At 38.8% G+C, this 288,358-nt stretch overlaps 19 protein-coding genes across 20 annotated transcripts; 6 read left to right on the top strand and 13 right to left on the bottom strand.

The window, feature by feature from the left end:
• Positions 1-98,049: 98,049 nt before the first annotated feature.
• LOC128742299 (protein l(2)37Cc) lies at positions 98,050-99,569 on the bottom strand. The gene is made up of 3 exons (XM_053838628.1): positions 99,458-99,569; positions 99,190-99,290; positions 98,050-99,127 (listed from the first exon to the last, which is right to left on the bottom strand). Exons 2-3 carry the CDS (start codon positions 99,275-99,277, stop codon positions 98,397-98,399), a joined length of 819 nt encoding a protein of 272 aa, XP_053694603.1. The 5' UTR covers positions 99,278-99,290; positions 99,458-99,569; the 3' UTR covers positions 98,050-98,396.
• A 1,879-nt stretch (positions 99,570-101,448) lies between these two features.
• LOC128743291 (vesicle transport through interaction with t-SNAREs homolog 1A) lies at positions 101,449-102,504 on the top strand. Its single transcript, XM_053839841.1, has 3 exons — positions 101,449-101,580; positions 101,649-102,067; positions 102,128-102,504. The coding sequence occupies exons 1-3, from the start codon at positions 101,490-101,492 to the stop codon at positions 102,281-102,283; spliced, it is 666 nt and encodes a 221-aa protein (XP_053695816.1). The 5' UTR covers positions 101,449-101,489; the 3' UTR covers positions 102,284-102,504.
• Positions 102,505-102,677: 173 nt separating this feature from the next.
• Positions 102,678-104,030, bottom strand: LOC128743045 (uncharacterized). Its single transcript, XM_053839555.1, has 3 exons — positions 103,949-104,030; positions 103,620-103,881; positions 102,678-103,565 (listed from the first exon to the last, which is right to left on the bottom strand). Exons 2-3 carry the CDS (start codon positions 103,797-103,799, stop codon positions 103,119-103,121), a joined length of 627 nt encoding a protein of 208 aa, XP_053695530.1. The 5' UTR covers positions 103,800-103,881; positions 103,949-104,030; the 3' UTR covers positions 102,678-103,118.
• A 3,307-nt stretch (positions 104,031-107,337) lies between these two features.
• Positions 107,338-108,450, bottom strand: LOC128740787 (uncharacterized). Its single transcript, XM_053836353.1, has one exon. It carries the CDS (start codon positions 108,448-108,450, stop codon positions 107,338-107,340), a length of 1,113 nt encoding a protein of 370 aa, XP_053692328.1.
• Positions 108,451-112,713: 4,263 nt separating this feature from the next.
• LOC128744345 (60S ribosomal protein L34) lies at positions 112,714-113,991 on the top strand. Its single transcript, XM_053841266.1, has 3 exons — positions 112,714-112,770; positions 113,068-113,142; positions 113,557-113,991. The coding sequence occupies exons 2-3, from the start codon at positions 113,078-113,080 to the stop codon at positions 113,885-113,887; spliced, it is 396 nt and encodes a 131-aa protein (XP_053697241.1). The 5' UTR covers positions 112,714-112,770; positions 113,068-113,077; the 3' UTR covers positions 113,888-113,991.
• Positions 113,992-114,110: 119 nt separating this feature from the next.
• Positions 114,111-116,226, bottom strand: LOC128744344 (biotin--protein ligase). Its single transcript, XM_053841265.1, has 2 exons — positions 116,054-116,226; positions 114,111-115,991 (listed from the first exon to the last, which is right to left on the bottom strand). The coding sequence occupies exons 1-2, from the start codon at positions 116,073-116,075 to the stop codon at positions 114,289-114,291; spliced, it is 1,725 nt and encodes a 574-aa protein (XP_053697240.1). The 5' UTR covers positions 116,076-116,226; the 3' UTR covers positions 114,111-114,288.
• Positions 116,227-117,628: 1,402 nt separating this feature from the next.
• On the bottom strand, positions 117,629-119,196 carry LOC128740786 (general transcription factor 3C polypeptide 5). Its single transcript, XM_053836352.1, has 2 exons — positions 118,959-119,196; positions 117,629-118,906 (listed from the first exon to the last, which is right to left on the bottom strand). The coding sequence occupies exons 1-2, from the start codon at positions 119,088-119,090 to the stop codon at positions 117,629-117,631; spliced, it is 1,410 nt and encodes a 469-aa protein (XP_053692327.1). The 5' UTR covers positions 119,091-119,196.
• Positions 119,197-135,870: 16,674 nt separating this feature from the next.
• On the top strand, positions 135,871-145,567 carry LOC128743671 (adenylate kinase isoenzyme 5). The gene is made up of 8 exons (XM_053840293.1): positions 135,871-135,892; positions 142,695-142,997; positions 143,411-143,553; positions 143,773-143,955; positions 144,016-144,488; positions 144,554-144,770; positions 144,830-144,994; positions 145,205-145,567. The coding sequence occupies exons 1-8, from the start codon at positions 135,871-135,873 to the stop codon at positions 145,565-145,567; spliced, it is 1,869 nt and encodes a 622-aa protein (XP_053696268.1).
• A 5,425-nt stretch (positions 145,568-150,992) lies between these two features.
• LOC128742686 (adenylate kinase isoenzyme 1) lies at positions 150,993-158,815 on the top strand. Of its 2 annotated transcripts, XM_053839123.1 has the most exons (6): positions 150,993-151,261; positions 156,037-156,114; positions 156,504-156,778; positions 156,842-156,926; positions 158,124-158,273; positions 158,335-158,815. In XM_053839123.1, the coding sequence occupies exons 1-6, from the start codon at positions 151,259-151,261 to the stop codon at positions 158,422-158,424; spliced, it is 681 nt and encodes a 226-aa protein (XP_053695098.1). In that variant the 5' UTR covers positions 150,993-151,258; the 3' UTR covers positions 158,425-158,815. The 2 variants fall into 2 exon arrangements, with proteins under 2 accessions (XP_053695098.1, XP_053695099.1); XM_053839124.1 differs by lacking the exon at positions 156,037-156,114.
• Positions 158,816-158,912: 97 nt separating this feature from the next.
• Positions 158,913-159,985, bottom strand: LOC128740785 (uncharacterized). Its single transcript, XM_053836351.1, has 3 exons — positions 159,538-159,985; positions 159,172-159,487; positions 158,913-159,111 (listed from the first exon to the last, which is right to left on the bottom strand). The coding sequence occupies exons 1-3, from the start codon at positions 159,983-159,985 to the stop codon at positions 158,913-158,915; spliced, it is 963 nt and encodes a 320-aa protein (XP_053692326.1).
• A 4,034-nt stretch (positions 159,986-164,019) lies between these two features.
• Positions 164,020-188,999, bottom strand: LOC128743292 (adenylate cyclase type 3-like). The gene is made up of 16 exons (XM_053839842.1): positions 188,970-188,999; positions 187,658-187,776; positions 185,409-185,520; positions 184,920-185,047; positions 184,474-184,632; positions 184,186-184,324; positions 175,915-176,019; positions 175,563-175,837; positions 175,209-175,296; positions 170,232-170,348; positions 168,661-168,856; positions 165,660-165,732; positions 165,421-165,493; positions 165,032-165,340; positions 164,625-164,972; positions 164,020-164,568 (listed from the first exon to the last, which is right to left on the bottom strand). Exons 1-16 carry the CDS (start codon positions 188,997-188,999, stop codon positions 164,020-164,022), a joined length of 2,820 nt encoding a protein of 939 aa, XP_053695817.1.
• An 8-nt stretch (positions 189,000-189,007) lies between these two features.
• Positions 189,008-196,914, bottom strand: LOC128740784 (adenylate cyclase type 3-like). Its single transcript, XM_053836350.1, has 4 exons — positions 196,695-196,914; positions 194,642-194,813; positions 189,259-189,418; positions 189,008-189,091 (listed from the first exon to the last, which is right to left on the bottom strand). Exons 1-4 carry the CDS (start codon positions 196,912-196,914, stop codon positions 189,008-189,010), a joined length of 636 nt encoding a protein of 211 aa, XP_053692325.1.
• Positions 196,915-197,857: 943 nt separating this feature from the next.
• LOC128740783 (retinaldehyde-binding protein 1-like) lies at positions 197,858-222,903 on the bottom strand. Its single transcript, XM_053836349.1, has 9 exons — positions 222,795-222,903; positions 222,312-222,514; positions 221,649-221,799; positions 221,395-221,542; positions 221,173-221,329; positions 220,717-221,112; positions 216,437-216,564; positions 197,957-198,020; positions 197,858-197,902 (listed from the first exon to the last, which is right to left on the bottom strand). The coding sequence occupies exons 1-9, from the start codon at positions 222,901-222,903 to the stop codon at positions 197,858-197,860; spliced, it is 1,401 nt and encodes a 466-aa protein (XP_053692324.1).
• A 5,114-nt stretch (positions 222,904-228,017) lies between these two features.
• Positions 228,018-228,855, top strand: LOC128740782 (uncharacterized). Its single transcript, XM_053836348.1, has 2 exons — positions 228,018-228,605; positions 228,667-228,855. Exons 1-2 carry the CDS (start codon positions 228,018-228,020, stop codon positions 228,853-228,855), a joined length of 777 nt encoding a protein of 258 aa, XP_053692323.1.
• Positions 228,856-228,932: 77 nt separating this feature from the next.
• LOC128740781 (alpha-tocopherol transfer protein-like) lies at positions 228,933-237,920 on the bottom strand. The gene is made up of 4 exons (XM_053836347.1): positions 237,917-237,920; positions 231,827-232,036; positions 230,292-230,407; positions 228,933-229,649 (listed from the first exon to the last, which is right to left on the bottom strand). Exons 1-4 carry the CDS (start codon positions 237,918-237,920, stop codon positions 228,933-228,935), a joined length of 1,047 nt encoding a protein of 348 aa, XP_053692322.1.
• An 8,344-nt stretch (positions 237,921-246,264) lies between these two features.
• On the bottom strand, positions 246,265-265,201 carry LOC128742995 (alpha-tocopherol transfer protein-like). Its single transcript, XM_053839496.1, has 5 exons — positions 264,917-265,201; positions 247,378-247,615; positions 247,212-247,306; positions 246,800-247,144; positions 246,265-246,739 (listed from the first exon to the last, which is right to left on the bottom strand). Exons 2-5 carry the CDS (start codon positions 247,517-247,519, stop codon positions 246,434-246,436), a joined length of 888 nt encoding a protein of 295 aa, XP_053695471.1. The 5' UTR covers positions 247,520-247,615; positions 264,917-265,201; the 3' UTR covers positions 246,265-246,433.
• Positions 265,202-275,276: 10,075 nt separating this feature from the next.
• On the bottom strand, positions 275,277-285,929 carry LOC128744473 (eukaryotic peptide chain release factor GTP-binding subunit ERF3A). Its single transcript, XM_053841519.1, has 9 exons — positions 285,190-285,929; positions 278,593-278,784; positions 278,381-278,527; positions 277,970-278,318; positions 277,623-277,896; positions 277,470-277,556; positions 277,230-277,406; positions 276,977-277,145; positions 275,277-276,910 (listed from the first exon to the last, which is right to left on the bottom strand). Exons 1-9 carry the CDS (start codon positions 285,503-285,505, stop codon positions 276,867-276,869), a joined length of 1,755 nt encoding a protein of 584 aa, XP_053697494.1. The 5' UTR covers positions 285,506-285,929; the 3' UTR covers positions 275,277-276,866.
• Positions 285,930-286,175: 246 nt separating this feature from the next.
• On the top strand, positions 286,176-287,199 carry LOC128742543 (18S rRNA aminocarboxypropyltransferase). The gene is made up of 3 exons (XM_053838942.1): positions 286,176-286,534; positions 286,590-286,774; positions 286,842-287,199. Exons 1-3 carry the CDS (start codon positions 286,221-286,223, stop codon positions 287,129-287,131), a joined length of 789 nt encoding a protein of 262 aa, XP_053694917.1. The 5' UTR covers positions 286,176-286,220; the 3' UTR covers positions 287,132-287,199.
• Positions 287,200-287,206: 7 nt separating this feature from the next.
• LOC128742544 (peptidyl-tRNA hydrolase ICT1, mitochondrial) lies at positions 287,207-288,133 on the bottom strand. Its single transcript, XM_053838943.1, has 3 exons — positions 287,856-288,133; positions 287,558-287,737; positions 287,207-287,501 (listed from the first exon to the last, which is right to left on the bottom strand). The coding sequence occupies exons 1-3, from the start codon at positions 288,018-288,020 to the stop codon at positions 287,244-287,246; spliced, it is 603 nt and encodes a 200-aa protein (XP_053694918.1). The 5' UTR covers positions 288,021-288,133; the 3' UTR covers positions 287,207-287,243.
• Positions 288,134-288,358: the final 225 nt, after the last annotated feature.

Raw genomic sequence — 288,358 nt, 5'->3', positions numbered from 1 at the left:
CACACATCAATCTGGCCAAACGCGTTGTCACGTATCCCCAACATAGATGGCTTCCCGAAAGGGCCTTTTCCACGTCGCTGCGCTGCTGGGGTAAAGTTTCCCAGAAAGGCAATCGATATCACTTCGGTATGCCCTTTCGAATGCGAATATAATGAGCAAAATCGGATCCGGTGTACGTTTTGAGTGGCAGTTTATGCGCGTAATTGTTACGTCCATCTGCAATCGGTTTCTTCACGCAGTTTTATATTCTTTTAGTTGCATTTCTGCTGCTTTCTTGTAAACGCTGGGAAGCTTTAGCATTGCAGGAACGGTTTGTTAGTGCTATTTTGGAGTCTATTTCAGTTTAATTCTGTAGAAGCCTTTGAACGAATAGCGTACATCGTATAGATGACTTTAAATGAATTAAATAAAGGACCCCTCTTTTGTAAAAAAAAATCTTGTATTGTTTTCACCTGCAAGGCAACTAATATTGCTGATTCCGTTTTGCCGAAAAGACCTGTTTCCATGCAGGTAATAACAAAGCACCATGCGTCTCCATTATATTTTCGCAACTTTAATACATTAAAAAATGGTATCCTCAAAACAAAACATTGTGTATTTCTGAATTGTAAATAATTAGTACAAAATCAGTTTTCTAGAAAAAATTAAAAGGAGCACAGGCTATGAAAAACGAAATATAATAGATTATTTTTGATTTACCTGAATTACAAGCAGCATTAGGTATCAGGCCAATATTTTTTGAAGAAAATTCATTGTAACTCATTTGATACCAAATCTTATCTCACACTAACGCAGCCAATACTTGAAGGCATCCTGGAAAATGACGATTGCTTGAATCAATCATTTTTCTCGTCAACGGCTAGACCAACTGCGCAGCATGTACCGCAGAGAGAATTCCAAAGAATCAACTGGAATTAGAAGTGATACTTAATTCCATTCAACTCATTGAAATCAATGGGAAGGAAGAAAGCGTGGACCTTTCGTACCAAACGCAGTATGCAGTCGTTGGGAGTATCTTTGCTAATAAAGGTTAAGTGATACTCCGAACCCTCGAGGATGAACTTATGGGTTTTAGACCAAAACCAAGGCTGCAATAGGCCAAGGTTATAGCGCCGGAGAACACCGCTCGCCTGCGCTGGTGCTGTTGTCAGATAATATACAAGCAAATTTATAGCATTGCTAAATTTATAACAATCTACACTGCGTGGCGCGAAGGCAGCACCAGGTGTTGTTAGTGTTTTCTCCAAGTTTTAGGAGTGTCATTGAAACGATGCACAATGGGCAAAAACGTGCTCGTAATCCCAAGAATTAGAAACCGCTGGTTTGGAATCTTGCAAGATACCTATTCTTCGGTCCATCGATTGGTGATGGTTTCATCCTGTGCAGACTTCGAGAAGTGGTCCATTTTGCCTTATTTTACCCCAAAATCATGTTTAAAGCTGTGCCAAAGCCATTAAAACCGGTTTGCTGGTTTAAAAGTTGTGAATTTTCAAATAAAGATCTAAAAGCAAAAATGTCGGTTCAGTAGTTAAAAAATTATACCTAAATAGGACACCATACAAACCGTTGCTTTTCAAGAGATGGCGCTTTTCTAGTGGTATTAAAATCAAAATTTCTCACTTATCTATGTTTACCTACTTGAAAAACAATCACTAATCATATTTTATTTGTGGTACAGATACTCTGTTATACTTAATTTCCATGACTTTTGCCTAATTTTGATAAAAACCAAACTTTTCCTATAGCATCTTACTACGATTCATCCGAGAGCCCGGAAAAGTGATTTGATACCGCACGAGAGCCAGGAGCTGAATATGTTTGCGACATTTCAATTCGAAAAAATTAAATTTCGCAACATGAATGCAATAAATAAAAACTATGTTTACCAACTATTTATAGGCTCAGGTGTCAAACGTTATATTGCAATTAGCGATAAACAGGAACTGAGATACATGAGTGAGTAATGTTGCTGTGTAGAGTAAATTCATTGTCGCGCAAATTTGAGCTGTTTCCGAAATGTACAATATGCGTTACGAAGTAACGGCATCTGTTGTATTAAACAGATAAACATTGATAGTTTCAAGCATTCTGTTATTTATTATCAAAGACTAGAGGCGGTGTCCTATTAAAAAAAGTCTGAAGACATTTTTGTATAAATGGCCTGAGAGCGTGATTTAAAATCCAAATCAGTTATAACAAATACACACTTCATTGAAGAGAATTTTCCGAAAATCTTTATAAGAGGCTTATGTCTGTACCGAAAACCAGGTCTCTGACAGGACGTCATCGGTAACTAAAAACAGGCCCCTGACAGGACGTCATGCTTTCGTAGCAATGAGTTGTATTCTCAGTCACCTCACCGGTCGACTGCTGGACTGCTCGGTTGCTAAACTGGTTGACTAAACCGCACGACTGGACTGATCGATTAGACTGCTTGATTTGATTGCTTAACTGGACTGCTTAACTGAACTGCTCGACTGAACTGTTCGATTCGACTGCTCGACTCAACTGCTTGATTGAACAAATCGACTTGACTGCTTAACTAAACAGCTCGATTTAACTACTCAAGGGGATTATTCGACTTAACTACTCGATTCGACTGCTTGACACATTTGCGTGACTAACTACTCGACCCGACTGCTCGACTTAACTGCACGATTGAACTGCTCGACTGGACTGTTCTATTCGACTGCTCGACTGGACTGCTTTACTGGTCAGCATGATTCATCTGCTCGACTAGACTGCTCGATTCAACTATTCGATTCGACGCTCGACTCAACTGCTTGATTCTACTGCTTGACTGGACTACTCGACTCAACTGCTTGACTCGACTGCTAGAATGAACTGCTTGACTCGACTACTTGATTTAACTGCTTGACTCAACTGCTTGACTTCTGTTTGATTTGACAGCCCGCCCTTGCTACTCGACTCAACTGCTCGACTGGACTACTCGACTCGACTGCTCGAATGAATTGCTCGACTCAACTGTTCGACTGAACCGCTTGATCCGACTGCTTGACTAAACTATTCGATTTGACTGCTCGTCTCAAGTGCTCGACTATACTACTCGATTCAACTGCTCAACTAGACTATTCGATTTAACTGCTCGACTGGACTACTCGCCTTGACTGCTCGGCTCGACCACTCGATTCAACTGCTCGACTCGACTCAACGGCTCGACCGGAATGCTTGACTGAACAGCTTGATTTAGCTGCTCGATTTGACTGCTCGACTTGACTGTTCGACTCGACCCAACTGCTTGACTCGATTGCTTTATTCGACTGCTCGACTCGCCTGCTCAACTCGATTGCTTGTCGCGATATCATACGGTTAAATCAGACCGGTCGCAAAATTTTGAAAATTGAGTTAATGATAGCAAAGGATCAAGAATTTTCTAAGCAACATTTTACTCTAATCAGACTACAACACTCATTGCAAACAGCCAAAAGTTTTTATTCAGAAATATAATCCAATACGACCATAAAAACTATTTGTTTCAGTTTCCGGCTATAACTCTTTTATGTACAACATCTTAGAGCTATATTATGCGATATAAGAACTCAAAGAACTAATACAAAGATTAAACATCTTCGCAAACATTGGCCAATGGAATGTATCCGCAGTTTTCTGAATTGTGTACAGCTATTTATATTTTCCGGATCGAAGGATTTGGGCTCAACTAGTTGATATAACTAAATGACATAACCAAACCAAACCTAATTAAACCATTAATGTATTTGCAAGCCTAAATGTGCAATTGTTTAGTTAATAAGCCAATTTTTGAAAATTTCCATCTTGGATCAAGTTTGTGAAAAATCGCATTTGTTACAGATTTACTGGTTCGCTTACGGGCACTAGGCCACAGCCAGCTCTCAATTCTGTCGTTTGGTATCCGCGCCAGTAATCCGTCTACGTTTTTCCTATCGGTAGTCTGTCATCTGAATTTTCAGCTTTTGTGTATGTTTTGAAACCTTACTTTTCGGTTTCGGTTTGCAGATCATGTTTCCTTCCCGTTGCGGGCCTGATAACTGCCACGAGATTCGCGTGCTTTCGTTCCTTCTCTCGAAATTCTTAGCGTGTTCCGAGATTGGATTCACAACCTTGACGGGATTTACGTGGTTCCCTGATCTTTTCTTCCGAGCGAGTAGTACAAAAAAAAAGAGAAAAATCAGACAAAAATATTGTATAAATTTATTAGCCTCCTGCTCGGAGGTAACCACGCTTCGACTCCATTGACCGCGTATTTATCAATTTATCCGAATTGCCCCAGAAACCGAGCCCTTGCGGTTGTCGCCGAGTGAGGTGTAGTCGCATTCGTTTCCTTTAGCTCTAATCAACTGAATGGAATCAGGAAATTGTTGAAAAAATCCCTCCTTATTTTCAGTTTCGTTTATGTACGAGCCAATACAGATTCATTGCATTACCGCGTTCGAGGGCTCTGAATGGGTTTGGTGAAATATGTTTTCTGTACGTTGCACAATATAAGGCTAAGCGAAACGGTACCATAACGAACTTCATGATATGATCATCGAAAGAAATAATTCCAATAAACTTGGAAGATTTTTTTTTTTCGTACATGAGTTAGTGCTAACTTTAACATAGGCTCCACCGCAAGCGGTGGTAATCATTCCGTATGCATCGCTTCTCTTTTGAACCTGGGTGAATCATTAGTCACAGATGGGTGTCGTAATAAATGTTTTTGTATGCGGCATGTCTTAAATGTGGTTTTACGCTTTCTACAAAGAGCCCTTTTGTTCGCCTGATTGATTTGGTTTCGAGCGTGCAAAACAATTCTTCGAACTCGCCTTACCAGAGATTTTAGTTTATGGATTAAGTTTCAAGAAATTGAACATTCAAACAAAAAGTGAATGTTTTTTTCAACAATTTGTATACGTTCTTTAGGAAGCAATGAGATGGATATTAAACGTTTATCTCATAAGTATTATTCTAACCATGCTCACGTTCTTGCTCAGCACTCCAACGTCCCGTAACATACCCACAACGTTGACAACAGTTATATTTATGATTCTTGAAACACAAAAAGTCACAACCTTCAATTGAATATTGTATTATTCGAAGCAAAACCCGGACTACACCTCGATACCTTCGCGACTAACCGCTGGGTTCAAAGATAGTCGCTGGAAGATATGCCCTGCAGAATACCGCAAATTGACGTAAACTTCGCGGCTCCATCCCGCAGGAAGAGAAACGACGACCGAGCAGGAGGCGGCATTTATGGCGACGCTTGGCGACCGCATGACCGGGACGTGCCCGGTGCCATTACCCGCTGGTGCTTTCGAATGGCCTCTGCGAACAAAGTACCAAGCAAAACAAAGGAAATTCTCGACTCACGTCAGAAATAATTTCACTCGAGCTTTGGTTCCAGTAGGGTAACTGCCAGCATTGCGCGTTATTCCGCATTTGCGAACAAAATGCTCGTTCTCGGAAACCGATCGCGTGCAAGTGCTGGGGCCAATATGGGGTCTGTAACGCGAATGCACAGCAATGGATCGTGAGGAAAAAACGCAGAAGAATAAATTGCAAAATAATCAGATCGAGAACTGCGGAGCCAAAACAGAGAGCACGGAACTGGACGGATCGCTAAAAGCGTGAAGACACCCGTACCAGGGCGAAATCAACCGGCAGCAGCAGCAGCCAATATACAAAGCAACTGTGAAGGGTTCCCTCGTTACTCTCATCATTATTTCTGTTATATATTCGGCCAGCCGACACTTTCCAAGGTATCATGCCCCCAGGGAGGGTACCTGATCATCGTCGATATTCGATGGTGCTGCAGACGTTGGACAGAGTTTTAGTGCAATTAGTAGTTAGCAACTGGAGAATTCCTGAGCGTAAAAATTCGGTGAAGTGTTAGCCTGGCCAAACGGATGTTATGAAACGGATGGTAAAATTTGCATTTTCGATTTTAGTACATTTGAATCACTAGAATTTAATTCGCTCGCATAATTCTTCAAGATTCTACAATAGTTTGCATCAACCAGTATAAACATTGAGAATATTAGACATTTTTTCATGGCGGCCAACAAAATCTTAGTGAGTGTAAAGTTTGTAAATTATAGCCAGTCAAAGGTTTTTAAAGAAAATAGCCACATATATGGGAGTTATTTTCTCAGGACAGAACACGTACATTCGGGCCGAAACAGGATTGGATAATATCAAAATGACGAGCTTGGATATAAACATTTTTGCCAGTGCGAAAAAATGTACGCTTAATGCAGTTATCTTAATTTTCCTGCTGCTTCAAATTTTGAAATTTTCCGAAAATTTATTTCAAATTTGTCTAGATTTTCTACAGCGATTTTTGACAAGTTATTTGAAGTTCTTTTTGCGATTATTTTCTCCGTGATTCCTCAACTTCTCAAACAAAGACGATAGACAGTCATAGAAGAGCTGGCTATAGCTGGCTCAAGAATAAGAAAGCAAATAGGGCAAACTATGTTAATAAAATCGAACAAACACAGAACATGTTCGTACGGGACGGAACAGGATTAGATAGCATCAAAATGACAAGCTTGTCCCTTGATCATTAGATACAGTTCGGTAAAACGTATGCGTAATGCTCAGTTAGTTGAAATTTTCTTGAATATTTGCATGAATGTATGAGTTTTGAAGATTATTTTAAGTTTTTCTTGAATTATTTTCTCTGCGAATTCTCAATATCCCAAACACAGACAAATGTATACAAGGACTATCTACTGTGAATTAACCTTCGGGTTTTGTGTGTTTCATCCTAAGAATAAGGAAGTGGACCGAGCAGAATACGTTCAGATGGGACGAAACAGCATTGGACAGCATCAAAATGATACGCCTGTTCCTGACTGAATATTACCAGTGCAAATGAACGTACGTTTAATGAGATATTTTAATTTCAGGTAAATCCTAAAAAATGGCGCTTTTCATTCCTGCCATTATTTAATTTTAAAGAGTTTAATTTTTCCCTAAAAATTTCTTGGTAGAGCTCAATTTCAAAATCACTTTCATCGCTAGAAGCTTAATAATTGGTGATATGAATAAATTTAGTGGACATTTTTGGTGTTTTCCACCACCTTTGAAAATGTTGTGGAAAGCTATTTCCAGACCTCAAATTTCCTAAAATGGTTGGCGACTATACAGAAATTGTTAACTTCACACCATCAAGTTTGTGTATGATTAGTTCTATAATTTGAGGTTGTTTTATGGCAGTTATGTGCCATTTAGATGGAGACAATTCGATTAGTTATAAATAATAGTAAGATTCAGAGAGTGTCACTGATACCTTTTTTTTTTTTTTTTTCTCTTTATTATCGAGATTTTCAGCCGTGGGCTGGTTCATCTCGTCCACTGATACCTACTGTAAGCGATCACTAAAGCTTCCCAATCGAAAGATCATGTTGCTTCTGAATGGGTTTTAACCGATTTGGTATATTTACAATTCCCATGCGTCTAGAGCAAGTACGAATAGTCGTTTTAGGAGATTGGTTTATTAAACAAGCAAATCCAACGTTTATCAATGTGGTTACGAATAATATTCAGATTCATAAAAAATACCCACCACCCGACCTTCAAGCAGTTGCATTGAAATAATCATTGACAAAGCATTCGCAATCGAGCGCTCCTTTGAAGTTTTCTTTTTAAGTAAACTGCTCTTCACACTAAAACGCATGACTAGCTCCTCCTCTGTATCAAACTCGATCGCTTTCATCTGTACCGCTGCCATACCTTAAAGATAAACAAATATCGTAGGTAGGTAGGCGTCCACCATTTAAGCGTAACATCTTATTTTGAGTGGAGCCGTGCGTGATGAGACTGAAGATACCCAAAAAATATTTCTAATTAGTATTCAACTCGAGTCAGTATAGGGTATTGTGGAGCAGAATGAGTAACTACCCGGGTATTGATCCAAAATTTTAAGACAATAAGTAAATTGTTGTTACGAAATTTATGCGAAATTATTTCAAATTAAGAAAAATTCATATAATCCCACATTAACTGAATCCTTTCACATTCGAAACAGAATGAAAGTAAGGAATAAGATTCAGACGAGCGAGTACGACGGCTGACTTCATTATTGTCTCAACTTCAGTCCAGATTAGATAATCCAAAACCGTCGTCGAAAATATTTGGAGCCAACAAGATAGCAAGCGACTCTGACGGAAGACTGCATTCACTGGATTCTCGCTCGAATAGGGGCGTCGAGCGACTTCATTCAATGTCGCAACCGTGACATGGGGGAACCAGTTGAAAATCATTAATTTTAATTTTTATAGTCTTCAATTAGCCGGCCATTTAGAAATGATTTATCGAGAAATTATACTGTAGTTGCTGTTGTTGGTGGTTTTACTAGCCATCTGATTGGATTTCCGTGGTTAGTGATAAACAGCTGGTTGCTGCCAGAGTGGCACCGTCAACGACTTTTTAATAAGTTGCAAACGACTTAATGGGTACCGAAAAGAAAACGTGCCAATATTTTGATTAACCATCCACAGCTAATTTTATCGCCCGTTCCGAACATCGAAAGTACCGACCGAAAACAGTTTTGATAGGAACAATTCAGGTGCAAATTTATTTGATAGTGAAGGAATTTTTACTCGGTTTTGTTTGAAATATCCTCTCACTATGTTAATGCTTTCCTCGCGATTCATTTCATGATCATCGTATCATATTTTTTTGCTAATGGCAGTAAACTAATCCAGCGTGGATCGGGTGGAGATATACAACAGGAAGACCTTTTCAACTTTTAGTGATTAATGTGATTATGCGAATTACTAACGATAAAAGATAAGCGACTCATGCTGCAAGTCAGAATAGATGAACAAACACGGGGCGTCGATTGAATTATTTATTGGTGGATTTATAAAGAAAATCAAAAATGTAGTATTTATTATAATAAAATGGTAGTATTAGATGTTGCCTGTAATTCTTGACTTAATACGGTTGAATAATATGAAAAAAAACTAAATTGAGAACACAACGCAATTGCCATTTTACGTTCATGAAGACCGAAAACGCCCGAGACACTCCTTTAAATTTACGACATGTTCATAAACGTGTGTTCCTTTATTTACCACCTTGTATGGTGATTCTCGTAATAAACATCCACTGATAAGCGACGTCTTGCTCGAATTGAACAGCACAAATTGTGATCACACCTATTAAATACAACTTGAGTTGTAAAAATACCATTTTGCCACGGGAAGGTATCAATTTCCTTCGATATACATCACACCATCGTCGCGTTGCGTACCGAGACCTTGGCAGGTTCGAAGCTTGAACGACGACACAAAAAAAAGGAAATCCAATCAACTGGTACGGGATTCCACTTCAAAGGCACTTTTGCCGCTCTCATTTAGCGTTCACGCCGTCCGTCGTCGTCTGAGGGAGTTTTGGCTGCGGTCCGGATGCAACGAAGCCACCGTCGGGCAGCGTCACCCATAAATCGTCCTGTGCGATTCATAAATTCTCCACCGTTGCGGTGAGGTTCTTTTGTTCACTTGCTTGCACCAAGGAGGGTGTTCAAATTAAACAATTAGTTATTCATAAAAATCACTTATAAGCATCTTTCGCATTTGTGTTCCAAACTTTGATAAATGTATAGGAAAATATTTCCTCTCAACATAAAATATCTGACCATCCCTAATGATAAACCCTTAGAGGTGCGCGTGCTGTCTGATGGCTCCAAGGGACATAGCGGGCAATATTATTAAAGCGAAAGACTTCGCGATGTAAATAGCAGATGACACCCAAAATGGCATAAAACTGATGAAAGGATCACGATGCGAGACCCAAATAACCCACGAAAAAAGCCAGCCAGCATCACCAGCATTTATTATTCACTGCCGCATGCAATAATAGCGGCATTTGCCAGTAGGCGTCGCAAAAGAAATTAATGAATGAAGATTTATACTATACAGTAATTCAGAACTAAGCCACAATGCCGGCGCTGCAAGGTAGACAGCAGTTTTAATCACTTCGAAATGGTACGTGGTGTAAGTCTTAATTACATTAGCGTAATTAAATTGACTGAAAATGATAGTAATAGTTGCCCGAGGTGTCAATTTTTTTCTGAACGTATTATTTTAATATTCTGGTTCGCAGACAGACTACTTATATGTACTCGAAGGGATCCCTTTAACCTTTCGATGCCAATGCAACCATTCATTTTCCTTCGTCAAATCATTGGGTTCGAGACCGTAATACCAAATAGGTTTTTAAGTCGGTGTAATTAGAGCTACTTCGAGCTAGAGGTTTATTACGGATTACTCAATGGAATTTTATAACCTAAAGGTTACTGTAATTACCATAATTCCAGGCTTGCGACATACGGTCGTTACCAGTTAATGATAGTCTTAATAGCAAAACATGAAAAAAAAGAAACGTTTAAAAGGTTTTAGCATGCAGAAATTGATTTTACCAAAGCCATGTTAACACATATCGCCAAAATCTTTAGTAAATATAAAATTTTTAAACACTCATTACATTAATATTTGACAATTAAATGCGTCTTAAAGCCAAAAGAGGTCAACAAAAAATATCAAACTCAACTCAAAATCGCTGAAAAGTGGCCTACAAAATCAGCAAAAAAACAAAAAAGAAAATGGTCTTAAACTTGAACTTGAAATTACTAAACGCTATTGAATGCTAGAAAAGGCTAGAACAGAATATGAACCAAAATTTAGCTTAAGTTAAAGCTGAAAGTGTGATTCTCTCTTCAACAATTACAGTGTTGAAGTACGCATCCCTCGCGATTTCATATCAAGACTTGAGTTTTGTACACATTCTCTCCAGACAATCGATTCAAAGGAAGAGATCATCATGAAGTTTATTGAAATGGTTTACTTCCAGTATATCAATTTAGTCTAGGTTCAGATGAAATGAAAATTCATAACCTATTGGGAAAAGAGAACTCTGATCAAAAATTTAGAGAAGCAGATTTTTGTTCGTTTTTACGATACAATTAAAAAAAGTTTAGATAATGCGATGGAGACTTATAGTGCTTTGTTTTTACCTAGAAGAAAATCCAAAGTAAAAAGCATATTGGTCTTATTGATTTTCATATTACTTTTATCAGAGCATTACAGACTTTGCCAACTTTTATAATGGTTTTCTTCAAATTTCGTCTAATAAATTATGTCTTCTGAAGTATGATTGAAACATCGATAAAACTGCATTATCAATAACTGTAATTCACCTTATAAGCGGCTTTAAGGGGTTATAAACAGTTAGAAGGCTTAAAAAGTAGATTTTTCTAGAAATTTTCTAGAGAAAATCCTTTAACTGATCAAAGGGAAACTTTGTATACAGTAGCTTTTGGCTGTATTTTAACATATTTTGTTTTTGAAAAAAGTTATTTAAATAGCTGCTATTGTTAATTTCTCAGAACTCTTCTGAAATAAGGAGTCTCGCGGTGAGCACGATATCTTTCGACTGAATTATCGAAAATCGACAAACCAAACAGGAATAGGTGATAAAATATATCTATACCTATAAAAATGAATTTCTGTCTGTATGTGCCTATGTTCCTTTTAGAATCGAAAACTACTTAATCGATCGGCGTGAAAATTTGCATGTAGGGGTTTTTGGGGCCAGGGAAGGTTCTCTCGATGGCAAAAGACCCCTCCTCCCACTAAGAGGGGGGGGGCTCCCATACAAATCTATGCCTATAAAAATGGATTTCTGTCTGCTCTATGTTCCTTATAGAGTCGAAAACTACTGTTTCTTCCCTGGGCCCCCTGTTTCCCTGGGCTAAGGAAGGTTCTCTCGATGGCAATAGACCCCTCCTCCCACTAAGAGGGGGGGGGCTCCCATACAAATCTCTACCTATAGAAATAGATTTCTGTCTGTTTGCCCGAATGTTCCTTATAGAATCGAAAACTACTAAACCGATCGGCGGGAAAATTTGCATATAGGGGTTTTTGGGGCCAGGGAAGGTTTTTATGATGGTTAGAGACCCCTCTCCCCACTAAGAGGGGGGGGGGGGGCTCTTATACAAATGAAACACAAATTTCTGCATAACTCGAGAACTAATCAAGCAAATGGAACAAAATTTCACATGTGGGTGTTTTTGGAGACAAGAATTTTTTCTGTAGTGAATTGAGACCCCTCCTCACTTTAGGAGGGGGAGCTCCTATACAAATGAAATACAAATTTTGTCATAACTCGAAGACTAATTAATCAAATGGAACCATATTTGGCATGTGGGTGTTTTTGGAGGCATGATTTTTTTCTTTGATGAATTGAGACCCCTTACCTTTTTAAGAGGGGGGCTCCCATACAAATGAAATACAAATTTCCTCATAACTCGAGAACTAATCAAGCAAATGGAACAAAATATGACATGCGGGTGTTTTTGGAGACAAGTATGTTTTCTATGGTAATTGAAACCTCTCCCCGCTTCAGAAGGGGGGGGGGGGGTTCCAATACAAATGAAATACAAATTTCCTCATAACTCGAGAACTAATTAATCAAATGGAACCATATTTGGCATGTGGGTGTTTTTGGAGGCCATGAAATTTTTCTATAATTAATTAGGACCCCTCTCCCTTTTTAGGAGGGGGTTCTCATACAAATGAAATACAAATTTTCTCATAACTCGAGAAATAATCAAGTAAATGAAACCAAATTTGGCATGTGGGGGATTTTGGAGGCAGGATTTTTTTTATGATGGTTTGAGACCCCTCACCCCTGTGGCAGGGGGATAAGGACTTTCATACAAATAAAACAAAACATTTTGCGTAACTCAAAAACTAATCGAACTCGAGAAATTTTAGACCCTTTCATAAAACATTAATCAATAACAAGACCACCAAAAACTATCAATAGTAACATTAGATAATTTAGCGCGAGACGGCCACAATTTTTATTGTCAATGTTCATTAATATCCATTTTAGAAAAGCAATAAAGCAATAAATTAGAATTTGGTCGCATAAAGTAGGACATTTCTCAGCATAAAAATAACGCACAAAAAAGGGAAGGATGTCTTTTGGTCCTACGTGTTTTCATGAAAATTGAAAATTATTCGTCAGCTGTTCGGATGAATTTTCGAGCTTTTCATGTGATACCAAACCACCCATCATTTTCTGCACAGTACTGCTGGTAACCGTATTTGCTATCTTATTCCACCACTTTTCCATTTGTGCTGGTTTTTTGATGGTTCTGCCACACTTTTTCAGTTTGTCTTTGATAATTTCCCAATATCTCTCGATGGGACCAGAATTCGCATAATTTAGTGGATTGATAGTATTTTCAAGAAAATCGATGTTGTTCTCCTTATACCACATGACGACATCCCGGTTGTAATGGCAGCTTGCCAAGTTCTGTTCTGAAGACACTCCTCCTTGTAAACTTTTCTTTTCGTTATTGTTCTAGTGATGAAAATCCTTTTCTTCTCTCCACAATTACAGATCCCTTGCAAAATCGTCAACTTATGGGCAAATTTATCTACATAAACAAATTTGAACCAACCCGCAACACCTTTACGGTTGGTAAGGTAAAGTTTGTTACCGGGTATTTGTCCGAAATCCATTTTTACTTATGTTTCAACGCCCATCAAAATGCATCCTTTGCACTTGATCAACAGTTGTTCGTACAACTTCCTTGCACGGGTTTTAGCAACCAGGTTTTGTTTCAAAGTCCTTTTGGGGTATTTGCTAGCACGATACAGCCGCAAACCTTCTCACATACAAATTCGCCGAACTGTACTGTGGCTAGCCGTGAGCCCAGGCTTATTGTGGACTGCTTGAATCACCTTTGCTCGAAGATCCCGGTCATATGTTCCACCTCTACGCCTGATTGGTTTCGCCCGATTCAACGTAAGAGCCTCCCGGTAATGTTTGAGTACGGTATTTACAGTCGATTTTGGAAATTTTAGGAATTTTGTGATCTTTCCTGCTGACCACGTCGGGTTCTCAACGTGAGTGTGCAGAATTTTTCCCGCCTTTCGCGTTCCATCGTCCATAACTTTTGAATGTGTCCTTCAATCTTGATGAAATTTTCATTACTGAATAAACAAACCATCCGGATCAAAACGCTGTCAATAGTTTCTCAATTTGATAACTTCGGGCGCTGCAGTGAATGAAAATGAGCAACCAAACTATATCTGTGGATCTTTTTTCTCTAAAGCTCTTAGACTATTTAAAATAAACCGAATCAGGAAATACAAATAAAGTCTGTGAAAAATGTATGACGCCTTGCAAATGATCCTTAAGAGGAGTACCACAAACCATCAACACCTGTGGTGATTTTAATATAGTTTTAAGCGATTCTTGAAAGTCACCATAAAATTTTAATGAGAAAGCATGTCCTAAGGTAAAACTGAGCCAAAATGACGATTGTTGGGACCATAACAACATAAGAATCGGCTCTCAAATCGCCAAATAATCATGGGGAGTGTCTTACCTCGAATCTCAAGGAGGCTATTGTCATACACAAGCTTTTTGTAGGAGCAATTCCTTTCAATGCGTAACTTTGACGTACCTGCCAATGAAGAAATATAAACATAATATTAAAAATTATCCTTTAATAAAAAAATTATTGTAAAAAATGTATAGAGACTATTATGCAGAATTTATTTAATTTTTCAAGTTATCATATTGCAATTTACGTAACCACTTTGTGCTATAATAATTCTAAGAAAGTCTCTAGACGGTGTTGGCATTTAAACCTCTCAGAATGATTCCATGGTTTACCTGTACCAGAACACGTACGGATTGCGGAAAAAAGCGAATAGTATGAAGCAGGAAACGAATTAAAACGATACATTTTAGATTAGATCAGAGAAACGCGTTACCGGGCTCCAGTTTCTTTCGCTCCTGCCCGTCAAAGCGTCTCCACATCCAACGGAACCGTCGTCTCCGTTGGCAGCCAGCGCCGAGTCTTTGCAACGCAACTATACATTTTAAGCATGTACATCATAAACCGAAGGAGGAAATTTGTATAATCACGACCAACGCGTCTCCTCTCTACCTCTTTTCGTTACCTTTTTAAAATCCACCATTACACTCGTGCGCACGAACGAATAAAAAACGCGAAACGAGAAAAAGGGCATAAACGACCACTCATTACCTAACACCTCTGCGAGACTCATTACGGATGCCGCGCCACGACTCCGGACGAGAAACGAGAACCAGAATCTCTGGTTCAGTTCAGCCCGTTGACGGCCACCCAAAGGTAAGGTTCTCCTCGTTGCGAACAGGACATGTACATAGGCACCGGTCGTCCGTCGGCAAATGGATTGCCACTACTGCGGCCGGCGCACTGATTGACATGATCTGCCCTCGTTGAAGATCCAAATCGGTGGAGTACAAATTAATCCTGCCCTGCCCTGCTAATGGCCGCGCATGTTTGGCGTCGGTTACACGCAGTGGCAGCACGGGGTCCAACGGCGGCGCATCGTCCGATTAGACTACGGAAATGTTGTAAAACTGTCATGGAACCGTTTGACATGTTTGGAGCGTCCTCCGAGTATTTGCAAGATGCGGAAAGTTGCGTGAAATGTGACAGTTCCGGGTCGAAAGCATTTCCTGGCCGGTGCGAAATTATTCGCACTCTCGAGTGCAACAGGAAGAATCCCTTTTTCTTTTATAATTAACACTGACAGTTTCGTATTTTTAATGAAGCGATAAAAATAAATTAAAAGGCTATATAAAATAAGCATAATTTTATTAAGTGATCGACTAGTTAAGGTCACTTGAATAAGGCTATGATCGATATATTAGCTCATAAGCATTCCCTTCAAATCAGTACGTACATCGACACAGAGTCAAAGTATATCTAAATGCAATAAAAATAACCTAATACTGACCGGCCCTAACTGGACGAATAGTTAGAAAATTTATTCGGTCGTTCGTTTGTCGCGCAACCTTCTAGCAAACACTAATGGCAACCACTAGTTTAGTGCTTATATTGGGCGTAATCCATGGGTGCTCCTTTGCTGGTCATTGACTAAAGGCTGGCAGTCATAACTTACGAATAGTGTCCGAAGCTGGTAATAACAATAATACTATAAGCTTCTTTGGACATACATGCTTAACTTTTGAATGGTAATTTTCTAAAAATTTAGCATTAAGTGAAGGGTGGCATGGTTTGCCACACATGAAAGAATGGAGCGCAATAAACAGCGATTAAGGAATGTTTGTTTTTATGACCACCGTCCAGTTTGATCCGGGCGGTGCGAGATTAGATATATTCATAAGCATCAATTTGTTTAAGACATTTTGTTACTTTACGATGGAACGAATTTTAATCGATCGGGTTGGTAGTTGTATCGTTAGCTTCATTGGGATAGATAGATAAGAGGATTACAATAGTAATGGGCAGGGGTTTGTAACGATTAACCCCAAAAGGAAGTGTGCCGTAGGGTAGGAACGTATCAGCCGGTGTGCCATAATAATCCGCCCTAAGATGATTTTATTTGTGCACATAATTTATACCAAGTCATGTAAAATGTGTGAAGCGAGCGAAGTCGTTTAAATGTTTTTGTGGTTGCCCTTTGAGTTTGAACACATTCTTGAGTTAATAATGTTATTTATTACAAACCCAAATTGATTTCTGGGCGAACTCTATTTATTTATCAACAATAAATTTTAGTGTAGTTTACGAGGAAATCATATTTTCAAGCGAAAATACGGCGGGTGCTTTTTTTGATTGAAGGTGGTCCCAAAAGTTGTCATATTTGCAAACCTATCTTTTTTTCAAATTTTATAACTTTTGAACCACAAATAAAAGTCATTTCAATAGACCTTTAAGGAAAAACAGTTCGAGGTGCGCAGTACAAAAATACCAAAAGTGAAACTTTTCACTGTCTTTTAATCATGAATAGGTCTGCGTTTCGGTACAATATTTTTTCCTGAAAAGCTTATTGATATATTTTTCATTTGGTATCAAAATAATTGAAAACGGGTAAGAAGTTCAAAAGTTATGAATGTTTAAACAAAAAAATGACGAATTTTGGGATCATTTTAACTTAGACACCCTAGACGCCAAATAAAACTACGGAAAATAGAATTTTCCGGAAAAGAACTCACTAGACACAATTTAAACAAAACCGGAATTTCCTGCTCGTTCAGCGATTGATTATAAAACTTTCATTTTTAATTTTGGTCTTAGACGGGATTGTCAACAGCATTGACAGCAGAATGGTAGTGATCATATCTCATAAACCGTGGCCAAGCATTAAGTCTGATAAAAGATATTCTGATCCTTCTTTGGTGTGCCCCAAGGAAGTAACCTAGGACCGCGGGTATTTTGGCTGCTTTGTCGATAAATTATCTATTATTTTACTACTTATCGACCCTACTTTAATTCAGATGACGCAAAAATGATCATTGGTATTGGTGTTTTGCTGTTTGATCTGGATTTAAAGTGACAAAATTTTTTTAACGAAAATGGAAAGAATTTTTTCAGCAAACCAGAAAACATACAAACATTTTCGTAGTGCAGGAAAAGTCTAAAAAAGTCAGAGAAACCAGATTGTATCTTAAGAAGAGTAATATTTTTTTTGTTCGTCGTTTTATTTCACGATGCTTGGTTTAAGAGTTACGAACTTTGCAAAACGTAAATGGTGCGCAAAATCAATTCTTTTAAAACGGTGCACGACAGGTGTTGGTTTTTTGCCATAACTTTGTTTCTTTCTTTGACCCTATCGTGTAGAGTTATGAATTTTTTTAGCAACAGTCTACGATTATATTAAAACAAAGCTTATTACTATCAAATCAAAAATCATTAGTTATTATTTTCAAACGAAGGATTAGGCAAGTTTTTATTTTATTTTACCATCATTCAGGCTGTCAGATGCGCTTTAAAAAAAGCTTTAAACGCGCTACAAAATGTCCTGTATTACGAAGCTAAGGAAGGAAAAGAATAACCGAGATTCGGCAGAGGTGTCGGATTTCTATAATCGCAAGCTTATTACCGCACAGCATGGATTAGTATAGGGTTACTCGATCAACACTTCCGATTTATTTAGCTCAATGCGTGATGAGGTACGTTTAAATTCATAAAAAAAGTGTTTTTGGTGCAATAAATTGAAATGGCATATGAAACCATTTGCACCAGAAGAAAAATTTGACACGTTTTTAAGGTGAAAACCTAACTAATTTTATCACACCGCCGTATACGGCGTGTATTGGTTAAGCCAAGGATTTGCATGCACGTCCAAATGCATTCTGTTATACCCTCTAAGATCAGTTCCTTGTCGCACGTACTGAGCGACGAGCGCATATTATTCGCACATGAATGATTTCCTCCGTCTTCTATTTCAAACAATAAACAACATTTTGTCCGCTTCAGTGGCGACGAGCGGCGCAAGGCGTTTGATCTGTTGAACTTGCAGCCACTCCGCTAGGACGATGTTGCAGTTTCTGCTTACCTTTTAAAGCAGAAATTGAATATTTTCACTTCACAAACCGCTGCGTGTTGATTTTGTGGTTAGCTTCTTTCAGTTTAATTTATCATACGCCAACCGTTGAAGGGAACACACATATTTCAAAATCTTTTAAGAGCGGAGATCATTTATGACCGCAAAATACTTCATGCAGAAGAGAAAAAATGACAGGCTGTATAGAATTCTCGAATAACAAGATTAGAGCTACTGCTATGGTAATAAGATTATCGACGTTACATAGTCAGTTCAATTATTAGCATACTAATTGTCCTTAGGATTAGCTATTGTGGTAAGGTCTTACAGCAACCTATAACCGAACAACGGATCAGCATCCAACCATTGAACCACCTTACAAAAAATATCTTGCGTAGGATGACCCGCGCTGTATTGTTTGTACTTTAACTACGTCCAATGTAAACAACAAGAAACTTGCCGTTAGTCAAATTTTCGCTCGTTCGAATCGTCGTCCACGGCCACCACGGCAGGGTTGGAGAGTGTTTAAATTTCTACTTGTCGGTTTTTTCGGTTTTCATGCTTCGACGCGTAGGTTGCTTTCCACGAGAGGTGATAGAAAACCATGCGTGAATAAATTAGAATAAATAATTACTCGACTTGTTGTCCACGGGTCTTGCGGGCTGGTCCGACCGCTAGCCGCCTCCCGACGCGCCGTAGCCGGCACAATGTCACCGCGTCCAAGGAAGTGGACAAACGTGTTGCGCTTCTGCTGCGTTGTTTGTTTAATTATGTGCGGTAGATTTATCGTCTACCTGGGTGGTTTCGAAAGCGAATAGGATGCGACAATGACAGCTCAATTAACCGAAAGATTAAACTCTATTTCCTCTTAGCTATGTCTATGCACATTCTGTAGAATGCCTGGCTCCGTGTCTTTTTACATTATTTGATGCGCATTAAGAGTAAACCATATACACGCAAGTTGTCTGTGTAATTCTAATATGAATTCTGCGCAATGAAATAAAAATTAAGTAAATGAGAATGAGAAAAAACCAAACAATTTCTAAGACAAAAAATTAACAAATGCGCAACTCACACAAAAGTAAGTTTACTCCGGGGACATCAGTTTGAACATGAGTAAGGTTAATTTACTTTTGGGACGTCAGTCTGTAATGACGTTGGTGGATTATTTTATTTTGTTTCTTTTCTCTGGATGTACTACATACTAAAAATATTGATTTGAGTCTTTTGAAGCGGCAAAAAAATGAATATTTCGCAATGACAAAACCTGGGCGAGTAAAAATCGAGATTTCGCTTCTACCGTGACCGCACATAATTGCGATCAGCTCCTAATTCCGACCACTCAACCTAAATAGTCAATTTTTAGAACATTGAGCCAAAATCTGTAGTAAATTAGCATGCACAGTTATTGTGCTATGTGTTTATGTTTCAGTTGTTGAAAAATAACTGCCTTGGCGAACCATGCACCTCAAAATAAATAAAATTCAACAGGCAGCAGCAAAAAACAAAATGTATTTGAAAAGTGCTAAGCACACGATCAAATTCGCTAAAATCATAGCAGTGTGGAAACATATTACCTTCTTCGGTATTCTATGATAACAAATAGGTACAAGCATATATAACCGTTCTAATCAAATTTGGCTGAAAATACGCTGAATTTGCGGAATTTATTCCATTAAAGTGATTGATCGGAATTATGAACATAACTTTTTTTCTGCTATTAATTCCGATCACTATATCAAAGTTATAAACTCGCAAAATGCATGCTAACGAAGTTGCTATTTGGATTTTAGAATTATTCGCAACATGATAACATGGTAGGGTTATTGAAATCTTTTGGTGCAGAACTACGTCTCACGGCAGGGTGTAAATCCAAAATTTGGAGTCAAGCCAACGATGCAGCAATTGTATAACTTTCTTGAAAAGATTGTTTGCCACTCGCTAAATAGTGAAAATTAACGAAAACTTTCAAGATAAATTTTTTCCGTACATTTTCCGTATGATTGATAGTCTTGCTTCCCAGGCACGGACGACCATTACACATGTCAAGCTTGTAACTGCTGCCTAAAGCCTAGGTGCTACATACCGATTTGGAATTTTGACATTCTGTTTTTATAGGACAGACTTCGCAGCCAGCTGTAAAAGTACGGGACAATAGTAGGACTAGTGCTATAAATCCTTTGACTGTTACAGTCTCTATCAGTCGAGATTCGAACATGTGACGTCTAGCTTATTAGACCAGTTCCGTAGCTTGAGGTCAACTTAGAGGCTCAGACGTTTTGCTTTTCTAACGCTGCAAACAAACGACAGCGACAATGCAGCTGTGGACTATCTTATTAATGCCTGTTCTCTTATTATAAGAATAACATATTATTTTGAGGACATAAGTTTTCTCCTAGAACTTTGTTAATAGCTGGATGCGTGAGGCAAATTTCTATACTGGAATACTCCGATTTTGGCACAGGTAAAAATATTCGTTTTTGATATCACAAAATAGCTGACCTACCCATAATACGATACAAATTATATTAAGCAAGATAATATTATTATTATGCTGTTTGTTTTTTCGCACTTTACGCTATTTTACGCTACACATATATCAATATATCGATCAATATATCAATATATATCGAAGCTTCTTCGCGAAAACCAGCCTAACGTAGTTCTACGACAACAACGCAGTCATGTCTGGAACACAACCTTTCTGATATGATTTTTACATTTATTTATGATCAAAACTTTATGAAAACGTCAAATGTGGCCCAATTTTATTGTAATTGTAACAGTTGAACGAAGATAAAAGAAGGCAAAAGTTTCAAAATCCGCTTGTCAAGCTCACGAGTACACAAATTTTATGAATATTAATCTAATGATAATAATGAACATTGACGCAAGCAAAAGATGACTGGTCTGGAATTGTCGTCAGGCTATATAAACGCAAAACATTTCAGATCCATTTGGTACAAGTTGCCAACACTTTTATACTTTAACAGCTCAACGTGACGTGGTCGGAATTAGATACACCTGTGATTGGAATTAGATGCACTTGTGATCGGAATTAGAATCACCCCTTAAAATTGATGATCGGAATTAGGTGCACTGGTACATCATACTTTGATACACTTTTTGTAACTTTCGGTAAATAATTTGAGCATTTTAATATTTTTCCATGAAACATAATTGAAAATACTTGCTCAAGACACATACCATGTAAATAAATGTCAAAGCTTTATTTTTCAGTGAGGACTCAAAGATGAATCATGCCTTAGGTGATCGGAATTAGGTGCTTTCACGGCTGTATTTGTCTATACTCTACTAAAAAACTTTTTAAAAATTCGAATCTTCAAAATAAAATATTAGTAACAATAATAAAATCCGCTGCTTGATTTGGCTTTACCAAAACTAAAAAAAACTATGAATTAAGCGTAGGTTTGCCCATAATTCAAGCTCATCTTTTCGATGCTGTCCAATCCTGTTCTGTGCTGTCTGCTTCCTTATTTCCGAGTTGCAACCATCAAGATGCGGAAATTTAATTACAGTAACCAATCTATGTACGCATGAGTTGACTGTTTTTGAAGTTGAAAATCCAGGGAGCTGTTCTGTTCTGTTTGTCTTTTTATTTCCAAGCTCTAACCGGGACCGCCAAGGGCCGTGTCAATAAAAACAATACAGTGTTACAGACCAAACTCGGATTTTGTTTGTATCTTGCTCTTGTAATGAGATATAAAATTAATTTTTATAACGGTTGTTATTTACAATCAACGAAGGGGATGGTAGAAGCAAATAATGAAACAAAGATGTTGATAGGATTCAAACAGGATGGGACCAGACGTGAAGGCGAAAGAGCGAAAAATGTGGTAAGGAAGGGTCATTGAAGCAATGCTTAAGAAGTTGTGTATCGCTATTTTTTATCCGAGCTGGGGGATCCGCGGGTCGAATCAAGCTATATTCGGAGCCAATTATAACCGGATTCGAATCCACTTCTCCCAGGCACTGTGGATCGCAGGCAGTGAACCATAGCGACAGTCCAGTCCGCTGTCTTTCAAAGGTTCATCAATGCCTACGATTCCTGGTATTCCAACCATAGTTTTGTGTCGTTACACAGTATTGCGTAACCCGTTATGTTCAGTTTTCAATAAGTCATTCCAGCAAGACCTATTTCTTTACATTTGGAAGCAGTCGTTTATATTCCCGGTATTTAAATCTAGCGATCGTTATAGTGTGAGGAATCTGCGACATCTGAATGATTCGAAGTAGGGTAAATGATTTTGAAATGGACCTAGTCGAATTCTGATCTTGAATGGACCTATTTTTAAATAAGAATTTTAGGATATAATTATCAAGTCTTTGTACTGTATTTAGCTTTTATGTTTATCTTTAATCATTTCTGAACGTAAATATACTAGAATTAAATTAAAATTATAGCCAAAACTACTTTATTGCCGCGTATTTAAAAGTAGCTGTTTTTCAGCGTTTTGGCAGTCACCATAGAGTATTTTCAAACTGTTACTACCCGGAACTCTTCTGGTTTGAAATAAAACAATACTCTTAAAATCATGCTAAAATATGTGTAATTTCAATTTAGGTATTTAAAAGTTCAGTAAAACCAGTAAAATCTTCAAATTCTTGAAAAATGTTAACCCCCTTTTTTGATCTTGAATGGACCTAGTATTGATTTTAGAATGGACCTAGTTTTGCGCTCCGAGACATCACTGCCGGTAGCTATCATTGCCTACCACCAACGAACACGCCGTTGTATATTCCATAAAACTGCTTGTTGTCACTATAGTATCTCCGTTTATAATTAATCTATAAGCACGGGATATTGAAAGTAGGCTTGATTTATAGCCTAAATAAAAACTTAATTATATTGATAAAACTAACTATCACTCATCCTTTTTCGTAGTTGCTTCATAGTGTTTGTATATTGTAGCCTCTAGTTTTGAAACTAAAAAGTCTTCCTAATTAGTTAGCTAACATATGTCATTTTATGCCTAAAATAATATAAACTTAATTTGTACAAAATCGGTATTGTACAAAAATTTTAACCATCATTGATTAAAAGATAATATGGATCAAAAGATAAGAGGGATACTAACTGCCTTCTGTTAAGGGGGCATAGTACCCTTTCAATTTTTTAAAACCTAAATTTTTTGATTGATTATTTCGAAAGATTAACATTTTGACCATATGTGTTTGAAGTCGTTTGCATGAATTCCAAATATTGACAAAGTTACAGCTATTTGTACCGCGCATGTCTGGAGCGATTAAACAACGAGTAAAAACTTCTACGTCGTTTTTCTCGAAACCAGGTTTTGAAAGTCGGAACCATAAATATCTCAAGAACGGCTCAAGCAATTCTTATGATTCTTTTTTTGTTTGAAAGCCAACAAAATTATCTAGTGTTTGACCCATCCTTTTCTTGATATTGTAATTTTTGTATTTTTTAGAAATGTTTAAAGTCAATTTTTTCGCTTAAAAACCATACTTTTATGTATTAATTGTCGCCATTTTGTTATGTGTTCGGATTCTAAAAAAGGATGGATCAAACACGAGATAATTAAATGTTCTTTCATGTCGTTTTGGAATTTTTCAATTCGGATAAGCCCCCAGCGCCAATCCATGGTACCGCAATTCATGTTTTTTTTGAACGACTATCTTCAAGGAGCCGTAGGGGCAAGGGCCAAATCTGTTCTTGCTTTTAATATATACGTTATTATTTTCCATGCAAAAAGGTACGAAAAGAAGACAAAAACGAGAGAATTTTTTTGGACGATTTTCGGAAACTACGAATTCGAATTTCCATTTCTGTTTCGTGCTAGAAGTGTTAAGTACACTCATTTTTCGAGTTTTTCAGGCTGTAGAGCATACTGACAATTGATTTTATACTCATAGCCTACAAATTTTTTTAGCCCCCCGATTTTTTAAGCCAATTTCCAAAGGGGGGGTGACAAAAACTTAAAAAATATTTGGCAAAGACCTTATATTCCGCCGATAAGTAAGCAGGTTGACTTCACATCACCTTTTGATCGATTGACAGATCGATTAAAAATCAGTTTAGTAAAATATTCAAAATCATGCAACCCGACTAACGTTGTACTACGTAATCCGTGGTCGCATCTTATACACAACCCCTCTGATTTTTTTCTTGGGGGATGTAAAGTTTTCTTTAAGCACCTCTCCCCTCTGACTTGTGACAAAATTAATACCTCCTTGTCCACCGAAATTGAGTGACCCTGAGATCTAAAATATTCAACTGTACCAGATAGAAAATAGGAAGGTTCACCTATTTTCTATCTGGTACAGTTCTTCATCGACTATCATTTAAAATTAAAACCTTGTATCTAACCTTACCTTTAAACCTAGTAGAATTACCAAGTCTAATTTTTTCAAGCACCATTTACAGTATGATTTCGAATTTGACAACAAATGCGTGTCGCCTATGTTGCCAAAATCGAAACCGTGGCAAAATCTAGACCATTTTTTAACTGAAAAAATTGCATATAAATGTGTCAAAAATTGAATAATTACCACTAATTAACGAATTTTTCACGATTGCAACGGTTTTATATTCAAAATGTTCGACAGGGGCTGTCGCAAACCTTTAGATACTTTGCAGTAAGACGTAGTCCTACGTCAGTAAAAGTCTGACCTTTCGAAATATGTAGTCACTAAATAAAAACTCGAACCCCACTGTACTTAATAAACTACGTTTAATACAAGTTATATTACAAATTTTTAATGAATGGTTTTAATTTTTGAAACTAATAGGCGACATAATTTTTTTATGACGTAGAAATCGTTTCAACCATATCTGAACAACAGGTAATAATAAATTTCCAATATACAAATGTCACACACAGATACATACATAACGCATATCAAGTCACTGAAACATTGTTCAATTGTTGGGCTGACATAAAAACAAGACCCTCGGCGACTGTGACTGATTTCAAATTTTTCAACCGACTTTCATACCTTTCTAACAGAGTATAAGAAAGGTAAAAGCTGTTCAACCTTGTGTCCTATTAATAAATAGCAGTAGTATAGTTGTACTATTAAAAAAAAGTTCTTTGTTATTATTTTGTTCATTTACATGGAAGAAACTATGACAATCCAAATTTAAGTCCATTTCAAAATCAAAAATAGGTCCAATTCAAGATCATGTTGGGTCCATTCAAGATCAAAAATAGGCTTTGGCTAAAAACGATATATTTAATAAAAGTTTCATCAATTATACATTTTTAAAGTACTGATAATGTAGAAAAAAGGTGGTACTTTCCAACAAATAGTAACATCACCACATATTATTTATAAATGACGAGTAAACTGAGCAGGAGTGCGAGTGGTGGTGTTAAAAAGCGCTAAATAGGTCCATTCAAGATCAATTACCCTAATAGTGAGATGTGTGATACTATCTGCAGTAAGAACTTCATTTCAACGGCTCAGCACGGTTTTATACCTAAACGCGCTGTCTGTACTGGTCTGTTAGAATTTGCATCAATGAGTATTTCGCAAATGGAAGACAAATAACAACAAATAAATAACCGATTTAAAAGCGACGTTTGATCGAATTGACCGTACAATGCTCTTACAAAAACTATCTCGGTTTGGTGTTTCTCAACAAATGGTCGATTGGCTGAACTCAGTAGTAGAGTACTGTGTAAACCTCGGATCCAGTTCACTAATAAGTCTAGAGTTCCTCAAGGTAGCAACATGGGACCTTTGCTTCTCTTGTTGTTCTTTAACGAAGTCGTTTTACACCTGGGTATTGGCTGCAAATCGATGTACGCTGACGACCTGAAATTGTTTGCTCCAATATAGAATAAAGACGACTGCCGCCGCTTGTAAGAGTTGTTCGATTTGTTTGGTGAATGGTGCAAACTGGCCTGGCTCATTGTGATCGTTGCCGAATGCGAGGTAATAATTTTTTACCTCATCAAAAACCCGATTTGCCTTATATCTATAATATTGATTGTATTGAGTAACGCAAAGTGGACCGCGTTAGTGACCTTCTTGGCGTCTTGCCGGACACAAAACTGACGTTTAACTTATATCGCATTAGCTAATCTAAAGCATCTCAGCAGCTCGGATTCATCTTTAAGGTTCCACGCATTTTTGAGGATTCCCACTGTCTAAAATCACTGTATTGCGCTCTAGGTCGCCCAATTGTAGTTCGGCTTGGTTCCCTAAGCAGCGGATTGAACGCGTGCAATCCAACTTGATTTGTGACATCTTCCATTGCACCATCCGGATAACTTGCCTCCTTACGCAGATAGATGCCGTTTACTTGAGCTTGGTACATTATTTGAAGTCAACATTATCAATGGTGAAGTTTTCTCTAACGCTATCTATGCTTAATTTCCGGACACATCCGCCCAACGAGATTAATGCAAACACAACTTCAACGAACTGCATTCGGATACAACGAGACAATTAAAGAATGCATAAGGACTTTTGGAGGAACTGTTCAATTTCAGTGAACTAACGCACTTGTTTGCGCACAAGCAATTGGAGCTTTATTTAACTAAAGTTTTATCCATGTAAACAGCATCTTTCGTGTCGTGTGCGATAGTCAACTCGAAACATACACATTTTTACATTCAAACCAAACGGTCCTTTTAGGAGCCACTATATTTACAACAAGAGTTAAGATGGGCAAACGGCTCTTTTGTGTGAGTGGCTCTAAACCGTTCATTTGCTGTTGCGTACCGATGCAAATGAGCCGCTCATGGTTGACGATTCGTGTGTTCGCCAGGTTGACAGGTCGGTAAATTACGATTCACGAACGAAACTTCGTGTTACCTTCGCGTACATTTGAAGAAGCGTAGTTGTTTTTCAAGAGCCGGTCGTTTAAACGCTCTTTCGTGTGAACCTGTTCATTTGAACGACCCGCGAGTCATTCACCATCTATATCGTAGAAGTTTTCTCTCGGTGCAACAATTTTCCCATTTTTTCTGTCCTAGCTATGTTCTATAATTTTTTGATGAGTTTTGGTCCAAAAGCAAATTTCCCTAAGTCTCGAGCCTTTCCACCCTAATGGGCGCCGTTTTAAATTTTTTTTAAAATAGTGATTTTTTAGCTGACAAAGGGTGAACATGTGCATTCCATAACCTCTGTTCATTAACTCCTTCCTATTCCTACCTCCACGAGGTGCCGGCTGGGGTACGCAACTTCGGTTGTATGATAACAGGAAAGGGGGCACAGTGGCTCCCGCCCACATTAAGATGGCAGCCCCATCAGCGGGATAAGGACCTTAGGTTAACAGCCTACTGTACCAGAACACACAAAAAGTTACCGAAAATGAAATGAAGAAAAATAAATTATTTTAGGTAAGTTCAAAGTATTCCGGTTCGCTATGTAAAACTGTGAAGTGATAGTGTCTTTCGTTTGTTATAAAAACTTATAAACCATTCAAGCTCTCAACAAAAAAGAGTTACAATTTTTCAACATTTTATTATAAAATTTACATTTTAAATAACTCGTAGACTAAACTCGAGTAGGTTATAATCGTCATCAAACGACACTTATATATCTTTCATCGACGAATAATTTTTCACCCTACATGGAGTTCACACTGTGACAAATGGCGACATACGGTTGGCCAAATCAAGCGCGACTAACCGACGATGCCCTGCTGTGGAGCATTGGCAGAAGAAAAATTATCCTCATTAATCTGTAATTATCGTAAATTCACTATGCGCTGCGATTTCGCACGTTTTCTGGAGAATTTATGATAAACCTAATAGGAAACGAAACGGCCCGTTCCATGCTGGAGGAGAGCTTCCCTGGGGTCGAGCGTTACTAATTGAGCATACATGCCGAACGTTTTAAAGCCACAGAGTCACAAAGTCAGAGAGAGTGTTGAAATTATGCAAATCAATAACATCTAACCAAATGAAATTCCGTCGTCAGTCGTCCCACTATACGATAACCTCTGCTGCATCCGGACGCATAAACTGAAAATGTTAGTATCTCATAAAAACCTTTACGACTGCCTTCATTTCGTGTTACTGAGTAATAGGTTTTTTTTTCATTTTTAACTGCTGTTGTATTCAGATTGAAACAAATAAACAAACGAATAACAAGCGAAACATTAGAAGTAGATAAGGTAAAATAACAGGTTTACTACTGCTGTAGATAGTGCGATCCAAAAAGTTACATCTTTTATTTTATAGTTTCGGGCAAACGTGACAGGAAAAGAAATCGCAACAGTGCCATAAAAATCAACGCAAGCTTGTATTCCAAAGCTTTATGTTTTTTTCCTGCGGAATCTGCTTGTAAAATATCAGCAGTGTAACGCAAATTATCTAGCACGTGTGTTTTTCGTGATCAATTTCAAATTTACATAAAAACCTACTGAATGCTGCCTTTTCTGGGATAGTTAAGGAAAACAAATGATTTAATTAGCACGAAAACTGACGGACTATGCAATGCTTTTCGGTACTAGCAGACGTTAATTGTGCAATTGAATTGCATCCAAATATGGACATTCGAAAACTATAAATCATGATTCTCGATTCGGACATACGATACGTTACGCACAGGTTTCGACAAGTTGAAAACTTTCCAGTCTTCTAGTGAAACTTGTTCAATGACGATGAAGCATAAATCAGTCAACACGAGCGGTTGAAACAATCTATTCCCAGTTTCCTTGCCCCCAGTGGCCACTGAACTGCGCAAGCCGTGAGGCAAACGCACGAGATGCGTACCGGCAATTTATCACCACCGGCCAGTAGTGATGGTAAACGGGTAAAATTTATTCCTACCATTTACAACCTTAGATGGATTTGAATTCACTGATAATGGTGGTGTAAAAAAGATCTAGCCAAATTGGGTAGCAAAGTTGAATAGATAGTTTTATTTTTATGATCAAATGCTGCTAAACGGGAATCGTTAAATCAGCCGGCGATCAGTAAATGTGCAAAGTTGAAATATTACATTCTTTGAAGAGGTGTAATTTTGGTTTATTGATTACGTACAGCTATGAAAAATAAAGTATTAATGAGCTGAAGATAAACCAAAGATAGATGATGAAGAGTGGTAAAAAATAATAGACAAACTGGCAAAAAAGATACCGCATAATCAGTAGAAAAAACACGAACTTGCATTCATGTTTTAGAACTCCAAGCGTCGTCCCACTCAACAAAACCCATCATACTTCAAGACGTTGGCGTTTTTATTTAAATATAATCAAAAATAAATTTAGGATTCTTTAAAATTACACTTTTGAGTAACTTCCTTTTAATAGCGTATTTCAGATATTTTTAAAGTAAATTAATATGACTTAAGTAGAACAGATTTAAGACATCAAAGACATGGTAGAAAAACTGCTGCGTAACATAATATTACATGTGAAGTGCAGAGCAATGTTCTTACATCATCTAAACCATTTTTGCAGCAGCAAACGTCAGCTGGGCGGGACAGCGGAGCAAATGGAGATTATTCGACATCCTGTATCAAAGAGTAGACACTCCACCACTGATCGATGCATTGACACTTTGTAGCCTGGTGCGAGATCCGGCCGCTAGTTATGTCAGACATACCTACATATTCCAGTTATGACCAGCGACATGAGCAAATTGCTATATTATAGGTGTAATTATCGCTTTTCTACACGATGTACATACGCATTATTCTCGTCGCTCCCCATCTCCCCGGTACACGCCTTATGACATTCCTCCACTACTGTCAAAAGCAATATTAAGCATGTATAAATAAGAACACATGCCTTCACCCGCCAGTGTCCGCTAACCCTTGCAAAACATCAATATTTTCGCACTATCGCGCAATTAAAGTTGCTGCACAACTCTGCTCTACAACCCTCTTACTTTTACCGAGTTGCTCCGAGATTAAATGAAAACCAAGCGTTAGGGTGGTTAAAATTTCCTTAAAAATTAATGTTTGATTAAAATAAAAATTGTTGGCAATGTCCTTTCACTAATTAAATTTGTAAATGATAATTTTAGCTATTAGATAAACTACCAAAGGTAGAAAAAAGAACATATTAGCAACCCTTGGGTCTACCGTACAAAATCTCAGTCCCTCTAACGGGCATGGTCAGATGGTGATGCTTTCATATGCAACACTTTGACACGTAGTGAGCCAACGCGTGTGCAGCCGCAATCAACCGTGAGATGTGTCACGACTCCTCAGGCGTGCGGTTTTTTGGTATGCTCTCTTTTTAATTTTGATCGACGTTTTCCGGTATACGAACCCCTAGCTGGAACGTATTTAAACGAATGTGTGATCGTTTTCTGACGTGTCATCTCAGCCAACCAGCCAGCCAGCCAGCAAGCCATCCAGACGCACGAGTTTTACTTGACCATAGCACTTTCCAGCATCCTTATAAGTAGAAGAATATTTGTTGTGAATTATGAAAACCGTTCCGTCAACATGATCGACTTTGGTCGTTGCTTCAAATCCTGACATGTGGTTTTATAATCATATCAAGTTTTCCCCTCTGTTATCTGTTCGCCGTGTGTAACTCGAATCTGCACTGCAAATCAAACCGTCACAATATGTTGACAGCAAAAGTGACATTCACTGTTTTTATGTAAATTGCGGGATTTGAGCGGGTTCAAATTACATTATTTTTTTGCTTTCACACTTTTTCCGAGTGTATGTAAATGTAACTATGAAGAACAACAAGTTACAGGAAAACACCGGAAAATAGCCACTCAAAAAAGTTAAGTTTATAGTTTGACGTGTACACCCTTTAAAATTTAAGAACGGCACGAACCTCCTTCTATGCCCAGTCTTGAGTTCTGGAGTCTTCGCTTTTTACCAAAAGCTTTCACCTACACAATAGTGTGGGCTGGTTGCTTAAAGGGATACACAGATTTGATCACTTTAAAAAATGAGTAATTATTGGATATTATGGCCATTATGGGGTATGGGATATTCATGTGTTCCACTGTTGAATCAACGCTTTGCTCTAAAATCGACAATACGTTACGTTGTAATGCAAAGAATTAAGAACAGATGAGTAGGCTGGTATGGATATGAAATGGGGAGAGTTACCTGGAAAGAGCGTGAAATATAGCTCTGGCTCTTTCAAGTTCCTAGCTAGCGCCTCCTCGAAGTCCTAAGTCAATTATGACGATCGATGGTCATACCTGGAAATGCTCCATGTATATTTGAACATACTGGATTTAGGACGTGCGAACCTAAGCGCCTGTTCCCCAGGTGAGGGGCGGCTCAAACAGCGTCTGTCTCGGAGCGAGCGGCTGAATATGAAACTCTGTATCCCGCAAGCCTCAGACGCCTAAGATGGCAAACCCATCAGCGAAATGTAGGTATCGCGAGCCCGGTATGGTAGTATACCTACTTTCCACGTCTGAATATTCGGAAACACACCTGGAGGCATCGAAATGGAGACTCTGGCTCTCAGATCGATCATGTCTTGATTGACGGTCGACACTTTTCAGATATCATCAATATACAGTCTTTTCGAGGACCAAATATCGACAATGACCACTATTTGGTCGTGCGTGTGTAAGATTCGTGCAAGGTTGTCGAACACGGCGAAGACTCACACGCACGGTTGACGGCAGATGGCGTGGCAGCGAAGTACGCCAAAAAGTTTGATCAACGAATCGTAGAACAGCAGGAAAAAAAGGAAGATATAAGTGGGCTGTGAAGGAACCTCCATGGTGCCATTAAAACAATCTCGAGAGACGTGGCTAAGCTTGAAAATGGGTAAAAAATAAGAATTGCACTTTTAATAACTCGTAACAGTGGATCCCTCGTTCGATAAGGGGTCCGAAAGCTTCGAAAAAAGTTGAATTTTTAGCAAACCCTAAGGTCTATAAGATGGGATATTCCCTAAATTTGCAATGAAACAACAAACAAATGGCATGGTTCTGTAAAGATGAGATACAGTGTACTCAAATTGAATAAAAAAAATTGGCGGCCATCTTGGATTTGGTCGCCATATCGAATTTTATCAAAAAATTGCCGTTTTCGTCATGACCCCCCCAATGGATTTTAATTTTAAGACCACTATTTGAAAGCTGAAAAAAATGAGTATGAAATGGGGAAGGCAAATGAGGAGCAAATGAGCCATCCCAAGCCCCTACCTAGCGCCTCCACGTGGCCATACCTGGTAATGCTCTATTGAGTAGCCAAGCTAGAAGGTGCGATGCTGGGTGATTCCCGGCTGCCTGATCTCAAAACCGCGGTTTTGAGCAGACGGCGGAGCCACACGACCTAGATAATAGGTAAGCCTAATAAGTTACCTTAATTTTTTTTTTTCGTTTTAGCTAATGAAGCATCTCCTGCTATATAATAAAAACTTTGGCCAATACGAGTTTTAATACTGCACATGGATACCAGAATGAAAAATAAAATTACTTATTAGAAGCACTTATGGAACCTCAAAGGACGCTACTATATTCCATACGAAGGACTCCTGGTGAGATTGTCCTAGTTTTACCCATATATGCCACATTTCATCTTAATATCATATTAACAGTATTATTATTGATATCATAAATGTAGAAGGCTGGATGATGGAGTGGATTGCCAACCTGAATCCTTAAGGTCTGAAGCAAATATGGCACTTCTCAATTCAAAACAAACAAATCATCACGTGGGTTAAAGTTGGTACAGCGAAATTGATTATTACATGGAAGGATCCTAATGCTGGAAGGCGACTCTTATAACCCCGGAATGCGCACAAGTGCCTCTGCTTGTGGGATCGCCCAATCTCTTTTGGCCCTTCTATAACAGCATTAGTGTGAAATTCATTTGATAAGCAAATTTGGATCTACTGTAATTCTACCCACATACATTGGCAAGTCCTTGAAATGATGGTGGCTTTCCCCTACTACTACTACTACCATTTGAAAGCTGAGAAAAAATGCTACAAAAAACATTCATAACGTTAGAGGATTCGCCAGCACCCGGAGTTTCCACAAAACGGTGAGGCGCAGGAATTTTGCCATGCCTGTGTTGTGCAAGGATTGTGCTGACAACCTGCTTTTTGACAAAACGGCGGTAGCAGCTACGTGAAAGGAGCACTTCCAGACGTTGTTGTATGGAGAGGTAAACACGGAGATCAGCAGAAACAGGTTAAGAATTGTGAGCGATGGCCAATTTTTGGAGTCACCAGCACAGGAAGAGGTTAAGAAGGCAACCAGTGAGCTGAAAAACAGTAAGGCTGCTGCGAAAGACGGTATCCCGGCTGAACTTCTAAAAGCGGGGAGTGAGCGGCTGCACGAAGCAATCCACCGGATCATTGTCACGATCTGGGAGGAAGAACAATTGCCGGAGAAGTAGTTGGATGGCCTCATTTGCCTTATTTTCAAAAAAGGACATCGACTCGAGTGTATTCTGCCTATAAGGAAAAACTACAAGGTATACACCCCTAAGGGTTGTACGAAAGGGTGACGTAGGACTATACTATTCGCTATACCAAAAACAACGCATCATACCAAGAGTATGAATGAAAATAACCCGGCGAGGTCTGAAATAACTAAAAATGAGTTCGTAGTCAATTGACAGCCTTTATATATATTTATTTTTGAAACGATGATTCTACAATTGATGAAGGGACGGTAAGGGAAAGTAATGAAGAAGGATTTTTTCCGGGAATGAAGGGGAAGGGTGGAAAGGAAGGGGGGGGGGTAATAGGTAGCTATGGTTAACAAGTTGTCGCTGTGACTCCTATCTTTTGTCCAATGCTGGAAGGTGCATGGGTCGAACCAAGCTGTAATCAGAGATTATAACCGGATTTGAACCCACCACATGTGGTGGGGGTAGCACTGCATCTCCACGATGGTCACAGGATAAGAATACTGTTAATAGGGAAGGGTATTGACCAGGAATTTTTGCAACAAACGAGGCACGAAAGCAAGCGGCGCTTCACTAAATGAAGTCTAGATAATCGCGAGTCAAATTTCAGCATTTAAAAGCCTCCTTGCAATTAACGAAATCTAAGTTTAAAAAATTAGAACGAATTAATACTTGAGAAACTGGTCACGGTGAAACAACCGCAAATTTAGAGTAGATGAATTTAGCAGGTTCAAACATAGGAAAAAATACTAATATGTGAAATACGAACAGTATGGAAATATATAAAATTGCAACAATGTAGAAGAAGTTTATTGCCAAGAATGTATACATTCATATTCAAAATGGTTCAGTTGAGAATCCAGCTATTGAACCGGTACTAGTAATCCATATTTATCATGTTACACCACGCAGCTCTTGTAGGTATCTAGTTTCCATTCAGCGTTTCATTCCCTAGAGACTGGCTGTGAACGACAATAAGTCATGTTATGTGAAGACCATCCCACACGCGAACTGCACTCTGCAACGGGAAGGCATCCACCATATGCGCGCGATATATAATTAATCCGTAGGCTTCGATCAGAAAACCGTTTCATAAACCACTCATTTTATTTGAAAACGCAAACGCACAAATTGCAAGCCGCTGCTCGTGGGACGACGGTGCGGGGTCTCGTAACAGTGAATAGCAGCACCACAGCAGCGCGGGCTGCAAGCTACAAGTAAAGAGCACGTATCGCTCTAATGAGATGCCCACGCCAAGATTTGTTTCGAACCTTCTTAGCGGCGACGTTGGCGAGGCACTCGAAATCTTCGCGGTACCACCACCGAGAGCGTGATCTGATACCTACCGACCGACCGACCAACCGACCGACCGAGCGTACAGATGATTAGAAGCGACGGCTTGGTTTTGCAACAATTAGCGCGTAGGCTAAAACCGCTTGTCAAATTGTCTACGCTTAAAGCGCGGCAGGAGCTTTAAAGTGTTGGTTGAAAACTCTTCCAAATAGTCACATGCATCTTCGGAGATTAATGAGTGTGAGCTCGGCTCCTATCAGGGTCTTCTTAATAGGGTCTTCGCGGAGGGCATTTGCCATGGTAGATCAGGTATGCTTTTCTCATGAAATATCTGTAAATCTTTTCTGCTTTCATATTTGATTCAGGTACAGGCTACACGTGATTTCACATGATAAATTACTGTAATGTAGACATTAAGACAGTGAAACTGATCACTGTTTATAAGTTCCCTGCAACTTCAGTCAAATTCTTCTGGGACCATCGCTTTTTATGTATGCCATGTTTGATAAAAGAAGATTTCCCATAGGTGCTCCTTTAGCTTGCTTGTAAAAGCTACTCCGAAAAGAAAAATATAATCGAAATACGCGTACTTGTGAACATCGGTATATCTAGTGCAATAGAATTATATGGAATTTTCATCTAACTTTCTTGTTGAGTTTTTTGGTACTATTATTTGGAACAAAACAGCAATGGCCAGTTTAGTTTTGTTCCACAATTGTTTCGTTATCTGAAGTTGACCTCCATTTCCTTGTGCCAACGAAAAAAATTGTCTGACTATTTAGAAACCGTAGGGCATTTAACTGTTTCAAATTTTCATCAATATCAAATCAGATTTTAAATGGCATTCCTGTCTGAATGCCGGGAGAGTTGTGTTTTCTTCAAACTTAGCATTTCATCTTAGAGACAACACAATCGGTATTCATTGAATTGACCCGCGGAGCAGCCGGCGGCTCATAAATACCGGAATTAGACAAAATGCTTAGCTAGAGCTAAGCATCTGTTGGTGGTAACGACGAAGTGGACCGACCGGTACATTGTTGGGGAAATATTTTGATCACAACTTTGTCTAGCCCGCAAATCCCGCCGGAGACCGAGTGCTGATTACCATAAGCCTCTGCAGTGTGGCAGATGATAACTGTGACAACCGGTGGCGTCGGCCGCGGCTACGCTAGAAATCAATTTGCCCATTCGAGGTTGAGGTGGCAAAGATTTGACAGCTCTGATGCTAACGTATTGCATGACGTGGGAATTGGCTGATTAGCGGTTCAATGTTTATTGATTAGATTAAGCGCAGAAAAGGATGAACTACTGAACGTATCAAATGAATATACGATAAATTATAAAATCGATGACTTTGTAATTATGTGATCACCACTCTGGGGTTTGCATAACAATATGCTCGAAAATTTGCAAGCCAAATGGTGTTTTTGAAGCTCAACGCCAATATGTGCTTTTTCCACAAGTTCAATGTCGCAGGAACCGACACGATTCTTTTATACGTAAACTAACTCTCTACAACATCAACATACGAACAAATGTTTCATTCTAAATCAAACAAAAGCAGCTTTCCTTATGTTCAGGACACAAGTGTGTTTGCTTCCAGTTATCATGGCACCATTATTAACCTCTAGTTTTCGCATACTTTCATTACACCTCCTACTACCAACTCGTGATATTTGAGCATGCCTATAATCGATTTTTTGTTAGATCCCGTTCTGCTCAATTGTTCTGAATATTCCGTTCATCTGGTAGTACCCATCTCCATCCCGCGAAGAAATCGACCTAACAACTTCCAGATAACCATGTCATGTTGCTTCATCCTGTGCTATGAACTACACTCGTTCAAACCTATCATTATGGCTAATTTAATTCAGCTTCTGGTAAACGCCATAAAACTGAAACGTATGATTATTGCCCTCTTTTGTGCATGATTTGCTAGGAAACTGCCCGTCAGCCTAATCCGTGCCGTTGCTGTGCTGCAGTGGAACTGTGGATGTTCTCTATACGAACGAAAAATATGCAAATGTTTTCCTGCAGCTGGGACGTTTTGGCTGCACACGTAACCATCCCAAATCGCCTCTGCAGTTTTGCGTTGGCAGAAACAAGGCAATGATGGGCGAGAATTCTTCGAAAAACAGCTCCTAACTGCCGGCTCGCGTCGGCATGCATCGTCGCGGAACTTTGCAGGGCTATTGTTAAACAACAGTGTTTTACAATGGTTCTGCCCGTTAGCTCACCTCTGAAATTGCAGAGTTCGAGCTAACGAGTAATATAATGGATGCAAGAGGCAGACGACACGAGGATCCCACGCATTACAAAAGCACTTGCAACTGAAAGACGCAGGAGTGAGTGGAATACTGTGGGCCAACGCTTTTGTCACCTTTAACGTGAAGCTCCTTCGAACTTGAACCGCTTGAGCTAATTCTCGAAACGCTTGATTGCAACGTAAAATTACCTTCAATAGGAAATCGATCGTTATGCCCGTTCGCAGCTATGAAACAAGGTGTTAATGCATAGTTAATGATCGTGTTGCAGTATCGATTATTTAGTGCCAATGTAATTTGCGACTGCTTTTGACAGTCGTGGCGGTTGCATAATTTAATCTGCCTGCCCTTTCGCGCTATAAATTGCAAGCCAATTTTGCTGTGGAAAACTACCGGAGGGAAATATGTGCTTCTAAATATCATGAATTATTTGCAGCGAAAAAAACGTACGACCTTTTATTTATTGGTGTTAAGTATACCCTGTTGAATAAGCAGTACATTAAACTGCACTGTTGCTTTTCTGCGTGATTGCAAGCAACAAACCTGGCGAGAAGAGTTCGTTATTATCACTTTCGAGGGAGTGTCTTGATAAGTTTCAACATAAACATATCGCATATTAAACATTTTCTTTAATAACTATCATTAAAATAAGAACAAATAATTATTATCCCTTAAGAAATTTGCTGCTTAGAATTTTTTTCGTAAAATTTATGCGATGACTAAATTTAAAAAGATGCTTCCGCGAACAAAAGGAACGAATGCAAGTAGCAATATGGTTATTGATTGGAACCAAATATTGTAAGATGCACTCGAAGCACTCCGGAAAAGTAGTATACCGAAACTCTCATCACAACGAAAAACGAAAATAGAAACACGAAACGGATTAATCGGTATAGGACAACGTAAAGAACAAGGGAACGATTGGAAACTCGATACCTGGAATGTCCGAGTTCCACATGAAGCGGCGGCACGAGCTGGTTTGCTTGCGCAGCCTAATCATCGTCTACACACCGACAAATGATAAATTCGACGATGCTTAGGACGACTTCTACAACAGGTTGGAAGGGACTTGTGGAAAGTGCCCAAACAAGCAATCATTATCAGGAGCTGGAACGATAAACAAATGCCCAAGGAGTGGCCTTATTTGCCCTATTCTTAAAAAAGGACAATGACTCAAGTGTATAAACTAACGAGGCATCACATTTCTCAATTTTGCTTATACAAGATGCTCTCCCGTATGTTCTGTAGACCGAGACCGTTAGCTGATTCCTTAACAGACGAGTACCTACCAACTAATTTCGTAAAGGTCGATGCACGACGGATCAGATATTTAACTTGCGTCAGTTACCAGATAAGTACAAATTGAAGACACATCATTTGTTTGTGAACTTAAGGGCGTACGATTCAGTTAAACGAAATGAGCTGAGGCTGCTAATGCTAGAACATGATATTCCGACGAACCTACTTTAGCTAATTTATGCGACACTGAATAGGTCAAAAACCTGCGACAGAATAGCAGATGAGACCTCGGCTGTTTTCGTGACGTTAGATGGACTAAACCAAGAGGATGCACTCTCTAACCTGCTATTTACCATCACCTTGGAATGTTACCAACAATGTTGTGAATCGAGCGAGAAGTTAACCATGCCTACTCACACGCGAAAGAGTATGAGAAACATAGCATTCAATGCTTTCGTCGCACACGCAGGCGTAAAAGAAACAGCCGCCGGTGCTGTGTGCAAACATTCTGCTACCCACACGCTCGCTCACGCGCATCCTCACATCGCGCCGACTGCATAGCTTATTCCTGAGTCAAAAAACTCGTGGGGAATCAGCTGCTCCTTAAGGTGTTGGCGCACTCAGATACAAATTTTGCATTACTTTTTCTTTTTCTTCTTCTTCTTCATCTTCGCCCTCGATTCTACTCCCGGGCAGGAGTACGAACGAGCCGTCGCGAGTAATCGGTATCAGCAGATCGGGCTGCAACGACGTAACGAGTAACTGTTAGCTAAACACACACTAGCAAAAGTTCGTTGCAGTGCATGAAGAAATAAAAGCGGGAGTTTTAAAGAGATGCTTATGCCGGCGTGTTCGTTAGAATGAGTACGCGCGTGTCAGAAAATTAGTCCACACATCAATGTTGCGGGCTTCGCAACACTGATTACCAATACGTAGAGCAAACCTAAAAAGGAATGGGACTATCAGCACGAATTCTCACATGCCTCTAGGTTTTACGAACGACGTCGATATCATCATCCATCATTTAGGCCTTTTCAATTGGAAGCAGCGAGATTGGTACTAACCATTAACATCGCCAAAACGAAGTAAACGAGAATTAAAATAGCGCCAGTGCCGAGAAGGAGCTCGACAGGGTACAATCAGGGATGCCACATATAATTCTGTGTTTTTTCTTGGAAAAATCTGACAATCTGTACGGCGAGGAAAGATATCTGTGCAAAAATCTGTCCAATGCAAAACAATGAGAGTGAAAGAGATAGAGGCCGTTTATCTGACTATTTCCGTCTCTTTCACTCTCATGTAAAAGCTCAAAAATCTGTTTAATCTGTGTAATTTGGCGAAAATCTGTATTCTATGCATACAGATTCTGTACAGGCGATTTCTTTCGAATATCTGTTAAACACAGAATAATCTGTGCATGTGGCAACCCTGGGTACAATATGAAGTAGCGGAGGAATTCATATACTGTAATAGGCTCGTGACATATGACAACCCTGTCGTGAAGTAAAACGATGAATTTCAGCCACGAATCAGGCTGTCTACGGATTACGCAGCTAGCTACAAGTTTGCACAAAACTGGCGCTCTACAGTATACTAATCCTCTCGGTGGCCCTATACGGACATGAATCATGGACGCTAAAGGAAGCTGATCGACGAGTGCTCGGGGGTTTCGAGTGTAAAATTTTGCAATCGATACAGGCAGACTAAATGGAAAATGGACGCAACCACCAACTGTACCAAGTAGGTATACAAATCTGCTGATACAGAGAAGATAGTACAATGCGGCCGGCTGCAGTGCGGTGGACACGTGGCCAGAATTCCTCGACGTAATTATTTTCAACAGAGAACGAGTTGACTTCGCGGCAAACCCTGCACCCGCGCTTTTGAAAACAAATCACGTTCAGCTGTTGTACGAGGGTATTGGAGAACGGCAGCCCGAAAGGACCGAAAGTACTGGATGAGCATAATTCGGTCGGCGTAGGATAGATAACGGACCATCGCCAGTACAGTGTAGTAAAATAAGTAAGCACTCGAGGCGGCAGATTGGACAAAACGTTGAGGACAACAAGAGTTCAGCAATAAATTTGGTGAATCGATTTTTCTTTTTAGAACAAGTTGTCGTTGTGACTCCTATCTTTTTTGTCCAATGCTGGAAGCTGCATGGGTCGAACCAAGCTGTAATCAGAGATTATAACCAGATTTGAACCCACAACATTTGCCAGGGCGTGTCGCTCACTGGTACCCGTGTACCTTTGAACCACAGAGGCGCGTCCAGCGTCCAGGTACACGGGTACCAGTGAGCGACACGCCCTGGCAGGTGTTGTGGGTTCAATCCGGTTATAATCTCTGATTACAGCTTGGTTCGACCCATGCACCTTCCAGCATTGGACAAAAGATAGGAGTCACAACGACAACTTGTTAAGCATAGCTACCTATTTCCCCCCCTTCCTTTCCACCCTTCCCCTTCATTCCCGGAAAAAAATCCTTCTTCATTGCTTTCCCTTACCGTCCCTTCATCAATTGTAGAATCATCGTTTCAAAAAAAAAATTAATATATTCCTGACCGCATTTCAAGGCCATGACTAAAGTCACGAGTTTGGTCAAAATAGTCTTATCTTTCTACCAAAAAAAAATAAATTTGTTACGCGTGCTACAATGGAACTAATTTTTATTTTTTTCTGTTAGGGAAGAATAAATGCTTTAATGCGAAAAATGCAGATTCAGGCAAACTGAAAATTCTTGATATTAGGCCAAAAATATAGACTTAGTGCAGGTGAGAGTCGAACTCACAGCTCTCAATCTCTAGTAGAGTGTGTTGTTTAACTAATTAATTACAGCACTATAAGCTGTCGAATTTTTACTATCCGACAAATCCTCCAGAAATGTCGGGAGTACAACGTGTCCATGCTTCATATTTTCGTGGGTTTCAGGACAGCATACGATACAGTCGAGCGCAACCCCGGAGAGACTGATATGCTACGTGTACGTTTCGGGCCACTGTCAAGTTCTTTCAAATCGCGCAGAGGGTTGCGACCAGGGGTTGGACTGTCCTGTATGTTGTTCAACATCGCTATTGAAGGTGTGATCCGGTGAACGGGCATCGAAACGAGAAGAACGATATTCAGCAAGAGCAGCCAACTCCTAGCGTTCGCAGACGACTTCGACATCATTAGTTGAAACCTTGGGACGACGGAGGTAATCTAAGCCTGATTAAAAACGGAGGTATTTGAACTATAGGTGTTGTCTATTATTTTTGGCGGAGTACAAACGGTAAGCGGAGAGTAACGGAGGCATATGAATCATGAGCTGCAGGCACTGCTTAAAGAGATTCCCATCGTACACCTAGCGAAAGTTAGAAGATTACGGTGGGCCGGCTACGTCGCAAGGATCCCGGACAACTGTGCAGTGAAATTCGTTTTCTTCAGGAACCCTACGCCCTACCGGCACCAGGAACAACGTGCTAGATGGCTACACCAGGTTGAAGCCAACTTGCGTATGTCGAGACGCGCAACGAATTAGCGACGAATACCCCAGGACCGAATACAATGGAGAGGAATTCTTGATATGGCAAGAACCACCCCGGTTCAAAGTTCAAAGTTCAAAAGAGACAGACTACTTGGTGAATCGATCTCGCCATTTAAAATCTTTGCCACACACACTGCTTTCTGCTATGTAATGTTTATGTTGAATCGATACCGTATGATAGGTTTTGAAGCGTAATATTATATTAAGGCAGGAAGGCCAGGTACATATAGTACACTATCAAATATAAGCCAAGCAGCGAAGCAATATCCTTAAAAAACAACATAAATAGGAGAGGTCCCATGTTGCTGCCTTAAGAAACCCCCCTTGAGAAGTTGATAAGTCTGCCTAGCATAGCAGCTGCGGCGCCAAGCAAAAAAAAATAACGATAATCCCCACAATAGATGAAGGAAATGGAAAGAAGTAAGTAAAAGGTGTGTATAGTATCCCTAGATTAAGGCAAGACGTGCACGTGAAGGAAAGAAAGTAGATAATTGGATAATATCATTTGTAGCACGCTTATTCGGTTCGCGGTTCGCGCGTTAAAAGGTTTTCAATGCGTGCCGATTAACATCGAGGATCTTATACCTTCGTTTTAATGCTTTCTTCAACCATTTCTTTTGTCAATTGTGAAGATTACCGTTATGAAATATCATTCAAACAGCTGATTTCATTATTAAGTCAACACAAAAAAAAACAAGGTTAAGTCTAAGAAATACGGATCTTAAATTATTTGAAAAATATGTTGCTTTTGCATATTATTTTTTTTACTGATATAGTAATTGTAGACATGAGATTTCACATAAAATAAACTGAAGTTGTAGAATTACAGCCCTCTTAAAACATTAACTTTCTAGCCAAGTTAATTCATTCAATCGTCATAACCAATTTATACTGTGCGAAAAAATATACTGTCAGCTCAACGGAAGCATGAAGCATAATTTACCGATCAAATATTATCCAAAACTCTGCACTACAAGTAAACGCCACTGCAGTGAAGGCTACCACTAGTCGAATTGTCAACTCCCCATTTTCACAGCCATTATTCGATCAAGTACTTGCACTGGAAAAAGAAATCAACAAAAAATATCGGTTGCCAAAAAATAAACAGCCCATTTCTCGCACCAATTAATAAATGTCAAATAAATTAAACCAAGCACAACCAGCCACTGTGCATGTCACAGAATATTTTACTTAAGTTTAGCGTTGTTTTCGCAAAAAGGGGAAAAAACCCCGGTCCGCGCGCTGTTGTTACGATCCTCTATCCCATAAAACCCAGCAAATTACCGCAGGTGAAAAGTTAATTGAACAAACTTTTTTTTCGTCGAATGACTTCGAAGTTCGCCGAATGATCGCGATAAATAAGAGGGGCGCGAAAATCGATTCCCAAACCTGAAGGAATGTCGCCTGATTTTTTGTCGACCGTCACCGGGGGCAGTAGCAGCAGTAGTTTGTGGAGCAGGGAGTGGAGATAACATTTACCGACAAAAGAATGCGAAAAACCAAAAAAAAACGCGTCCGCCATGCCACAGCTCCCTGCAATGATTCATGACAGGGAAATGCTTTTAACAGAGTTACACGATAGCCAATGTTGATGTCCGCACACTCTGCGTTGGACATATCTACACTTTCGAATGGGTTATACCCCAAGCCAATTTTCCATGAAGAGCACGCACCTGACAGTGATTATCAGAGTATTGGATCGGACGGCGGAAATAATTCTGATTAATTGAGTTATACAGATAAATCGACATGGGAAAGTTACTACTGTAACCGTACTACTGTAACGTACTGTAAGTACGATTTTGATGGACTACATGGATACAGTATGTCATAAACAAGCGAAGCAAGGAAATCAAGTCGTATTATTTTAAGTCGAAAAAGTGTAATGTACGAATTGAGATGTACAGATTTCAAAAAAAATCATTGAATTAAAAAAAGTTATTTAATAGTGATGAATAGTTCGTTATCTCATTCATTAAGTTCTTAAAATGGTACAAATGAACTCACCCAATCCAAAATAAATTAGAATTTAACAAAAATAAAACGGATTGCTGGCACTAAATTAAAATGCAAAAGATATTTTAACGATTGAAAACCAAACCAACACTCAACTGTGAATACCTAAGAAGTATCACAGAAGCAAAACAAACATGACTTTAATTAGATGCTTAATTCACAGCCTCTGCAGAGCTTTTCGCTTGGATGCAAAAACTAACACCGTGGTGCAAGAAATCTGCTTTCCGTGTCGGATTCTAACAGGCAAACGAAATAAAAAAAATTGAAAAATGTTACGTATGTATCGCATTTCTACCGTATTGAAATTGCGTTTCAACATGCAATACAGTCGATTGGAAAAACACGGAATACAAAATTTAGCCCCAAGGCGACAAAATGTCGTACATAAATAAATTATTTTAAATAAATAAAAATCAATTCAATTCAATTCAATTGGTGATGACACATACATATGTTCTTATCTCGGCACATTCAACCGCTCGCTGTGCCCTACGCTAAAAACAATGGTACAATGGAGATTCCCCGGCCCCCGGCGGGCGGCGGTTTGCTCCTTTGGACTACATTGCTCGCACTCATAGGTTTTGGGTTCGAAAAAGCTCGGTGGAAAAGACATGTCGAACCAATCTTGTTTATTTCCTGGTAGAGGAACATGGAACAAAATCGCTACAAGTTAGGAAGTAAAACTCTACAACTCCAGTTTATTGTAGTTCAATTCGATCCTATGTTGTAGTAAGTTACGAATTCTATTTGTTAATAATCCCAATTAAGTTGTTAACATGTAACATTTCAGAAGCATATTTTACTCTATTCAACTCTCACGTGGCAGGAGAGGACTCGTTTACATCCCATTTATATACGTCTGTTAGCGGGTGCTACCTTCCTTACTGTTTAAAGGTAGGCTCGTATGCATAGCAATCTCAAGTACATGCGAGATATGCTGGCTGAGATGCAACTGGAATGAACAGTAAGACGCGTCTGGCGACGATATTTGCTTGCATTGTCGGCTGAATTGAATTTGGATTAATGGAGGAATCAAAAAACGTATAAAAATTCTGGTCTGGTACACAAAAAAGCCTCACTTCGGCTAAACTGATGACTTGAAAACTTTTCACAATATAGAAAAATTTCACTTGTTAGGATGACCTACTGAAACGTCTCGGATTTATCCTTTAAACTTATTTTCGACCAAAGGCAGACGGTTAGGTCATTCTTCCTTCCATCGTAATGCAGAAATTTCTAACATCGACTGTAAACTTTTGCTTCTTTACGTTGTTCTGACTTACTCACTTCGTACCAGCCCGAAGTCTTTTATCCAGCCGGAACGTGTTACATCAATTAGCAGCGCGCAACACTCAGGATTCATGCTTTAATAACGCAATGCAATCTTTTTCACCTTTGCTTTCCGGGAAGTTCTTGCAATTCATACTTTTTCTTCGTTACCGTGTGCATCTTGGATTTCGAATCTTCAAATAATTGTGCACGAAATGATTTCCAACTATAAATTTTGCTTCTGGACGCCTGTCCGATGGATCGACAATCGTCTCTGAAATGGCCAATAGCGACAATATTCGCATTATTCATCCCAGTACTTCGGGCTGTCAATCTTGAAGTTGCGAAAAGCTGCAATTAGTTGAACGCTCTCGAAAGGTTTAATATCTCCAATAAGCACACGCACACACACACACAAACCTGCACACCACACCGGTTGTGGTTATTTATTGGGCTTTTGCATCCATAATTTCGCAGCATTTATGCTCACCAAATTATTAGCTTTTGACTCTGCAATTAGTGTCACGCATATTTTCGAGAACCCGTAAAACTAGGCAATTTTATGGATTTATGACGTTAAGTGTTCGGTCGTGGAAGTTCGAAAGACGTTCCAGCAGCGAAGCGTGAAGCTTCAAACTTTGATGAAGATATTAGCTTCGAAAACCGAACGAAAATGATGTTGTTCCAGCGAATCGAACATTGTGTAGGAAGAAAATATCGAAAGCGGTAAATAAAAATATACATAAAATACACGACATATTCGTTGGCGATTTTAGTCAACTTTCAAATGGCAGTGGCATTAGATACAATGTTCGTTCAGTTCAAAGATCCACTCGAACTCGGAGTATCGATATGCTAATAAAACAGCATCGTGCTAAATGTTTACAATTATCAATCAATCCGTGCGAGTCTTACAGAATTTACGCTAAATGTTAGCAATATTGTTGTCTGAAGATTATTCCCGAAAGCAATGGTCATCCGCAATGTGTTTCTGATTCTGTTTAATCCATACATAAAAGAATCAATGCAATGTGCAAACACAACTATTGTGGATCATTGTTCTGCTGGAAGAATCAACCTTTCGTCAAGGGGTCAATTCCGGCGTAGTGGTTAGCATTCACACCTCTCACGCCGAGGACCCGGGTTCAAATCCCAACCCCGCAGAAGTCGCGAATGACCCAAAACTGGTTAAAGTGACTATAATCCAAACAAAAAAAAAACCTTTCGTCAAGTTTCTTTTGGTTTTTGACGTAGAACATTCTTACTGACGTCACACAGGAAGGTAAGGATAATTGTTTGATCATTTTGGTCATTCAGGTCTGAAGTAAAGAAGTAAAATTACATCAATCGATTAAATTTTTTTTTTGAATTGAATTTCAATTGTTAAATAATGGAAATCAGTGATAAGTAAAGTCTCTATATATTTTCTGCATGATTTCCTAATTATAATTCAAGTTACTCACGTCACATGCATATTTTTCCAACACAGCTGACGATTAGGGATAAGGAAGCGGACAAGACAGAATTCGATACAACAGGATAGAACATCGAAATAACAACGAATATTATTTGCTTGATTTTTAGGATCAATGCCAATACCCAATACAGATCAATATACCCTTAATGAAAAGTTGTTTGACTTTTCGCAAAGATTTCCCGAATTTTTCAAAAAATCTACTTGAAATTCTTTATAAGTATTCTCCATGTCACTAAAAAACTATTGGTTAGTGAAAAAATAATAGATTTTTAAAATTTACACTACCATAGTAAAACGACTGAGAAAATCGGTAGTCTTTTTTTTTTGACGTAGGACTACGTCTTTGTTTACTATACTGGGACTGGGTAGCACTTTGTGAAAACGAAAATAGAACTGTAACGTTTGAATGAAAGATTTCAAATGATAATAACTACTACACTACTGAACGTAACTGAACAATTTCTATGTCGTTGGATAGATAAAATGACCAGCAATTTTATTGAGAGGGTAAAAGAGCAATTTTATGAAGGGCGTAAGAAGGGGGGCTCCTATACAAATGAAAAACAAATTTCCTCAAAATTCGAGAACTAACCAAGCAATTGGAACCAAATTTGGCATGTGGGGGTTTTAGAAGGCAGGAATGTTTCCTATATTGCATGGAGGCCCCTTCCCCTTCTAAGAGGGAGGGCTCCCATACAAATGAAATACAAATTTCCTCATAACTCGAGAACTAATCAAGCAAATGGAACCAAATTCGGCAGGTGGGGGTTTCAGAAGGGAAGAATTTTTTCTATGGTAAATTAAGAGAGCCCTCACCCCTGTGATTGGATATTTTCTGCTATGTAACAAGCGGTAAGCTGTGAAAGTAAACTAGTAAAACCGTCTCGGAGCAAGAGAGAGTGAATCGACGCCGCTAACTTACGTGCCTGTTGCCATTCATTTCAAAAGAGAAGGTCGTTCGCGTAGCACGCCATATTTGCAATGAACGTGCTTTGGCTTAAATGTTATTTGTAACCAATGGCCCTTTTAAAGGCCACAAGCGAGTTAAAGTAGGATTATTGAAACTCTGTGTAGTCTGTGGGCTGGTCATTCATTACTGTTTCAACCTTTATGATGCACACAAGTGATTTTTAAAGCAATCTCTATGCCTCAATAGTGGCAATGGTCCCCGTCAACGTATTTTCAAAGCCACCATTTCATTCAATGAAGAATTGAGTCGGAATATTTCGCTCCTCTCTTTTAAACATTCACTTAAACAATGGCACACACAGATTCCTATAAACATACTTGTCAGAAATGCAGATTACATTAGTCTTTGATCTATTGATCTGATATAGTCCTACGTCACCCTTTCGTATAACTCTTCGCTGTATACCACGTTTTTTTTTTTTTTTTGAGAAAATAGGAGATCTTGAATTTTTAAGATATTGTTTTCTTTAATAGGTTCATAAACAACGCTCACACGCTAAGTTGTATGAAATTCTAAAACCCACCGTCTATTTTTAATACGAAAATTTTAAAAAACGCCCTTTACTTGTACAACATCTAACCAATGTAGGTTCCAAATGGGGCAAATATGTGTCGAAAGCAGACTACTGTGGTATTTTTAAATGCTCATTTTCCTCCACTACTATGCTTTTGATCATGCATTCTCGTAGCGCTGCCATATAGGACTATTTAGTACTTTTCTCCAAACATCTATAGCGAAAAAATAATTGAAAAATTCCTATGGAAATTACAGCGCAGTTTTACGAAGATTGGCTGAAATTGACACCTTCTCTCGGGTCCAGAAGCTACTTAGCAGGAGAGGTAAACACTTTATGACGCTCGCACATTATACACACGACATTTAACACCCTACCGGTGCCAATTGGGCGACAATGCGACTACCTCATGCATAACGACGAAATACCGCGCCAGCGAATTCCGATTGCCATTATTGCCAAGCGTCGAGAACCGACCGCAACCAGTTCAAACACAATCGCAGCATTTATCTAAAATGCATTTTGTCCGGGATCGTTGGTTGGTTATTCGTTCACAACACCCATTTTTATTGTTTGCAAGCTGTAAATTGAATTAGACATCTCAGAAGTCAAAAAAAAAAAATAAATAAAACGGCACAAAAAGGAAGGAATCCAAGACTGGCAGCGACCGACTGACGTTGCGCGCTGATCAACGTCGGTCGATAAGGTATAAGGTTGCGATTTTGCGCGACACGTATCGTTCGTCACAAGCCGTCACCTTCGCCATCTTGGCTCGATTGAAAAAAGTTTCTCCGAAATTGGCAAGCCGTCGTTTATGTGCATTTTGCTCTTGCATGCAGCTGGGCGCGTCAACGAGGTGTCATGTCGGGAACGGAACAAACGTTCAGCTTCGTATAATAGCGGCGAGAATTCCAGTGGGATTTAAGTAAGAATTTTCAGCCGTTTCGAATACATCCCACAGCATAGCAGCTCATGTTCGTGACATTTGTTTCGGAGGAGTTTCATTACTTCGAAGGTAATGTTTTTGTAAACTGTGCTATTTCATAAAACAAATACTGTCGGTGAGAAAGTTTGTAGCTGCAATTTTATCCCACGGTTTCATTGATTCCAATTAATTTCAAATATTATAGTCTTCACACGACTTGATAAACAAGTATTATAGTACCTAGCTAGTTTAGCTAATAATTTTCAACGAGCATACCAGACTGGTTCGCCTTGATTGCAATTGAGATATGATCCCGCTTCTCACACCTGATAAACCATTCAAATGTATCCAATTAATTCAATTCTCAACATTAACAGTTGAGTATCATTTGCATATTTATGAAAATGGCCAAGCAATAACATTAACCATAAAATAAGCTTGAGACATTTTCACGCCTGTCACATCCAGGAACTAGTTCCTTAGTTCTTCTCATCAGTTTATCCACCTGAAGACAACAATTATGCCAATTCCCAGAGCAATAAAACGTCCATTTCAGTTGCGTGACTATGCGTCGATGCCCGCACAGTTCAAGGAATGTGATAATTAATGCGCGCGTTTTTCAGTAGACGCAGACGTACGCAAAATGCGCCATGGCAATTTCATCAGATACAGAGTCAAATATCCGATTGACGGTCACAATCTTCTTTTCGAATATATGACAGACTGTAAGAAAGAAGCAAATGATCCTTGGATTGAGATTGGAAATGAAATATGATGTTTAGGCTAGGATTTTCGTGTATTATATTGAGTGCGCACAGCTGCTGATCTGCCAGACTATGTGCCGTCGAACGCAATATCTGAGGAATATGGCTAGCTAATAGGGTAAGACTTTTCATTTTAGTGTTTCTTTCTAAATAGCTTTTTACGTGTTTGATAGGGTGAAGCCGAGTGTTGTCATGCTGTAGAATCATATTTTCGTTGCTCTGCTCGTATTATGAGTGTATTTTGCACAGTACTCGAGGCAATCGAAACAATTGTATTCCATACCGTTTCCAAGTGATGGTTCAGTTTGGTTTTAAACAATTTATAATGAATAATACCAACTTGGTTCACGCACGGCGAAGGTTTCCCAACATTTCGCCGCTGGATACTTGATCACAGAGGACACTAGAAATTGCTTGGTTTCAAATCATAAAAAAAACCAAATCTTTTGAATCAATACCAACGCTTTTGAATTATTCCCAACGCAATCACCTGGAAATAGGTGGCAGGAAACCCGTAATGCTGAAGTAAGCTCCTCCTCGAGCAATACCTCCAAATCAGATATTTTACCTTGCTTCACGCAGACGGTTGTCAACATCGAAATCGCCGTCTTTGAAACGACGAAACCAAGCACATTATTTTACTTAGAAGCATCTCTGAGGCCTTTTTCAGATACTCGATGCCGTCGTTTTGCATGTACCCGTTTACCATTCCGGGAAAAGAACGATTTTTAGGCATAAAATCAAGCCAATCGCACAACAAACCACGCCAACACAAAATCACTAATGTGTCAGAGTATTTTGTTTATCACATATCTATGCTTGGTTCATAAAATCGATCAACATTTACCGTTGGAGCATTAGATGACAAGTTAGGTATAATTTATGATATGGTAGCATCAAAGGCCAGTTACTTCTTCAATAATCAAGAAGGCCGTTTGACCACAGTCAAAACTTACTTACTAGAGATCTCCACTGCTGACGGTTACCCGCCTTGGCTTTTACCTGTCGCCAGGACAGGTTCTCGTCTACAGCCCGGATGTCGTTAGCTAAGCTCCGTCGCCATGAGCCTCTGTCTCTTCTACGCTGTCCTTGTGGATTCCAGTCGAGTGCTTCTCTGCAAACCTCGTTCGCTCCTTTCCTCAAGGTATGTCCGATCAACCTACGTTCACGAATTTCTGTGGCTATCGCCCGTTGATGACACCGACGATGGAGTTCCTCATTGGATATCCAGTTATCAGGCCACCAGGCACGAATGATGTATAGCAGGCACCGGTTAATGAATACCTGCAGTTTTTGCGTTGTCTCCGCTGAGATGCACCACGTTTCGCAGGCATACAGCAGTACGGATTTAACGTTTGAGTTAAAGATTCGTGTTTTCGTACGTAGAGTGATCTGGTTTGAGCGCCAAATGTTTCGCAGACCTGCAAAGGCACCCCTGGCCTTCCTGATCCGTGTGGCTGTATCAGTCTTGGTACCCCCATCGGGCGTTGTTTGGCTACCAAGATATTGAAAGACGTCTACCTGCTCAACTTGGTGTCCCGCTACTGTGAAGTTGGTGGAATTGTCAGTGTTCACTACCACACTCTCGGAGAGGTCATCTAACTTGCTCTGCATATCGTTTCGGCGTTGACAAGACAATGTCGTTGGCTAGGTCGCGGTCATTTAGGTGCTCCATCGTTAGAGGATTCCAAGGCAATCCTCGATTTGGTCTACTGTCAATTGCTCCAACTAATATCTCATCTATAACGATGAGAAACAGAAGCGGTGATAAAATGCAGCCCTGTCTCACGCCAGCAGTAACCCTTATGGGGCGGACAAGACGCCTAAGCTTCCGGGAGTCCGCTTTGATGTAAGTCTCATAATCCATGATGAGACAATGAGGCTTCGTCAGTATCTGGACATACAGTTCCCGGGCCCGTGACTTTGTCACCGTATTTTGCTGTTCGTCACGATTTGGAGCCTTCCGCACTTTGTACGTATGCAGTCCCTCCCGGTCATTGGCTCTCTGAACGAAAGACTCGAACATATTCAATGCATTGGTCACATCCCCGACCGAAGCATTGGGAAACGCTGTCGACACGCTTGTGATCCTGATCACTAAAAGAACCAATGTTGCGAATCGAGCGAGAAGTCAACGTCGCCTGCTCACACGCGAATGAGTATAAGAAGCATAGCATTCAACGCTTACACCACTCACGCAGGCGTAAAAAACAAGCGCCGTTGCTTTGTGCAGACATCCTGCTACCCACACACTCGTGCACGCACATCTTTACATCGTTTTCCTGCATAGCTTTTATTAGCGAGTCAAATAACTCCTGAGCAACCAGTTGCCCGTGAGGCTTGTGGCGCACTGGGATACAAATTTTGCATTACTTTTTTTTTCTTCATCTTCACCCTCGGTTCTACTCACAGACGGGCGTGCGAGCCCTCGCGAGCAATCGGTATCAGCATTTCGGGCTGCAACGACGAACGACGAGTGACAACTGTAGCTGTTAGCTAAACACACACTCGCAAAAACTCGTTGCAGTACATGAATAAATAGGAGTCGAAATTCGAAAGGAATGCATGTGCTGGCGTATTCGTTAGACTGAATACGTGTGTGTGAGAAAAATAGACAAGTGTGGGTTTCGCCTCCCAGTAGGCTCCGAGGTATGACGTTGGCCTAATAAGCCAGTCGTCGTATGTTCGAATGTCGACTGGGAGAGGCTGTAAGAGTCAATAGGATCGTAGCAACTGGCCCTGCAATTGTCCTGCACTCGAACAGCTGGCTGCGAAGTCTGTCGTATAAAAACAGAAGGTCAAGATTCGATAACGGAATGTAGCACCTAGGCTTTGCTTTGGGTTTCGCAACACTGAAAAGAACATCCATTTTGACCGCATTTCTTCTTCCGTTCGATGCCGTTCGAGTTTCATAGTAACGTTTAATCACACGTCTCGCCGTTCCAAGTTGTTTCCCGATGTCCAAATGAGAGAGATGAGAATTTTCCACGTGTTACCCAAAACCAATTTGCGACGTTGCTTTTCGGGTGACGCCAGTTTTTTCCAATTTTCGAAAAAGTGACAGCGATAAAAGTACAGTGTAAACAATATACTCTAAACTACTTCTACCTAAATTTTCAAGACAGAGTACACAAAGGGTAATGTTTTTCAGCGTTTTTTCCATGATGCAATTTGATGTGCGACATCCTTTATAACTAATGCAAATAAATCAAAGTGAAATGACTTCTATCAAAGTGAAACAACTTTTCGAAGATGATGATTGTCTGCTGGTTCTTGCTCTTGATTTCAATAGTCCAATGACGGTGTTACCTGTAAAATAAGAAAGAAAAAAAAGTTAAATAGAATTTAGATGTGTTGGATTGTTAAAATATCCAATAATGGTGTTTAAAATCATATGGTTTATTTTATATGGAAATTTAGTAGATAAAACTATCCTATATACTAATGAAGGAATTTAATGAATAATATTATAATATTATAATATTATAACTCAAGCGACACGTTCTACGAGCAATATATTAGTAGTGGAATATGTAAAGTTATTCTACTGTGGTAGTTCTAAACGGAAAACTTTATAAAATGAATAAACGCAATGCTAAGAAAGATTTGTATTTAGTTCGGCGTGATACAGCCATTCCAGCTTCAGAATCAGACTTTCTAATCGGTTTCAGACCTTTAATGATATAGAACCAGCGAGTTTCGCTGAGTTAATCTCTTTGGGACAGCACACAAATTCATAGTGGCTAATTCAGCAACCTCTTTTTGCGGTAGCACAATGCCGAATGCAAAATATATCACAGCTTCTAAACATGTCGTCCACACTTCATGACAGCACAAACCGAATAGACGGTATGATTCTTATAGCTTTCAACTGTAGTTGTCGAGTGTCGAGTCGACTCCTAAATTGTCGAAATTTACTTTACTTTTTGTGTAAATCTCACTACTTTGTTAGTGAAAAATGAATATCTTCCCAAGATTGCAAACAATGAATTTCCATAACATCACTTGAAAACTTTTAAGAAGTATTATTTGTCGCACAATCCAACATTGTAAGTCACAGAGTGAATTTGAAATCAACAGCTTTGGACATAGGCTAAATAAAATGCCGTCAATTTAAAGATATCCGGTTAGCAAAGCTCCCTCGGTTAAAAGCTTCATATTAACCAACAATAACAAACGATCAGTACAATACAGACAAAAAGCTTTTGTCGTGAACCGCAATCCGTGATAGTTATACCACATCCCAACTGTATAAAACGATTATTCAGCTGAACCGATAAATTACCTCCGCTTATATACTAAACCTTTTAAATAAAGAAGGAAACAATGAACCAATAAATCGACCAACTCTCCAGCAAACGGAGCGGCATGCTGGATTAAGCCAGTGGCGATGACGACGACAACGACAACGACGACGAAGGCGGAAAGAGTGACAACGCGAAATGCTAGCATTTATTGCATAAATAGATGCAATTACGTTCCTACCGGCAAGGCGCAAGTGCTCACGCACGCATCGAGCGAGATCGTAAACAATCGGTTGATTTATCGGAGGTAATTAATTTAACATGTGTTTTCATAAATACTACCGATTGCGTTACCGGTATACTTTTACAAGCGAACATAGTGCTTGTTCATGTCGTGAAACTCAATATCGACGCTGCTGTCAAAACAAATAGCGCTCTCTTCTGTACTGACTGTGAGTATAGTCATCTATACAAGGAAAACCATTTTCCATATGTGTGCTCTTCGGCACCCACTGGCCCGAAACTGTTTTTCTTCCGGCGTCTGCTGCTTTTGGAGAGAACTAGAGGAAAGCCGGTCAGCATTAGAATCGTTACCAAATTTCGGCTGTTGAACGTAAAGCAAACGAGGAGGGAAATTGTTGATCCCCACATGGCCCAAATTTCCAGTTTTTTTTTTTTAAAGCAGCTTGCGGAAGTGATCCGCAGTAGCAAAATATTATCGAATTATTCTTCAGACTAAACTACTGCCTATGAGAAATTTATCATATTTCCTATACACGAATAGAAGAAACAAAATAAACAGTCTAAGTTGGGGGGAAGAGGTAGTCACGTTGCATAAGTCACGACGGCTATGTGCATTTATGATCCTCCAATCTCGACTTTGTGGCGCTCGAACTGGATTGCTGGTCGTAGATGCTCGTTAAACTTTTGATCTAACCAACAGCTCGCCTACTGCCCTGGCAGTCAAATTTTATGCGAGCGCACGATCGGACAGATCTAAATTCGCCGCACCAATAGGGAAAAAAAGACCGACGGCGCCAGCAACAGCGCGATCATAAAACCAAAGATTACAGACTGTTAAAAATCTAATCTCTAATTGAACGCAGCATCCCGCACTGCAATACGCATCGCACGCGCGCGTGTGCATGATAGGATGACGAATGGCTGAAGTTTTCGCAATGTCACCGAATATGACAAAATGGCACCGACGCAGAAATTATCATTATTTGTCATGCTCCTTTGATTCATCACGATTATGGCGTCGACGACGACGACCGAAGCCGCGGTTGGCACACAACTGCGACACTGCAAACAGTTGAACAGTTGAAGATGGCGCCCTTTTGAAATTTGCAGAATGCGGAAAATCGACCAGCAAAGCAAAGAAGGTACGGTTCAGTACAATATTATGCAGACTCGTGTCCAAAGTCGCCACTTTTACATGCGACGATGGGTAATTACTCATTATGATGGATGAACTACAGAAGATAGTCGCCGCAAAGGTGCTGGCGGAGGTGACATTTTCGGAAAAGATTGATTGGCAGCGACCTGCTTAAAATACACAAAAAATGCACTGTGCAAGCAATTGGTAACAGTCATCATTTGAAGTCATCATTTTTCTAAAACGAGATAATGGTGAACAAATTTCGAGTGCAAATATGAGGTCAGATGTCGTACACCTAACTCTTTGATTGATGACGGTCGGCAAAGGATTTAAATACTACAATAGTTAAAATAACAAAACAGAATTAAATTTAAGTAACAGTTATTTAAATAATACCGTAAATATTATGGTATAAAACAAACAACAACTAAAAAAATATATAATAAAAATATAGAAAAGGAGTATATCATTTATACTTAGTTCATCGGATCAATTTTCGCAAGTCAAAACACCCAACGTAGTTCTGAACTACCGTTGCCGCCGACTCTTGGTGACAACCCAACGTCAGGTGGTTAGCGCTTTAATCTGACATATCTTTAACCGCTGCTGCCGCCACTTTCCAGTTATGACAGACTGTCAAAACTTTTCCATTCATATTCACTCTGTCGGCGAATGTAAGTTAAGCGCAGTGTTGTCCTGTGGTCAGTCCGTGTCCCGTTGCGGTTTGTGATAGTCCAACTTAGTCAAAGCTTTTTATGATCAATTAAGTTGTTTTTTTTTTCTTTCCTTACAGTGCCCACTCACGTTTTATGGCTTAATAATGAGATTCAAAAGTATCAACCAATAGTTGCTGAATAATTTATGATGTATGTAATTGAAGTAGGTAGCAATAAAAAAGAGAAACAGGACCCTGATGGGTAAGCAGCGATTCTGTACGATGCATAAATGTCAAATAAGACATTTTAACGTGGTAACGGATTTTATGCTGTGTTCGATCAGAGTTCCACTGCAGGAAACTGTTTGCTGGATCCATGATAGATTGGCTAAAGAACGGGTCGTTAAGGCCACACGAATGGTAAAATTCAATACAATTGTAATCGTTGACAAGTTCGCGAACAGGCACAAAAGGCAAATTTACATTTTATGCGCAATTTGTTGAGGTGCAGTTATTATTCTGCTATGTTGAGGTAGGCAATTTTGGTTTTGTGCAAGGTAAATCGGAATGCTAGTGTCCTACGCGTTTGGCGAAAAAGTCATGTCCATAAGCCAATAAATTTGCCACCACAGAAGACAATCAAGCAAACCTCATTTTTAATAGCATTATATTAGTTTAACTTTGCCGTTTGAAATAAAAGTTTTCGTACATATAAACTATCAGTCGGACCAATGTTTGATAGATTGCTCAGAAATGAAGCGTATTTTACGGCGCCAAATCAGGTGAATATGGAGGGTGGGTTAAAACTTTTCAGTCACTATTCTCATAGCATTCTTCAATCCGTATAGCAGTACGTGGCCGAGTATTGTCATCAGGGCTGTCCAACGTGCAAGTTTTTTTGGTCCAGGTTGAAGCTTATAGCAAGTTGAATCCGACTCGGGTGTGTTGAAACGGTCAATGAATTGGCGACGGATAACCCAGAAGTACAGAGCAGTGCCCAGAGAATTCTTGATACAGCACGAACCGCCCTGGCTGTCCTGCACTTAGTGCATCGATTTTGCTTATTTAATTAGAGCAATATTTAGTTCAGCAATCTTATAGACAATAATTAGCTGTATAAATGCCATACATATAACATATTCGAATTTTGCTTGGCTGAGGTGATACAGTTAAATAAACAAAATCGGTGCCCTAAGTGCAGGACAGTCAGGGCGGTTCGTGTTGTATCCAGAATTCTCTGGGCACTGCTCTGTGTTTCTGGACTAGCCGTCGCCAATTGATTGACCGTTTCAACACACCCGAGTCGGATTCAACTTGCTATAAGTTTTAACCTGGACCAAAAAAACTTGCACGTTGAGCCTCTCTATTGCTAGCGCCGGAGGGATTTTTGAAGATAACAGATTTCACTGCACAGCCGACCGACATCATTGTGACGTGGCCGGTCCACCACAGCCTCTCGACTTTCGCAAGGTGCACGATGGGAGGCTCTCCAAGTAGTGTCGGTAGCTCGCGGTTCATACGCCTCTGCCACTCTCTGCTTTATGTTTGTACTCCACCAAAAATGGTTCGCAACCCCTTTCATTCAAATACGGCAAGTGTATGTATGACTTCCAGAACCATAAGCAAAGTTATAGTCTCAAGTCCGTAGAGGACTGTCGGTCTGATTAGCGTTTTATACATCGCCAGTTTTGTGCGACGGCGTACACGGAAAGAAATTTGATTCCGATGCCATGAATGAAATCATGAAATCATGAAATGCGAATCAGACAGCAAAAAATCATGAATAATAGTTCATGATTTTGCGTTGTATTGTACTGCAAGAAGCTCGTGATATCATGACTATTATTCATGGTGTATTTTCATAAATCAGAAGCTAAAAACCTGGAATCATGAGTCATTTTGCTCGTTTTGGAGATCAAATTTCTATCCGCGTATGCTTCTTAATGGAAGCGTTTTGCGAAGGGAAAAATAGACCCGACTTCCAGCTTAGAAAACATCGTTGAAGCTCCTTACTCGTATTATTGTCGGCGATGACCAGAGATCCCAATTATAGGAACTCATCAACCACTTCCAGCTTATCACCGCAATAGTCACTGTCCGTGGGAGACATACGTTGTTTTCTCTGAAGCCTCTTCCTGCCATACATTTGGTTTTCGACGCATTGATTTGTAACCCAATCCTCCTATCCTCTGTTTTCAATCTGGCGTGGATTGCCTCCGCCGTCCAAAGGTTTCTAGTAATGATGTCAAAGTCGTCTACGAAGGCTAGGAGTTGGCTACTTTTGCCGAAGATCTTCGCTCTCGTTTCGAAGCCCACTCACGGGATCACACCTTCAAAACCGATGTTAAATAGCGTACAGCACAGTCCATCTCCTAGCCGCAATCTTCTACGCGATTCGAAAGGACTCGAGAGTAGTATTCGACATCGGAACGAAAATTGAAGTCCGGGTTCCGGTACGGTTAAAAGGCGGCACGAACTTTGTTATTCCGACTATAAAGACTAACAATCCAGTCCGATTTGGCTCTGTTCAGGTTCCGGAACCGGAACAGAGCCAAATCGAACCGGAAAAAAGTCGGAATAAGAAAATTCGTGCCGATTTTTACCGGATCGGAACCCGGACCTCAATTTTCGTTCCGATGTCGAACACTACTCGAGAGTGCTCCTGCAACTAGCACATAGCACATCAGGGTAGCTTTGATCAATCGCGTCCGTTTTTCCAGAAAACCGTTCTCGGTGTTTACTCACTTTTATACCACTTCGTTATTGCGGTGTTGTCCAATCCAGTGGTATCGTTTTCTGTGCAATACATTACTTCATCCTTTCCTTATCACGATTGCGAAAGAAGACGCAGACGCGACGCACTTTGTACTCTCTTGTAGTATCATTCCACGTACGAATATCGATCCACTTTAGCAATTTCGTACAGGCAGGTTTCATCTATGTTTAGAAAATCATGAAATCGTGGATAAAATGTATGGACAATTTGCATCTTCTCATTTATAATCAATTTTTACTATTTAGCACATCAAATTTCACTGTGAAAAAAGCATACAAAGAACATTGAGAAAGTATTGCCAGTTTTTGAAAACGTGCAAGCTGCAGATATACGTGATATATACACATTTAAAAGCTGTCTTCGATCACATCAATCATTGCATACTGCTTGATTAAATTGCACAACTGGGGTTTTCGCAATAGTTTGTCACATGATTGCGATCGTATTTGTGCGACAGGGTTTTACAAGTGAAATTTGGCTCGAAGGTACCGTCCTCGTTCATGAATCAAACTGGTGTGTCACAAGGCAGTAACTTGGGACCACTTTTGTTCTTTTCATACTTCAACGACACTACCCGAGCAGGAGCGAATAGCAAAATAATATAAAATCAAACTGTGTTATAATGGTATATTTTGTTATTGAATAGATATGGAGATACATTGATAACACATTTTGTTATTGAGTAGATATTTAAAACAGTGGTTGTAAGATGAGTTTAATAACTGATTTTGTTATCATATCTTATTTTGGCCTTAAAATGACATTCGATATATTTCATACAATTTTTTTAAATTGATTAAAGAGATTTTAGATTATATAATGATTTTTTAATATCTCATATACTACTGCATTTGTTATTCAATGCCTTAATAATACTAAAATATGTTATTCTAAACTCTGAATACAGTCATGTTATTGCTTTGTTATTCAAATAACACAAGTAGTTATTCTTTTGGCCTTAAAGGAGTAAAATTTTGATATTATTTTTTGTTATTTTACCTACTATGTCAGCCAAAACAAGACCAAATTTTGATATGAGTTATTCGATTTCCAATAACACATTTTGATATTATTTTGCTCTTCGCTCCTGCTCGGGTACCTCTGCCCTTGAAAGTGGGTGCAGACTGGTGTATGCTGATTGCTTTGACATCTACTTGACGATTCGTTGCATCGAAGTGCAAAGTGAATAACTTGACTATCAGCATCTCTAAATATGACGTATTATGACGTTCCTCTGAATTAAATCACCTATAGTTTGAGCATGTGGATGACATCGGTGATTCTCAATCCGAAACTGATCGTCATCGTGCAACGATAATCGACTCGATAAAGTTATGATTTATTGCAAAAATTGGACGAGGTTTTAAAGACCCGCGTTGCCTTAAAGCAGTGCACTGTGGAGATTTTCTAGGACAAAGACCTTTATCTCAATATCTCAAAATGCCACTAAGCTAGATTCAATTTTTTGATGTCATGGCATGCATCTATTTCTAGCAGTGTTGGCCAAAAGAAGGGCATTTTACCCTGGTTTTGTCGATATGAAGAGATACGAACGTTTATGTCTCCGGATTCCGCTTATCAATCCGCGGATTGATCTTTTTTCGTTACTTTCATGGGGAATCCAATGACAGGGTATTTGTTTACGACACATGGTTGTTTCTTGATGTTCAATGAACGGCATTTCACCCTAGTAAAAACGAATATCTTTGGAATCTTCACCAAAACAAACGGCCCTGTCGCGCTCGGTCCCGCTCGCCAGTATATACTTCGTTTTAGACGTAGGGCATGTTGCTACATAGTCGCAATTACCTATTCCCGTCCTATCCAACACAAATTATTAAAAATATCAGCTTTTTTATGACACACAATGCAAAACTAGTTATTCCCTAATATTTTAGTTAGATGTCTATCGTACGCGATCAATCAAAGTGAGCTGAGATCGTTTGAAATGCTTTTTATCATTAAAGAAGTCTTACCAGCCAAATGTCCTACGTTTTTCGTGTGACGAAGAAGACAATATCGACTAATCGTTTTAATTTCCGTCATTCATAAATGAAAATAACTCCCGCAAGGCATTGTCGTTATTCTACAGCCAGGAAAACTTGCCTGACCTGCAGAAATTTTGTAAAATAACGTTTGTCATGCCGTCCTACACAAATACATGCGCGTAAGCTTCGTAAACATTGTTGTGATTTTTAGTTCGAACGATGAAAAATTTTGATGGACGGATTTTAAAACGGTACGACGAATTTTAGAAATAAAGTCAGTTGCGTAATTGCAATAGTATGCTTTAATAATCGCTTTTCAGTGATTTCAAAGTTCACGGATCGGAAGGTAAGTGTGTTTTAGTCAAATCAGCACAAGCGCAATGTTGAATAGCAGGCAGGATGCAGGAAAGACCATCTCCTTGTCGAAGTCCCCTGCAAGATTCGAATGGGTCCGACAATCCACTCGAGATACTCACACAGCACGGAATCCCATCCATCGTAGCCATGATAGTTTAGTAAGTTTAGTAAGCTTACCCGGAAAACCGTTTTCGTCCAAAATTTTTCATAGCTCGTGTCGGCTTACGCTATCATATGCTGCTTTGCAATCGATAAACAGGTGATACGTGGGGACTCGGAATTCGCGGCACTTCTGCAAAATCTACCGCAGGGTGAAGATTTGGTCCGTTGTAGACCTTCCCTCCATGAAGTCGACCTGGTAACTTTCCACAAATCTATTGGCTATTGACGATAGTCGATGGAAGATAACTTTGGACAGAACTTTGTTGGCGGCATTCAGGATAGTGATCCCTCAGTAGTTCTCACAATCCAGCTTATCGCCTTTCTTGTTCATCGGGCAGATAACTCCGTCTTTCCACTCCTCCGGTAGTCGTTCCGTATCGCAAATCTTGACAATCAGTTGATGCAGACAGTCAGCCAACTTGTCAGGGCCCATTTTAATAAGTTCCGCTCCAATACCACCCTTTCCCGCTGCTTTGTTGTGCTTCAGCCGCTGGAAGCCTTCTTTAACTTTCCTTATCCAAGGGGGTGGCAACATCTTCGTTGTTTACTACACCAATATGGTCACTTCCAATCATGGTCTTCCGCCTGCACGTTAGTCAGGTGTTCAAATTTTGATTTATGTTTCTCGAATTGTTAAAATATTCTTATAGTTTCATTCAAAGCTGGTTCTGTTACTTTGTATGAGATATCATTTTGTGTTTTCTCCTGTTTCTGGAAAAAACAGTTCGAAAACAAACATCATCTATTCCAAACTTGCAGGATTGCAGGATTAAAAATTTTATATGAAGACCATTCTCTATTTTTTCCTCATTTTTGGTTTGTAGATGATAGATATTTGAAAACAGATTACTCCTCAATTTTATTTCATTACTCATTTCTCAGCAGACTTGTCGAAAAACTAGCGATCATTAGGAAAAAAGCCATACAACTTCGGGTTATAAAAACCTATATCAAGTTCGTTATTAATCTCATTCCCGTTTAGCGATATCTTCAGTATGGCATACAACTTGACTACAAAAGCGCATGGTGCTTATTTACACAGAAGCCATTCTCCACAAGTGCTATTTATTCATATCCATATTTTGTTTACAACTCCTTCTATTTTTCCTTTGAAAAGCAAAAATACCCTGCTCAAGTACCCACCAATTGAAAAGAAATTATTCCCTTTTATAATGTGCATCGCACAAAGAAAAGCCACTTAGTTTTGCATACAGCGCGCGGACCGTACCGGGCAGAGTCGACGCTAGGTCCATTGCAATGATTTGCAGCATCGTTGACTGGAAGCACCTCAAATTGGTAGTTCGAATATTTACAGCACTTTGGAAGGTTATTTTTAAGTTCAGTCGGAGTGAAATTACTGTGAATGATGAGCGAACTGTGTGTGTGTGTGTGTGTGAGTGTGCAACGTTTGATGTTGGCTAAATATGCTAGTAAATATAATCTGGCTTTGGCTCTGGTCGTAGACGTACTTCACTTATTTCATCGCAGCGTACACTGATGATCCACCAGAAGTCTTAACCGTCCCGCCGGATAAGTTATGGATCATCATAAAGAAAAGGTACGCGAGCTATATGGGAAACTATGCTGGGTAACAGCTCCAATGCTGAGTCTAGCATGAAATTGAAACATGTGCTACCGCAATAGATGTATAATTCAAATACACCACAAGCAAAAAAAGGTTGGGATAATGTGCCAAACATTGGTCGCCAAAACATCCAGAATTAGTTTGGCAAATGTTTGCTTAATGATTAACGATACTTGGTTGAATCATGGCGAATGAAAAATGTACCGATGGTGTAAAAACCTAACCTCATTTGTCAGAGTCAGGGCTTCGACCGATCCTTTTTTTCTACCGCAGTCACACCAACGCGCATTCAAGTTCACACCGTCCGTTTAGAGGTGGAATACGAACGCTATGCATAACACAACTGGCAGTTTGCTCAGTCAAACGCCGAATGCATGCAACAGTATGAATGCGTTCTAATGCTTTTTGACATTTTCGTTTCGATCAAGTTGCCTTTACCGTTTGGAGCAGCGAATGACTGCAAAACAGTCAAATGACTGGCAATCACCACGCTAACGAAAAGCAACCGCACAATCGTATGATTCAATACTACAAAAAAACAACCACTACATGTGCATGGAAGAAGTCGGTTGGACTCCGTCCAATACAAACGAATATTTTGCTTGCGTCGGACCGACGACCGGGTGACAAACTATTACTGTGAGCAGCCGATTTGGAGACAAAAAGAGAAACGAAAAAATACGTCACCGTATGCTTCCAGTCAGTTTGCAGTTTTTATTCTCAAAGCGCAAAGCAAAACGGGAGATTGACTGTTTGCTTTTGCTGAGATGCCGCATGAATTGTAAGACGGCAGCAGCGCAAGCGGCATATTGACTGGATAAGAAAAACAGTCAAATGATCGTTCAAAAAGCGGAGTTTGAATGCGGAAAGTTCGCATTCACGGCAGTCACATTCAACTTGCGATCCCTTTTCAAGCCCTGGTCAGAGTCACAAAACATTACAAAATTCTCCAACGCAGGAACGAATCCACAAACAAAATCTTTTCCGCACAAAAAGCGTGCTGAAAACGGAAAAGCGAAAATCACAGCTTCCGCACAAGGGTTTACCATTGCATCGCCTACACTACGAACCGAACCGAGTGTGTACCCCACGCCATGTGTGTGGGCTCTCGGCAAAGCGGTGCCGATGGTAATAGAAAAACGTATGAGCGCGCAAATTTTCTAAATTTATTCATAAGTGATTGCTTTTTGATTCCATAATTGAACGCACATCATAGCCAGCCACTCCCGCATCTTCGCGGGAGTTGCTACTGGTGTTGAAAACGGCGGGTGCGTGTGCTGATGTTACCTCCTGACATAGGTGCAGTGAACTTTTGAGTAGTGCACTGGAGATGAATTGCTAATGTTAGAACTAGACATTCAAGATGAAAATCTTACGTCGGCTAGTGGGTGAACAAATATTTAACGAATTGTGGCTATCAAAATTCAATGCAAACTCAAAGTAAAGATTGAGTTTTAAAGCATCAAACTGCAAATCCTAATGTAGACTTACGATAAAACTGCACCACATCTACTGTTTCAAGCACATCATTGAACATCCGGTGCCAATGTTGTAAAACGATCTTAGATTACAGTGATTTTCAGACATAGCGCAACCATATCGGATGTTAAAAGCCAATCAATCTTAATAACTGTTCTCTTCCCATGTTGCACTGGCAATGTACGTCAACGCACTCGAAAAAATTATCGATCATCTACTATTTAACCTTCGCAGTCGAACTTCAAAACGAAACCTTTTCTGCGCCAGTTCGCGTGATGGCAGGAAATCCATCAGATCTCAGGAAAATATAATTTAGCTCAGCTCAATATCCATTACATACCATAAGCAGTGGTAGCTCGAAGTCAATTACTACACCACTACACAAGAGCGGCTCACTACTATGCTGCCCTGAAAAGGAAAAAATGTAAAACGCACTGGGAAGGTAATTGATAAAAAAAATCCCAGTCCGCGCATTTAGCGCGGTAATGAGTGTAAGCCTGAATTTAACCGAAACTGGCTGACTGACTGACGCCCAGATATTCATGCAGCAAGCGTTTAGCTGTGAAACTTTGCACTGCACTTCGCATAAAAAGGTGGGATTTTTTGCTACAGATTCCTTCGAACTTCGAAGCAACCAACAGGGTTGTCAAAAGATTCAAATAAAAGCAGCTCTTCGACGGCAGTCAGCTGCGAACGTCCTGATGATGGTGTGAAACCATCGCCGCTCCGCTGGCCGCACTGCGATGGACCGCACCGAGTGACGACGATGACGACGAGAACAGCGACCGCGATGAGGAGACCGGGGATAAACAAAAACCCGTACTACGGATGATAATGATGGTGATGTTGGAGAAACGATAAAGAGGAGGTAATGGCAATCTGTTTACAAATTGTCTAATTGCGACCATTTGGGCGATTGCAAATGCGGCCATTTGCGGGTAAATTGATTTCCAATGGGGCTAAATTGGGCTGCCGGGATGAACGGACGGGCAGGCACAAAGCGATTGAGAGAAATAAGATGTTTCGGGAAAGTCTGGCCAAAGGTCAACAATTTATCGATGATCAGGTTTAGTGCGCTTGGTGGTGACTGTGCGTGAGCGGCGCATAATACCCGGGACGCAAGATGATACACTTGGGAATGGCAAATTGCCTAAAATTGGTGCCTTATTACGGTGTAGAGAATCATGAAAAGGTCAGCCGTAAGGCAGTTGACGTTAAATGACGCTACTATGGATACTATGGATTTTTTTGCTTTTGCACCTAGGTGGCGTGCTCCAAGAGTTATAGCATCATTCCAGAATTTTACAAACGAAATTAAACATTGAAAAGTTAACAAATGAGATAGTCTAGAACATTGATCTTTTTGATTTTATCTAAATTCATTGTAAAACTAAGTTACATAAATTAAGCTATTTAAAGATCAGTATAATCAATCCTCTAATGGGTAAGCCCGCTGGTCGTGGAGCTCCAAAGCCACACACGGAATTTGTTTCGAAATTTTCAATTGATATTATGAAAAATGTGTTCAGAACAGATTTCTCGACATTTTAATATAAATATCACAACATTCTGACAATGCGTTCAAGATTTATCATCTTTCAAAAACAAAAATTCCGGAACATTCCGAAAAAACATTGCGTGAATGTTTCCTTTTCACTTTTGAAGCAAAAGGACATCTAGAACAAAATGATTGACCTCAAAATTTTTCTATGAATAATTTACATGCTAGGGTAATTTGCCTATCATTGAACGTTTCCAATGATTGGACAGTATCCAATAAAACGCTAATTCCAGATTACATATACGCTTAAATCCTAACAAAGTGCACGAATTACTCACTTTGATGTTATGGATTATTTCTTGTAGCAATATCATTCCATAAGACAAGTTTAAAAACAAAAATTTAAGGTAAACATTGTTATGTACAATATTGATTTTTTATTTAAATGCATGCTTTGGATATTTTTATATCAATACAACAATTCCACGACAAAATAGTCGCAATCGCAATTTATCGCAATTTAAGGTTATTCAAATTTTGTTTAAACTATGTGTACTTGTACCTTATCTGAGAAATTTTATAATCGTGTATTTTATTTGGTGATAAAAGTGCCTTCTCTTGTATTAGGGTAAGCACAAAAATCATCAATTTCACCTTTCAAACGTAAACAAAAAATCATGACTTTTGAATCACCTCATAGTGGTCCAAACAGCGAAATACGCGATCGTGTGATATTGCGTCGAAACGTGAAGTTTTTTGCATGTAGTGTCTTTAAGAGCGTTTCTTGGTATAACAAGTCCCTTCTTGCTTTTACAAGTTTTTTGTTGTACTTTCAAGTAGGAGTTGTTTGATCTGCCACCATTTGCCACCTTGCGAAATTTTTAAGCTCAAAGAAGTACTATTTTCACCAAAAAAGCTCAACATCTCCGAAGCTTCAGAAAATATAGTGTAATAATGTTCTACAAAAACGTTGATTTTAGCAAGATAAACAACTTTCTAGAACACTGGGAACACGTAAAAGTTGACCAGAATAAGTCAGGGCTTAAAAACTGTTTCAAAGGGTTTATCCACGAATATCGCTTTATAGATAATTGCCATGAAGAGATACAAGTATGGTGCCTTTGACAAAGTTGTTTGTATTGATATTTACTACAACTTTGCCGAAAGTACTAGACCTGTATATCAAATAGACAAGAAAATAAATTTCGTATCTTATTTTTATGGGAATTAATCGCCCACAGATTTCTCTCACAAGAAGGTGCTTCTTATACCAAAATGTTCCTGAAGACACTATATACGAAAAACTTCACGTTTCGGCACAATATCACTCGATCCCGTATTTCGCTTTTTGGACCACTGTGCACCGTACCGATTTGAATTATACTAACAGCAAACGATAAATACTCTATGAATATTTTAGAATAATATTGGGTTAAAGCGATTTTTTTAGATAGCATTGAAAATATTCTGTTTTTTGTTGGTGTGGCGAGCAAGTTTTTCATTATTTTTGATAGCTGATTTCTTTTACACAACTTTAAATTTAGAATTTTACTATATTTATTTTTACAAACATAAAGTTTAGATGATGAAAAGAGGATGGATGGTGTATTTTTTCAACTGCAAAAAACGGTTATTCCCAGTTTTTCATATTATTATCTTGCTAACAAATTTGTTTCGAGGATCCACGAGAGAGTCCTGGTTTATCTTGAGAGAACAGAGCTTGGAAAAAGGCCGCAAAAAGCAGAAGAATAGGGAAAAGTGTGCCTAGATGGAATAGGAAAGAGAAAAAAAATTGCAGAAAAATAATACATAGTACTGAAGGAGACGATTATCGAAGTTTAGAAGGGAAAATCAACATCCCTAAAGAAATATATTGTAAATACTAACATGTCAACTAATTGCTGATTATTTTTAATGAATATAACTTAAAATGTACTCAAACTTAATAGTGAACTAACAATTTAACTTTAATGTCGGTGCAATATATTGCATGTCCAACCATTGGGCAATAAGCGTCCAACTACAGGACAATGCGATTTCAGAAGTGTTCAACGATTGAGCATTCAGCGTTGTCAAAAAATCGCATCTTTTTCCACGAAAAGCTTATTTATTCGATGAAAATGCCCATGCAATGTGAAAATATTTTGCATCTGATTCAGATTAATATGTTTCTATCTATTTGTTATTATTTGTATAGAAATATTCATTAAAAAACAAAATTCTGTGACTTAGCTGTGCGACCATTGGCAAATTACCCTATATTTGAACCAAATTTTGTCAGATTGTTCGTTTCAGGTCAACAAGAAAAAATCCTCCATTTTTAAAGAAACAACACGATTTGACAAGCAACCGTAATAAGATCAATTTTGATTGGTGCACCATATTGTATTGCTACGCCACACTTATGGTAAGTTTATAAGAGACAGCCTATTAGTTTTCTCGTAGTAATATAAGCATCCATCATAAATTTGCTTTATTTCCAGTTTTATAGCTAGCTATAAATGTTTTAACTCGTATCCTCTTCGTATTGCGTAATAACATTATAAATAAGGTAATAATTAAAACCACAATAAAACCTTTTTTAAACTCAAGTAGCGAAGCTTCTGATCGGTATGTAGAATAGAGGCGAATAACTACACGGTGTTAGGTAGCTTAGTGCAGATCTTTCAGGGGGTGATAGAGGACCATATTTGACGAAAAAAATCCTTCTATGCATGTCAAATCTCAATTGTTACAGAGTTATTGAACATTTTTAACTTTCGATTCTTTTTGTCTTAAATTAGCTCTGTGACAAAAACTATGCTAGCTAGCTTAATTCGGTGACTTTCATTCGAAAGCTGAGAAAATGTTGTACGGAAAATTGATCTTAAACCTCCTACTTCATGAATTTAAGTAACTTTTTAGAAGTCAAAAGCTTTGACATGAGTGTTTCTCAAGACATTTTTATCGAATTTCTCCTAAAAATGTGTGATAATACTGATTGCTGTTATTCACCAAGTTAAAGCTCTGGTACCGTTTTCCAATTTGTTCTTTGACGTAAAACGCCTATCTCTTTTAGTTTCGTTGCAATTTCGTTTTAAACGTATCGTATTAAGTGTTGAATTAGTGTCTGAAAACTGCAAGAATATTCATACATCACGCATAGCACACTAGATTACACAGTCTGACACGTATGAAAAACAACAATGTTTTTCATAAATTGAGGGTTCGCCTACACTTTTGCTTGTATAATTTTGCAAAACTCAAGCCGCTTAGGTTTATTCGGTGGCAGCAGCTCTTGAACCTGTGGTGTGAAAAGGATGCATTTTCGCCCGGTTCGGCACGTTCTGCACCTCAATGGTGACAAGGGATTGTGCCGTAATTTGCCTTGTGCTTGTCTTGAAATCATTTTCGACAATCCGCAAAATTTGATGGTCAATCGCTGACGCCACTTGCTGATGAGGCTGAAGGTTCCCTCGAAGCCTCGTTGAGAACAACGTTGCTTTTTGAAAGCGACACACGGTGCGTTGTCATAGACGTCCCTGAATTAAAATCATTGTGCAACAAAACGAACACTTCTGAATTTGTGTTCACTTACTTGCATTAGGTAGCCGACGATCAGAAAATCTGTAACCTGGGCTACACAATTAGCGAAGCCATAACAAAGGTGAATGTCCGTGAGTCTTCCGGAGAATACATTTTAATACTTTCAGAAACGTGCCAGAGAGACCCGAGAAGTCAGTTTCGAACCACAACCACAAATTATAATGAAACTAAGAGAGATAGAAGTTTTACGTCAAAGAAGGAATTGTAGAACGGTACTAAAGCTTTTAACTAATAAATAGCTTTTTCAGTTTTATCACACATTTTTAGAAATTCGATAAAAACGTAGTGAGAAACAATTATTTTCTATGCTTTTTGCTTCTAAAAAGTTATAATCTCATGAAGTAGGAGGTTTAAAAGCAATTTTTGGTACAACATTTTCTCAGCTTTCGAATGAAAGTAACAGAATTGAGCTAGCCGGCATAGTTTTTGCACCAGAGCTAATTTAAGGTAAAACGAACCGAAAACTAAAAATGTTTAATAACTCTGTACCAATCGAGATGGGATGGGACCTTATGGGTTCCTAAGTTGCACCGTTCTTGAATAATCGTAAAAAACAAACCGTGTCAAAAAAGTCTTGAGTGTATATTATAATTGCTGAAGCAGTAATTCGATCTGATATATAGTTGTTCTAGATACATGAACTGAAATGTAAAATAGCATAGTTATGGTGAGCAAATATTTAAATTATTGACCGAATCGGGGAAGGCCGTTTCGAATCGATTCGTGAATTCAACTTCACGGGCCCTGAATATGGTCCCGCGTCCCGACGAGTCGCCTACGTTTCCATTGATCAATGACGAAGTATAATTTTTCCCTGTAGACGTTTAAACTAGGTTAATCTGCTCATTATCGGCTCTGGTGTCTCAAGCAAAATTATCGTCACCACAGCCGGTGGTAACGTTTGTGAAAACGGCCCAATCGGGCAATTTCCATAATTATTTGCCGCCTGATTCAGAGAAGCGGAACCAATTTTACGACCGGTAAAGGTAACTTTCGCGATTAGTTTCTGACGTTTAGTCGAACGTACGAATATTAATATCGACCGTTTTACGAAATTAATAGGTAGTCGTAAAAGATAATGTTGATTGTTTCATCATAGATACGCGTGGTCAGCATTGGAATCTCTCCCCGCGATAACACCCGGCCGGTTGGCATGATGCGATGATCCAGCAACTGAAATCCTGTTATGCAGGATCGGATTATATCTCACAGGCAACTCGCACGTCATGACCAGTTCCACGGTGATTTACAAAGTGTTCGAACTACGTAATCTTGTAGTACTCACCAGTCACCATCACACTTAAGTTTTTTTTCTCTCTTCACATTAACGAATAGTGATCAATCGATAAATTATTACCAATCAATTTTAAACGCCTTCACGTTTGGCACTCATGAAATAAGTTACATGCCTTCGGGACGCGAGTGTAAACCTTTTTATCTCAATGCAGCAATGTGATGAAAATCGTTAAAATCGTCACTTTAATAAAATCACTGCAGTTGCACCAATCGTCTAACCCGTTTGCGGTTAGCAGCCGGTTATATGCGGCTCAGAACTGAAATTGGTTTTCGATATTAGGTACGCGCAAAACATTGGCCATCTCACACGTTTCCAGCTTCGATCGAGCGAAAAACATGACCCATCAGTTGGATTTATGATCCTGTCCGTCGGTAAAACATACTTGATTAACCACGGTTACATGGCCATCGGCTGTCCTATCACTTCGAGCCTGACTGGAAAAACCATTTCGAATGACCGCCTGGACACGAGCTAACGGCTTTTGTTAGATTTCGTATGGGTAATGTGGTGCAATTTATCGGCAACATTTTGCAGTTAGTCATAAAAGTAGCAATCAACAATTCGATAGTGCTAATTTCGTATCGTACAAATTGCTTGTAAAGAATAATATTTTCTTTTGAAGATGCAAATAGCTATTTAATTTGGTTAGTGATAGAAACACTCTGAGTAAGTGGATTTTTTATGATGCAGATGTATTGACTACCATCTTAAGGCGTCTTGGAATGCATTTCAGCTCTGTTTCCGCTAAACTATAGTGCGAAAACGGAAACATAAAATTTTAGTGCTTTTCGATAAAATTATCAGGTGTTGTTAATTTTTTTACTCGTGCTTTTTGCTTGTACACTAATCAAATGTCATGAATATGTGAATCATCGAGTGAGCAATTGCGCCATAACAAATTGTAATATATTTTTATGACTCAATCATAGCGATCACTTACCACTTTAATAAAAAAAATATTATCGGCCGACTCTTTTAATAGTCATCGATCAATCAATGACACATTAAACATTTTTAATATCTCAACCATTCTATTGCATTGCAGGTAACTTTATGAAAACAGCATCTTCGTCTTTTTGTGCACTAAATCTAATAAATTAGAAAAATCTAGATACCCATTGATCGTGCAATGAAGTGCAGCATTCGTTTGTTAGAATAGACAAAACGAACTGGTTTCGCCTTTAGAAAAAACTCGGAAAAAGCGGAAATAATGACCGCCTGGCCGATTGCTTTCGCTATTTGGCTCGTGAACGTTATTACAAATGAACATCCGATGAGTATAGTGTTGAAGATGTGCCTCGATGTATAGCAGCAGTAGGAGCAGCAGCAGAAAATCGCCCGACCATCAGCCTCCAAGGAGGCGCGCCAGTAAGACGCGAACAAGCTGCACATTTATATCGTATCCATCATATCGAACAGTGGCGGGAGAGAAAAACGAAATAAGCTTTTTGCATATTTTTCATTAAATTTTTAACTCCCGCTACTGAATTTGATAAAAGTATTTTTGAAGTGCTGATGCAGCCGCCTTTACAAACGAAGTGCTTTCAACGATAAAAACGCATGTTAAAACTTGTGAAACATTTATTGAGTGCTACTGTAAACACGAACGTTTATCGTTGATTGTGCTTCGAGAGAGTGGGCATAGCGAGAAAATTGAAAAATAATAAACGGTTTAAAACTGTTTTTGGGAAGCATGATCTCCAATTTTGCTTAATCGTCCATGCCTGTTTCCAGATGCTTTAAAGTGTGCTGTTGCCTGGCTATGAGGTACAACGCTACGACTGTGCCTTCTGGCTTTAGTTATAATTTTCTGTATCTGTGTGTGGGGGTCACTGTTGCTGGCCTGATTTGTCTTTGTTCGGAGTACGACTCGCTAGTTTCTGTGCACAGGGACCTCCATCGGTTTAGCTCGTGTGCTAAAAGGGGATGCCAATTTTGGCAAACTAGGTCAGATGCGTCCATATTGGCACAAATGTGAGAAGGCAAGTGCCGACGTCAAGCCTAAAAAGATCCGCTGCACAAGCAACACTATAGCCACTTGAGGAAGGAAACGAAAACCAAAACGAGACCCCGAGAAATTAATTGGTAACAAGGTTCGATAGCCAAATTAAGGCTGAATTCGAGCGTGAAAAGGTAGCAGAGATAAACATGGCTTGATTACAGTGTTCGTCAGCAGGAATCAAGACTCCAACCGAAGCTGACCTTTATTCAGCTGTACAAAAAAAGATTGAATTGTATGGACCATATGGTATATGAGTTACCTTGTTTCGTAACGTATTATTAAGGAAGGAGCATCAGGAATGACATTTACTCAAATAGGGCTGAAATGATAATTGACCGCTTGCGAAAATCTATCTCTTTATTATTCGGAATCAATAGTCAACTCAACGGAATCAACTGATTTTGCTTAGAAAATCATTAACGGTGTTTCAAGTGAATGATACGGCGAATTGTATTGCACGTATCAAAAACGTATCGTATTTAAAAAGTAATTTTTTAATAATTCTCTAGGGGACCTCTAACGGTAGTGTTTTACATAAGGCTTTTTCACTACTGGACCCTAGTATACTGAGAACATAATTTCGTATTTTTTAGAACAAATTCTTGTAAAACTATATTCGTAGCTCTTAAAAAAATATCATACAATTTAAAAACATTCGCAGCCTTATTTTCTACCGCAAATGTAGTTACGACGAATGATTCGTATTTGGCACGAGAACACATTCGTAGCACATTTTGCACCAGAGCGTATTTGATGCAGGGTTTTATCTGGCATCGTTAGCGACGATATCGGGCTACGAAGATTATATAAAAGAGAAAATGTACTTGTGGAATTATGACCTGTCTAATATGAAGTCGTCGTGGTTCTGTGGTTCGTTCCGGTGTCGTCGACTGTTCTTATGGTGATATTACAAACGAACCCGACTTCGATTCCCGATCATGCCAGCTTTTTTTTCTAAGATAAAATAGGTTTTGCCTATTGGTTATTATTTGCCTATTATATTTGGTGTCGGACCTGTAGTATTTTGACCATAAGCTTTTATAACATACAACTAATGCACGAAGCATTTTTTAAATACACTGAAGTCGCTTTTTACGCGGTTTTTTTTCACACGGTTTTTTACGCGACTAATTTTACGCGAATTTCGGAATTAACGCGTTTTTTTACGCGAATTTCGGAATTTACGCAGTTTTTTTTACACGAATTTCGGAATTTACGCGGTTTTTTTACGCGAATTTCGGAATTTACGCGGTTTTTACGCGGTTTTGATTTTCGCGGGACGTATCCTTCGCGTAAAAAGCGACTTGAGTGTACAACGGATCGTAAGGGTACACCTTTGTTTACATGTGAGCATTTCCAACATTTTTTTACTTGGAATGAAATTTTGCTGATATGTTGGATACCACGCAAGGGTTCATTTTACATGAAACTTAATTTTTTTCGCCAAGCGTAAATTTTCAAACAGGTGCATTTAGAAATGTGGTTATTATTTTTTTTAAATCATATTTTAAAAACTGCTTATTTGTTCAAAATGACGCCAAAGGAAAAGTAAATTAAATATAGCTTCAAAAAAAACTTATACACTGAAAGAAAAAACTTCATGGTTTCATGAAAATCTATAACTATAACAATAAATTTCTGTCTGTCTGTCCGTATGTTCCTTAGAGACTCGGAAACTACTGAACCGATCGGCGGCGGAGAAGATTCTCATGATAGTTAGAGACCCCTCCCATACAAATGAAACACAAATTTCCTCATAACTCGAGAACTAATCAAGCAAATGGAACCAAATTTGGCGTGTGGGGGTTTTTGGAGGCAAGAATTTTTTGCATGGTGTACTGAGACCTTTCCCCTTCTAAGAGGGGCAGGGGGGCTCCCATATAAACTCATAACTCGAGAACTAATCAAGTAAATGGAACGGAATCTGGCATGTGGGGGTTTTAGAAGGCAGGATTTTTTCTATAGTGTACTGAAACCCCTCCATTTTTTAATAGGGGGGGCTCCTATACAAATGAAACACAAATTTCCTCATTACTAGCGAACTAATCAAGCAAATAGAACTAAATTTGGCAAGTAGGGGTTTTTGGAGACAAGATTTTTTGTATGATGTACTGAGACCCCTCCCCCTTCTAAGAAAGGGGGGGAGTTCCCATACAAATGAAAGATAAATTTCCTCACAACTCGAGAACTAATCAAGCAAATGAAACCAAATTTCGCATGTGGGGGTTTTAGAAGGCAGGAATTTTTTCTATAGTGTACTGAAACCCCTCCATTCATTAACAGGGGGGGGCACCTATACAAATGAAACAAATTTCCTCATTACTCGCGAACTAATCAAGCAAATAGAACTAAATTTGGCATGTGGGGGTTTTTGGAGGCAAGAATTTTTTTCTATGGTGCACAGAGCAATGATGTTAAAAACTCAAAATCTCAAAACTCTTAAAATATCAAAATTAACTGTGAATCATATCAACTTGATCCTATGCAAAAAAAAACTCACGCGTGAGTTTTTCTGTTTTCATAGCAAGAAGCACAAAACTTCTTCACATATTTCTTCTCGCTTGATCACATTCTGCTTTACTTCAACTGCTACCCGGAGCTATACACATATACGTACAAATTTGTTGTTGAACAGCATAGGCATTCTCTCGTGCGATACGTAACTGTGTGTGAGCGTGAGAGAATGAATCTCTAAAAAAATCGTAAAGTTAAACTAAAACACACATTTAAACTACATGTTGATCTAATTCTTATTAGGCTTTTTACTTTCTAGTTAAGAAATTGTCGATTCCCGCGAAGGAAAAATGTAAATTCCGCCGATACGTTTGCCATCTTAATTCATGAATGTGTGCTAGCTTTTTTCGCTGCTGACGTTTTCTCTGGCGGTTAGTTCTCTTTCGCTCTCTGGTTCGTTGTATGAAATGACAGCTGTGGAAGAATTGAGCAAAATGCTCACAGCTGATTTTGGTGCAGATCGCATAGTAACAAAGACATCGCGTATAATAGCGAGAGAAATTCATATGTGAGTTCGGCGCTTCTGATCAAGGTTGAAATTTCATGGTGCTTGAAATCTCATTGAGTTTTTTGCTGCTATGAATTTTTCAACACTGGTACAGAGACCCCTCCGTCCTTTAACAGGGGGGTAGGGGGCTCCCAAACAAATGAAATACAGTAGGAAATGCGTGTCGCCTATGTTGCCAAAATCGAAACCGTGCCAAAATCAAGACCCACCATCGGAAGCAATACGAATTTTAATAATACCGTATAATTTGTAGCAATACGAAGTTTGTCGGGTCAGCTAGTTCATGATAAAAATCATAAAATATGAATTATCTCAAAACAAGTCATCTCAGATTTAATATTTTTTGAAACGGTGGTTCTACAATTGATGAAGGGACGATAGGGGAAAGTAATGAAAAGTTTTTTGAAATGCAGGGGAGAGAGACGTGAAGTATCCGAGAACCATGTAATCGACCTATACGGATTTAAATCAAATTTTGTCAATTTGTTTGTTTTAGGTCAAAAAGCAAAAATCCCAAATTTGGTACCGGTTTGTTCTCCTCACAGTTCATGGCAACGCCTCCTTTTTCAAGAAAAGAGGTTTATGTTAAACTCTCTTATTTTCTTATTAGCTACTCAGTCAGTGCAATAGAAGCAAATCAGTACGTTGCCGTGGTTCGCCCAGAAAGTCGCCATTAGGTGTGTTTTTTTATTTACTTGTATATGTACTTGCGATCATGACGGCAACTAATGCGGAAAGGGAATCGAAAGAACGTGGGTGCGAGCCCACCTGTCATGACCACGATATATTTTCGGTTTATATCGAAATTTTCCAATTCATCCAATTATTAATTCTTCATATCAGACAGTTTCTCCCTTTCCAAAATCTTTGGTGCAATTTTGTTTTCAATGCATTGTCCATCAACAGTTAAGTTTGAAATATGCAACCTATTTAATTAATAACTTTCTCGATGTGTTTGTTAAAGATACGTTTACTATCCATTCCAACACTTAAATCACAGTGGCAGGTCTTCCTAGGAGTTATGTATGTACCTAAATTCTACTCATGTTCAAGTTTATTCAATTTGCGAGCAAATGAAATTACGGTAGGGTACGTAGGGAGAGGGTATATCCAGCCTTCTAAATTCATCCTACATTCCTTTTCTTTCGTTAATAAAAACTTTACCACTATATAACGATGCTGAAAAGAATGTAGCACTCATACGATATAATATGTTATAACTATTTTCGCAAAAATGTAAGTATTTTGTGGGTTTTCATTAAATGAACATCAAAAACCACTATTTCTCCACTAGCACTCAATTAGGGCGAAGAAATAGCAGCAATCGCTTGTGTGTAACCGCTCTCGATAATAAATCAAACATGACAATAAACAGCAGAGGTCCCAAAGGACTCCCTTGAGGTGCTCCTGAACACATTGCGAACCATCTAGGATTTATATTGTGCAGTCTAACGTACTACAAGCATTTAGTTAGGTACATAGTTATCCACTTTAAACAGACGCCATCAAATTCATACTTCCGGAGAAGAGTAGTCATTGCATCCGTGTTAACTACATCGAATGCTTTGGACATACCTGTATAGACGCGGGGTATATCATGTGCTCATAAAGAATTTCCCCACGATAGACACTTTTCAGAACCTTCCTCGCAGGCATCAGTCGCATGATGTTCCCTCCACTTACCGAATCATGCCTTATTGCAACAATAGAAGGCTGTATGTCAATGATTCAAGGGACGTCAGAAAAGCTATCTGAAAATCATCGTTGCACAGGCCAGTAGAGTTTCCTTTCTAAACCGGCTGTACTGGAACCAGTCGACATGAATTAGCATCGAATTAAACTGAGCTTCACGGCAGTCAACAACGGACATTACACTGTCCGTCGAGGTGTTACTATACACAAATATCATTTTAACGTCACTCACTGTTCTCAGCAATTGACAGGTGCTACGGCTGCTGTTCTAAGCTGAAATATTCGCACAGACAGAAAACCTGTTTCTTAGGTACAAGCAAGCTTTCAGTTTGGAGCGAGCTAACTACGTACAAGGAAGAAACTGGAAGTTCAAACTTCATGCAGCGAACAATGGGTCCTAATTAGTCACAAAACATTTCGCGGCTGGTTGAATTTACAGCCGAGAGCCTGGGCGGATGCTTGAATGTAAATGCTGCAGAAAGATATCGCAAGAAAAATCGGTGCCATTTATTACCACGAATCATTCGCAAAGAAAACGCCTCAAACAGTGAATGTGTGTTCGTGGCAAACCGAATATACCATTTGCCAGACAGTTTCATCCACTTGAAACGCAGGTAGCTTTTTAGAATGGAATTATCCATCATTATCCTTCCTTGCGTCTGATGGCTGCAGCAGCACCAAGCAGCAGCAGCAACAGCAGTGCGTGCGTATTTTCGCGCAGCTTTCCGAATCGTTTTGCCATATGGAGCACACGCTTCTTCGAACGGCCCGCGTTCTTACCCGCGATAATAGCTACGGCAGATTGGATACAGCGCAGCAGATCGGGCCAGAACACGCAAATAGGGTTCCGAACCGATACTGTGGAAGATCAAGAATGCTACGTTGCAGACATAAATGAGGGCAAACAAAACGAAAGTACTGACAAAACTGACAGAATTTTGTTGTGGACAATTAAGATTTTAGGAAAATTTAGAGAATTGGTGGTATACCTTAACCAGATACGTATTGTTGTTCCAGAAATGTAAGTTGATAATTTTAAAAACCATCCTTTTACAATACAAATGTGTTTCCCTAATAGCACCGAGTTCAATGATCCATCCGGATGGCTCAGAGCTCGGGCCAGAGAGCTGTAAAAAATTAAAGCTGTTTTCAAGAGAGCAAAATCATATCTGACATCTCAAATTTATCTCGCCGGGAGCCGGGAGGTAACCTTGCTCTTGTTTTTCTTCCACCGGCGGGGTCCCGGAGCACCACGAGGAGGCAAGGCAAGAACACGTCTGGCTGGCTTTTGTTGCGAGTTTCCGAACACGTACAAGATGATGACGGCCGATGATGACCGGCTCGTGATGGAGATGATTTTGGGTTTCTTTTCAAACCCGTTCGATAAAAACGGACAGCGCTTGCAGGCCGCGAGGAAAAAAAACCAACACACAACAGGTAATCATCCCGATCGCGACTTGGTGGAACCATCAACGTTATTAGGTAAAAAGGTGGCAAGAAATTAATTTTGAACATTTAATCGTTTTTTCTCCCGTCGGTTCTGACAGTCAGCGATGCCGAAGCTTCATACACTGATATTGGCTCCCTGACGGGCTAATGGCTGATTCTGGCCAGTTTGCAACGTGTCGACGCGAAAAGATCTCGACGATATTGGTGCGCATTTAAATTATGCGTATAATTGCTAAAGAAAATTTACGACATTACTGGCTCACCTTTGCCAGTTAAACAAATTTCATACCCAAAGACCAACCGTTATGCCTTCGTGTCTAGATTCTATCTAATGCCATGCACGTTTAGATAAACGTAGTGTTGAATTTAAGCAACTCTAATTAAAAATAACACTAGGTATATCACAAACTCACTCTAAGGAATCACATTTTCGATATATTTTGCACTGTACAGACCTGAAATTGAAAAAGAAAAAAAAATCATTAGTTACCAAAAATAGAAATGCATTCATCAATTCTACACTAAACATCCTACAGACATTGTAGTGAAGAAAACGTATGTAACTATACGGCTAAATAAGATGCATCCTACTGTAAATAGTCATGACAACCTTTCGACCCTGACCGTTCACTTTTGCCGGCGTGTACTGGTCAGGATTGTTGCGCAATCTAAGTAGGTATCAGCTCAACTCAATAGCACTGATATTTATTATGGAAATACTAATCAGCACGTCCATTGATTTCGGATCAGTCGGACTCCTGCCTTGGTACCTCTTTTGTTTGTCTTATTCAAAAGCTTAATTGAGTAGGTGAATAAAACAAAACGGCCTACGGAACGTTGCGTCTTAATTGAAACATTGAAACAGCTTGTTTACATGTGCTACTAGTGATGCTGCGAAATAAGAGATTTCAAAGCCAAAATTTAAAAAAGCTCAGACTGATAAACGTTAAAAAATTGGCAAGCAAATTCAATATTTTGAACCAAAATATGTATCATACCATAGCAGCTTACTTTCACCGTCCGTGAGCAACTCGCGAATCAGCTGAAGTTGCACAAATCTAAGGTAGTCTAATATCTAGTTTTGTTGCGTTCTTCCAATTTTACCATTCCACACACTTACTCATTTTCTTTGTATTACTGCTCTTGTTGATGGATGGAAGGATTGGTTTATCCCATCTACAAAAAGGATGTTTTGCTCGACTGCTGCAACTATCGCGGCATAACGCTGGTAATCGCCGCTTACAAGCTACTCTCCCAAATCCGGTGACGCCGACTGTTACCAGGAATAACCAAGCGGGTTTCATGGGTCTCGCGCAACTACGGACCAGATTTTTACCATCCGACAGATTTTGCAGAATGGATCATTAAAAAAGCTAAAAAATCTCACCGATGGCTCCAGCATAGACATGTTCTGTCAAACATACTAGACGAACGTCTGCGAACGACTGTCAAACTGCATTTCAATCTGATAACCGCCCGGTTAGGTTCGAGGTACGATACTGGTCTAACAAGCCAGTCGTCGTATGTTCGAATCACGGCTAGGCGGTGCTCGCTAGATAGAAAGAATCAGTGATCCTACTGACACTGGTCCCGTAATTTTCCTGTACTCTAACAGCCGGCTGCGAAGTCTGTCGATAAAGAAGGGTAATGTCTGATGACGGTATAAACCCAAGGCTTTGCTTTTTTCAATCTGATTGGTCCGCCCAAAAAGGACGATTCAGATTAACCGTTAGCAATCGTCAACAACAACGGAACGACAAGAAATTATGACGTGTAATCTGTATCAGCCTTAAAGTGCACTCTAAATATGGCACGTGGCGCTTTATTGTCCATCTAGCGGTAAGCATGAGCAAAAGCTACCTACAATGATCCATTGTCGGTAGTACGCGCCCACGCATCACATTTCAATTGTTTTCAAAGCAGCATACGATACAGTCGATCGAGACCAGCTGTGACAGATAGTGCACGAACGCAATTTACCGGGTAGACTGACGGAGCTACATTGGATCGATTGATGTGTTTCGTGCGCATCTCGGGTACACTCTCGAATCCTGCTTCTGCATCCTGTTCAATATTGTTTTTTGGACGGGTCATCCGACGAGCGGACAACGAAACGAGAGGCAAGATTTTCACTGAGGGTGGCCACCTCCTTTACAGCTAACTTTGCAGATGACTTTGATATAATAGCCAGGAACTTTGCGACGGCGGAGGCAATTTACGCCAGACTGAAAGCGCAGTCTAGGATGATTGGGCTAAAAATAAATGCGTCGAAGACCAAGGACATGAAAGAAAGAGGCTCAAAGGAAACAAACGCGTGCTTTTTCCACGGACGGTAACCGTTGACGGCGACGAACTAGCAGTAATAGATTAATTCGTGTATTTGGGATCGGTACTGACCGCGGGATACAACACTAGTAAAGAGATCCAGCGGCGCATTCAAGCGGGAAATCTGACCTACTTTGCCCTTCGCAAAACGATTCGATCAAGAAGAATACGCCACCGTACGATGCTGACCATGTACAATACCCTTATTAAACCGATGGTGTTTTATGGATTTGAAGCCGTGACGCTGCTCACGAAAGACATGCGCGCCCTTGCCGTTTTCGACTGGAAGGTACTGCGGACGATATTCGGCGGATTGCAAACTGAAAGCGGAGAGTGGCGAAGATGCATGAATCGATAGTTCGTGATTTATGCATCTAACATGTGGAGAAAGTGGGTAGACTACGGTGGGCCGGACACGTCGTAAGGATGTCGGACGACAGTGCGATGAAAACAGTTTTCTTGAACAACCTCACGACTGGAAAATTGGCAACAAACGGCCCATGATCGACTTTATGGAGATGACTACACGAAACAGATCGCGTCACCCCGGCTTTAGGCTGTGACGAAAGAAGGGGAATTCCCCATAAAAAATACTTGCTACTTCGAGGGATACTCCTGTTGCTAATTGATATTTGGGAATGCCTATCACAGATGGTGCTGGTGTTCAGGCTAAAAGTGAGATACGACAATTTTTGTTGATTTTTCTTCCAAGAGTTATGTCTGTTTGTCTGTGGTTAAACGATTTGAGTTTAACTAGTCTATTGTAAACTTAAATATGTGAGCTTTAGATGAATCAAAAATCAAAGAGAAGCACTTTTCTCATACTAACACTTTTCTCATTAAGCTCTTTAATTGAGAAACTTTCGAGTTTGTCCTTGGCAACTACTGCAGATTGCAGAAGACGTGAGTGCGAAAAAAATATAACTGTTTCAAGAAACAGTGGCACGGAAATCGAATATTGCCACATCCACCATTCGCTAGTATGAAATGCGTCGATGTATTCAAAGTGTTAACATTTTGTTGCTCCTCAATGAGCAAGTTGCACAATTCCGTTCCGCAAGTTGCACAGCCCTCTGTGCTAAGAGAAAGCAAAACAAAACGGAGAAGAACGATCCTCTTTGCTTACTCTGAGGAGAAATCATCTCTGTTCGTGAGCATATTTCACTTATCATCTTATTGTCAAAAATCTTATCTTGCCAAAAACATGTAAATTAAACAAAAATGGCTTAAAAGTGGAATCAACTGTCTGTTCAAGAAACGAAAGAAATATTAGTCCAATTGCACCGGAAACAAAAACTACAACACGTTTATTGTCCATAAATTAATACAAATGTCCTCTAAGCAACGTAAATATGTAGATAAATATTCAGCGCTTTATTCGTCATCTACACCGTTTTCGTTGTTTCAAATTACAACACAATCCTGAAAAACTAAATATAAATATTAATTAACTTACGGGTTTCCCATGATCGTAGCAGTTTGTTACTTATACAGGAAATAGCAAGTGACGGTTCCCCTCTCATGCAATGTGTCTAACACTCCTATTTCTATTGATAGCTTTATAGAAAAAATATTGGAATAAAATGTATCGAGAAAAGAAACTAATAAAGAATACTGGTTAGCCCCATACATTATCAAGTGTGATGGCGATATTTGCTTGATAAGAAACCGTCCGTGCTTGTAAATTTTCCCACGAAAACAATCAGAGCCACATTGAATCGGGTTCATTTGCCGTTCAACAATAATTGTATCCCAAATTAGCCTTAGCTTTTTTCTTTATAACCTTTAATTCAATCTATCCTTAAACATATTTGACCGAAAGTTTTTAATACGATTTTGTCCTAACCAAATATACTTCGTTTATATTCATGTTAAAAATAGAAAAAACTCTGTTCAAACTAGCAAAAGGTTCATGCTAAGTCACCAAAATAGGCGTGCAAGTGCGAGCAAAAATTTACCTCCTTTTTTTCACACACAAACCCAGAACAGCCACTGCAACTCCGTCAATACAAGTGATAGAGCGTCGCTTACGATGACACTCTGAATCAACTTCGTCATTATAGTCAACATGATTGACGCGATTGAATTGTTAAGTGTCTATCGCGAAGCAAAAAAACAACTAAAATAAATCTGCACCAGTATTCATACGGCGCGCGCCAGTTCCGTTATTGTCCACATAGAATCGACATCATCCTATCATAGTAGGTAGTCCCGGTTGCGATAAAAGCGACCAAAGCAAAATACCCCGATAAACTTGCACGAGAGAAACAATACCGGTTCTGGGAATACCGATTCATGGGAAAATTGTGGAAATCGGTTTTCCATCACAAGTTGTACCGACGGAAAGTTGTTGCGTGGGAAAAACGGAAACTGTGTCGCGGTGCCTAATGGAAAATTCATCAGCGCTTTTTTTTGTCGCTCATCTTCTATTGAGGGTTACTTATCTGCCTACCTAAATCAGTCAAACAAAATGCAAAATTGTCAGATTCATTGAACGTGCGTCTAAGTATAGGGCTTGGTGCTTTCTAACACATATATAGCGAGAGGGCAAAAAAAAACACTTTCCTAGAAGTGAGGTATTAATTTCACCAAACTCGAATCAAAACAAAAAGGCAAACCCTTATTCAACGCACCGGGAAGTCACGCGGCTCCAAACCGCCGTCATTCTCATCGTGGACAGGCGGCGCGCATACAGGCCTGGCGCCATGGTCACGAGTTAACGAATGCCTGATCGTTTGCCAGGAACTGGACCGCTGCAACCAAGGGGGCAATGGTTGAACTATGGAAGGAGAGGAGCCTCGAACCAAAAGATCTTTCACCGTAGCATAAAAAAAAAGTTTTGATTTAAACGTGCGATCCTCTTCGCACGAGTGCCTGGCTGTACCCAACGGAAAACCGTACACCATCCATCAACGAAGGCGGCGGGAAGGCATTTGTGATGATCGTCTGTCAGTAACTAATGCGTACCAAGGGGTCTCACAATGGGCACTCGAGAATGTTCCATTTTAGGTCGCTGTTCTCCCCGAAAGATCCCTCCGAACGATGGCCTGACGACTCCCACGAACGTGATCTGCAATAATGACGATGATGCCGCAGATTTACCCCGTCGCTTCACTGCGATTCTATTGGACCCGTAATCGCACTTGAGAGGAAAAGAGAATACAGACGAACTTTAAAAGATAGTGTCCATCAAACGTCAACCGGGTTAGATTACTCCCCGCGAAGGCCGTGCCCGTGAACTTGGTGGATCTGTAGCACTATTAACACGGCACGGCACAGCTCGGGCTAATGTTGGCCATGACTGTCTGCGCGTTTTGAGCAACTTAAGATTAGGATCATTCGCACCGTTTCATATCCAAAAGTTGACTGCTGGGTGTAGGATAAAGTAATACAAACCACCGATGCTATCGGCCGTGCCCGACGTAGGGCACATGTCTCGAGTGTCTACCTGGTCGTCTCAACGGTAGGAAATTTTCCACATACTATTAATAGAATATCATCTAAATGTGAGGTTTGAAACAGGAAAGCAGATGATATTTAAAAAATGAATAGAACAAAAGTTCTTAGTACAATATACAGAATTTTGCAAATACGAATTAAATTGAAGGATGGAGCCTAACCTGGGAGGAGATTAATTCGCTTCGTCAAGTGTCACACATAAGGTCGGGCCTATTCAATTAGGTTCCATCAATCATTAATGTCTCTGTTTGCCTTTACTTAAAAATGCCATTCGTGCATGAAGCTTGCGAATTTATCCATCTATGATTCTTGATTTATTTGCCGAAGTCACAAACGTCGATGATTTTCCATTAAATTCAGCATCTGCCAGCAGATTGCTGAGGCGAACGTTTGCCGCCGCCTGTGTCAACAACCAGCGCCATATTTGCTTCCAATCAGAGATGAGAGACATTCAACTCCGAGCGGCAACTCATTATTTACTGTTTTTTTGAATTTTTAATTATTGGTAAATATTTATGGAAGCGATAGCGCTGAACTCCATCCCGGTGTGTGCCTTGTGCCATCTCGGAATACAGCATAACCGCTACCGTCGCCGTCGTCGACTGGGACCAGATTGCTGACGAATAAAAAGTTGTCTTGCCTTGACAGACAGGTCTCTCGGTGATGCGTTGATATGGTGTTTCGTTTGATTTCAAGTTTACGAGCTTCTGCATTACCCGCGATCGGTTCCGACCTCACGTAGCTATGACGCGCGCAGGGGAAACCGTGAATGCGTATCGATGGCACATCTTTCACAGCATTATGGGAAAATTTTCTCCGACGTGGACACACCGAGATTCCGTTGGTTCATTTTTATCTTTGTTATACGATAACGTGGTATGAAAATCTGTTGAAAAATATCAGCTCCGTCAGAGGGCTGTGTGGCTAAGTAACACTCCGATTTGATCAATGGTATGTATGTGTGTCTGATCATGAGATATATGCGTATGCAAGCGTGACGCTAATAAAAGCCTGTTTCTCGGAGAAGTTTGAATCGGTTTCTATGCCATTAGTATTACTTAAAGCTTGCTTCAGATAGTATTGGAACAAAAACAATTGCGTGTATTTCAGTTATTTATTAATGAATTCAAGATCTTTTCTTACAGAAATGTAGCATTTTCTTCCACCAGGTCTTCATCTGATTGATGTCTTTGACAACTTTTCCCTTTGCCTTGAGTCTCCTCTTCATGATTGCCCAGTATTTCTCAATAAGGCGGAACTGGGGGCAACTGGGTGAATTAAGGTCGTTCGGAACAAACTGGACCCTTTCTCTGCATACCATTCTGATCGACTTTGCTGTAAGGTTCGAATGAACGCCTTGCGTTTAAAAAATCCTAATAAACTAACAACAACAACAACAACAACAACAACAACAACGACTTTGCTGTAATGACAGCTTGCCAAATCTGGCCAAAACATCACGAGATGATGGTGGGATCGAATGAACGGCAAAATTCGTTTTTGGAGACGCTCCTTTTGGTACAGTTCCGTTCATTGTCTTATTTGTAACAAAAACTTTCGTTTTTCTTCCACTGCTGCAAATGCTCTGTCAAATTATAAATTTGTCGGAAAAAACAAATTTAAATTTGCTAGGAACATCCCCCAGAGCCGTTCCCGTTGGCAAGGAAAATTGTTGACCTGGCATTTGCTCGAAGTCAGCCTTGACATAGATTTCATCGTCCATCAGAAGACACCTGTCGAACTTGGTTAGCACCCGGTCGTATAGCCTGCGAGCACGGATTTTGACCACACTATTCTGTTTTATGGTTCGGTTTGGCTGTTTGCTAGCTCGATACGACTTGATTCCTTCCCGGAGTCGAATTCTCCTCACGGTGCTATGGGCAGCACCGACTTTTCTGGCCAAATCACGGTCCGACAGATTGAAATTCTTCTTGATGGTCTTCAAAATCTTACCACGCAGTTTCCGGTCGACAGATTCACTCCGATGATTAGCTTGAGGCTTCCGAATCGTCGTCAATGTTTCCTTATACCGTTTGATAACGCGCCATGCGGTATTTCTGGGCAATTTCAGCTGTTTAGCTAGCCTAGATGCAGACCACAATGGATTTTCCAAATAACTATGCACATTTTTCCCTTCTTTCGTCTTCCATGTTGTTTGTTTACAAAATACAGTCGTTTTGTGAAATGTCAAAAATACATAGGTGAAGTTAACTAAATTTCCGACACGTGGGCGCCAAGAACTTCCAAATCCGTCCACCCAGAGCGCTACAACATGAACAAAAGTTTGTTCCAATTCGAAATGAAGCAAGCTTTAATTACTTATTACCTAATTAAACAATATTTAACATTTCGTTTCAAAGTCAGAAAATAAGTAGAAATAAACATTTCCAGCTAGCTGTGAAGTCGTTGAACTCTCGGAAGTAAATATATCAATGATTCTCTGTGCAGGTACGTGCAGTTGGAGCGTCAGTACGATCCCTTTCCATACGACCGGCGATTGGAAGGTTCAGCGTACATCCGCTGGCCAACAAAATGAGCCTGAGGCTTGTCGACTTTGCCACCTCCAAGAACATGGCCATATATAGTACCTTCTTCCAGCATAGACTCCTACACAGTACCCCAGGAAGTAACCAAAATAAAGAGAATCACAGATTGACCACGTTTTGATCGACTGTTGGCACTTCTCAGACATCATTTACGTCGGATCCTAGCGAAGACCTAACGTTGATTTGGACCGCTACCTGGTGATGCGCGCAAAATTCTCCGTTGCGAACACCATTCGGTACCATTACCAGCCTCGGTTAAATCTCGTGCTGGTGAAGCAGTCCAGACGTCGCCGTACAGCCGTCATATCCAAGTACGATGGTTTTTTTTTTGTTTTGATCATAGCCACTTTAACAGCTTAGGTCATTCGTGACTTCTGCGGGGCAGGGATTTGAACCCGGGTCGCACATTCAATCGAAGCTGCGGTGCCTGAATAGGACAAGCTGGACGAAGCCCATCTTGAGGACAGCCATAAGCAGTTAAGCAAATATCTCCACGGGGCACGTGTCACAGAATAAGCGGAACGACTAGTGTGACGATGAATGCAGGAGGGTGATGGATGACGAGAACACTGCGCGGGCAACCAAGATTGCCTTAACTTAAGAAAAAGATTGCTGTCTAAAATTCTTGCAACGAACGAGGTACGAAAGCAAGCGATGCCAAACATTCATACAAACAAATACTCAGTACCTGAACACCAAAGCCGAACTTCAATATTTAAACACCTCATCGCAAAGCCAGCAATCCAACACCGCAATGAAACTAAAATTAATACTAACAAATTGCCCTGGTGATTGATTAGAATGAATTAGGAAAATTGCCTAACGCAAAACAGCCGCCAATTTTTGGTGATCCTTATACAATTAATTACGGACACACGTTGCTTATCTTCAAACTTTAAACTTAACAGTTTAGCTCACTATGCTATGAAAAAATTTGGCAAAGTGAAATCAATAAAAAATAGAGGAAGACATACTCGCTTCAAGCTTAAAGTAAAGTTACTTCGCTGATAGGTGGATTAATTAGTTTTACTAAACTTACTGTTTAGTTACATTCAAACCCGGTGCAGAATGCCTTTTTTCGTGCTGGACAACTTCATCTTGACCAGTGTCATCATAAATAAACACACAGCGCTATATTTCTTCAAATGGATATAGGCAGTTGATATGTTCGACGCTCACAGCAGTATGATGACAGCACGCAAACAATGTTTCTCAGTCGGTTAGAATATTCTGAATTGATTATTGAAAATCTCATATAGACTAGTTCTTTGTTATGATTGGCATGGTTGTATGTAAATTTATCAATTTTACTACTATGGTTCAACGTCTAAAAAAAAGATTTTATAAATTCAATATTTTAATATCAGTTTATTATACAAAAAAGATTTCAAAATGACGAGAAGCGATGTAAACTTTTGAACCAATTGATTTATAATCGTTACTTTTTACCACCATATTCTTTATTAGGGCACCAATCGTAGATATGACAGGATATAACTAAAATTGGACGTCTTCATCACCCTATATGCTACTAACAATTTCATGTAATCGAATAGCCATCTATCACCTTACATAGGTATATGAGGACGTCTACCCAAATGCCGGGATTAATGGCGCCGTAGAGCTCGAAAACTCGTACAAGTGATCATAATTAGCAGCGGAAGCTTTGAATGCGAGAAGGCAAGCTTAGGGCAACTGCTCGAGCTGGGAGCATGCCCTGCACATGTAGGTGCAGGCCGTAAAACAGTCAAGCAATAAAATCCTCAAGATTGGTTTTTCGGAAATTGGATTCATATTGTAAAGCTGATGACCTATAGGAAAAAAGGGAATGGTTACAGAGCGCGGACAACGCACAATACAAGAAGAAGAAAAAAGAAAAAACACGGTGAACGTATTTTGAAATTCAACACCCGCTGTGGACTGCGCATCAATAAATTTGTTACCAATCGAAGCAGGATTTAAACGGAACGGAACTTACAGTCAATCATGTCTGCTTGGTAATAAATATCTTCACGGTGCTGCCATTGGCGCCAATGTCACCACCACATGTCAATCACCAAAGGAAAGTAATAAGGATCATATGGTCGAAATTTTTGATATGAAATAAACCGTAAACTTACATTACAATACGAATAATGTTTCGTTTACTCTACCTACGAAGCGAAAAATTAACTTTACATTGATAAACGAGATTAAAATGCTTATAATTTTAGCAAATAGTGATAGATTGTCCTAAGATCTCACAAACGTTGTTGAATATTGCTACCAGGCCCTTAATGAACGTCTGTGTCTCACATAAAGACTACATGAAGATTAGCTGCTTTGAAAAATTGAATCTTCTTAACTTCTGATTACGTAAAGTACTCAAGAGCAGGGATGCTCCGATCACTTTGACTCAATTTGGATTCATTTCACAGTATTGCCTCAGTCGTGCAAAATTTGACTATGTTATTTATGGAACATTTGTAGAACTAGTTATTATCTACAATTTTGCTGTATCTTTTGTATTTACGGTACTACAATGCTGCTAGCTCATTAGTAGCTCAGTAAACGTTTCGGGACCTACAGCTTGGGCCTACACTTGGGCATGTTCTCCACCACGGTCAGTAAGCCGTATGAATAAAACAGTTTACTTTGCTTTTCCCGTTTAAATCGTATGGGAGCATTTGCTCTAACTCTTTTATTCATACGGCCTATTTGGTACTGTGGATCTAGCTGTTTTTAGGCGCGCACTAGGGTTTTAAATTAGTTATTTTTATTGGCAACACCAGTTTTGTCAACCCTGGCATCGAGAATCACCCACAACCTCTTAATGGGGTTGAAGTCCGGGCTTTGTGGAGATCATTCCAGTGGTTTAATCCGAAAGGCCTGATCTTCTTGGCAGACCGCTTCGGGTATTTGTCCTGCAATGCTGAAATACGAACTTCTCTTCTAGACTCATCTGAATCAGCGAAAGCTCCGGACTTTCCAGGAGGAATCTACCGTTACCCCATCGAATTTCGCGAGGCTTCCCACTCCACCCCACGAAAAACACTACCAGACCAACACAATTCCTCCTCTAAGCTTCCCTGTGCTTTGGATGTGGCGCTACTGAAGCTACTCAACCGATCTGCTACACACGAATTTCCACCGCTAATTTCGTTTTCCCCAGTTCTAGGAACTTATCAGCATGCTGCATAGTAAACTTAAGCCGTTTGGCTTTGTTTGCTCTGCTGATAAAAGGGTGCTTTCGGGCAATTTTACCATTAATTCCCTGTGTTACGAGACGGGGACAAACAGCTCGACCAGAAACTGATAGCTAAAAATTTTCTGGGTCTCGCAGACCTTCGGGTTCTTCTTGACTTCGCACATGATCTCGTGAGTCCGTAATTTTTTTTTCCTTAACTTTTCGTCGCAAAAAGAATGCAGTATTTACATTTTTATAACCAGAATCCCGCTTTTGGGCCCAAAAACTGGTTCCGAAATTGGGCTTTCCGACGAAAAGTTAATGACTGCTAGTTTCGGGAGTGCTAGTTAGGGAAAAAAAAATTACGGACTCACAAGATCTAATTGGCTCATTTTGGTCGTACTCAGTTCATCGAATTGCAGGCGTAGAAATTGTATGTCTCGAAGTACACGTGGAGTGGCATTGAAATTGACTTGAGCGAGGATGTTTGGAGAGTCAAATTCGCCCACTAACACTTTCCTGATGAACAGAACTCATTCAATTTTTCTCCTATTTTCGGGGATTTCAATGTTGAGTAGGTTGCAGCGGTCTTGATACGGCGGAAGCACTAAAGGATCTCACCAGTGTAAAAATCTCAAAGCATACCGTAAGAATTTGGCTTGTACTGCTTCCAGGGCTTAAAAAGGGATCGCAAGTTGAATGTGACTGCCGTGAATGCGAACTTTCCGCATTCAAACTCCGATTTTTGAACGATCATTTGACCGTTTTTTTTAATCCAGTCAATCTGCCGCTTGCGCTGCTGCCGTCGTACAATTCATGCGGCATCTCAGCAAAAGCAAACAGTCGATCTCCCGTTTTGCTTTGCGCTTTGAGAATATAAACTGCAAACTGACTGGAAGCATACGGTGACGTATTTTTTCGTTTCTCTTTTTGTCTCCAAATCGGCTGCTCACATTAAAATTTGTCACCCAGACGTCGGTCCGACGCAAGCAATATATTCGTTTGTATTGGACGGAGTCCGACCGACTTCTTCCATGCACATGTAGTGGTTGTTTTTTTGTAGTATTGAATCATACGATTGTGCGGTTGCTTTTCGTAGCGTGGTGATTGCCAGTCATTTGACTGTTTTGCAGTCATTCGCTGCTCCAAACGGTAAAGGCAACTTGATCGAAACGAAAATGTCAAAAAGTTTTGGAAGCCGTTCGTTCTGCAGCGTGCAGTCGGCGTTTGACTGAGCAAAATGCCAGTTGTGTTATGCATAGCATTCGTATTCCACCTCTAAACGGACGGTGTGAACTTGAATGCGTGTTGGTGTGACTGCGGTAGAAAAAAAGGATCGGTCGAAGCCCTGACTGCTTCCAACCTGGAGGACCAAATTCCTGTGTAAGGGCTCTAATGGGGGGCTCTGTAGCCGCAAGGTTACCGAGTCTGCTTTGACAAGCGAATGGTCATGGGTTCGAATCTTACTTAGTAGAATCAGGCCATTCGATGGCAAAGTGACTTTAGCATGGGTTTATTCCCAGGCCCCTCACCAGCACCACCACCCTTCCTTCGTGCTAAATTCTATGTTATCCCGTTATGGCCTATTGACAGTGCAAAAATGAGGCCCTTATAGTTCAATGCACTAGTTAGCTGTTCCAGGGATGGCTATAATTGGGGACAGCGCTGTCATGTGGAACGAAGTGGGTAAAGTAGAGAAAAAGCATTGAAGGAAGGGTACTCAAATTACACACAAGCACGCATAAAATTCAATAAGCATATCGCTCACTCAATAGCGACTATAGCCAAAATAAATGCAGTGCGGGTTATACAACAAACACCCGGGCGATATCACAATAGATCTAACCATACTGGTCGCAGTGATGAGTCCATACAGGAAAAAAAGGGCTCTAAACTACAGCAGCATACTCTAAGATAGAACGCACAATAGAGAAGTACAGGGCACGTAAGCAATATGGATCTCTAAATTTTTTGGAGACCCTAAATATAAAGCTCAAATTTTGATTGGCTTTAGAGATTACATATGAGTAGTATTTCCGAAAATAGAGGCTCGTACTAGAAATACTCCGAAGTCAGAGGCAGAGGCTCATATAAGAAGTACTCTCAAGTCTTTGATTATATATACACGTTCCAAAGCTTCGTTGCTGATGCGGAAGTTCCATATAATAGGTTCTTTCTCCGGACTAAAATGGATGACCGAGCAGTTGCGCACGCTGATGGACAGCTCATTCTTTTGACACCAGTCCGCAAAAATGTCGAGTAGCTTTTGCCGTTCACAGCAGTCTGCGATAGTTTTGACCGGCACAAGCCTTTTAAGATCGTCAGCGTACAGTAATCTGGATCCTTGTGGTAGTAAAGCACAAACGTCGTTAAAAACAAAGGAAAACAATAGCGATTCGAGGTTGCTTCCTTGTGGCACACTAGAATGGTTACAAAACTCACTAGCGGAGAAATCACCTAGTTTTGCTGAAAGGCGACGATTAACCAGGTATGGTTATAACCAGTTTATAGAATTCGAAGGCGGCCTGCGTCGATTTGAAAACCATTTTTAAGGTTTCGTATGCAGTATGATGTACATTCCACTTGATTACTGATAGTAGATCGCCCAGGATAGAATTCATGCTGATCACAGGAAATGTGTCGCTTATTTGCATACATTAATTGCTTGCTCACAAGAATCTCAAGCAGTTTAAAACCAATGCTCAAGGAGGTAATTCCACTGTAATTGTTGGATGTGATCTAGTTGGTTGTGCAAAAAAATAACCATTATCAGCTTTTCTCCAAACAAGATTCGGCTGGTTATAATCACCAAACAGCAAATGTAGATCATGAATTTCAAGGGAATCTACAATACTTTGTACACTTTCAATATCTTGCTTAATGTAGCTTTGATAGTGCCCAATAAAAATGTCTTACTGCGGGAGAGGGGCCTGAATGACTGAACCCGTGAAACATACATATTTTTACTTGTAAAAATGTAAATTTACAAATACCGTAAGCAAGATACTCGGCAATCATCTAGTTCTTTATTTTTTATTTTTTTTTATTTTTTTATTTCACCATCTTCGACTACGTCGTACAGATTGTTTACTTAATAACTAATTTAAGCCTCGGATTCTACTACTAAACACATTTCTAGACAGAGTAAAATCGAACACATTACAAACATCGTTGAAGGAACGCAAGCAGACATTAAAACAATTATTCGCACCATAATTTGTTCTGTGGAATTGGATGGCCAATAACGGTGGATTCCGAAGCCGACGAGGAGGTACATTCCACGGTATCTGGTACAGGAGTTCCGGGCAATCCACATTGCCTGTTATTAGGTCGAATATAAATAGACGCTGCTGTTTGACGCGCCGGACTGCGAGTGTATCCAGGCTAATCAGTTGACAACGGTCTATGTAACTGGGAAGATTGACTGGATCATTCCACGGTAGCTGACGCAAGGCGAATCGCAAAAATTTTTTCTGAATTCGCTCAATCGCAAGGATCTGTGTTACGTGTGCAGGAGCCCAAACCGGGGAAGCATACTCCAAAATGCTGCGTACGAGAGAGCAATATAGCGTCTTGAGGCAATAAACGTCAGTGAATCCAGACGCATGGCGTCGCATAAAACCAAGCACGGTGTATGCTTTAGCAGTGACTCTACTTATATGCTCGTCGAACCTCAATTTAGAGTCAATAGTAACGCCTAGGTCGAGAATAGAGTTAACACGTTCCAGACAATCCGGTCCCATGCTGTATTGATGAAGAAAAACGGTGTTACGGCGACTGTATGATATTACCTTACACTTATTGCTGTTAACACGCATGCCGCATTCTACTCAAACTATTGATGTTGGTTATGCTCTTAAAAATTTTCAACTAAAATTAAAATCTTTGTTTTCTCACAGAAATTATTTAAGAAATTATTTAGCGCAACTCGGGTAATTCTCTTAAAAGACATTTTTTATTCACTTATAGTGATTTTAAGTTCCTGACACACCTTTGGCGGTTTTCATGGCTAACTTTCTAGGCTGAACCATCTATTTATTGGACTATGCAATACGCGTACTCTATTTTGGATATTTACGGTCCAATGAATCAAATCGAACCAAAATAACGTACGCACTGTGTAAAATAAGCGCATCGCCCTAATATTTGTAACAAAACTTAGAAGTTACCCACAACTGTCTGCACAACTGTTTGAGGCAGCGCTAGTAAATCGTAATAACTAGTGAAAAGTGATTATTAAAATGCCACAAACAAACTAATTATCCAAATATCTAGAGACATCAAGAGGGCTTTCGTTTGTCAAGGACTATTAGTTTGCTTTCTATTGGTACATTGCATTCTTCACGAAAGAAAGGATTTCGATGCTTGTTTCATATACACAAAAACGACGTGTATCATTTCTGAGCTTACACCTGGTGATTGGAAGAAAAATTATTATTTTCAGAAGTATACAATCGCTCATGAAAGTGTTATTTTATACTGAACCGTTCCGGAGCATGTATTACTTGGTAAATTATGAAAAATCACGCCAAAGATTCCGAAAGGATTCCAGCTAAAATAGTACTTTTATGAGCGATTTCGCTATAATTGCTATTGAGTGAGCGTTATTAATTTTTTATGCGTTCCTGTGTTCAGTTTTCACTTTAATGCTACCAGTACTATCTCTAATTATAGGCATCCCTGGTGAGCCTAACCAGTGCATTTAACTATATGAGTAGCCTGATTGACCTGATTTTACAAACATTCCCACGACTTGGTAGCGCTGTCACTACAACGACCTCCGTAGCCCAATTACGGCATTCCAAATTTCCAATTTCTTTTTGTAGTGTAGTTTTCCCATTGATTTCCATTTTCATAGCACTTGAACTCTCATTTGCAGAAGTTGGAAAATTCGCAGATTGAATATGTTTGTACACCGAGCAACGGCAAGCGATTTTATCAGTAGAAAACAGAGAAGCGAATGGTTCAATTTGTCTATAACTAATGAACCATATACATTCATGCTTCATAGAATCGCTACGAATATCGTATACAATGAAAAAGTGCAAAATAATACGTTCTTAAACAATTCTCTTTTCATCGTGATACTCTTTTGAATACTTTCCGGCGTCCCTGGGCATCCTATTTTCGCTAAATTGGCCGCATTCAATGTTTAATATTAAATTTTTGGACAAATCCCGATGTTCATAGGGCGACGAGACCACTCATTTAGCCACTCATTTAGCATCGAGGTACGACACTGGTCTAACAAATCAGACACCGCATGTTCGAATCTTGATAGGTAGAAGCTGTTAGAGTCGTTAGAGTGTTGAATCGTAGCACTAACCCCGCAATTGTGCTGTGCTTTTACAGCTGGTTTTGAGCTGGTTTGTTCCACCTGCCAGTGGAACAAAGAAACATAGTTATTGTTAAAAGTTCATTAACGAATTATCAAGAGAGACAAGAGATGAGCTAAGCGCTTTTTGAAACAGAACCACAAGAATACTGGGTCCCAAGAAGAATCTTGGGTCACTGGCCACCAATTTTCCAGGCTTCTCAAACGTTCGTAAAGCCCCTTTATCCTGGTCGAGCTATTTCACACGTTGGGCGCGTCGTTCCTGGTGCAGATAGGGTTGTTGACATAATCGGTTGTAACCGCACTATTGCCCGGCACTAGTACGTGTCTGATCCACTGTAGCCTCCTGATTTTCGCTAGGTTTACGAAGGAATTTCTCCAAAGCAGTGCCTGTAGCTAGTGATTCATCCGCTTCCGTCGCTCCTCGTTTGCAGTTTAAACCAAAAATTGTCCGCAGCAGGTTCCGCTCGACCACAGCCAAGGCATGCATGTTCGCCATGAATAGCGTTACGGTTTTAAGTCCATAAGGAACTAGTAGTCTAATACAGATTTATGGCCATATAGCTTCTATCATCCGCAATTTGCTAATTCTAATGTCGAAGTTGTCTGCGAATGCTAGGAGTTGGCTCCTCTTCCTTTCTAAGCCCCCTCGTCGAAACACCTTTCAAGGGTGACGTTAAATAGCATGTATAATAAGACGTTACCTTGTCCCAACCTTTACCACGTTTACCATCGGGATGCACATGAAACTCTTTCAATCCAACATTGCATTGGTCAGTGGCGTCAGTTTGTCCGGAAAACCGTATATCATCTGTCATAACTGGTCTCAATTATTGACTGCGTATGTCAAGTCGATAAATATGTGGTTCATGAGGCAGATTGCATAAATGTTCCCGATATTGCTGCCATTTTCCTAGCCATTGCATTCACGAATTATCATAGTGTCATTACTTTGGTTAGATTACGAACTATAAGGGTAGGGTAAGGGTAGGGAATGCACACCCATGAATGTGATAAAAGCGATGAAAAAAGAAGTTTATTGTATTGTAAAAAAAAATAAAGATTTTACAGCAGTACATAATTAAATACCAAAAGTTAAATTCGTTTCCGCTGGAATGCGAGTGACTGAGACAGAACAAATAACAGCAGTGTTGAAAATCATCAAAATAATTTTGATTATGAATTATTATTTTTCAAACCACAGTGAAAATTAATCGGTTGTTCTAAAAGATGCTTTTTTCAGTTCCCGTATCAGGCTTATCTCGATTTCTGGCTTTGATACAACAAACATTCCACTTCCGATCGTATCTCGAAAATCATAACAAACGCTTGCGTTCTCGCTCTCTCCCACACGATTCCAGCACTGAATTGAATGGAATTTGATTGGAGCGCCAGCCTGTCGCACGCAAAACTCTTGGAGCAAATCCCCAGTGTTAGAACCCTTCGGACGCCGGTATTTTACAGAGAAATACGGATTTTACCGGAACATTGATAATAGTTTACGTACCTGTTTCAATCGAAGTCGAAGCATCGGAATACAGCAAAATAAACACCAAAATAATAACACCAACACTCGCACTTGACGCGGCCATTTTCAATTCAATCGTAAAGCAAAGATTTTTGTCGATTTCTGATGACGGCTGTCAGCTCAGCTGTCATTGTACAGCGCAATGTTTTTTTCTTTTTTCCTTTGTTCTTCCCGTTCGCCGTTTTTAGCTCTTCGCTTATTTTGCTGTGAAATTTCTGAAGGGTATTTTGAAACCCCATCAGGTTCGCTTTTCTCTTGAAAAAATATTTAAAAGAATACAGAATAAATATGAATGCGTAATATAATTAAATGCGTTACACTAAATACTTGATTAAATTTTCTGGATTGTCATTGGGTAAACCACCCAACAATGCTTAACCCTTTATAAGGCAGTAGCAACTATATTGCCACAAACGAAAAATATTTGTTTTGCTTCTATAACAAATATTTTTCGTTGGCATAGTTGGCACTGCCTTATAACGGATTAAACCCTTTATATTTGAAAGAAACTTGCAATAAAAGAAATTTTAACATAATATATCAGTTTTCATTGAAAACCCTATAAGAAACAATGAATATAATTGTTATTAATTAAACACAGTATAGTTTTTCACATAACCGTTTATTGATACAGGTTTTATTACACTGGAATAGAAAAAAAATATGGAAGAATAAAATCAATTTTATTTTTAGTATCTTCCACTTTATCTGATTTTGCAAAAGCAGCCAAAAATGTTAGCAACAAATGCATATTTAATTTTTATCGTAGAAGCTACTCGGAAACCAAAGCACAGCTTTCAGACGGGTTTAATTGGCTTTCTAAGCGAATACCGTTTGCCAGACTCCCATATAAGTAAAACTGTTTCTTAGTAACCATTACAAAATAGATCTTAAATCATTTAAACTATTCAAAAACTGAAATGCTTTCCATCTGGTTCCCCCCCGACATCACTGTATTACTGGGGCAAATTAAGCAGAGTCGTTTGTCCGGCTGGCAAATAGGCAACACCTCGCGATCGGCTCATCTGATAGGCGATATCCTCTGCAGCTTCGATTCTTCGCAGCTCAACCAAACCGTCACCGCTCTCGCCAAAAGATTTGGCCAATAAAGCCGCTGCTTCGGCGTCTCCCTCTGCCGACACGATAGCGGCTTTCTTCATCTGTTCGGCCTTCTCGACCATGAAACGGGCCTTTTCTGCTTCCTGCTGGGCAACCTGTTTCATTTCTACCGCTTGGGTAAACTCCTTGCCGAAGGTCAAATGAGTAATGGAAATGTCGTCTAGAATAACGCCGAACTGTGCAGCACGTTCGGTGAGATCGTCCGAAACCTTCTGCGAAACCATTTCTCGCTGCGTGATCAACTCGCCGGCATCGAACTGAGCTACGACCGCTTTCAACACTTCCGTGGTAATTGAAGGCAATACTCGTTCGTCGTAATCTTGACCCAGAATGGTATAAATCTTTGGCAATTGATCCGGTACCGGGCGGAACAAAATACGCAATGTGATGTTTACGTTTTGAAGGTCCTTACTGCCGGTCACAACTGGAACATTTCTTGGTTGGGATCGAATATCGAAGATAATTGGTCGTTGCACCCATGGCACAAAAAAGTGTGTACCTTCTCCGGAGACCTGCTGCTTGACACCAGTGAATCGATCGAATATCACTGCCCGGTGACCACCATCCACTACAATAAAAAATAACAAGATGTGATTTAACTGGTAAAGAGATATCAGTAGAGCAGCAGACCATTATATAACGCTGAATTCACCACACCTCCAACGACCGCAACACCCAATCCAATCTGACCGATTCTGTTCAGAAATTGTGTAGCCATCTTTTTTTAATTGCTGAAAACGTGAATAGTGAACATTTAAATTAATTTCGACTGAACACACAAATATTTCATCAGTAAATTCAATGGTTGAAGAGGTTAGGTTTTCCGAAGTAAGCGAAACTTTCAGTGATTCTGTTTGCATTTTAAATTGAAATACTTCTACATTAATGACAACCTTACCTGTTGATATATATCATTCGAGATGGGAAAAAACAGTAGTTATTTTAACAAATACGCGGCCGGCTTTACGAAATTTGCGTAACAATGAAACGTGAATTCACGAACAACCAACAGCAGTGACAGGATTTTTTTTATTATGATAAAAGCATGAAAGTTTCATCTGACAGAATGAATCAGGGTTGGTTGCACACCCGGAAAATTTTCAAAGTAAAGCTAAACTAGAGTGACTATATACAGAGTGGCGACAAGTCATCCCAAATGTATGCAATGCGGCTTTTCCAAGGTTTTTCTTTCTCTTTCCTGCATACGCGTTGGATAGGTCGTCTGCTCGATTGGAATGACACTGACAGATAATTATCATTCCAATTTTGACATTGTCGCCACTCTGTATATAGTCACTCTAAGCTAAACGGGCAAATTGGCAACTTGAGAAAAAGAGAAAAATATCAGCACATTCATTTACAATATCGTGTAAATTATGTAAAATCCACCTCGAATTTTGCTTTCTTTTACGATTTAGCATATTATTCAAATAAATTATCAATACAGTACCGCCCCGCTAATCCGACAAATTTATAGCCGGATTAGCGAATTTTGACTCGATAATCCGACAGTCAAACTGACGTCAGCGTGAGTTTGAAATGTGGTTTTGTTTACATCCATACTTATACAACTCCGGAAATTTTTGAAAATATTTGTCGTAAGTACGCAATAACTATGTTTTATACTCGGTAATACTCAATTTCGTCAACAAAATACTTTAAAATTCTTACTTAGTGTCGAAATAAGCGCAAGCACATCAGTCTATTGAGAATAGCAATGAAAATATTATAGCCATGGCAAAAGTGAACGTAGTTAGAAGCAGTGCCATTCTGATTTTAACGGAGACGCCAAACGAAGGTAGGGTTCGATTGAAAGAAGTCAAGTACAATACGTTTTAATTCGGAATTTTCCGGATTAGCGAGATCCGGACTATCGAGTCGTCGGATTATTGGGTGTCGGATTAGCGGGGGGATACTGTATACCCTTTTGCATGTGTTATGCGACCTTTTGAATACTAAAGCCAAAATTTATATAAATTTGTTGTTCAGGTTTAAGAAAAACAAACGTTTTGAAAACGAATCAAATGTGCACAAATTGTACCGTCTGGATTGTAGAAGATATGAAATTTGTTTACCAATTCCGACTACAGCTTCATGACTATATGAGCCATACTGCCAAAGTTGTTAAGCTCTTGCTGGACACGTATTACGTTTTGTTTTTTGCTTTTTTTCAATTTGCCCGGTCAACTTAACAGTCTATATTGTGTATGACGCTTGATTATTTTAAATGTGCACTCATTCGTATTACCGGGGTTCAGATTGAAAAATTGTTCAACAGAACGTCATTCCAACGGGGGTTTGCAGTACATAGTTCTTGAGATAATTTAAATATTGTGCTTTGCAGCTGTACCTGGATTAATCCATCAGATTATTTTCTCTAATGCCAATGTATATGACAAAACAAAACAGCAACATTGCAGTTGTTACTCTTTCTCTTTCTCACTCACAGCATTCGCATTGTAGCACTTTTTGTGCCAGTCGCACTTTTAGACTGCGGTGTCCAGTAAGGTGCAAAAAGTGCACCCCATCGACATCTCTATATCGAGCTGCAGTAAACGTCAGCGACAGCATGTCCGGGGCTCAAAATTTGACAGCGGGCCCAAATCAGACTGCTGGCAGTTGCGTGAAACGGAGTGCTGAATTGCTATCTCATTTTCGCACACACGAGATGGTTGCGTCGAGAACATGGTTGTCTGCCATGGGCTTGAAAAAGTGGGATATTTTCTAAACAAAACTTCCTTCACCGTTTTGCGTAGGCTCTCAGGTAAATTGAAGTTTTTCTCTTTTCTGTGTAACCATTTTATTTGCGAATCAAATTCAACCCTGATGGGTATGTAATCATTGATGATTATTGTCAAAAATGGAAATATTTTGCGTCATCGAAAATAGAGCAGAATTATGTGAAGAAAAGTCATAATTTTCGTTTTAAAATGGATTTAATTCAGAACTACGAGCAGCAATATGCCGTGCTGACGGCGGAGATCACCGCTCAGATTGGCCGTATTGGTACGACTCTTGGAGGTTCGTATATAGGTTTGCAATCGAAAAAAATATGTTAACCTGACGGTCTATTCGATTTTCCTGTACAGGTGAACGCAACAAACTCATCGCCGATATCGATCGGCAGCTAGAGGAATCACAAGAACTGCTAGAGCAAATAGGTTTGGAAATTCGGGACATTCCACAAGCATCACGGGCTGGATATACCTCTCGACTCAACTGCTACCAAGCAGAATGGAAACGTTTGCAGCAGGAATTCAACAATGCTAAAACGACTCGAGCTCAGCGCGGTGCAGCAGGATACGATTCGTCAGTGGATGAATTTGACGAAATTGGCATTCAAGAGGATCAGAAACGTCGACTGCTGGACAATACCGAACGATTGGAAAGGACAGGAAACTACCTAAAAGATGGATACCGCGTCGTGTTGGAAACCGAACAAATCGGAACCCAAGTGCTACAGGATTTAAATGATCAACGCGAAACGATTAATCATGCCAGGGCAAGGGTGAGTAGAGCAATTATTTCAAATTGCCAATTTTAAATAGAAAAATCGTTAATTTTCCAGCTACGTGAAACGGATGCCAATCTTGGACGGTCATCGCGACTACTCAATTCAATGATACTTCGAGCGCTTAGAGACAAGATTGTGCTAATCGGGGTAGTAGTTGCAATTTGCCTTGTATTATTCCTAAGTATCTACTTTTCCATCTCGTCAGAGTAGAGTCGGTTAAAAAGCTAGATAAATTCCGCATAAATTTTTAAAGCTTTATGAAAACTGAAAGTTTATACTATGTCCCTGTTTGTTTGAGTATTTTTAGATTTAGTTTTTAACTGTATAATAATCTGTTTAAAAAAAGTGTGAGACGTATTTAAAATATGAATAAGTAAAGATCACTTTCGTGTATCCTAATATAGCAAACATAAATAAACATTCCACAAAGTTATAAACACATTTATTTATAAAGTCCTGTGAATATTTTTTTTATTTCTCTGTTAGGCGTCAAATCTTTTATTAGTGATAAAAGAAACTCAATTTAGCATTAGATTTATTTTGTATTTTCCTGCAAACTTTCTACGAATAATCAGTACTAAGTAAAAACTACTTCAATGACTTATCATTTATTTATATTTTTAGTGACATTGCCTCAGCAATGGATAAGATGAGTTTTATTTGTAGTTATGATATATGAAGCTTCATTACATTCCTATTTATTTTCATGCAATAAGCATAGTTTTGGTATTAAAAATTTAGCGGTACAATATAAATTATTTTTGTGATTGATTAATGCAAAGTTATGTTTCAGAACCATTGACTTAAGTTTAGACGTCTTGCCTTTCGTTAGTACATCTCGTACCCCGACGAATGTATGGCACTCTATTTGTCGAACTACATATTTTAATTGGGAAAGTGCTTGCTTTAAATCAAGCAAAGCAAATCTAATCAAAATTCTCCGTCTTCAAAAGGTATCAAATGCTCACTCGGACGGCTGTCTTATCAAATATCGGCGTCGCAGATTATACACGTATGAAAAGTGCCCTGTCTAGGGCACGAAATACTAGCAAAGACAAGACGGTTCTCCTATCTCCTCCGGCGGTTCGATTTTAAAGCCATGTTGCTCTAGTGCTTGCAGTTCCAAACGCGACCGATTCGATTCCACCAGAGTGTTCGCAATATCCTGAAACATTTCTTCTAGCCCGTCGCCCGTTTTGCATGATGTTTTATAAGTCGCACTGATCAGGCTATGGCATTGTTCACAAAACGATTCCATATCCTCGTCAGTTACTTCCGGATCACCAGTTTGCTCTAGATCTACCTTGTTGCCAACGAGAAAAATCTTGGCATTCTCCGCGTATGTCACTACATCCAGCATATGCTGAGATAAGGAGTGGAACGATGCGGGATTATCGAGCGCAAACACCAACAGGGCGGCTTCCGCAAATTTGTAATAGCTAGAGGTTACTGAGGCGACCCGTTCCATGCCACCGGTATCCCAAAGTTGAAGCTACAAAAAGTTATTTTTGATTTCATAAGTTCGTTTTTAATAACAGTCAAAAACCTTAACGTTCCGCTCTCCTACGGCGAAATTCCGATCGAAATGGTCTAGCCCCAGCGTGGACTTTCTATCGGTTGCGGTTACGAACGTATTAGTGGCAAAGCGCCGAAATATCGAACTCTTCCCCACTCCGTATTCACCGCAAAGTATAATTTTCTGCTCGGGAATGCGCACCGAGGCCATCGGAGTAATACCGGAAAAATCCACCGTGTTCGCACTTGTCAATCAAATCCTGCGGCCAAAAAATATAAATGTATTTGCAGCGCTGCAACAAAATAAATGAAAAGTAAAGCATTCGTTTTGATTAAAAAGCTATCTATTTTCTACAATACCTAATTTATTCCTTCGTCTGGGACCGTCTAAAACTGTTTTATGAGTTTTATGTACTGTTTTGCACCTTTCGCACTGATTTAATTAATTGCATGATCTGACAGTTCGTTGTTTTGTTTTTTCCTCGCGCACACGGTAAAGGCAAAATAGCTCAAACGAGATGAAAACACGCAAAAAGAAACTTGCGTTTTGCAAGGCTCCCAGATTCCTCATCTTATGTTACATTTTAGTCGAAAATCCCCAGAATCAGGAAGAATTTCTTATCCACATTTTCGTGTACGTAATGGAGACTTGTGGGTACAACCTTCGGCAAATATTAACATGCCTTTGGCAACTTCATTCGCATCAAGTTGACATTTCCACCCTTGATAGTTGTTGTAGAACTACCAAGCGGATGTAAGCTGAGTTGCCAAAAGCAAATAAACATTTTTGAAAATTGTACCCACCAGCCGTCATTAGACGCGCGAAAAAGTGGATATGTAGTTTGACAGCCACACCACTCCCGGTTTTTACAGCTGGTTACAGGTTACAGCTAACCTACACTCTTAAATGATTCTACCTGTAAATTGGTCGGATTTAGTTAAAGTTAGGTTGAAACTACTCAAAATGCCCTTAAAGTGTACAAACTCAGATTTTGAGTAGTTTTTCAACCAAAAAATTGGTAGTAGGAACTTAAAATTGCGTTATTTGTCATAGAATTCAATTATCGGTAGCAAGTAGCCAAAATTGGTTGAAATTTTTACCCAAAGTTTGAGTTTGTACACTTTAAGGGCATTTTGAGTAGTTTCAACCTAGCTTTAACTAAATCCGACCTATTTACAGGTAGAATCATTTAAGAGTGTAGGTTGGACTAGAGTGACTACATACACAGTGGCGACATGTCATCCCAAAAGTATGCAATGGGTTAGAGTGACTATATACAGAGTGGCGACAAGTCATCCCAAATGTATGCAATGCGGTTTTTTCAAGGCTTTTCTTTCTCTTTCCTGCATACGCGTTGGATAGGTCGTCTGCTCGATTGGAATGACACTGACAGATAATTATCATTCCAATTTTGACATTGTCGCCACTCTGTATATAGTCACTCTACAATGGGTATTTTCTTTCTCTTTCCTGCATACGCGTTGGATTGGTCGTCTGCTCGTTTGGAATGACACTGACAGATAATTATCATTCCAATTTTGACATTGTCGCCACTCTATATATAGACACTCTAGGTTGGACCTAAGCTAAAACCAAGGCTAAAACTAAAACGTTTTACGGGAACTTTTTAGACGACGGCACGACGGCGGAAAATTATGATTTTTGGCCTTGTTTTTGGCCAAAATTATTTTTTAGTTTTAAGTTGATTCTAGATCATATTTGTTACAGAAGAAGTGATTTAAACTTATAAGAATTCATATTTAGAGTAATTTGTGGAAAAATGATTAAATGTTTCCGATATAAATATTTGTTTGACAACAGAATCTTTCTCGCGGGGATTCTCCCATTTTCTCATTGAAACTCTCTCTTCTGGTACTAAATAAATTTAGTAACAAAGATAATCAAATTTGTTGAGAGTACTTGAAATTTTATAGACTTGCTAAAAATATGACAATTTAAAAAAAAAATTTTTTTCGGAAAACGTCAAATTGTAGCAAACTTTTAATTCGTGTTTTGATATAACATACGTCGAGCCACGCGTCGAGCTTTCAGACGCACTGTAAGAAACTGCGGCGACAAGAGGCGACAAGAGTTTTTTTTTTATTAAAGTTTATGAAAATTTCATTTTAATTATATTGTCCATTTTATTGCTCCTTAGACTTTCAGGCTTTTATTCATAAACGTCAGAATATTTTCGCACACGCATTGTTGTCATTGATATGCAATCACTGTTATTTTCAGAGTTGCCAATAAATGTTTACAATGAGAATTAAGACAATCGGAAGGCCATTCGATCCAACTGAAGTGTATTTTTCGGGAAGCGTTTATAAGTTTTCGTTCATCGTAAATGTAAAATTTTGATTGAAATATGATGAAGTGCAGTTACGGCGAAGCACCAGGAGCGGAAATCCTGAAAAAGCTGTTTATCTGTTTGTCTGGCACGTAATAAGAGAAAATATATATTGGGATATATTGGGCATAATGGCAACATTGGTCACCTTAAACAGCTGTCGATAAACAGAAAACATTCATTTAAAAATATTCATGTAGATGAAAATTTGTTTGATAAATAAATATTATAGAATGGCTGATATAATTGATGCAGTGAAACATCGACGAGCTTCAGAAAACACCATGTATCATGTGATGTACGGGTATTATTTTTTAGGAATCAATCGAGCTACGCTGTCCTTGTTATACGGAAAACACAAAACTACGATTTCCAACTGGATTCAAACATATGAACGATGTGGAACCTTAGAGCGGAAACAGCATGACGTAATTGCACGCAAATTTAATTACGAAAAACGGATGTGGCTGGTGGATTTATATAGACGCCGTCCACTGTTATATTTGAATGAAGCCAGAATTGCTTTCGAAGAACACTTCAAAATAAGTATTTCTGCTTCATCAGTCTGTCGAATCCTTCATAGCGAAGGCTTCACCTGGAAATGTTTGGAACGTAGAGCAATTCAAATTCGGCAGGATGATATATACAGATTTTCCTTCGAACTGAACAATTTAAACTGGGATTATTTTAATTTAGTGTTTTTAGACGAAGTTTCGTTTGATAACCGGGGTATGATGCGTTCTCATGGATATTCTTTAAAGGGCAAAAAGTTAGTTTGCAAAGGAGAATTCATTCGGAAGCCCAGAGTCTCTTGCCTATGTATGATAGGACAGCAAGGGTTGCTAGAATGTTCGTACACTGAAGGTACTTTCACTCGAATGGTATTTTTCCAACATTGCAAACAATTTGCTCTTAGAAGTAATGTCGAAACATACCCCGGTTATCATTCAATATGGATTTTGGATGGAGCACGCATTCACTGCGACGAAAAAATCGTTGGATACTTCCGTTCATTAGGCGTATTCCCAATTTTTCTGCCGGCATATGCGCCTTTCTATAATCCGATTGAAATTATGTTTGGAATTGTTAAGAGAAGGATGAAACAGTATTACAAAGAGAATAGTACCGAAGATTTAAAAATTATGATAGCTCAAGTAATGCAATCATTCTCTAAATATAATATGGCTAAATTGTTTAGAAAATGCGGCTATATTCCTGGCGGTAAATTTGACCCAACAATTGCAACTCACGAGGAAATGATCAACGTTACTCAAAAAGACAATTAAATATTTTTTCGACCGTTTATAATAAACAAGTAGAGGATAACATATAACGTGACTGGCGTTTCTGAACTATTACATTACAAAGCGTAATTTCAAAAAGAATTATGAAAAGTGGTTAATAAAACGTTTCAATATGGTCAACATCTTCAGTGTCTGTGATTTCCATGCTCAACGTTTTGCCTTGTTGGTCTTCTTGCACATTTGTAGATGACTCCATTGCATTGATTAGGTTTTCACTGAGCTTGTCCCTTATCTCTAAAGCCTCTAAACGATGTTTTACAATGTTCATCGTCCCGCGAAGATGTTCAAAACTCGTATCTAGTACATCAAAAGCCTGTCGAAGGGATGTGATTTCCTCATGAAAACTATTATTCACACTGTGCGCTACATTCAATTCTCGTTTAATAGCACTGATTCGAGGTCCTTCCTTGGCACGAAACAAATGAGACAAATGTTGAGGAGGATAGTTTTTCATAGTTTCTCTGAGATGAGCGGGAGCATTCAAAATACTGTTTGCCCAGAATGACCAGGCCATTCCATGTCCTTCCAAGTGATTACCGTGAGTCGATCTAAGATTATCAGATAATTCAAATACGGCTTGAGTCAATGCTGCTCCGGATCTGTCCTTTTCGGCTGGATCAATCAACACATCCTTGACTGAATTCCAAACTGCTCGACTACTTATTGAGAGCGAATAAATATGCAAGTATAAAGAAATTTCTTTGTCCCTCCAGCTCTGCAAAAGATTGTTATTTTCATTACTCAGCTTGTCTAGAGTGTAGTTTCGCCGACCAGATTGGAATAGCACGAACTTGTGAAATTCGCTTTCAATTGGCACTTCGTTGGAGCTCCATGATGGACTAGATGTCCCATCAACATTCGGCACGAACAGTATCTCACGAGCTAAATGTCCTTTAGATAAATTCCAAACTTTGTGCAAAAACTCAGTATTGCTTCCTGCTGACAGTTCCCATCGAGCAACGTAAGTTCCAGATGACTGTCCTTTAAATTGCCGTTTGTAAACCAGCAACGTAACAAAGAATAAATCATCGCGACTGTTTGCTTCATTGCTTGCGCCACTGCATTCTAACGGATTTACTTCGATATCTATGGACGGCAGATTTTCCGAGTTCGCGATCTCGTCCTCCAGTTCCTCTAAATCGTAGTCGACAAACGCTGCGTCGCCAACGGATTCATTGTCGTCTCCGTGCTGATTTTCGTTGTCCATTTTTTCTCTAAGTTCACGAAATCTAAAGTGAAACGAATATTAACGTTGACAAAAGTAAACAAACATCTGTCACTTCAAGTGGGAAATCTAATTACAGAAGTCACCCGATAAATGCAATCGATAATTTTTATAATTTAATCGCAACTTGTTTATAACGATTTGTTAATCGCTTTTTTGTACTGGTATTTTTGATTTACACACCTGGCATAATTATTTGTGGTATTTGATAACGAAAAATATCTAATATTGATGTTTGAGCATTGCAAGCACCGACAAAGTAAAAAAGAAGTTGTTGATTACAAATTATAATTATCCTAGGCGTACTGTACTAATGAAAAACCCGGTGTGAGAATATTTTGGTGTGACAAATTTATTTGACTGTGAGTCTATTGAGGGGAGAAATGCGCAATAACTAGTCTATGGCGCACCGAGTTTAAATTGATTTTCATTCCATATTTTAATAGACTAAGATATCAGTTTCAAAATGATATATAGAGCTTGCTAAGCCCAGTGTAAAAGGCTACAAAAACTTCACTCAAACGTATGTTTTTTTACCGGGGCTGGGAAAAACAAAAACAAACGTGTAAAAATCAGAGGGGTTGTGTACAAGACACGACCGCATATATAGGTGACGCAGGACTACGTAAGTCTCTTTGTAGTGATAGTGGCATGTACAGTGGACCCCCGTTCGTTTGAACGATTCCTCATGCAAACTAACGGGGTTACTTTTTAATTTGAACAACTGGTAACCCGAAATATGCTGAAACCTGTGTGAACTGGCCGCCCTGCTCTTTGTTATTGTTTTGGTGGTTTGTTTTAGTTGGCAGTTGCAAGTGCGAATATTGCATTTTCCGATCGGATTTCTCTCTTAATCGTTAGGAAAACGAAATGTGAAACCGATTAAACACGCTAGGTCAGTACAAACGAATCGTGTTTATGTGCATTGTCTGCATAAACAAATGATGTCATGTTGAGAATGACATTTGAACCATTTTTAATTTGCACGTCGTGCAAACCAACGGGGTTCAAATTAAAAAGTGTTCAGATTAAAAATGGTCAAACGAACGGGGGTCCACGGTATTCATGCTTGTAATCATTCGATTCTTCATGTATACATGCTATATGCAATATATATACATACTACATGCGTTGTATGTAACATTTATCAAAGTAGTAACATTGCATACGTTCAATTCTCAAAAGATTGTGCATTTGAAAACAATTTAACAAAATCAAGAACGCAAACTATTGCTTTTCTGCTACCTTACTGAAATTAAAGATTGTTTTTATTATCCATGGTTTCCCACGTTGAAAGGATTTTACCAATTCAATCCTATTTTATCAACAGCACATCTTTCCACTACACTTCTAATGAAACGGCAAGCATGCGTATTCATACAGAGTCGTATTATAACCGAACACTACAGCTGTAGCACATTTTTCCAACACAGATATCAAGTTCGCCGAGGTTTAATCGACACGCAGTAAAGAATTTGCGATCTGTTGGGATAACGAACTTGTGTCATTTTTACTGGCACACTTCCCTAACACAGACATCAGATTGGACTAGGTTTAATCGCGTTCGTAAGAAATCTGTTGGCACGAAGGGGCTTTGTCACTCTCTCTGGCGTACTTCCCAAGCAAGGACATCAAAATGGTCTAGGTTGAACCGCGGTGTTAAGAAATCCTGTTGAAATGAGGAAACTTTGTCACTTGTTTTGGCTTACTTCCCAAGCACAGATATCAAATTGATATAGGTTTAGATCATCGTAAAGAATCTTTCAACCAATCACGAAGCGAGAATTCTGGTAAAACATAGGTTCATTATTTTCAATTTTTCAATAGTTCAACATCAAGAATCCGTACTTTTCTTCATTTGGGTCAATTCTTAGAAGATTTTCCGATCGATTGGTGTAAGAATATTGAAAATCGATCGGAAAACCGCTGAGCTATTAGTGCTCAAAACCTTTCATTTTTCGTGACGCTCTCATTTTTCGATTTTTTGGAATGACACCCTATCTCAAAACTTGCCGTAAGACGTAGTCCTACGTCAAAATCAAAGTAAAATCTAACAACAGCAACAACGAATCGCGCGTCGATGCGTGCGTGCGGCAAACGTCAGCAAGCTCAATAACAATAATATTTACATTCGCGATAACTATTTAATTTTTGACTTTTTAAAAATGACTTATATTTCAAACTTTTGAAATGAGCAACTTTGACGGCTTATTTCTACATGATATTTTTTTTCTATCAAAATTTTATTCGCGAATCATAAAAATATATAGACAATTTACTACAAAAGCCCGTTTAAGTATGTGCTAAAATGTGAAATTTTACATTCGGCAATTTTGGCCGCTACTTAATATACTTAATATGATGGTGCCCTTCTTATGTGGACGGACCGTTCTGGGTATTGCGATTATTATCTAAAATTTTTCTTTCGTATAGGTTTAGTTGTGCGCCTAACAGTTGCGCGCAGCTCTGTTCTGGTTGCTCGCAGTCAAAGTATCTCTTCTACACTCACACGAAATCTCGTAAGAAACTGTCAACGGAAGAGTGATGAGAAAAGCAACAATATTTCTCTCTCGCTCATCAGCTGAATGCTAGGGTAGCTTGCTTCGTGTTTGTCCGTTCAACATGGACAAATTTTTTACAAACGCAATCAGCATTTAAATTTTATCATTTTCGGTTAGCGTAAGACATTGTAACTATGTTGTTTGTAAGTCTGTACGTAATAGAACAAAACAAATGTTATCTAAGCAAAGAATAAGAGCATAAACATAGAAAATTTACACGTGCTTACACTGTCAATAATACATGATTTACCTTTGCGCACAACTATTGTGCATTTACTTGATCGATGGATTCCACCCCATCGACATCTCTATATCGAGCTGCAGTAAACGTCAGCGACAGCATGTCCGGGGCTCAAAATTTGACAGCGGGCCCAAATCAGACTGCTGGCAGTTGCGTGAAACGGAGTGCTGAATTGCTATCTCATTTTCGCACACACGAGATGGTTGCGTCGAGAACATGGTTGTCTGCCATGGGCTTGATGGATTCCGAGGGAAGTTCAGTTACTGTTTCAAACGTTCCAAAGGTAAAAAAATGACTAAATTGGCAACACAGTTCTTAATGTTTTATCGTTTTATCGCCATAACTGGCAACACAGGCTCATTACGTTTCTGTCGCAACCTTGATCGTGACTTCGTGTTAATCATACAAAAGCATTAAACAAATTAAATTAAATTTTCGAATACGAACGTTATTGCTTTGTTATTGCTTGTTTGGATAATGAAGGATAAACTACACTTTATTCACTATGAAATTTCGGCAAACCGGCGTTGAAAATACAAATTCATTTCATGCTGAATTTCATTCCGTTTCTTCTGATAGAACGGTAATTCCTAGGTTTATTTACTTTGCTCGATTGGTTCCAATAATGAAACAGCGATGATGACACAATTTGACATTTTATCTGTCAAAAGCTAAAAACGACCCTTTTTACGACCGTTCAGAAACACGACTGTTTCAACCGTCGTGTCTAGTAAGGGAATGCGCGCACAATATATGAAGCTGAAAAACGAAATATTTTCTCGGGAAGCACAATATTTTATACAGTTTCAACCCCGCTATTAGCCAATGTGGTTTAAAAAGGTGTGGAAGAAGAAGACGCTTGATGGTATTAGTAACGAAAAATCAGGAAACGACGTCAAACTACAAAAACAAACTGTGCCGAACAATGGGGTTTGTTTTTAGAGTTTGACGTCACGTGACGTTATCTCTATTAGCCAGGTGTGTGAAATTGTCAAAATTTTGCGGACTAAACATCCATAAACGGCGACAACTTGGAACCAGTCAGTATACCGAAAATAACAGCTAATATTAGTTAAATTATAGTTAAAAGGCCGTGTTTAACTGCTTTCTAAATAGTTTCAGTAGTCTTAAAATGAATAAACCTTTAAGTAGGCACCAGAACCAAAAGTACCAAAACCAATGGCTGGGACATGGACAATGTATGTAGTTTGACAGCCACACCACCCCGCTGCTATTAGCAACATATGACAACCCGGAAACGTTTTTATTTATTCTCCTGAAAATCTTTTTTTCTTGGTTTGTTCTTCAGAAGTCGGGTTGGAACTAACCCATGGTTAAAAAACAAAAATGCTAATACTGCACATGGGTTAAAAAAGTTTGGCAACACTGAAAAGCGGATTTTCGTTTCATTTGCGTTTCTGCACTTCCGTTAAAACGTCAAGCGATAGTTTATTTCTTTTTTACCGTCACTTTAGTTTTGGATAGACACATTTTGTGGAGGTTAGCTAACATATTCTTAAATTATTAGTATTTATACCAGAAATATGTTAAAAATCGTTCGTACGTGTCACTGATATTTTTCCGCGTAGCGTGAAACCTGGTTTTTGCCTCGGATCTGCTGTGTTTATTATTTGATCGGTTCGCTCATTCTTAACCATTTCCGGCGCAATATATACTGTTTTGAGCTAGTCCGATAAAGCTGAACTATAGAATACATCGTATCTTGACACGTCTAACGATCTAGTGCGCTCAATACTTCGAAAAAAATGGATCTAATTATTTGTTTTTCGATTACAGCTAACTCAAAATGGTGCAACGATTAACATTGCGACGGCGTTTGTCGTACAATACCAAGTCTAACAAGAGACGTGTGTAAGTATTAAGTGTTATACTCACTAGTTAAATGTGGCACAATGATTGCTACCATCAAAATATTCTAGAATTTCGGTGATATTTTGATGCTACTATTTGTGCTAAAACAATATATCCGTTTGCCTGTTGGTATCGGTCATCGATTGCTAACACTTCTATAGGATATTACAACTAACCCGTAATAACTGAGCAATACTCTGGAGCTTGAAAATGTTGCGCATAGTTTTTGCTACCATTGATTAACGTTTTTCGTTAGCTTCTCAATGCTACAATCTATGCAATAGTAAATAATACATTCTTTTGCCTGTTGATTGTTTTCGGCTGTGAACTTTCAGCACTTCTATTGAATGTTACATCAAAAAATAAGAGATATTGGAATTAGAACTCTGTTATAACACCACTTTTTCATTGTAGCGTTCGCACCCCAGGAGGTCGGCTTGTGTATCTGTACGTAAAGAAGCAGCGTACGGTACCGAAATGCGGCCAATGCAAAGAAAAGCTAAGCGGAATTAAGCCATCCCGCCCAAGTGAGCGTCCGAGAATGTGTCGCCGGCTGAAAACCGTCACCCGTACCTTTGGCGGAGTTCTCTGCCATCGCTGTCTGCGCGAACGGATCATCCGTGCATTCCTGATCGACGAACAGAAGGTCGTCAAGGTTCTGAAGGCTCAGCAACTCGGCAAACCGATTAGCAAGCCTCCGAAGATACCGAAGGCACCGGCCACGACCGCAGCCAAGAGCAAGTGAACTGTTCGATCGACTAGCTTGAGCCAAGTTGGAGTGTATGCCGTGTAATCTATAAGAAATATTTCAAACAAGCTGTTTAATAAAACTCGAACGGTCGAGAAACAAAGGCACACAGTGTGATCCCATAATCCGAAAGTTCGCGTATGTGGAAGCGGATTTGACGTAAGGGTTGGAAATTCGGATGTTATGTTTTGTATAACGTACTGATGAATTCAAAAAAAGTTTATTCTAACAAATGAATCCCATTGAAAAATAGATTTTCATAATAACCCTCTACTAAAAGCACTTTGGAATGATCAACCCTCTTCATTGTCTCACAACTATTTTTATCATATGATTCTATCTACATATGAAATTAACCCAGTAGTACGTAGAAAAATAGATCAACAAATGCTTATCAACTAAAAGTATTTTGGAATGATCAGCCCTTTCATCATATCGAAGCTATTTCCGTCAGGATGAACGCTGAACGGATCCGCGCGGGTATCCGTTTTAACCAGCAAATAGCCGTATTCATCGATACCCGTTATTACACCAGAAATTTCGGAACCTTCCGCATCTTTCATCGTCACCGGTGCATCCTGATGGAGCCAATTTTTATAATACAGGTCAAACAAATGCTGCATACCAGATTCATCGCTTTGAACTACTTCATAAAGCCGCTCAATTTCGTTAAACACAAGAGCCAACGTTTGCTCAATCTTCAAGCAGGGAAAATCGGTGCCATTCTGAGCGTTGAATTCTCTTATTAGATCGTCAATGCACCCGGTCGGGCTGGAGTTGTTCACATTCAGCCCGCAACCGATGTTCACAATCGCTTGGTTGCCTTGAAGACGTGAATTGATGATTAGTCCTCCGATTTTGATGATTCGTTTGGCGTAGATATCATTTGGCCACTTGAGATGAATATCCAACTTATCACAATTTGCCATGCCATGAATAGCGCGTACAATGGCAACTGCTACCAAGTGCTGAATCAACGGTAAGCGCCGACCGAGAGGACTGTTCAACGGCACGTGCATCTGGAGCGAGAACATAGCGCATCCTTTCGGGCTTAGCCATTGGTTTTTACTACGACCTATTCCGTTCGTTTGCTGTCTGGGAATTATTACAAAACCGTGACAGAGTTCAGCACTGGAGATGATTGTCATGGAGCTACTGGCCACAGGTAAATAAATCACTAATCGTCCAATTTGAGAACATTTAAGGTAATTGTAGTATTCTGTTGTATCGAAATCCTCTGGAATTGCATGCACCAGCACTGGTTGAAGTGTTGAAGATGGCTTTGAACAGGAACTTAGATCGTTACAAAACTGCAAACTCAGATCCCCCGATTTAATTGGATTGACAGTTTGTTCCAAAAAATGCATTTTGCGTCGACTATCACCAAGAAAGTAGCCATTCACAAAGGGTAGAGTTTCTGAGGGTTTCGTTGTACTTATCTTAATTCCGAAATAGGACTTTAACAAATCACGAAAGAAATCCAATTTAAAGTTAGTTTCGCTGTCAGATTCTAAGCTTTCCGTTGGTTCGGTAAATGCAATCTCACTAAACAATGCTTTTCCACCTGTTTTAAGTTCCGTTAATGAAAGTACGCTTTGTGAACCGTTAGTTTGCTGCTTCCATCCATCCTTTTGTGCTTCACCATTTTGCTGCGAGCCCACGTTTTTCCATTTTTCACTGGGGACATTTATTGTTTCACAAACTAAACTACCTGCCGAATTGTATGAGGGCAGCAGAAATGACCGCAAATTGGAACATATGCATATCAATCTACCACCAAGCAAGAAATAGTCCAGAAATTCCTTTGCCAAATCACTTTCGACTGCTCCATGGACGAGAAACAAATTTGTACTTTCAGGCCAAGTTTTCGTTTTTACTTGCTGTTTTGTAACCGGATACACGGTGTACTCATTTACCGCTAGGATGGTTCGAAGAGAACTTACAAGTTCTTTTTGTGTTGACTCAACGTTTGAATAAATCAGAACGTTTGGCGGCTTAGGGTTCATCATACTTGCACTTGTAAATAATGTATTTTGAGACAATCTGACGCAAATTGGTATTTTAAGATGCTTGTCACAGGTAGAAAAGAGCTTAGATAAGCCTGGAAATAAACGAAAAGAAATGAGATAGAAAGCAAGAAAAATTGTCTCAAATTTAAGTCACCTTTTGCAATACAAATAATCATTACTTGTAGACTTGATCATAAAGCATAAAATTTACTTTAGCACGGTTACAGTTGTGTATCATCTTTGGAATTAAATATATTTAAATTAATTTTAACAGAGTACTAACGGCACTAACCAAATGGTAAATACAAGGTACACATCGCATGTATGATAGGATAATAGAGAATGAATCAAGCGTGCAAATGATGCAAATGCAATTAATATTATCAGCTGATATGTTACGTCACGAATGGAAGGCCATTTACAAATTATGTGCCGAATGTACGTATCACAATCAAGAAAGGCTGTTTACGCTGTTTACACAGTCACGCAATCAATGTGAGTTTACGTAAAATTCACTCAAACAATTTTGTTCAATTAAAGCAGTTTGAACCGGTTGTTTTTTTGCTTGATAAAATTCGTCCTATTTCAAACCTAGTAAAATAAACCATGAAGTTCCGAGGACCATGATCACCGACTATTTTGTACTACCTTTGTGTGCCATTAATGTGGAGTAGCTGTTGTTTTTCAAAGGCGGAGTAGCATGCCACATTACGCAAGTAACAACTGATTCATTGCAACGTACGGTGAATGAAAAATTTCGCGTAGTGGACCCGTGCGTGGGTCTCCAGACTCATGCGATTTAACATCTAGTCCACCGGAATCATCACGCTTTCTTGCTGACCTGTGACTCGGAAGAGTTGTTAGATGATCAGTAAATGGCCAGCTTTGCCATTGAGTGGGATCTTTGCAGTTAACTTTAGGATTGGAGTTAAAACTTCGTATAAATGTTCTACTTCCCTGATTTTCAATGGACTGATCAATCCCCCTGGCAGTGGCACATTCCCATTTTGAGGTTTAGGAAAAAATTTCAAATGTCTTTAAATATTAATTAATATAATGGGGATACCATTAAAAATTTTCATAGGTTTACCAATATCTGCGATTCACAGGATCTGGGAGAAGTTGAGATCGAGCCCAGTTATAATTGGCTTGGCTCGACCAGTTTGGGTAAAGAGGAACGGTACCATTCAATGACCTTCTCTTACGTAATTTTCCGCTCTTTACGCATCACGCCTTGCTTGGCATGGACACAATCCTTTGTTTCATTTAGTTTCTTCTACCGTTCCCTTCGTCGTTAGTAAAAAAACTACCATTATAAAAAATAATTAAATGACTGATCTCACACAGATCAAGACAAACACACGAGGTTGGCCTATTATGTCTGATTTTATGGTTCCACTGACAGCTAGCCTGAGAGCAAACTGAAAGACTCTCTCTTCATTCTTACATGAAAGAGATAGTGTGATTACATACTACTGACCAAAAACAGTCCAACGAAATGACATTCAACGCGAATTATTTATATTGGATCCTATTATTCAAAGCGAGTCGAATAACGCAACATGAATTAGTTAATGCTTACCTTTGTTATGCAAAGTGATGAAAAGTCACTCCCCACAGTCGCTCCCCGTGTAACGTTCTATTGTAAAAACAATTTTGACTGAATGTTCGAAGCGACAAAAATTTGCTGATTTTTTTCAATAACACATCAGTTATATTTATAAGCTTTCTAATCAAATTCGGAGAATCCCTTTTCATCTAAATCTTCCATATCACCATACTCATTCTCGTCATCTTCCTCATCGAAAGTAATTTCCGTTTCGTCTCCTTCAGTTTCTTCGAACTCGCTAGTAGTAGAATCGGTTTCCTTTGCTTTGCGAAAGTTAGTCAATACTATATCCGTCAGAATATCTCTGCATTGTTCGTCGAAACGAGGTGGTAACCAACCCGTTTTCTCGTTACACGTTACCCCGGTCATTGGAGTTGGAATCTTTTCCAGCATCTGCTGTATCCGTGGAACCTTGACGTCACAGTACTGGTAGAAAATTATTCTCATCTGCGGCAAAGTATCCATTGTAAATACTGCACTGCTTTGTGAGGCTGCCGTTCGAGAAAGGCTTTCTTTGTTTGGGTCGCGAGTATTAGTAGATGGGCTGGCAAAGCGCATGCAAGGTTTTGTAGGATTTTGCGTTCGTTTCACTTTAATTTTATCATGTAATGCACCGATAGCACGAACGCGAAAATCCAACAGCTGATAAAACCGAGCTTCGAAGTGGGTACGAGGGTCGTATCCAAAACGTACCCAAGTTCCACGCCACGGACCATTAAGGTAATATAGTCCCATAACCGGCAATATGTAGCGTACGTCGTCTTCGCTTAGCTGCAAAGCCCCTTTCAAAGCTGCTTTAGTCCAAATAGGACGTTCTTCAAAGCTATTGCTGATCAGGCGTGTTGTTTCCTGTTGAATGTGTCTTTGCTGCATAGCCTGTGCAGCTAGGGGATTAGGGCCAGTTGGTAATTGATCAGTCATGTTGAATTGCAAGTACAGGCCATGCTTCGTTCGACTAGGCCGACATTTTTCACCTCGGCTTAATTTATTAGGAGGTTTTTCCTTGGATTTAAAAATGCAAAGCTGAGCGGTATCATACCGACTGAACGAAATTGGGGGTAAAAAATAAGGAACATTCGAATCATTTTCTTTCGGCATGCTAGTGATAACTCCTTTGGGAACTAGCTTATCGTAGGTACATTCTAGTTCTCCCGCTGAGTTGGGCAGTGCTGGAAGTAGTTGAAAGTCGCACATGCTCTCAAATCGATACACCAAGTTGACATGGCCAGCTATTTCTATCGAACTGATTTGAACTTCGTTCGGTTGGTTGCGTTTTCGGCGAGTTTTTATTTTTAGTACCAAGCCGGCCGTTGTATGACGGTCTCCGAAAGTCGGTTTAGCGTACATAGATTCCGGCCGGAAGCGCAGTTCTAGTCTGCGTTTTTCCGATTCTATTGTCTGAAAGCAAGCTTTTATAAATTTTACTAGGAAAAAATTCCGAACAACCTACCGTGCTTAGTTCTAAATTTCCACCGAAAGATGCCATCATTCGTTCCGGGTTACGCACTGTCCCAGGATATTCTATGCATACCAATTCCTTTTGCAGATTGTGTTTATGGGCATTGAGAGGACTGAATTCCATGATGAATTTGTTGGTTGTTTTCCTTGAAACATTCGTATAAATTCGCGCACTTTACAAAATAGCTCAGTTTTAATTATAAAATGAAGCGCACAAATTTAAAACTTTTTAATTAGCCAGCGATATCAACACAACACGCACCCGGAACCCGCCGCCAGCAAATTTAAGCTTTAAGTTCTTCAAACATAAACAAAAATAACACAAGCAAAAAAGAATAAGTAAAGGTAAGTACACGGTTGTTTAGAGACAAACTAAATTGTATGAAATCAATGCACGGAAAAGAACTAAAGAGAATTCATAAAGAGAAACCAGGGGGTGACATTGCGCATCTCGTTTCGAGTGATTTTCGTTCGAGACGCCCATTTGTTTAACGTGGTCGAAACGAACCAAAATCACTCGAAACGAGATGCGCAATGTCACCCCAGTTCTAGACAGCATTCTAGATAGAATTAACAAAAGGGCGAATGTCGCAAATGTAAACAAAACGAGTTAAACGAGAGTTAATTTTTGCTGGGCCAGCATAGGAAAATCAACTCTCACTCGGTTTGTTTACGCTTGCGACATTCGCCCTTTTGTTAGTTCTATCTTCAATTAACAAAACGGGTGAGAGTTATTTTTTGCTGGGCAGGCATGAAAATCAAATCGCACTCGGTTTGTTTACGCTTGCGACATTCGCCCCTTTGTTAATTCTATCTTCAGTTAAATGTGGCTTTAGTTATCAAAATGCCGCATAATCTACTCCTTTGCATGGGCTATGCGACCTTTTAAAAACTAAAATCAGAAATGGTTTTCAACTGGATAAGCAAACATCTTTATTATATCAATCACATATTTGTTTTTAATTCATGGTTATGGAAGAATTCTCTATGAGATTTTTTAATGCAAAAATATTTTTCGATTTACAGGTTCGCAACGTCTACGAAAAGGCATTAGTGTATAAATTCTTTTTTGTCTCATGCTTACTTACTTACTTTAGTAACCGAGAGCCGGGATGGCTCTTGCTGTATCGAGAATTCCTCTCCATTGTACTCGGTCCTGGGGTACTCCTCGCCAATTCGTTGCGCGTCTCGACACACGCAAGTTGGCTTCAACCTGATCGAGCCATCTAGCACGTTGGGCCCCTTTATTTCTGGTACTGGTGGGGTTCTTGAAAAGAACGGATTTCACTGCACAGCCGTCCGGCATCCTTGCGACGTGGCCGGCCCACCATAGTCTCCCAACTTTCGCCAGGTGTACGATGGGAATCTCTCCAAGCAGTGCGTGATTCATACGCCTTCGCCACTCTCCGCTTTCCGTTTGTACTCCGCCAAAAATAGTCCGCTACACCTTTCGTTCAAATGCGGCTAGTGCACGTGTGTTCTTCGTAAGCAAAGTTACTGTCTCAAGTCCGTAGGGTACTACCGGTCTGATTAGCGTTTTGTTCATCGTCAGCTTTGTGCGGTGGCGCATGCTCGCAGATCGAAGCATCTTGCGGAAGGAAAAGTAGGCTTCATTTCCAGCTTGATTGCGTCGTTCAACCTCCTTACTCGTATTATTGTCTGTGGTGACCAGAGATCCCAAATATACGAACTCATCGACCACTTCCAGTTCATCACAATCAATAGTCACTGTCCGTGGGAGGCAAATGCTGCTTTCTCTGGAGCCTCTTCCTACCATATATTTAGTTTTCGACGCATTGATTTGTAACCCTATCCTCCTAGCCTCCGTTTTTAGTCTGACGAAGATTGCCTGCGCCGTTAATAGCCCGCTATTTCGCCTTTTTAGCATTATGTGAGTTCTAAAGAAGCATATACAGCAAAATAAGCTTTTATTCATAGTTCTGTATGCTTCTACAATGTTGTCAAAGGACTAGTGTTTAGTGCTTACTGGTTACTTGGGAGGACAGTCCATCTCCTTGCCACAACCCTCTGCGCGATTAGAAAGGACTCGAAAGTGTCCCCGAAACCCGCACGTAGCACATCACCCGCTCCAGAATAGCTTTGATCAGCCGCGTCAGTTTGTCCGGAAAACCGTACTCGTGCATTATCTGCCATAGCTGTTCTTGTTCAACTGTATCGTATGCTGCCCTGAAATCCACGAAAATATAATGCGTGGGCACGTTGTACTCTTGACATTTCTGGAGGATTTGTCGGAAAGTAACAATTTGATCCGTCGTAGCACCGCCCTCCATAAAGCCCGCCTAATACTGCCCTATGAATTCGCTTGCTACAGTGGATAGACGACGCAACAAAATCTGGGAGAGCACTTTGTAGGCGGCGTTGACCAACGTGATGCTGCGGTAATTACAGCAGTCTAGTCGGTCGCCTTTTTGTAGATGGGATAGACTACACCTTCCATCCACTCCTCCGGTAGTTTCTCCTCCTCACAAATCCTAGAAATTATCTAATGAAAATTTTGTCTCAAACAACTTCTATAAATATTACATATTTATGCTAATCTTTCCTCGGTTGTGCTTAAGAAGTAAAGTCGGAGTTTAAAATATGCCATTTACTGATTAGCTTTATAAACCATTAGGTGTTAAAACGGTTTTATAAACCAGTAGAAGCTTTCATTAAGCTCACAGCTTTTAAACTAGTACTTCAAATCTACTTAAGGGTGTTAAAGTGGGTTAGCAAACTACTACCTAAAACATTCCATCAAGAAGACTTCGCGCCTATACAAATGACAAGTAACAGAAGCAACAGCGCACATCTCCTGATAAAAGTTGAAACTGTGTGTACATGTATTGGTGGGAAAAGATGTGTGCGAGCATGGCAATGCATTGCATACGTGTTTGTGTACATCCATATTCTAATATACACACACTAGTATGTAGTAGTTCAACGTTAACTCGGCAGAGAGCATTGCCGTTACTGTCTGTCGACTTTTGTGAAAGTTGCCAGTCTTCTTGATGGAATGTTTTTTGCTACTACTAACCTTTCATTAGGCAACACCGATACAGATGAATTGACGTTTAACTTTGAAATTGCCATGTAAAACCTTTGTATATATTTTATTTATACAATTACATGTAAATAAACATTCTTAGAAACATACAAAAATAAGCGACTGTATGAGCAATGCAAAATTATTTCATATTCTAAAAATGAAATCGACAGCATTACGCTAATTTACGCATGTCAGCTATCTATAAGCGCAGGAAAGCCGCTATTTAGCTTTATTTCAGCTTCGAAAGCAGCTATTAACAAGTCCAAAGTTTGGTAAAACCATCAGATTTAAATGCTTATGAGCTGAAAAAGTGGTCATTTCTAATAACAAAACCTTAGTCTATGATAAAGGTTGAACAAAATCAGCATCCAGCCTGAAATTGTTATCCGGTTAATTCATTCTCAGGTATTCACATTTGCCTCTGATTTCCTACTGAAAATTGTTAAGCTAAATATTAGTTGGAAAAACGATATCGATTTTGATAAGTGAGAATCTAAGCCAAACGTTCCCGAAACGCATTATTCACTGAGTCATCTGTGTCAACTTACACGATTTCCCACATAATCATGTCTTACACCGTATAGTGTGCAGTGAGACGCTGCTGAATAATTCAACCTCAAAACTTCTGGGTTCAAAGCCTCAATGTGACACAAACAAAAAGCGACGAATCACTTAAAGTTGAAATTTCAAAACTAAGAAACTTTTAATAATTCAGCCTGGAACTCAGACAGGTGGTTCCATGGACAACAACGGTCGAAGTACGACGGCAAGATAGAGGACGATACAACATTGGTAAAATGCGAACTGATTTCACTCCCAGCATATTGATGGAATATTTTTCGATGGCACACTATTATTATAGCCCATAATAATTTATAGGTTAAATTTATTTTACCTAATGCATTAGAGAAGATTAGAGAACGTCCTAAAATGTACCGATATGGTTTAAAATGATAAATACATTATTTATTAATAATTGATTCACTTCTTGGTTCGGTTTTTAAGATTAAATTTTATAAGAGGTTTGAGGTTTTATAAGAGTAATTGTTTATAGGTTAAGCAATTTTTTATTATTATTGTTGTGTTATATTTCAAAAGACATATTTTTTAGTGATAAAAATTTCACGATAGCAATTTTTTAGCTTCTGAGCTATTGCTGAAAGAAATCAGTTTTTGTGAACTAACGGGTGGCAACTAAAATTTTGGAATTTTTTTTCTCAAGCTGTCAAAAAAAGTGAAAGATACATGAAGAAGATCTGATTTACCGAAATCAAAGATACATTATCCATTGTTGAAAAAAAATTAGTGTACAGTTGAAAACGGTCCGTAATCGGCTGTTCGGTGAAGCTTTCGTTTGACGGCGAAACAGGAGCGTTGTACGGCCGTCATGTCAACTTTGCGAATGCATCCTACCAATCAACTGTTTACAATTCGTGGCTCTCCAGTTATTTTTGTACACCAAGGAACTCAAAATCCCGAGGAAATCTTCGATTGGCCGCACTGAGACAGATTTTTCGGGTCGTGGTTTTTGGGTAAAAATGGGATCGAATGGGTATTCAGGAACGATTGTGGTTTTTTTGGCGTAATGCGATGATGCTCTATCTGGCCAAAACACGTATTGTCCATCTGCATGATGTTTTTGTAGAAATGAGATCGAATTTTCTTCAAACATTCGTCTGACGCATCTTAATTGATAGCCAAACCAGAGGGCTTGGTGTTGAAGAAACGAGAACGGTGTCCTTCTGCGTCTATAATTTTGGCTGGTCTTCCACTGCCTTGCTTGCGAATAGTTGTTGGGCATCTTAGAATGTGATAAACAGTCGAAGCCGCAACATATTTGCATTTTAGATGTTGTACCGTATACTTTTTGCCGAGATTTCTGTTGCCGTTCGTAGAAGTGTACAACGCGCTCCCGAAATGCTTCTTGTTTCGACGCCATTTTTTTGCAAAACTGGGCAAGCATAAATAAAACAAGAAATATTAACAAAAAGAGGAGAGAGAGAGATACCTAGCACATGTATACTCTCACTTCTCTCTGAGCTCGTTTGTTGTTGAGCATAAGGGCCGCGAAAAAATTCCAAAATTTTAGTTGCCACCCGTTAATCAAGCATACTGTGAGGTGCCCTAATTCCGCGCAGCTAATTTAAGTGCCTAATTCCGCTCACCTGGCATTAAATCAGCAATTTCCCAACACAATATGCACATTTCCGTCAACAATTTTTAAAAGCTTGAAAAAGTATGCTATCAAACAGTTTTTTCGAAAATATTATGAACGTTCGACTACGAAACCGACAGCTTTAGTGCAGGTGCGCAGTATAAGGCGCACGCAGAATTAGAGCTCCTCACGGTAGTAAAACAAACATTTTTTATAGGTACAAATGCAAACAAATTTTCTTCTGCTATGCAGAAAAAATGTAGTTATAAAACTTCAAAACTAGGTTGTGTTCTACCCAAATTGAATTTTTTTTTAAATTTTTGGTATTTCAATATTTACTATCACCGCTAAAGCTTAACTATATCAATGTATGGCCAATTACTATCGGCCAACCTTTCGTCCCTCAATTGTATCCTACAACTTATACGTATATAGAGATCCTTAGGTCAAGGGGCATCGATTCCTGTTGCAATATTCAAGCGATGTTGATCTTTCACAACTCTTGTTTGTGGAGTTTTTCTATAAAAGTAACAATGCACTTCGTACGATTATAGTTTATCATTACAATTTGAAGTATTCAGTAAATACTTGTACGTGCTTAAAAGCGCAATATGCATGTTTGAAGTGTGAGCTGGAACAGTTTGTAAGTAATATACTGATATTGTATTTAAAGAACACAACTTACAATTTGAACAAAGATTTTTTGAACAGTTCGTGTGAGGTAATTGCTTTTTTAAAGTTTCAGTTGGATTCGTTCCTTTGTAAAATGAGGGAATTCCTTAATAAGTAATAAAATTAAAAATAATTTAAAAAAACGTAAACTTGCCACGCTGTTTAAGTTTAGTAGAAAATGAACACTGATCGAATATATTATTTTTTAAAAAGAGGTTTTGTTTCAGAATACCATGATAAATCATTATTGTTTACCAACAGACCAAACCAACGGTTATTTTAAAATGTGTTTTATTTTAAAATCTTGTTTTACAGTTCACACTTTCCGTAGCTTATAGATACTAATTTGGACAATTAATTATATATCCACATAGTACATTCGAGTGGTGGTTGAAAAAGTTTATATAATCACATCGTTTAGAGTATCAAGGTGAAAGAGATTAGATTATACTTAAACTTTTTTCAGCATATTAGTTATATTATAAGGTTTTAGAGTACAACATTAAACCAACGCAAATGGCATTCTAACTACTACTGATATTGTATACTATATACTACTGACCCAACCAAATGAAATGATATTCCTTCTCTTCTCCGTTTACTATATTTTCATCACTTAACTTGTGAAGATATTGCGTATCATTAAAGTTATACATTTTTTATCAAAATCTCGAAGACGAACTAATCCAATTTCGACAGTTGTTGATAATTACAGAGACGCTTTGGGTTTCCCAACAATTAGACGCACCGTCACGAAAAGGATGACTCCTAGAACCACAATTACTTCGTTCTAACTAGAGTTCTCAGCACATCCGATTAGCTTTTCTACACATATAGGTACTTATCAACCACAACAATGATATAACCTTCCATCTGATTTGGGATGATTACTATACGGTGGATCGGGGTGTGGGTGGTGAGATTGTGCTGAGAGTATTGTACTATTACTGTATTTGATGTAGTTTACACTAGTCGCAACTATCGAAGCGAAGCGGACGATGGCCACCGTGTTGATCAATTATTTACATGCGCCTTTTTTCGAGTTTCATGTTAATTTTGCTTCTGCCAGGCGCACTCCCATACGTTAATATGACCGGGACGGGACATACTACTAACGGTTTCAGAGTAAAAAGCTAGCCTAACATTGCGGCATTGACAGTGAGCGGCGGTACTTTGAAAGGATAACATGTTCGAATTCTAGTGACATCGCGCTTCGCTAAGTTGAACTTGTAACTAGTGATTCTGAAAGAAGTGGGTTTTCCTGTGAGACATGTGGATTAGTTGACTAATTTTTGAATAACAAGAAAAAAACTGTCAACTGTGAAGCGATTTTCTAACCGAAAAATGATGAAGTTCCAATCAGTAATGTTCTAGCGGTATTCGAAGACACGCCTCGTCGGCAGTGCTTGACATTCATAATCTAATAGTGACAATAATAATAAGGATGGGATTTGTTTTGACCACCGTCTGAACTACGTGCAACTACCTGTATGTATTTTATCCACGGATCCACGCAATCATTGTTGGTTGGCATTGGCGGAGGGGTTACCTATTAAAGCCGCGAACTGCGCTCTATCGTGCAGACGTATCATCAATTGCCGCTGACTTAGTATGCTGTCTATGTGGCAAATATGTAACGTACCAATTCCATGATTCATTTTGCTGATGAGTACGCCAAAGATAGTCCCATCACGGTCCCTACCAGTCAGTCGGGTGATTGGCAATTACAGTGAGATTTATCGATTTCCGGTGTCGTTGTCTGGTTGGGACTAAGGAATTTGTGTATATACATTGCTAGTTTAGGCGAATCGGTAATCTTTTGGTGTTACTTAGATTTCCATTATAGTTTATTAATACGAATTAATAGAAAACCTTATAGTGTTGGTGTATTTGAATTTGTGGCCAAACCATCAATTGTTCTAATTGACCAAAAATGGTATACACTTCCTCATATTTTCCAGTTTGAAGTCTCTCTAGGCATGCCATCTCCTAGCAAATCGATAGGTTTTGAAACAAACTCCTAAAACCACTATTTTCCAGTAGTTTTATTAATCCATCGCCATTTGTACACTTGTTTCTTTGGATTCTAAATAATCATCAGTCACAGAAATCATTTCATCGTTAGAACTGATTTTGGAAAAAAAACGGGATCATGAAAGAAATATGGTCACCAACAACTTGTGCTAAAGTGCTTTATTTTAGTGAATGATTCTGTTATTTCACACTTATGTCGTTTTGCCGTGATTACCTATTTCATTGAACAATGAATGCTGTTGTGTTGCAATAATAACACGGTGTTACACGGAAAAATATTTCTCAAGTGACCTAGTGTACGTTGTTAGTCACGCCTAGTACATCATAAAAACACATTTGAAATCTTCCTACCACCCCCAAAATTTCAAGTTATTGCAAAAAAAAAACGTTTTTTGGCTAGGTGTACACATACTATCATGAATAACTCAATAATTTACCAAGCAATTTTAAGTTTTTTATACATTTTTGGAAAGCTTAGCTTATGATTGAACCAATTTTCTCATGGTGTATATCTGGTCGAAAAGGTATTTAATTATTATTATATTAGGCCAACACGAAATTCAGATTCTTATTAGTAAGTTCCATGTTAATAAGTCCAAATTCCATAAGAGATAGACTGGAATAATCAGAAACCATAAATAAGTAGAGCAAAACCAAAAAAGTAGGATGTCGTTTATAGCGATGCAAGTTAATTCTTTCAAAAATTTATATACATATAACTTTTGCCAAAGTGGACTATTACTAATACCTACTTCTACTTTCAATTCATTTCACTATTTCACTCTTTAAACATACAGCGGCAATTGGAAGTTTGCGTGTAATATTTCGACCTTAAATCATAGGCCTTTTACAACAATGCACAACGGGAAGGATTTCACTGGAAAACTATTTTTGGTCACTCTGCAGTGTCCGAAAATAAATTTATCATTATAAAATACCATTTTTTCGGTGCAGTTGATTGCTGAGTGCTCATAATTTTCTCGAAAATTACACCACTAACTATTTTGTATCAAGAGCTACGATTTTACTTTGTTCTGAACAACTTCCTGATAACGCAATATTTTTTATTTTATAAACTACTAGCTGACCCGACAAACTTCGTATTGCTACAAATTAAACTGTCTTGTGGGGGGGGGCCGTAGCCGCAAGGTTATCGAGTCTGCTTTGACAAGCGAGTGGTCGTGGGTTCGAATCTTAGTAGAATCAAGTCATTAGATGTTGTGACTTTAGCATGGGTTTATTCTCAGGCCCCTCCATTTACCCTTCCTTCATGCTGAATTCTATATTTTTGCCCTCTAACGCCTCTTGACAGTGCAAATGTTCCTCCTATAGTTAAGTGTACTGGTCAGAGGTACGAATGAGTCCTCGCCAGGGACGGCTATAATATGGGATAGTACTGGCAGCGAGGAATATTCGGGTAAAGTAGATCAAGCTTTGAAGGAAGGGTAAACCCCAATACACACAAGTACGCATAAAACTTAATAAGCATATGGCTCATTCAATAGCGATTATAGCTAAAAGAAATGCAGTGCAGGTCATACAGCAAACACCCGGGCGATATTACAATAGATCAACTATACTGGTCGCAGTAATGAGTCCATACATGAAAAAAACTGTCTTGTACATAAATCGTGAATCTCGGATAACCTTTGTCACAATCTTGAGTTTTGCAAGTTTTTGAGGAATTCATGGGTGTTTTAATATACAAACTTTCCTCACAGTAAAGTAGAAAACAACTCCCCCCATTGCTTGGTCTGATAAAATAAAGCGGATAGCATTTAAATATTCGCCATCATTACAAACCATTTCGCCGAATACCATTTTGCAGAACACCAATTCTCGGTTGACCATAACACGGAATATAGAGTTTCGCAGAATACCATTTCGCGAAAAACCTTACGCGGGATGTACCATTTCACGGAAAATCTTTTCGTGGAAAGTACCATTTCGTAGGGGTGACCCAACTAAAGGAAACTGGCTGGCGCCTCCGACGGCAGGTCGCCGGCAACACCCGCGGCCTGAGGCCGTCTCGCCCTGAATCATCTAATGTTACTATTGATAGTTTTTGGTGGTCTTGTTATTGACTAATGTTTTATGCAAGAGTCTAAAATTTCTCCAGTTCGATTAGTTTTCGAGTTACGCAAAAATTTCTGTTTTATTTGTATGAGAGTCGTTATCCCCCTACCACAGGGCTGAGGGGTCTCAGACCATCATAAAAAAATTCCTGCCTCCCAAACTCCTCACATGCCAAATTTGGTTCCATTTGCTTGATTAGTTCTCTAGTTATAAGGAAAGTTGTATTTGATTTATATGGGAGCCCCCTCCGCTATTGAATGGGGGAGGGGTCATAATTCCCATCCTAAAAAGGAGAGGGGTCTCAATTCACAATAGAAAAAAAGTTTGCCAACAAAAACACCCACATGCTAAATTTGGTTCCGGAGTTATAAGGACATTTGTATGGGAGCCCCCCTCCTAAAGTGGTAAGGGGTCCTAATTCATCAGAGAAAAAATTCTTGCCACCAAAAACCTTCACATGCCAAATTTGGTTCCATTTGCTTGATTGGTTCTCGAGTTATGAGGAAATTTGCATTTCATTTGTATGGAAGCCGCCCCCCGTCTCTTGAAGGGGAGAGGAGTCATAATTTCCCTTATAAAGAGGGGAGGGTTCTCAATTCAAATTCTCGTCTCCAAAAACACCCACATGTAAAATGTTGTTACATTTGCTTGATTAGTTCTCGAGTTATGCAAAAATTTGTGTTTCATTTGTATGGGAGCCCCCCCCCCTCTTAGTTATAAGAACCTTCCCTGGCCCCAAAAACCTCTACATGCAAATTTTCAATCCGATTGGTTCAGTAGTTTTCGATTCTATAAGGAACATCCAGACAGACAGAAATCCATTTCATAGGTATAGATTTATCTCAATTTGAAAAATTGTGTTTTCATTTTAACTTCCATTTATGTTCTGTGACCCTAGAAGTAAGTGCAGCTTCAATGAGTATCTTTTACCTCATTCTCCACTGTTTCTCCTGCACTTCTTGTGCAACAGGGAATATCCCTCCTTTGGTCCTCTACGTCAAAACAACCATTTTGTAAAGAAGAAGGATTGGACTTTTAAAAGAAGTGAAAAAATGGAAGTTATCTTGGATTTGGCTGCCATATTGGATTTTTTCAGAATATCAGCTTTTATGCCATAAACACACCAACAGGTTTTAATTTGAAGCTCATCAAATCTTAGAAAAAATGCTATAAGAAACATTTATCAAATTAGGTGTCCGCTATTTCAAGGTAATGAAAGTGTGATTCTCAAATTTTCAACTTCTCTTTTATGTCTAATTTAAGTCTATTTTCAATTCCAATTTTAAGTCAATTTCTATTCCGATTTGAAGTCTAATTCGAATCCAATTTCATGTAAAATTTCATCTATTAAATCTATTAAATCTAACGTAAAAAATCCTCGTGTATAACTCGAAATTTTTAATCTACTCGGCCGATATGTTTGAGAAATGTAAATTAATTTCGTACAAATAGATTAGATTGATCTTTCCAGCCAAAACATGCTTTTGCAAGGCTGATGTCCTACCTTCTGTTTATGTGTGGGAACGTTAGTATTATTTTATCAATCTATTTAGGGGACATAAACGACTAAAACTTTTGAAAATTTCATTGTTTTTTAATTTCAGATTTTGATTATGCAGTCTTTTCCTCTTATTCTGATATTAATTTTGTAATGGTCCGACCACGGGAAGTGGCCGAAAAACGATCATACATATAAACATTCCAGTGCGGCATGGAACAACCTCGACGGGGTAAAACGCCGCTCCTGCAAAACCACGATTTTCAAACTTTATGTTGTAACCGTTGGTTACATATTTTATATAAAATTAGCTCTGCCAATTTAAAATGATTTTTTTCAATCTGCTCATAATTCCCAATCCAAATTCCCTAAGTCCATCTCTGAGCAAGCTGTCGACTGTTTGATTGATAGCGCTCCAAACCTTCGGGTGGAGCGGTCACTCACACGGGAAAGCTTGTTCGGTCATATCTAAAACAACCTGAGGAAGCTGTCTACTGAGTGGGTGATATTCCTCCAAGTCTCGCTTTGCGACCGGGACGGACGAGTCACTCACTTGGGAAAACTCTCTCGGGCATAACTAAACAGGTTTGAGAAAGCTGTCAACGAGGTGAGCGATATTCCTCCAAGTCTGTCGCATTGCGACTGGGACGGACGAGTCGCTCACGGCGGAAAGCTTTCTCACTAATCTGCAAGAGAAACGGTGATGCGATCGACTGAGTGAGTTATATCCCTCCACGTCTGGCGTCTCACGTCTGGGACGGAGGGGCATTTCGCTCGGGAAAGCCTTTTCTAATACAATCAGAAGATTCCTCTGCAAGTGTGATAACCCTCCACGTCCACGTTAGACGGAGGGATCCCCCCTACAGGGTTGCTCACAGATACCACTAGGAATACAACCAAGGTATTCAAAACCTAGGGTATTATCCAATAAATAATTGTTGCCAGGACAAAAGATCGTTAAAAATTGGAAGTCTTTAAAAGATTCCAATTTTTAACTGACCGAAATTATAAAAGGGCTAGGCTCGATAAACAGCAGATCATTTGTTGTTTGGAAAACTTAACGATCAGTGCGCGAGGATCGTACTTGTTTTAACTTAAAAATTATTTTGTTATTGATAGATAAAATTAAGATTATGTCGTTTGTGGTGTATAGAAAGGACAATACTAGGTAATTGTCAAGTCGTAAAAAAAAGTGTATTGTGAATAATAAATAGTCTATTGTAAAACTTATATTCTAGTGCCAAACAATTATACAACAAAAATGGTTAAAATGAACAATCTACGAACACGTAACAAAGAAACAGACGTGAATAAAAAGATTGTAAAACTGCCAGTGAAAATATACAAGAAAACAAAAGGTAAAAATAGTTATAAGCAAATTTTAAAATGTGTAACGGTAGATTAAGGCTGGTGTAGGAAAGTTAAGGCTGTGTGTAAAAAGGCTAATATCCCTCGAATAGGTCCTCGAGGGACCTTTTATTCTTGGACTTTATTCCACAGGCGCAGAAGAGCAGCGCATCTGTATCCCGGTGAAGCCTGCGTGCCAGTCCGCATTCGGCGCAGCGCGATAGAACCGTTCGTTTGCCATCGGTCCTATGGTAGAGACCGAGACCCAGTACTTTCCGGCTCCCGTAGTACGAGCAGCGAAAGCCCCGATGTGGGTAGTTTAACCGCCGCCTGCAATTAAAACACCGGTGTAATCGGTAGCGTAGCTGTCGATTCTGCCATGACGGGAAGAACACAAGATCCCGTACTATCTAGTTACAGTGGCCGAGGCCACTTGGATCGTCAAAAGTCGTCGTCGAGGATATGTAAAAACACCAGCCTTAGTTATGCGCAAGTAGAATAGTTTTAAGTGAATATTGTTGGGAGAAGGGAAATAAACCGTTAAGTTAGATGTAAAATCCCGATTTTTAACCACAACGATATTACTCTACCATTTTATCTCCGCTTTGCTGTTAAATTTCGTGGTCGAACTTGAAAGGAGTTTTAGTCCTGGTCGTTCAGCTTTCGTTCGCCTTGTGACCTTCGTATAATCTCGATCTAGGAGTCTTGGCAACATTATTAGCTGTGATATTACCCGGATTAGTGGTTTGTGTCCGGCGGTTTCTGTTTGCGACGGAAACACCCATTGTATTTGGCAAGCGCTGCGACGCACATCCGTTTCTACTCGTTTTAATACCGTTTCCCTTCCCCATCCTTCCCGCTGAGCAGTTTTGAGAAGTATCAATGTACCTTTTTCTCAGAAACTACACAACGTATTGCAACAAACTTTTTGTTTTGTTTTGTTGGTAGGAGCTTGACAAAGACTTTTATAACTTTTGAGCTTTGTAAAGGAAACACGACCAGAGAAAAAAGAAAAAGAAGAAAAATTTTTATTTTTTCAGCCGTCTTTTCTTCTTTTTTTTCGTTTTTCTCAAGCTGTATTTCGATACAAAGCTCAAAAGTTATAAAAGTCTTTACCAAGCTCCTACCAACAAAACAAAAAAAGATTGTTCTAATACGTTGTGGAGTTTCTGAGAAAAAGGTACATAAAGTTTGAAAATCGTGGTTTTGCAGGAGCGGCGTTTTATTCCGAAGAGGTTGTTCCACGCCGCACTGGAATGCTTATATGTATGATCGTTTTTCGGCCACTTCCCGTGATTGGGCCATTACAAAATGAATATCAGAATAAGCGGAAAAGACCGCAGAATCAAAATCCGAAATGTGAAAATAATGAAATTTTTCAAAAGTTTTAGTCGTTTATGTCCCCTTAATGTAATTTTGTGTTTTTTCAATACATATTCGTAATCTATGTCATTTTTGTTTTCTTTCTTTGTCGTTATTGTATGTGTTACGTCATTTTTGTATTAATTTGGCATTGTTTTTGTGTTATTTTGATGCCATTTTTGCAAAATTTTCGTATCACTTTTGTTTGTAATTTAATAAAATTTCATTTTACGTTGGTAGGCTCAAGAGTTATGAATATTTGAAATAATTTGATTTTAATTTAATTTAATTTTTCAATTGTTTTTATTTCTAAGTCCTTTGAAATTAAAGAAAAAAAATTCACAATTGAGTTCCACTATTAATTTTATTCGCGATACATACGTATTTTGCCTACGACTTGTAGTCTTCATCAGTATCTGTTTTCAAGCTCTTCAGTCATTAAGACCACTGTAAATCTTTCGATAAGATTACCGTCCAGTTCGTATCCTTGAAAAAACGCGAGTTACCACGCGTGTTTATGGCTTAGAGCTATGCATAATACGGAATATATGAAATATAAAGACATGCTGTATGCACAAAAATTATTTGTAATAAAATGTAAAATATCTTACCTATTGGTCCTAAGTTTGCAATCAGAAATACTGCAAAACATATAGCAAAATAACAACATTGAACAAAGCGAATTGAAATTCATCTATGCTCGTGAAATGGTGAACGACCACAACACGGAACATGGGAATGAAACAAGCATGAAAATCACTCCAACGTGATTCATATGACATCCTTTGAGAGTATATTAAATAAAATGACACAAAAAGCTGCACAACCTAACATTGGCGGATCATCTAATCATCGAAAGTCATCGCTCTCAACGAACACGCTCAATTATCGATTATCACACGATGTGTAAAAAATTGTTTCAATGATTAATTGAGCTAAAAAGTGCACGTGCGTGCGTTTTTGCACCTCAGACAGGTACCCACCTCGCTGGATGCAAATGATCACGCCTCAGCATTACCAGCTAGGTACTAACCAGTATGCTGGCGTGCAATACTATTCGATAGTCCCATTTACCGGACATCATTTATTCATTGCTGATGGTACATACACGTACACGTCATCGACGTCGGGCGTTTTATTCGCCGCGTTCGTTTCGAATCAAAATGACCTTGAAGCTGATCCGTGGCCAAAGTTCAAGGAACGATGCGGCAACCTGCGACGAGGCAGGCAGAGGAGTGACCACATCGATGACCAGTGGAATTACATATGTCCTATCGATTGGAAGTAAGGTACCCATCGATGCCGGTGCCTAGGCGTGTCGAGTGGCAAGGGGCAAATTGACCATATTAGTGTGTTAAAGCTTTTTATTGATTTAAGTTGAAATTCAATCGTTATTTAATTCCTTTCCTAATAATTTGATGTTCACTGGAAAGAGGTCTGTAAAGTTTTTTAGTCTCTCCACATGCTGTTTACGATGTAATCATAGTAATGTGTCATGAAAGCTGGAAAACATGTTTTTCGTCCTCGAAAATAAAACATACTAGCCTTGTTTACATTGTAACGTTAGTCATGCTGCAGCCATAACAAATGAACTTACTACAACATTTAGCTGTCAACAATATTGAACTGTGCGGTGAAATATGCATGTAGTCTGCTAGTTAAATTGTCGATTTGTGTTGTTTGATTAAATTTTTTATTGATTAGGTTTAATAAATATTATTTATGGGAATAAATAGATATGGCCGAGAGGTTTACATATTTTGTTTCGTTGTATTCTCCGGGTAGTCGTGCTTTGTTCTGTGCATTCAATTGCACACACGCGGTAATTATGATCATTTCAGAGTAAACAATTACACGGGCACGGGTCAAAACATAATTACAGGTCGGACTCGATTATCCGGGTGAAAAAAAATTTTTAAAAAGGATTTTATGAAATGTGTTTACGTTCAAAACGTGTTTAACATTATAAATTTTTTTCACCCGGATAATCGAGTCCGATCTGTATTATGAAATTGATTTTATTCAGCTAGTAGCGAGAACAGTTAAAGATGGATCTATTTAATATCATAATTTTATGTGTTTATTGTTATGTAATTTTATCGTTTGTAACTGAAAATTGCTCCCAAAATAAGAAAGTAGAAATAAACATTTGAAGAAAAGTGGTGATGGTACTGAGTAGAGCAAAAGATTTGTCAAAATATATAAAGCGTAGCTTTTGAGTAGTGTTTTTAAAAATGGGTTCAACAAGTTCTATATCTAATTGTTTGGAGGTACTATTTATTGCATAGTGAATCGTATTTCTACTGTCCTCCGCCTTGTCACTATCAACCTGCGTGACTTTGCTATATCATCGTATATAATTGCTCTGTCAGTTTAATCGTTTGTCAATAAAAGAAATAGAGTAGTTTTATTGCCTTATGATTTCTTCCCACTTTCCAGTGGTCACGGTAGTCACGGTGTTTATAATGGTGGTCAGAAGCAAATACATCAAACGCAAGACGTTTTTGCTCCGATTTTGATTATGATAATTGACAGGCGTTTGTCGAACTGATATTAAATTTCGTAGTGACAAAAAGTACTATCTAGAATGACTCTGATGAACAGATGAAAACTCGTGAATATAAGCAATAATAAATTTGCAGTGAAATTGTGTTGAGATTTTTTATATGTGATTATATTAGTTATCAAAACTAGAAAATTACGAATGGATGATGGGTATTTGTTTAGATACAGGTAAGTACTGAATTATTTGACGCTTTGTTCTAGAGTAAAATTTTCATGCAGCATTTTTCATCTCGCTAACAAATTAAACTACTTATGTACGTTCATCCCTTCATATTTTACCTCCCAGTCGGTTTCGAGGTACAACACTGGTCTATCAAGCCAATCTTCGCATGTTCGAATTCCGACTGGGAAAGGTTGTAAGAGTCAATAAAATCGTGGCACTCTACAGCTGGCTGCGAAGTTGTTTTAAAAGAAACCCACCCACGGGATGCAGCACATTGGCTTTCAACAATTTCTACAATTTTTGAAATATTACGGTATATATATATAATAGACAGAGGTGGGCACCGCTAACCGAAATTTTAGCTTCGCTAACAGCTAATTCGCTAAATCAAAACGTTAGCTTCGATAACCGCTAACCGCTAAATCAATCAACAATTTAGCGGAAGCTAACGCTAACCGCTAACAGCTAAATTTGTTAGCACTGTAGAATCAACATTACTTAAGCGAAAAGCGCTGATTTCGGCAATAAAAGATAATTTTTGTTTCAAAGGTAGTAATAAATTTCAAGTTTTTAGTAAAAATACAATGAAATCAGAATAAAGGGAATTAGCAGGTAGAAAATTTGTAAAAACATATTTTGTTGATAATAATTGTCCTTGGTTGTTGTGAAAACTTTATTGCGTTGATACTTGGCCCAACACTTATGAATTTATTAAACTAGTGATGTCCGAGAAAATTGAAAAATCTCCCTTGTGTTTTCAGTGAATGTAGGAGGCCTCGAATTTTTTTAAATATCGATTTATTTGAGCCCGCGTACAAAAGTAGTCCTCTACGGACTTGAGACAGCAACTTTGTTTACGGAAGTGCACTTGCCGTATTTGAACGAAAGGTATTGCGAACTATTTTTGGCGGAGTACAAACGGATAGCGGAGAGTGGCATAGGCGTATGCACCATGAGTTGTAGTCACTATTTGGAAAAAGTTGGGAGACTACTGTGGGCCGGCCATATCGCAAGGATACCGAACAATTGTGCAGTAAAATCTGTTCTCTACAAGAGCCCCACCGGCACCAGGAATAGAGGGGCCAAACGAGTTAGATGGCTTGACCAGGTTGAAACCGACTTGCATGTGCCGAGACGCGTAACGATTTGGAAACGAGTAGCCCAGGACCCAGGGGTGACATTGCGATTCTCGTTTCGAATGATTTTGGATCGTTTCGACCACGTTAAACGAATGGGCGAAACGAACCAAAATCACTCGAAACAAGAATCGCAATGTCACCCCAGAAGTACAATGGAGAGGAATTCTTGATACGGTAAGAGCCACCCCGGCTCTTGGCTGGGAAAGTACGTACAGAAGTTTGGAATTTGGAACCCTTCAACCGAAGCCTGTGTGATATTTCTCACAAATTTTCCTTCTGCCAAAAAAGTTAGCGGTTTATTTAGCGGTACATAAATTTAGCGGAAGCTAACAAAAACGCTAACGGTTATAAAAATTAGCGAAAACGCTAACCGCTAACCAAAATGTTAGCTGAGCTAATTAGCTGTTAGCGGATTAGCGGAATTGTGCCCACCTCTGATAATAGATTATAAATGTATTTAACAATTGATGGAATATTAACTCTGGACGATATTATGCTCGAACGCAATCCATAATGCCTTGAACTACCTGTTTCCCCATTCATTCGGAAGCCAAAATCCATTTTCTTTTGAACTCCTTGTCTTCGCTTGTATCCAACCAGTTACCCATATTCCTCAATCGTCTTTAGCTCCGCAGTATTGACAGAAGTCCACTTTATAGGAATCACAGTGAGTGATGTCATTGTGATTGATTTTATTATTGATGTCAAGAATTTGAATAGTGACAACATGATTAGTCGAATTCGGAGCAATCAATGTCATGCTGCTTCGGAGAAAGCAGTAACGTCTTCTGAAGGCACTCTTTTATCGGTTTATGATTGTAGAAGTTAGCACAGGATTCGAATGGAATTACCAGAAGGCTTCATGATCCGACAGATCTTACTGAAATGTTGGGAGTACAACGTGCCCACACAGCACATCTTTTTTCATTTCAAAGCAGCATACGATCTAGTCGATCGAGACCTGCTTTGGTAGATAATGCACGGATATGGTTTTGCCGATAAACTGCGTGGGTTGAGGCAAGGTGACGGATTATCCTGCATATTGTTCAACATCGCAGGCATCGAAACAAGAGGCACGATATTTACCAAGGCTAGCCAACTCCTAGACTTTGGCGATGACTTTGATATGATAGTCGGGAACTTTGCGACGCGGTGGCAATATACATCAGACTGAAAGCGGAGTCTAGAAGGATTGAGCTAAAAATTAATGTATCGAAGACCAAATACATGAAGGAAAAGGGCTAAAAGAAAGAATGTGTGCCTCCCACGGACGGTACCCGTTGACGGCGATGAACTAGAAGTATTTTTGTCCTTCGCAAAATGCTACGATCAAAAAACATACGCCACCGTTCGAAGGTGACAACGTCCAAAACCCTTATTAGACGGGCAGTTATTACTAGACTTGAAGCCATGACGCTGCAAACGAAGGTCATACGCGCCTTTGTCGTGTTCGAGCGGAAGGCACTACGGACGATATTTGACGGAGTATCAACTGAAAGTAGAGAGTGGCGGATGCATATGAATCACGAGCTACATGGACAACTTGGACAGATTCCCATAGTACATCTGGGGACCCAAGTAACATTTTTGTTGTATAATAGCTTATCAAGCAGTTGTTCGACGGGAATTAGCTGTACAATAGTTTAATAAGCTATTATACAACGAGAATGTTACTTGGGAGAAGTCGATAGGCTACGGTGGCCCGGACACGTCGCAAGAATGCCGGATGAGATAGTGCCATGGAAACAGTTGTCTTCAACAACCCCACCGGCACCAAGAACAGAGGGGTTCAACGTGCAAGATGGCTCGACCAAGTCGAAAGTGATTTGCGACTTTTGAGTTGTGGCAGCATATTACTAGAGGATTTGCCTGGAATGTGTAATGCGCGTTAATTATTATTTGGGTTGTCGTCGGAATCGAAACCACAACGAACATTGCATGGATTATTGAAGATACTAGAAGACCACCAGTTGCTTCTGGTGCTGGTGGACAATTTAATGTATATTACTGGCTATCTTCAATGATCCACTGCTCAGGATTGCTAATAAATTTATCAGAAAATTTAACAAATCAGAAAAAAAGTACCAATCCGGCTTCCTATGTCGGAAAACCGGCCTTTTTGCAGCATTGACCGGCCACCGGCTTTGCAGGTTAAAAACCGATCGGGCTGGCCAAAAACTGGTCACTTGGCAACCCTAATGACTTCACCACACTGGACATCTACACATAAATCCCAACTTGGGATTCCCAAGTAACAGAATTGGTTTTAACTGAGAATTGACAACATATTTAAAACAAATTGAATTGTTGAGCTTTCGTTCACCATACTCATTTACAACCTATTTGCGACTGAAACACCGCAAGAGACGGAGCTAAAAAACATATTTGCGAAATATTTCATAGTGACGCGTATGCATTAGAAATACTCATAGTAAGAGATACGCGGAAACTAAAGCCAACGATTTGGCATCAGTGTACAAAAACTGCCAGCACTTGCTGCGGATCAAAATGCTGTAGCAGTGTGACTTGATTGTTTTCAACATGATCCGCTTCTGTTTTGTTTACATCAATTTTGCACAATAGAGCGATATATCTTTCAACTTAATCAGTGTAAAATGCATTGCAATGCTTTATACACACTGTCTCCGAATATAATATTCAAGGTGCGTGACAATAGCTTAAGTAGATTTCATAACTATTTCAATACTTGTTAATCCAACATTTAAGCAAACAGTATGCGTGTTCGATTGGCTCCCTTTTGACAATTCTCGCTGCTCGATTGGCTCCCAAGATGGCTGCTTCCGCGTATCTCTCACCTCTGAGTATTTCTAGTATGCATGGGTCATTTTTAGTTATTGTAACTTATTTACGACCAGTGTTTAGAAATCTCATATTCAATTTATGCAATGTACCTGAATTAATTCAGTATACTGCTCATTCTTTGGTACTTCTAGTACAGATGAAAAGAACTCAGCATTGTCAACCTGAAACCAACGATTCGAGCGAATCACTTGCGTTCATGTTCGTGTTGTTCTCTACATTCATTCACTCTCGACAACAGTAATGAAATCAAATGTAAATCATTCCTTCATTTCGAACTACCGACAACGGCAAACGAAATTACAATACACATTACAATACATTACCACAATAGAGCAAAATAATGGTCGCAGTGGTCGAATCTTCCGACATTAAAAAAAACAATACACGTAAACATTGCTTCGTAATTTTTGTTAACCCAATAATATTGGACATATTATGTCCTAGCTAGAGAGCCTTAGAGTCGCCATCTTAATCTGAAAAGTCCAATTGAACAGAATCAGTTGTCAAAAGTAAGTCCAATTGAACAGGAGACTTGTCAAAACACCGATTAAAGAGCCTCCAAAAGAGTAACGACTAGAGAGCCTTTTATAGATAGAGAGCCGCCATCTCAAACCGAGAACAATTGTTGAGCACATTTTTCTAAATTTTTAGCAGCTTTTTATGAATTATTCGAGATAAAAGCTTCAAAGAAAGGTTCCTTGAGTATATTATTATTATATGTAGCATCGTGAAACTCAAAATCTCTAATTTAATTCGCTGGTTCTCAAAAGAATTAGCAATAACAGACAACAGCAGCATAACTATTTACGGTACGACCATTAACTGTAGTAAAATTATCATGAAAAGGAATAACATACCTAGATTTTATAAAAGTTATTTATTCCAAATGTCGGTTGACCGTAGAATAATCTGTGCGTGCGGCAACACTGACATACGCAGCTGCATTGTAGCTAGATTATTTTTTTCAGATGGCGACTCTCTAAGGCTCTCTAGACCTAGCGTATGAAATTTCATACCCCGTTTTCAAAACCTGTTTACTGCTGAATTTCAATAGTTAACATTACATTATTAATATATCACTATGAGAGACATAAGACATCAATCTGATGTGTGTGTGTGTGTGTGTGTGTGTGTGTGTGTGTGTGTGTGTGTGTGTGTGTGTGTGTGTGTGTGTGTGTGTGTGTGTGTGTGTGTGTGTGTGTGTGTGTGTGTGTGTGTGTGTGTGTGTGTGTGTGTGTGTGTGTGTGTGTGTGTGTGTGTGTGTGTGTGTGTGTGTGTGTGTGTGTGTGTGTGTGTGTGTGTGTGTGTGTGTGTGTGTGTGTGTGTGTGTGTGTGTGTGTGTGTGTGTGTGTGTGTGTGTGTGTGTGTGTGTGTGTGTGTGTGTGTGTGTGTGTGTGTGTGTGTGTGTGTGTGTGTGTGTGTGTGTGTGTGTGTGTGTGTGTGCGTGTGTGTGCGTGTGTGTGTGTGTGTGTGTGTGCGTGTGTGTGTGTGCGTGTGTGTGTGTGCGTGTGTGTGTGTGCGTGTGTGTGTGTGTGCGTGTGCGTGTGTGTGTGCGTGTGTGTGTGTGCGTGTGTGTGTGTGTGTGTGTGTGTGTGTGTGTGTGTGTGTGTGTGTGTGTGTGTGTGTGTGTGAGTGAGATAATCGGTCAGTTTTGTCATTTTTCATCTGTATTTCCAAGAGTGCAAAGTAGTGATAAATGGGGAAAAAATTTGCCTCAAAAGTGCATGAAAATGTCTGCATTTTGTGACGAAACATTACCTGAAGTGTAAAATAGTATAAACTCTATCACTACTTTGTAAACTCTATCACAAAATCCGATAAGAAACATGTTAACAACTTCGTAATTTGTTTGTTTGAAACTAAGCGTAGGAAATATAAAACTTGCGATATTTTGACATTGAAACTATCAACATTTTTTGAAACGATGGTTCTACAATTGATGGAGGGACGGTAGGGGAAAGTAATGAAAATTATTTGGGTAAGGAGGAGCAAGAGTGGAAAGAAATAAGGGGGGATTAATAGGTAGCTAGCGCTGACAAGTTGTCGTTGTGACTCCTACCTTTTGTCCAATGCTGGAAGGTGCATGGGTCGGACCAAGCTATAACCGGAGATTATAACCGATCCTTGACGACCGCTACGCGTTTAATATTCTGGCCGTTTATGGAATAACTGTAGTGGATTGGAGTGTTCTTTCGGTTGTAACTGATTACGGAACACTTGGCAAGGCTTATGATGAGCCGGTTGCATCACACCAAACGTATAACGTGTCGATCAGCTAGGTATTAGAAGTGTAATTCTTATTTTTTAACCATTTTAAACCAACTAAGCGCAAAAGTTCCAATATTTGAAGACCGCTACTGCGGCCCCGTTTCAGCGAGAATTACTCAATATTGTAGCCTCCAAATAATTCAAACTTTGTAAGTTTGATATAAAATTTGATTTGACGTCCTCTGTTTGTACATCCAAAATTTAAGTTAACGTCCTCTTTTTACGACCGATTGTTTTACGTCACTTCCAATAGTGAACATAAAACGAGACTTGAGTAGGTATAATTTATAATTAATCATTTGAAATCCTTCTGAATTTTTTTTTTTCATTTCATTTTTATTTCATAGCTATAGGAGTTTCAAATCAATTAATAGATGACGCATAGGGAAGCTTTTGTTAAATCTATAACTTGGTGTTGATTTCAAAATCCAGCTGTAAAATGTTACAATTTGTGTATAGGTACTAGGAAAAATACAAGACAAGATCAAGTTTTATTCGTGAAAATGGACGATATTAGTATTAAATAACAATATTGCTTTTGCGCTGCTCTTACGCCATTGACTTCCTATTTCCACAGACAAAAGCAACACCGTCCAGGAAGTGGAAGAAACGGACTGGAAAGGTGGCGGAAGAGGTGGCGACTCCCGGGTGGCAATCGTTGCATCCCCTACGCACAGCGGTGTGGGCGGAAACCGTCGTGGTGCTGCAATGCAAAACGTTGGCAAAGTCAAGTTCGATCCGCCCAAGGTACCGGTCATCTTCATACTCGGTGGCCCCGGTAGTGGCAAAGTGACCCACTGCGACACCCTAATGCAGGAGCGCCGTGGAGTCACTCATATTAACATGATGGACCTCCTGCAGCAGTACGCCATCGGAAATGGTGAGTCATTTGCGTACGGAGACTGTTGCACGCGACGGTGGATGGAATCGTCTCCAAGTATTAATATTTGATGATGGGAAAGCAATATGACATCAGGTACCTAGAAAGAAAGTTACGATATTATGAAGGAGGTTCTTCTATTTCCAATGAAAGACAAACCCATGAACCTTTTTCTGCCCTACTGTCGATAGTCTCGAACAATTGATTTTCGATACATTCTCATTTTCAAGTGCGCCTCAATTGCCATGTATGTCCTCATACAAGAGCTTGTTGATAGTCGTTTGAAATATTAATTAAGGTCAACTAATGCGGTTTGTTCAATCGTTACCTGATGTACAATTGCTATTCCCACTGTTTGAAATTAATTCTACCTATTTATTCGTTCTATTTGCCTATTCATCGAACCCCAACAGATATGCAGGATTTCTCCAAGCTTTCATCGCGAACTGTCACCGAGGTTCTCATGCTTGAAATGAAAATGTCACCAGCTGCCAAAACCTACCTTGTCTCCGGATATCCCCGGTCCATGCGAGACGTTGTGGAATATTCTGAAAAGGTGAGCAATTTCAGCGAGCTCCATGACCAGCGACGGCAAACAGTTACATGTTTCATTACAATCCGTACCTACGTCGTTTCTAGTTAATGTTCGTGGGTAAAAATAGCAGCTGCTATTATAAGCTGACCGCAACCCAACTGTTGACGTAGATAATAATCTTGTGAAAACGGATAAAATTATCCTATGTCGTATGCTAATTATGTTTCCTTTTTGTTAAAGATCCAGGTGATCAATGGAGTCATACTAATTTCTTGGCGCCAAACAATTCTCCAGCGTCAAATCGACTACGGTGCCAAGTTAGGCCATGTGGTACTGTCACTAGCCAAAATGGAACTAGAAAATTTTTTCAAGAATGTCATGCCAGTTGCTGATTATTTTGATCAAAGTGACATGTTGATTGCAGTAAGAATTTTGATTTAGAATTTTATTTTGTATGAGATACCGATTGTCTGTAATTTTCAGATTAACGGGGAACGGGCACCATCGGAAGTGTACAAAGACTTCCGAGCAGCCGTGCTCGACATTCTCGGAGCGCAGGAAAATCAGGAAGCGCTTTTGAATGGAGTTGCAGGTATGGGTAGGGGCGTAGACGACATTCCCGGCAGTATAGTAAGCGTAGAAACGGCACCTAGTCAACATAAAGTCATTACAGCTGCTCCAGCACATCAAGTAGAAATCAATAGTCGAACTCGATCTCCGTCGCCAACTGTACGATCAATTCTGGCCAGTCCCGGTGCTCCTCTGGTTAGACAGCAGTCACGTATCGATTTAGGAACAGAGTCAGTACCACAGCAGAATAGTACTAACATGCTAAGCGTTCCGGACAAATCCGGTAAAATTCCGCCAATTATTTGGGTGATTGGTGGACCAGGCAGTAACAAAGCGACACTTTGCCTGAAAGCTGTTGGGGTTAGTCCTGGCTGGGGACACTTTAGGTAGGGCCTGCGATAAAAGTGATGGATTTAATTTTACTTAATCGATTCGTTTTTTCTCACTACAGCGTAGGAAGATTATTAAGAACTATGGCCGACTCGGACCCACGCATAGGTACAAACAATTATGCCGTTAAGGAGGCAATAACAGCCGGGGAAATGGTTCCCAAAAATGCCTTGGAACAGCTTCTCGCGACTCAGTTGAATCAGTTAAAAGACAAACGTGGAATAATCATCGATGGTTTCCCAAGGGATATGGAGCAGGTGGCATATTTCGAAAAAGAAGTATATTTTGAAAGTTTTAATTTTAGAGAGAATTTACTGAATGATGATTTTTGTTGTAGTACAATCAAAAGCCTCCGATTATTTTACTGGACTGTTCCAAGCTGCAGCTTGGGCGTGGCAGACTAGACGATACCGTATCTTCCTTCCGGCGACGGCTTGAACTGTTTCGTGAGCTAACACTTCCCATGTTGAAGGAAATGGACACCGCAGGACGGTTGACCATTGTGAGTATATCTAAAATTAACCATTCGTGCGTCCTGTGGAAGGAGCTTAATTATGAAACCTTCGGTTGTTAGGGTTAAATAGCTACTTTGGTTAAATTTGGACAAGTCGTGATTGGGAAAATATTTATTCTTTTTTTCAAGTGTTACGAGCAATTTAGACTGATAGGTTAATACTAAAAATAAAATAAAAATTTCCATTTTTTTCTACAGGTTGATGGAGACACCGATAGCCCAACGGTTCAGCGAGAGTTCGAACGTATCGTTCGCGAAAATATACAGAAAGTGATTCAGGAAAAAGATGCTAGCAATGCGGACATCACTCCGGTGAAAATTGGTAGCTTCAAAAATGCAATACAACAAAGTCGTCGTCAGTCGGGCGATACGGTCGTTCATGACCTAGATGCCGATGTACCGGGTGTCGTTCCAACGATCAGCCACCACGTGAGCCTGGCTAATGGACATATCGGTGCGGTAGGCATCCCGGCCGGTGCCAAGAACGGATTTATACCCAACGGAAGACCAAATTTCCGAAATATGCTGCAAGAGGCAGATAATTTTGATTCTCATATGTAAATCTCCGGAATGGGAGCACATTATTTGAATAGCAAGTTGATACATATTCAATACGTAGTAATCAGTACAAAAACAAGATTTTTTAATAGTTTAAATTTCAAACAGATGTTATAGCTTTTCAATCATTAGCATAGAGAAGTGAAATCATAAAAAAAACAAAGCCAAGCAAACAGATGTTACACCCTACTTTTTGTTAGAACCCTTTTAGTATTTAGAAAACTGTGTACGAATCATAATACCACAAAATACGTTTATACCAAATATTTGTTACATCGGTAAAGCGCAACACTCAACTGCGTTGTATTTTTAATATATCTTATACTAGAATTATGAAATAGTTCGAGTTGAATAGTATAGTAGTGATGACGATTCAACTCTACTTTTAGATCACTTTATCACCAAACCACAGAAATATATCGTTATAGTTGAGTCATTTTGAATGATCTATGGTTTTACTTTTCCGAAAACTGCCACACAAAAATTGTGTATTCGCTAGCTGAAGAAATCCAGGGCGCATGGAATTATTGTAAATGCCAGCAAGCAGCATGGAGAGGACAAAAAAGTTTTAAAAACTATTTAAACATTTCCACGAGTGACAATTTAATCAGTTGCGACGAGAGCGGAACCGGTTGATTACGACCTTGAGGGAAGTAAAAGCGCCAGTTGGAAAACAGTAATCTTGAAAAATTCGAACAACTACTCCGGGTTAATACTACAACAGTTTAACATCTGTAACATCGTTTTAACATAAAAATTCCGGTTATACGACCTGCCCACTTATGACCTATTTGTTGATTTCAGGGCGACGTACGATTCAATAAAACGAAGTGGGCTGTGGCAGGTAACGCTTTAGCGTGGTTTCTCAACGAAAGTGAATAAACTGATGCAAATGATGTAAGATTGACTGAAGCAAGAGAATGCATTCTGAAACTTACAATTGAACATAGGGATCAAGTATAAGGCTGTGAGAGAGGTTTTACTTTGTTGTAAGAGGGAAGGTGCGAAGTTGAGGTCATCGTTATCTTTAACAACACAAATTACAGGATAGAACTGGCAGAAAACGTGGAACTCCGAATGATGTAGGGACTTAGGTATAGTGGACAGGGGAATGATTTGAAGCGGTCAAAGTATTCGTATCTTGGCATCGATATCGACCGTGAAATCAAACTACGAGTTGTAGCTGCTAATAGGAATCCCTCATGGACTAAGTTAGCTGAAATGCTGTAGTTTGCAATCTCGTTCGAAAGATGTGGTGTACAAAACTCTGATCCTTCAGTGCATATCGAGGTTGTTTTCAAAAAAAGGTTGATTTACTAAATACCTTTGAATTGAAATCGCTGGTTACAGTTTGTATTTCAGCTCCGTCAAAATCATAATGTCACAGAAGAAGTGATAGCTCTTCAAGTTTTCGGACGGAGTGGTCACTCACAGGGCAAAGTTTGCTCAGAGATGAACTTAGGATATAGGAAGAAACTGCGCAACACTGGACAACATTATATTATAATTTTGGCGGTACTGAAATCTCAATTGTCACCAACGGTTACAGATTAAAAGTAAGCTATTTTTGTAAGGATTTCAATACTATGGTCGTCTTTTTCTTGCAGTTTTAGCCAAACGAAGTATATATTACTCTGCGATATACAAAAATATATTGATCAAAATGTCTTCTTTATTGGCTTCAAAACAGCATACGATACAGTCGATTGAGACTACTATGGTAGATAATGTACGAAACACGGCTTTTAGGACTAACTGACGCCTACTGATCAGTCATCAGAGCCACATTGGATTGAGTGATGTGTTTCGTGTGCATCTCGTGGACACTGTCGAGTCCTGTCGACACGTGGCGAGGGTTGAGACAAGGTGACGACTTGTCCTGCATATTCAACGTCGCTCTCGAGGGATTGATCCGATGAGCGGGCATCGAAACGAGAAGCATGATCTTCAGCAAAAGTAGCCAACTACTAGCCTTTACAGATGACTTATCATATATTATAGTCAAGAACTTTGTGATGACGGAGGTTATCTATACGCCTTACAGGAAGCAGTGTCTATGAGGATTGGGCTGAAATCAAATGCGTCGAAACCCAAATACATACATGGAAGAGGCTTAACGCTTAGGCGGAACTGACAATGTACAAAACCCCTGTTAGACTGGTCGTTTTTATGGACTTGAAGCTGTCATGCTGCTCGCAGAGGACATACACGTCCTTGCTGTGTTCGACTGGGAAGTGCTGCGTCTGATATTTGGCGGAATACAAACTGAAAACGGAGAGTGGCGAAGGTGTATGAATCACGAGTTACAGGCCACACGAGTTGCAGCTTGTTGAAGAGATCGACGAAAGTCGGTAATCTACGGTGGGCCGGACACTTCGTAAGGGTGCGAAGAAAGCGGTTCTCTTCAAACCCATTGGTACCAGGAACAGAGAGGCTCAACTTGCAAAATGGCGCGACCAGGTCTAAAACGACTTGCGACGCCTCTGAGATGCTTCTGAGACGCGTTGGTAATTGATGATGAGCAGCCCAAAACTGAATGAATACTGCATGAAAGAGCACGAGCCATCCCGGTTCTATGCTGAAGATGATAACGATCTTTGGAATTCTCTGATACCAGGATGTTTGATTGCACCCAGAAACGACATTTTGACCCTAATTTTCTCGATAAACTTCTTGAGTATTAGGATAAAATGATCTTCATTTGGTCAAAGTCAAAGTCATACAATATAACAGTTTGCATTTGGCTGTACACGTGGCCAGAATGTCGGATGAAAAAACCGTCTAATCAATTTTCTGCAGCGAACCAGATAGAGGTGGCTGACTACGGGGTAGGTTTACAGAGACAATAGATTACAGAGGCGACAAGGCACTCAAAAACTGCTAAATTTTGAACCAAAACGGAGAGTATCGTCACAAATAAAGGTAACACTCCGTTTTGATTCAAAATTTAGTGGTTATGAGTACCTTGTCGCTTCTGTAATCTATAGTCTCTGTAGCTAGGTTTCGTAGCAGAATGAAACTATATCTAATTAAGTGTAAAAATTTAATAACTTTGAATTTTTTTTATTATTTTCGAAAATTAAATGTTGCAGTACAACTAAATGGAACATTTTCGAGTACCAAGTTCTTCTATTCTACTAAAACACCCGCAAAGAATTTGTAATGAATCTTTAACAGTTTTTATATAATTAATATATAATAAAATAAAAAAACATCGTTTTTAATCACTAGTCTTTCTAGTCTTCAATGGCATCGCATTTCCTCACTGTGCAGCATACAACTTTTTGTTCACTCTTTGATTATTGAAAGTCAAAACACAAACGTGAAAGCACACACACGAAATGAAAGATCCAGAGAGAGCCGCATAGAGAAAAAAGTCATATTCTGTATGATTCTTCTCGTAGCAGGTCTCTCACACTCAACGGCATGCGAAAACTTGTTTTGCGTTTGCGCGGCTAACGGACTCATTCCATCATAGCAAACATGTAAACATTTTGCCCGGTAGGAAGATTCACTGCGAAATATTAACTCACTTGAGCAATAGTAGAAAACTTTGATTCGCTATGAAAACGGAAAAAACATTGAAAATGGGTATTTCTGTTGTTAGTTTTGAAACTCACAAAAAGTGCTTATTAAATTTATGACCGCATGACTTTTGAGTACTAAAGTATGCGTTATTGGTATCAGCGATTCTTATAATACTATGAACCAGTCTAATGCGTTTACATGTTAGTATTCCCAAAAAAGTTTTATGTCCATTTAAGGGCATAAAATTAACTAATCAATTATAATGGCAAACATTGACACCGAGGAATGTCTAAATTGCTGTTTAAAAGTAATCAAGCACCTCAAAAGTAAGATAAGTGCAGGTTCTAGTCTAATTTGAAGAAAAACCTGTTAAAATTCTCGCGTTCCTGTTGAAATGTACATGTAGTGTATGATTCATCTTTCCTATAATTATACCAGACAAGAAATGATTTACCGTAAGCGCACCTAATTCGGCGGTTCCTAATTCTGCCCACCACACAGTCACAGTTCAGTCAATACCGCAGATTTTTATTTTAATTAACAAATTTAATAATTAATTGAATGTTACAACTTTCAATGAAAATATGCGGTACGCAGAATTAGGAACCATGCTCAGAATTAGGCGAGCTTACGGTATCATAGAATTTCGATATTTCGCTTGGTTGACAAGCCTTGCGAGACCACTGGCTGTGTTGTTTCAACACATCGAATAAATTATTCGCTTATCTATATCATACAAGATTATTCTATTAATTAGCTACAATCCAAGGAATATTTGATTATTCGAGACTCAACTCAAACTCAAATTATTACTGGGTTATATCAAAGGAAATCAAAAGAAATAAACTGGACTTATCATGTTTTAGATCATGACATTCAATCGATAGTCATTTAGTTGATTCGCACTCTTCCTATAGTCAGTGATTGTCAGTCAGATATTCAGTCGAAGAGTGCGTCGAATGTGACGTTGCTGTGTGTTCAAATCAAAACTCTAACTTGGAATTGTGTTTATCGAGAACATTGTTATCAAGCACAAAAATTCTATAACGAATTAGAAAAGCACAATTTTTTTCAAGCAATACTCAATGTGTACAAAAGGAAAAATTATACGTTTCGGATCACCGGGCCCAGCAGTGAATTCATTTGATGTCTACAATTAGTGGCAGCTGGTATTTTTCGCACAACAAACCGACATGCTCGTCTTGGTGATATGAGCAGTAAAATACAGGTCTAAAACCAAAGTTAGCTCAAGGATGCTTGAAATTTTAATATTGTTACCTAGAGTAAATCAATAACCTCAGTGTGATTCAAACTTTTCATCCTTGGGTTTTGTGAGAAATAAAAAGGGTAAACATTTGTCCAACAAGCTATTATTCTTCGTTGGAGGACATATTTTCTCTAGGTGTGTAGAAGAAGCATTAAAATTTTGCCGAAGCTGTGTTCATTTCTTACGTGTACAATTATACATTGATATTTTGTTCTATAATTATCTTATATTGCACTTTGCGTTCGACTGTGAAAACAGAAAATTGGAAATAAAACACTCTGTTGAATAATTAAAAACCTGTCATAGCCAACCAAAACAAACAATTTTGATTAGTAAACAACAATGAGAACTGTGCACATTCGGCTCATATTTATTCATGTGGATTTGTTAATAGTTTTTTATTAGAAGTATAAACCTCTAAGCTTCAGTTTAGTACTATTTCTAAATATTGCCTAATATTTTATAATTTAATAGTTTGTTCCGAACTGTTCCAAATTGCAATAAACCATATTAGCTGGTGTTTTTACGATCCCTAAAGACTAGGCAGACCACCGTTTTACGGCACACACAGTAGTTGGCAGCGGAAGAAATTATCGTTTTCCCTCGTATGCATTCGTGGATGATCGAGCACACACGTAGCTGGTTATTCGCGCCGTGATCGAGTCACAACACAAGAATACCCCGAGCTGAGCGACAGTGAGTGACCAGACCACGGTCAACGTGAGAACGTATTACCTATACGAATCGTCATCATCAGTCGCGAATTCGCAGTCGCGCGTAAGCAATCTGAGAATCAACGGACAGTTCTTATTCAGTATCGTTGGAAACGGCTGAACGGTTGAACCGTCGTATTACTTGTGGATTTTGTGCAAAAGGCTTGCCTGGTTAGATTTGCAATCATGGTGAGTAGTTTAAATTTTTTTTAACCGTTCTTCAAACAGAAAATTCTACGGTTTAGTGTAAGTTTGACAGGATTTTTGATAGTTTTAATATTTATGATATCATAACGTCACGTCACCGTGCTACTAGCAGTAGATATAGTCTCGCGACAAAGATTCTCGCTGCTACAGTTGTGTTGTGCGAAGTTTTCTCTCGAACCTAAGAATGACCGATTACAATTGCTAAAAATAATATTTCAAGAACAATGTCGTGACATTGAAGCAAAGCATGCAAACATTGTAAGAAGACAAATGAATACTTTAATTTCCTTGAACTTCGATGTTACGTCGTATCGGATGGGAAACTGTGGGTAAACGCGTAGCAAAATGTAACGAATCGAAAAATTTGATATGGATTTGCGACAAGATCGATGAAGAGTGTACCGTTGTAAGTGTATGCGTAATGTTGTGTAACATATTTTGCACATGATTTCTCATCTGCGTATGTTGTTACTTGTCATCACGAGTATCATAGAACATATTTTTAAAATTTCTTAGCTTTCATTGTAATATTTTTAAAACTTTTTCATTAAAATTTGTTTTGTCAACTGCCCGATATATATAGGTATATTTTTTATTTCTTGTGGAAGTGTAAATGCTTGATGTGAAAAGCGAGAAATTGGATGAACTAGAAAATTTTGCTTTAAGGTTAAAAAAATATTTGCCAAACGAAGATGGGACTCGATATCTAATTTTTCACTTTTCACATCAAGCACAGCACAGAAAAAAAGAAAAAAAAATTAAGACTAACAGCTAAGTCCAAAACAAATGAAAATATTTTTCTTTTACGTAATTTATTACAGTTTAGTTTTAATTTAAGACACGATTTTATGATAGTTGTATATTTACTGAGGTTAGTAATTACGTATAATTTACTTTTCATGGATATTTTTCAAAATTATCGTACAGGTTTGGACCGATGCGTCCCGGATATTAATGAAATTTTGTTCATGAGCGTAGTTGATAGAATATTGAATAAAAATATCTTTTTTTTTTATTGAAATGTGAGCAAATATTTTCAGTAAAAGTTGAATAAGGTAAATGACTGGAAATTTTTTTTTTACAAAACTTCGCACGATTGGGGAAAAAGTCGAAAAAACTGGTTTATTGTTCATTCTTCATTTTTCATTCATTCTTCATTCTTCATTCTTCATTCTTCATTCTTCATTCTTCATTCTTCATTCTTCATTCTTCATTCTTCATTCTTCATATTCTTCATTCTTCATTCTTCATTCTTCATTCTTCATTCTTCATTCTTCATTCTTCATTCTTCATTCTTCATTCTTCATTCTTCATTCTTCATTCTTCATTCTTCATTCTTCATTCTTCATTCTTCATTCTTCATTCTTCATTCTTCATTCTTCATTCTTCATTCTTCATTCTTCATTCTCCATTCTTCATTCTTCATTCTTCATTCTTCATTCTTTATTCTTCTTTCTCCATTCTTCATTCATTCGTCATTCTTCATTCTTCATTCTTCATTCTTCATTCTTCATTCTTCATTCTTCATTCTTCATTCTTCATTCTTCATTCTTCATTCTTCATTCTTCATTCTTCATATTCTTCATTCTTCATTCTTCATTCTTCATTCTTCATTCTTCATTCTTCATTCTCCATTCTTCATTCTTCATTCTTCATTCTTCATTCTTCATTCTTCATTCTTCATTCTTCATTCTTCATTCTCCATTCTTCATTCTTCATTCTTCATTCTTCATTCTTCATTCTTCATTCTTCATTCTTCATTCTTTGTTCTTCATTCTCCATTCTTCATTCATTCGTCATTCTTCATTCTTCATTCTTCATTCTTCATTCTTCATTCTTCATTCTTCATTCTTCATTCTTCATTCTTCATTCTTCATTCTTCACGATTTTTTTTAGGTTTTAGGTGTTGTTTATATAAAAAATACTTGAATAATTGGTTTGCTTGAAGAAAGATAGCCAAATTGTCTTCGGCAAAGTTTCTCTGCAATTTATTTTCTACAAGTTTACCGTAGATGGCAGTTTGTTTTATAAAAACATTAAAACAATTTTTTATCTCACTTTTAGATGGCTTGATCAAACATTTGTTCCGCAGGGCTCCCATACAAATGGAACACAAATTTCTTCATAACTCGGGAATTAATCAAGCAAATGGGATCAAATTTGGCATGTGAAGGTTTTCGGAGTCAGATATTTTTTCTATGGTAAATTAAGACCTCTCCTTCCTTTAAAAGGGGGGAGCTTCCATACAAATAAAACAAAAATCTCCTCATAACTTGACTATTAATCAAGCAAATGGAACCAAATTTGGCATGTGAAGGTTTTTGGAGGTAGAATTTTTTTCTATGGTAGATTGAGAATCCTCCTTTCTCTAAGAGGGGGGCTCCCATACAAATAAAACACAAATTTCCCATAACTCGACTATTAATCAAGCAAATGAATTTGGATGTTACTGTGAAAGCTTGATCGAAATGAGTTTAAAGTTTATGGCTAAGTTGTTTTTGTTTATTTGACTAATTGCTTTATAAAATATGCTTTTCTCGATAATTGACGCATTGTATTTTAGTCCTGCTCATCTAAGAGTTGTTTACACGCACAGTAGGAACACTACAAGGAATCAATCTTTTCGTTTTTAAGCCAAATTATGGGTAATTGTTCATTTTCGGTCGGAAAGTTAAAATATCAGGTTTGGTACTGATTAAATATTGCCTCTATCCATGGGACCACCCACTTGTAACAAAACCTCGTTTGTGTTAAATGTTCTTACATTCTTTTCCTTATGCCTCAGGAAATATTAGGCTTAGAAACAAACTTTTTTAACATTTTAGAGTAAATTAGCTGGACTTATAAACAATATATAACATTTTTTCTTGATTTTTGTGGCAATTATACGGAACGCTGAAAAATTGCAGAAGAGAATCCGATATTTCGAGTGTACCAATTCAAATTCTGTTTGGCAAAACAGAAAATAGAGTTGGATCGCTAAGGATACTGTACAGGTGTACGGATTTAGATTCAACTAGTAAAACTGAATCAACATCCGTACAGTACTAACTATGATGAATAAATATTACATCAATGCGATAATGAATAAAATTAAGCTGTAGAACGATAAACACTTATAGTTCAAATTGATTTTCGGGATTTTAAACAGGAAAATCACTTCAAGTACGCTTAACGCTTCATTTTATTGGAAGTTATTTTCTTAGCAAATTGCTAACAACACAGTCAATTTAGAAGGGAATCTGACAGGCATTAACGTTTTAATTTTTATTAGTTGTATTTCGTGGCCTACTACCTATGTTTTGACATTAATGTGATGCTAATAAACCACGGATCTAGGCCTATTATTATTATTTTGCATTTAGACTGTTTAATACATATAACCAAGCAAATTGTATTAGGTGTACGGATTTCGAAGCTGTACGGATTTCGATACCGCATGGTACCCCCTTTTTAGAATGGCGTAGCAAAGCGCGCCAGGCCCTCTAGTAATTTTATAAATATATAACTTTTGAATATATAACTATTGTTCCATGGTTAGGCTTTGTCATTTGGTTTGATGTCTATTTATTTTTAGCGCAAATCTAAGAAAATGTTTATCACACTTTGTAAATCGTACCATGCCAAAAATAAAACAAAATGCTAACAAACTCAGCAGCTAAAGTGTTTAAATTTAATGAATATTTCGCGTAAACTATAAAAACGCACGGCAATTTCAAGTGAAAAGTTAAATAATCTATACCGCATTCTCCGGAATAAGTGAAATTGAAGCAGTAAATCGCTTTCACAAACAATTAATATTTTTTCTCGAGTTCTACTCAAATCGGTAATACGACACACTCATTTCGTTGTCAAATTAATCAAACAGGATTTAACTAGCTGTGAAATGAGCAGAGCTGCGAGGTCGCAGCAGATGTTGCGATTATTTAAATCGAAAGGGAAAATTTTGTTTTTTATTTTGCACCACAGCGAGCCATACCTAGCGAGCATATCTTGCAAGCGGAATATTTGCGAAACATTTTTGGAGCTATTTTTGGCTACTTTGAACTAGGTTAAAAGCTTAATTTTTTGCTCGCTTTGAAGTAGAAGTGTTATCCACACTTAAATATGTATATATAAATACAAGTTCATCGTGCAATATGTTTGTTCATTTCTTTAGCTACAAGCTAAATTATATTTTTTTATTATTTTTAAGCAATTTAAATTGCCTCATTTGCCACAATGTGATAAAAGCTTTATTGTGCAAAGTTTTAAAATACGTAAATTTTATTGTGCTTGCTTAACTTCAAATTTTAGTAATTAAGACAAAACAACCGGATCACTTAGTTGATGCGCTTGTTATGGCGCATAGACATTCTGACAGCTCTGCAAAAAAAAATCTTCAATCGATCTTTATTTTGTTACAACTCGCGGCGAGAAAATTTGTTACGTAACGGTGCGTTCTAAATCATCTGTACAGTATATAATCATTGTATGGGACCATTCATACGAGTGTCCACTTTTTTTTGTCTTCCTGTTTTTCAACCATGATTTACAACTGCGTCATTCACCCCTACTACCTTCACTGTACCTACCAATGTTTCGGATACACCACCGACAACAATCACCTTCACCGTCTGAATGTCTCGGACACACCGACAACTCGATTACGTTGAACACAACTTGACAATCGCTAAATTCTCTACACTCGCGCACATTGACCGTGATTCAAAATCATCTGCTGTGTACCGTCGCCACAGTTATTCATGTGTCACCAGATGGCGATGGAGCATGAATCCAAGCTAAAAGAGCGGACTGCATCCACCTCTTCATCTGCACCGCAAACGCCTTATGATGTAAGTTGCATGAGACCGACTTGTTGCAATTTACCGACAATTCTTTATCTGTAATAATAACGAGATGCTTCACTCTGGGTTTCATGCAACTTGTTCAAAATTACTGCTTAAGTTCTTCCACTAAACTACTTTATTTGGCCACTAAATCCTTGAATGTGTACTAGGCTTTTAACTACTAATTATTTGGCCGATATAAACAATCACTAACGACTTTTAAATTTTATGTTCCCGTGTCACTCAGTATTATTTTTAAAAGCTAAGGATTAACCCAATTTGATCATTGAGTACTATCAGCACTATAATGCTAACTACAACTAATTAACTTAAGCATTTCTACTGGTTTAAGAAACTGGATCAATACTCTTGGATTAATGCAACCGTTCTTTCAGATGCGTGACGCTAACGTGCCAATTATCTGGGTCCTCGGCGGTCCCGGCTGTGGCAAGGGAACTCAGTGCGCCAAAATCGTTGCCAAATATAACTTTTCGCACTTCAGCACCGGTGATCTGCTGCGCGACGAGGTTGCGTCTGGCTCGGACAAGGGCAAGGAACTGCAGGAGATGATGAAGCAGGGTATCCTGGTGCCCAACGATGCGGTGCTGAAACTGTTGGAAGCCGCAATGGTGAAGGCACTTTCCGGCACGGTTGGCTATCTCATTGATGGGTGAGTTAAAAAACACGCACAAAGAACTATGGCACTAACAACTATTTTAAACGAATATTTTAGCTACCCCCGTGAACCAGCCCAAGGACCGGAATTTGAAAAATTCATTGCTCCTGTGGATATTATCCTGTACTTCGAGTGCTCAAATGTAAGTTTTAATCTTTGTAGGCTAAAATTACGGTTGCCACAATCCAGAATCTGGCCATATCGTGAACATACTGAACATGGTTATCCAAGTAGGGATCCAGAGAGTATTTCATCTTGTAGTTGATACCTTGACCATTTTTCTCGACCACACTGCACAAACAAATGATTCGATAACGAGCATAGTTGGCCGCTCTGATTTTATCCTTAATCGACTTGGCTATATTCTGACAAAGATCCAAATTATTGTCCGGATTGTAAACCCATTTGACCAGGTCACCGTCCTCGTCGCGAATAATGAATTGCTGCCGAATGGTCTTTTGCATTACGGCTTTCAAACGATTAATGCTGAACGGTGGCGCTGCGATAACGTGTTCCTCTTCTTCCTTATTGATGTATTGGTTCATATCTTTGGACACCTCCTTGTATTTACATTTGCGATTACCCAAAGCCGCCGTCAGGGACTCCGAAAATCGCATACTTTGCGATGGAGCCGCTGTTACTCTGTTGGTTTGAAACAAATTTCCACTAAATAATTTGCATTTAAATTTAGTAAAATCATACTCACTGTTTGCCACCAGTAATTTTGAGAGAACCCCAAACGGCCATTTTTGCACAAACTCCTCAGCAATTGGTATCAATGCAAGATTATCGATTTTTGTTCCAAAGAGGCGCGAAAAGTTTGCAGCAAATGTGCATGCATGCAAGTGCAAATACGAAATGGTGCACCAATGGATGCCGGTCTGAATGCTGAGCTGAACAGCAGGTAAATCGCAAAGTTTCGATTTCGGCACATCAATTAACACGTGACACGTGTTTCGTGCTTCCAGTCCGTTCTATTATGTGGTTCACTCCGCTTGCAGTTTCAGATTGCTGTTGTTTTGGTTGTTGTTGTTGTTGTTGTTGTTGTTGTTGTTGATATGCTGTCTGACATCAATGTAATCGTTCATTCGGGTCATGGGTACAGGTGCATCGAAAGCTCGGAATAGGCTAAACAGTTCGTTCTTGAATGCTGCTGATGCAGCATAAACGAACTGACAGGATTTCATCGACGACACGGTTAGAAAAATGTTGCATTTACACTTGAGGGAGTCGCATGGTGTTTCTTGCTTTGTACGATTTCATGCAATTTAGGAATTGTTTTGCTAACTACGATGTTAACATATCAGATTGTAAACAATAATCAATTTCACAATTTCAGGAAACATTGGTAGCTAGAATCATGAAACGGGCGTCGGAATCAGCAACCGTCCGTGCTGATGACAACGAGGAAACTCTAAAGACTCGGATTGCAACATTCCGTGAAAACACCGAGAAGATTCTGGTTCAGTATCCAAGCCAGCTCAGAAGGGTATGAATTACGTAAATATTCAAGCAGGATCGATTTCCTAACTGATACTTTCTGCTTCCAGGTTAACGCGGAACGTGCCCCGGAAGATATTTTCGCTGACGTGGAAAAAGCTATCGATGAGCTTTTAGCTAAGAAGGGCAAAAAGGCCTAAATAAGGTAGAATATAGAATAAAGAGCTCTAAGTTTTTCGAATGTAATCACAATCAACACGGGTGCTGCTGCTGCTAAATTGACGCACGTAAATTACGCTTGAGATTTGAAATCTGTAATCAAAACAATTAGTTTGAACGCACAGTTCAAACAAACATGTTTAAGCCAATCAATTATGTACGCTTAGCGAAGGAAAACTTAGCAAAATCCTACCTTGCGCCTAAGGAATTATGAAATTCTACGATTAACAATAATAACTTTATAGCGTAGCACAAATTTTTGCAGATACATGTGATAGCGTTGTATTGAGTTTAGTTTAACTATCGATTGGCTTTAAAATCTCTGTGTGGTTCTATCTTTGAACATGTGAAGGATTATAGAAACACCGAAGTTACCAAAGATTTACTATGTATATTTATGTAAGCTCGTTATCCTTAATAAATGTTCAAGTAACAATACGAATTGACGAATTGTTTTACAGTAGAAGCTCTAAAGCAACGGAGTCTTTTTCCCGGGTGCAATACGATTATTGGGCCGTTTCACAGAGCATTTCCGCTTCAGGTGTACCTTATATTTCGGTGGTCCGGATGTATGCAGCTCGCAAATAAATGGAAGTGCTTTGTTGCAGTTGTGAACAGTCCATGAATTGTTAGACGATATCGCTACACATCCTGGTTGGCTAGTTTTGCTGGAACACATAGAACCTTGGTTTTGAGTCAAAAATCCATGAAGTTAAAACAATATTAACCTTGGATGTCCTGGAGCCCACGCTCGGTAGAGAAAGCACTCCAATGGTTCCTTGGCAGAAGTAAAGAACTTATTTCCAGTGGTTCCTTTGAGCCCTACATAATACAATGCTTCGCTGACGTTAGTAGCTGATTTATTTTCCGTTACAAAACCCTCATCGCACAGCTTAGATATCATGTTGGTTCTTGGCTCGCTGGCCACGTGGGCCAGACTGCCGCCTATTGCTTGGCATTCATTGAATGTCAGTGAATAGTTCATTTTCCGATCCTCTACGACGAACATTCCAATTGATGGTACGCAGGTTGCGTTATCCTGAGCTGAAAACAGTGTTTATTAAGACTTCTATATGACAAAATTGACAACATACGAGGTGGCCTGCTATATAAACTGTAATAGTCAAAGCGGGTATCATTCACGATCGAAGATAGGTTCCTGTATTCCGGACAATCCAGTACTTGGCAATTGTAAAACTCCTCCGGATCGGTAGTGATCGTATCGGTTCCTTTCGCTGGCCGGGGTGCTGTATTTCCCGTTGCATTCGCTTTCCGAAGCTCGACTAGTTCGAACAGATTAACTTGCTTGCGGTCTTTCGGACCATAGTTGAACGCAAGACCATGTTTTCTCCTGGCAAATTCGGCACACTCACGAACCGTTTCGGCATTGATGAGGCCAATGACGGTACGATTCGAACGCTGACAATGGCGCAGTGCATGGAAGTGGTGTTTTATGCGGCTACGAAGAGGAGCGCAGATTTGGCTCGGTTGGATGCATGTTATAGAAAGGGTAAAATATAGCAGAAAGTAAAACAACTGCATCGTAGTGCAATTCAACTTTCGTTGCTAGCGGATTGTGACTAACTAATCGGATAGCTTTGGCTGTGGACTTGAATTTAAATAATAGAATGATAGACAGATGACATAAATAGAATTTCCTATTTCTAAGAGCACACTGTTGTACCTAGGTACCATGTGGAACCACGTGTTTGCAAGCAAGCATATGACAGAAATTACACGAAAAAGTTTCATGGAAATTCAAATAGGTATGCTGTGATTTTCTTTAAAACTCGTGTGCTTGTTTCTTTTATAAACATGTTAGATTTTTAAAAGGAGATCTCTTTTTATTCGGCGCTTAGGGTGCCCAAAAATTAGATTCTATATACCCTCTCGAAAATATGAAGGATTTTGAACACTAATAATTCTGCCAGTTATGAATGAATTTTCATGGTATAGATACCGACTGACTCTTAATAGATATAACAATTATGTGGTTTTTATTATAATTTTTTGTGACAAAAGCCCCTCATCTCAACAGGTCGAAAACTCTTTACGACGTTCAGGCTTATACTAATTTGATATCTGTGCTTGGGAAGCACGCCAGAAAAGTGACAAAGTCCTCTCGTGCTCGTCCAAACAACATTTCCTAAGACCGCGATAAACGTAGTCTTGTTTGATGTCCTGAAAGTGAACAGTTATAAAAAAGTGAGCGACCAACCCTATCTTTCGCCCTATTATATCCATATACTGCAAAACTAATGTCTTATATGGGAACGGGGTCGATGGGATATTCCTGCATGTGACGAGATGCAGCAATTTTCAAAGTGAGGGAGAATTAGCAACTGTCTGATCCGAAAATAGGTTTTGTGCGTTTAATTTATTGTTTTCTAATTAGTTGCATGCAATTGTTTACGTACTTTGGTATTGCTGTCAAGTGTGAAATAACTGATAAACAGGGTGCCAAAAAGAATTAGTAATGTGCAGAGGACGTTAGTTAATTGATGATATTTTAAGTAAGTTGTTCAATGGTATCGCTGAACCAGTGAATGAGAAAATTTTGCGTATGATGCTTGCGAATATGGCAACCGTGCTTTATTTGGATATCGAAAATAAGTTTTTCTTTTTACCTCCTGCATTGCACTGCATTATCACCAGGAATAATGTGTTGGTATGCTTGTTCAATGAGATTGCTGAACCAACGTGCACGTTGTGTTGAACGTTGTGGACGAGATGTCACTGGATGTCACGGTCGTCTGCGAACACTTGGAGTTGGTTACTTTAGCTGAAAATCCTCCCTTTCGTTTTGAAGCCTGCTCGCTGGGATTTAATGGCTATGTTAAATAACATAGAGGCCAGACCATCCCCTTGCCACAACCCTCTGCGCGCTTCGAAAAGACTCGAGAGGATCCCCAAAAGACGCACGTTAATCACTTCAGCGTAGTTTTGATCAGCAACATCAGTTTGTCCGGAAAACTGTTCTCGTGGCATTATCAGCTACAGCTGTTCGCCGTCGATTGTATCGTATACCCTGTCCTGAAATCCACGAAAATGCGATGCGCGGACATGTTGTAGTCTTGACATTTCTGAAGGATTTATCGGAGAGTAAAAACTTGATCCTTAGTAGCACGCCCGCCTGATACTGCCCTAAAAATTCTCTTGCTATTGAGGATAGACGACGCAACAAAATCTGGGAGAGTACCTTGTGGATGGCGTTGACCAGCGCAATGCCGCGGTAATTACAACAATCAAGCATAGACAGCATAACATAGGTTACACCTTCCATCCACTCCTCCATTAGTTTCTTCTCCTCCCAAATCTTTGATATTATCCAGTAACGTGCCGTTACTAGCGGTTCTTGGCCATTTTTTTAGAGTTCACCACAAACTTTGCGGTTCCACTGAGACTCGGTCCTTTCCGGCGGCTCTATATTCTTCAGCTGACCGATTTCTCGCCAGATTTCTTCGGAGGTAGGGATAGAAATTACTGAATAAGAGGCTAAGGACCACTATGGGGTCTGTTTTGCGCATTATCTAACCATTTACCACCCTCATTCAACCATTCACTCTGTCTCATATTTGGTCTCAACATTGGATACACCATACACTCATCTTTAATATTGCTGACACCGCGAAACAGTAAGTTTTACTCATTTCGGTGAAAAACTAGCAGTTATTGTTATTACCCATGCGACCGCTTCGTTAATTGATGGAGGAGCGTCATGTGGTTTTCCATTGGTAGTCCACATGTTAGTGAAAAAGCAATTATATTTCAAATTAATCGATCAAAGTCACTGTTGTAGAAGCATGGCTGAAGAAGAGCCGTGGCTACGATTTTTTTTAAACGCAACACTTACCGTTCAGTCGTACCGTTCGAACAAAAATTGAATCATGTTAGTCTCTTCCGGGGTGGAATGTCGGCGTAAATGTGTGATGCAGCCCGCTAGTTTCATTTCGAATAAAGGGATTATCTTGATTCACATAGCTTGTCTTTATTCTATACACGTCTTTTGAAGTTTCAGTATTAGGTTCTCCTTACTTCTAGTTGATTCTATAGTAGTTCACCACAGATTGATGCTAACTTTATTTCGTGTTGCTTGTCGTGTTGTTTTCTTTGTTTGTTTCAACAGCGATAGACGAATCCAAATTAAATTATTTAATGTGTTAAGGTAAACCATTTCGTTTTTATATGTATCTTATTAAAAGTAGTAGTAATTAAAAATCAAAAGAAACAAAATAAGTTAAAGATAATTAGAAATTCAATTGAAAATTCAATTCAAAACAACAAAAAATAATGCTAAAAATTATATTTTTTTTAAATAACTCCAGAACTTTAGTTCGCTGTGTGCAGTTTTTATGTGGGCTTTGTCCTCGTTGGTTCGATATGTCAAATTCCAAACCAAAGCTTGCTCTAAATTACTTGTCTTGAGATTTTTGGTGTATTATTTAGTTTTTTTTTGTTATTTTACCGACACTTGTAATTCTGTTTTTTTTTTTTCATTTCATCATATAAACCTACGCTACCCTTCGAATGCTGGGAGAAAAACATTGAACGTTACAGAAATGTAAATGTATAGGTGTTTTGCTATTCGGTGGAATGTTGTCTCTAAAATATTGTGACATTTTCTTTCGCTGTGCATTTACTTGTGCTTATTTTTTTTAGTAAAATATGATTAGAATGGACGAAGGTTATCTTGAAAATTATGGTCCACTCCGATTTAAAAAATAAATAAATAACCTAATTAGTTTGGTTGTATGAGATGTAACTTACGGCAGTCTTTAGTGTTTTATTTTCTCATCTGTTCTCAGATGGGATAGATTAAGAATAAGAAGTAACAGATTTATAAACAATCAAACAACAGTTCAAACTTATCAAAAAATCTTTTGTTCGTTCATCGCAATCACTCTCTCGTAAAACCTGCTATGCCTATCATATGATTTTTCATTGTGGTTGTCTAACTCTTACAGTTTTTTTTCTCTATTCTAATCACATCCTGCATTAGCACATAGAATCCGTTAGCTTATTCTTTGTTTTCCTACATACACTATATAGTCAAGAAGCGGTTGTTAAGTAAAAATGCCATTTACTTGGGATGCTGGGTTGGTTGTCATTATTATTAAAATATAACACGTTGAAAGTTATCACAGTCAAAGAATGATACGAGTATACCAAACTGGATAGTCATACAATAAAAAAACAATTTTCAACAAATTTAGTATGACTGGGAAGAAATGTGGTTTCATTTACTGAAGGACAACAAATGCAATTTATAACGCTAAGCCTAAGACGGCACGTCCTAGGGGGTGAATTAGTGCACTAACTAACAAAAAGTAGGTGCAACTATATATCAATGTACAAATAATATTGTATGAGGTTTCTGATTTCACGGGACTCTGTCAAGAGGTATGGCAACGAATGATATTGCAATGATTTGTTTGTTATTTTACAACATCGAATATTGCTGCAACGGTGATTACAACAATGTTTTTTTTTTGGAATAATCCTTAAACCCAGTTTCCGAAGAGAACCTTTTGAGTTCAATCGACCTGAACATGTTCTGCTTATTAATTACAGGCCTCTTAATTGCTGTTCTCTAGAAGTGCATCCTTCTCGCTTTCGCTAAAGTGATTGGCATTTGTGCTATTCTTATCGTCTAGGAGTGGCGTTTTCACGTCCATGTCCTCTGCTTCACCATTAACTAATGGTTTAGCTTCACTTCCACCCTTCGATTCAATACTAGTTGCGGTGGTACTACCACTGGTAGTCTGTTGTTGCAAATGCTGGTGGTTATGTTCGTTAACGATTAACATGTTCGATGTACTACTCACTTTCATCTCTACGTATTCCTGATTTAGGCGCACACTGTTTGGGCTGGTTGTGCTGGAGGAAACGGAATTGATTTGATGAGCGGGAGATTCGACCGGAAGTGCTTGAGGGGACTCTTTTGGTTCTTCAACTTCCTGCACGGTTTCCATCGTAGTGACCGGAAGAATCGGGGAAGCGTTTTTTTGCATTTTACCCTGCAGGTAATACGTCATCAGCTGGCCTTTGCCTTTCACCGCAACTAGACCCCGTTGCTCAAATGTGTACCCAAAGGTTTGTAGAATCTGACACGTTTCTTCCGTTACCTTCAAACATCAGAAATTAAAATTACAAATATAAGCTGAATATTAAGTAAACAAACCTGTATCGCTCCTGCTTTTCCGGTACTTTCCATGCGAGATGCAACGTTGACTGTATTGCCCCAAATGTCGTAGTGTGGCTTCCGGGCGCCGATGACACCGGCCGTAATTGGCCCGTGATTAACACCCATTTTCAGTACAAAATGATTGAATGATTGTTCGTTGATGCCCTGTAGGGCTTTTTTCAGTTCCAGTGCAAACTCCACCAATAAAGCCAAGTGTGCCCAGCGCACCGAAATGGAATCGTCCGGTTTCACAATTCGCGTTGGATTGAGTCCACTAGCTGCCATGTAGGTCGATCCGATTGTCTTAATTTTGATGATGTCTTGAAACTGGGGCAACTCCAGCAGCTAGAAAGCATCAGAAAGTTAAAATAGCACCACTAACCGGTAGTTATAATTGCACCAACCGCATCGAAATCCGATATCACTTCATTCAGAAATCGCAAACACTCAAGCCCTTGATTGTTAACAGTTTCCTCCGAGTAAAAGTCTGAAAAGTTGGGCATGCTGGCAAACAAAACTCCCACCTCGGCGTAGCTTTGGGAATACAGATCGTCGTGGGACCGCTTACGATTGCCCATAAAGTGCTCGGCTACATGCATCGGAAGTACATTGTACACCAGCGCTTCGTTTCGTCGTCGCATGTCACTGGCCCGTTCCTTCTGGTCGCTGACTTCCGTCTTCCACATAAAGATTACCCGGTCGACCTTGTCGATCTGAATGATATAATGACAATAATTATCACAACGATTAACCTAACCCCCCTGGCTGGGTATTTATCACAATCAACACTTACATGTCGAGCCAGCAGGGACAAGGCAACCGTTACCGCAACCAGCAGAGCGGAAAGTGTGTATCTCAGCGGGAACCTACAAATGGAGAATGTTTTAAAAAGGAAACCGGAAGAAAAATATCACGTGCAAATTAAAGTGTCAAAATTCAGCCAGTTAACCGGGATGAGAAGCATGTGCCATGGCACACGTGCGGTTTCGCTAGCTGAACTTTTTATAATGGGTGGAAAGTTTGTTTTTTTACACATTAGATATTTCGAAATCCTCGTTCCGGAATGCTTCGTCTAGATGAAATATGTTTATGTAGCAATGGGTGGCTGCGTCCGGGAAACGGAAAGCGGTCTCGTTAGCATTGATATTTGCGTGTTCATACAACTCAGTTATAAACAGAGTGAGTGAGAGATATGGGAAAATAGGTTTTTAATTGCTTTTAGTCATTATGAAATCGGAAATCTTATTATTCGAATGTATTGCATTTGATTATTAAACATTCTGCTGCTGAAAGGATTTTAATCATCGATGTTTCGTTGGACAGATAAATTCAACTTTAAGTCGCTGAATTCATAAAAAAGAGAACCACTTTTATTCATGGAAATGGTGATTTTCAAACGTTAAAAGCATGAAATTTTTAGTAGTAGCAATCTATAAATATTGCCTCAGCCAGGCTCTGGCAGTGGCAACTATATTGTCACCATTTATTTTTAACTTCTTTGGATACTTTTTCAACAGAAACTATATCAATGAGTTCTTCCGCATATGAACATTATGTATTTTTAAAAACTGTCTTTGCATTTGGCATTGTGCTGCCTGCAGGGAAGTTGGTACAAACAATGCCACACGGCATCAATTGATACTTTTTATGTTTCTCGCCATTTCCCTCATCTGATAACACTTTTTCGAAAGCCAATATATAGCGTGGCATAGAAAATATCGCATTAAATATTTAGGATTTGTACACTCTTAAATGATTCTACCTGTAAATAGGTCGGATTTAGCTAAAACTTGGTTGAAACTACTCAAAATGCCCTTAAAGTGTACACTCCAATTTTGGGTAAAAAATTCAACCAATTTTTGCTACTTGCAACCGATAATTGAATTATTCTCTGTGACAAATAACGCACTTTTAAGTTGCTGCTATCAATTTTTTGGGCTGGTACCGAATTGCCGAAACACAAATGGCCGAATCACGAATGGCCGAAATCCAAATGGCCGAATATCAACAACAGTAACAGAAGGCCGAATCACGAAAGGCCGATTTTTTTCGGAATGCCTAAATAACTATTTAATAAAAAAACATGAATTGGCAAGCAGTTAACAGAAAACTTTAATCAAACAAAAGCACAATAAGTAACACAACTATTTACTATAGAGTATAGATGATTGAAAGTTCTTTCTTCCCCTAAGCGCAAATGATTCACGTTCCTTATAAGGTGCGAGGCCTATTTACCGTGTCAGAGCAAATGTTTCCGTGATGATTCAAGGCGAGACGGCCAGAGGCCGCAAGTGTGCGTCGGTGACCCGCAGTCGGAAGCGGCGGCCACTGCGGGGAGGCTGCAGTAACCACTTCTATTTAGGTGCATGCATTTTTCTACTGACCTACTGTTTACTGACTGGTAACGATTATCCCTTAGTTAAGTGCTAACGAGCGGCAGCGAGTGAGGACAGCATGTTCCCAACGTTTGTGCAAGTTAAAGGCTGTGAATATTTTTGGCCGAATATGACGTTCGGTCTTTTGTTATTAGATATATTATGCCATTTGTTATTTCGGCCATTCGTGATTGGGTCATTTGTGTTGAAAAACTACTCAAAATCTGAGTTTAATTCTTCATTATTTTTTTTAATTGAAATTTTTGCGTACAATGACAAATATTTTAAATTTAAAGCAAATTTCTTAAGCAAGTTAACGTATGTCGTTCATCAACTGGCAATCAATTTTATGCAAATTATCTAAGGGTGCTACAAATCACGCAAAATGCGATATCTCCGCTAACTTTCAAACGTTATGCAGCTGTAGTCCGATGATTTAACCCTTAGTGGAACAACAAAGTCTTAGAAATTGATAAAAATGATATGCAAATTGATAAAAATGATATTTCAAGCCATTCACTACCATACAGTAAATCATAAATTTGCGTCACGTTTGAAAAATGTCAAGCTTTGTCGAAGTGACTTTCATAGTTTTTTGTTACACATTAGTAGCGGCCTCAAAAACTACAATTAAAAGCGACGAAAATTATGTTCTAAGCCTGCCAACGTGCTGCTGTAACGAGAAGCTGGCACAGCGACACTCGCTGGTTTCATTTCTCCGAACATCAGTAGCCGCCCTACTTATGGTCAAAATCATGAATTATTACATCCGAGCGTCCCACTCGCTAGCCATCAAGTCTAAAGGAGTCAAAAATTAAGCTCAATTTTCTGCCAATTTCACGTCCCATTACAAGTTCAATTTTAAACAAAACTTTCATGTTCAATTTTAAGTCCAATTTCTAGTCTAATGTTGTTTTAATTTCAAGTCCTATTTCAAGCCTAATTTCAAATTCTTTTTCATTTCTAATTTCGAGTTCAATTCAATTTCAATTAAAATTTCATGTCAAATTTTAAATTCAATTCAACGTCCATTTCCAGATTAATTTGAGGAAAAACAACAAGTCTAAATTGACGCTTATTAAAGTTCGATTTCATGTCCGATTTCCAACCGATTTCAAGTTGAAATTAAGGTTAATTTTGATATTACAATTCCAACTTCAAATTCAAGTCTAAGTCATAGTTCCCATGTAACATTTTTGTTGCGTAATAGTTTATTACAACTATTGTACAGCTAATTCCCATGGAACAAGTGCTTGATAAGCTATTATACAACAAAAATGTTACTTGGGTTGAACGGTAAATCTAAACTCTAATTTAATCTCTAGTCCAATCATATGTCTAATTCTAAATCTAATCTCCAGTCCAGTCCATAATCGTGAAATTTTCTTTCTATTTTATGGAAAAACAGAAGAGCTCGAATTTGTTAAATATTTGACCTTGGGACCTTGGACCCAAATCAGTACGATAATTTTGATAAATGTTCTTCTGTCAACGATCATCGTCGACTATCATAGACAAATCTAGTTCGTTTATTAGATTAATTAATCATTTGATCACAAGTTTCATGTCCTACTCGCAACGCTGAGCTAGGTTTGAAATAATGCCATCGGCTCACATGCTGGCTGGTGCATGGAAGCTTCTGTGTGTAGTGTACTTACCAGTAACAATGACCATCAGCAAGATTTTGATGAGATGCGACAACTGCGTGATGATGGAAATGGCCATCAGAATGAGCACAGCAAAATTGCTGAAATACGACGGATACAGACAGATAGATGACGGGTGCATTTCCGTGGACAGAAACGACGCGTTGGTGACGTTAAGGTGCAATGGGGTTCTGCCGGATGCTGCCAGCTGCAGAAATGAGTAATAGTTATTTTAAAGTGGATGAAGTTGAACATCTACAAGCAACGAGAATCTATTAGAAAAAACATTTCTACAATATTTTCATTCAAAGTGAGCTATTATTTTCATTATTATACTTGAACATATCCGATGTAAGGTGTGTCAACGTTTCAAATTTGTCGGTATAAAGGGCCAAACAGAATGCTGCGTCAACGCATCCGTCAGCGTCAATTTGACAGTAAACCCATGGGGAAACTGTCAATATAACGCTGACGGACTCGTTGACGCAGCATTCTCTTTGGGCCTTAAACATGATGCAGATTACGATTGCTGCATGAAACGGCTTGTTGAACTAGACTTAACCAAAAGATTCCAAAAGATTCACCCAGGCGTATTGTAATAACACGAGCCAATATTTTTCAGTTCAACAAACTTTGTATTTGCATTTACAATATTTAACCGTTAGAATGTTTGTGAAATGGGTGTATTACAATGTTTTATGTTTGTAATCCACTAATTACTTGCTAAAAAGGGCGAAAAGCTGTTGAACTGTTGTCATCATCCAAACGTAAACTTTTAATTACTTTCGTTATTTACACGTTCGCAGTAGGACACTAAATTCTACTTATTTGCGCATTCAGAAATCATTCTAAAATAATAATAATGATAATAAAATAAACTTCATCGTTTGACGAAAGGACTGCCAGTGCATTGGCGCCTTATACAATGGAGCTTACGGAAAAGCTGCTCCAATTTCCATCACAGAAAATGGATTTCGCCACTACATTGGACAAAACTGTGTTCGATAAGAAAGAACTTTTGCCAGCTAGCGCTACTGATGTACCAATGAATGTCAACAAATGACGCCAACTACAATCGCCGTTGGAGGATACGTATTTGATGTTGTTTCCGACTTCGCAAGCTTCAAAGATGAGCCGGCCGGCAGCGATAGTCGATAGGTCGACTAATGCCAAAGGACATACAGTCCGTGTAGTCCAGTTCCGAAAATGAGCACGCCTTCGCAACATTCAGGCGTGTCAACGCAAGACCGAAACCGTTGCAGCCATGAAAATGGCAAGATGACCTACGTGATCTGTGTTTGCAATTAGTGAGGAGGGAAAAGTTGGAACAGGAAAAGCAAATTAGGTAGAATAAGTTTCTGAAAATAAGTCAGTGATGTTGATAAACTTGTACTGGAAATTATAAAATAAAATTGGAATTTTTCAGATTCTGACACACGGTACCCGATCGATTGACACACTTTACCTTCGGAGTTATTTGACACCCAAAACAAAATTTGTTAAAAAACAAAATCGCATCCAAATTGTAGTTTCGGACAGGCGATAGCCTGTGAACGAAACAGTTAGCGCGGGTATAGCCTTACCATGTCGCTGGCATTTGATATTCCTATGAGAAGCACGATTATGATTGCCGTTGATTTGCGTAGGCCGACATAGTCGTTGAAACGTTTACTATTCAACGTGACGAACGCCGGTAGAATCTGGAATTATCAATAGGAAGTGGATTAGCAACAGTTGGTGGTGCTGGCGGATCGTGGCACGTGTGTACGTACGTACGGATATAAATTGCTATTCAACATTCAACTTTTCGTGTGACATTTGAGTTCAGCATGGGAACTCACACTAGTTTGGGAAAAAAACTCAAGTGCATATAAACCTTTCTAGCGTTTCAGTTATTTTAGAGAGTATGAAGAAGGTGAATTAAACATAATAAATTTTAATTTATTATCCATCTAAGCAACACGCTGGGAGGGTGTTTGTCTAATCAGCTTCAGCTGACTGCTGTCTTCCGGGAATTTTTTTTGTATTTTTTCTCGTTTATTTTCTCTGATGCCACAGCTTGGTTGATTCACTTGGGTTTCAATTTTCGTGGAATTCAGACGATATCGTATTCATGCGAAACTGCTTAACGTCGACAGGGAGTATATTTTCGAGTGCAATTTTCAACACGTTCATTAATCATTACTATACATACACTATTTGCTGATGCGCAGTGATTTTGGCGTGTTTGATTAGACCGTTACGCTGTATGGCGTATTAGAGTAATTTGATTTACATTAAAGTTGGTATTCACAATATACTGCTAAACATTTAGCTAGGGATGGTTCGATCACTTTGACTCAATTTTGATTCATTTGACAGTACCGCCTTAATGGGGCCAAATATGACAAGGCTATATACGGGACATTTGTAGAATAGGTTATTATCTATAATTTTGCTTCTACAAATATCCCATATGTGACATTGTCATATTTGGCTCGGCTGAGACGGTACTGTCAAATGAATCAAAATTGAGTCAAAGTGATCGAACCATTCCTGCGATTTAGCACATTTTAGCGTAAAGTTATAAGATAATCAACGAGAAAGTGCGATAATACACTGGAGACGCATATTCTTTTAAATTTACATACAAGAAAATGGATATTTCTATTTTCTTGCCGATAACATCCCTTTCCTCGCAGGTAAAAATAAAACGCTATCCCTCTCTATTACATTATTGCAGGTTTATTTCTTTATAGATTGTATCTCAAAAACAAATAAATATACATAAATCCTATAAAAAACATACGAAAAAATTGATCAAGATGTTTTCTGCGTTCTAAGTGATGTTTGCTGGTTTCAGTCCGTGACCGAGGTTTTAAAATAAGCTTACACATGGAAATGCTGATTACGAGCTAATTTCTGCGCCACCAGCGAACGAAATTATCAAGCAAGGGTTGCAGACGGCGACAATTCTCTATACATAGTTTGAGCTGCCAAATATAATTTAAGATCATGAACATATGCTAATTTGTAGTGAGACGCAAGTAACAGAATGACGTCCTTAAAAGTAGCGTGAATAATAATGGTCCCATGTTGCTTTCTTGCGGAACTCTTACCGCAAATATCGAGCTTAACATGTGACAGTCTACCCCGTATGTGGCAGATGAACCATACTGCAAATTGACAAGAAGTCACAAAATTTTGAGGTGTCGATCGAACGAGAAGGATTGTTATCGAGGAGCTTGTCTAAAACGGTCTGGCAATATGTTTTAACATCATGCATAACGAGGCAAATGTAATTTGCCAGTATATCCTCGGGGAGCTTCTTTGGGCGTTTCTTTGCCACCAATCGTTACTTCTCGCTTCGTTTCGAAACAACTTTTCTAATCTTATCTAACTTCATACTAACGCCACTAGTTCTTGAACGCGTAATGGAAAATGATAAATAGATTAATCTATCATATTTTTTATAAACGGTCACTTTAACTGTACCTGGAGCCGTTAACAAGTGGAACCAGCAATGAAACTTAATCCCATTCAACTTCTTGAAATCAAACGCTTCCTATATTATATGTGTACAATCATGGGAATATTTTTGCGAAGAAAAGTCAAATGATACTCTAAACCCTCAGAGTATAAACTACTGCCATTTAGACCAGAAGCCAGGATGCAATAGGCCAAGGATATAGTACTTTATTGTGCTCTCTGAAATGAGACTAAAAATATCAACCACCAAAAATATCAAATGATATGCGGATAGCACTTAAAAATTAAAGTCGTGTGGTTGAGATGTTTGCCTAAAACAACAGTTGTATATCAATACCGAATACCACACGACCCGAACTTCCTAATTTGGTTACTCATTTACAAAATGTAGTATTTTATAGCCACGTGGAGGTGCTAGGTAAGGCCTTAGGATGATCAGAGCTATGACGAACCCGCTACGGTTCGGTATAACTTGTCCAAGCTGGTTATTACCAGGGTTCGCGCTACAAAGGATCAGATATTTACCCTGCGTCAGTTACTAGACAAGTTCCGGGAGTATAACTTATAGACTCATCATCTGTTTGTGGACTTCAAGGCAGCATTCGATTCAGTCAAACGAATTGAGCTGTGGCAGATAATGCTAGTACATGGTTTTCCGACGAAACAACTTACGCTGATTCGTACGACGCTGGATGGGTCAGAATCATGCGGCAAAATAGCGGGTGAGACCTCAGCGTGACGTTGAATGACCTGAAGCAAAGGGATGCACTGTCTAACCTGCTATTCAACTTTGCATTGGTGCAATATGAAGAGCAAACGTTGAAAAGAACGGGACTCATATCATGAAAATTCACATGTTTGGTTGCCGGCAAGGACCGTGGAAGTCCAAATGATGTTGGTGGGGAGGTGGAGCTGGATGGGGAATGATATAAAGCAGTGGAGGAATTCATATTCGTTGGAAGGCTCGTGATATGTGACAACGAATGCGACGATGAATTACAGCTGGGAATCGGCTTTCTACATATTACATAGCCAGCTGAAGTCCGTAGTTTGCAAATTCGCACAAAACTGGCGCTCTACAGAATACTAATCCTCCCGGTGGCCCTTTACGGACATGAATCTTTAACGAGTCCTTTGGTGTTTGAGCGTAAAATTCTGCGATCTACACTTGGTGGCAAAATGGAAAATGGAGTGCGGCGCAGAAGCATAAACTGCGAGTTGTATCAAGTATACCAATATGCTGATATAGTGAAGGTAATGTAGCAGGCTGCGGTGGGCTGGGCACGTGACCGGAATGCCCGACGAGATGATAGTTAAAACTATTTTCAGTAGAGAACCAGAAAGAGGCCGTAGATTTCGGAACAGATTCCGTACCCTATGAATGTGCATTGTCGAGGACGATGCGATATGTCCGGCTCACCGTAGTCTCCAAACTTTTGCCAGGTGTACGTTTGGAATATCTCCAAGTAGTGCCAGCAGCTCGCTTTTCCGTTAGTACTCCGTTAAAAAATGGTCTACAACACCATCCGCTCAAATACGGCAAGTACAAGGCTTCCGTAAACAAAGTTACAGTCTCATGTGCGTAGAGGACTACCGGTCTGATTAGCGTTTTGTACATCGTTAGTTTTGTGCGGCGGTATACGCTCCTTGTAGACTATGCTTTCATTTTGAATGCGTCATAGAATCTCTTTACGGGTATTGTTGTCGGGTGTAACCAGAGATCCCAAATATATGAACCCATCACCCATTAATGTCCGTAGGAAGCGCACGTTGGTTTTCCTGGAGCCTCTTCCTACCATAATATATTACATTTAGTTTTCAACGCATTGATATGTAACTCAATCCTGCTAGCCTCCGTTTTTAATCCGGCGTAGATTACCTCGGCCATCCCATCGAAGGTTTCTATTAATGACGTCAAAGTCGCCTTCGAAGCCTAGGAGTTGGCTACTTTTGCTGAAGATCGTTCCTCTCATTTCGAGGCCCGCTTGCCGGCTCACATCTTCAATAACGATGTTGAATAACATACAGGACAGGCTTGCCACAACCCTTCCATAGCTGTTCGCGTTCGACTATATCGTATGCAGCCCTGAAATCCACGAAAATATTGAGGGTGGGCATGTTATACTTCCGACATTTCTGGATGATTCATCGGAGAGTGAAAAATTGATCCGGGCCTCTATAAAGCCCGTTTAATTGATACTGCCTTAAGAATTCTCTTGCTATTTTGGATAGACGACGCGACGTAACGTGACGTAAAATCTGGTTATGAATATATGTAGGCAACTGGTTTTAAATCATCCCGTCTTAATTCATAAAGAAAAAATGTAGGAATCATTGAACTGTTATTAAAAAAAGTGTTATTTTAATTATTTTTATTGCATTTCTGGTCAATTTCAATAACGGTATCGATTTTAACAAGGAACGATTCGGGAGGATTCGGTTGCACAAAGGGCAGGCATTATTCGATTATACAATATTTTAACTACCTCTATTAAAGTATCAAATAAAACTTACGGTAAAAATCGCTCTTTGTGCTAGGTTGCAGAGTAATTTAATTTGGCCTGCAGTTTGAGAGACACCTTATGCTAGTCTAATTAAATTTTCTAACGGAACCGTACAGTTACAAAGCGCTAAAAAGCTCACTTGACGAATGAGTTGCCATGGATATGGTTTTTAATGGTATGCTTGGCATTATGTGGCATCAAGTGACAAAAGTGCTAAAATATATTTTTCCGGCCCTACCGAATGAATAATTTTCAGACTAGAATTATTATTGCGTCTCACGTCCGGGATAAATAAAAGAATGTATGCACATTTGGGAAAATTTGGGTCACGAACCAGAGACGAAAATATTTGTCAGTTTTATTCTAGATATATAAGTTTACAAAATGTTAAGTTAACATAATTATTAAAACTGTAATACGTTTATATTTATATGTTAGGTAGAAATTAACTCGAAAAGAAGTAAAAACTTGAAAATGCATTAGCACTCAGCACCAAGAAAAAAGTCATTAAACTTCAATTCTCCAATCAAACCATTCATTAGCATCACTACAAAGTAAACCGTAATTATATGATTCACGAGAACTTACCCCGGGAAAGCTTTCCGCCACCGACAGAAACACCAGGATGGTAATGATCACCAGCGGCGGTATTACGACTTCGAAGTGAAGCGACGTTCTGGAAGGCAAAGGCAAAGCGAACGGAAATTACACACAGCACAGAAAAATGTTCCGCTCCGATATGCGGCTGGATTCCACCCGATTATGATGCTATCAACAGTAGTTGAGTTACTTGCAAAAATTGTGTACATTACAATAGTTGTTTCATAGTCATATTAATGACTAAATAATTAGAAACTTAAATTGCTTTTTTTATTGCAATCAAGATAAAACTAATTTTAGATTTTAATTTCAGCGTGGACACCCTAAGCCATGTACACTCACCGTGGAAGAACCAAGATGGAAAATAAGATTCCGACGAGCTGGACAACGAGCGCTGCCAGCAGTGGGATGGAACTGTGCGGCTGGCGGTACGATGCATAGGACCTCTCGATTTCATCATCTTTAAACCGGAGCAGCCAGTTGATGTCCTTGTAGATTTCCTGGTGACCGTCACGGCTCACCAATTCCTTTCGAAGTCGTATCTTGTAATCCTCGGTTACGCTATCCTGGGTCGATTTCTCGTCCAGCGTGGTGTTGGATTCAGCACTGGCCGGAGTCTGTGTTTTAAAGCAAGATAATAAAAATTTTATTATGATTCTGCGGGGGAGGGGGCTATTACCGCTGTATACGTTACCTTGGAGTCTTCCTCGTCACGGAATATTTCCGAAGGCCCATCCGCTTCTATAACAACGTCCTTCGGATCAGCCGAACCGTTCATCCGGTGTTCGGCGGGACAAAACTGTGAACAAAGGTGAAAAAGCGGAAGCGTAGCGATAAATATATGGGTGAGAATGTGATGCTAAAAGCAATAATATAAATTCTCAGAGTGCACAATCGCTGCACTGCCGTACGACACCATCGACGGTCCCGTCGTCGTTGACACCCGACAACGTCTTGTAACGGAACATTATTTATATAGGGTTTTACGCTCACTGGTATGGTACTCCAGGAAACAAAGGCTAGTCAGCCAGCCAGTGTGTCATTTATGCTCTCAGCAGAAGTGTTTATTCAACAAAGTTATGTCTGGGAATCAAAGCGCATTAATCAATAAAGTTATTCAACAAAGTTATTTGTTATCTCCTTTATGTAGAGTCTTCAATATAGTATTGTGATTGTTATTGCTAGTTTTTTCCAACATTTAATGGTTTTTTCTGAACCGAGAAACTCCATTTCCTCGTCCAATAGCTTTTTTTTTCAATTACTGTATAAAGGTACTACATGTTTCCCAGTTCTAATTCAATTCGCTCATCTTGTTTGTCATGTTTTTCGCTGTCATCACGATATCAATCATTCGAATATCGGAAAACTGTTGGTGACACATTTATTCTTCTTCCGCCTAGCTTCGGGCCAAACATTTATGGCTCTAAATCCAGAGAAAAATTTGACAAAGCGATTTGAAATTTCATCAATCAGGTGGGTAATCATTGCAAACGGCAGTCATTTGCTTTCAAGTGATCCAATAATGAGCAAAGGAAAAACTGTTCCAAGATTCAAATAGTCAAATTTTTGTTATTTTATTACTTTTTATAGGCTCTGAGCAAAGTTCAAAATCACCATTATCTATTTATCCCAATAAATAGTTTTGAAATAATCCCAATTCTAATGGTTAGTTTGCTTTGTTAACGCTTGGTGGATTGTTAACGAAACACTATTTCTGTAAATTGGGGATTATAGTACTTTACTCATTCTTTATAATGTCTAGTTTGATTTATTTCAAGAACATAAAATAATGATGAAGGAAAAACATGACAAACTTCGAGATTTTTCAAGTTATATCATTCATAATTTGAGCTCTTTTGTCCTGAACGATAACAGATTAGTTAATTTGATTTGTAGTGTTTGCACAGCAAGAATATCGTCCATCAAGTCCATGTACCTCCCTGCTGTCACCCATTGTCACCCCGCTGCTGCAGTCTGGTACTGGCTGCCAGATACATGTCTTATACAGTCCTTGTGTCATCTTGGCGCTTTTCAATTCGCTGCCTACACAGCTAGCTAGTGTGGCGTGAAGTATTAACTCGTATATCTTGCCCCAGCCAGGCGAAGGAATGTGCTGGGTAAATATTTTTCAGTCCGCTTGCTTCGTCTCTTTCTTCGAGTAAGGTAGCGCAGCGCAGGACTCTTTCTTGCGTGGTTAGGGCAACCCCCTAAGCCTGTATGCCGCCCAACAACGCATCAACAACGGCCTGGCGTGGCATTTTGCTGAGGGGGTGGTGGGCTGTATGCTGCTTACAGAAGATAATGAATGCAACTCTCCTAAGAGCACTTGAGGTTTCACCCGTTTCATCGGTCTTTGCGCTCGGTTACCGGACTTAATCAGCGAATCGTATCATCATTGCTACGCTGAGCTTTAATAAACTTATAAGTAGAGAGGGAGGAATCGTTGAAAGGGTTTAATGTTGATTTATGGAAACTAAAAACCAAGATATGATAGGTTGGTAATAAGTTTTGCCTTATTAATCGAGTAAAAGTTGCAGTTTCTCTTCAAAAATGATTTTAATTAAAAGGAGAAATTTATTATGGATGATTCCCATTCCATATGATATTCAGTTCACAACGGTTTTGTACATGAAGATGCAGTATTTACATTTTCTTCGTCTAGAATTATGCATCTGTGCGCATTGTTGAAATACAACGATTCTTAGCGAACAAGAATCCAACCTAAAGAGCCCTCTTTATGTAAATTCAGAAGTTTACACGGAACATAAAAGGGAAAAATTCACACAGTAAATAAAGATAAGTTTGTTTTACCCTGAATGTTTGTTCTCAGCGAAAGATTATAAGTTTTTTTGTTCAAACAAAATAATTATACAAACAATCCAGGTTTATATATGCCTTACATATTACGATACAATAAGGCATTTTGTTATTTCGAGAGAAAAAAGAACCCCGTTTTTCCAGGAACTTAAACTTAGGAAGTCGCCAGCCGCCAGGTAAATATTGAATTATTTAGGGTTTTATTTCTGGTTTACTAATCATGACCTATAATAAAGTTATGACCAAGTACTACGAAAAGAAACCGATGTTTCTGACATGGAATCGGAATTTGCCGATTCCATGTCCCGCCGACATGGAAGGAAGGTCCTCGCCGAAGATATCCGTTTCCTTCCAGGAAACAAAAACAAAACAACGCATGTCTCCATTGCAGTACAGTAACTTTATTTCCTTGAAAAATTATTCCACCAAAAAAGTAGGTATGCATTTCTGAATGTACCTATATAAAATTTTTAAAACTGTATATTATGCAGAAACCCAATTTAAAAAAAAAATATTGAAAATGCACGAAGTATGGAAAATATGATTCGATCAGCCAAACTCGAATAAACGATGTGAAATACTATTACTTTCCGTTCATTAAGTCTCAGTGCATCCGGCCATCGGAAGACCTGAACCAAATTCGGTATATAACTTCGTATAGCCTTTTATGTAATTAGTAAAGGATGCACCAGTTTGAGTAAAGCCCGAATTGATATAACCCCATTGAGGCTCATAAGCTAATAGTTAGATTACGCCTTCCCACCCTGTGAAAAAAAATAATAGTATACTTAGCCAATTTCCTGCCTCGATAGGGAAAACTACCAGCTTTGGTACACCAACGCTATACCAGCAAGCGTAAAACAAATCCGAGCTCTAAAGCATTATGTTAGGGTCATAAAATCTACAATTTCACTCCTTCCGAGCTTAAATCATAAAAACGTCTGTTCAATTACGTAAGAAACGAAGAAAATATAAAAATGAGATTTTGCTCTCCAACTGTAGAATTAATGCAATGCAATACTGAGCCAACTATAGAATGCCAATTCACATACGTTACAATACGCATCTGTTGCTGTCATAAAACATTCTACCTACTTGATTTATTATTGCTGCGATTTTCATAACAGAAACCCGTAGATAGCGAACCCAGCATATTTACAAATTCTCTTGTAGTACGCTTGAAACAAAATATGCTATTGGGAGTACAATTCGATTCGGTCTGTTTTTTAAGGTCAAATATTCACTTATTAAAAAAAAATGAATTAGCAATTTTTTTGTTGCAGATTTTATTTTTTATCGCTATATATTTATTGTTATATTGCTTATTGTTATTGTTTATTATATTTTGAATTCCGTCTAAAACATATTTTGAATTCCACCTATTCTCACAGTTACTTGATCTAAATTGTTTAGATAAGATCACAATTTACGATTCTGAAAATCACCTGAGTGACTCCTGTAACCGGAATGACTGTACAAATCGAAAGGGGACTGCAAGGTGAGATGATATGATTGGAAATAGGGTACACTAAGCGACATGAAATAAGGCGTTGACTATAAGAATGAGCTGGTACATAAAGGCCGAATAACAAACAAACGAAATTCAAATGACCGAATTTCAACAACAGTCATAAAAGGCCGAAATTATATTTGGCCGAATCACGAAAGGCCAAACCCCTTCGAACGAAGAACAAAATAAGCAACACAACTATTTAGGGTACGGGTGGGTATATCCAGCCCATTAAGCGGTAGCCTGAACAATATTCAGGAACTACGTTGAAACTATATTCATTCGAGACAAGATTTTTATATCAGTTGATAGAATAATATTTACTGAATATCGGCGTGTATTTTGGTCTTAAGAAAACGCTACTGAATTTGAGTTATAGTCGCGAGAAATGATGAAGTCACTGCGGCTAAATTGAGCCCATTTTCTATAGTGGTGTCTGTGTTTTTTAAATCCGACCGGCCGAAATAGCTAGCACAGCGATTAAATGCTTTTCAAAAACAGATCAAAAGAGACAAGAAAAGAGAGACCGATGGATAACTTCCCGCTATTGCCTACATTCCGGGCTCATTGAAGATAATTAGTGTTGCAGTGACAACTGCTGCTGGCGCTAGTGTATCATTGAATTATTCATATACATTAGCGCCAGTTGTCACTCAAATACCAGATATGTCAGCACATATATTGGTAGTAGTGTAAATAACGCACCATATGCTGGAATTAAATACAAAATGCTGCTAATGGCTTTCATATCAGAGGGGAATTTTTGTGTTCTTCTGTGATAAAAAGAAGTAGAATTGTTCTGTGATAGCATATTCACAGCTGTTTAGTTTCTAGAATAAGTAAACGTGATCATAATTGTGTGTTTTCCAAACCATCATCAAGAGCGGATACGCGTAAGCGATTACTGCTGGTTTTTTTCAGCCTGGTTTCGTACTAGTGGAAAAACCGTGGTTTTGATGTTTATTGAATAAAATTAAGCAAATTACAATACATTTTTATGAAAATAATTATAACACATTAAAGCCTATGAGTGCTACATTCGTTTCAGTATTGTTATATAGCGGCTAAGTTTTTATTTGGGAAAGTGTTGCCAAAAAGGTAATGTATGCCGAAATTAGTAGCGTGTTGGGAATACCCTCCCGTACCCTAATACAAAACAAACATGCTTGAAAACGTCTTCGTCTTCACTAAAAAAAGACCGTATACGACATTTGGCCATTCGCGTTTTGGCGATTTGTAATTCGACCATTCGTGATTCGGCCATTAGATCTATTATGTGTTTCGGCCGTCCCATAGTAGTCCAAAAGAGTAAAAACTGGAACTTTTTAACTACTGTCTTTTGCTTTCATTTTAGCAGTATTGTGGTTTTGGAATTATTATTCGAGGGAATAACCCCCACAATCTGAAACTGCCAAAAGTAACTCATGGCTTACTATGATAAAAATAAAAAAAACACTTTTTTGTGTTGGCAGACACAGACATAGTTTCTTCGGCATAGTTGTAGAAAATATAAAAGCAAACAAATTTGCTGAAGAAATGAGATTTCTATCTCTGTCAGGTGCAGAGTTATAAAGCATTTTCTTTTGAAGTTCTTTAAAAATTAGTTTTTCATGCATAGTATTTGTTGGTTGCATTTTACAAGAGCATATTGTTCTAGGCAATAATCAAAGCACTAAAACACACTTTTTTGCAGATGGCTGCAAATCTCTAGGACCTTTCTTTACAAAGTTATTTCTTATTTAGGCTCAATTTTTCCTTAGCTTCACGAACCTATTGGATAAAATCGGGCAAGTGGATATGTCAAATCAGTACTTCACCATGGCTTCGAGGTATGATGCTGGCCTAATAAGCCAGTCGTTGTATGTTCGAATCTCGGCTGGGACAGTCTGTTAGTGTCAACTGTCAATAGAATCGTAGCAACTGGCCCTGCAATTGTCCCGTACTGCAATAGGCTGCAAGGTCTGTATCTGGTATTAAAAAACCGAAGTTCAAGTTTCGATAACGGAATGTAGCACCTAGGCTTTGCTTTGCTTTGCTTCACCTTGAAGCTTAGGTTAGGTACAACAAACTTGCATAGGTGCTGCTTATCCCACACATATGAGAGTACGGCAAGCATATGCTTAATGTGTTTTGCGTACGCCATTAACTTAATGCACGCACACTGTTAAATCACTTTATAAAACACACAAAGCAAGTGAATTTTTAGCTTTAATAAACTTCTAGAACATTGTAAGCTTTGACAACAAAAACAATACATTCACAGAAAATTTGATAAAAATTGAAGCAATTCAGAAAAACTATTAAAACATATGCTTCTCGTAGTCTTTTTTTTGTGTGCCTCAAAAATTGCTTAGAACAACGTGTTCTTGTAAAATGCAACCAACAAAAGTTAAGTATAAAAACTACTTTTTAGAGTACCTCCTAAGAAATTGCTCTATAGCTCTGCACCGGATAAAGATAAAAATGTCATATTTTCAATAAATTTACTTGTTCTTACCTTTTCTATACATTTGCTGAAGAAACCATGAGTCTATCTACTAGCACAAAAAAGTGATTTCTGTTTATTTTTACCATAGTAAGCCATGACTAACTTTTGCCATTCTCAGATTATGGGGGGTATTTATACGAACAAAAGTGTTGAAGACCTGAAAGGCTATAATGAAAGCAAAAGACGCTAGGAAAAAAGTTCCACTTTTCGCTCTTTTAGGGCCCAAAAATACGTTTCATAACGTAAGCCAAGTTTCGAACCAATTTACTATCTCTTTGAAAGAAGTGAGTCAGATCGCATTCATTGACACAACCAATAGCCAGAAGCAGCAATTTCGGAAAATACGGCAAATTCGGTAAAATATCTCACTTGACCGTTTCCATATGACAGATTTGCCGTTGTAGCGTGACGGATGTTATCAGACTTGCAGTAGTTTTTTTCGTAAAATATCACTATAGATTCGGAGAGACCACTAAATTTTCTAGACAAGATTATGCTTTTCTTTATAAATTAGGTATTAAGATGCTTCTTTGAGGAATAATACAGTGTGACGTTACAACGAACACAAAATTTGCCTCAAATATTACTCAACCGGATAATTGATTTGAAGGATCACGACTTCTGCGACATGAGGTCGAGCCTTGTCATGCGGCAAAATAATTTTATTATGTCTTTTCGCGTATTCTGGTCGTTTTTATCGTAATGCATATATTTCATACGAGTCAATTGTAGTCTGTTCGCCCGTAGTAGTACTGCCAGGTTTTAACAGCTCATAAAAAGCAGATTAATAGAATGTCTTTCGAATTATGAATATTCGGTTTTGATGTTGATGTTAAGGTCAATGGCAATGATTGACCAGGTACCGGAAGCATTTTTTCTTCTTGGGGTTGCTGTGGAATATGAATTTCTGATCCCCCGCCATAAAACCTGATGTAAAAAACCCTTACTTTGCCGGTTTTGCATCATCTACACGCAAGTGAGTAATTTCTTTTCAACGTCTACGGATTTCAATTCATACGACATCCAATTGTGTTGCATTTGATTCATTTCAATAGATGTCATTTACATCGAAACAGCTTGTTATGTCATTATACCAATGATGCAGCAAACTGCTCTTGCGATTGACTCGGATATTCATCGAGTAAGGCCTTTAATGCCTAGGCGGGGCCTGTCTTCAATCAGAAACGGTTGGTACGAGACGTCCCCGTTTCTTGTTCCCATGTTGATTTTGAAATGCATCTTAGTATGAATAATTTATTCACACAAGAGTCATTTCATATAATCATCTGTGCGACACCAACTTTACAGTTGGTTGATCGACGTACGATACTGATCTAACAAACCCGTTGTCGTATGTTCGAATCTCGGACAACATTCAGAAACACGTGTCATGCTACGAGTTACCGAACTCGATGTACCTAAACAACCTAACTTCTTAAATTAAACTTGAAATTCATAAGCAAATCCTTTCACAAGTTTAAGCAGATGAAATAAATGCTTGGCAAGGTTTATCGTAAATAGAAAAGATTAAGTTCAGAAAACATTAGGTCATTCTTTAATCAAACTATCAAGTATAGTAATACAAATCAAGCTGGCCTTAATACGAACTATTTGCTGCCACTTGAAGCTAGAGTTTTAGCTATTTTCAATCCGCGATTGATGGGATTGGTAGTATAGACGGTTGGTTCAGGTATCATTGGAGAGATTAATGGTTACGAAACGAAAGCAATAAAGGAACGCTTGACAAGTTTGTTTTTCGGTAGTCAGCGATTCTATTGAACGTTGTTACAACGTTGGTTTTCAGATTAGAACAAGTCCCACAAACAGTATTATCTTATCATTTGAGACACGCCAATAATACATTCAAGGACAATACGACCCTTCATTCAGTGAGCATAACGGCACTGCCCATCGCAGTCTATAGCCAGTTTTAGTATGAGACTAATTTTGGCAATAACTGGAAAAACTATCGCCGGTTAATTTAGTAACCAAAAAGCCGATTATTAATTAGTTCATTGCATGCACACAAATTCTGACCTAAGCATGGCAAATCCTAAAAATATCCAAGAAAACTTTGCGTGGCCACCGATTGTAGTTGGTGTTTTAAAGGCTATTGGTCATGATATGTATGTACCGAACTCGACACTCACCGGTTTAACCACCTTGGTGATGAAGAAAGTTTTAAGTCCTGCTATCCGCAATGCTTCCTCCCGTTTCTCACCGAAGGCGGGCTCCACTTCGAACTCTCCGTTCAGAAAGTTCAGCGTTTTCTCCGAAAGGTGAACTCGCCTGGACCGACAACAGTTACGCGCGATTGTTGCCCGAATTAGCACGTAACGATCGGAAACGGAGATAAAAAGTTATAATTATAATCAGCCAAGTCGAATTATTCAGTCATAACGTTTCGTTTCTCATTTCGCGTAATTTGCATTACCTACCCAGCTTTTCCGCTTGATTCCATTTTATTAGCCAGCTCAACGTCCTTGGAGTAGACATCGAACTGCCACTGGCGCTGACCGAGAATTCCCGCTAGCACGGCTCCCGTGTGGATGCCCACCCTCATGTCGACCGGAGAGTTGGTCTTCTGTTGAACGTACCTAGGGAAAGTGAAAAAAAAAACAAAAAGTAAGAAAAAGTATAGAAGAATGCCGAGGTGTGTCAGCAAGCTAATTAGTACTAACTTTTGGTCTTGGGTGAAAGGTGGCAGTTCTGACCAAAATTAAGATGGTTTTTCTGACCGAAAATTATTTGCAGATAACAATGGGTCAGCTTTTAAGTGACAAAATAATGACTGAATCAGAAAAACTTTGTGAAAACTTAGGTTCGAATCGAAAATGTTAATTATTTATATTATATTTTCCTACTCTAATTCATTCGAACTTACTTGATGGCTTTCACCATGGACAGCCCCATGTGGACACAAAGAACAGCATGATCCGGACGCTCGACGGGGGCACCACTAATGCAGTAGTAGCAGTCACCCAGAATTTTTATCCTTAATTGCTGGTATTTCTGCAAACAAAAAGGAAATGTGTGTCGAGAGGTATTGGAGCATAATCAGAACTTGTTGTTGAAGTCCAAAAAAAAACTGGACATGTTAGGTTGAGGGGAGGAAAAAGACACGGCAGACCGAAGGCCGACCTTCGTCCTTCTGATGTTGCGCTTTTTACCAAACGAAAAATAAATAAAAGAGTTTGTTGAAACAGTTGAGTGCGATTGCTTTTAGAAGTCGAAAAGGTGACTTGTTAATTTACTTCTTTTCGTTTTTCTTTAATTTCAATTTGCACAAAATGAAATTAGATAGTAATTAAATCTTGGTACTATTAGTAAACAATTTCAATTGAGGTAATTATAACGATTAAAATGCACCCACCTCTGCTAGCCGGTCGAAACGCGCGAAGAGTTCATTCAATATTTTCACCAAATCCTGAGCGGAATAGGTGGATGAAATTGCGGTAAATCCAACGATGTCTGCATAGAGTATACTGAAATGCGGAAAAGAGCAAAGTTGGTTCAATGTGCTTTTTGACGGCTGTTCTAATGACACTTTGTCATATATAGCGCAATACGTGACTTATCGCTTTTCAGATATGAACTCTGTTGAGAGGACAAAGCCTCGCCTTGCCTCTCTTCCCCGTTATGCATTATATGGGCTATATACATCTACACGTTTTTTTTTTGCTTAGATGGAGAAACAGGATAACTGAATTATGGGATATCTATGTATATACGGTTTGATTACCGGTGAAACGATTATTCAACGACTTTATGCTGTTTTTATATTTAGAAACATGAACAGGATAACTGAACAATAGGCTATTCATGTATGTTTTGATTACGAAATAAACAAGATATATATCCTTACACAAAAAATCGATCGATTTTGCAGTTGGCAATGTCATATTGTTTAACAGTTTGTCATGTGATATTAGATAGATATGCCACTTTTGTTCTACTTGGTTAGCAAGTTGCTTATATTGCTTGTATATAAGCATATTATAAGAACGCCCAATATTAAAAACTTATGTGAAACATCCAGCCGAACCTCTGCAAATTTTAATTTAAATTAACGCATCTACACACGGGTATATTTAGTTGTTAATTTGAGAATATTGCAATTTCTAATGAAATTATGCGGTGCGTTGTATTATAAACCATACACCTAATTAAGCGCGCTTATGGTACAAAAAAACTTTGTTTGAATTAAGTCTACGACATTAGGATTATACTAAAATACTAAGCAATTTCTAATTTTTGAAATATATTTTGTTTGTACTTAGTTTGTTTGACTTTTTCATGTGTAAACTTTTTCCGAGATATTCAAAAAAATGAGTTCCCTAAATGAATTTTACTACGTATCAGGTTTCTAGAGAAAACATTCACAATTAACAATGATTTTGTTTATCTACTTTGAGTTTGGGTGTCATATAAACAATCTAATACTGACAGCACGTAGAATTGTCGTTGCGGAATGTAGCCAATTCGTAAAAGTTTAATGGTTTTATTTGTGTGCACAGAAACAGGAAACAAAGAAGACCCGGCTAAACTTTTGTTTTCTTTATATTCTTTTGGTACAATAAAACATTAAATCGATTGAACCTATACCTAAATATTTGATGAGCCGTTTTGTATTCCAAACTACATCCTCTAAACGGAAGCAATCGTTCTTTCACAAGTCAAATAAATAAATTATTTGGGACTTTTTGGCTAACGTCCATGAAAAAAAAACAATCCTCCTAATCCGATAAAATACGCGAATAACTTTTTGAGAGGTATATTATTGTGTTGTTGTTTTGCATCGAATCGCAACCAACTCAAACCGACACGGGTTGCTCCTAAAAAAATAAAAAGTATTACGAAAAATTTTTGGTGCGGTCCAAGGGAGAGCCAAGCTAGTGTGGCTCGTTTCAACTTTTTTAAAGAATAAAAAATCTCTGACGGTCGACCGAGTTCTTCGCTTTTATGTTCCATGTGTATACGATACCAGAGTAACCAAAATTTAATTAAATTAATTTAATCTATTTTTTTTAAATAAGTTTAAGACCATCGTCGAGCAAAATACGCCGAATTCAGCGCCGCGCGGAATTGCGGAACCTCACGGTATTACATCACAAGTGGCCATTATCAAATATTCATCGGATAACTCTACTGTCTCCCAGAGTATTATTGCTACCCAAGCTTTGTTTATGGTCGGCGGGTGCCAGAGCGTGATTTCCTTTGTACGCTTGGCTTCTGAAAGCGATCAATACGACAAAAATCTCATAACAAATTAGGGTAACTTATTCCCACAGCACAGCAGCAGGGCAAAGTTAGCACGGATCGACACCCATTAGGATTAATCGGAATATTTGTTCGGCGATGTTCTGCAATTGTATGAGTATGTTTGCGTAGTAAATTTTAACTTTTATTTTCTAAATGTTAATGTTGGATTTACGATAACTACTGCTTGCTTGATATTATTGCGAAAAGGCTTTTTTAAAGTTTCATATTTATCGTTTTCACGCAAGACTGACAAAAGATTTCTTTTGTTGAATTTATTTGAGGTTTTACTGGGAAGAATGCGATAATTTTTGTATTCAAGTGCTGAAATTTATTTGTTGAAAAATTAAAATCGGCACCTACCTGACATTTTCGTGTCTGCTCATGTAGATTTTCTTGAATTGCTCCGAGTTGGTAGATCCCAAATCTTGTCGCATTTTAACTGCAACATGCTCTGGAAGCACCGAGAGAAGTAGTCGTTCCTGTGAAAGACACATGCATCATAATCATCAAACTGTAAAATTATTGTGTTATTTTGTAGATCGAAAACGGTATTTGATTAGTGGGCGGTAGATAGGCAATAATGTGCAACGTATGAAACGACGTTCAACTGAATCTGCTTGAAACATATATGGGAATTTCAACAGCTGAACTAATTATCTCTATAGCGATTGAGCACCCAGCATCGCTCTGCTCTGCATATTAGGGTGACATAGAAATTTGCTAACGTTTGGAATTTTAACCATTGCAATTGTGCTAGCAATTAATTAACATGCCATAGAATTGTACGCTTGCCATAGTTTCAAGAGAATGGCACACCAATTGCTCTTAGTGCTTCATTCTAGTGTGTTAACGATTAAGGTTTTGCCATGCGTCCTTCTACAGTATACAGAGCATAATATATTGGAAATTCCATCCAGGCTTAAACCGCACCTAAAAGCACAACAGCAAATTTCATTATAACCAACGGCACTCAGGCAGCGCACAAGTTTCACTTTGACACGCGAACCGAGAGTCGAGCATGGCCATTACAGTTGAGATTTATCCTTCCCGGGGTACAACAGTGCTGCTAACCCTCTCGACGTAGGACGTAATGCCACCATTGCATTGGAACGGTGAATAAATGTTAAGCAGAATTTGCCAGTAGAAAATTATTTCCGCAACAAACAGGGACGTCGGAGCAAGGGGTTTCATTGTGGAAAGTCCAGCAGTTTTTCGCCCAAAAAACGAGATTACCATCGATGCTAAGGGAAAAAATTGGCCGCGGTGGGGAAGTATCCTTCAGGCATCCTTGAATTCAGCATCATTTCCCTTCGAACTACGACGCTAGTACCATCATCGCTTGTACCTGCTTGACTAACGATCTTGGTGACATATTATTACTGTCCATCAGCATTCAAATCAACTGTTTACTAATCCAATTCGATGAAAGTGCCAGACTAAATAGCTCCCATATTTATTACCTAACTAACCACCGATTCTACAGAAGGATGAATATCGAATACATCTCATCGTAAATTGTTACAGGTTAGTGAGATTAAAGTGATTTATTATGTGGGATCATCCAAATTTATGACGCATCGTCCATGTTCACATTTTTGCAAAAGCTTTATTTTTGCTTAACTTTTACGAATTATTTTTTTCGTTAAGTTATATTATATATCATCAGACTCACCTGTTCGGCTGACTGCTCCTCGATCAACATCTTCACCTCTAGGCCTTGTTTCGCTTCAAGAAAAGCTCTTCGTTGTTTGGCTTCGGCCAAGAAGTAGAACAACACGCCGATTGCGGTTGCTGCTATCAATAAAAGAACGTTGACAATTTGCTGGAAATAGATGAAATGACATTGAACCCGGTTAATAGCACCCAAAATTGGACTGTGATGTCTAGCTGAGCAATTAGAATTGTTTGATTACGTTTGGAAGGCAAAGTTAAGGAAGCACAAAGAACCTAATTTTGTTTACCTGTTCCCAGAAAAAGTTCTCCTTCTTGGCCAACCCGACGATTGCATTGATGTAGGTTACGAAAGATCCCATCCCCAGCAGGATGCCAGTATATTTGAGTACCACTGGAAGCGTAACGTACACTAAAAAGTTAAGCAGCACTGCCCATCCGAGGAAGTCTCTGCAAATAGATTAGAAACAAACAGTTTATTTTCTAATAAAAATTTCTAGAAAGTTTATTATATTAACTTTGGCGAGATAATCTTGATAAGATCCACAAGGACAGCGTAGAAGAGGCATGGCAACGTAGCTTAGCCTACGACATTCGGGTTGTAGACGACAACCTGTCCTGGCGATAGTTAAAAGCCATGGCCGTTAGCAGTGGAGATCTCTGATTTCTTCCCTTTGTTCTGCTGGATCGGTAGACATGGACATATAAGTTAGTAAGTAAGAGATAATCTTGTCATGTCCGTCAAAATCAGAGAAAAATGTAAATTTATTGTTTCTTTTCAATGAGTAATGTAGATCAGTTTTGTAAAAGCCATGAGATGGGCAAGGAACTGGGAATTTCGCAGTCAACTTTGAAGTATATTTTGAAAGATGATCTTCGATTGATTCCATACAAAAAACAACGGGTGCATGGTTTGACTGAAAAGCAAAAGGTTTTCGGACGAAATAATGTTCCTGCCACAGGATCTCCACCAACAAAATAATTGGATATATCGAGCACATCTTTCTCATATTCTTCGGAACAAACTGTTTAAAGGTTCCAAAATGTTTCCATGATATTATGGGTTTCTTTCCAACAAAATGAAGTTTACATTGCTGTTCATTGAACCTAGTGTTAAAATCTACACTAAATGTTACATCGATAATGTTCTGAAGAATTATTCGCTTCTCATCGTTAAAAAAACACTACCAGAATGCACCATATTGTTTCCAACAAGATTCTGCACCATCTCACCAGACGAAAGCTACACAGGCTCGGTGAGAGGAAAATTTTTCGGATTTTATTTCTTCGGAAGAGTGACCTGCCTCTTCGCCTGATTCGAATCCTCTTAACTTCTATGCATGGGATTACATACTAAGCAAACTAGCTAGGCTCCAAAGGATTGACTACGGATACTTTCAAGCAACGTATGGAGAAGACGGCTCAGAATATCGTGCGTGTCAGCATTACTACTGATATAGTTGTTTTCCCCATTCATCTCCAAGTCTCCCAATTCATCTCCATCTTCCACCGCCGAAAACTTTCCTACTATGTTTCCTAAACAATGGAATTCCTTATGAATGGAAAAAACATTTACCACGTGCAAAACAAATTGAGGCCTACTACAATGTTTACGCCGACGAACTTGATGCTGGCACATTTTATGTTTATCTCTAATGAGCTAGCCTCCTATATTTAAGTCGTGCTCAAGACTACGTTTATTACCCTTACCCTACACATCGTTGTAAAATGGCTTATTGTTAATACATCTACCGAGAACAACATTAGCGCTTTGTCTGCATCTTCGTCCTAGTACACTGATTGTTATCTGCTAGATGTGAAGGTCAATGCGGTCATACTGCGTCATACTTTGTGCCGCAATACAAATTGTAGCAAAATCTGATCTAGGTATATCACAAATATGTTAAATTATGGCATATTTGATCTAGTTTATATCAATATGAGTTACAAACACCATCACTCTGTCCTGCTTTATAACTAAAATATAACAAAACGTGTTATAAGTACCAAAATGAGATAGAATCTTTGTGAAACATTTTGTGTGTCGCAAGTTCGCATTTCGCATCACATTTATAACAAACTTTGATAGAGATATCAACTGGAGCTATATTTCTGTAATATTATTGTTAGAATCATCTGGTCGGGATGTTCGTTCGCCATTTTTCTCATTGAAAGCACTGAAATTGTAAGAATTTTGATTTTGATAGCAACGATAACTATCGGATACCGAGCTGTACTCGGACGACCTGTGAACGTCTTCGCAACAAGAATCAAGATATACAGTAATGTTCCGATTTTGTCTACCCCCGATTTTATCAGCTTTTTATCCCGATTTTGTCAGCCTATACATTTTGTTTAACTTTTTACTTTTAAACATGATTTATGAAACTTTTCAGTCTGCTTGAAACTATTCTGATTCTCTGGGGAGAGTTTTTGAATAAAATGATGCCTTCTTGCGAGTAATTCGGGGTTAAAACTAGGGTATTTGAAGTAAAAGTTCTTTAGTTCCTAAACAAGCAAAGATAGAGGCATCCTCTATTCAGCAATATTGTGTATTTTTATTATTTGTACAACTTTGTAAAACCGAAAAAAGTCATACAACAACTACAAAAACAGCTAAAATATAAAAACTGATTTTAACGATTTTTCATTTATGAGAAATAGGATTTTTCTATCTTTGCTGAAGAGATAAAAGGTCACTGTCTTCAGTAAAATTTCTTGTAATTATATGCTGTAAAACTTTGCTTAACACATCACTGTGTTTTATTGAAACTGAAGAAAAATAATTTTTTTATTGCACTTTTAGGGGGATTAATCAAAATTTGAATACCGCTGGACGATAGAACTATTAATTTTAAGAAACTCTTCCAAAGAGTCCATAAACCTAATACCAAGTTTTCCCGCTCAAAGCTAATGCGCACCAAAAAAGGTTCTGGACCAGTGTGCGGTGCCCTTTTCATTAAGCTTTCAATTGACCAATTGAGAGTTAAAATTTAATTTTTAGTAGAAGTCTTCGATATTGCAAGGTCTTAAGTCTTGAATTTTGACGAAAATTTCGAAAAAAAAAATTTCCGATTTTGTCAGCTTCCCCATTTTGTCAGCCCAAAATTCAACATGGGGCTGACAAAATCGGAACATTACTGTATAACACAAGTAAGCCTTTATCGGATGATGATGGAAACACTATCACGCCTACGTTATGTAAGATTGGCCTAACTTGTGGTTTCGTACCACAACTCTGAAAACAGTAACCGCAAGTCAGTCACATTGTCATGAGACTTTTTTGGAATTTTCATCCCTAGTTAGAAAGAATTATTATTTACGAGTAAAGTTAGGAGGTTTTCCGTTTTATTCTACTAAAATTATACTACAAAATGTTCACATTAAGGATAATTACAAAATTTCACTACACTATCATTACACTATAAGGCGACATCCATTTAGTACGTCACGCAAATTTTGACCAAAATCAAAAACCCCCCTCCCCCCCTTGTCACATTTGGTCACACATTCGTGAACCCCCCCCCCCCCCTGAGAAAGTACGTCACGTTACGGCGGCCGCCCCCACTTCACAATAAAAAAATTCATTCCAATATACAACCTTTTCATTTAAAGCTATCAAATGAATTTCACCAAACAAAAAAAGGAAAATTTTCGAGTTTATAAGTCAACGATCGGATACGCCTCAGAAGTCGATTATTGTTTCGCGTATATCCACGTCCTTTACATCCATCCACTGAAATTCGTCTGATCTAGTTGAAAAAATCACTTCCTGCTGACGTCTTTTGCAGCAACACGCCTTGGAAGAACTTTTCTTGCGGATTTTGTCATTTGGGTATTCAATCGTGCAATCATTCAACACTACCTTAGAAGCCAAATTGCCAAATTTAATCCGCAAGTGGCATAAACTCTATCCTTCAGGGAGCTTTTGAGTGAAGGGCAGTAGAAATTATACCGAAAACCCTTAAAAACAGCCATGGAACTTCGGTATGAGTCAAGGGAATATCAAGGGAAAACATTGCCATTGGTCTCTGGTAGCCGCTCAGGAGTTTGTACGACTGCAATTTGTGGTTGCAAAAATCTTTTAGGCAGGACGGTACTCAACGAGGTCTTCAGCATATTCTGTAAAACCTTAATGGAGAGTTCATACTACATAGAAGAATAAATGCGTCCTGTTCACACATATATGTTAAAAAAAAGTTTTCATTCAAAAAATTTAACTATTTGTTTTAAAATCCATTAGTACGTTATTTTATAGAAGCCTTCAATAGTTATATCTTAAACTGAAGACTAAATTATAATTCCCCGAATAAATTTTCCACTTGTTTTTTTTTCATGTGACGTCACACAACTTCATACCCTTCCTCCCCCCTACGTTGCAAATCGTCATGATTGGGTTAACCCCTCCTCTCCCCTATAAGCGTGACGTACTTTATGGATGCCCCCTAACTATAACATAGCTAAACTAACCGTCTACTCACGTAAACAATCCGCAGATACATATTTCCACTGATACATACAGCCTTCTTCAGTGCTTTGTATGTAACAGTCGAAATATGTATCTGCGGATTGTTTACGTGAGTGGATGGTTAGTTTAGCTATGTTATAGTTATAGTGTAATTATAGTGTAGTGAAATTTTGTAATTATGCTTAATGTGAACATGGTGTGGTATAATTTTAGTAGAATGAAACGGAAAACCTCTTTACTTTACTCGTATTCGAGATTCTGCTAAAACGCTCAACGTAATAACTTTTAATTTCTTCATTATTATTTGACAAATATAGGTTTATATTCAACCACTAGCTGATTAACATATTAGGAGACAAATCTGTTAAAAATCTCTCACCAAAGCACTAAAGAAGGTTACACAATCTAAAGAAAGCAAGTAACTATCTGGCGTATTTGCGACACGTTTGTGCAGTGTGTTGCGGCAGAGACATAATTTCTCATTATCAGTAAGTACAACCCCAGCTATAAATAGTAAAATTAGGTTAGCTTGCACAGTAGAGCACAATAGTGCATTATCACGCTACAGCTGTATAGATATAGAGGATAAGCAATAGGCTTTTTCAACACTATCACTCGATCCACTACCAGTGCATTTTTAAATACACAGCGGATTAGATCAGTCTCAGTTATACATTTTCCAAATGCAAATAGTAGCAATAAATCCTATCTGTTTCAGCATCACATTTAATAACCGTGCTTTCGTTACTCAATTGTACTGCATGTGCTAAAATTTGGTTATTATCATCGCAGGACGCTTGGAAACCGAGGACATATTTTAAATCATGCATTTGTACAGTATGTAGTGTTATGAAATATTTTAGAGTATTTATTTTCGCATGTAAAGTATTTGTGATGGGATTATTTTGTACTCTACAGTAGTAGAATTAAATGGAAAAAAAATCTCCCTGGCTCAAAATAGAACATTATTGAGCTTTTACTGAGTATAAAAACGTATCATATCCTTCAGATTATGTATATCAATGTGAGAAAAAAGTCTTACGAACGGAGATTTACATACAAACACGCTAATACCTAATACATAAATAAAATGGTGGTGAAAAGGTTTGCGATAACTGCATTTGCAATTTTTTAAATCTCGGAAAGCTAAGCATTAGACTACGTAGCACAACGAATAAAAGGTGCATTTCCACTTTGCTACTAACCTGGGCGTGACGGATGCCTTGAAGAAAAGCTGCAGGAAGAGCTGTTTCATTGCCAGCAACCAGGCGGCGTGCGGTGCTACTTCCCACAGGAAACCCCGGAAGCGCCCCTTACCGCAGAAACGCAAGACCACCGCCAGAACGATGTTGAGCACCAGACAGATACAGGCCACCACTGCAAATGGAGAAAAATGTTAGCTTGTGCAGTTTCGAATTCTGCACCAGTCAAAAGTGAAAATGAGTAATTGAATTATTTTTGATAAAATATACGACAAGAATGATGGAACATGAAATTTTCATGTGGTGTACGGTCATTCGAACATGAGGGTTCATATGAAATCATATTTTTCCCCACTGATGCGTTATAGAAAATATTTTATGTGTTTTCTTGTTCTATACGATAAACAAACCAATATAATGAAATTTAATTGCCTCATGAAGCGCCCCATTTAAATCCTGAGAACAAAACATATGTGACGCATTCAGTGGTTCGAAAGAGACACAAAAAATTGCAGCAACAGAGAATAAAAACAAAAGAAAAATTTAAGCTCGTAACATGTAATCAATACTTAACAAAAGAGTACTTAAAAGCTCAGAGCAAAACTACTTTATTCAATTTTATCTGTATTAGCATTTGGATAAAACTTCGTCGAGGACCTCCGCCCAAGAATATTGAATTCGGTGGGAAAGTAGGGTAAGGAACGAGTTAAGCAGTGTCACCTATTTTAATCAGTTGAACATAAATGAGCCGAAAATGCACTTTTTTATTCATATTTTCAAAATCTTTTGATAGGATCATCTTCACAAATCACTTAACCATACATTTGATTCACACAAACACAATTTATTGGGTTTCCGACAAGAAATATGATGAATTAAAAATTGTTGTCCAAAAACGTACATTTTTCAGCTGCTCTTCAGCAATCGCCACCTCGCTACTAACGAATCCATCACATTTTTCAGCACTGATTACAACCACTCTAAAAGTCAAGCACTCAATTGTCACATACCATATTATTCAGTCTCTTTTTTTCTATTATCTAAGGCTTTGTCACTAGCCGAAAGTTTTATTATTTTCTAACAAAACTGCAAAAACAAATTCTGAATTGACGGAACCTGTTCACCAGCAGCAGCAGCTGCAGCACAACTGATGAACTATCGTGTTGCCAAGACACTGTTTCGGTTCTGGAAATAAGAATTTTAAGTTTGAAATTAACTGAAACCTCCTATGGTGAAAACGTGGTTCAACACTTTCAAGAGAAATGTATGTTCATAATTAATTTTTCTTTATTAAAAACAACACAAAAGACAGCTTTTTCAATAATTTTCGAAGATTTTCTCAGTGATTTAATAAAGCAAATATGTGTTTCAATGTTATTTGCTTTGACAACACTGTTCTGAGTCGGATCGTTTACCTCTTTTGTTCTCCCACCATCCTTATGAACAGCGAGTGAGACGTCAAACTCGCAGTTTCCCATAAGAACACTAGAGAATAAAAGAGACGACGAATACCGTTTGCCGAACGGTGCGGTGAGTGTATGCCCCGATAAACAATTTAGACCGATGGCATTTTACGCATCAATGCCGATACGCTATGCCGATTACGCATCAGATGCCGATTAGTAGGTCGCGGATAGGAACGCGAACTTACTGAATAGGGGGAAAAGTTCGAGGGATTTTTTAAGGGGACGTAAAAAAGTTCAGATTTCAGGATTGCTTAAAAAAGCACCTTGCGAGTGAAAATGGGTTCGGTGTGTTCAAAATTAGTTCCGCCGCTCCAACTTTTAAAGCGAAAAATCAAGAGTTTAGCTCAACAATAGTGTCTTCCAATGGTAACAGCTTGAAGAACTAAAGATAGCATGAAGATTGGTATGCTGATATCCCCCACTTAGTCAACCCATCGCTTGTAATAAGGTAAAACAATCAGTGACCCGCTTAGACTGCTTAAAACTAGTTCTTTACCCTATGATCCACAAATTATTTATTCAAGTTTAGTAAGGACAGTTACTTCCTCTTCAGTCCTATTGTGCACCCCTATAATCCTTTTAGTACTCACCTATGCCTTCCCAGCCTTGACCCTGCGGAATCAGGATAGCCCATAAATCAAACAGTATCGAGGCGGCCAGATAGCACCCGAAAGCGACGCGCTTCTGCTTGAGCGCGTAGCTTTGGTACAGCTTTTCGAGCACATCGTCCGGCAGCAATACGGTTGAAGTCGGCAGATTGGTACCGGCCGGGTTGCTTTCCACTGTTGTTGAGGTCGTGGTTCCATCCATTCTGGTTTAGCTCCCGCAGGGATTCTGTTTTCGTTTCTCGTTTTCGGCACGTGCTGGTGCTGCCGCTGCTTTCTGACCAGAAAGTTGTTTTTACCACACAGACCTCCTTCACTCGATGGCCTTATAATGAGGTAAACTTTCAACGCAAAGCAACATTCATATTCTTCGCGATATGATGGCTGGCTTCCGTAGTGTGTTGGTTTTTCTTCTTTTTCGTGTACTGCACGACGGATTCACTTTGCCCACGTGGAAGAATTCTTTAATCGAAACATGTTATACGGCTGCTTCGAAAACTGAAATTAAAGTTAGAATGCGATGTTTATGGGGACGACGTTTTTGATGATTTTGCAAAAAAAAGTTTTCGTCGTTGAAAAACAATATTTAAGATATTCAACCCGCTTATGAACACTTCAATTAATGAAAAATGGTATTCATAAGTGTTATTTAAAACACAAAATTGAAAGCGGTTATTTTGGGAAGAGTGTGTTCAAAGTTCTCATGTCCAAGAAACATCTACTTAATGACATTAAGAGGTTCTAATTTTGGGAATATCATCTTCATTCAATGCTATTATTAATAGCAGAAATTAAATAGGAGATCAATATTTTCATTTCTATAGGGTAAAAAGTGCTCGCCAAATCCACAGTCTAACTTTAATGAGTCTATAAATAAGAACAGAGTGTGGAAATAGACCGGATCCTTAGGTCTGGTACCCAATCAACCATCCGGTGCCTCCTCTTTACTTTGGTGAGTCAACTGCCGTGTAGACACCGTACACATGAAAACGATAATAAATGAACACTGTGCTGTTGCCGCACACACACACACTCGAGCTTCTGTATCACACAGTGACAGTCAATTTCACTTCCGGCTTCGCTCTGCTGCTTACGTTTCTCGTCAATCACCGTTCACCCACCTTTGTCAGGTTTCGTTACATATTTTGCTAATTTACCGAAGCTTTTGCTCCCAATTGGCACGTCGAAACAAGCTGGGAAGTCAAGATAAATGATGTGGTTACATTTAGCACAGCTTGAGAACATACAGCATGACACGACACGTACATGGCACAATCACTTCCAACGATTACCCGATGCGAGTAAACCAATCTGAAAGAAAAAAGAGAATGAAGATCAGATTATTTAGGGAACGGCAGAAATAAATTCGGGAAATGAGAAAAAAAGCCTTTGGTATGTTGCTATTGAGGCGAGTATTAATTTGATTGCCTAAAATAATATATACGTAAGCTTCGTGTACTTCAATTTGATGCCTAAAATATCACACTAATGCTTTTTTTATATCCTTACTAACTGACCCGACAAACTTCGTATTGCCACAAATTAAACTGTGTTGTACATAAATCATGAATCTCGGATGACCTTTGTCACAATCTCGAGTTTTGCAAGTATCTGGGGAGTTCATGGGTATTTTAATATTTAAATTTTCCTCACAGTAAAGTAGAAAACAAGTCCCTCTTAGCTTAGCCTGATAAAATAAAGCGGATAGCATTTAATTATTCGCCATCATTACAAACCATTTCGCCGAATACCATTTTGCGGAACACCAATTCTCGGTTGACCATAACGCGGAATATAGAGTTTTGCAGAATACCATTTCGCGAAAAACCTTACGCGGGATGTACCATTTCACGGAAAGTGTTTTCGTAGAAAGTACCGTTTCGCAGGGGCGATCCAACGGAAGGAAAGTAATAGAGGTCAGTAGATCTAGGAAAATAAATAAACCTAGATAGAGGTGATCTCTACGGAGGGCAGCGACCGGCGCTTCCGACGGCAGGTCGCTGCAACACTTGCGGCCTGTGGACGTCTCGCGCTGAATCATCTAATGTTACCATTGATAGTTTTTGGTGGTCTTGTTATTGACTAATGTTTTATGAAAGAGTCTCAAATTTCTCGAGTTTGATTAGTTTTTGAGCTACGCAAAAATTTCTGTTTAATTTGTATGAGAGTCTTTATCCCCCTACCACAGGGGTGAGGGGTCTCAAACCATCATAAAAAAAATCCTGCCTCCAAAACCCCCACGTGTCAAATTTGGTTCTATTTGCTTGATTAGTTCTCTAGTTATGAGGAAATTTGTATTTCATTTGTATGGAAGCCCCTCCTCTTAAAGGGGAGAGGGGTCATAATTCCCCTCCTAAAGAGGGGAGGAGTCTCAATTTACCATAGAAAAAAAATTGCCTACAAAAACACCCACATGCTAAATTTGGTTCCATTTGCTTGATTAGTTTTCGAGTTATGAGGAAATTTGTATTTCATTTGTATGGAAGCCTTCCTCTTAAAGGGGAGGGGGGTCATAATTACCCTTCTACAGAGGGGAGGGGTCTCAATTCACCATAGAAAAAAATTCTTGTCTCCAAAAAGACCCACATGTCAAATTTTGTTTCATTTGCTTGATTAGTTCTCGAGTTATGCAGAAATTTGTGTTTCATTTGTATGGGAGCCCCCCCTCTTAGTGGGGGGAGGGGTCTCTAACCATCATAAGAATCTTTCCTGGCCCCAAACCCAAACCTCTTTATGCAAATTTTCACGCCGATCGGTTCATTAATTTTCGATTCTAAGAGGAACATACAGACAAACAGACAGAAATCCATTCTTATAGGTATAGATTTTTATATGATCCCCCCCCCCTCTTAGTAGGGTGCGAGATCTCTAACCATCATAAGAACCTTCCCTGGCACCTAAACCCCCTACATGCAAATTTTCACTCCAATCGGTCATAGGTTAGTTCTAAACGGATCACTGGATAAACAAACGTTTTCGAGTGTTCAATGTATTGCTAATAGCGAGATTGAAACTGTAAAAATACTCAGAGCTAGGCTTGGCATGCACTTTTCGCTTCGATTTTGCTCTTTTGATTACCAACAGGGTAGCAGCCTTATAACGCTGTAAATACAAAAGATAAAACATTACTCTTTTTCAGTACATAATAACTAAATAATAAATAATAAATCAGTAAATAATAACTCTTTTTCAGTACATAATAACATAATAACTAATTCTACAAATGCCTCATACACGACTTTTTCAAATTTTGCTTGGCTGAGGTGCAGTAATCAAAAGAGCGTAATCGAAGCGAAAAGTGTATGCCAAGCCTGCCCAGAGCGAACCCGTTGTCTAAAAAGTTCAACCCATAGCGGAACCGATAACTCGCGAGGGCTCGCGCGCTTGCTTATAAGTAGCATCGATGGCGAAGATGAAGAAAAAAAGAAAAAGTAATGCTAAATTTGTATCCCAGTGCGCCATTAGCGTCATGGGCAGCAGATTGCTCGGGAGTTATTTGACTCGCGAATAAGCTATGCAGGAAGACGATGTGAGGAAGTGCGTGCACAAGTAAGTGAGTAGCAGAATGTCTGCACACAGCAACGGCGGCTGTTTCTTTTACGCGGTATAAGCGTTGAATGTTATGCTTCTCATACTCACTTGCGTGTGAGCAGACAACGTTGACTTCTCGTTTGATTTGCAACATTGTGTATAGGTGCAACGAAAATGACGCTCAATTTATGAAAATTACCGTTATAATTACCAATCGAGAAGTTTAATCTCACTGGTTTTTCTAACCGCCGCGTCATAAATGAGGCGAGATCAGCCTGCGGATATCCAATTTTGGTAAAAAAAGAACGCACTACGAACCTATAAGTAAGTGCAACGTCAATGACGCTTCCTTTATCTAATTTTCCAGTTTTTCCTCTTCACGTCTCATTCCGCCTTATTATGTAAGTCACATCGAGCAACTCGACTCGACTCACTCACTGTTGAGTGTCGAGTACGGAAAAAACGGACAGCATTGCGGTTCACTGTACGAGCAAAACAAAACAAGCTCAGGTGTTAATTACTAATAATTGAGTTACCTCCCAGGTAACCAATAAGCATTAACATAAGCAGTAAATCAGCCGCTTATTCTTATCTGGTATTTTATACTGCACATTACGGACCCGAATGACTTCAAGTTAAAAGGTCCTTAATAAAACCATCATCATCATCATACTGCACATTGTTGTTTATTAGCTTCTTGCCCCCTCCAAGTAACAACTTGGGTTTTATTACAGTATTATGATGGCATTTAGGACCAGAATTGGGCATCAAAACCGCCATAAGAGTATAATAAAACTCACACCGTTGCTTGGGTCCCTAACTGCATTGAAGCGGCATTCAAAATTCTCTTCAATTTTTTTTTGTTTTGATTATAGTCACTTTAACCAGCTAGGGTCATTCGTGACTTCTGCGAGGTTGGGATTTGAACCCGGGTCCTCGGCGTGAGAGACGTGAATTCTAACTACTACGCCGCGCCGGGACTGACCCCCTCTCTCTTCAAATTCTTTTTATCGATAATCAGGCGCAAATTAGTATTGTCAGCACCATATTAGCAGTAAAGTAGCTGTATATTTTATCAAAAGTGTTTTTAAGAAGCATTTAAGATGATCTAAATGATCGTTATCTTGCATTTGAATGGCATTGCAAATGCTTATTGGTTGCCTGGATAGCTTTATAGCAGTCGAGTTTCGTGTCGATAAATCGATAAATTCGTGTCGCGTGCGACTTATATAATACCAAAAGTAGACCAGTCGAGCAAAGCGATGCACGATGTAGCTTACATAATAGGGTCCTACAAAACATCCATTTTTCATAACTTTCTTCTACCATTTCCTTCGTCTATTTGAGAGGCTGCTGTTATAAAAGATTATTCATATAGTTGACTTCATTAATAAGTTAACACAAAAACTGGTTGATCGATTCAAGAGTATGCGTATTTTAATTCAACGAAATTAAGGTGTCCGTCCTGACTAACCACTTTAGTTTTCTTGCTTTAATTATTTTATTAAGTTTCTGTCTTAAAACTTGTGTGTTACTGCAAATTTAACCACAATACAAAGCAGTTATCGTTATATAGTGAAATTATTTTTACTCTGCAACTATGTGACCCATGCGACATGCTTAAGTGTCCGGATAATGATATGACAAGGTAGCCTTATTTTGAATTGCAGTAGAAATAATTAATTATCCTGTCGTTCCACATGGACAGTTTTTTAAACAGCATATTTATCACTTCTGCACTGTGAACCACTTCTCCCTACCAGCGCTGACAAGTCACACACAACACGAGTCACTGATTTAGCCGATATGGGTCAAATGTCACGGATTTATACTAGACATGTCTACACCGTTTGGCTTCTAATTAAATTACCGCTGCCTACCGTGTGGTTTCATACAGTCCTATGGGAAAATACTCCGCTGCCAGTTGTAGAGCCCAACAATTGGAATCTGCGCTCGTTTGAGGTTGTGTTGTGGGTATCGACGTCTGTGTCGTTTAACCTTGCTATTTATATCCTGACGATTGGCTGAACGGTAATTTTCGGAATGTTATACTGTCATCATCGATGCAAGCAAGCGAAAGACATGCAAAATAGCTGCTATCTCTGTCAATATTAAAATTTTGGACATTGAAAATTATGAAATGAAAGGTCATTTCACGAACATACTGGTTTTTGTCTTCTTCATTTGAGAAAAAACATGTTAACGCTCTTAAAAGCCGCTCTTGTTTTTGCTAGGCCAGCACTGTAAAATTTGTGAGATAAGCCCAACAGTGAAAAAAAAACAAACATAAATACATCGCTACTGCTAGGATTGACCTTCTTTTGAAAACAATAACTCAACGGCGACCTTCCATCACTAATGGATACATCCCCCACGGATTGTTGTTCGACGAACCAGTCAACTCCGTGCCACCCACCCACGTTCTGATACGAAAAACGGAAGTTGACAAGTGAGGCGTAAAACGTTTTATGTCGTGCAAGAAGCCATCTAGACGGGGTTTGGGAAAAATAAAACTATAAACTAACTATCCCGACCGACCCGCTTTCCTGAAGCTGACACCACTTATTCTTGCGCTTCAATAAGTTTTTTTGGAGCGTGCATTTATCGTGCTTGTGTGTCCTTTATCCACAGTTGTTACACAGCTTAAAAATCTTTTCATATGTACTTGCTAGTCGCAACTGAACTCGCTCGACTAAGTGGTTCGAAATGGAACCCGAACATATATGTATAGCCCCCATCAGCTGCTGGCAGCCTTCCCCCATATTTTCACTTTCGCATTCTCGTGCTGTAGGTAGGTTAGGTACTACAACGAGCACTCCGCCCTATTTGGGTCAAGAGCAACCAGGAGTGCAATTGAAATACCTCACTTGCCTCGAAAACGCACGTCGTACATCTTATTCGGTTCGGTCTGTTTTTGACATGTTTTCTACGATTGCAAGCTTCTTTTAAGACTTCATTGTAACCATTAATGAGCTGATAGATAAGACACCTGGAGGAACGGTATGAAAAAAACATTCTTGAAATATGAGAACCCATTAGTGAACGTCATAATAAAGTCTTCAATATAAGGAATGATTTTTTCCATATTCACTAGACAAATATTCCGCAACAAGTTAGCATGGTTTGGAATTAAATTGAATCTTTAGGTTTATCAAAACTTGTTGATCTTTTAGGCAGAGAAATGAAACATTTTATTTTCCAAATGTGACATTTGTACCTACTGTTTTTCCTTTAACCATCATCAGACATAATAAGCACGTCACGAAGAAAACCAGTAGGCAGGCTGGAACGTCACGCCGGAAAATAAAATGTTTCATTTCTCACCGATCAACAAGTTCATATCAATATTTTATTTCATGAATCTTGAATTTATAAGAGAACGACAAAATCGTGATGTCCCATGCCTGTCATTAATCACACACTTACATGCGCCAACACCGTATTCGATCCAATGGAGTCGCATGGTTATCTGGATAACCATCAATGCAATCGAAATTTTTTGAGTAAATGTTTAGAACGCTACGTAGCGAAAGGGCGGTAAAGACGGACACCTTAAGGTTTAACATAATATAAAAATTGCTGAAGACAAATGTATTATGAATACAAAATATCACAGAGAAGAAAAATTAGTTTTTTAAACAATAGGATTGTTGTTTTAAGTCTTACTAAATTTCTCAAAATAATCTAAATCTTTAAATTTCTCAAAATAATCTAAAAATATGGCTGATTTGAATTTGAATGTAATTATTTCACTTTGAATTATAAGTAGAGTATTTTCAAATAAAATTTAACATTGATATAACAATGAATATTTTTATTTCAATCGTACATTTTACTTGGATTTCTTTATTTCTTTATTTTCACGCAGAACAACCATCAATATGGTTTAAACTATCATTTTTTCGTAATCCTTTGTGAAAATGACCACTATGTCAAGGTGTCTCAAGTCTATTCGTGCGGAACTCCCAATGGTTCCCAAATTGTTGGTTAGAATGTAAATTATTTTTGTACAAAAATATTTCACTGAATACTATTGAAAAATATTTTGGATTTTTCAAACTGGGCGTAAACGCTCAGTAGAGTATTCCAGACGATATTTAGGTATAACATATCAAGAAATATTGAAAAAATATTGGCATTGTCAATCAATTTCACTTCCATTTAGGCCACATATATTGAAATGTTATACCGAGTGTCATGATGTGCGAAGCAGTACTTCACAGAGCCCGAATCCATTTGACCTCATCACCAGCGCAGTACTATATTCAAATCTATGAAGAAGAGAAGCCGAACATGGAAAAAAGGATATTGCACTCGAGCCGGCAATGGAAATAAAATTTTATTCGTTCAAGGGAATTCAATAGCAAAAACTGACAAAACAAAATCGATGGGTTGTTCACCATGCGGAAAATTGAAGTAGGTGGGTAGATTCAACCTGACGACTTGTCTGTTATTGTATTTATTTTATTGCACCAAACGAAGAATGGAGCTCAACAAGCGGTGAACTTGCTTTATGTAGGACAAAAATCAATGAAGCATCTCTAAGTTATTTATATTAACTCTCAATCGCCTGCGGAACGATTACTCTAGAGAGGAATTTATATATTTGCGACTGTCAATTTTCTGTTGGCATCAATACCCAGACGAAAGGCTATTTTTAGCTACTAATCCAGCCGTCCGCCGCCCCCATAAAATATTGCAATAACCATTCTTTTCCTCCACTTTGGCTCCTTATTTATTTAACTTGATAGCTTCAAACGTTTAGTTGTCTCGATTTTTCCGTTGTATAAGAAAAACACTGCCGACAACATCGCCGTACATAGGTAAGAAAAGTAAATATTTTATATACCGACTGTGCACACAATGGAAAACACAATGTTCGCTGTATTAAGCAGTGTTTTTCCTACTGATAGCATCGGAGAGAATCATAAACTTTTCAAGATGAAACACTAACTTTTCGTTTTACAGTACACTCTTTGCTGCTTTTTGTTCGGTGTTTTTTATTTTAAATCTAATATCCCTTTATCGTTACCCCACTACCAATAATCAGTCTGTTGAATATAGTTATTATAATTTTAAATCGCCAATCTATTTGAAAACGTACAATTTCTCATTAATTTGAATTTATTTTCGAAATAAATTACATGTCCACAGCATAAATTGACTTCAAGAGTGTTAATGATGACGGCTGGCACCCAACGGCACTCAGTTTTCGGGCCATTGTTTGACGAGGGTACAACTTTTCCGATTAAAACAGCGCTTGGAATCTGCAAACGATATTCTATCGCTCCATGATAATGCCCATAGGTCGTGCTGAGAACAAAATAGATGTTTATTTTTGGTTCGCATGCAAAAAGTCTTGATAATCACCTTGGATTGTGCCTGAGTGATAGTATTGAATAAAATTTACTTCCTATATCGAAATGCATTCGCTCATTGTATAGCAATGTTCATGGCATCCAATTGCAGAGCGATACGGTTAGATTCCCTTCCACTAGATTAAAGCACAAGCAGGCTGGTTGAGTTATGTGCAATCAATTAGAGTAATTGAATCGATATTTATGAGGTGCACTAGCTCAATTGATCACATGGGATATCCAACAGCAAGCAATGGATCTAAATGCTCGAACGTGGTGTGGTGACTGTAAATATTAATAAGGCTCGTAAAACAACTGTTATTTTTAGTAATGACTGTTACTGTTACAACAAAAACAAACATTTTGAGTTCACTTGTTAAGAACTTTATTGATAGGTGGATTTTTAATTATGAAACAGTCATATCAGTTGAAAAAATTATACGGGGAAGATGCCCATAAACGACTAATTAAATCTGCTCATACAATTTTTGTTGAACGTTCGCTAATAGTAATATTTTCTGACCGTGCTAATTATACCCTTCCGCGAATAAATAATTAAAGCAAACAAAAAAACGGACTAATTAAATTCCCGGTTTCCGCTGAACTCTTCAGAGCCGCTTTTCGAACCGTCACAACCGAGAGAATGCAAGACAAAACGCGCCAAACCACTCTTAGCATTTTGTTTTAAAACGGAAAAGTTTTGCACTTACAACTAAACCTTACTCTTCAACAATAGAGCTAATTGAATGTGCATACTGAAGCTAAGCTATTTTCCCCGTTTGCAATGCAATAAGCGTTCTTGGTTCGTTACGCAGAAACGGCAGGAATGTGGAGCAGATTGGTAAAGTTGAGGCCATCAACGAAAACCTTCTCGCTTTGTTCATCTGCTTTGGTCAACATCCGGTTCAGCTTATGAAGCATTTTATTTCAAAACTTGTTCGTTAGGCGATAGTTTTCGGAACTATTTAGTAAACACATAGTAATTGGAAATTAAAAATGCCCCAAACCAGATTGTTATTTTCATTTTCCATTTGTTCTGAAATTTAAATGAAATTGATTACACGCCACCTAGCTGGAGTCGCAGTGCGACGCTGGTCTAATAAGCAAACAGGGAGAGGCTGTAAAGTCAGCTAGATCGTGCAATTGTCCCGTATGCTAACAACTGACTGACTTCGTAGTCGAAGTTGTTTACGTCATATTCGGCTGAAAATATTCACAGGCTTCAACCTGCAAAAACGTGGGATTACTCCTTACTGCTGTCGTTCGGACTTAACTAAGAGATAATCCCTACTAGTCAGTAAATCTAGGAAAATGCATGCACCTAAATAGAAGTGGTTTCTGCAGGGGGGTGCTGCCCGCAGTGACCGGCGCTTCCGACGGCGGGTTAAGGCCCAGACACAATGAATACGGATTTTACTACGTTGCGGAAATTTGACAGAAAACCCATGGAAAAACTGTCAAATTGACGTAGTAAAATTCGTATGCATTGTGTTTGGGCCTTTACCGGCGTACACTTGCGGCCTGCGGCCGTCTCTCCCAGAATCATCTAGGAAACATTTACTACTAACATGGTTAATAGGTCCCGCACATTATAATGAACGAAGTTCATTTGCGCTTAGGGCAACAAAGAACTATCAATCATCTATACTCTATAGTTAATAGTTGTATTGCTTATTTTGTTTTTTGTTTGATTAAAGTTATTTGTTAACTATCGGCCAATTCATGTTTTCCATTGAATAGTTATTTAGGCATTCCGATTCGGCCAAATTTGGCCTTTCGTGATTGGGCTATTCGTGATTCGACCTTCTCTGACTGCTATTGAAATTCGGCCATTTGGATTTCGGCTATTCGTGATTCAGCCATTCGTGATTCGGCCATTTGTGTTCGGTACCAGCCCCTTTTGATAACGTATCTTTCGCCTCCATTATGGAGGCGGTTGGTCATTATTATATGCTTTTAATAAATATAAATTGTAAAGTACAAATGCTTAGCAACCGATTGCTTTTTTCGCCGTTACGGCAAGCAAGCATTTGGCCGCACAAAATTCCCAGATATTCCATGAGGAAATATTGTACAAAATGTGTACAAATATATTTTTGTTAATTTTTTTTATCAAACTTTAACTACAAAACAGAAGCAAAATTATTGTTCGTCTTTTCTGATAATCTTTCGTATCATATCTGCCATCTTTTCTACCACTTTTCCGTACCATATTATGTATAGATGGTACAACCTCTTTAGTTTACGCTTGACAGTTGTACTTAAGAGAGCGATCGACGAGCTTTTGGTGTTTTCGAGTGTAAGATCATACGATCAACGGCGATCAATACGATCAAGATCAACGATGGCGATATATTATAAGATAGTGTGTGGGGCAGGCGCTTGAACCACGAAATTTACCAAGTATACAAAAATACGGATATTGTGATGCGTATATAATATGGCAGGCTGCAGTGAGCTGGCCACGTAGCAAGGATGCCGGATGAGAGACCAGTGAAAACAATACTCGGCAGAGAATCCTACAGAGGTCGTCGACTTTGAGACAGACCCACGGCGGATGAGCGTTGTTGACGATAGTACTAGAACAGCAGGTGTTAGGGGCGACTGGAGAGTGGCAGTCCAACCCCGAGAAGCATAAAGACGACTCCTGGATTCTGCCCAGATCCTATAAGCGGATTGTCGCTGAAAAAGTAAAATAAGTAAAGTCGGGTCAGAACTTCATGTGACCTTCCACATGCAGATTTGTCGAACTGTACTATGCGCTGGGGTGAACCTTTTCGCCAAATCACGTCCGGAGATCCCAGGATTATTTCGGACTGCCCTGATGACCTTCGTTCCACTTTACGCTTGGGAGTATGAAATGGGGAATGCAACTAGAAAGAAGCGCTCAACATAGCTCTAGCCATCCCAAGCCCCTACCTAGCGCCTCTAAGTGGCGATACCTGGAAATATTTCAATTTTTCTATTTGATTAGCCAAGCTAGAAGGTGCAGGGTCGTTTGGTTTCCAGTTCTTAATCTAACAACTGTAGTTTTAGGGAACCATTGAACCACACGACTTTATTTCTCGTAAAAGACTTTCTGCGGCCATCTGTGGATATAAAGACCGCGGGTGGCACCATATTACACATCGCAGGCTTCCTGAAAGCTGTCCATGCATAAATCCATCCTGATCCAGTCTCAGTTGAGTATAAGAATCAACACTTATAAAACGTAGAAACACCAATGGAGCTCGCACATTCGGATGATGATGATGTGGACGAGGTGAAATACCAAATATTGATTTCCGAATTAAGAAAGCGCGCATTGTCTTTGAGCGATGTGCATTTGGTAACTCTTGAGATTCTAAAGCCAAACACGTATACTGGTTGTACACGGTAGTACACGATGCACTGGCAGAGCAGATGTTCTGCAGCTTCGATGTTTGCTGCCGTCAGCTGGAATTAGAGGAATCCAATTTGCTGGGTTTACTGCACAGTTTTTCAAGCTCAAATCTTTACCATTATGTTCGGATCCTAGTTTGCGCTTCAGAAACAACTGACAGACAAAATTACCTACTGTTGTTATGCACAATTGTGTCATAAGACCGTTGGATTCTGCATCTTAAATGAATCGGATCTTTGGAAATTTTAATTGCAGGACCTTTTCATGTTTTTTAACGAAAGTGGAAGTTGTTATTTAGGATCGTTTTCTTACTTGGCGACTCCAGTTTAAATGCGTTTTTCAAGAATTTTAGGCACAATTTAAGTTTATCTTATTATTAGTTTTCCCAGATTTCTTAATTTTCTCTTCTGACCATTTGACCATTTAGATATGTTTTCAGTTATTTTAGACTGGATTTGGGAGCACTTTTTGGCATTTTTGGTCCCTGGTGCTTTTAGATTTAGAGCTTTCTTTTTTTGCCACTTCTGGCCTTTAAAAGTGTTTTAAAAACTTTAGTGTTGTTTCGGGATCATTTTTTTGCCATTTAAAATTGTAAGAATCGTTACTCACTTGAATCGTAACGAGAAAATCGTAAAAATCGTTACACGCGGAGCTTTAAATGCTGCTTGTGTTCATTACTTAGTTCTTAGTTTTATATAGTTCTCTCCACAGAATTTTTCGGGCATCCGTTACTACCAGTCGGAAAACAACCATGCATCTCCTTTCCATTTTGTGTCCGATAAAGAGCTTATTTAGTAATTGCTAGTAATGTCCTTGCACTCGCAGCTTCTATTCATCGACGTTAAAAGACAATAAACTTACCACACAAGCATACAACTCTTACTTGCAGCAAGACGGCGCAGCATGCAACATTACGCAACAATACCTAGGATTTTCGCATCGAAAGTTTTCACGGTACATCATAAAGGTTGAATTAGTAATGAATGACCAGCCCACAGATTATTGTATTAGATAAGATTCCGCGTGGTAGCTTGACATATTTCAATAATCTTACTTTAACTCGCTTGTGGCCTTTAAAAGGGCAATTGGTTACAAATAACATACAAGCCAAAGGACGTTCATCGCAAATATGACGTGCCATTCGAATGTCCTTCTCTTTTGACATGAATGCATCAGGCACGTAAGTTTGCGGCGTCGATTCACTGTCTTTTACTCCGAGAAGATTTTACTAGCCTACTTTCACAGCTTGTTACATAGCAGAAAATATGGCTCATACGCAAAAATTTCTGTTTTATTTGTATGAGAGTCCTTATCCTTCTACCACAGGGGCCAGGGGTCTCAAACCATCATAAAATAAATGCATGCTTACAATAACGCCCCCCCCCCCTGCCCACCACACCAAATTTGGTTCCATTTGCTTGATTAGTTCTCGAGTTTAGAGGAAATTTGTCTTTCATTTGTATAGGAGCTCCCCCTCTTACGTCCTCCTTAAAATTGGTCTCTAAAAATTGCTGGTTTTATCTATCCAACGACATATAAATTGTTCAGTTTCGTTCAGTAGTTTAGTAGTTATTACCATTTGAAATCTTTCATTCAAACGTTACACTTCTATTTTCGTTTTCACAAAGTGCTACCCAGTCCCAGTATAGTAAACAAAGACGTAGTCCTACGTCAAAAAAAAAATAAAAAATAAAAAAAAAATAAAAAAGACCCCATTATTATCAAGACTGGCATCTCTGTTATTTTTCCATATAAACGCCATGCGACGCCATCAACGGTGCTTTTTTTAGCGATGGTGGCAAAATCTTCATGAATGTTAGTAAGCTCTCCTAAATTCTGTATTGGTGTTTGATCGACTATGTTGACATGGTGGTATGAATATTAGCTTTTACTCACACAGATGCATCTAGGGACCACCTTGGCCAGCAGAGCGACCTACTATCAGTGTCTCCCGAATATTGGCAGAGCTGCTAGTCTTCTTGTTTTAGGGGTCTTTGATTGGAGTCTTGAAATCGGTTGCGTAGGAACATCGCGGGCGTAATCTCCATTATATGATTATTGACTATTAAAAATAAGATAGCTTGAACATAGATAGCTTGAAGATAGATTGAACAGCTCACTAAAGTAGTTAGGGTTTTAAGTATGTTTTTTGCTCGAAGGATGCCAAAAGGTATCTCGTTCAGCTGTGCTTTTTGATATAATTGCCAAAAATCCGTTTGTCTAAAGACGGCATTCGCGTATAGTAACAAATATCTAACGGTATCTAATAACAGCGCGAGCGCGATTTCGGACGGATCGAATAGGTTGATAACACATAATCTTCGGTGTCCGCAAACTGATTTCTCGTAGTTTTTTCTTATATCAATACTAGCTGACCCGACAAACTTCGTATTGCCACAAATTAACCTGTGTTGTACATAAATCATGAATCTCGGATGATCTTTGTCACTATCTCGAGTTTTGCAAGCCCCCCAGTGGGCGGCGCTTCCGACGGCGGGTCACCGGCAACACTCGCGACCGGCTCGTCCTGAATGATCTAGTGTTACTATAGATAGTTTTTGTGGTCTTGTTATTGATTAATGTTTTATGGAAGAGTCTCGAATTTCTCGAGTTGGATTAGTTTTTGAGTTTCGCAAAAATTTCTGTTTTATTTGTATGAGAGTCCATATCCCCCTACCACAGGGGTGAGAGGTCTCTAACTATCATAAAATAAATTCAAGACTCAAAAATCTCCTACATGCTAAATTTGGATCCATTTGCTTGATTAGTACTCAAATTATAAGGAAATTTGTATTTCATTTGTATGGGAGCCCACCCTCTTAAAAGGGAAAAGGGTCGTAATACACCACAGAAAAAAAATTCTGCCATCTAAAACTCTCACATGCCAAATTTGGTTCCATTTGCTTGATTAGTTCTAAAGTTATGAGCAAATTTGTATTTCGTTTGAATGGGAGCTCCCGCCCCTCCTAAAAAGATAAGAAGTCCTAATTCATAATGGGAAAAATGGTTGCCTCCAAAAACACCCACATGCCAAATATGGTTCCATTTGCTTGATTAGTTCTTGAATTATGAGGAAATTTGTATTTCATTTGTGTAGAAGCCCCCCCTCTTGAAGTGTGGAAGGATCCTAATTCACCGTAGAAAATATTTTTGCCTCCAAAAACCTCCACATGCCGAATTTGGTTCTATTTGCTTGATTAGTTCTCGAGTTATGGGGAAACTTGTATTTCATTTGTATTGGAGCCCCCCCTCCTAATGTGGGAAGAGGTCCTAATTCATCACAGAAAAAATTCTTGCCTCCAAAAACACCTACACGCCAAATTTGGTTCCATTTGCTGGATTAGTTCTCGAGTTATGAGGAAATTTGTATTTCGTTTGTCGTTTTTTCCTCCTAAAGTGGAGAGGGGTCCCAATTCATCATTGAAAAAAAAAATTGTCTCCAAAAACACACATATGCCAAATTTGGTTCAATTCGCTTGATTAGTTCTCGAGTTATGAGGAAATTTGTATTTCATTTGTACAGGAGCCCCTCCTCTTAAAGTGGGGAGGGGTCCTAATTCACCATAGAAAATTTTCTTGCTCTCGAAAACCTTCACATGCCAAATTTGGTTGCATTTGCTTGATTAGTTCTCGAGTTATGAGGAAATTTGTATGGAAGCCCCCCCTCTTAAAGGGGAGAGGAGTTATAATTCCTCTTATAAAGAGGGGAGGGGTCTCAATTCACCATAGAATAAATTCTTGTCACCAAAAAAAACACCCACATGCCAAATGTTGTTCTATTTGCTTGATTAGTTCTCGAGTTAGGAGGAAATTTGTATTTCATTTGTACAGGAGCCCCCCCTCTTAGAGTGGGGAGGGGTCCTAATTCACCGTAGAAAATTTTCCTGCCCTTGAAAACCTTCACATGCCAAATTTGGTTCCATTTGCTTGATTAGTTCTCGAGTTATGAGGAAATTTGTATGGAAGCCCCCCCTCTTAAAGGGGAGAGGAGTTACAATTCCCCTTATAAAAGGGAGGGGTCTCAATTTACCATAGAATAAATTCTTGTCACCGAAAACACCCACATGCCAAATTTGGTTCTATTTGCTTGATTAGTTCTCGAGTTATGAGGAAATTTGTATTTCATTTGTATTGGAGTCCCCCCTCCTAAAGTGGGGAGAGGTTCTTATTCATCATAGAAAAAATTCTTGCCTCCAAAAACACCTACATGCCAAATTTGGTTCCATTTGCTGGATTAGCTCTCGAGTTATAAGGAAATTTGTATTTCGTTTGTATAGGAGCCCCCCCCCCCTTAAAGTGGGGAGGGGTCCCAATTCATCATAGAAAAAAATTTTGTCTCCAAAAACACACACATGCCAAATTTGGTTCCATTTGCTTGATTAGTTTTCGAGTTATGAGGAAATTGGTATTTCATTTGTACAGGAGCCCCCCCTCTTAAAGTGAGGAGGGGTCCTAATTCAACATAGAAAATTTTCTTGCCCTCGAAAACTTTCACATGCCAAATTTGGTTCCATTTGCTTGATTAGTTCTCGAGTTATGAGGAAATTTGTATGGAAACCCCCCCTCTTAAAGGGGAGAGGAGTTATAATTCCCCTTCTAAAGAGGGGAGGGGTCTCAAATTACCCTAGAATAAATTCTTGTCACCGAAAACACCCACATGCCAAATTTGGTTCTATTTGCTTGATTAGTTCTCGAGTTATGCAGAAATTTGTGTTTCATTTGTATGGGAGCCCCCCCTCTTAGTGGGGGGAGGGGTCTCTAACCATCACTAAAACCTTTCCTGGCCCCAAAAACCTCTACATGCAAATTTTCACGCCGATTGGTTCAGTAGTTTTTGATTCTATAAGGAACACAGGACAGACAGACAGACAGACAGACAGACAGACAGACAGACAGACAGACAGACAGACAGAAATCCTTCTTTATAGGTATAGATTTCGGAGTTACTAAAATTGAAAAACATAATGAAATCACTGCAAATACCAATAAAAAAATGAAAATAGAAAGCATCTTTAAATTAATACATATTAAGGATTAAGGATCAGAAGATGGCGGTTCAATTCGCGAAAGATGACGGCATGCATTTTAATTACCTGGCATGAACGAATTCAAGTTATTCGAAATTTAAAATATGGCATACTACGCCATAGCAAAATAAATATCGCTATCTATCTATTTTTTTTTTAGTTTAAAAATAGATTATTTTTTGGCTGCATAAAGGTTGATGAGACGTTGATTAAGCGACTGAAAAAGCGTTGCAAAACTATTTCTCGTTCTCGTTCGTTATTTAAAAATACGCAAAACCCTCTATTAAGCTCCATTGCAGCTTTAAAAGCAGCTACCCAAGTAACAATTTCTGGCTGATCAAACGCTTTTATAGCTGAATTTTTTCAGCCTGTGGCTGAACTATGGTTTAATTTTAGAAATAAATATTTTTTTCAGCGCTTAAACATTTAAATTTGGTGATTTTATCAAGCTTCGGGCTTGCTAATAGTTGCTTTCGGAGCTGCAATGGAGCTTTATAGAGGCTTTTGTGCGTTTTTAAATAACCAATTTGCGCAAAGCTGGAAACAAGGCGCACAGAGGTTATACAAAGGGCGATATAAGTGCTTAACAAGCGTTTTTCTGCCTCAAACGAAATAGGTTGTATAAGTTCTCCAATTTCGACTGAATAAGTATTGTAGAATTGGTTACATAAATTTTATTCGATGCATATTCAGCTATGGCTGAATAATAATGACTGCTAAAATGTTTAATCAGCGCATAAATCTCTCTTGGGAGGGCTTTATTTATTAAGATTCGTTTATTCAGCTAGGAAAGCACAATGATTAAAAATATTGACGGGTTGTGGAAAGGTTGAAAATGCGCCTTATCTGCTTGTGACACTATTATGTAAAGCAGCTGATTTACAGCGCATTCGTTGGCTGCTTAAACACTTATAGAATACAGAGGCCTTTACTTAAATTTATTCAGCGTCTACCAGCTGTATTCAGAGTCAAATCAGCTATAACCAAATCAGAGGCATTTTAATTCAGCTTCGGTGTTTGTTGGGCTATTAGCCAGATGCAAGACACAATTTAGTTAATAGGCCAAACAAGTCATTTGCATAATCTGATTTTTTAATAGTTGTTATAGCGCTGTTGTGAACCTTATTGTCGAATGACTATTCGTAAATTTTGAAAACAATAAATCACAGAAACAGTGTCTGAATTATTGTCGAAAAATTATGATTCATTGTATTATTAGTGGATCTAATAATAAAGTCAACGGATAAAAAAGATTGCACGCTATTTTTTCTTAAAACAATGGGTAAAAAGACCGCAAATTACAACGCCAGCGTTACCGTTCAAGCTCATTTAAATGAAACTAAATTAATTTACTTTGTTATGCTTACTTACCTCTCTTGTGAAACGACGAAACAAGCGGAGCGCACTACGAAGCTTCGAATAAATTATCGTAAAAAAATCTCCAGAAAGCAATTTAAGTAATCAACGACAGCTGAGTCCCCGCAAGCAGTAAATTAAACCAAAGTCACTCTCACTTCTCCAGCTGCACTGCCAGCTCCACTGAGAGGGAAATTTTCGAACAGTGATATTGATTAATTTTCCTCTTTTTGTTAGCCTCAAACCTGGATTGGTTTTTGCTTTCAATGGCACCTACACACCAATGCTTTCCGAATGTTGGCCTACTGCTGTAGTCTGCTTTCTCCGCTTGTACGTGACAGCCTACTCCGCACTCTTTCCGGTATGTTCACACCGGAATAAATAGAATTATACAGCCAAGCCAGCTACCTAAATTGATCTACGTTTGAAAACCAGCCAATGTCAGCGATGCCATCGGCGAGTTTCTCATGTTGTGTTACATCTAAGAACGAGTTTTAGCGAATCAATACTCTAGACATTGGTTACGTAACCCAGTATCCTGATCGAAGGAAGTACACACGACTGCACACAGCACCACCAGTCACAGATTTTTTTCACACTTCTTCGACTGTGCCACCTGGAGCTTTGCTTGTCTGGACGCATCCAGCCAAAGCAAAAACTAAGCAATCAACATGAGCTTGCACCTGACCACGACCTATGGAGGCCGAACGTTGCAGCCTCTGCTTTTCAACATAAACGATTTTATCACCCAAAGATGTCTCCCTTCCTCTTACCTCACACCATATCTAAATCTCGTTGTAGAACACTCAAATTTCCACCCACTAGACACTATTGCTGCATTCACCCTCTCCAAGAAAACGACCAGACTAGCAGTTCGGCTGCTGCTGTTATTGCTACTATTGCTAGTGTGTTAGTTTAGCAGCGCCAACCCCCGGGGGTCACCCCTTGGAGCATTAGTCGTTGCTATTATATTGTAGCTGCTGCTGTGCTTAATTGCCACCGAACAGTGCGCGGCGTACCAGGAGCAACTTGCTGGCTGCGACCGATGATCCCGAACTTTACTCACAGACTAACGGCGAGCTTTGCAGGTCAATTCGAACGGCGGCGAACGGGCTTTTCCGCTCGGTTCCTGGAAAATTGTCTCCGACGCTCCGTAGCCGAGCTCCGCGCTCTTTCTCGGTGTGCTTGCTCGAATGCTCTTTCTTGGAAGAGAGAAAAGCCGGAAAGCACATGGTAATCAGTTTGGCGCCATTTTCCGTTTTTCTTACCGAGAAGCGGTGTCGAAAGAAGTTGATATGTATGTATAATTTACACATACACTTGAAGCTATTAAGTATTCTGTTGTTCTTTCAGGTTGTACTCTCATTATGGTGGTTTCAGGAGCGTAACATTTCTTTACATAGATTTTTCTCAAAACATTTGTACACAGTAAAATTAAAAATACTCAGCAGAAAATAATTTTAAAAAAATAAATTTTGGCAATTGACATGCTTAAAAAAGCAAATAATTATTTTAAAACGATTAGTTAAAATATCATTTTGTATTGTAATTTCAAAATTATGAGAAGACATAAACGACATACTAATAGCGAATTTGTTTATTCAATCCGGGTTGGAACTGGATGAATTTTATCTGTCAGATAGGAGCAAATGAACACAAAAAATTCAACCAGTTCCAACCCGGATTGAATAAACAAATTCGCTACAAATATCGCAGGTTTCATGCTAAAACCGTGTAGTAAGCAAAGCCAAAAAAACCGTGTAGTAACGCTAGACAATTCTAGTCTGAAACAGAAATCCAGAATGAATTTGACAGCAACAGCAATGAAGCGAAATTTAAAATTTCCAAAATGAATGAATGAATGAAAGACAACTTAACTGTATCAACGGTATTGTCTAAAGAAAACATTTCGGTCCCGTATTTTTTAATTTGACGTTTAGGATCTGAGCTAGGAGCTCTCATAAATCTTTTTTTCTTGCCCATAGATTTTTTTTCGAAAATGTGGTTTGAGAACCACTGAGACTTCCATTTTCTATGTTTTTTTCTAGAACACTTATTTGTTGTGCATAACATATCAAGCTTCAACGTAGCTACGCTTAACAAGTCGTCGTTGTGACTCCTACCTTTTGTCCAATGCTGGAAGGTGCATGGGCGTATTACGTATTTCCTCGCCCCCCTTACCTTTCCATTCTTTCCCCTCCATTTTCCAAAAGAAATTAATTACTTTCCCTACCGTCCCTTCATCAATTGTAGAACCATCGTTTCAAAAAAATATTAAAAAAATATATTTGACCGCATTTCAAGGTCAAGATTGAAATCTCGAGGTTGGTCTATAGACTATGTGGTTTGAATCAGTTTATTCATAAAATCGACGGTGTTCTAAACATCTGGAAGTGGAACTAAATGTGGAAAATTTACATGTTAAAAAAATGGGGATGTTCTCGATAAAACACCACCTTCTGCATTTTCGAACACTTATGTAAATCACGCTGGTCCTGTTTGGATGGTCATCTTTAACAGCCCGTGAACCTCACCCTTTTTGTTTGTCTTGTAACTAGCGCCGTGTGTTTGCAATTGGTAACCGAACTAATGACAGATTCTTTTCTTATGGAATTAGCTCTTCATAAGTGGACATACAACACAAAGACTGATACGATCTGACAATGCAACTAACCCTTCTGGAGCTAATACAAAACTTCCTGAAGTTTCTAAGCTATACAAAAATCCATTTAAAACGAAATGAATTGATAACTTTAGTGCAAACCAAGGAATTAACTGAGTGTTTATTCCTCTATGTAGATCACATTTCGGTGGCATCTGGGAGACTGATATAAACCAGGTCAGACACCATCTGACCTACTTTACTGTTTGCCTATATCTGGGTTGGAAATAGGCATTTTTTAAAATCTTTACTTTTTTTTCGGAACAATCATTTCAGTGAATGTCAGTAGAAAAAAAAGTTTCGTAATTTTTTCACGATGGTGTAAATCTATAAGAAAAGTCAGAAAAATGTTAAAAAAATTTCAAAATATTGTTTTCTTGTTTGCCAATTTGTTTTGTTCAAGTGACAATAATATTCCCGATAAGGCTTTTTTTAATTCGAGAACTATTTGTAAAAGCAAACCCATGGGTATAAACGTCCTTCAGAGCTTGACCCTTCTTTATCGACAGACTTCGCAGTCGGTTATTAAAGTACAGGAAAATTACGGGGCTAGTGCAATGATCCTATTAACTCTGTAGTGGCACCGTCCTGTCGAGATTCGAATATACGACGACTGGTTTGTTAGGATAGCATCGTGCCCCGGAGCTAACTGGGAGGGCATTGGATTGGATTTGGATTGTATTTGGATTGGATTTGGATTGGATTTGGATTGGATTTGGATTGGATTTGGATTGGATTTGGATTGGATTTGGATTGGATTTGGATTGGATTTGGATTGGATTTGGATTGGATTTGGATTGGATTTGGATTGGATTTGGATTGGATTTGGATTGCATTTGGATTGGATTTGGATTGGATTTGGATTGGATTTGGATTGGATTTGGATTGGATTTGGATTGGATTGGATTGGATTTGGATTGGATTGGATTGGATTTGGATTGGATTTGGATTGGATTTGGATTGGATTTGGATTGGATTTGGATTGGATTTGGATTGGATTTGGATTGGATTTGGATTGGATTTGGATTGGATTTGGATTGGATTTGGATTGGATTTGGATTGGATTTGGATTGGATTTGGATTGGATTTGGATTGGATTTGGATTGGATTTGGATTGGATTTGGATTGGATTTGGATTGGATTTGGATTGGATTTGGATTGGATTTGGATTGGATTTGGATTGGATTTGGATTGGATTTGGATTGGATTTGGATTGGATTTGGATTGGATTTGGATTGGATTTGGATTGGATTTGGATTGGATTTGGATTGGATTTGGATTGGATTTGGATGGGATTTGGATTGGATTTGGATTGGATTTGGATTGGATTTGGATTGGATTTGGATTGGATTTGGATTGGATTTGGATTGGATTTGGATTGGATTTGGATTGGATTTGGATTGGATTTGTATTGGATTATCTGTACTTGGCTTTGAAATTAATTTAAAACCTAATTGAATGAATGAAACAAACAATTGACTATCATGTTATCGCATTTATTAGAGTTAGTCGATTTAAACTTTCAAATTTACAACCATTAAATATGAAACTATTTTGCTATTTGTCTTACATGATAAATATGTTTCTATGTTGAGTACTTGAGCTATAGCCATTTTATCTCTCAAGGTCTAACTGAGTTACCATTTGATCTAAAGCAACTGCGTAATTGATCGATGATTGCATTTAAACCTCCGTTTTGTATTTATAAAATTGCGAATTTGTTACTCTCTACTAAAGTATTTACGCGCATAATTTTTGAGCAAGGTAAATGTCTTGAACGTCTATCATGAAAGCAAGTGAGTGTCATTTCTATCAAAGAATCTCTTATAGTTTGTTTTTGTCTCAACTCTATTGCTTAATATAAGTTCAAAGTTCGATCAAGCGTAAATTTGGTGCTATCTGTTGTTAGTGTTTGTGGTTTTATTTTTCTTCTATCGCCACATGATTTTGGGAAAAAAATAATCACCATCACAGCTTTCAGGACATTCATTTCTACATTTGTACTTGCGGATGTAATTTATTTAGTTCATTTTCTCAAGGATGCATGGTTCATTTCTTACTTTTTTTGTGTGAATCATTGATCATTTCAATATATAACTTTTTTGGGTATTGTTGGGCAATGGTAAAATATCGTTATAATATCGTTGTTTACCTTCGACGTGAGCGCCCAACTTTCTTAATGACAATTTTTTAATATATAGATATTATATTAAGATTTACGCGAGACTAGTATTCTTTAAGTTTATTATTAGGAAAACACCGAGATAATGTTTCCTAAGCCGTGGAAAGAGTATAGCTTAGTGAAATTGTACGCACAATGGCAAAAAATATGATACTAGGCTAATTGGCTGCAAAAAAAAAAAGAAAAAATGTAAGCCAACTTTTACGCCAGTTTTATTGAAAATGAATTGATAAGATTTATAACTTATGGGACAGAAGCGCACTTTTTTCATTTACAAATAATTGCAAACGTAGCCCATAACGGTTCTGTAAAAATATTACATTGAAAAGTTTCATTAAGCTGACATTTCACAAATTCTAAATTAGATTACCTTTTTACAGAAAATTTTCAAAACTGTGACTCGGTACAAACATTCGAGAGGAAGGGTAATTACCTAGGGAAAATGACCAAACTACTAGAAGGGATTGATTTCACCTACTACACATCTTGTTCTGTTCTGCCAGGACATACGCTTTCAACCCGGCCATCCGGATTCATTTCGAACTCAGCTCCTTGAAGACCATTTTTGAGGAAAATCTCTTCGATGTTAACCAACGATCTTGGAGTTCGCTTCGGACTCAGCACCCGCTTATCATCGTCATCGAACTCACTATCCTCCGTTTCGGTATCGCCAAACTGCAAACTTTCAATGCTCTCGGCATCGGCATTATCCAATTCCTCCTGATAGCAACTGTCCGCACTTTGATTGTATGATTCGAGATCAATAAAATACTGTTCGTTATCCAGGATGTTCGTGCGCCATTCAGTATTATCGAACGGTGGAAGCGTTCCGCCATACTCTACCGGTAAAACATCTTTTGCGATATATTTATGTAACGACGCTAGACTGTGACCGTGAAGATGTATCTGAAACGGAAAAGCTTTTTAACGACTTTGAACACTCTAACTTTAAGGCATGAATTTTACCCGTCTTCTGATTTTGTCTTTTAGGAACGGCTTGAGAACCGCCAGAATTGCATCGAAATAAAATGGTTCATGCAGTACGTGGAATGCCTTAAAACGCATAGGAAACGCTTCCTGAATCACCTCTACTGTCTTTTTGGCCAAATGTGGCGATAGATACCTGTACAAATGAAAAAATAAAACGAATTAAAAAGTTTCCATCGTTCGAGCTGCGAAAATTTGAACCTTGCATGGGCAAATCCCAGCCCTGCCATGTCCAGCAACACCACCAAACCTCCGATTTGTGTTTCCGGATTTCGAACCACATCCTCTAGAGCCAGCACGTTGCTTCGAAAAACGTAGTCTACTGGAATTTTGTATGGATCACATTTTTCTGTGTTGAAGAAAAGTGAAAAAACACACAAATAAATAAACTTGGAATTAAAATAATACTAAACGTCGATTAACTTATTTCTGGCCACTATATTAAGTATACTTACCAACTCGAAACACATAAATCTGACGCCCGTGGTCGTCCTTCTTTGGTAGCATACATTGTATCTGCATCTCGAGCATGAATTTCATCTCCGACGGTGGGGATACTTTGAAAATTTCCGGACATTCATCCTTCATTTTGTAATATTTTTGAATCTGTAAGAAATATAAATTGAATGCACATCCGATCGACTCAATGAATTTTCATTTACATTTCCAAGTAAACTTCTTGAAATAGTTTATTTGTTACGCGTTACGCGTTATAACTGTAGTAAAATTAGATCGTGAAAACTTGAAATTCGGATTTTTTTAGCTCTACATATATTTCAGAATATTAAATAAAAATTTTAAGATAAAATGAATTTCTATCATTGAAATCGCAAAATACACTAGTTTGAAGAAATAAACAGAACATTCCACATTGAACATATTAAAACATTTTCAATTATTTTATCGTGAAATAAAGAAAAGCCGAAAAACAACATTTTTTATGAAAGCCTGCTCGCAATTCGTCTTCATTACGTACATATATCTAATAGTATTTTTCTAGATTGAGTTTCATTGCAAGGTGGCTCCGAATGTACCTTGATGGCAGCAAAAGACTAATTTACTAATGCGTTTTATCGTATAACTCAACATTTTCTTCGAAGTACACACATAAAACGTACCATCTTGAATGCTTTATCCACATCGAACTTTTTCGCACGCAGAAAACGCAGCAAAAAGGAATCGTCCCGACGGCCTCCCAGTCCGCGCTGGTGGTGTTCGGCATAGATGTTCAGCTGCTGACGTAGTTGGCGTATTTTGGCGTACGTCATCTCGCCGCCGATCTCTCCCAGTTCCTTCTCGGCCTTTTCGCGAAATTTCCCATCTGTAAGTATAGTTCGCTCGTATATAGTGGAGACATCAAATAATGGAAAAGTCACAGAATAACAACGCCCAAGCAAGTGAAAGCTCCAATTGCAATGGGAATTTATTTCTAAAATTTTGGACAATTGCCAATGTTTGCAGTTTGCTTTTAACGGAATACTCTCGCACAGAAAGCGAACAGAACATAATTGCCAACTATCAGATTATCTGGGCATATTGGAGCAGCAACCTATTTACTTTGACCCCGCTGCTGATTTAAGTTGTGTCACGAAAATACTGACCTAGATTTTTATTCATCTCATACTCCAGCATTGCATTCTTATCCAGTGTTGCTGTTCTACCAAATACCTTCCGTGGGCTGTTGATAGGAGTACTCCCACTGCTCGACATTATTGTTGATTTGAAAGTTTATCTTTGTGATCAATTAATTGGTGTTTCCTAACCGAACTTAAATTTAGTTTTGCTAACACTAGCTACAATCTCTTAATAACGTTAGTTATCTTAACGATGGTGCTTAAAAAGGAAGATTCATCTAAAACTTGGTGTTGAAGTGTATCATGACATCCTCATTTCTGAAAGAGATAATTGCGGAAAATACATGTTAAAATACCATTGTTAATAAATAAAACTGGGCAAATACAAGCAAAAGTTTTGTTTTCTTTTGATAAATCAAGCAGAGTTTTGCTGAACGTCCCAAAGGATTTGTATTATGTACCAACTTCCACGTGAATTCGCAATAAGACTAGGTATTCAGTCTTCTCATTGTTACAAAAATGCACCGAAAATTTTTAATTACTAGCCTTAACGGTATGACCATTTCAAATAATAATAATAAACAATATTGCCATGTGGCATTTACAGCAGATGTTTGCCTAGTTGAGTGTTGCTAAAAATAAAGGGGCGCCGTATATGCAGTTTTCATTCGACAAACCACACCTGCTTGCAATGATCGTTCCGAAACCTAGTGAGTTCCATATAAACACCTGATGAAAGAAAACCATTCTTCGCACCGCCACCGCCACTAACAATCTAAAGGTTTCTTTGCACCATCATTCTAGAAATATGTTGCAATATATTACCACTAACCATACAACCAGCTATTTACTGCCAATAATGGGCAACAAGAACGAACATCGTCTTTTAGACAAACTGGCACCAGCAAGTTTTGGTTCTGCTTTTCAAATGCAGCACGCTAGTAGCGTGGCTGATCCTTGATAGCACAGCCTTACAAAGACTGTAATTTAGAAGAAAAAATATGGAACAAGAAATTAGCATCTAACAACTGTTCAGGATTTATACACATGCATCTGGAAGTGATTGTGAGATTTTTTTTTTGCTATTTTTTATCAGGCAGTTAGATCATGTAGGCATTAAAATTAAAGCTTTATTTTAATGAAATAACGTCACGTCTAGTGCTTGTGAGTTCCTCTTACGTTTGGGATGAGTTTTTACTATGACTAAGAAGAACAATTCTTAGACTTCTTGACACTCCTTGACGGTAACTATCCTCCCAGCGTTGCGAAAACGTCAAAAAATCTAATCGACCTGTTTTTGCTCAAAGCTCAGAGGAGATACATATAACCAAATTAGAGCTGTGAAAAACAGTCAGTTAAGGAAAAATGCTCATTAAACTCATTTGAGTACACGTGAGCGGCTTTTTCTTAGTTGACTTAAAAGAGTATTTTCCTGAAAGGGTCAACTTTCTATCTCTGCTGGAAAAAGCGTGAGGCTTAATGGGCTAATTTCAAAATCGCATCAATATTTCCCGAAATTAAAACATATCAATGTTCAAGTGTCACGAGTGAGTAATATTTTACAATGCTAGCAGAGATTAAATGATTGAAATTGAATGATAGAAATTTTTTTGAACTATTTATTCAATTTGTTTATAAGGTAATCGATAAATTCTGTCAGTAAAACTGATACGAACCGACTAATTGTGTTGGTATAACAAAGCTTCCTTTGACCATTAAGTGGGTTAAATCGAATTTTTTCATTTATTTATTATATTGCTGCAATATTGTGTTATTTTTGTCATATTTATTATTATGCATCATTTTTCTACCATTTTAGTACTATGTTTGTTTCATTTCTGTACAGTTTATATGTCGTTTTTGCATCAACATTGCGTAATTTGTACGTAATTTTTTGACTGATGTGTCATAGTTGTGTTAGTTATATGTTATTTTGCGTGTCATTTTTATATTATTATTATATCATTCTTGTATCGTTTTTATGTTACTTAAATTATCTTTCCTTCCATGAACTTCCATTTTAATAGATTCCGCAGATTGGCAATGCTTTGAGGCAAACCACACCACAGAGAGGATGTTTCCGAAAAAAGTCAATTATCTCTATCATTTGTTGTAGAAAGTAATAAGGGTTCTAGTCCCATAGTCTCAGCCAATGTATTTGTATTGAAGGCTAATTACTTTTTCAGTAACAAAGCTGTTTCTTACAGAAGACTTTTTCGTTACTTCTTTTAAAGTAGGGAATAGCTTCAACTTTTGAGTGTAACTATCTTACCTAAGTCACTATTGAAACTCTTTATTATACATAACAAAACATTGATCGAAACATTGATGTTGATTATTAGATTGAGGAGAGATAAAAGAGTCCAGAGAATTAATTCAAGAATCGTTATCGAAAATATCTCGTTATAGAACGATTCGAATCCACAACTACCAAGCTTTTTTTATCTAAACTTCAAAAATCACCGAATATACCGAACTCGGTTTTGTCAATCAAATATTCAGTTGGAGGACGAATTATGTTCATTTGTTTCTATTTGACAGTACATTTTGAAAAACTGGTTAATATTTGGTTAATTCTAGAGAACAAATCCGTTCGCTTATCAATACTAAAAGCCTTATGAACAGAAAATATGTAAATGATCTTTAATGTTTTGGAATCACTGATAAAGAGATCACCTTTAATGATTTGGGAACAACGGTTATTTGTAAAACAATGACTTTATATTTCAAATTTTCACCTCATAACATGTTTGTACACTCAAGTACTTTTTTCACAGTTTGGTTTTTCGATTATTAGGAACGGGGCAACTTGGGGACCATTCAGTTATTTCTCAATACATTTGGGAGAGGCCCGACATTCGTCACGTAGTTTTTAAGTGGTCCCTAAGCTGCACCTTTCCTGAGTAATCAAACAAACCGTGAAAAAAAGACTTGAGTGTATACGGAAACATAATTAGTAGGTAAACGCAAACAGCGCGTGCGGTTCGTTCCACTGCAAGTACCAGGGATGGCGGGATGCTGTCGCTATTTTTTCACGTCACAAAATGTGCCTCTACACTAGCTTAAATATGTCAACCAGCAATAATATCATAGGAAATAAAAGTTGTGACGTAGAGGACAATAGAGGCAACCTTTATTTATTTTCCGATTGTAGCAACGTCGCGAAAAGCGCAATTAATTATCCTTCCCAAGCGGAACGAGAACTCGTCTATAATTATAACTCTCCTCATCGTATGATTTATTGGGATATGCAAAATCTGCACTCATTTGGAGAATCCAAATAACACGCCATTATTATTTCACTGAATAACTTACCTAATTGTCAATGATTCAACCGGAAAACAATTCGGTCGATTGATTCGAGACCAATGTACGCACATATCACGTTTCCAAAAATAATAATACACAATTTTTGCCCCAACCGCTTAGTCCCACTGTTACAATCACTAAATACCGTCGGGGAGGTGACAGTTATTTTTATCCTTCCTTCTCTGTAGTGCAAATATAATTGCTTTTTCGACACATTTTTCGCATCGCGTTCTAGTCCGATTCTGACACTACTGTTTGCAATTTGATTATGAAGGCCATTACACCCATATTTTTCGGCCACTCGATTGCTCCGGTAGAATTTTCACGGTTCCTCCCAGTGCTAATACTTTCACTCGATTAACCTTCGCGAGAAAAGCTCACATCCGAAGGAAAAACCACTGGTTCTATCTACCACTACAAATCTACAAGGTGAGATGAGTTTTTCTGAGCAATTTATACACACAGACACCGTCGGGTACGGGAAACAGATGATTTTGCCGAATCACCACTTCGAAGGCTCCACCAAGTAAAGCACCCTTGGTGCAAGTGGCAGGCAACCAGTTTATTGCGAAAAATGTTTGCATGTGTTTGCAGGTTACGAAGGGATACAAAGAGCAGTGAGAGCGTGTTCACACGACTAAACAGAACACGCGGCCACAGTTTTAAGAACAGTAATCTTCCGAATAAGGCGTGGTGGGTGTTTTTTCCACCTACTGTAAATCAATGCTCAATACTGTGGATCAATGCTCAAGGGAGCTGATGCTAAGCCGTTACCTTACAGTTGATGAAAGCCGATAAATTTCATTTTGCACCATCTTATTAGGAGAATTGCTGTAGTTGCATTGTACCTAGTACGATTGTATGGTTGTAAAGAAAATTGGGAAAATGCTTATGGACGCAGTCAAAGCGAATCTCGCTCAACGAAGAGGTTGGCTCCCGTACGCTGTCATGAGATAGATATCCAATTTTATAGCAGTAAGCATTTTATAGTAACACTGGTTGCATACTTAGTGGAGCATGCATTGTGCTGTAAAAAATGCATACTAGGAAGCATTCAATATAAAACAAGTTATCGGAAAGGAAAAGGAAGACCTCAACTAACTCCAGCAGAATTTCTTATATTTAAAATCTAATATCTCACGTAATAATGGACATAATCAAGTAATTGAGTAATCAAACAAATTACACTAGTTTGGGCACACAATAAATTTTGCGTCAATAATTTCTCTGTTTTCAACTATAACTTTATCTTATTTTCCTCTAGAAGATATTTTTATTCAAGCTTATCTTATCGTTTTTCTGATTTTGATTCAAGAACTTCTAGATTTGATCTTGACAAAACCAAACCTTATACTGTTACACTGACGTCCCCAGACATAAACAGAAAGTGGGGTACTAATCTTTCAAAAGCATGTTTTAGTCTGATAATTTTTATAATTATATTAATTGTAGGATGGTGTAGGGTCGACAGACTTCGCATTCGGCTGTTAGAGTTTGAGACAATTGCGACAAAATTTAACAAATACTAAAAAGAAGCAGTATTCTGCTGATTGAGCAAAACTGAGCAGAGTCGAGTAAATTCTGTACCTGTTCTGATCTCTGTAACGAGCAATATTCTTGCTTTTATTTGCAGTCTAAAGATTTAGTTAGTGTTCACGATTGTTTTATTTTTTACTGCTATCCATGATTCACCAAAGAGACATATTATTTCAACATGTCATAATCATTCAGAGTGTTTGTGTTTGTACTAATCAAAGGTCAATCGTAGCGTTTTATCAATAGTTATCTCCGATATTCATGTTCACTATCTGTTGATAGTCTTAGCTACGATAACAGAAGCACTTGAAAAGTGTCAAGTTTTATTAGCAGTGCTGTTATTATAAATTTACCTTCGCCATCTGAATTACCAGTTAGTTTACAAGTATTCATTCACAGCTGAAAATGAAAGTAATAGTTTTGCTTTGTTTCGCAGTTCTTACTACTGCTGGAGAAGCTAATTCAAAAGTTCTTTCGACCAAATCAAACTTCTACCAGGATGTTATTCATGACACTGAATTAGAGGAGAACTTCGAACAAGTCCTTTTAACCAATAACATACTGCATTATTTGCTGGAAACCGTAAACTTTTTTACCAATCAAGGTTTGGATGCGGTTGAAAAGGTGCGACGAGATGTTGATAGTTTACTAGACGATGTCCTCGGTGAAGCGGAGAAACTATTGTCACAGTCCAATCAGGAAATTAACAGCAACATCGATGAAGTGAAACAAAACCTTACCGCAGCAGAAAACCAACTGAGCCATTGTTTTGCGAATGTCACCGAACGGCTGGAACAAATCGCTGGTGATTCATTCGCCAATACCAAGCACTGTTTTGACGATCTTGTCGCTCGGATTAAACTAATACGCAGCAATGTTAAAGAACACGTTGATTTTTTCATTGGTAAAGTTCATAATATTCAACAAATAGGAGATGCATGTGTGGCGGAAAACTCTAAACTTGCTGAGCAAGTGAGATGTTTACTAGATCATGTAAGTATTTCGTTTCCTTATACCTTCCTTACAATAAACATATATTACTTTGATTGAACAGATTACGGAAACCAATGCAATCGTGTTGGAAATAGTGAAAGATATAGGAAAGCTATTAGCGGAAACAACCGAGGAAGCAATTTCACTAGCCACCGATACTAAAGGATGTCTTTTAGATGTGGTTAAACAATCCCGCAACGATTGTGATAGGCTAGTAAAAGAGGTTCATCAGTGTTTGCAAGAAAAATAACTAACAAACGCAACCGAAAAACTGTAATAAACTTTTTATTATATCGCATTTTAAATAAAATAAATTCAACAATAAATTTATTGTTCAACTACTTCGCTCTCTATCCTACTTCTTCTGTGCTTCTTATTACGTTTCGCCACATCAATGTTATGGAAATACTTAGCGTATTTACTTGAATCTACATGCGGTTTGAGTTCGTAGCCAAACCTTACTAGACTATTGTAATGATCTTCCAATTGTAATAACTGATTGTTCAGAGATTCGCAATCAAGATCGGTTCCGTTCGTTCCGCCGTATACTGCGGGAAGAGCCTCCTTTCCTAGTGCGGCATGCAGTGAATCCCAATCAGAGTAATGAAAATGGACCTTATCCTTAATTTGTTTACTTAGCACCGGGTACAAAATCGCCACAGCAGTATTCAAGAAAGCCGACGAATTAACAACATGGAACTCCATATGTTTCACTGGCAGTAGATCAGCTTTCTGCGTTCCGATTTTGATATTGGAAGGAGTCAAATAACGCAAACTTTTAATGGAAAATCCACTCATATCGAGAAGACAAGCGATGCCGTTCTGTTGCGTTTCCAGATCGTTCAACATAAACTCACACCACAGCTCATCCAGATGGGCCAGATCCGTCGCGGACGACTCGTTGATGTTCATGTTGCACATTTTGGTGACAAAGATGCGCCGTCCGTTTTTGTCACGTTTGTCCAGAACGAACTTTACGTTGCGTTTCAATATGTGTTTGTAACTGTTTAGTGGCTCATTGATGAACCATTCGGGATTGTCATGCTGTGGAAAAGAGAGAGATGCAATTAATCGATACGTTTGTAAACCAACATCGAATCCGATTGTCTTATTGATCCTATAGGTAAGGGTAAGAAATAATTTTTTTGGCGTTACGTTTCAACCTACTATTCCTCGTCAATTCTGGCGCCGAACAAAACCAACAGAATATTTATGCTTTAAACTTTTTCGGCAGTAAACGTTGTATTTTATATTTTACTTCAGCTACAATTGTGGTGTATATGAACGGCTTTAAAATAGTGTCCATTCACTCAAAATCCACTCGAGCATGTCAAAAATGTTTTATCTTACGCTCCCATCAGAGGAAGCGCTGTTATGCGGATTAAGGTTGGTTTCCATTACTAAAGCGACTGCATTCACTTACGTAACCAAAATGCATTATTAATACTTAATTTCTTAATTCATACTTCGCCCTCTTTCAACGAGCACATTTATCCAAAAATAGTATAATCGAACAATTAGCTGTAATAAGCTGGAGGAAATGCAATTGATGCAGTTTAGTACACTGCACCATACGTAATGTCTGTCAACTACGTTACCTTGGAAACTGATTGACTGATTATTTATTCAATTCAACACATGCCGTAAAGGCGACGGTTTGCCCGTCGCGTCGACGATCGAACTTACCTTCAATTTGAACAGCTTAACCATTCGTTGGAACGCTTCCTGAACATCCCAATCGCAGCAAATCAAGAACCGGCTCAGAAACAGATCATCACTTCGGCGTACAAAGTCATCGCAGTCTGTGAAATACAAAAAAAAACTTATTAATTTATCGACCTGGCAGAATCTGTTTCGATAGAAACTAATTTGAAAAAACTGTTTAATTCGTTTCGAGTTGAATTAATTTGCTTACTCGGACAATACCTAGTGCCTGCCTGCGAAGGTGTGAAATACGAAGTCATTCACCTTATATTTTGACAAATTCGCTGTGCTTACGTTGCGTAACCTAAGAGGCCTTAATATATGTGTTTTGGGCACCAGACATTACATTATTACTGTTTGTTTACTAGAGCTCACATGTCTCTTTTGTCCTCTTTAGTGTCACGGCAACAAACGTTTAGCTGCAAAACCCACCAAAGACTCCACGTCTTTGGTCAACCAAATCCGCTACTGTTGACCTAACGGTCTGTGAATGGTAGTTAATTTTGACGGTATCTTTATGTTGTAAATTTTGATAGATGTTGCAATTTGTTTATTATTGAGCTGACGCTTCCTTCCCGAAAAGAAGAAGCTTTGCAAGCATGAGGCGTCCACTGGAAATATTATTATAGCGAAAGCTTCTCCGTGCATGGATGCAGAAGATAATTAACTACAGCACGTAACAACAGCATATAACGTATCTATCGCTGAATAAGCAACCATTATTATCGCTGTGCTTGGAATGAAATGGGTATTCCGGTAAGCGCGTCTTCCCTGTCCCTCGTTCATGTATCGCGTTTCAATCAGCTGAAATGTGAAATCGAATAGGTCTAGTCTAGAACGATAGACGCATACTCTATCGCGTAGTTAACCGCGCAGAAGGTCACTTAAAACTGACCGTCCTGCTTGATGGTCATTCAGGCCTGTCCATCAGCGTGTAACATGCTATGGTAGAATAATATTTATTTGATTTTGCAACGCTAAAGTCAAGAACAGAATCGATCAATGTCAAACTGAAAGTGGCTTCTCACTTTTATTAGCTTGTATCACAAACAATTGGAAAACACTGCGAAATTTCTGGTTGCAAATAATTAACCTTTTAGCTACCAAACAATTCCAATGCCGTGTAAGAACCGTTAACCTGTAGCTGAATAGGACTTTGAAGTCTACGAACGAACAATTTAATATCACAACCCAATGTTTCGCATAATTTTTCCTATTTTTCCATTACTTAGCCGAGCAAGTTATGATATAAAAACAAGGTTTAGTACCAATTACCCAGTATTATTTTTGGATAAATGCAAAAACATTGTTTCAAAATTTGAAACGAACCAATTAAGCCAAACAATCTAATCTAACACATTAAATTGCTACTTAATTACCCTTATTGTCTACGTAAGCCCAACATAAAATTAACCAGTTGACCCATTACTTATGTTAATGTAACTATAAAACCTGTTTGACGATGTATCCGTATGTACCCAATGCCCATATGATATTTAAAAATTCCATTAACTCACTTTCAACCAGCGCCCTTAGCTCATTGATCTTGGCTGTTTTTTTCTCATCATCGGCGAACAGCGGCTTCTTGGGCTGCCCTACGTTTGTTTCCGCTAATGATTTACACTTCAACGTGATCTTGCCACCACCGCTGTTAGAAGCCGGTAGCGTCGTTGAAGGCTGCAGTACTGCTATCTCGGGCATGGTAGTGTCGAACCAGCCAAACAATCCTGTAAATTATAATAGCATAGAATAAATTGTTTGGAAAGAACGTATTATATAATTTTCTTTTAATCTTAGGTTGTCTAATTCGTTAACTTCTATTCCAAATATTAAAAAAAACAAAGAAGTATTGCTATACAATAACAAAAAAGCTATTAAGTTGTTATTGTAAAAAAATTTTTTGCCAATTTTATAAAAATAGGATATTTAAAACAAAATCACAAAATTTTTATGAGTAGTTTACATGCTTTATTTGATTTTTATAATATAACCGGTTAGGAAAAATCTCCGGGTAGAGCGTTGAACATGAAATGCGAAAAAAAAATCTGATTTTTTACCTGAGGCTCGTCAAGATACTTATTTTTGATTAAAGCCAAAACTTTAGCTTCTTTTTAGTGTATTTTCATGAAAAAATAGTCATTTCCTTGATTGCATCGATTTTACGATGTTGCCCATTAGAGGATTAATATGTCTAGTATGCTGCCCTAGTCCTCGAAATCAATGCAGTATTTATGTGTGATTAGCATGAGTCATTATTTTTACTGACAAAACTAGAAGTACCATTATGTACTCATGTAGTAAATCTTTTACAGCCATGAGAATCGCAGCAGTATAATAAATCTTTACTGAAAGTATCTTCCCCTACTATAATACCTACTAAACAAATTAGGAAGCATTGAAGGACAAATCTAACTGTACGTGTGAGGTTGTTACGCGCCATTGTGCTTGCTATTCATGTTTATGTTTGCTCGTTGTTATTAAATGGCACATAAATCTGGGCCTGCACATGGTCACATAAAAAACGTTTCTTTAAATAAGTGAATTAAATCTTTATAAATTGGTGCTTTATAATAGCTCTTTTCATATTATATTCTTATTCGTATGGTAGAGTATTTGATTACTGTAATAAAAACATTTTAATATTAAAATCTGAGTTTGCGTCGCGAAAGTTAGGGTAGAATGTTTTTCATATGGCCGAAGCTGAAAAAAAATTTAACCCTATCAACAAGAAAAGTTAGGAGAGAATTCCATTTAATTCTATTAAGCATAAGCATAAGCATAGGATACCGCTCGTGTGCTGCTACTCCGTTATTGACCAAGACCGATGAAAATTGCAAAATGATGGCTGGAAAAAGCATACTTGGGACAGCACGCTATTTTTCATTGTGCAACCTTATCAGGTCCCTGCATGCTGATCAATACCGACGCCGGCCACGTCCGAATGCGGGTCCTGGTGGGATGGAAAGGAATGTTAGTCCAATACTTGTTGCTACTAAAGACCAGGGAATCCTTTGCATCTCAAAGTAGTATTTCGGGAAAGGAATTGTTGTTAGTAGATGGGCGGAGCTAGATGGATAATGTAAGTATGTAAGCATCAGTCATATGAGACTAAGCTGGATATTCGAAAATTTTCTTGTAAAGTCAGTAACTACGAAAATTAAGATATAAAAAATACCTTTTTAACAAATTTAATACAATACCAATGGTGCTTATATACAACCATAATTTAATTTATATCGAAAAATACTATGCACATGCGAGATTTACGGCTCAAAAACCACGTAACAACTTGAACTTATCCGCGATCAGGGAAATCAAGGATAATGAAACGAGCCAATATAGTCCCTAAGTTGATAAGCATTTCCTCTTACCAACGCTAATATGCAGAGATATAGCGCCCTACACGCTTGAGAGAATTCCATTTAATTCTATTATTTACTAAAATTACTATAACTAACTAACCAACAATAAGTAAAATTACTAACAACAGTTAGTAAAATTACTAACCAACAATAAGTTATAATGGAATTAACTTTTCTCGTTGAGTCATAAATTATAACAAGATGCTCGAAAATAATTTATTATTAGGCCATTGCAAATCATTTCAAAAGTTTTTGTCACCCCCCCCCCCCCCCCTTGGAAATTGGCTTGAAAAATCGGAGGGCAAAAAATAATTTGTAGGAGACGAGATCAATTGTCTGTGGGCTCTACAGCCTGAAAAACTTGAAAAATGAGTGTAAGGGTTGAGTTAACGCTTTTAGCATGAAATAGAAATGGAAATTCAAACGGCGGAATTTCCGAAAATTGGTCAAAAAAAATTTCTTTCGTTTTGTGTCTTTTTTTCGTAGATTTTTGCATAGAAATTAACAACGTATATATTAAAAGCAAGAATAGACTTGGTTTTCACGTTTAAACTTAAAATAAAAATGCCTAAAATCCATTTTTTTTGCTCGATTAAAAAATTTTCATTGTTTTTTTTTAACCCCCCACCCACCCCCTTCAGTGGTTTTTGTATAAAATATTTGTAATGGCCATTATTAGACATAGACAATCTTAAAAAAATATTTTTCTTTTGAAGAAAGAAAGAGATTGAATCTAATCCAAAAATATTTACTTGTACAACGAAAAAATTAGAGTGCTTTTTATTCTGTCAAAACATTAAGCATCAAGCGTCGGGTTTCACATAAAAGCAAATTTCTTAAGATATCCTTTTACACGGAGAAAAGGTTACGTTTTTCTAAGGTTACGTTTTGTTTTATAGCTCAGAAGCTATAAAAATCTTTTTTAAACGTTTACTAACATAACGAGTTTTTTCCGCAAAGCACCGCAATACTCAGATGTATGATATTTTTGTATTCACTGCCTGTGCGTATTCTAAAATAAAAATAAGGCCATTGCAAATTATTTTTAAAGTTTTTGTCACCGCCCCCCCCCTCTCTCCCTTGGAAATTGGCTTGAAAAATCAGGGGGTAAAAAAATAATTTGAAGGATATGAGTTATTTTTTATATAAAATCATTTGTTTTTGGGCCTACAGCTTGAAAAACTCGAAAAATGGGTGTACGAGTTGAGTTAATGCTTCTAGGACGAAATAGAAATGAAAATTGGAACAATGGAATTTTCGAAAATTGGCTAAAAAATTTTTCTTTCATTTTTGTTTTTGTTTTCGTAGATTTTTGCATGAAAAATAATAAGACCATTACAAATATTTTAAAAAGTTTTTGTTCCTCCAATGTTGGGCCACTGAAGGGGGGGGGGCGAAAAAAAAAACAAAGAGAATTTTTTATTCGAGCAAAAAAAATATGGGTTTTAGGCATTTTTACTTAAAGTTTAAATGTGAAAACCAAATCTATTCTTGCTTTTAATGCATACGTTGTTATTTTTCATGCAAAATTCTACGAAAAAAAGACAAAACCGAAAAAAAATTTTTTTGGCTGATTTTCGGAAATTCCACTGTTTGAATTTCCGTTTCTATTTCATGCTAGAAGCGTTATCCCAACTCGTACACTCATTTTTCGAGTTTTCCAGGCTGTAGAGCCCACAGACAATTGATTTTATAAAAAAAATTAACTCATATCCAACAAATTATTTTTTTGTCCCCCGATTTTTCAAGCATATTTCCAAGGGTGGGGGGGGAGGTAGTGTTGACAAAAACTTTAAAAATGATTAGCAATGGCCTAACATATATATTAAAAGCCAGAATAGATTTGGTTTTCATGTTTAAACTGTTAAAAATAAGCAGTTAAGCTTAAGTAAAAATGCCTAAAATCTATTTTTTTGCTCGATTAAAAAAATCTCTCTCTAATAAAATTGCTCTCTAATAAAATTGCTAATAAACCAAATTGTTAATAATAAATCGGTGAAACCTAGATAATGAGTCAAATTAAATAAAAGTAAGAAAATATTATACTTATTTTAAAAACAAAATTGAAGAGAAAACACTTTATTGAAATGAAAATATAAAGAAAAAAAATGTTGAGATTACTCTAAGTCTATAGTTTCTGAGCGGTTTTCAACTGATTTCAAACGAACTGCATTGATATTTTATTGCGATTTTGCCAACATTACCATTTTAAGGGTTGGTAATAAAACATATTGTTACGTGGGATTCGAAATTTGCGGTATGATTTAGGAATATCTTGATTTGTTAAAAAGAGAGCTCTTGGTTCCAAGATTACAATTAAGCAAATCTTTAGCATTATGCTTCTACTCCCTTTTTAGAATGACATAGCAACGCACGCCGGGTTTTCTAATCATAAGTTAAAAATCAGCAGTTGGAGTCAACATTTTAAAAACAAAAGAGAAAAATCAAAGGTGAAAAGTTAAAAACCAAAATCAAAAGTCAAGAGTAAAGTCCAAAATCAAAAGTTGAAAGCAACAGTCAAATCGAAAGTAAATTAGAAGGTCAAAATTAAAGTCAAAACTTAATGCCTAATGCAAAAACTCGAAAATCAGAAGTCAAAAATCAAATTAAAATTTATCTCAAAAGTCAATAATGTATGTAGAATACCAAAAGGTGAAAATAAAAAAAATCAAAAGTTGAGTGGCAAAATTCCAAAACCAAAAGTCGAATTGTTACTCAACAGTTGATTGTAAATTGAAGTTATATTGAACCTGAAAATTGATTTCAAACCGGATTTGACATTGGACGTGAAATTAGACGTTTGCTTGAAACAAATGAAATAGAACTCAAAATATAATTTGAAATTTTACTACAGAATGGATTCAAATTAAATTGGAAATTGGTTTTAAAATTAGATTTGAAATTGGACTTGATATTGGATGTGAAATTTGACGTAAAAATGAAAATGAAATTGGACTGAAGTTGAACTTGAAATTTGGCTTTATATTAGCACTAGGTGAAAACTATTAGCACAATGGGGTGAAAACTATTAGCACAATGGGGTGAAAACTATTAGTAAGGGTGAATAGCAAGCTCTGGGGTAGCAAATTTGTATATTTTTCGATAGAACTTAGTGTAAACTCAATTATGAAGCTGCTATATAACAAAAATGTGTTTCGGCCAAATAATTTATAACTGTAAATAATCCAAATTAAAATTATTGTAATCGTGGACAGCCAGCTTTGAAGTGTATTAGTTGAAAAAAGACTTATGTTTGTCCGCTTCGATGATACTCGAGGTCACAATGAGGAAAAACGATTTACACAGCTGCCTCTCCTAACAAATGAAACCAGGAATTAAAGGGCATTGATAATATGAATAACTTCAAAAATCGTCATTGAAGGTTCTTCCAGATAATCTCGATAAGATCGAATTTAAGAAGGTAAATAATGGAATCTCATGGCTCTGTGATTTCAGAAAGTAAAATTTTAATACCGGAATCATTTTCAATGGACAATGTAGGGAAACAGTAGTGTCGGTGATTTGTTGCAAAGTGTTAGGTATCATGAGGTGAACACGGACGTAGCAATTACGTTGTAATTCATTTTATTTTACGACATGTTTTCCACAGCGAAAAGGTTTTCACGGCTCACAAGTGCCTGCATAGTTTTTAATTGGTACCATTCGAGTGGCTCTACTCTGCAGATAATTACTTTTCTTTGTGATGCAAACCTAATTATGTCATTTGTTCCCACACACTATTCACCATGCAAGTTTGTTACCATTCGGTGTAAACTTTGTTATTATGCAGAAATGTACAGTCAAATATGTTGTGTGTTAGTTTACTATCGGTCATTTCGAATGAGGCGACAAAGACGGTCGACGAATGTCATTTTAACAGGGAGAGGGCGCAACTATAAGTTATTTAACTAAACTAATTGGGCAAGAGTGCGGATAAAACCCATAAGGAGAGTCTGGGTTATGAAGTTGGGAGTTTGCGAAGTGATCGTGAGTGCTATAATCAATACCCCAAAACGAACAGATCTCTTTCGACTGGGGCTACATTCGACAAAGTGATTGACCCAACAACGCTGAAGCGTGCCGAAATCAAATAACCAGATGTTAATTAAATATGCTTTTTTATTTCGACGCATAATTCAGTACGTTGAACTACAATCCGATTAAAACTAAACCACGGTAGACGTCAACCAGACCGCTACTTCCGAACTCACCACCGAACACCGAAATCCGATATCAGCTAGTTACCCATTGCGCAGACCATCCAGGCGCCAGAAAATACAGTTTTCTAGGTCAGGCTGGAGCGGACTGTAGTGTCGTTAACAACTCGTGGATGCCTGGTAATTGTTAATGCTATCGACTTTACGTAGATACAAAAAAAATTTTATCTTGTAAAAGCTTTCCTCCTCTTGGAAAATTTCATTTGAAATACAGTTTTTGGTGCAAAGTGGAGGAATGCCATTTTTTCCACGAATATTATATTTCCAGAACTCAAAAATTGTCTATGATAAATCAATTTTTTTCTTGACTTTTCATGTGAAACTTCAATAGGAACAAAGTTTAATTGTGCAAAATTGAACAAGCTCCGCTGTCAACGATCCCCTCATTAGCGATGTTAGATCTACAAATCATTAAATATTAAATTAAAGAACCCGACCTTTGTAAACGAAAAAAATTAAAATTTAAAATGTTTATATCATGGCGAAGAATATCTCTACTATTCATTTTTTGAAATACCGCTAAATGAATAACACAAGTTTAGTGCGAGCAGAGTAGATGACCTCATGTTTCGTATATTATAATTTACCAAGCTCTGCTAAGATGAAGCGTTCTCAGTAAAGATAGACGTACGTTCATGCGTTCACCATCTAAACATAAAAAGCTATACTGTAATCAGCAAATGGTTGATTGAACCTCTACGCATGGTACAAACAGATAGCTGGAAGTATGTTTGCATCATATTCCAAACCGGTTCGGTTGCTTAGTTCAAGTTTCGAAGAAACAAGCACGCAGCAATGACAAGTAACGTGGTTTAAAGTTCTAAGTACCATAGTTGAACGATTATGTATTTTGTCTTATTTTTTATCATTCAGTTGCAATCATCCAATGCAAAATAAATATCATGGTCGTTGTTTTCTTTTTATTTCAAGTGAAAATATCAGTGGTTGGCATTGTAGAACCGCAGCAGAAAAAATGTTATCGAAGGTTAATTTTATAGCCGATTTATTCGTTATTCAGCTTTGTGAAACCGTAGCCTAAAATCTTGTTCGATTTGCTACCGTCACTTGCTCGTAAATGTGGCTTTGTATCTTTTCAATTTAATTTCATTTTCAAGGTACATAACTAAACTACCTGTACAGACCCAGCCACCTAACCATCCTATTTGCACTAGTATTACAATCTGTCTAAATTCATATTCACTGAAACAATCTTAGCCTTCATTATGTCGTTCGGTAATTGTGTAATCTCCAAAACATTTGTTTTGATTACACGCGCAAAGTCGGTTATCGCGAAAACCGCTGGATGGAAATGTAGTTTGTACAACATGATTTCATAATCAATTGCTCATTCGAGTGTCAATTCTTCAATTCCTCAATGAACCCACATCTGTTTCTGATTTCCGCTCATTTATGAATTATTGATTCACAGCACTTACTGATCACACTGTTGATAAGTAGCATACAAAATTACATACATACACTCAATGGCTAAAACGCCTGCAGCCACAATCCAACTGGTTTTGAATTATCACTGATCTCCTATATGTATCTCAGCTGTTGGGTCAGTTCGAATGACCCCGAATTTTATCTTTCAAACCACAAGCACCGGAATAACTGCAATGCGCGAAAAAACAGCGAACCGGCTAATCAAAACAAAAATCGAAAACCTTTGCGGAACGTCGCGAACTAAAGCAAGCAAATAAATATGTCTTGACTGTGCAAGGCACCGAGTGCGACTATTACGGTTTGTTTTCATGCAGTACGAATATATGAATTCATTGTTTTGGAAGTTGCCGTTGGCTCTTGGCTGTCCGCGCCCGCTGTCGGTCGGTGCCTGCCAGGCCGGTAGTCGTGCATGCCCGCATACACATTGCTGATTGAGGGAAGAAAACGCTGGCTCTGCACAAAATATATTATTTTGCGGAATCAGTTTATTCGCTGGTGGTCAGTGATTTGAACTTCTGCAGTAGTGATTGGAATACTAATCGGAATATTCGATCTATAAATATCGCAACGTGCATTAGAATGTTTTCTTCCGGCCAACCGGAAGAAGGTTTAACTGCTGCCAGTTGCTACGCAATTTAGTGGAGGGGATTTAAGTATTGCTACTAGGAAGCTCAACCAAAAGGATCAACAATTTAATTGCTACATTGAAATGCACAAAAGTATATCGATGCTCACCAATAGGATGTTTAAGAACAATCAATTGAATTATTATATTGAATTATGAAACATATTCGCAAACAACGGTATGGGCTCTATTATAAAAATTTTTGAATAGCTATTCAGTCTCACTACAACTAGCAGCTTTATTTTGAGATGAATTTCGTAAAAAAACTAAAGTCTATGAAAATCTACTTATCTTCAAACATTAAACAAATGTGTGCTCAAGATATTGATTTCATGCTGGAATTTAATACTTTTCATTTTCCACATTTATTCGCGAATTGTAGCTCGAGCAAATATATAAACTAACTGCCAAAATTAGTCTGGATAAGGGTTAAAAAGGGTAACCAACGTATTTTAGAACCCATCAGCAGCTGTACATAATTGGATACCCTTGTCGGACCCTTCGGACACCAAAAGCAGACCACATGCTTAAAATAATAACTCTGTCCATGAAAATATACTGACTGTATTATTTCTGTCCATCAAAACACTATTAATTAGGCATGGGCGATACTGGTAATCGATACACTCGGTATCGATACCTTACCCTAAAGTATCGAGTATTTTGGCATCGATACCTCCGGATACCAATGAGTAGTGGTATCGATACTTTTCAAGCGATACTTATAGGTATCGTTTGTTTTTTTCTAACCCGTCGTAAGGATGATTTAGACTAACCGTGTAAACGGGTGGCTAAGCGTCACTATTCGAGAAGCGGCCACCGACCAACATTTACGGTTGCCCAGCATGAGACCCTCGTAAAGAGAGGTTCTTTTTATCTCGAGTTCGAGATGCGAAGTATGTTGGCAGATTTAAAACACCATGCGCTCGGTTTGAAACGTCGGATCACCATACCTACGCATAGACCTGATACTTGAAAACAGCATTTGATCTTGCTACAGCAGACAAAATGACGCGAGATTTTCATCAGTGGCTAAGTCCAGCTTCCTCATGAAAATAATTGTGAACGATTAGTGTTTCTAGCTGATTCCGGAGTCAGCCTCTCTGGTAGGAAAAGGACTCAAACTATTAGAACTCCACCAACCAAAGACATGAGAACCCCCGCATGGAGGTTCGTCGCATTATCTCTAAACTAGAAAACTAGCAAACTAGAATTATTTAAGTTCGGCCCTTAACGAAACTATTCGCTCTTAAATTGTATAAGTTATTTATTTACTGGCTTTTAATAACTTTCATTTTGCCTAGACCTAATTTTTCCTATCCTTTTCCATTTCTATTTTCACTGGCTAGCTACAAGATACGGTCGTGGAAAACTTTAAGTCGCATGCGCATTAACAAATTAACGAAAAATGTACTTATTCAATACCCGAGTTTTTACTTGAAGTTTACCGTTGCTGCAGGTTGTTGGTGTGGGAAATTAACATCTGCGCCACGCAGATTCCGATACTGCTTTTCCTGCGTACAGCGCACAGTGTGCACTAAATTTGTTGGTTTACTCAATGGTTGCTTAAGCTGGTTGGCTTAGGCTGAGCTTAATGGCTAGTTATTAGACGATGCTTGTTGCTGTTTGATATTATTCAATGTTACCGAATTCTTTTAAGCCAACATATCTCGTACAGGGCGCAAGTTGACGGATGCAACCGGATGCAATGTCCGGCGTTGTATCGTACTGGGAAATCTTGATACTGAACGACGGAACAAGAACAAACACTGGTACAATAGTGTGTCACGTGGCGAATCTGTTCAATTGAAAGATATCCTATACGTGGTATCTTAACATACCGCCTCTTGGCAATAATAGGTGTCATACCTCTCGTAGCACATTTGTCCGTTCGAAATACGGTTACACACCGGGGTTGTGGTAGGGAAAACTGCCTATTTAAGGGAAAAGATGATTGCTAAGCTAGACTTGTGAAAAATCTTCATGCATTTCATCACATTACATTACTGCACATGCATTAATTACGATGTGAACAAAATTATGGGCCACTCGCCTCTTTCACAGGTAACATCAAAGTAAAATATCAAGGCAAGGTGATCCTTAGATAGACCGTCCTTGGTAACTGGAAAACTGCCTCGCGAGGTTCTTTTGCGCGGTGCTTGAAATTGTACTTTCGGTTAAAGTTGTCTTCTAGCGAAGAAGTTTATATAGTTTATATAGCTAGCCAACCTCTCCCGACTGTACACGGGTCATTAGCCGTTTTCGACAGGTCAAACTCCTCGGTAGCGTTAGCGATACAGGCAAATCAAGCAAAGTAAGCGAGCCCCTAGAATCTCATTCTAATGTTACATTAATTTAATTAATTTTATAAAAATGTTATGCATTGGGGTCCAAATGACCAGTTTTGATCTTGCGCTCAATCATTCATTTTCAATCCGAAATTCGTTTTCTTTGCTTCATTTGAAAGATACAACCACTTACCTTGCACTCAAGGTAAGTTAGGAAATATTTTGTTGACTAATGGCCACTTCAGTTCCGGAACATTAGTTAAGAGCAGAATAGAATGCTGCATCAAAGCATCCGTCAGCGTGAATTTAATAGTTGACCCATGGCCAAAACTTTATACTTCAATTAGTCTAATTTTATTAAGTCGATGAGATTTGATGTGCAGCAAGATGTATAACATATCGCCGAATACCGTTTCGCGGAAAACCAATTCGCGGATGACCATAACGCGGAATATACTGTTTTGTGGAAAACCATTACGCGGAAAACATTTTCGCGGAAAGTGCCATTTCGCGGAAAACATTTTTGCGGACAGTACTATTTTGCGGAAAAATTGCCGGCGCTTCCGACGGCGGGTCACCGGCGAACACTCGCCGTTGCCTGCGGCCGACTCGCCCTGAATCATCTAGGAAACGTTTGCTACTAACATGGTTTTCCGCGAAACAATATTTACCACTAAATGGTTTTCCGCGAAATGGTTCTTTCCGCCAAACGGTTTTCCGCGGAATAGTTCTTTCCGCGAAAGGGTTTTCAGCGTTTTGGTACTTTCCACGAAAATGATTTCCGCAAAAATGTTTTCCGCGAAATGGTATTCCGCGAAACGGTATTCGGCGATATGGTCTTCGGCGAAATGTTATACAACCCCTAAAATTCAAAAATGTCCCCAAAAACCAAGTACTGCATGTTCCGCAATCGACAAAGAAGTGGCCATTTGGTTCTAAATGTCCCCATTTTATTTCCATTAGTCTTATTTTATCAAGCTGATGTGATTTGATGCGCCGTAAGATGAATTATCTCAAAAATGCAAAATTCCAATAACAGGCAGTGGATGTTCCGGAATCGACGCTGAAGTGGCGATTTGTCAACAAAATATTCCTTAACTAATTGCTAATTTCAAGGAAAATTGTACCATTCGAAGTGCGATATTGCTCATAAAATGCTATTCATTAAATCGTTTCGGTATCTTCAGTGCACTTTTTCGTTACATTCCAAGCAATAAGTGCGCCGAAGAGACCGAAAAAATTTAAGCTAAAATAGCACTTTTATGAGCGATTGCGTACTTATTGATTGGACAATTTTCCTTGCAATTAGCAATACCTTACGTGCAAGTTTGTGGTCATACCTTTCAAATGAAGCAAAGAAAACGAATTTCAGATTTAAAGTGGATGATTGAGAGCAAGCTCAAAATTGGTCATTTTTCCCTAATGCAAATGTGTATCTTTTTTTGCAGCGCTTCTTCTAGATGTCGCTGGAAGCTGAAACTCCCCCACAATGCTAGTTTTACAAAATTGGGAAAAGTTAAAAATATTCAAGTCTCTACAGTGATACAAATCCGTATTCGTACGGCAACAGGCAGATTTTGTTTTTTTACATTTGAAAGTTTAACAGACATTTTAGGGACATGTTATTTAGGTAAAATCATAGTGTCAGATGTTAATTTTAAGGCATGATATCTGATTTTGGTAAAATATTTTTTATTAATTTTGAAAAAAATTATAAATTAGCGTATTGAAAAATGCACTCAAATTCATATCCATACGGCATTCGAAATAACAGTTTGGATTTCGCAGATGCGGCTTAATTTCAAATATTAGTATTTAGTATGGTGTCCCTTGGTCATTGCTACTGCCTTCAGTCGTTTTGGAATGCTGTCTACGAGTTTTTTCGTGTATTCGGTGGGAATTTGAATCCATTCGTCCTTCAAGTGCTTTCTAAGATTGTTTTTGCTAGAAATCTGACGGTTTCTAACTTTTTTGTCGAAATATTTCAGAAGGTTTTCAGTGGGATTGATGTCTGGAGATATTGTGGTGGAGTATCAATAAGTTTTGAGCAGTTAAGTAAACATGTGCGTTTCTTAAGTGCTTTGTGCTTTGGGTCATTGTCTCGGTAAAACATGAACCTTTGACTAAATCCCATTTTGTTAGCACTTGGCTTCAAATTTTGCTTTAAAATGTCCCAATAGACATTTTGATCTATTATGCCATCGATGAAGACTAAATTGCCAACACCTTTAACCGCAATCCAACCCCTTACCATCACTCCACCCCCGCCGTGCTAAGCCGTTGCTTTCAGAATATCCAACAACCATCAGCATCCTTCCACAAGTATTTTAATATCGGCATCTACACGAGTTCGTTGGCGTTCCGTGATGTGATTTTACCTACTCGTTTGTTTGTCTATCGCGCAATTGGAAAACTCTAAATTCAAATTTATCTCACATAATGGTAATTGTCGTTTTAGTGAAAATATTCCCCGTACCGTTGGTAGCAAAACGCGCTGCATAATTTTCTAGCTGCTTGAAATCGGTGGAGGCAAAAAAAATAATTTTGCACTCGCGACCTGAGATCAGTTCGCGACGAATTTGGCGACGATTTCGTCCGCGACAGTTACAATTTATCACGTTCGATAAGGCGGAGAATTTCCAATAACATTTTCATGTTTTTTCTTGCATTTTGAAAAAAAAGGTTCGATACCGGTGGTATCGATAGTATCGATACTTTATCGCCGATACTTCAATACTTGGTATCGAATATTGGTAAGTATCGCCGATACCAAGGTATTCGATACTTTGCTTAGTATCGCCCATCCCTACTATTAATACACTTTCATCAATAGAACCACTATTTTACAAAAGTACAAAAACTGTTACTGAATTTTAAAAAGTGAATGACGATTGCTCGAACCTTCATTCAATTTCAGAAATACAACTGAACAGACTCCCCTAAGAAATTATGGGAAATTTTTCACTACCAGCAATATTTCATGAAACGTTTCCAACAAATCACACCGTCTTGCATGCAATGGAACTGTTATACGCAATCGTATGCAATGTGTGCTCTGATCTAAAAAATTAAACCGCGATGTGTTTAAGGGGGCATAGTGCCTTTTACAACCATATTTTTTGCCTCATTTCAAATATTTTTTTCTCGATAACGCGAAACACCAATCGATTCGGGATTTTTGCATTCCAAATATTGCACTTTAGACTAATATTAACAATTTTAGTATCAGATGGAAACCTCCTCCCCTCTCCCCAACGGCTCCTTAAAGACGATCATTCTAAAAAAACATCGAAAGACGGTACCATGGATTGGCGCTAAAGGGCATATCCGAAATGAAAAATTTGCATGAAATTTACTCGATTATCTTTGTTTTATTGGTTGAACCGTTCGACAGGTCTCATTTGTTTACCTTTTGAAACAAAGATGTCATAATTGGGACACCATGAAATCTTGCAATTTACTATTGTTACATGCTTTCCGAATATTTTTATAAAGCTTTGTTTTTGAGAAATCCTAGTGTCCGGCCATAGAGGCTGTCTGGCCACAGACGATTTCCCCTATCACATCTTACTAGGGAGTAAATGTGTTTTTGTGAAGAACGAACATTGGAAGAACTGGGAAAAATGATCTGCAAATTGTGAAAAATACTCCCATCTGGGCAGTCAATTATACAAAAAACACATTTCCTCCCTAGCATGAAGTACAAATCAAGTTAACCAGTATAAGTCAATATCAAAAATGATAAAAAGGTGTATGTCACATATAATGAATTCTGGTTTATGTTGTTCTAATTTAAGAATGAAATGAAATGGGGAATAAATATAAACGCAGAAATCTTGAACAAAGTAACGTTAATCATTCGTTTTTAGTTTCTATTTGGTAATCCTGTGAGTTTTATGCCACAACATACCACATAGTGACTCCGTTGTTTATAATAGAAATAAATAATAAGTTCCTTTCAAAGATTATCAATCAACACTTTGTAATTGTTTTTAAATATTTTTATTTGTATAAAATTTTTGATCCACCCGTAAATATACGATATAAAAATTTCGAACTGAAATCTACAGCAACTTTCTCTTCTATGATATGTTTTTAAAAAATCCTACAACTAATTCCACAGTACAGTCAGTACAATTGTATCGTCCAATCACAGACTCGTCGAATGGCCACAGTAACGGTGGTGTCACTCCGCAACAGTAGCTGTATCAGCCACGTAGCCAAGCTGTTCCAACTCGCGAACAATATGTTCGTTTTCACACAGATTATCCAACCAGTATGTGTAGGGATATTCGGGTTTCGTTCCTCCATACCGTTCTGGCAAGAACTCAGGATCAATGTGCTTGTGCAACGAAGCTCGGTCAGTACCGTGAAAGAATAGTCGCTCTCGCATCCGTTCGTTCAAAAGCGGTTTAAACATCTGAAACACCGTATCGAAAACCCATCCTTGATTTACGATATGGATTGCCGTCGTCCGTACCGGCATACAGGTCTACAAGCAAAGTTTAGTTGTGAGAAGCAAAACTGTCACTTGTAAACGGTGTCACCTTACCACCAACAAGGAGATAACCTTCTGTGCCACCGTTGGACTCATATACCAAGCGTGGTTCAAAGATAAACCTTCCAAGTCCATAATTCCGATACCGCCTACGACCTGAGAAATCGGTTCCAATGAGCCCACCTCAAGCATCAGTAAAGTTGCTTTGAAGAGATCATCCAGAGGAATTTTCGATGGTCGCCAGTTACCGAACTTGAAGAACAAAACCCTCCGACCCTCCTGATCTCGATAGGGAGAAATTGTTATAATGTTATCATCGCCGAGCGATCTAAGCATCATGGGGTTAACGTTCGCGTGCAACTCCACGTTATTGTCACGAAAGTCGTAGTATCGGCACATCTGAAATCATAAGTTCAATAAGAGTTCAATCTAAATAAAAATGAATAGGCTCAGAGCAGCCCGTTACCAATTTATAAGCGTTCTCGACTTTCCAATAGCGAGCTCTCAAGAATTTGATCAAGAAGTCATCGTCTACTCGGTGTGGTTCGCAGGCTCCCTTCTCTGAAATAAAACTAAAATGAATAACTTCGTAGTTCTATGAAATTCAGCAACACATGGCAGGGAAAACTAACCATAAATCATATCTCGTAGTTCCTGCAACAGCAAGCATGTCCTTTCCGGATCTTCACCCTGTCGTCGTGCAACTTCCGCAATCTTCGGCGGAAGCTCTTTGTCCAGATCGACCGTATGCCTAACTCCTTCGGCTTCCGGCATTCTGCGCTGAATCGTGGGACGCTTCCAAAGGTTACACGTCGTCGTCGGCGTCGGCAGTGGAGGTCGAAACACGACCTTTTGCTTGGGTTTAGTTTTCTTAAATGAGAAACATCGATAGCAAATCGGTGAGTGATGCAAGTGATGAAAATTGATGGAAAAAACGTGAGGGTCAGAATGAAAATTGCAATCGTTTATGAGCACGCTATCAGTACATTATAATAATAGTTGAAAATTGCCCGATCACAGCCAGTTGTAAGCATAATCGTGCTATATCCGGATTCTGTTGAGGTAAACGACTTTATAGCTGCTGGCTACGAAGTACAACTACCTACTTGCGCTGGCATCACTGGATTTTTACAGGTTGTGTTTGTTGGGCAAATAACATCGAGCTTGTTTTCGTTTGCTTCCGAGATTTAATAGTTATTGCTCGGCAGATTGTTTCGAAAAAAGATGTAATGGCCACTAGACGATGATCAGTACGGTAGCTGCTTGCTATTCAAGTATAATTGTTGATAGGGTAAGGAACGAGTTAAGCAGTGTTACCTATTTTAATCAGTTGAACAAAAATGATCCGAAAATGCACTTTTTTATTCATATTTTCAAAATCTTTTGATAGGATCATCTTCACAAATCACTTAACCATACATTTGATTCACACAAACACAATTTACTGGGTTTCCGACAAGAAATATGATGAATTAAAAATTGTTGTCCAAAAACGTACATTTTTCAGCTGCTCTTCAGCAATCGCCACCTCGCTACTAACGAATTCATCAAATTTTCAGCACTGATTACAACCACTCTGAAAGTCAAGCACTCAATTGTCACATACCATATTATTCAGTCTCTTTTTTTCTATTATCTAAGGCTTTGTCACTAGCCGAAAGTTTTATTATTTTCTAACAAAACTGAAAACAAATTCTGAATTGATGGAACCTGTTCATCAGTAGCAGCAGCTGCAGCACAACTGATGAACTATCGTGTTGCCAAGATACTGTTTCGGTTCTGGAAATAAGAATTTTAAGTTTGAAATTAACTGAAACCTCCTATGGTGAAAACGTGGTTCAATACTTTTAAGCGAAATGTATGTTCATAATTAATTTTTCTTTATTAAAAACAACACAAAAGACAGCTTTTTCAATAATTTTCGAAGATTTTCTCAGTGATTTAATAAAGAGACGATGTGTTTCAATGTTATTTGCTTTGACAACACTGTTCTAAAGTTAGATCGTGTGCACTTCTATGTTTGCCTCTTTTGTTCTCCCACCATCCTTATGAACAGCGAGTGAGACGTCAAACACGCAGTTTCCCATAAGAACACCAGAGAATAAAAGAGACGACGAATACCGTTTGCCGAACGGTGCGGTGAGTGTATGCCCCGATAAACAATTTAGACAGATGGCATTTTACGCATATGCCGATACGCTATGCCGATTACGCATCAGATGCCGATTAGTAGGTCGCGGATAGGAACGCGAACTTACTGAATAGGGGGAAAAGTTCGAGGGATTTTTTAACGGGACGTAAAAAAATTCAGATTTCAGGATTGCTGAAAACAGCACCTTGCGGGTGAAAATGGGTTCGGTGTGTTCAAAATTAGTTCCACCGCTCCAACTTTTAAAGCGAAAAATCAAAAGTTTAGCTCAACAATAGTGTCTTCCAATGGTAACAGCTTGAAGAACTAAAGATAGCAAGAAGATTGGTATGCTGATATCCCCCACTTAGTCAACCCATCGCTTGTAATAAGGTAAAACAATCAGTGACCCGCTTAAACTGCTTAAAACTAGTTCTTTACCCTAATTCGCTGCAATGCGCTGCGTTGCAATGTGTTTTGAGCAAGATAATTCACCTGAAATACAGTGGACACACCAACGTCAGCGCTAATACTTGTCTAGAAGTTATGAAGTATGTTATTGAACTTGAACTTGACTCTCTCTAAGTTTCAATTTCAACAAAAAGAATAGTTTTGTAATCAAAACCAAGCTAATTTGAAAAGCACTAGTTTATTTACTAGCTTAGCGAATGAAGAAACCAACTATCCAACTATTAGCATCTGTGTCCTTGCAACTAAGCTGTTGATGATGAATAAAATTTAAGAAAAACAGACCTCGAATTTTATTGTATGATACACATTTTTTTGCAATATTAGATGCACTTTACAAGTATGAAGAATAAACATGTAACGAAAAGTGATTCACTTGAAAATATTTCTTCAAAGGTTGTACACGAAGTAAGCATTTGTTGTCAAGTTACGTGCATTTGTTTACATCATAGCGTAATATGAACAAGCGCATCGTGAAAGCATCGTTCACGCTTGCAATAATATTCCCGGATTATCCACTTGTAAATTGTCTGACTTCATGAATTACCCCAAATCCACGGTGTGTGATGCCCTGAAACGATTTGCAGAACGTGGTACCATGAACAACGAACTCGGATCGGAAAGGCTGCTGATCTCATTCTACACTGGCGGTTCTTTTCAAATGGAAATCGAAATTGTCATCGAGAGACACGGCAAAATGGCACATGTTTCACAATCCTATGTCCCGAAAGCAATGAACATAACTGGTTTGGCAAGTTGGGGAAAAAAACGTTCAAAGGAAGCTCTACAAATATAAAAATTTGCTGGTAAAATAAGAAGCGTGGTCATCATGCGTCCCCAAGTCCCCAAAAAAGATGCTCGTTTCGCAAGCAGCTTCCAGATGCGCTCTGATAAAGGCCGCTTTCGTAACTACTGAAATCACCAACCGGGATATATATCAAAAATATTGTTTTTGTTTCATTCTTTGTTATAGAGGTTTTCAGCCTGCGGCAAAAATATTGTTTATTGTTTATATTCTGACCCGATTTGGCAGGTCACCATTTAACCAAACCGTGGTACAACGACAATGGCGTTACTGCGGTTCCCAAGTAGTGATATCCACCCAATATAGTGGAGCTAACGCCGGTTGGGCAATATCGGCCAATGGTGACGAACAAACTAAAAAAGAAGCGTCGAGAAGGAGTTCAATCAAAAAAGGAATTTGGCTGACTGAAGTTCTGGAGTTCGAGCACAGATGCGAAATAAGTATTGGTCGTGAATAACGGATGAAAACTAAAATTTTGGAATTATTTTCTCAAGCTGTCAAAAAAAGACAAAGATACATGAGGAAGATCTGATCTACCGAAATTAAAGATAGGCATTATCCATTGTTGAAAAAAAAATTAGTGTACATTTGAAAACGGTCCGTAATCGGCTGTTCGGCGAAGCTTTCGTTTGACGTCGAAACAGGAGCGTTGTACGGCCGTCCTGTCAACTTTGCGAATGCATCTCTTGATTCTACCAATCAACTTTTTGTAATTCGTGGTTTTCCAGTTATTTTTGAATACCAAGGAACTCACAATCCCGATGAAATCTTCAATTGGGCGCACTGAGACAGATTTTTCGGGTCGTGGTTGCGATGATGCTCTATCCGGCCAAAACACGTGTTGTCCATCTGCACGATGTTTTTGTAGAAACGGGATCAAAATTTTCTTCAAACATTCGTCTGCTGCATCTAACTTTGCAAGGCACAAATCTTCCAAACGATTGTGATACCTGATACCTGCTGCATCTTAATTGATAGCCAAATCAGAGGGCCTGGTGTTGAAGAAACGTGAAAGAGAACGATGTCCTTCTGCGTCCATATTTTTGGCTGGTCTTCCACTACCCTGCTTGCGAATAGTTGTTGGGCATCGTAGGATATGGTAAACAGTCGAAGCCGAAACATATTCGCTTTTGTACCGTATCCAGCTTTTTACGAGCCATAATGGCGGACGTGTTCGTAATATTTGAACAGCGTTTTTGACATTTCCCTAATACATCGCACGTTTTCATTCCGCGCGTTCACGGTAAAACTAAAGGAATGTATGAAAAGCTGTTCAAATGCTGTGCAGCTGTGTATGCTGTTCAAATATTACGAACACGTCCGCCATTATGGCTCGTAAAAAGCTGGATACTTTTTGCCGAGATTTCTGTGGCAGTTCGTAGAAGTGTACAAAACGCTCTCGAAATGCTTCTTGTTTCGACGTCATTCTAAGCAAAACAAGGCAAGAATAAACAAAACCAAAAATATTGACAAAAAGAGGAGAGAGAGAGAGCTAGCACATACATACTCTTATTTCTCTCTGAGCTCGTTTGTTGTGAAGTATAGGGGCCTTAAAAAAATTCCAAAATTTTAGTTGTCACCCGTTAAATATTAATAGTGGAATTTAATTTGGAAAAAGTTTTTTCCATATCTTTAATTTCAGGAATTTGGCTGCCAAACAAGTAGGTAAACAGCTGATGCGAAGGATGATGGATCATGATCGAAGAAAAGTAAGAATTTCTTTTTTAAAATTAACAAGAATTTTCTGTTCGAATTTTGTCCTGTTCAACCTGTGTGTTAAACCGTGTGTTAGCCGTAAGGCAGCAAAGGTTTTCGCATTTTTCTTCTCAGAACTCCACAGAAAAATTAGAAGGATGAACTGCACATGAATGCAACATATCGTAGTAAATACTAGACAGAATATTTTTTTATACCTCTAGTTATACTAAATTGCTTTTGATATACTCAAGCACACCGGTAGGTATGCGTGTAACACCGGTTTGTGGAAAACCAGTGCCTTTTGCAAGTAATTTGTTAGCTTCACACAGGGTATCTTTTCTCCGGTGTATATATGATTGCGACCTACTTCCAGCGTACCATGCAGATGTCTAAACGAACGGATGGAAATGACAGCTAAACTCCTCCGATCTGCTGCTGCTACTGCTGCAGCCTTTGAATGTACCGTTAATGATAATGAGTTTGCTTCTCTCTGTTCAATTATGTTTATATGTAAATCATTATATTGGTGGTGATCGTAGTAATACTATTGATATGTGAGCAAATTTAAAATTTGGTTCAAACACTTGTTATTAATTCTTACTAATTAAAAAAAAACAATTTACAACATTACTGAAAACAGCGTTCAATATTTTTTTACCCATTCTATTATGCTCGAATTGCACCAGATCAATATTGTTCGGTAAATGGAAGGTCAATAATATGCCTTTAGTGCATAAGTACATCAATCATCTGAATTTACTAGAATTCTGCGTGATGGAAAAACAAGACTCTCTTGCGCTTTGTATTCAGTTTTTATGTATTTTTACTTATTGTGCCCCATGTTATTAGTGTTCCATACATCAGTTTTTAAAATTTTACTTGGTGATTGGACACGGCCACCTAATCGCCAAGTGAAATTTGGAAAAGTGATGTCTGAGGCACTAATAACATTAACTATTGTCTGTAAAATCGTCGATTCATGTATTGTACCTTGCAGCAATTTTACGAGTCCTACGCAAATTCGTTTTTTAATAATAATTATCCTGTACTTACTAAATACATTGAAAATATGCTTGTCTAGCAAGGAGGGGAGGAGGCAATAACGAAAAACTTTTGGTTCAAATTGCTAAATTGCAAACATGTGTGGCAAACACAGAAAATAACCGCGCTAATAATTTTCGCGTGGGACTCTGAATAGGTGGAAACTCTGCAATATCGGTCTATATTAAGTATATTCATTGCGCTTCCGTTGGCTTACATCCATTGGTGCACAAACAGCAGGTCAACCCTGTTGAAAAATAAAGTCTTGAAGGCAACACTGGGTAAGAAAAGAATTCTATAAATGATCAATAGTTGTAGTGATCCAAATTTCCTTTGAAGAAAACAGTGTACAGGAAATAAACATGCAGGGTTTTGAAATAGATCAACCTTATGTGTTGAATTTTTAATAACGTCAGATGGCAGAAAAAATTATAAGCGGGGACTTGTTTACCGACTGATGTTTAAGTAGGTTTTAGAAAAATACTAAAGATAGCCTAATTACGAATATTAACAGCGTGTACCTCTCATTTTATGCTTAATTCAGAAAAAAGCTTTACCTTTCTTTATTGTATTATGTATTTTCAAATATTTTCACTACTGCTAAAATCCAAAAACAATCGTTTCTTAAGTAACAATTGTAAGGCCTGAACTTTTTAACAAAACTCGTATGCAATCAATACCATAAGCTGAGCTTGTTTTCGCAACGCTAGCATGACTTAAGATAATCACTTTGCCTTAGTATAATAGACAAAGATATAGTGCTACGTCATGAAGTAAATTCAACGTCACATACACACACTTACACAAAACGGCACGCGGATAAGCATTATTTTTCATTGTTTTAAAAATCGTTTTAAGCTACCGTGAAAGAATCTTCTGATGTGAGTGAAACAAAACAACACAGAAACAAAGCCACTTTAATGTGGCGTTAGATAAATTATACGTTAATGACCAAGATAAACCTATTAACGTCACATTTAATTAGCCAATCAGTAGCCAGTACATTCACGCTTTTAAAACACTTTTCAATCAACAATTCTATTCCATTGCCAATTAAAATCCATCAAAGAGACTAGACTTCGATTTATTTGTCTACTTTCAATGAGCGAGCTTTAAAATATGCTCTTCAGTTTTTATTTTAGAAACGACGGATTCAAATTACTCGACACATACTGCACCCACTGAACCATAGAGTCATGTCCTTATTTATTGTAAATCACATTTACCATTTTGCTATTCCAAATTTTTTAAAACACTTTTTTATTCGTAGCCGAAACGCGCCTATCCACTATACTTTGATCTTACGGCGACCGTATTAAAATCGTGTGCTAGCGGTTACAGGTACAACCGATGACTGCGTCTCGGACCTCTGCAATGAATCGAAGAAGCGATCCGGTAAATAGTAACGATGACGACCAGCATAAGTGCGGAACTGACCGGCCAGGTCTATAATTGCGCGTGGTACAACGACGGGCAGTACATATGCCGTTACCACTTTTTGCGGTCATCGTTCAAGAATGTATTCTCCCCCGTCGAGTTAAAACGAGTGTCTGGACAAATAACTGAGTTCCACTATCGAGCGCGTGGTATTTGCTCAATTTATATTCCCAGTTTGGATTTGTTTTTGTACAACCGCTTTGAGAGGAAAATCTTTCCGCTAATCTCTGGTTGCAAACCATTCGTTCCTGAATGATTTGCAGCTATTCCTGTTCACTTTACTGGCGTTCAGTTATAAGGGAGAGGCTATTGCCTTCGACATTTTTTGAACCGTTTTATTTTGTTGGCATTTTAAAATTAGATAATTGATAATTTAGTAGTTGCTAACAGAAGACAGTAACAGACAATGCGCCTACGCCGCATTGTTGTTCACCAAAGACGAATCCATGCGAGGACTAAGGAAAACTGACTCGTAGGCGGTAAAGCTACTGAAAGGGATAAATGTGACCATTTGGTCATAAAATAATATGTAATGTGACTATTTTGTCATAAAATGATGTTTGAGGAATTATGACAAATCATCGTTACGCCACATGGCCACTTATGATTATGTAAAATGACGTTATGCCAAATAGCATTATGCCAAATGGGTGGCCCCCAGTATATATTTCTGCTAAAAGTAGGGCAAAAATAGAGTAAGATGCAAATTTGGTGCAAAAATATGAGGATTTTTTTGGAACACCCTGCAAAAATGGGAAGATTTGACTACAAATCAAATCAATAAAATATATCAGCTGACTACCCGATACTCGGAGCTTTTTTGTCTCCCAACAACTTGTACATCTGCTGTCGCCACGGAAATTCCAATAATGCAAGAAACAAAACCCTTTTTCTCCGACTTCCGACTTTCTTCCCAACCCTTGACTTCTGCTAGAAGCTATAGATTTTTGACCATCATCAAAGGTCGCTGAATTAAAACATATTTGGACATTGCTCTGATATTTATTCAGACTAATTTAACTATTGAATACTTATTGAAGAACGAATTATGGTAGCATTCACGCTCGACTATAATATATATTAATTTTCACGTAAACCGGTTATAGGAAGTGCGATAATAATTATTCAAAAAATACTGTATGAAAACGAGAAGCGATAATGTTCAGATTCACCTTCATTAAAATGTGACAGTGAAATGAATATCTGCTCGATACGCTGGTGAACAACCAATATTTCTGGTATGACGTTAGTTTCATACCTCATTATTACCATCATGACGTGTTAACTAATGTATGCCGCCCACTCAACATTACACGCTATATCTAAAATACATACTACTTGTTTAGCGCATAACAAGATGTACGAACTCTCCCAATGAATTGTATGTAAACATGTGAATCTAACGAGTAAGTGGGTATTAGGTACGTACTGCCCCAGCGTTCTATCAGTGATCACCGGCTATGTCCGTTTGCCATTTTCGTCAATAGTAATTCCATCCACTTGTTCAATGTCACAGCGCTGCGCTGCGCGTACAAGCGTGCGATTTTGTATGCAAGTCGGTAAACTTTGCTACATCACGAGAAGGTCGTTGACTTGTCTGTAAGCCGATCAGGTGCAATTTGATACATAAAAGTAAAATTGTGATATGCTTAGACTTATACGACTATGTTTGAATATAAAATTAGCAAACAAATGGAAAACAGTGAATATTTAATTTGTAGATTTGTGTACTTTTTTGTTTTGCTTTTTCGTATATTTTTTATTAAATATTAGCATAAAACATAACACAAAAACAGATTTTAGTGATGTCTGAAAAACAGGGCGATCGTTTAAGTAATTGAAAGTTTTACTATTCATATGAAGTACAAATTTTCATGCAAAATTTGTTGCGTCTAACTACAGAAATGTTCCCACAGTAGAACATCTTCCAGAAAACTTGCAAACCAAAGGTTCTGTAGATGTAGCGTGATGACTTATTACCTGAAAGGTTGAAGGGATAAGATAAACGTACTAAAATAACGTTGTATATCATAAAAAATAAATAAAAGCAATATACTGACAAATATTATGCCATTAAGGTACCTTAGACCTCACAATCGTCGCCCGGTCCAATGGAACATAAACAAAGTGATGAATGACTTTATCAGTTAGTGAATGGCTATTATTGTTACATTAGACTGTCTCTGCTTCTATCTGTTGCCAGGGTAACATTTAGTGGAAAAATTCATCTCATAACAAGTTAAAGAGTAAAATTTTCACAAATTAATTTGCGGTGAAACTAGAACAAGCTTAAGTAGTTCGACAGTTAATGGTTACTCGCAAATAGAGGTCCTCAAAGTGCTAGTTGTAACCCTGGCGTAAATCGATTACATTGCGCGATTTGTGGGCCGGTAGGCGACACCGCCCGGCCACCCCGGCCCGGTCGGTCGGTAAACTATTCGCGTCCTCCGCGAGCGCCGTTTTGAAGTTCAACGTCACGGCGAGCATGCTGTTACTCGTGGGATATTTTATGACTTCGGCTAACACCTGATTTGCTATCGTTCTATTACGTACGCTCATATATGTGTAAGCCGGCTGGAGCGAGAGAACCACGTGCACGCGTTGGCATAGGTAATGCTGGTGTTAACCTAGTTTTTCATTCAAATCATTATACATATATATTCGCTTTGTGTTAAAGAATAAAAATTGGAATCCAAGAAATTTTGCTTGGGAATTTTAATCAAATAATGTAATTGTAAAAACAGCCGGCACAGGACATGTCAAATAGCTATGCATTTTGCGCCACGCCGGTAACACTACCAGATGTTTTATTTGTAGTCGCAGTTAATATACATTGAAGGCAATCAAGAATGCTGGAATTCTAAGACAGAACATGCTTAGTCGTATAGAAAGGACGTCAATTGCAAGTCGATATCTGCTTACAGATTTAGTGATGTGACCATATAATTAAACTTTTTTATTGGAGTCACAGAAATATTGGTATTAAATATATTATTTTAAGCTCATAAGTAACCCCCGTTAACAACCAACTATAAACGAACCAAAAACCGCACAGTAGATCCGAAGAACACGGCGGCAAAAATTCGCGTAAGGAAACTATACAGGAACGTATCTGGCAGGTCATCTCCGATATAGGATATAGGACGAAACCAGCCAGTCCTTCATTATGTCTGCGATCGTTTACGAACAACCCTAAATACAAAAACAAATGCCGTGAAAAACAATTCCCGCGTAACTTTTCAAAAGAATCTTAGTAACATTGAGAGATTTTCTTTGGTGTCCCTCGCTTCTGATTGCCATAATTTGATTGAGTAATTAATAAGATTGTAATCGCGAATTCACTGATTCTTTATGCGTAGCCAAGGCAACGAACCGAACTCCGGGGAGAGTTTCTTTTCTGATTCAAGCACGGGACGAATTTCGAAGGAACTTGTCCATATGGCCTCTAATAAGACACATAAGATGATCGACAATCGCTATTTTGTCGAGTACTGATGTTTTTGATATGCGACATAGTATATTTGTCTCTTTATGGAAACCGGTTCCGGATTCATAGTGTCCCTCCGGGTCGGGATGGCGCGCACCATAACTCACTCATAACTGCAACAAAGTAGCTGATATGACCACAGTCGATGATTTGTTTTTTAAAAACTTACTGAAACTTATTTCAAAAATTTGACAAAATTATCTGAAAATGCTGCGGTCTCCCAAGGAACGCCAGAATAATTCTGGGACCATGTGACATATGGCCATGATCTCAGCCTCAGGATCATGGCTGTGACATATGAGATTCTCAGGAATATTTCTAAGTTTGATGAAAAAATATTGAAACATACGTTGAAAGTTACGACCATTTTAGTGGATTTTTCAGTACTAAAAATGATGTAGACCTTAGAGGGGTTAAACTCTGAGTAATTTTTCATTCAAAACAATGTTCAATCTTGAAAATAGGCAGACATAAAATTTAATAATTTTTACAACAATCCTTAAAATATTCTTTTATCTTCCTGCTCATTTCGTTGCAAATTTATCGAAGTATTCACCTGACGCTTGGATGCATTGTTGTGCCGTCATTAACGTGCGGAGCAACAGAACAGCGAACGGCGCTGGTTCTTTGTGTGTCATTTACACAAGGACCAGACAGTACGCCCATCTTTGCCTACATACATAATAAATAATAGAGTTCAACAGCACAGCACACCTTCGGAAGCCCGACTGTTTTACAGTTTCAACGAACTTTAAAGCTGCAGCCGTGCACTAAAGCTTGGTGCAAGTTAAGACAAGCAAAAATATGTACCGTTGGGCTCAACTGCATTTCCGCGTTGGCCTCTCACTGAGCCATTCTTTTTTTACTGTACTTCTTGTGCACTTTGCAGACGGACGGATGACTTCAGCGTGTGGTCAGTGTCCTAAGAACCAGTTCCAGATAGGAAAAAGTTGTCAGATCAGGAAGCCACTCAATGCTAACCAACGAGTCGTAAGAAGATTATCAAGGTCTTTTTCGACATCATTCAAAGGCAGCGATTTCCACGAGGAAAGCAAACACCTGCAGTACAATTAGCATACTGTTTGCTAATGTTCTTCTCCCACATTAACTTGCTAATTTACAACTGGAAAGTATTGTTCTGGGTGCATAAGTTACATTGAGATGTGAGGGAGGGTAAATCTCATCTCGTGCAATAGTGAGACCGTGATTCATCTTAGAATCTAATCTCGGTAATTGGAACTCCGCTAACAGTCCATGGGGAGTCAATGCCACCACCGCCATGAGCATTAGGCATTGTTTTACCAGTATAATAGTCCATCATAATGTCGCACACCCGCACAGCACGAATGCATGGCTGCAATTATCTTAGACGAAGGTTTGCCTGATCAGTGCATAATTTACTAGTTATACTTTGCAGCAGCTTCGGGCTTGTAAGATGTACTTGAACCTGTGGTCAACCACTAATGACAACACTCTAAGATACAATATTGAACATGGCTAATCGGTAATATACCTACATTTATTCTTGATCAATCAATCAATCGACATTTTGCATTGTTCTCTGAATTTGTCGAGCGTAGCCGTGTATAATAGAAACTTTTGAACACGAAGCGACAGAAAGGTTAAGGGCGATGCCGAGATTTCTTGCAAAAATTTATTCAATATATTGCATATCATTTACCAATTGGTGTTTTGACTTCGGCTTGTACCAAATTGATCAATGGCAAATTGTTGTTTAATATCAAAACAATTGAACTAGGAACATAGGAGAGAAGTACAGAATATTTGAGGTCATCAATCTGATTCTAAGCTGACTTTTACTAAACCGCGGCACTACGGTGAGTAATGAACAAACACCGGTAAGTGCTTTTGCAGATTAAAACTGCTTCTACTCTAGGTGCGACTATAAACATGAACAATTGTATCGAATGATAAGCGTATTCTATTTCGTACCCACAGTCTCAGCATGACTAACATTTCCCGCTGGAATGAAATAGAATTGCCCGGCTCATTTGCCTGTGCTGTGACGGTTAATTGCCCTGAAAAACCACAATTTGAATGAACAGCAGAAAGCCGTGTGGGTATAACGGATGCTGAACTGTAGCTTGTTCAAGCAATTACTAGAAAAAATCTCAATAACTCCACCCATAATAAATTATTCATAACTCGAAACGGAACGTCCAACTTCTTTGTACGGAACATCGGGATCAGACTATCCATTCATCAGAATTTACTTGAAAATCGCCTTATCATACCCAGCTAAAGAGCTTTAACGGTAATAACTAAAATTACCAGCAGCTTGATATCGTGTTTGACGATAAATACTTAAAATGTAATCATGTCGTTAACGCCTCTTGGAAGATAATGTTTCATGGTATGACTAACTGATATTAGAAGGTATGGGAGCTAATTACATCGTAACACCATTAACCTAGTCAATTAATCCCTGGAAGCAGGGAATTGACACCGAAAAAGTCAATCATCTGTGATCAGTGAATTGCTAGTTTAAAAAAAACATGACGACGACCGGTTTAGAGCCACCAAAAACAAAGGCCCTTCTACAAATCTGTAAAAATACGGAAGTTTTACCCTCGACTCGATCCATGCCAGCCTAAACTGATATGTTCAGCACACAGAGCGACGAAAAACGGAAAAGTTTGTAAACCGAACTTTTTAAGCACCGGCAGCAAAGATAACAATAACATGCTCGACAGATAAGTAAAGTGAATTTAACCAGTTGTTGAATACACATAAAACAATTTTTTTTGTAACAGTCCTAATTTAACTGAACGTTGAAATGAATCGATAGACAAAACATGCAGAACAGTCTTTCGAAGAATGGCCTCTCGTTGCTTAGAATTAGGAAGCTATTAGTAATATCAAATTATCTTTTAGATAAAGTACAATTACAATTCGCAAAACATAAGTTTAATTTCAAGATTCTATTTGTTATATAATATTTCATACACGTTACGACTTAGTCTTCTAAAATTCATTCAATCAAACTGCCAATTAAAAAATTAATTCAAAAATAATACAATTGTGATTTGAAATGAAATTTAAGAGAAGGAGCAACTACCGGAGTAGGTGTGGTGACAAAGGTGTGGTTTGTCCCACCAACAAAAAGCTGGTTAATGCCGCCTACAAGATGTTCTCCCAGATCTTGTTACGTCGTCTATACTTAATGGCACAATATTTTGTAGGACTGCATCAGGCGGTTTTCATGAGGGCCTTTGCTACTACAGATCAAATTTTCACACTCCGACAAATCCTTTAGAAATTTCAGGAGTACAACGGTAAACGCATCATGTTTTCGTGGATTTCAGGGCAGCACACGATATAGTCGTGCGCAAACAGTTATTTCAGATAATTCACAAAAGCGGTTATCCAGCCAGACAAACTGACGCGACTGATTAAAGTTACACTTGAGCGAGCAATGTGGTATGTGTGTGTTTCAAGGGCATTCTGGAGAACTTTTGAACCGTGCCGGAGGGATGCGCCAGGGGAATATACTGTATAAAGTTTGTTTTTGCGCGTCTTAGTAGAACGCGAAAGTTAAATGCATCGAAAATCAAACAAATGGTAGACAGAGGCTCTAGAGAAAATAACGTTCGCCTCGCACGGACAGTGACTATTGACGGCAATGAAATGAAAGTAGTTGATGATACCACGGTGGGCCGACCACGTCGCAAAGATGCCAGACGGCTGCGCAGTGAAATCCGTTCTTTTCCAGAACTCCAGGAATGAAGGGGTAAACCCTGCTAGATGGCTCGACCAGGTTGAAGCCGACTTGCGAGTATCGAGACGCTCAACAGATTGGCGACGAGTAGCTCACAGGATCGAGTACAGTAGAGCCACCACGATCCTGTGCTGCTAAAGGAAACCATGGATTCATGCAGGGATGGCACCTCCTCAGCAGAAAAAAAGAGAAGAGAAAAATTCAAACTGTGCTCAGTCTTCAACGCGATTTATTCTGCTCCGTTTCATTTTAACTGTGCTCTTTCTTGCTGAACGCAGTTGTATGAGCAACCACACACTGTGCTACTCATTGAGGAAAATGTTAATACACTTTGAACACGTTGATGCGATGCGCTGACGTATGACAACTACGGGTAGTTTTAACATGGGTAGTGCGTTGAGAAAAAACGACGATTGTCAGTAGCGGTCATTGCCATCAGAAAAATATTAATCCATTAATGCAGTTGAGTCATGATTCTTACATTTAGTATATTCAGTTGAGTTTGACTGCCCGTGAACGCAACTGCATCATATGGTTAGGCATGTCACAACGGCAACAGTGCGAAAAATATTATTTAGATATGGCAACATTTGAATTCCCATACATTTGCTTCTTGACGCGTACCAACAGGAAAGTCCCATTATAAACAAAGGCAATTCTCCGCAAAGATTCAAAATATAACGACGTTTGATTGTCTTGACGCCTCTGAGTCTATAGTTGCTGTACGCGCACCGGTTGTTTTGTTTCCACGTTTACTGCTGTAGCTACCGAGAGGACCGGTAGCAAAACCGAAAGTTGCTCATTTAAAGAGCGCATTGAGAAATTTTTCTGCACGTCAGTTTTTCTCATTGTGTTTAGTCTGTTTCTCATTGTGTGGATTTACTTCTCATTTCTGAAAGCAGTTCTGCTCATTGTGTTGAACAAAAAAAGTTGCACTTTTTGCACAATGAGTGAGGAAATAACAAGCCTGGATTCATGAAAAAAAAACCAAAAGTGGCGGAAAAACAAATGCAGCTAGTCCTAATATTTATTTGAAAGTGGTGGTTCTTTTCAATCAAACCCCTTATTTGACATTCTCAGACGCGGTGAAAATGTTAGGAGTGTCGTTATTCTATGACCAGAAAGTAAACAAGAGGACTGGGTTAAAAACTTTTAAACCATAAGTGGTAACAGTAACATCAAGCAATTTAACTCAAGGGAAAGAAACGCTCAAAAAAGCTTCATGAAAATTTGCTGATGAAATACAATTGCATCGTTATGGAGGTTGAATTGTACTGCCACGACGTTTTTGCTCAAATTCCTGGACCTCATTCGATCTATGAAAAACTGCAAAATAAAAAAGGGGTTAAAGTTCCCGGAAAAAATCCTTGTTAGGCAAGCAATCTGCAGCTGCGAACTGAAAAGTGACGGTATCCTAACTTCTGGAATCGTTCTTGAGCTGCGTGAGCTTCATTACCTTTTTCGGTCCGACTTGGCAAGGTATCACTATCTAAATTCGACGAAAAGGTGGTACAACGACAATAGCGTCACGGCAGTTCCCAGGGAATGGAATTCAACCAATAACCCGGAGCCGAGCTGAGGCCTATTGAAAAATATTGATAGATTTTGAAGGACAAATCAAAGCAAAAGGGTGAAACTGCAAGCAACGAGAAAGAGTTTTAGCAAAAATGGGACTTGACTGCCAAAAAGTGAGAAAACAAATGGTACAAAGAATGGTGGACTGTGTTCGATGAAAGATACATTGAAAAATAAAAAAATATAACGTATTATTTTACCCCAATGAGATTTTGTGTATGAATTGTGTCGTGTTTAACCTCTATTATCTCGTGGCGATGCCTGAAAATGGATTCGTACGATCTGAAGAGAAAAATTAGCATTTTGTCGGTAACGGGGGATGGAAAATAGTAACGTGCCAGGAGCGTTAAAAATCAATAAAATCTGCGTTTTGAAATTTATGAACGATCTCTTATTAAAACTACAACTAGAAAATACAAGAGATTATACATCATATTCGAGCAAGTTTTAAGTCAATCACACGACAGTATAATTGCGGGCAGTCATTCTAAATCAAGATTAGCCAAAATTAGACAATAAAAGTTGGTTCTCATAATAGGAAGAATTCGGAAAATATATTATGTTATAATACACACATAATGCAACAAATTCCGAAAAGAATATTTTTCATTTTTGGTTAAAGTTAACCGCATGACGCATATTAACCTTGGTTGACGGTACACTCAACGTAACCTATTGCATACCACGGTACAGAGCTTAAATGGGCCACCAGTTTCTATGTCACGAATATTCTATTTCTGCACGTACTAGTGCGTGAGAACAAAATCACATGTAGGGTGCGATATGATACTATTGGCATAAAAAAAACAAAGCATTGTCCCATCAAATGGCACAATAGAAAACAAAAATTAAATAGTGTTTTCGAAAAAGTTGAACTTGTGCTCGCTTAGCTCAAAAATGCATCAGTCTATTGCCAGTAATACTACGCACAATATTCTCCAGAACGTATACTGTAAAATCATACAGACCAGTAACTATTTGTTACCCTCTATCTAATAATTACATAGTGGCAGAACGTTCAGAATGCCGCATATTCCGTAGAATCGCACCAGTACTAAGCGCAAGAGAGGTTTGTCTCTATACATATTAATAGAATATTTTTTCCAAACACTGATGCATACACTTTGATTCTTCTAGAAGAGGATGTATTACGCTAGAACTGTGGCCTAGTTGAATAGCACCACTGGTTCTATCAAATGTGTTGCCTTTTTTGTGGAGGTATAAAAGAGTTTGTTCATCATAAAAAGTTCTGATTCGATCTATAATAGATGCAAAAAATGACAAATTAATAGAATGGATTTCCTCGTTTTAGCTCAAATATATTTTCCATGTTGCGGGAGGTGCATAATGTTATAACAATACCTCAGTGCTGTTATCTAGTATTGAAGTAAAAAATTTCCACTTTGGGGTTTCAATAACTACGTGATATTAAAGTCTAGTGCATTGTAGTCGCTTATCTCGTCGTATAATGTAAAAATAAATCGCTTATCTCAATCCCGAACCACTCAGCTGAACAATTTAATCGAAGTTTATACGGATTCTAATTACTATTCAAAACAAACCGTCATACCCATATACATACAGTGAAGGCAGTTCGGTTATCAGCTTCCTCGACATACATTACTTTTGAGGTCACCAGCTGAAGTTTGATTTCTGCGACTCAATTTAAAACAATGAATTCAGGACACGTATAGTCTGATTTTTCACTGAATGCAACAGCCAACATCTTATATTTAAGTAGATTAGAAAAAACAAATTCCGTCGTACATCGACGGATCAATTATGATGCTTACTTTTATTCGCCACCCTTTTATGTGCTCGTATCCCGTTTCGCAATACTCGTTCTTATTTGTCTAAGTTCAGTGGCCTTCCATGAGTCATGCGTTCCCAGTTCTGAATCAACGCTACAATCTCAACTTCAAACACTTCACTTGCTCGCTAGTCACTGTATGACCCTTCGGGAAGGTATAGTAAATGTGGAAGATAAACAGATTGGTTTCAACTGAACACGCGGGTACGTGAGCAAAGTTAATACCGCGTACCAAGAACTTCACCGGACGCGCGCGTTCGTTCTGCTCCAACGTTCAAACCGTAACTGGCTATAGTTCTCTTACTAACTAGACTTAATTCTTGTTTACCTTTTTTCAGTGCCCAACCGTCAACGTTCACACTGTTCCCGACTTGGCAGTGTGTTTCAAGCTCTTCCATGCACATTTGCTACTACCACCATGGACCTTTATCAGTCACTCGACGGTAGGTACTAGCACGCCATGGAATAAATAATTCTAATAGACTTAGCAAGAGCTGAATGGTGACGCCTAGAACATACTCCCCTACGCCTAGTTGACACCCGTCACAGAACATCGATTTATGCTGTTAGTGGTGGCCGTGGGGTAATTGCATTGGTTGGATAAATTCGAGGTGTTTTGATCCATAATTATATTACCTACTTCATTGAGCCCTTTGGAAACTATCTATTACTTACTGCAAGGATTAACCTCTTTCAGTTATGACTCTATTGATAATTGGGAAGGGAATTTTATTAAATTACTTTCATTAAATTTCGAGCCTTATCGGAATGTATTATGATCCAGATAGAGAAGCAAAGTTTACAACACAATTTCCTGCCAAAAAATTGAAATAATCTCGATTGATGCATCTTTCTAATTTCACCTGACATTTAGACGTAAAACCACTTGTCATTGTTCCTTTTTAAGGTTCATTATAATACAACCGTTGTTTTCCTGTTACTTAACATTTATATTTTTACTTGCATTATTTGAATCTTTAAATTTGGTAACTTGAAATGAAATCTGAAATTAATTATATCTCAATATTCATATTCAAGAGAACAAATAAGCAAATAAGCAATCCTCTGTGAAATGTAAAATTCTCTCCTATATAGGGTACGGGAGGGTATTTTCAGCCCGTTAAGCGATGGCATCTATTTTTTCAGCCTATTGCCTAGTTCTAGTGGAAGAACAGGCGGTTTTGACGTTCTTTGAATAAAAAATAGTAGATTACTTACAGTCTTGAGAAAATAATTATAACATATAAAAATTGTTTGTCGGCAAAGTATATTTATTGGCGAAGGAAAAGGCAAATAGGCTGAATTTAGAAACCTCTGAAAATATCCTCCCGTACCCTGATTGAAATATTATTTTTTATGCCATTTTTGAGCCGTTACCAAACCGACCAAACAGGAACATAACAAACACAATTAATGTGCTCTAAACTACATAAATGAGATAAACTCCATTCAATTCCCCGGATTTCTATACACACAATAATTAGGTTTTTAAGTTTTATGTTCCCAAAGTCTAGTAATCCAATAAGTTGCGTTTGATTCGTTTTGATTCTTTAGTTCAGAAGCTTTTTCTCTAATAAGTTTAAATATTGTTAAAAAATGTGGAAAATTTTCACATGCAAAAAAAACTCTTTTTCCTCATTAGGATGTCCCCTAGACACTTATACATTTTGTTCTTTCCGAAGATCTTACTTACTTACTTATGTGTCCATGTCCGCCGGTCCGGCAGAACAAAGGGATGAAATCAGAGATCTCCACTGCTGACGGTTACCCGCCATGGCTTTTACCTGTCGCCAGGACAGGTTCTCGTCTACAGCCCGGATGTCGTTGGCTAAGCTCCGTCGCCATGAGCCTCTGGGTCTGCCTCTTCTACGCTGTCCTTGTGGATTCCAGTCGAGTGCTGCTCTGCAAACCTCGTTCGCTCCTTTCCTCAAGGTGTGTCCGATCCACTTCCACCTACGCTCACGAATTTCTGTGGCTATCGGCCGTTGATGACACCGACGATGGAGTTCCTCAATGGATATCCAATTATCAGGCCACCAGGCACGAATAATATATCGCAGGGCACCGGTTAAGGCTGCAGGTATTCAGTTTTTGCGTTGTCTCCGCTGAGACGCACCACGTTTCGCAGGCATACAGCAGTACGGATTTAACGTTTGAATTAAAGATTCGGGTTTTCGTACGTAGAGTGATCTGGTTTGAGCGCCAAATGTTTCGCAGACCTGCAAAGGCACCCCTGGCCTTCCTGATCCGTGTGGCTATATCAGTCTTGGTACCACCATCGGGCGTTGTTTGGCTACCAAGATATTGAAAGACGGCTACCTGCTCAACTTGTTGTCCCGCTACTGTAAAGTTGGTTGAATTGTCAGTGTTCACTACCATAGACTTAGTTTTCGCTACATTGACTGTGAGACCTGCTGCCTGGGAGCTCTCGGAGAGGTCGTCTAACTTGCTCTGCATATCGTTTCGGCGTTGTGCGAGCAAAACAATGTCGTCGGCTAGGTCGAGGTCATTTAGCTGCTCCATCGTTAGAGGATTCCAAGGCAATCCTCGATTTGGTCTACTGTCAATTGCTCCAACTAATATCTCATCCATAACGATGAGAAACAGAAGCGGTGATAAAATGCAGCCCTGTCTCACGCCAGCAGTAACCCTTATGGGGTCGGACAAGACGCCGTCGTGCAAAACCTTGCACGAGAACGCCTCGTACTGAGCCTCGATGAGATGGACTAGCTTATCTGGAACTCCTCTACGCCTAAGTGCGCCCCAGATGTTTTCGTGATTGAGTCGGTCGAACGCCTTTTCGAAGTCAACGAACACCAGCAGAAGAGAGTCCTGGAATTCGTTGATTTGCTCCAATATAATGCGGAGCGTTGTGATATGGTCTACACATGATCGGCCAGCACGGAATCCAGCTTGCTGCCGCCGGAGAGTAGCGTCGATCTTCTCCTGAATCCGGTTGAGGATTACCTTACAGAGTACTTTGAGAGTAATACAGAGCAACGTGATGCCACGCCAGTTACCGCATTCCGTTAGGTCTCCTTTCTTAGGGACTTTGACCAATATGCCCTGCATCCAGTCCACCGGAAAAGTTGCGGTTTCCCAAATATTGCTGAAAAGCTGATGCATCATCTGTGCTGACAAAGATGGGTCAGCTTTGAGCATTTCGGCTGAAATACGATCTATCCCTGGCGCTCTATTGGATTTCATACTCTTGATGGCAGCTACAATTTCATCCAGCGATGGCGCCTCCGAGTTCACGCGATTTATTCGACGAACTGTAGGCGTCGTACGCTGCTGGTTTTGTTGGTCTCTGACATTTGAAACTCGGAAGAGTTGTTCAAAATGTTCAGTCCATCGCTTAAGCTGTTCTGTACGGTCAGTCAATAGCTGACCAGCTCTGTCCTTTAGCGGCATCTTTGTATTCATCCTGGCACCACTAAGGCGGCGAGAAATATCGTACAACAAACGGATATCACCATTGGCGGCGGCGGTTTCTCCTTGTTCGGCTAGGGAGTTAGTCCAGGCTCTATTGTCCCGCCTACAAGCACGTTTAACAGCCCTCTCCAGTTCGGCGTATCGTTGACGGGCAGCTGTCTTAGCCGATCTGGTCCGCGCTCGCTCAATGCCGGCTTTCGCCTCTCTCCGCTCGTCGATCTTCCTCCAAGTTTCATCCGAAATCCACTCCCTCCGCCCACTGCGCGCTTTGCCGAGGGTTTCATCACTGGTCGTGATGAAGGCGTTCTTGATGCCGGTCCATTGCTCTTCGACGGTTCCACCAGATGGCAACTCCGAGGCTCGAGATTCAAGTTGTTCAACAAAGGCCCTTTTCACCTCAGGATTCTCCAATCGGCGGACGTCGTAGCGGCACCCAACTTTCTCCTCCCGTCGTTGGACACGTGCGACGCGCAGACGTATCTCAGCGATAACAAGATGATGGTCGGATGCAATGTCAGCGCTGCGTTTGTTGCGTACATCAAGAAGGCTCCTTCTCCATTTCCGGCTGATGCAGATGTGGTCGATTTGGTTTTCTGTTCGGCCGTCGCGGGAAACCCACGTGACTTTATGTACTGGTCTATGGGGGAAGAGCGATCCACCAATGACCATGTCGTTATTACCACAGAATTCTGTAAACAGCTCCCCGTTTTCGCTCATCTCTCCTAGGCCATGGCGTCCCATGACGCGTTCAAGGTCCGCGTTGTTTGGGCCAATCTTCGCGTTAAAGTCGCCCATGTGAATTTGGATGTCCCCCTTCGGGATTTTCTCAACCACGCTGTTCAGCTGGCTGTAAAAGCTCTCTTTCTCCTGCAGGTCGGCAGCATCTGTTGGCGCATAGCACTGGATTGCCGTAAGGTTCCTAACCCGTGTTCTAAATCTGGCAACGATTATTCGCTCATTTATTGGTTCCCACTTCATCAGGGCCGCATGTGCCCCTGGGCTCAGTAGGAATCCAACTCCTCTTTCTCGAGTAGCATTTTCACCTCGTATGCCAGAGTAGAGCAAGACTTGCCCGGATGATGTCCTGTGTTCGCCAGTACCCGGCCAGCGGACCTCGCTCAGCCCCAGGATTTCAAGCTTCAGGCGGCTAGCTTCCCTTGCAAGTTGAGCCAGCTTGCCCTGCTGGGCAAGGGTCAGTGTATTCCATGTTCCGATTCGTGTCCGTGTTTTCATGCTAAAGGTCGTTGCCAATAATCCGGAGAGATTTCTTCTTTCATTTTCATTAACTTTTTGTGTGTTCTGGTACAGTAGGCTGTTAACCTAAGGTCCTTATCCCGCTGATGGGGCTGCCATCTTAATGTGGGCGGGAGCCACTGTGCCCCCTTTCCTGTTAGCATACGACAACCGAAGTTGCGTACCCCAGCCGGCACCTCGTGGAGGTAGGAATAGGAGTTAATGAACAGAGGTTATGGAATGCACATGTTCACCCTTTGCCAGCCTTTCCGAAGATCGTTCAATAAAAAAAGCCTTTTTCCTTATCTGGACACACCCCTTACCACTGACCGTTACCCCCCTTTCTCTTCCAACCCTTTCCCAGCCTATTACCGACCCGGAAATTTTCATAAAGACTATACTGTACTTACTAAAATAGAAATTTTTGATTTCTTTTTTTAACTATAACTAGGTGAGTTCACTGTTTGGGGTAAAACCTGGGGATTGAAACCTAAACTAGCCTTTTGATCATAAACTGCTATTGCTCGACCTAGAATAACCTATGCTGCAGTCATATGGTGCCAAAGCCAAACTAAACAAAGTTAACCACCTGACCTGTCTTTCAGTTACCAGTGCCTTGCGTACAATACCTATTGCAGCCATGGCGGCAATGCTACATATACTTACTGCCTTTCGCTCAATGTGGAAAAATGGAGGGCCTGATCTTCCATCTGCATTTTTACAGATGGTTCAAAGATGGGGTCCTGCACCAGCTCCGGAATTTACGGACCCGACATCAGGGGAACTATCCCATTAGGAAAGTGGCCCTTTTTTTTCATGCAGAAATATATACAATATACTTCTGTGCAACAATATGCTTGAGACGAAAATACAGACATGCGAAAATCGGTATCTTCACGGAGAGTCAAGCAGCACTCTTCCGCCAAAACAACGTTTTATTACTTTGGGTGCCCGGGCACTGCGAAATCGAGGCCAATGAATGATGTGCTTCAAACTTACTAAGACAAGGATCCGCTCAGCAATTTATCGACCCTTAACCGTTTCTGGGCACCTCCGCATCCGCCGTGAAAGCCGAATTGATGACATGGACATGGTTGCAATCAAACACAGGCTTGTAGACCAGCTTATTTTATTCTGTTTCTCAGAGCTTATTTTAGCAGTTTATCTACCTAAACCCTGCAGTAGCTAAAAAACTATACTCCATTTAACTCGTAGTGATCTACGCACAACCATTGGACTCCTAATAGGACACAGCCCCGCTCTTTATAATTTAAAGAATATCGGCAAGGTATCATCCGACATCTGCCGCTTTTGTAACTCTGAACCTGAGAGCTCAGTGCATCTGCTCTGCAATTGCGGGGCTCTTGGATTATGAAGGCACAACTTCTTCAGAAGTTTCCTTCTTATTCCATATCAGGTATGGAGCCTAAATCCCAAAACGGTCATTGGTTTTATTAACCATGTAACACCGAATTGGGGCACAGGATTACAATTATTCGCCTTAATTCCATCAATGGGTATGAGCGGTCCGTAAACTGTATGCAACAATCGGGGCCTGCCACAAAAAACGATCATTAAGACTGTCGCAGTGGACTGTTGCGCTGTCCCTTAGGATTTGACCTACCTATTATTAAATGTTCCGCCAACTAACTCGCTTCATGGATGTCCGTCTCCAATTTCTCGATTATTCCACACTTTCCAGGTCATACTCCACTTAGTCTAACCATCGAGCACACTGCGCACCTCTGCGCCTGGCATTAACCGAATTCGAGGCGAAAACCATTTTTGCTGGGTTGTTGTCCGGTATTCTCACAACATATCTCGCGTACCCTTCCAGCTTTAGCAGCTTCCTGGGTGCTTCCAGCTGTTTTGTTTGTGGCTCCCTAAACCAATTCCCTTATATTAAGGGGTCATAGTACTTTTTCAATTTAAAAAAAATCGAATTTTTTTTTATTGATTATATCGAAAGATAACCATTTTGACCATATGTGTTTTAAGCCATTTCGATGAATTCCAAAAATTGACAAAGTTACAGCTATTTGTACCGCGCATGTCTGGAGCGATTACACAGCAAATAAAAACTTCAACGTCGTTTTTCTCGAAACCAGGTTTTGAAAGTCGGTACCATAAATATCTCAAGAACGGCTCAAGCATTTTTCATGATTCTTTTTTTGTTTGAAAGCCAACAAAATTATCTAGTGTTTGACCCATCCTTTTTTCGATATTGCAATTTTTGTATTTTTTAGAAATGTTTCAAGTCAATTTTTTCGACTAAAAACCTTTCTTTTATGTTTGAATGTCCGCCATTTTGTTATGCGTTCGAATTTAAAAAAAAGGATGGGTCAAACACGAGATAATTTAATATACTTTCATGTCGTTTTGGAATTTTTCAATTCGGATAAACCCCCTAGCGCCAATCCATGGTACCGCAAATCATGTTTTTTTTCGAATGAGGAAGGAGCCGTAAGGGAAAGGGGAAGAGGTTCACATATGCAAACAAAATTGTCAATATTAGTATAAAGTGCAATGTTTAGAATGCAAAAGACCCGAATCGATTCTCTTATCGCGTTATCGAGAAAAAAATATTTGAAATAAGGCAAAAAATGTGATGTTAAAAGTACTATGCCCCCTAAGGAACAGCATGCCATCAAGTTTTATGAAAAACCTTCCAAGTGTTTCGGAATATCGGCGGTACATACAAATATTTATTGACTTTTATATTTTAGAATATTTAGATGTTTATCCCATCCAACCACTTCTGAGTGCAATCCGTCTTGTTGAAAGACCACATTCGACTCCGGTCCGTATTGCACTGTGAGTGAGAAAAATTCACTTACATTACTTATGTTCATTTCTCTATTCACTTTATCTTCTTCTGGAATAAATACTGGGCTTATCTTTTATCATCTGAGGCTACCAATCCAAATATATGTGGTAATCAAAAATGTCTTGCTGTAATGTAAATACAAGGCATGTAAGCACGTATTGAGTAAAAATGATAGGGGTCTTATGCTTACTTGAAAGGGGTCGCAATAGGTGCATCTCAGAGTGACTTTTCGCCATCCAATTCAATTCATGAAGGCCTGGCTGATCAAATGAGTAACTTACCTACAAACTTATTGGCCCATGCCCGCTGGTCCAGCAGAACAAAGGAATGAAATCAGAGATCTCCACTGCCGACAGTTATCCGCCATGACTTTCATCTGTCGCCGGACAGGTTCTCGTCAACAGTTCGGAGGTCGTTGGCTAAGCTGCGTCGTCATGTGCCTCTTTTTCGTTGACCTTGCGGATTTCAGTCGAATGACTCTCAGCAGATCTCAATCGTTCCTTTCTGTGTGTCCGATCCACTTCCACCTACGTTAAATTTTTAGTTGAAGACATCGACGATGGAGTTCCTCGTTGTATATTCAGTTGTCAGGCTACCAGGTACGAACGATATATCGCAGGCACCAATTAATAAATACCTGCAGTTTTTACGGTGTCTCCCCTGTGACGTTTGAGTTAAAAACTCGGGCTTTGGTATGTAGAACGATCTGGTTTCGCAGACCTCAAAGGGCCCCCCGGTCTTACTGAACAATGTGCCTATATCAGTCTTAGTACCAAGATATTAAAAGTTGTCCCCTTGCTTAACCTGTTGTCTCGCTACTGTGAAATTGTACCTTTTTTCATGACCACGACTTCAGCCCTCTCTCAATTCTCTTTTTAAATGGTTTTAAAATGGGCTCCCATTTCCCAGAAAACATTAAATGAAAATATAAGGATTCTTCCGGAACTACTGCTACTTTACCAGCCGAGAGCCGGGGTGGCTCATGCCGTATCAAAAATTCCTCTCCATCGTACTCGGTCCAGGGCTACTCGTCGCCAATTCGTTGCGAGTCTCGACACACGCAAATCGGCTTCAACCAGGTCGAGCAATCTAGCATATTGAGCCTCTCTGTTCCTGGTGCCGGTGGAATTCTTGAAGAGAATGAATTTCACTGCACAGTCGTCCGGTATCGTTGCGACGTGGCCGGCCCACTTTCGCCACGTGTACGATGGGAATCTCTCCAATAATCGCATGTAACTCGTGCTTTATACGCCTCCACAACTATCCGCTTTCCGTTTGTACTCCCTACTCCGCCAAAAATAGTCCGCAACCACTTTCCTTCAAACACGGCAAATGCACGTATGAAGTCCGTAGAGGACTACTGGTCTGATTAACGTTTTGTACATCCTTAGCTTTGTGCGGTGGCGTGTGCTCCTTGATCGAAGCGTCTTGCGGAGGAAAAAGTAGGCTCGATTTCCAGCGTCGTTGGATCTCCTTACTCGTATTATTGTTGGTGGTAACGAGAGATCCCAAGTATACGAACTCATCAACCACTTCCAGTTCATCACCGTCAATAGTCACTGTCCATGGGAGGGAAACGTTGTTTTCTCTGGAGGCTCTTCCTACCATATATTTGGTTTTCGACGCATTGACTTGTAACCCTATCCTCCTAGCCTCCGTTTTCAGTCTGACGTAGATTGCCTCCGTCGTCCCAAGGTTTCTAGTAATGATGTCTAGGTCGTCTGAGGAGGCTAGGAGTTGGCTCGATTCTTCCGGTTATCGCTTATTTCAAAAATTTAACTTGATTTTCCTGTACCATATCCATATTTTGTTATGAAATATAAATAGGTAATAGGTAAGAATCGAACAAAGATATTTCAAAATAATTTTTTCTTGTTCACCGATTTTAATATTTTTATGGTGAAAATTTTCCACTGGTATTATTTTTCGGAGTGGTCGGCCTCTACACGGTTGCCTTCTGAGTATTGCTTATTTGATCGCCCATCCGATATCGTTGCTACGTGATCAACCCACTGAATCTGCCTCGTTTTTTGGTATATCTCGTGATTTTCATGCGCTTGCGCCGCACGCCGTTTTCTAAATTGCCACCAAGAATTGATCGAACGATACGCTCAAAAACACCCTTCGTTCGGTTCACTCCTGCTTATTCAGCCATCATCTGATATGATTATTTAAATTATCACCGCTATTCTATATTTCGAACGGATTGGTATTTCGAACGAAATTTCTGCCAGCAAAATCAAATGGGCAAAACATTTCGTTCGAAACAAGTCGAACGAAATAAAGGTTCGTTCGAAGTACAGAATAGGGGTGTATAGCTTTGATTCTACATTCCGATCGGGCCCGTCCCGATCGAGGTGTGTTATGGCATACGTCGTTATGGTATGTCTGATCGAAGCGAAACTTCCGGGTACGATCGGTATGTAGAATACAGGCGTATTTTTATACGCTGCAGGAACTTTAAAACGTATATCGATCAATTTTCCAAGTCCATGGCAGGTCGAGGTTATAGTTCAAATTTATATCTAGTATAACTAATATTTGTCTTTGTATTCCGATATATGGGTATCTATTAGATTATATGCTATAACTCCAATAAATGAACTGACAGTGGATAATCCAACAGCCTGAAATGTTGAAAACTGGAAAGTAGTGTAAGTAAAACAGAAACCCGAGAAACCGATCTCTGAACTTCGACTATTCATTCAAAAAATGCAACCATTAGGCAGATTACCCCGAAGAACAAATTTTAAAAATATACCTATGCATATTTTCGAAACATTCTGATTTCAAACGTTTTAAGAATTGCAATGATTACATTTTAAATGGAAAACAAATATTGTTTGATGTTTTTGGGAGGTTTTATTTTTACTTCTTTTCTTTAAAAGATAAACAAATAAAAAACGAAAAATAGCAATAATAATTAGTTAAAGGAGTTTTCATTGCTGTTTTGATTAAATGTAGAATAGTTTCCATTCTCTGTTTTGCGCTTGTGGCATTCGTTTTAACATGATTCTTTCCTCTATTCACGATACAATTTTATTGTGTGTTTGTGTCTCTGGTAGCTTATTCCCGTCATTTTTTCCAACAATGCACTTTACTCTCGACGCTGCTGACTGCTTATGTTTTCTCTGCTTGCTGGATGCTTTATGCTGTGTTTTTGAGTGTGTAAACCTTTTTCAATAGCGTAGCTCTAATTAAATTAACTCTCATTTTGCCCTATAATCGCGTGCATTCATTTTTATTCTAATGAACGGCGTCATGCCAAATTAAATGTCTAGGGCCATCATACGCAAGCTGCCCTAATCATACACATACACTCGCAGCAAGCACACCGTTTACATTCATCCGCTGTATTTGCATACAAAATACTGCCACCAAACATTCTCTTACGTGCAGTACAATATCGAAAAATCGAGAAGCACTTGGTATTTTGTTGGATCTGGTTTCAGAAGCGACCTCTGCGTAAAATTTGCTTTACTTCGTTCTCATTCTGTGTCCTTTATTGATGCTTTTTGCTGCTGTTTGTGTTCTGTTTTCAATAAGTAATTTCCCGAACAGTGATTTCCGTACAAAAAGCTAAAAATCTTACAATAATAAGCAATTTGTATCAAGAAACAAATTAAAAGTAACAATTGTTTTTGCATAATAGATTTTATTTACTACTCATCAGCGTTGTTGTCTCCCGATCGCTCTCAACGCGTTTTCTTCCTTCGAGAATTTTCCGGAGATGCTTCGAGTACAAATGGCTTCCCTTTCCAAGAGCCGATAAATCGCATTAAAATGTGCACTCATGTTCGCCTGCGGGCTGTATTATCACACAGTTCCAAGAACTTCTCTCGCTCGGGCGGTTGGCCAAATTGTCTTGGATTTTTTTTTGTCGTTATAATATCGTGTTATCATTAAGATTATTGTTCCTGATGCGTATGATGTTCCATTTTTTTTATATTTTAGTTTAATTGTTACTGGTTTAAAGTGTAGTTTTCTTATTTCCTTATTGTATATAAGTTCAGTCCTCCGCTTCCGCGATTTGAATATTCTCAATTAGTTACTCTTTTACTGCACATGGTGATTGTAATTATAAGCCCATAATATATCTTTGTCGGGATATTTTTTCATTCACTTGAATAAGCGAAATACGAAACGAATGCTGCAAATTAATCTCGGAGACCGGGTACAGAACTTTTGCTCACTTTCGAAGCAATCATTCCAAATAAAAGGTAATTATAACAAGAACAAGGCGTTGCACGTGCAAAAAACTACATTGAGTTGTCTACCGAGAAGTTTAAGGTTGTTGCTCTACTGACTGATGATCTCTTTGTGTTTGTCGTCAGAAGGACAAATTTCCAACAACGGCAGAGGACGAGATAGCGTGGTTGCTGTTTGTTTTCAATAGCAGTTGCATGTCATCTGGTGTATGGTTTGGAGTGAAAACCATTTATTCAATAACCTTTAGCACTTTACCGATGGCGATGGTTTTATCTGTGGGTATTATTGAGACATTAGTTTTAATTGTCAAAAACTGATTTAAACAACAAAAGGACTCACTTTCATCTCGCAACGTAAAACGACCCATCTGCGGGAATAGTTTGAACTGCTCGAGACAAATCAATCCGGAACACTCAATTCTCATGATGGCGACCTGGTCTTGTTTGACGAAACGCGGCCGCGTCTTTGATTTTTCACCAGTCTTCTTATCCACTAAGCAAATAAGAGCCTGCAGAAACGGAAGAAAGCAAGTTATGATAAATCTTTAACTAAAACATTTGAGAGTCAAGTTTGTAAAGGGTTTGTAACCTACCTTAACTGTAATTTCCTCTGCTGCACAATGTATGTGCATAACTGCCGAGTAGCCCGCACAGATAATTGATTTGTGTTCTAAGATAACTACTTGCGCATCGAAAACTTTACCGGTTTTGATTGGGTTTGAGGCATCGCAAAGCACAAAACCAGGCGAAACGTCTTCTTCCTCTATGCCCTGAAAATAATGAGTAATTTTATTAGATACATGTGCCGTGTCCAAGCACTGTTAAATACATACTTTCACTTTGATTTTAACATTTTCACCAGGCCCCACGGCGGTAACTTCCTCGTCATCCGACCATAACTGATCGACAGACACTTGTGTCTGAAATGGAAAAAAAAAATAATATACCGAAACATTCTTTTTGTAAGTCCACCGGACATCACTTACTCTATTCGGCATTACGAGTAGATTGGTTCCTTTCTTCGCTACTCCTGATTCAACTTTGCCCATTAGTACCGTTCCCATGTCCTTGTACTTATCTACGATTGGCATAATAAAGGGACCATCGGTTTTTCTGTTCAGTGAAGGCAGCTCGTCAATGAAAGGAATAAAGGCTGGCCCTCGGTACCATGGACAGACGGACTCGTCAATCTGCTCTCGGAGGCCTTGACCGGTAAAACCTGACACCGGCATAAATGTTAGATCCTTGGTAGGGTTAAAGCTGTTTAAACGAAAAACCGATGCGCGATTAGTATCACCCATTAACATCAAAATCATTTTGAAATGTTTCTTACCCCAACTTTTTGAGGTATGGTAGGATTTTGTCTTTGCATTCGTTGTACCGCTCGACGTCCCAGTTCACGGTCGGGTCGTCCATTTTGTTAACCAGCACCACCAGATGTTTAACACCGGCCGTTTTTGCTAACATGGCATGCTCTCGAGTTTGCCCTCCCCTGTCAAAGCCAGTCTCGAATTCGCCCTTTCGCGCCGAAATAACCAGAACCGCCAGATCAGCTTGGGCAGCTCCACCAATCATATTAGGCACAAAACTCTTGTGTCCTGGTGCATCTAGGATGGTGAAATGTTTCTTTTCAGTCTCAAAATAGGCTCGGCCTACTTCTACCGTTTTGCCCTTATCGCGTTCTGAAAATAGTCAAAGGACCATCTTATTTCCTTATCTGTTGCGAATCGGTATGATCGCTTACCTTCTTGGTTTGTGTCGAGTGCCCACGATAAGTACCAGCTTTCTCGGGACTTTTCACGTGCCTCCCGTTCATACTTTTCCAACGTCCGTTTGTCTACCATTCCTGTAAGAGACATAATCTGGCCACCAATAGTCGATTTACCAGCATCTGTGGGAAACATAAAAAAAAATGTAATTTCTAGCCAAGGAAATTCTATTCCGGATTGTACGTACCAACGTGTCCAATAAATACTACATTCACATGCTCCTTCTTACTCTTGCTTTCCTCCACCTTCGGGGGCTTCTTTTTGGATACCTTAACTACACTTTCACCATCAACCTCACCGTCGTCCAGCTCCATCTCTTCATCTTCCGGTGTTAGTATGGAGTCTTCTTCAGCATCCCAGCTATCGAGGGGTTCGCTTTCTGCAATTCGTTAGAAGGAAGGGTTTAAGATAATAGTTTTAAATCTTTCGATCAAATGAAATAATCGAATCAACTGTCAGCAATGCAATAAAGGTGGTTGGGGAACGTTTGTCGACAATCAGCCCAGATGATAAAGTGAGCAGCACTTTCAAGCAAAACCCCAACCTCTCCGTTCGAATTGTCGCAGACAGGCTGAGAGTGTCCCAACAACCGTCCAATGAGCTAAAAAGCAAACCGGCGACCTATCAGAAGGTAATGACCCCAAATTGCGAACAAAATGACCTAAACACGATCCCGGCTGTTGTATCGAGGGTGCTCAAGAAGTTCGATTGTATGGGAATGAGTTTCCTTAGCAGGAGCTTTCACGGCAATCGAAAGTGGAAAGGTGGCACACATTTTCAAACATCTGAAACTGTGGAAGTACACTATGAAAACCAACATTTCCAGTGCCACCGAGACCGTCCGCAGGAAATTTACGTGAACGTGCGGCTAGAAAACGTCTGCAGCCTTTTATGAAACAACACGATTATTCCTTGCTGTTTTTGCCGTATTCGATACTCTGCTATTACGAAACAACGACGATGAAACAACGTTTTGGAGGAGAAGAACGCTTCAAACACGCTAGTCCAATTGAAAATATTTTAGCCATCGTCAAACAATTTACAACAAACTGGGATGCTGGGGTCAACCGGATGCTTAACTGATTTTTTTTTATATTTCATATTGATTGACCTTAAAGAATTGGTTTTTAATAGATATTTTAATCAATTTACACGCATTTCCATTTGAATAAAATTTAGTCGTAGCACCCTCTAGGCCACGTTATGTTGTCAACCACATTTTGTTTAAGATCTTTCATGTTAGTGAGAATCCTAATCTTTAAAATACATATCAACCTCTTTTATCTCCACGATGGAGTAAAAGCTCTTTGCTTTCAACACAATGAATAGTTATTGAATAGTTTAATTGATTTTTTATTGTACCTCGAGTGAACTGTCTAGAAATTTACATAACTATCTCCTCAGGGGATATTTTAGCGGAGTTATGTCAGACTATGTCCTGCTTTCATAGATACGCAGGAAGACAAAAAGAGAGAAGATTAATGTAATTGGAAAAAACGTTCCCGGTAAAACACTAATTATAACGTATAATAAAGGTCCTGCGCTAGACGCCAATTAGTCGTTTTCTAATAAAAAAAACGGCATTATCAATGTCATAATTTTGAATAACGACGAAAACATGGAACTGTTCATGCACGCCTTTAAAAAACAAATCTATAAAATAGCAAGATTACATAAATACTAACTGTGCCCGTGCCAAACGGCCGACCTATTTGAGAGAGTGAACATCAAAAATGCATCGTAAACTGCAGGTTGTTTCAACTGGAATAATGTAAGGTGAATTTCATGCGAACGGGGTGAACGAATTGGACCGGTAACAGCATAATTGAGGCGAAGAAACTAAGTTGGTTAAAGAACAGGAGAGGATTTATTATTTTTTATTTTGGTCGTATTTTTTAACGCAGTCTATAGCATCTATGTATGTCATTTGTTCGTTTATAATATAGTATAACGACCAGGCAGAGAATTGTATTGATATTTTTTTAGATGTGAGTTCGTAAAATCTTCAATTTACTATCTATTTTAAACATAAAAAGGCATTTTAAAAAAGACTCGTAAAGATAGTCTATTATATGAATATGAATATGAATATATGGTACAACCACCTGCCTTAGCAGAATATCCGTACATAGCAATGAGCCTATCATGTCAAAAAGAGTTGTACATATTCAACGATTGGTCATGCTTCCCAACTCTTGTAAGGGCCAAAAGAGAAATGGTCGGTAAGCAACATCACTCACACGCACCAGGAATTTAGAGAATCTCATTCCAAGGGCTAAGTCGCCTGAGTCAATCGTTGAATAAACCGACTTAATGCAGAATGACTCCAGCAGGTGGGGAGAAAAGCCCGCTCATTATCCACGATGTGTTGTTAATCGGGCCAGGATTAACCCTAGGAAGTTGACTGTTTCACTCTCCCTAGGCACACCGCTTCAAACAAGTGATCTGATTGTCCCTCCCTCTTCTCGATTCTAGAGACTCGTAAAGATAGTCTATTAGGATGGAAAGTTGCCTATTCAGTAGTAAAGGTCGATACTTCGAATTTTCACTACCTGTTTCGCGATGGTCACATAACCAAAAACTTCCTCAACTCGCACGCGGGCTCGAATGTTCGTCTACCTCGGTGGATCCAGATTAAATCTTTTTCATTAACAACTCCTTCCTCTGATACTTGTGGATGATGCAGAGCATTCCTTTGCTAGTGGCAGCACGTGGTCAGAGTTGTTATTAATGTCATAAAGAATTAGAAAACCAGAAGCACACTAAGAAGGATTTCCTACTCCCAAGCAACATTTTGTTGGTTCTTTGTGAACACAATACATTCTTGGCTTATAGAAGACAAGTTGAGGTTTTTTTAACTGTTGAATTTTTGATATTATATGTAGGAGATTCCAAGTTTAAGCTGATACTTCATGTAAAAGAATATTCTCTAACTGGCGATTATATATTCATCATGACAGCAGTCTCTTAAGAAAGAATTCCTGCTAATATCCTATTGAAAAAAAAAAATACTCCAACGAAATTTAAGTGTGATCCAATTTTGTTAAATGCCTCTCTTCTGAGTTGTAGTAGCGGTCTCACATTCATCCGCTTTGCCCATTTTTCCTTTTCGAAAGGACTCGAGATTGCCCCGAAACACGCACGTAGCGTATCATCACCTAGTACAGGGTAGCTTTAATTGGCCCCGTCAGTTAGTCCGGAAACCCGTTATTATCTGCCATAGCTGTTCACGCTCGTACCAGTGTACTCCCGACATTTTTGGAGGACTTTTTAGGAGTGTTAAAATTTGATCCGTGGTATCCGGGTCTCCATAAAGCCCAGCAGATACTGTACTTCGAAATCTTTTGCTATTGAAAATAGGTACATGGTCGTCGTCCAAGAGATCACCTTGTAGGCAGCGTTGACCAGCAGTTTGTAGAGTTCTGCCGGGAGTCGATCTTTACCGGTGGCACTATTAAGCATCAGCTGAGTGATTTCTCAGATGGCCTCTTTGAGATCCGGAGCCGGAGTGAAGATTATCGTTCTGCTTTATCGTCATTGAGATGCTCATCAAACTGCCGACCGTCTCGCGCTCGTTTGTGATCAGGTTTCCCTGCTTGTCCCCACATAAATCAAGCTTTGGTGTCTATCATTCACGAGTTTGAATTAACTACTCATAGAACCCATACGTGTTATTAGTACGAAATACGTGCCGCACAATTGACTGAAATGGTCGTCACTTTTTATGTCATCACGAATAGAGGACTTTTCCTATATTTCCTGTAGATTGTATAGATTATAGATTGACCTTAGTCCCGGATTTCTAATTTCAGGGGTGATCGCAACATGGCTTTAGGAAATAATTTTGTCAGACTTCAAATTTGTTTGGAAATGTTGAGTTAAAAAAATATCATCAGCTATGGCAACAGAAGTTAGTTTTTTGCACTTACTAGCCAAGGAGCACACCATGTAGACTCTTACTAAGAATACTAAGAATCCAACTCAACTAAAAAATGACTGGCGATCCCCTCATGTCTTTCAAGTGCCACATGAGCATTTATGAGGGCCCGGAATTCCTTTAAAATAGGATGTGGCATATCAAATAACATCAATGTTCGACAACGAAACTATTAGTGCCCATCTTTAGCTTCGAGAAGAATCGCATATGTTTTTCCAGTATTGCTTCCGGCTGCAGCTTCATAGATGGGCTCAAGCTGGTAACTGAGTCGATTGTGAAAATTGTTAAATTTTGTTAGTTTTAGTTTGATTTTAGCCAAGGCTTTAGCATCACATAGCCAGACAGGCAATTGATGCTAAATACATGAAACTGCGAAAATGGTTAGTTAAATTCGTTTTGTGAAATTGTTTTTCATATGAGCAACGAAAATATGACGTCATATCAGCCCCCTGGATCAATCTTCCTATAATCAGCAGTAAGTGGCGTGAATCGTGAGGTATGTTCCGTGGAACTTCGCGAATTACAACGCATATTTTGCCAATTGAATTTTTTAAAGCACTATATGGCATATTGAGGACTTCTCCCAGTTAGTTTCGAGGTATGACACTGGTCTAATAAGTCAGTCATCGTATGTTCGAATCTCGGCTGGGAGAGGCTGTTAGAGTCAATAGGATCGTCGCAACTGGTCCTGCAATTGTCCTGCACTCTAACAGCTGGCTGCGAAGTCTGTCGTATAAAAACAGTTTATGTTTCAACATTCCACGAATTCAGGTAGATTACAAAACTTAGTTTTCAAAACTTCAGTCTTACTTTGCTCATTTGGAGCCTCGATTTGACGGTTCGATTGGTGTTTTATGCCACGCTCTTTGTGCGTCTGTACTTTATACCGTTTGTGCTCACTACCTGACGCATTCGTCACTCAGCATATCCGTTGGAAAAATCCACTGGTAAATGCTTGCCCGTGCCAGGTAGATGTTTTGTTGAATAGAATTATACATCGAAGGTGACATGTAGTAAAACAGCTACATGATGCTTAAGAGTTTTATGGAGAAAGTTAACTTTATCAATTTCTTTTAGCTTGGCAAGCTCAATTTCAACGTGATCGCTAATGACCCAATTTTCATGGGATAGTTAGTAGGTTCTTCGCTGAAGTCACATTATCTTGATTGTAATATTCGCAGGCTTCCAGTTGGCCTCAAGGTATGATGCTGGACTAATAAGCCAGTTGTCGTATGTTCGAATCTCAGCTAGGAGAGGCTGTTGTCAATAGGATCGTAGCAACCGGCCCTGCAATTGTTCTGGACTCTAACAGCTGGCTGCAAAATCTGTCGTCGTATAGAAACAGAAGGTCAAGTTTCGATAACGGAATGTAGCACCTAGGCTTTGCTTTGCTTATTATTCGTAGGCCATACATGAGACTCACATATACGTCCTATTATGGTTCGAAGCAGCATTTCAAGCTCAGAATCCATATGTATATATAACTGGCCCCGTTTTTTTACAAAATAAAGTCTCTAGAAATAAAAATCAGTTCGTTCAGAAATTTTCAGTTTCTTAGGCGGCACTAATAACCTCACAGAACTTAGCATTTTTTTGTAGCTTTTCTACCTACATTTTTTTTGAATTTATTCTGCCTTAATTCGACACTGGCTTGGCCAAATGGTGTACGTACCTTTGTTTGCATTTGTGTACGAATTTTTGAGTACTTTGATTTTCAAGAAGCTGCAAAGAAGTGTATTGAAATGTTCTGCTGGAAACATTGAACTTGAAACCTATTGGCGTTAAATCAAACGCATATTATGCTGCTTCGTTGTCCGAATATATTTCACCACATGGCACATACTGTAATAGGGTGATTTATCTATTTTGGACACACGTCCCACGTACTCCGTTTTTAACATTTACGGCAAAATCAAATGGAGATGACCAATATAGATAAATCACCCTATATGTATGTATCATCGATGATATCGCAAAACAGCACACTTTTTGGCTGCTGCTAACCAAGTAGGTATAAATACAACCAGTTAAAACAAGATTATGCAGCTTTCGACAGGTAAGCTAACAGGAATGTTACTATTAATCATACAATTGCGACAAAACTAAAAATATTATTAGAGCAACGTGGTAGTTCTACGAATGATTTAAATGTTTTAAATGTTGGGTTGTTGTAAATTTTACGGTTCTCGTATTACATGCAGCACATTAAAAGTTAGACACTGACATTAAAGGCGGTCAGTTTACGACAATGGTATTCTATTCAGCATATTAAAATGCGATTTGATTTACTACAACAGTCCGGTGTAACAAAAATTAAGTTTTGATCGTACCGTTATTAAACTCCTACAACCGTTCACCGAGATTGAAATTATAATACTAAAAACCGTCTTGAATAACATGGTTGGAAGCCCCTCATACCTTGTTCGTGCCATTGAAGTTTGACACATTTTCTCTCGATTTGAGATGTTAATTTGGTATTAAAAACCGTATACTATAGTAACCGCTTCTACGATGTCAAGTGTAACAATTTTGCTACACTTCCCTAGAAAACAATATTTAACAATATTGTTAGTGAAACACGTTTTTCGTTCGTTTGCTAATTAAAGTCACCAGCGATGACCAGCAAAAAGCAGTTAAATCCTGTTGAAAGGTTGTGGGTGACGTAAGGGCTTTCCCTCACACTCCATTCCTTTAACATTGAATGGTCGACAAGATTCACAAGAAAAGACCCACTGTTTTCTCAGTACTGAATGCACGTCACTTCCACGCAGTTCGTCTGATCGCCCCCTTCTTTTATTTCACCCGCCGGTTAGAGGAAATATGTAACAATATGTGAGTCGAACTTACCATTATTCTCTGGAGTTTTGGCCTCCTCATCACCCTTCACGTCCATGGGAACCGGAGCCGCACTGCTGGACGGTGGCGTTGGTGTAGCCGCGGCGGATGTTGGTGAGTTGCCACCGCCGGACGAGGAAGCTCCGGTGGCGGTGGTAGTAGTAGTAGTAGTATTGGATACCGTCGATGTGACTAATGCTGCAGCAGCTGCCGCTGCGGCGGCCGCGGATGCTGCCGAGCTAGCAAAGCTTGGCACGAATTCCAAGGCATTTACATTTAGTGTGGAGAATTTCGCACTGATCTCGTTCGAATCGTTATCTTGGGCCATTTTTGTTACTCGCAGTCACTGTCACTTAGCCTATCCTTTCACAAAACGCTTATGTAGCGCTACGATTTCTACCTGCTTTTAACGATTTCTAAAATCCGAATCCGGACAAGGAATAGACAAACGGAACGACAAATTCTTTTTTCTTTAAAACCTATCGGTGCCGAAACTGCAGGGAACGGGAACAAAAGAACCAAAAAGAAGACACGGACACCGACGAACGAACGAAAAGGAAAAACCTTCGCCCAATGCGGGTTTGACTTTTATCCGAACTCGGTACTGTTTAATGGAACCACTATCTGCCAGAGATTTAATTCTGGTTCCACGAAATAATCCTTCTGAGCGGCCACAGCACAAAATCCGCAAAAATTAGCGATTTACGAAATTCACACGCGTTTTTAACACACTTCTTTCAAACCACATTCGTCAAAGATGGCCACATAGACACGATTTTTTATGCTCCCGCACTACCTACTCTCAATTTCTCTTTTTTTCATTATCTCTCGCACAACTGTCAAAATTGACAGTATGCTTTGACAGACTTAGACAAGTTTAGACCAGTTTCTGGCAGTTCAAGGCGTTACCGAAGGGCGTCCGAAACGCACGTGCCCTTTACTGCAGTTCTTGCAGTTAAGTTATGTTTATATTTTGAGATTTCAATCATCACCAATTTTAGCTGTTAATAATCGTGTCGATTACTATTTAGTCACACCGCGAAATGAATAAATCTCGCAATAAAATTCGGAAAAAACACCGATCAAATTCACACACTGCTAAACACGAAAAGTTGCCAGAAAAATTGTCAGATTTATCGGTTGCTTCAAGTGATGACACCGAAGATGAGGATGCTGCAGCGAATTCCGATTCAAGCACCTCTTCTTCAGGAGGAACGTCAAAGAGCAAGTTTGATCTTGGCAAGCCAGCACAGTTCCCTGTAAGTATGTGGGATCTAAATCACTGTGATCCGAAGAAATGTTCTGGTAGAAAGTTGGTTCGACAAGGATTGATTGCTAATCTTCGTCTGGGTCAGAAGTAAGTACGCATCAGTTTAGTAACTAAAAGCGTTGAAATAACCACCAGTTCTAAGGTTTCCTGGTCTAGTCCTAACACCTGTTGGCTCTAGTTGTGTCAGTCCGCTGGATAGAGGCATAATCGAAAGCTCCGGCATTGCCGTTGTTGATTGCTCGTGGGCGAGGTTGAATGAGACACCGTTTAACAAAATGAAATCCCCAAATCCGCGACTGTTACCTTTTTTGGTTGCTGCCAATCCAAGTAAGTAATAAATTCAAAACGGTTTCTGATATTTTATTACTTAATTTTAAAAAATCCGTAATTCTAGTCAATTACGGCAAACCGTGCAAATTGTCTTGCGTTGAAGCAATCGCAGCCACGATGTATATCACTGGTTTTAAGGAGGAAGCCATTTGGTATTTAAATAAATTTTCCTGGGGACACTCATTCTTGACGCTAAATCAAGAACTGCTGGATTCGTATGCCAACTGTCAAAACAGTAAGGAAATTCTTGAGGTTCAAAACAAATACCTAGAAAAAGCGGAAGCTGAACAAAACGACCGAAATAGAGAAGTGGATTTTCCTCCCAGTGAAAGCAGCAGCGACGAAGAAGGATAAATTCAAAATGTCTTCGTTTTGGTTTAATGTGATGGCTCGGATCGTTAAAACATAATAGAAAAGAGGGATACACGTACTACTGCAATTTATTTGACATTCAGAAGCGTATGTTTCACAAATTAGGGTCACGGCGGTCCTGTTTTGTTTGAGATCTGTTTCTCTTTATCGCTAAACGTTCTCGAATCGCTCTTTCATGACGACGTCGTAGTTTTTCAACTGTCTCCGGTGATAATTCGACTGACTGTGGTTTTTCAGCGTCGCGTATAAACGTACGTAATTTTTCCAAGACATCAGCCATGTTCATTTGTTGAGAACGTGTTAGTTCACTTTTGATGACTAGATATCCTTCCTTGGTAATGCGATTCTTTTGCTGACATATATAATATAGTTATAAGATGTATTGAAATAGACAGTCTTCCAACTTACCAATTCTGACAATCGCTTGCGTACATATTCGGACAACCAGTCGGCCGACTCTAGGTGAAACCGCACATCAACTTTGGTACTGACAGTATTTACATTCTGACCTCCTGGGCCACTGCTACGACTGTAGGTAATTTGCAATTTTTCTAACGGTATAAATCCAGAGAATTTATCTGCTGAAGGCTATTGAAAAAAATTGATGGATAAAATTTTCATTGGTTCGTATATATTGTAATTAAGCAACCAAATTGAACATAACAAAAGTCTCAACATTTTTGAAAATAGAAGTTTTTTCCGTTACCTTGGGTGGAGCTGGAGTGTACAATCGTAAACTGCTGGAAGGGTAAATCTTTCCCAAAGAGAGATCGCTTTCAAAACTATAGCTCCGTGGCAGCAGCACAGAAGTTTGTTGCGGGATTTGGCAGCAAGCACGCCTCAGTACTACTGCAAGCGCTAATTTATTCATTTTGATACGCACGTGACTATAAACTCACGAGATATTAGAGTAGTCTCGATATTCTGAACTATTACTAAATATTACGAATGCTTATTTTCGTTTTCGAGGTTTCCGATCACAATGCGTAATGTAATGTTCGATCTGTTCGATACAATTTTGGTAATCCAATGCTGACATATGAAGCAGAATCCAGCTTCTGCCATGCACGATAGAGGACAATGTGGTATATACAGGTTTGGCGATGTTTTTAAAGTGGTGTTATATGTCGACCAACATTTGGAAAGGGCGGATAAGCCAACTGTCAAACAGACTGAGTGAGACCGTGAGAGGCAGAGCCAGGCTTCTGA

This window comes from Sabethes cyaneus, chromosome 3, assembly GCF_943734655.1.
Source record: "Sabethes cyaneus chromosome 3, idSabCyanKW18_F2, whole genome shotgun sequence".
NCBI lineage: Eukaryota > Metazoa > Arthropoda > Insecta > Diptera > Culicidae > Sabethes > Sabethes cyaneus.
The sequence above is the reverse complement of the archived record's forward strand: the minus strand, read 5'-3'. Positions and strand labels throughout refer to the sequence as shown.

Excerpts from the sequence above, each read along its gene's own strand:
- LOC128742299 (XM_053838628.1), bottom strand. The coding sequence starts at position 99,277 with ATGGCTACACAATTTCTGAACAGAATCGGTCAGATTGGATTGGGTGTT. Across the intron at positions 99,128-99,189 it reads GAATTCAGCGTTATATAATG|TGGATGGTGGTCACCGGGCA; the intron begins GTCTGCTGCTCT and ends TTTTTATTGTAG.
- LOC128743291 (XM_053839841.1), top strand. The coding sequence starts at position 101,490 with ATGGATTTAATTCAGAACTACGAGCAGCAATATGCCGTGCTGACGGCG. Across the intron at positions 101,581-101,648 it reads TATTGGTACGACTCTTGGAG|GTGAACGCAACAAACTCATC; the intron begins GTTCGTATATAG and ends TTTCCTGTACAG. Across the intron at positions 102,068-102,127 it reads TTAATCATGCCAGGGCAAGG|CTACGTGAAACGGATGCCAA; the intron begins GTGAGTAGAGCA and ends TTAATTTTCCAG.
- LOC128743045 (XM_053839555.1), bottom strand. The coding sequence starts at position 103,799 with ATGGCCTCGGTGCGCATTCCCGAGCAGAAAATTATACTTTGCGGTGAA. Across the intron at positions 103,566-103,619 it reads TAGGAGAGCGGAACGTTAAG|CTTCAACTTTGGGATACCGG; the intron begins GTTTTTGACTGT and ends AACTTTTTGTAG.
- LOC128740787 (XM_053836353.1), bottom strand. The coding sequence starts at position 108,450 with ATGGACAACGAAAATCAGCACGGAGACGACAATGAATCCGTTGGCGAC.
- LOC128744345 (XM_053841266.1), top strand. The coding sequence starts at position 113,078 with ATGGTGCAACGATTAACATTGCGACGGCGTTTGTCGTACAATACCAAG. Across the intron at positions 113,143-113,556 it reads AAGTCTAACAAGAGACGTGT|CGTTCGCACCCCAGGAGGTC; the intron begins GTAAGTATTAAG and ends TTTTCATTGTAG.
- LOC128744344 (XM_053841265.1), bottom strand. The coding sequence starts at position 116,075 with ATGATTATTTGTATTGCAAAAG. Across the intron at positions 115,992-116,053 it reads GATTATTTGTATTGCAAAAG|GCTTATCTAAGCTCTTTTCT; the intron begins GTGACTTAAATT and ends GTTTATTTCCAG.
- LOC128740786 (XM_053836352.1), bottom strand. The coding sequence starts at position 119,090 with ATGGAATTCAGTCCTCTCAATGCCCATAAACACAATCTGCAAAAGGAA. Across the intron at positions 118,907-118,958 it reads GAAATTTAGAACTAAGCACG|ACAATAGAATCGGAAAAACG; the intron begins GTAGGTTGTTCG and ends GCTTGCTTTCAG.
- LOC128743671 (XM_053840293.1), top strand. The coding sequence starts at position 135,871 with ATGGGTATTTGTTTAGATACAG. Across the intron at positions 143,554-143,772 it reads TTGTGGAATATTCTGAAAAG|ATCCAGGTGATCAATGGAGT; the intron begins GTGAGCAATTTC and ends TTTTTGTTAAAG. Across the intron at positions 144,771-144,829 it reads TGGCATATTTCGAAAAAGAA|TACAATCAAAAGCCTCCGAT; the intron begins GTATATTTTGAA and ends TTTTTGTTGTAG.
- LOC128742686 (XM_053839123.1), top strand. Across the intron at positions 156,927-158,123 it reads TGTACTTCGAGTGCTCAAAT|GAAACATTGGTAGCTAGAAT; the intron begins GTAAGTTTTAAT and ends TCACAATTTCAG. Across the intron at positions 158,274-158,334 it reads ATCCAAGCCAGCTCAGAAGG|GTTAACGCGGAACGTGCCCC; the intron begins GTATGAATTACG and ends TTCTGCTTCCAG.
- LOC128740785 (XM_053836351.1), bottom strand. The coding sequence starts at position 159,985 with ATGCAGTTGTTTTACTTTCTGCTATATTTTACCCTTTCTATAACATGC. Across the intron at positions 159,488-159,537 it reads TTTATATAGCAGGCCACCTC|CTCAGGATAACGCAACCTGC; the intron begins GTATGTTGTCAA and ends CACTGTTTTCAG. Across the intron at positions 159,112-159,171 it reads TGGGCTCCAGGACATCCAAG|CAAAACTAGCCAACCAGGAT; the intron begins GTTAATATTGTT and ends TATGTGTTCCAG.
- LOC128743292 (XM_053839842.1), bottom strand. The coding sequence starts at position 188,999 with ATGTTGATCGAGGAGCAGTCAGCCGAACAG. Across the intron at positions 184,633-184,919 it reads TCCATGGTGAAAGCCATCAA|GTACGTTCAACAGAAGACCA; the intron begins GTAAGTTCGAAT and ends CACTTTCCCTAG. Across the intron at positions 164,569-164,624 it reads GAAAAGCAGGAGCGATACAG|GTAACGGAAGAAACGTGTCA; the intron begins GTTTGTTTACTT and ends TGATGTTTGAAG.
- LOC128740784 (XM_053836350.1), bottom strand. The coding sequence starts at position 196,914 with ATGGATGGAACCACGACCTCAACAACAGTGGAAAGCAACCCGGCCGGT. Across the intron at positions 189,419-194,641 it reads AAGGCATCCGTCACGCCCAG|AGACTTCCTCGGATGGGCAG; the intron begins GTTAGTAGCAAA and ends ATCTATTTGCAG. Across the intron at positions 189,092-189,258 it reads AGAACTTTTTCTGGGAACAG|CAGCAACCGCAATCGGCGTG; the intron begins GTAAACAAAATT and ends TTTTATTGATAG.
- LOC128740783 (XM_053836349.1), bottom strand. The coding sequence starts at position 222,903 with ATGTCGAGCAGTGGGAGTACTCCTATCAACAGCCCACGGAAGGTATTT. Across the intron at positions 221,543-221,648 it reads GATTTATGTGTTTCGAGTTG|AAAAATGTGATCCATACAAA; the intron begins GTAAGTATACTT and ends TCTTCAACACAG. Across the intron at positions 197,903-197,956 it reads TGTACGTGTCGTGTCATGCT|CTTGTTTCGACGTGCCAATT; the intron begins GTATGTTCTCAA and ends TTGACTTCCCAG.
- LOC128740782 (XM_053836348.1), top strand. The coding sequence starts at position 228,018 with ATGAAAGTAATAGTTTTGCTTTGTTTCGCAGTTCTTACTACTGCTGGA. Across the intron at positions 228,606-228,666 it reads TGAGATGTTTACTAGATCAT|ATTACGGAAACCAATGCAAT; the intron begins GTAAGTATTTCG and ends TTGATTGAACAG.
- LOC128740781 (XM_053836347.1), bottom strand. Across the intron at positions 230,408-231,826 it reads GCTAAGGGCGCTGGTTGAAA|ACTGCGATGACTTTGTACGC; the intron begins GTGAGTTAATGG and ends TGTATTTCACAG. Across the intron at positions 229,650-230,291 it reads TTAAGCTGTTCAAATTGAAG|CATGACAATCCCGAATGGTT; the intron begins GTAAGTTCGATC and ends TCTTTTCCACAG.
- LOC128742995 (XM_053839496.1), bottom strand. The coding sequence starts at position 247,519 with ATGCCGGAAGCCGAAGGAGTTAGGCATACGGTCGATCTGGACAAAGAG. Across the intron at positions 247,307-247,377 it reads ACTACGAGATATGATTTATG|AGAAGGGAGCCTGCGAACCA; the intron begins GTTAGTTTTCCC and ends GTTTTATTTCAG. Across the intron at positions 246,740-246,799 it reads AGGTTATCTCCTTGTTGGTG|ACCTGTATGCCGGTACGGAC; the intron begins GTAAGGTGACAC and ends CTTTGCTTGTAG.
- LOC128744473 (XM_053841519.1), bottom strand. The coding sequence starts at position 285,505 with ATGGCCCAAGATAACGATTCGAACGAGATCAGTGCGAAATTCTCCACA. Across the intron at positions 278,785-285,189 it reads CAAAACTCCAGAGAATAATG|AAAGCGAACCCCTCGATAGC; the intron begins GTAAGTTCGACT and ends AACGAATTGCAG. Across the intron at positions 278,528-278,592 it reads AGTATTTATTGGACACGTTG|ATGCTGGTAAATCGACTATT; the intron begins GTACGTACAATC and ends TGTTTCCCACAG.
- LOC128742543 (XM_053838942.1), top strand. The coding sequence starts at position 286,221 with ATGAATAAATCTCGCAATAAAATTCGGAAAAAACACCGATCAAATTCA. Across the intron at positions 286,535-286,589 it reads AATCTTCGTCTGGGTCAGAA|GTTTCCTGGTCTAGTCCTAA; the intron begins GTAAGTACGCAT and ends ACCAGTTCTAAG. Across the intron at positions 286,775-286,841 it reads TTTGGTTGCTGCCAATCCAA|TCAATTACGGCAAACCGTGC; the intron begins GTAAGTAATAAA and ends CCGTAATTCTAG.
- LOC128742544 (XM_053838943.1), bottom strand. The coding sequence starts at position 288,020 with ATGAATAAATTAGCGCTTGCAGTAGTACTGAGGCGTGCTTGCTGCCAA. Across the intron at positions 287,738-287,855 it reads ACACTCCAGCTCCACCCAAG|CCTTCAGCAGATAAATTCTC; the intron begins GTAACGGAAAAA and ends TTTTTTCAATAG. Across the intron at positions 287,502-287,557 it reads GCAAGCGATTGTCAGAATTG|CAAAAGAATCGCATTACCAA; the intron begins GTAAGTTGGAAG and ends TATATATGTCAG.